General features: G+C 43.3%; 3 protein-coding genes and 2 long non-coding RNA genes across 7 annotated transcripts; 3 read left to right on the top strand and 2 right to left on the bottom strand.

Annotated features, from left to right (window-relative positions):
- Positions 1–218: 218 nt before the first annotated feature.
- On the bottom strand, positions 219–66,125 carry POLR3G (RNA polymerase III subunit G). 3 transcript variants are annotated; one of them, XM_030193380.1, is made up of 8 exons: positions 66,053–66,125; positions 64,910–65,075; positions 55,262–55,391; positions 40,486–40,554; positions 28,838–28,891; positions 12,252–12,319; positions 5,362–5,484; positions 219–2,176 (listed from the first exon to the last, which is right to left on the bottom strand). In XM_030193380.1, the coding sequence occupies exons 2-8, from the start codon at positions 65,027–65,029 to the stop codon at positions 2,090–2,092; spliced, it is 651 nt and encodes a 216-aa protein (XP_030049240.1). In that variant the 5' UTR covers positions 65,030–65,075; positions 66,053–66,125; the 3' UTR covers positions 219–2,089. The 3 variants fall into 3 exon arrangements, with proteins under 3 accessions (XP_030049240.1, XP_030049239.1, XP_030049241.1); XM_030193379.1 differs by lacking the exon at positions 66,053–66,125 and adding an exon at positions 65,387–65,453; XM_030193381.1 differs by lacking the exon at positions 66,053–66,125 and having other exon boundaries at positions 64,910–65,139.
- Positions 66,126–72,054: 5,929 nt separating this feature from the next.
- Positions 72,055–111,594, top strand: MBLAC2 (metallo-beta-lactamase domain containing 2). Its single transcript, XM_030193378.1, has 2 exons — positions 72,055–72,839; positions 111,189–111,594. The coding sequence occupies exons 1-2, from the start codon at positions 72,122–72,124 to the stop codon at positions 111,575–111,577; spliced, it is 1,107 nt and encodes a 368-aa protein (XP_030049238.1). The 5' UTR covers positions 72,055–72,121; the 3' UTR covers positions 111,578–111,594.
- Positions 86,544–87,568, bottom strand: LOC115463142. The gene is made up of 2 exons (XR_003941004.1): positions 86,959–87,568; positions 86,544–86,873 (listed from the first exon to the last, which is right to left on the bottom strand). It is a non-coding gene; the product is annotated as an uncharacterized LOC115463142 (long non-coding RNA).
- On the top strand, positions 92,314–93,338 carry LOC115463144. Its single transcript, XR_003941006.1, has 2 exons — positions 92,314–92,923; positions 93,009–93,338. It is a non-coding gene; the product is annotated as an uncharacterized LOC115463144 (long non-coding RNA).
- A 37,748-nt stretch (positions 111,595–149,342) lies between the features above and the next one.
- Positions 149,343–199,913, top strand: CETN3 (centrin 3). The gene is made up of 5 exons (XM_030193376.1): positions 149,343–149,438; positions 173,414–173,549; positions 182,082–182,196; positions 185,939–186,130; positions 198,842–199,913. Exons 1-5 carry the CDS (start codon positions 149,422–149,424, stop codon positions 198,883–198,885), a joined length of 504 nt encoding a protein of 167 aa, XP_030049236.1. The 5' UTR covers positions 149,343–149,421; the 3' UTR covers positions 198,886–199,913.
- The last annotated feature ends 43,880 nt before the right edge of the window (positions 199,914–243,793 follow it).

The raw sequence follows: 243,793 nt of genomic DNA, 5'->3' as shown, positions 1-243,793 counted from the left end.
AAGTAAGACTTACAAAGTTCTACAGGTTACATGGAGGCATATTTCAAAAGCACCTATGGAATTTTGTAAGTGCTTTGAAAATGAGCCCTATAGTAACCTATAAAGGTTACATGGAGGCGTATTTTCAAAAGCACTTAGACTTACAAAGTTCCATAATAACTTATGGAATCTTGTACGTATAAGTGCTTTGAAAATGAGCCCCATGGTAACCTATAGAACTTTGTGCTTTGAAAATGAGCCCCTATGTAACTTTGTAAGTCTAAGAACTTTAAAAATACGCCTCAGACTGTCTGTCCTAACATTTCATACAAGATTAATCATTGTTATGGAGTAAAAGGCAAACAATCCCCAATGCATCACTTGGGCATCATAAGTAGTTACTGATAATAGATGTGTGTTGAATCTATGATGCGGACCAGTATCTGAAATTCTACTTTATTTTTTTTTAAGTCCTCCAAAGGCAGCCACATGAGAAAAATCTTACTTTACATCAGCTGAAGCTCATTAATTCTGAGGGTCTTCAACTAAACTAATCAGATCTAGATGATAAAGATATTTGTGACTTTATCCTTTGGGCTTCATGTGAAAGGCACTGAATAAATAAAATGAGTAGTTGGCTATATGCTGATCACAGCTACTTACCATGCCTACTTTCAGGGCCGCCCAGGTGATCACATCCTGATAGGAGCAAGAGAGAGAAAACTCCAGCGCCAGGCCCCCCTTGGAGGCTGGGAGGACACAGAGCAGACACAGCAGACTGGCGGGGAACCCTGAAAGCAGAAGAGATACTCCTCCAGTGCTGCTCTTCTTCAGTCTGCTGCATTGCCTTCAGCGGCTGATTTTCCCCTCAGACCGCGCATGTTCGGTTTTGAAACCAAGCATGCGCGACCTGAGAGAAAAAGCAGCTGCAAGGGCAGGCCACGTGGCAGAGAGAAGAGCAGTAGTGCTGGAGGAAGTCTCTTCTGCTGGCGGGGCCTTGGGATCCCGCCAGCCAAGGTATTGTATTACAATTGTGGTGGGCTGCGATGGCGACAATCATTGAGGCAGGCGAGTAGGCGGTGATAGCGGCAATCCTTGTGACAGGTAGGCAGAGGGGTGGCAGCAGCGACAATCCCTGGGGTGGGGGGGAACAGCAGAAGTGACAATCCTTGGGGGAGGGGTGGCGGCGGCAGTAGCGATCCTTTGGGGGTGGGCTGGCGGTGGCCCTGCCCTGGACCCAGCTCAGGCTCTCAGTGGCCCTACCTACTTTCAAATTGATGCAAAGCACATGCCCCCAGATTTGGGCACACTGCTGAGATGTGCACACACCTTAATTGGCTAATGAACCATTAGAAGCAATAACTGGATGCTGACAGCCAATTACTAACATTAACTGGCACCAATTGGGGTTTGTGCATGCATCTGGCAAGCACACTATCACGCCGGGCACGCAGATCCCACAGAGTGCAACTCAAAAGGGGGTGGGCCGTGGGAGGTGCATGGGCACCTTTGGGCATTCTGAAAAGTTGCGTGTGCTGTTACTCAATAATGGGTCAGTGTGCCCAACTTGAGTGCCAGCATTAACACCAGGTTTCAGCAGGCGTTAAGTCTGGCGCCCAAAGTTAGGGCATGGGAATTGGTTCTAAGCGAGATTCTACAGAATCATGCTTAGCACCCATCTTTTCCAGCACCTATTTTTGAGCACCATTTATATCTGGCCCATGGGGGTACTTGAAGGCACAAATAAGATTATGCAACAAGAGCGAAAAGGAGAAAAGTTATCTGTTGTGCAAAACGATCTAGACCTGATTAATACATAGCTTTAAGCGTTCAGTACAGAACTTCCTGTCATAAGAATCCTCCTTTTTTTCCCTGAACCAGTATTTATAATGTTCTTGCATTGCTTTTCAAGAATCAGGAGAAAGCAGCTTAGGCTAAATATGTACAGAGACAGAAGAAAGACATCTTTGCCTCCTCTTTAGGCACTTTTCAGCTGTAGTGGGTGGATCCCCATCATACCCCCACCATTGAAGAGTATATTAAATAAAAAAAATAAGGATAACAGATTTTTGTTTTCCAGACATAACAAAAGAGCACCATGTTTAAACCACTAGTAGGTAGCTTCATCCATGTTGTCATCACTGCCTTCACCAAACTCATCTCCATCTTCAAAGTAGGAAGAAATGTAGTCATTTTCCTAAAAAGGAAAAACAGAGTAGGCAAGAAATGATTAAATTGAAGTTATTTGCACTAAATGGCACAAGAGGTGAATCCAATCATATCACCACAGAGAATATTCAAAAGCATGGATTAATGAGACAAAGTCAACGTGGATTTAGTGAAGGGAAATCATATACTATATTTCTTTGAAGGGGTGAACAAACGTCAGTGGCGTAGCCAGACCTGACATTTTGGCTGGGCCCAGAGCTAATATGGGTGGGCACTACACTTTTTTTTTTTTTTTAATTTTTACCTAGGCACTGCAGATATCATCCCCACCCAAAAAACCACCAAAATGAGAGACAACTTTTTAAAAAATTAAGCTAGCTGGGCACTATTAAAATTTATTGTTGGGGAATTTCTGGGTGGGGATGGGCTCCTCATTGCCCAAGGCAGTGAAACGTCTACCCCCCCCCCCCACCCAGAAGCCCACCACCAGACCAGAGCCATCATTTTGATTACAAAAGTAATCAAAACACTGGCTGCTCATGGTGGTGGGCTTCTGGGTGGGGGTGGGCTCTTCAAAGCCTAGGGCAAAAAAATGTATATTTTAATCATTAAATAAATACATTTTTTGCCCTAGGCAGTGAAGTTCTTAGTACCCCACCCAGAAATCCCTCAACAATAAATTTTAATAGTGCCCACCAGCTAGCTTAATTTAAAAAAATAACACGATAACATAATTTGTTACAAAAAAAAATAAGTATTTAAAAGTTTATTACCTGCAGTGCACTGCTGGGGGCTCAGCTGGCAGCTGCTTGCACTTGCAGTAAAGCACGTTTGTTTCTCGAAGAACTGATTGAATTGAAGAAGAACCTTTTCTCGTTGCACTAGTTCAATGTAGTTCAACCTCTGAGGCCTGGCAGTAAGCGTGCGTGCGGGACGAGCGGAGCCGGAGCGAGAATGAGGCTGAGCACGCTGCACGTAGGATGGAACAGCATCGCAGACGTCAGCAGCAGCACGCAGCGGCCTCCCACTCCCAGCACAGAAGGACGTCACAGGTGACAGGTCAAGAGCACTGATACCGGCTGCTGCACTGAAATTCAGTCACAGTGACTGTGACTGCGTGCCGCCGAGTCAGTGCTGCTGTGCCTAGGCTCAAGCCTGAAAGCCGGTAGGTGGTGGGATGGGAGGAGTAGATCAGCTGAGCGGGCACCGAGCGGTACGTGATACTATAGAAACGCATGCTGCAGGCAGTCAGTGTGCACTTTTCAACTGAACCGCGCTTGGGTGGGTGGGTGGGTGGGTGGGGTGAGATTGGATGGGCCTGGGCCCATCCAGGCCCGCCCGTAGCTACGCCCCTGAAACATGTGGATAAAGGTGAGCCGGTTGATATTGTGTATCTGGATTTTCAGAAGGCATTTGACAAAGTACCTCATGAAAGACTCCAGAGGAAACTGAAGAGTCATGGGATAGGGGGTAGTGTCCTATTGTGGATTAAAAACTGGTTAAAAGAAAACAGAGAGTAGGGTTAAATGGTCAGTATTCTCAATGGAGAAGGGTAGTTAGTGGTGTTCCCCAGGGGTCTGTGCTGGGACCGCTGCTTTTTAACATATTTATAAATTACCTAGAGATGGGAGTAACTAGTGAGGTAATTAAATTTGCTGATGACACAAAGTTATTCAAAGTCATTAAATCGCGGGAGGATTGTGAAAAATTACCAGAGGACCTTATGAGACTGGGAGACTGAGCGTCTAAATGGCAGATGACGTTTAATGTGAGCAAGTGCAAAGTGATGCATGTGGGAAAGAGGAACCCGAATTATAGCTACATCATGCAAGGTTCCACATTAGGAGTCACAGACCAAGAAAGGGATCTAGGTGTCGTCGTTGATGATACGTTGAAACCTTCTGCAGCTAAGAAAGCAAATAGAATGTTAGGTATTATTAGGAAAGGAATGGAAAACAAAAATGAGGATGTTATAATGCCTTTGTATCGCTCCATGGTGCGATCGCACCTCAAATATTCTGTTCAATTCTGGTTGCCGCATCTCAAAAAAGATATAGTGGAACTAGAAAAGGTACAGAGAAGGGCGACAAAAATGATAAAGGGGATGGGACAACTTCCCTATGAGGAAAGGCTAAAGCGGCTAGGGCTCTTCAGCTTGGAGAAAAGGCGGCTGAGGGGAGTTATGATAAAGGTCTATAAAATAATGAGTGGAGTTGAACGGGTAGATGTGAAGCATCCGTTTCCCAAAGCACAAAGCAAAATGATTTTGATTTCATCTCGTCAACTCTTCACAATGTAATCCATAACCTGAATTGTAACAAATTGTATTTCCACTATTCATAATGTATTGTAAGCCACACTGAGCCCGCAAAAAGGTGGGAAAATGTGGGATACAAATGCAATAAATAAATAAATAAATAAATAAAATAGCGTTCACTTACCAGAGAAATGTTCTCTTCTCTCGGAACTTCTCACATCTTACAAAAACTGCCACATCTATTTCCACACACACACACACACTCTCCACCTCATAATTCCTATTGGACAGTGATGTAGAATCCCTCTCTCATATTTTAACTCTTCACCAACATCCACACAGTTCCTTCAAGATAGCTGTATATTTGTATCAGCATAAACTAAAATATTTGTGTGTGCAAAAATGTATGTAGTCTATTTTTCACACAGTGTCTGTTTGTGGTTTGTCCACTCCTGGCTCTGGAGCAGGTGATTCCCTGGGAAGAGGAGTTCCTGATGTCACCCCCTACCTTTGGGAAGAATCAAGTTGTGGGGGGAGTCATGCCGTGTTTGGCTTGCATGCATTCAAGGCCCAATGCTGAGAAGCAAATGTGGGCGCTAGAGATCATTAGCGCTACTCTAGCACCTACATTTGATCACACTGAATGCTCAGAGCCAGCAAGCAAGTGAAACAACCTGCTGAACTCCAAGAAGAATATAAGTGTCTCCACTTTCTATCGTGTATGAAACTGCTTCTCTGTGCTGACATTGGCAGTAAGGAGGCTCAGTAACACCCTTTCACTCCTAGCCTGCATGTACATGGGAGTACAAGGCCAAAAAATTGATAATGAGAGCAAGAGAGAATAAAAGGCCAATGTATCAAACAGCCTGAAGTAGGGCCATATCCCTACAAGTCTGCTTCCCCTATCACTGCATGTGATTTTTCACACCCTTCCATACTGCAGAACTGAGCGGTACCTCCTCTTGCTCCTCTTCATCATATGCATCTGCTTCCTCTTCAGCTTCCTCCTCATCCTCTTTTTTTTCTTTCTCTTCTGTTTCCTCATCTGATTTTTCTGCATCACCTTTCTTTTCCAGCTCCTGGAACAAAATGCCTTTAATTGATCTCTTTCTAACTGTCCCGTTACTATAGCTTGACACATGGATTAGCAACTAAACAGGATATTAAAATGTGCTTCTCCTCCTTTCTTTCCTTTATGAAAAGGAATGAAAAATTATGTCTTACCTGATAATTTTCTTTCCTTTAGTCGCAACAGATGAATCCAGATACTTGCGGGTTGAGACTATCTACCAGTAGGTGGAGATAGGGAGCAATGAACGCTGCCATATAGGATGAGATGCTCCTTGGTAAGTCAGTATTGCTCATAACAAAGCAGACGGAAACAGAATTAAACATTTCTCCTTCCCCCAGTAGACCACAAAAGCAAAAAAATGCAGCAACCCAGTCCGACAGGAAAAACCAAACAACAGAAACCATCGGAACAACAGGGTGGGCCTATGGATTTATCTGCTGCAAGTAAAGGAAAGAAAATTATCAGGTATGACATAATATTTTCTTCCTTAGCGTCCGCAGCAGATGAATCCATATACTTGTGGGATGTAGCAAAGCAGTCCTGAAGTGTGTGTGTGAGGGGGGGGGGGGGGGAGAAACCAAAAGCACCTGCGGATAAGAGTAATACCCCAAAAGAGGCATCCAACTGAGCGAAAACATCCAAACAGTAGTGAGAGAGGAGGAGAATGCTGCAAGGAAGACCATGACGCCACTCTAAACAGTTCTCTAGGGAGAACAAAGGCGTGTCCGCCCCACACAACGCATCAGCTTATATAGAAGGCTCCCTGAATACGGCCAGAAGCGGGTACCGCTAGAAAACATATGGATGTAACAGCCTCCTTGACCCAGCACAGTGGTGACATGCTTAGCACTCCCTTGATGCTCCGAGCAAAGCCCGGAGAAAATAATCTGACCAACATAACTCGCTACTACTACTACTTATTTCTAAAGCGCTACTAGACCTAAGCAGCACTGTACTCACTTCCAACTAGAGCAGGGTACACGGCGGAAGTCAAGCAAGGGAGAAGAATCCAAGGTGGAGGAAGATGACAGGGAGACACCACCTGAGGAAGACAAGATGGGCCAGTGTACCCCCACCCCAAAAAACCCAGAGGAATGTGTCAGAGCAATGTCTGGAGTTCCGAAATCCAGCTTATAGACCGAAAACTGGATTGCTGAACAAAACTAGGCTGTCCTGGACAAGAGCACCTGGCATCCATAAAACGAGGGTGAGTCTGACCTGGCTATAAAGAATGTGGAAGCTTGTCCACATGAAGATGCTGAAGCTTCGAATCCCGCAACAGCACGAAGTCCTCACCAAAAGACAGCCTGCCCATAAAAGGGAGCTAACCCCACCTCCATATGAAGATGCAGCTGCCGCTCAGCAGCGCAAGCACCGGAAATGACAGGTCATGTCCGCCAAAGACACCTGCTTGAACCATGCTGGAATCAAGACAAACAAGGAATCCACCAGACATGGCTGCCCCAACTCCACATCTGACCAGACAGGAGGGGAACTGTTGGCTTCCTGGAAGAATCTGAAAGCTGATGCACCCAGCTAAGGCCCGCTCTAGTGGAATGCAAGCCACAGATAGCCACCCGAAGAACGAGAGAGCACTGCCAAATCGTCCGAGGGACATGCTGAATTCTCCAGGGGCTTGGAAGGCTTAAGAAAGATGAAGAGACCCCCATCTGCAGCAAGAGAGAGAACCAGAAGAAGGGTGTACTGAATCCTCCAGTAGCCTGTAGAGTCCGAGAAATGAAAATCCCCAACTAAGAAGGGACCACCAAAGTGACCCGATATGGAATCTTGGCCATGGAATACTGCCCAAGATAAAGGCCATTGTGCCTAGCACTGGAACAAAATCCCAGACTCCAGGACCTAGCAGGGAAAAGAAAACCAACCTTGGGGAGTGAATCATCTACTGATGATTATCAGGAAGAAATGGTTTTAATAAGCCTCTGCCGAATATCCCAACCAAACACATCAAGAGTTTAGTAGGAAACAACTGATTCTCGGTGGAATCGCACCCCAATCCAAAGGACTGAAGAAGAGAAGCCAGCTGGGAAGAAACGTGCAAACCTTCCTGAGAGGAAGAGGCACATATCAGCCAATCGTAAGAAATAAATGAACATGAAAGTCATCCTCACGAAGAAAGGGCTGCCACTACTACCCCGATCTGGAAACAGCATGTTCTTGGTGACATGGAAAGGGTGAAACATCATATCAGAAATTGTGAATGGTGTCCAAGGATGGTAACTGCAAGAAATCTTGAGGGAAGACAAAATGGGAACAAGAAAGCACGCATCTATGTGCTCCAGAGACGGTAGAAGCTCCACTAGCTGGAGTGAAGTTAATACAGGTTGCATCATTCCCATTGTGAAATGGAGAACTTTGAACACTCTGTGGACCCCAGAGAAATCCAAACCCAGGCAGAAGGAAAGTCCTTTCATGGAAACTAAAACAACACAGCGCACTTCCTATTCCCAAGTGCCCCTGGGGAGAGAGAATCTACAGTGCTTAAAAGAAATGCGTAGGTGGCTGGAACAGTAGGAAATTTGGGCTGAAGCCTACATGGAGATTCCAAGGAAAAGAAAACTGCAGTGGAATGAACCTCAGTGTGCAATACTGCTATTGGATTTCCAAGACCCAACAACCTGAGGCCAAGCCGGTCTACTCCTCACAGAACCAGAGAGAAATCCTACCATTATGACACCCGAGAATTAAAGCAAGACCTGCTACACGCAGAGTTGGCTGTGAAAGGCTAGTGCTTTCTGACAGCACGAAAGGTAGTTTATCTAAAAAAGCAGGAACCTTGCCAGCAGATGGGCCGGAGCTGCAAGACCTGGCCTCACAAAACTGAAGTTGAGACCAGCAAGAGACTTATTCTCTAGCAATCTCTGAAACTTGAAGTTCCCTAGGACCAAAACCAACTGTTCCAGATCCTCTGCAAACAGAAGTTTGACTCAGACAGATATGTTTCTGGAGGCCCCCACCATTCTCCAGTGGCTAATTTAGAACCAGCTACATGCTGAGAGTGACAAGGCGCGACTGATGCAGCCCAGCCCAAGAACTGACCGGCATGACTGTATAAGGGATCAAACCAGTAAGACACTGAGCCAGAGGGTGCAGCAGAAAATAACTGAGTGTTCCAAGGTACACTACTGATGGCAAATAGTGGAAAGAAATGCCCCAGGGACCTCTGAACCCCTGTGTTCCCTTGCAGTTGGTTGCAGAAACCAAATAAGCTCTACCCATACCTAGGAATACCTCTTAAAGGTCTAGTAGTTCAAGATTATGAAAGGGTATAAAAGAATAATGGAAGCATGTAGAGACCTTGCGAAATCCAGAGAATGGCACTGCCAAAACAGCAGTGAGATAAGCCAGAATGCCATAGAGGTGGTGCAGACACAGTAGAGTCTGAAGCTGGCATGCAAATGCCTTGGCTGCGCCAGGAACAACAGCCCTGAGCAGAGCCGTTGTGAACATTTTAGAGAGCCAAATGTTAGCCCAGGAGTGCAGTGGCTGCGCTTCTAGCCACGCCATGACCTGAGGTCCAAGGCTAGCCAGACAAGAAAGGGAAGAAAACGATCTCTAGGAAGTAATACACCCAGTAGCCGGGCACCTGTGACCCCGCAGGTAAAGGCTAGGTACCTTTGCAAAAAAAAAAAAAACCCAAACAAATCGGTAAGTATCCAGGACCCTGGAGAAAGACCCACAGATCTGTAGTGGGAAGCAATACCAGTACTCCAGGAGCCTAGTAGCTGCACTAAATATGAAGATACCCTCTAGGCCAACCGAAACAGCCTGCAGCAGAAGCCCTGCTTAACGCCCCACCAGAAGAAAAGCCCATGCATCCGCAGAGACTTGCAACCAGAGACATGTCTCTTGGAAAAAAAGGCCCTGCACTGCCACAGGGAAAAGAAAAGTGGCAAGTGAGAAAGGTCCACACATGATGGGGGCCACTGCATGGAGGGTTTTTTTTGGGGGGAAAGTCCTAAATGATCTGTCTGCCCGGAGACTCAAAAGTTCCTACCAAAAGAGAAGATTACCCAGGGCCCCCCAAAGAGATTTCTCCTAGGACCTCGGTCCCCCAGAAGCACTGCCCGAAGGCTGCTCACAGGCCATAAGAAATATGGGTGACCCCACTGTGTAAGCAGAAGGAAACCAAATGCTCCACAGTCCAGAGGAAAAACCATGGTTCCTCATATTACTGGTACGGGATCGCCTGGGGAGACCCCCTGCGCTAAAAGTAAGCCCTGGACCCTCGCAGAGATTAGTGAACTGCCTAGGGCTCACCATAGAAGGGGCTTGCAAACTCAGGGAACCCCCCCCCCCCCATATGGAGGGCTGGACAGGAGGGCCACTGGGTCCCCAGCTCATGACCTCCTGCCCGAGAGAGAGAAGCTACCGCTCAACAGGGCCATATATCCTTTCTTCTCTGCAAGGCAGGGCGGGAGAGAAGAACCCGTAAAGCAGGAACAGCACTGAAGATGGGGAAAACAGGCAGTGTCCAAAGCTCAACTCAAAGGGGATCCCTGCATGCTTTGCTGTTTTTATTTTTTTCCCCACACTCAAGAGAAAAAAGAAAGCCCTCGCCCACTCTGAGAAAAATCCTGTATCATCGGACATCAGGAAGCGAATCAGCATCCGGCCAGGCAAACGCAGAAGGAACCACAGAGTATGCTCACAAAACAGCCGCCGACACCAGAGGGAAATGAACTCATGCTCCCTTTGTGCGGGAAAGAACAAAATACTCTAGAGACAGTAATAGGCAAAGTAGGCATGTAAGCATACCTCAATAAAAGGTATAAATATGCTGCTAGTCACTCCAGGAATATGTCAGCCATTTCTAGCTGTGTTCAGGACCCGGTTACACTGAGCTTTCCTTATTTCATAGCAGGCTGCATGTATGTTTAGTTGTAACAGTCCTATCAGTTGTGCCAGACCACGTGCAGGGCTTCTGGCACTGCCAAGGTTAACCCTTCCGTTATGGTGCCATAAGCCAAGTTGCAATGCTGTGTATTGTTCACTTGAAAGTCACAGAAAAACTATGCTGTCACTGGAGACTTATTCAGAAAATGACCCAGGATTTTTCTGCTTAGTAATTTGTGGGTTACATGCAAAGTGCCAAACAAAATACATTTAATAATAAAAATCTTACATTGGAAAGTCATGTGAAGAATACCACTAAGAAAATGTTCCATTCAATGTGGAAACTTAAGAGAATTAAACCTCTATTCCCAAGAGATATATTTCGCAGCCTGGTGCAGTCAATGGTGTTAAGTCACTTAGACTATTGCAATGCTCTATACGCTGGCTGTAAAGACCAAATCATCAAGAGACTTCAGACAGCCCAGAATACTGCAGCCAGACTCATATTTGGTACAGCAAAATACGAAAGTGCCACACCCCTTAGAGAGAAACTGCACTGGCTCCCAATCAAGGAACGCATTATGTTCAAGATCTGTACCTTGATTCACAAAATCATTCATGGAGATGCTCCAGTCTATATGTCAGACCTCATAGATCTACCACTCAGGAACTCCAAAATATCATCTCGCACATTCCTAAATCTCCACTTCCCAAGCTGTAAAGGACTAAAATACAAACTGACACATGCATCCAGTTTTTCTTATATAGGCACGCAGCTATGGAATGCACTACCAACTGCTATGAAAAAAATGCACAATCTAATCAACTTTTGGAAATCCTTGAAGACCCACCTCTTTAACAAAATATACCACAATGAGCCATCATCTGAACTTTAGTACAGTACCGTTTTCATCTGTTATTCCATTAATGTTCTCTCTATACATGTTACGTTTATACACTATATTTCCTATGTTTCTTATATAAATACTAATTATATATGTTAATTCAGTCATGTTGATACCATGACGGACAGTAACAAAAGAGAGGGTATTACAGCATACAAGTACACAACACAAAAAAAGAAAAGCACCACTGGGCCTTCAAGAAAGAGATAATAGCCGTCCTTTATTGTGAAAAAGACCCAACACGGGCCGTGTTTCGGCGCACAAGTGCCTGCCTCAGGGGTCAGGGTATATCTTCACAATGTATGAGCAGAAGTTCTAAATGAATTGCCAGCTACCGCTAGCCAGCGTTCAGCGTGATTGAATGTACGTCCAGCGGTAGCTGGCAATTCATTTAGAACTTCTGCTCATACATTGTGAAGATATACCCTGACCCTTGAGGCAGGCACTTGCACGCCGAAACACGGCCCGTGTCGGGTCTTTTTCACAATAAAGGACTGCTATTATCTCTTTCTTGAAGGCCCAGTGGTGCTTTTCTTTGTCTGTGATACCATGACGGAGCAATGTAAGCCACATAGAGCCTGGGAATATGTGGGATATAAATGCAATAGATAAATAAAAAAAAAAAATAATACTATGCAAGCTATCTTGTTTAAAAGTGCCATACTATTTTATTTGAAATAGGCAGGGGCAACACATTTTCTCATATGAAAAAAAAAAGTGACAGCTATTTCCAGTGAATAACTAAATCTGAGAACTACAATATACTATAGCACTTCAGATTGCTTGGGGGGCAATCCTAGTTTTGGACACATACATGACTTTGCTGATAATCCAGGTTGTTTTTGCAAGGTGGCATGGCCTACTGGTTAGAGCAATGGGCTGAACACCAGAGAAACAGTAGGTAAGTCACTGTCTCCTGTTGTATGAGACAGCCACTTATTTATATACTTTTTTGGGAAGGGACTTACTTAGAAATATGTATTAAAAATCCAATTTTTAATTAGAAAAATCATACCTCTATCTTTTTCAGTACATCCACATTACTGCGTGCTGCTGGGATGTTTGTCTTTTTCTGCTTTACAACTGGGGAAATAAAAAGTTGTTGGTTGACATGTGTTCCAATACTCCAAGAATGGTGAACAAGTTTGTGGTCTGTTTTATTTCTGTTTGAAATGATTAAGGGCCTGATGCACAAAGGCACCTATTAAATATGGGTGTCTCTGGAAAACTTATTGAGTTGCAAACAGCGACTAATGCACAAAGGGGATCGCATGCAAATGAGATGCACGGATCCACCTTTGTGCATCAGTCGCAATTTATGATTTGAAGCTGTCAAACGCATTTGACAGCTGGAGTTTTTTTGAGTTGCACAGAGGGGGGCTCCACCAGACCTCCCCACGCAACTCAAAAACCTCCCTGATGGCCTAGTGAAACCCCCCTCCCAACCTGATCTTCTCCCCCCCCCCCCCTAAGACCTTTTAAAAATTCCCTGGTGGTCCAGTGGAGCTCAACCTGAACCCCACCCCTGAATCCCTCCAAGCAAAACACCTCCCAACCCCCTCCCCCCCACTATAAATATCACTTCCTGGTGGTCTAGTGACCCTCTACACCCAGTGGTGTACGAAGGGGGGGGGCGGTGGGGGCAGTCTGCCCTGGGTACAAGCCGCTGGGGGGTGCCGCGGCGCGCGCTGCTGCGAGAGTTCGCTAACTTCTCTCATTCGCTGCAGCTCCCTCTGCCCCGGAACAGGGGCAGAGGGAGCTGCAGCGAACGAGGAAAGTTAGTAAACTCGCAGCAGGCGCGCGCTGCGGCACCCCCCCCCCCAGCGGCATGCACCCGGGGGGGGGCTCTTTCGCCGGGGGGGGGGGGGGGGGGGCGCTGCACTTGGGGGGCGGGGCGCCACCCCAGGTGTCCGCCCCCCTAGGAACGCCACTGTCCTGTATTGCTAGACAAAAAAGTTACACAAAGATAGCCTTGAGTGGAACCCTGATAGAGAAACACACACACACATTCTAGTCAGAAATTTAAAATTTATCACTTAAATATCAAACTAAAGATTTCATCATATGTGCCACCTAGGAGGCAAAAAAAAAAAAAAAGAAGAAAGAATGGACACAAAGCAAGAGAAAGTGTATGGGCCACAAAAGATTGCAGGGAACACCCCCCCCCCCCCCCCCCCCCCCCCCCACCCACAAAAAAAAAAAAAAAAATTCCAATTCAAGAACTATTGAGCAGACAAATGTGAAGAACTGCAAAAGCCAGGCTGGACCAAAAAAACGCATCACATTTCACCATAAAAAAAACAGCAGATGCCTAAATGAAGCATATGAGCCCCCAGGGCATGTTGTCTTTCCACTGTCATACCCTTCCAGATTTAGGGAGAAGTTGGATACCAGAAGATAGCCCTATGCAACACTAAAACGGGGGGGGGGGGGGGGGGGGGGGGGAGGGTGAGGTGAAGGGAGTAAGATGTGTTATTCTAACTTGTTTACAGTTAGGAATGGTCCCAGAGGACTGAAGAAGGGCAGATGCACTCCCTCTTCACAAAAGCAGAAGTGAGGAGGAGGCTGGGAACTAGACTGGTTAGTTCTACTTCTGTGATGAGTAAATTAATGTAAACACAGCAGAGAATAGTACAGTTTCCTTAGCGTCTTCACCAGACCACTCCAGAACTTGTGGGTTCCACTGACCAGCAGGTGGAGATAGAGAACACGGATATGTGATCTTCCTCATTAGGTCACTGTGCAGTGCCAGTTCTCAGTATATATCTCCAAAAGGTGAAGGATAAATTTCTGTGCAGCTCCTGAATTGGTTGGACGAGACCTGCTCCTGAAACAGTTATGTCAGTATTTCTTTTCAGTAGAGCAGGGAGATTTTCTTGTGATGCAGCATTTGAGCCTTATAAGTAACCCTGAGGTGTCTAGATTCCTCCCCCACCCTTCCAGTTTCACTTCATCTTTCTTCTGCAGCCAACTGCATAATGAGGAAGAAAAAGCATAATATACAAGGACACTGCTGGTAAAGAGCACATCTTTTATTTCTATCAGAATCACTGGAGAGAGCATGGGGGCAGATATTGCCTTAATCATTCTGTAACCCAAGAAGCTGGAAGAAAGTTCTCACCTCTGGCTTTTATTCTTGGCAATTATCTCCTTTACTTTAAGGCAAGGAGGTTGATTTAGTTGAACTGGCACTCTCCACATGGTTGCTTCTGCTGTGGAGCTTGATAAGCTGCCTTGTCGCAGTGCTCTTCTTGCCCTCTTCATTGGCTTGTCTCAGTCAGAACACAGGGACAACCTTGACTCATCATAGCAGGGAAACTCTTTATTCATTTCTGAGCTAACCAGTTTTCCCCCAGAAACTGTGGGAATGGCAACCTTCTTGTCTCATGCTAGTTCGGTTTCTGGTACCTTAGTGCAGGCAGTATCTTAGATAAGACCAGACATTCAACCTGCCTCAGTGGCATGCGTGATGGATTCTCCTGAACTTCAAAGCTCTAATCTGCCCTTTTCTCCGGATTCCCTTCTTCTATTGCATCAAGTTACATGTTAAAGAGGGCTCAAGATCCACAGGCCAAGACATATGCACCCAGGTTCTCTCATGAGGCTTCAGCTGCTAAGTGTTCCAAGGCTTGAAAAACTGTTGGAACTGGCAATCCAAGTCCCTGTTGGCTGCTTCATCTACAAGCTGAGTAGCTGCAGAGTACTCTTTTTTTTAAGGAAACTGTCAGAAGAAGAAAAATGTCCTTTAGATGAAGGAGATGATCCCATAATAGTAAGGGTTTCATAAGATGAAACATTCAATGCTCATAACCAAGTCTCTTGGTATTTCTGCTTCTTCTGCTGAATAATTCTTTTCCCCAGAGGACTCTACTATGGATGGGATCAGAAGACACACCAAAGGCTTTTCCCATGTATCAGTCCATTCAGGCTTGTAATGGTTAAGCTCTAGCCTTTGGTTCCAGATAAAAAGAATAAAACTTAATCAGCTGAAAGTACATGCCCTGGTAATGGCAGTTACTTAGAAAACTACTACTCCAGTTGAAGGGAAGAGTGGCCCTTAAGGATCTCTCCAAGACTGTAAGGTTAAATTGTCATTGAAACAATCCTTTCAGGTAGCTGTGTTATTTATTTATTTGTATCCCACATTTTCCCACCTATTTGCAGGCTCAATGTGGCTTACAATATTCCGCCCTGGCTATTGCCATAGCTGAGTAAAGTAAAGATACAATTAGTAATTACACAAGAATATGAGTAACATAGTGAGTTAAAGCATTAGGTATAACAAGTCAATAATGAAATAACAATTAAAACAGTAATTTACTAAAGTTCAAGTGAAGGGTCGTTGTGATATGTTCTATTGAAGAGATAGGCCTTCAGTGATTTTCGGAAGTTGATTAGGTCGCTTATTTTTTTCACATCAATTGGTAATGCATTCCAAAGCTGCGTTCCTATATAAAAGAAAACTGGATGAATGTGTTAATTTATATTTTAGTCCTTTGCAGCTAGGGAAGTGAAGATTTAGGAATGTGCGTGAAGATCTTTTAGTATTCCTGGATGGTAAGTCAATAAGGTCTGAAATGTAGACCGGGGCATCTCCATAAAAAAACTTTATGAATTAGGGTGCAAACCTTGAACGTGATACGTTCCCTAAGAGGAAGCCAATGTAATTTTTCTCTTAAGGGTGTGGCACTGTCATATTTTGTTTTACCAAATATGAGTCTGGCTGCAGTATTTTGGGCTGTTTGAAGTTTCTTGATGATTTGTTCTTTACAACCAGCGTAAAGTGCATTGCAGTAATCTAGGTGACTTAGAACCAGTGATTGTACCAGACTGCGAAATATGTTTATTGGGAAGAAAGGTCTCACTCTTTTGAGTTTCCACATTGAGTGGAACATTTTCTTAGGTTAGGTGTTAGGTTTGCAAGCTTTATTTGTAAACTCTTATGTAGCCAGAGCCTGTCTTTGTTGGTTTCAGTGTATCAATTTGGAGCACAATTTGAAGCTCCAAAGGTCCAAATGGGTTTGTGCATATATAGAGGCAGGTTTGCTTTATGTAACAGATGCTGCGTCTCACTTGATTCACGCTCTGGCATAGTGTTGTCAGTTTAGGCTAGGCATCTTTTGTGGCTCAGGAATTGAACTGCAGAATCGTCTTACCTTAGCAAGCTCCCTTTCAGAGGTAAAATTGTTGGATGAAGACTTGGAGAAAATAGTTAAGGACTTAAGGGATGTGAGATCCCAAAGATAAACACAGAATAAGATTATCTTCTTGTTCTTTCCTTTGCCCTCTCCCACCTTTGGGATGCTAAGTGTTATAGGCCAGGGTGCTCTAATTATTCTCAAACGTCCCACTACCAGGCAAAGTGGCCTTTTTTTCAAACTGGCAAGAGAAGATGAACTCTGCGGCAAACCTACAAATTCCTTTCACTCTGCCCAATGATGTTGTCTGGGTCCACTCTTCAGGAGCTGTGATAGAAGGGCATCTTTCTAACTTGAGGAGTGGACCAGGAATTTTTCAAATGTAATGTTGTTGGTGGTGGCAGCAGCATTTCTGCATTGAGAAAGGATGAGTCCTCTTTTCAGAAGTGTCTCCAAATAACATCCAAAGTGGTGCAGCTGCTTCAGCTGTTGAGCTGGGTGATCAACTTCAGCAAAGAGTGCTTTTCAATACCAGACAAAGTTTTTCTGCCAGAGCACAGGCTGCAGAAACGTCAACTACAGATCAGTCTTTTTACAGCAACAAAATTATCATGCCTGGGACTACTTGCATGTCCTAACAGCATCTATGGAGATGGTTCTTTGGGTGACAGCTCATATGAAACCACTACAAATTTCTTTTCTACAAAACAAGACACCAGAAACTTAGAACTATGAAGCTTGCCTTCAATGGACCACGCAGGCAGGGGTCAGTGGCTGTGCAATCTTCTGAAATGAGTTACCTTCTTGTCTCTGGAAGTGGTGGTAGTCATCACTGATGCCAGTATGTTCAGTTGGGGAGTGATTGCCAAGCTCAATGAGCTCAGAGCAAAAAAAAAAAAAAAGACAACAGAAGAAGCCTGGTCAATCATCTCAAACTACAAGCTATTCACAAAAAAGCCTTATGTGCCTTTATCAAACTCCTTCAAGGGAAAACAACTTGAATTCCCCCCCCTCCCCCCAGCCATGCCATGGTGATAGCGTTCAGATGGGGGAACAAGATGTTGGTAGCTTTGCTTCTCTTCCTTTGGACAGAGAAGCATCCATTTGGCCTATTGGCATTGCAAATAGCTGGGAGTTCAGAAATTTCAGGTAGATTTCCCCAATAGACACTGTCTAGGTCTAGGGAAGTGGGAATTCTCACAGGTGGCCTTCAACCTGATTGTGACATGCTGAGACTTACCAATCATGGATCTGATGGCTTCATAATCAAATTCCAAAGTTCCCCCAATTCTTCAGTCGTCTCAAGGAATTCAGCACCAAGGGTCCAGATGCCGTTCAGCAGTGGTCTCAGTTCAGTCTTCTTTATGTATTCCTTCTGTGGCCAATGCTGGGGCTAGTACTTCAAAAGACTGCATCACATCCAGGGTCAGTAGTTCTGGTGGATCCAAACAGACCCTGAAGACTATGGTATGGAGACCTTGTTTGTCTCCAAGTGGGTTGAGCATGTCATCTTCCTTATCATAAGGAACTTCTGTTCTAAGGACCAATAATCATACGAGATTGGTCTTCCTTTGGTCTTATCCACTGGCTCTTTAAAGGTCAAGACTAAAGCAAAAGATTTACTCAGAGGAGGTTACCACAACCTTACTTCAGACTAGAAAAATCTCCAGTTTGGTAACTTATGCGAGAGTACGGAGAGGCTTTTTGTTGTTGTTGTTTGGTTTTTTTTGTTATTTTTTTAGGGTTGGTACTCCAGACCGCCTTGGATGAAATTTCTTCATGAAAGAAGTTAATAAATCCCAATCAATAAATAGAGTGATTTCTCTCTCCTTTTCATTTTATTTCTCATACTTTGGCTTTTCCTTCAAGGTGGTCTTAAGAGGAGTTTACCTCTTGGATCACAAGTTGCAGCTTTTGTGTGCTTTAGGAGGTTGCTTAGAGAATCTTCTTTGGCTGCTCATCCTGATAAAGTTCATTTTATGAAACAGTAAACTGGATCCAGCCTCTTATGCAGTCTCCTTATCCAGAGTGGAATCCTAATTTGGTCCTCATATCACTATAGCAGGCACCATTTGAGCTTCTGAACTACAGGCTCTTTCTTGTAGGAATCTGTTTTGCCATTTTACAGAAGCGGAGTCTTTATTCACAATGTTCCATCATTTCTTCCAAAAGTAATTTCCCCAATCTTATATCCTTCCTTATCATCATCAAGAATATTCTGGTTCTGAACATACCTCCACAAAATTATTAAGCATGCACTGAACTCCGATGACATATTTGGAGGAGACATGTGATTTTGTAGAACAAACAGATGGTTTATTCTTTTTGGAAACTTAAAAAAAAATAGAGAGACAGACTCAAAGGTTATGATAGTTTACTGGTTGAAGGAAATGATTTCCTCAGCCTACCTTCTGGCGAGTAAACATCCACCTTTTGATTTAAAAGGCACATTCTATGAGGGGTGTAGATACTTTGAATTACAAGTTGTTTTTTCTGAAGATATTTGTAGAGTCACTATCAGGCTCATTTTCGAAAGAGAAGGACGCCCATATTTTGGCACAAATCTGAAGATGGGCGTCGTCCTCACAGGGTCATCCAAATCGGTATAATCGAAAGCCAATTTTGGGTGTCCCCAACTGCTTTCTGTCAAAGGGACGGCCAAAGTTCAAGGGGGTGTATCGGAGGCTTAGAGAAAGCGGGACTTGGGCTTGCCTAACACATGGGTGTCCTCGACCCTTAATGGAAAAAAAAGGGCGCCCCTGACAAGCACTTGGACGACTTTACCTGGTCCTGTTTTTCTTATGACCAAGGCACAAAAAGGTGCCCGAACGGATCAGATGACCACCGGAGAGAATCAGGGATTACCTTCCCTTACTCCCCTTGTGGCCACTAACCCCCTTCCACCCTCAAAAAATAATTTTTAAAAATATTTTTTGCCAGCCTCTATGCCAGCCTCAGATGTCATACTCAGGTCCGTGACAGCAGTATGCAGGTCCCTAAAGCAGTTTTAGTGGGTGCAGTGCACTTCAGGCAGGCAGACCAGGCCCATACCCCCACCTACCTTTTACGTTTGAGGAGGAAACAGCGAGCCCTCCAAAATCCACCAGAAACCCACTGTACCCACATCTAGGTGCCCCCCTTCACCCATAAGGGCTATGGTAATGGTGTACAGTTGTGGGTAGTGGGTTTTGGGGGGCTCAGCATACAAGGTAAGGGAGCTATGTTCCTGGGAGCAATTTATGAAGTCCACTGCAGTGCCCCCTAGGGTGCCTGGTTGGTGTCCTGGCATGTCAGGGGGACCAGTGCACTACAAATGCTACCTCCTCCCACGACCAAAGGGCTTGCATTTGGTCATTTCTGAGATGGGTGTCCTTGGTTTCCATTATCGCTGAAAAACAGAAACAGCCAAGTCTAAGGATGACCATCTCTAAGGACAACCAAAATGTCAAGATTTGGGCGTCCCCGGCTGTATTATCAAAACAAAAGATGGACGTCCATCTTTTTCGATAATATGGGTTTTCCCGCCCCTCCATCGGGACGTTTTACGAGGACGTTCTCAACAAAACTTGGACATACCTTTCGATTATGCCCCTCAATATGGTCTTCTCTAGGCATTACAGATTGGATGTAGCTCTCAGAGAAAATTTCCTTTGGATCTTCAGTAATCTGAGCAGGGGTTTCTGGATCCCTTCCATCTTAAGGGCTATTTGGGCCATTTGGTCTTTCCATATCATCATGCTGATCAATCCATAGACTGGTGGGTTGTGTCCATCTACCAGCAGGTGGAGATAGAGAGCAATCCTTTTGCCTCCCTATATGTGGTCATGTGTTGCCGGAAACTCCTCAGTATGTTCTCTATCTCAGCAGGTGGTGGTCACACACAGCAGCAGCTCTGGCTAGGCCTCCAAGCCTAATTTTTAGGTTTTGTTGAGTGCCTGGGGTTGAGGGCTCTTCTTGAGCATGTGCAAAACTGGTGGCGCCAGGTCCCTCCTTTTCTCCCCCCTCCTGCTGGCTCCGTTAAAAAAAAAAAAATTTTGGACGTCCTTAAGGGCGTTTATTTCGACGTTTATTTAAACGTTTATTGCAGCTACTCACTGGGACACCAGGTCATTACAGCTCGGAGCGAGAAGCAGGTAATTTTTACCTTTTTATAGCGGGCAGGGGGTTCCCCGATTGATCTCCACGTGGCCTATGGCGTCGGAGGGCGAGGGCGCGAAGAATCGCTCCCCGGACTGCGTGTGCGCTTCTAGCGGGGATGTGGGGGTTTTAAAGTCTGATTCGCCCTTGTTGGGTGTCAGTTTGGAGGCCGGTCAGTGTCCCGGGTCTTCCTCCGGCGCGGCGGTTTTTCCCGCCATAAACACCCATCCCCCGCTGCTCGCCTCCGCCATCTTGGCCGGCCACTCTGCTCGGACGGCTTCTTCTTGGGCCGCCCTTGAGCTGGGAGACGTTCATGCCATGGCCGCCCTTGATTTGGGCGATGGCAAAAAAGCGGCTAAAGTTAAGCGCCGTTCTTCCCGCGCGGCTCCTTCGCGGAGTGTCACGCCGGACGCCATCTTGGATGCGCAGCATGTGGCTCCCCCGCTCTTGCGAGCGCCGGTTGAGGGTGCGTCTAGGGCTGTGGCCCAGGCTGCTGAAATACACAGTCTGGGGGGTTTCTCCCCCGAGTTTATTTTGCTGCTGCATCAGGCTTTCCTTATGCAAAACGCTGCCCCTTCTCCCTTGTCCGATAACGGAGTTGAGGCCCCCGGAAGTAAACGCCCTCGGGTGGATTCCCAGGCCTTAGAGGACGCTGTTTCCTCTGATGTAGATGAGGGCAGCGTATCTGAGTTCTCCCAACGGTCCTTTGGGGATTCCTTGGAGGAGACGGATTCCCGCTCGGATGGAGCGGATGACCCCTCTGCAGCGCGGATCTTTCGCTCAGAGGATTTGCCCAACCTGTTACTGCAGGCCATGAGCATTTTGAAGATTTCCTCGCCAGAGGACGTCTCTCCCTCAGCCCCTGTTGGCTCTGCCATTATGCTGGGGACGAAGCGCCCGCCTAGAACCTTCCACGTGCATGATGCCATGCACACCTTAATTTCGGCTCAATGGGATGTCCCGGAAGCGAGCCTCAAAGTGGGTAGGGCTATGTCCCGCCTCTATCCTTTGCCTGAAAGTGAACGTGAGGCCTTTCTTTGGCCTACCGTGGATTCTTTAATCACTGCGGTGACTAAGAAGACGGCGTTGCCGGTGGAAGGTGGCACGGCCCTAAAGGACGCCCAAGACAGAAGATTGGAAGCGGCTTTAAGGTCGTCCTTTGAGGCGGCTGCCTTAAGTTTGCAGGCCTCAGTTTGCGGCTCCTATGTGGCCAGGGTGTGCCTGACGATGGTGCAGCGGGCTTCCCCCTCGGATCCTTCCTTGAGGGCTGACTGGCCGGCCCTGGAATCGGGCTTGGCTTATTTGGCAGACTTATTGTATGATGTCTTGAGAGCCTCGGCTAAAGGCATGGCTCAGACAGTCTCTGCGCGGCGCTGGCTTTGGCTGAAACATTGATCTGCGGACCACGCCTCTAAGTCCCGCCTGCCTAACTTGCCTTTTAAAGGCAAGCTGCTCTTTGGGGTCGAGCTGGACAAAATCGTGACCGATCTCAGCACGTCTAAGGGCAAGAGGTTACCAGAGGTCAGGGCTCGGGCCAGTGCTCGCCCTGGTATCTCCAGAGGACGGTTTCAAGAAGCCCGTCGGTACCGCCCGGGCAAGTCGGGCTCCTCTGCCCCCTCTTCCTTCAAAAGGAACTTCTCCCCCAAGCAGCATTCTTTTCGCAGAGACCGCCGTCCCGGAGGTACGCCCTCCGGTCCTCCCCCAGGGTCTAGTACCCAATGACGGGGTCCTGGTCCATGGCCCAGTGCAGATTGGAGGACGCCTGTCCTAGTTTCTGGGCGAGTGGACCAAAGTAACTTCAGACACTTGGGTGCTGGAAGTCATCAGAGACGGCTACAAGTTAGAGTTCTGCCGACCCTTAAGAGACGGGTTTGTACTCTCTCCCTGCAAGTCTCCGGTCAAAGCTGTGGCAGTGCAGCAGACCTTGGACAACCTGATCCGCCTGGGTGCGGTCGTTCCGGTGCCAGAAAATCAGACTGGCAAGGGACGTTACTCCATTTACTTTGTGGTACCAAAGAAAGGGGGTTCTGTCCGGCCTATCCTCGACCTCAAAGGGGTCAATCGGGCCTTGAAAGTGCGGCACTTTCGCATGGAGACTCTCCGCTCTGTTATAGCGGCAGTGAAGGCAGGAGAGTTCTTGGCTTCCTTGGACATCAAGGAAGCGTACCTGCATATTCCCATCTGGCCTCCTCATCAATGCTTTCTGCGTTTTGCAGTACTGGGCCGACACTTCCAGTTCAGAGCCCTCCCTTTCGGGTTGGCTACTGCTCCGCGGACCTTCTCCAAAGTAATGGTGGTCATCGCGGCCTTCCTGCGAAAGGAAGGGGTACAAGTCCATCCTTATCTGGCCGACTGGTTGATCCGAGCCCCCTCTTATGCAGAGTGCGGCAAAGCTGTGGACCGGGTAGTTGCTCTTTTGAGCTCCCTGGGATGGATCATCAACTGGGAGAAGAGCCAGCTGCGCCCGACTCAGTCCCTGGAGTATCTGGGAGTTCGATTCGACACCCAAGTGGGCAGAGTGTTCCTGCCAGACAATCGGATTGTCAAGCTTCAGGCTCAGGTGGACCAGTTCCTAGTAGCCTCTCCTCTTCGGGCTTGGGACTATGTGCAGCTGTTGGGCTCTATGACGGCCACGATGGAAGTAGTGCCCTGGGCCAGGGCTCATATGAGACCACTACAACACTCTCTGCTGCAGCGCTGGACTCCGATGTCAGAGGATTATGCTGTGCGCCTTCCCTTGGACCCAGCAGTGCGCAAGGCGCTGAGCTGGTGGATGCAGACAGACAAGTTGTCTGCAGGAATGCCTCTGGTGACCCCGGAGTGGATTGTCGTCACGACGGACGTCTCTTTGTCGGGCTGGGGAGCCCACTGCTTGGGAAGGACAGTGCAGGGGCTCTGGTCTCCTGCAGAGGCAAAGTGGTCTATCAACCTCCTGGAACTCAGAGCCATTCGGTTGGCGCTTTTGGAGTTCATCCCGGTACTGGCGTTGAAGCCAGTACAGGTCCTGTCGGACAATGCCACGGCTGTGGCCTATGTCAACCGCCAGGGAGGTACCAAGAGCGCCCCTCTAGCCAAGGAGGCCATGAATCTATGCCAGTGGGCGGAAGCGAACCTGGAACAGCTGTCAGCGGCCCACATTGCCGGAGTCATGAATGTCAAGGCGGACTTTCTCAGTCGCCATACCTTGGAGCCCTGAGAGTGGCAGCTATCTGCTCAGGCGTTCTTGGACATCACGAAGCGCTGGGGCCAGCCGAGCCTAGATCTGATGGCGTCATCAGCCAATTGCCAAGTGCCGCGCTTTTTCAGCAGAGGACGGGACCCTCGATCCCTGGGAGTAGATGCTCTTCTCCAACAGTGGCCGACACAAGAGCTTCTCTATGTGTTCCCGCCCTGGCCCATGTTGGGCAGGGTGCTAGACCGGGTGGCAAAGCATCCGGGCCGGATAATCCTGGTGGGTCCGGACTGGCCCAGACGTCCCTGGTATGCGGACTTGATCAGGCTCTCAGTCGACAATCCTCTGCGGCTGCCAGTGGAGCAGGGCCTGTTACATCAGGGTCCCGTGGTGATGGAGGATCCCTCCCCCTTTGGTCTTATGGCCTGGCTATTGAGCGGCAGCGTCTGAGAAAGAAGGGCTTCTCAGACAAGGTCATCGCCACTATGCTGAGAGCGAGGAAGCGCTCTACTTCTACTGCTTACACCAGGGTTTGGCATATCTTTGCAGCGTGCTGTGAAGCAGGCTCACTTTCTCCCTTCACTGCTCCAATTTCTTCAGTGTTGGCGTTCCTGCAAGAAGGTCTGGAGAAAGGCCTGTCGCTCAGTTCCCTTAAAGTCCAGGTAGCGGCTCTGGCTTGCTTCAGGGGCCGCCTGAAGGGTGTTTCCCTGGCTTCGCAGCCAGATGTGGTGCGCTTTCTCAAGGGAGTTAATCACCTGCGCCCTCCTCTGCACTCAGTGGTGCCTGCGTGGAATCTCAACCTGGTGCTAAGAGCATTGCAGAAGCCGCCTTTTGAACCCTTGTAAAGGGCATCTCTGAAAGACCTGACGTTGAAAGCAGTCTTTTTGGTGGCTATCACTTCAGCCAGAAGAGTTTCCGAGCTCCAGGCGCTCTCATGTAGAGAGCCTTTTCTGCAGTTCACTGAGGCAGGAGTGACTATTCGCACAGTGCCTTCCTTCCTGCCCAAGATTGTTTCTCGCTTCCATGTGAATCAGCAGCTCTGTCTCCCTTCCTTTCGTAGGGAGGACTACCCATAGGAATACTCTGCTCTCAAATTTCTGGATGTGAGACGTGTCATCATCAGATACTTGGAAGTGACCAATGATTTCTGGAAATCAGATCATCTGTTTGTCCTGTTTGCAGGTCCTCGTAAGGGTCTGCAGGCTGCTAAGCCTACAGTGGCAAGATGGGTCAAGGAAGCCATTGCAGCGGCTTATGTGGCCACGGGGAAGGTGCCGCCTATCCAGCTGAAGGCTCACTCCACTAGAGCTCAGGCGGCCTCGATGGCAGAGGCCGGGTCCGTCTCCTTGGAAGAGATTTGCAAGGCGGCAACTTGGGCTTCAGCCCATACCTTCTCCAGGCATTACCGCTTGACTGTGGCTGCTCGGGCGGAGGCCCGGTTTGGAGCTTCAGTGTTGCGGTCAGGGATTTCAATGTCCCGCCCTGGGTGAGTACTGCTTCGGTACATCCCACCAGTCTATGGATTGATCAGCATGATGATATGGAAGGTAAAATTATGTATCATACCTGATAATTTTCTTTCCATTAATCATAGCTGATCAATCCATAGCCCCTCCCAGATATCTGTACTGTTTATATTCTGGTTGCATTTCAGGTTCAAGTTTAGTCTTCAGTTCCCGTTCAGGAGGACTTCGTGTTCAAGTTTTTCAATGAATTCTTCAAGAGTTGAGACGAATTTGTGTTACAGTGAGCTGCTGCATTCCTCTCCCCTCCGTTTTACGGGGCTGGATTGAGACTTAAATTCTGCCGGCGCTCCCTCCCGCTTCGTGCGGCAGTAGGGCAGTTTTGTACCCCTCCCGCTTCGGCGGTGTTAGGGTCAGTCAGCTCCTCCCGCGGTTGCGGTTGCAGGATAAGCCAGATCCCCCCGCATCGGCGGGTGTGGTGTCCCTCCCCTGCTCCGCGGGGATGAGCTGGACGGATTTCCCTCCCCCACTTGTGTGGGGATGAGCTGGGTTAATTCCCCTCCCCCATTTCGGCGGTGGTGAGCTGGGCAGAGTGTCCCTTCGTGGGTGTAATTCTCTAAGTGCTGAGTCCTGCGGATGGAGCTTGGATATCGACATACTGAGGAGTTTCCGGCAACACATGACCACATATAGGGAGGCAAAAGGATTGCTCTCTATCTCCACCTGCTGGTAGATGGACACAACCCACCAGTCTATGGATTGATCAGCTATGATTAATGGAAAGAAAATTATCAGGTATGATATATAATTTTACCTTATCTGCCGTCATGATTCTATGTTTCTATGATACATCCTTCAGGTTCTGGACTGATCTGGTACGGATACTAAGGAAGGAAGAATTAGTTCTTATCTGCTAATTTTTTTCCTTTAGTTGGTGCCAGAATCTTGTTCAAATTATCGTGTTTTCTTTATAAAACCCTAAATGGCATGCTTCCATCTTATTTTCACGGACATTTTAAGATAGTAAAAAATAATAGGGACTCAAAGGTTATGATAATTTGTTTTCCTACCATTCTCCTAGAGGTGTAAAAAAGTTTTTAAACATTGTGGGTATTTGTTCTCCTTCCAAGCAGCCAAATTTGTTAAAGAAATTTAATCTATAATTAGATCGTCTGATTCCTATTTAGTATTTTGTCATAATATTAAAACATTTTTATTTAGGAGGCACGTATTGAATATAGTATAATGCTATGAGACAACTGAAGATCAGGATACACTGACTATTCAATAAAATGTTCACTATGTTAAGAGGATAGGGAGGTAGAGATAAGTTTTCTATTTTTATTGTTTATATTATAATTCTTGGGAATTAACCAGTATCTTATTAAGTAAACCGCTATAAATTGAAAGGCTAGTGCAGGAAATAAGTTCTGTTATTATTATTATTAGTTCCATCAGACCAGTCCAGGCCCCCCCCCCCCCCCCCACTTGAGTTTAAGAACAAATTATAATTGTTCCTGCACTGTTGGTCTTCTCTACATAGGATTCAAGTTCTCTTGGTTTAAAGATTTTAAAAATATTTTCCCTTTGTTCTACTGAGTTATTTAGTGGATGCATAACAAAGATTGAAAATATTCTGATCTCTATGAGTTTGAACTGTCTCCACCTCTTTGTAAGGAAATACTGAGAGCTAGAACTAGACAATACCCTAATAAGACAAATATCAAATCAATGTTCTCTATCTCCACCTGCTGGTTGATGGACACAATCCTCAAGTTCTGGACGGGTCTGGTATGATTAAAAAAGAAATTAAAAGGTAAGACCTACTTCTGGAATCTAATAGATTGCAGGACTCAAGGCAGTATAGTTTTACTAGAGGTAGATCTTGTTGAACAAATCTGATAAATTTCTTTGACTGGGTGACCAAAGAGTTGGATTGAGGAAGAGAGATAAACATGGCTTACTAAGATTTCAACAAGGCCTTTGATACAATTCTGCATAAACATCTTACAAATCAACTGAGTGCCCTTGGTATGGGGCCCTAAAGTAACTGACTGAGTCAGAAACTGGTTGTGGAAAATGACAAAGAGTAGTGCTAACTGATAGTACCTTTTTCCCAGAATGAACAAGTGTGCCACAAGGATCGTTTCTTGGTGTGATTCCTTAATATTTTTGTAAGTGATATTTCCAAAAGGCTGTCTGTTAGGTTTGCCTCCATGTACGATACCAAAATCTGCAATATGGTAGATACTCCAGATAGTATGGTTAACAAGAGGGATCTAGTGAAGCTGCAAAATTCTAGATCATTCTTCAAGCTAATGAGTAAAGGGTCATTTGTGTGCATAAATACACAGAAAATTAGCACTTAACTCTGTGCTATTCTGTAAGTGTACACGAAAGTGCAAGGGGACATACGGTGGATGGAGAATGGATGGGACATGGACATGGCTCCCAATTACATATACAACTTATACAATACTGAGAGTTAAATGCATTCCAGACGCATTTAGGTGCCCAGAGTTAATGCCAGGTGGCTAAATATATGGCACGTCGATACCGGGTTATGCTAGTGTTCTATAAATGGCGCCCAGTGACCATTATAGAAAAGGCTCTCATTACATGGCACAGGGTGTCTACATGGAGGAGTGGCCTAGTGGTTAGAGTGGTGGGTTCGATTCCCACTGCAGGCACAGGCAGCTCCTTGTGACTCTGGGCAAGTCACTTAACCCTCCATTGCCCCAGGTACAAATAAGTACCTAAGCCGCATTGAGCCTGCCATTTGAGTGGGAAAGCGCGGGGTACAAATAAAAAAAAATGCAGAGTCATATTTAGGATGCCCAAAAGAGAGGGACTTGGGGGAGGTGGGATCTATCCGATGACCTTCAGGTGGCAAAACAGAGAAAGAAAAAGTGTTGGCAAAAGCCGGAAGGATGCTGGGTGCATAGGGAGAACACTAGCCCAGCAGGGTAAAAAAAAAAAAAAAAAAACAGAAGGTGATAGTGTCTCTCTCGGTCTGTGATGAAACCTCATTTGGAGTACTGTGTACAATTCTAGAGACCATATCTTCAAAAAGATATAAACAGGATAGGGTGGCTACTAAAATGATAAGCAGTCATCAATAAAACATATGGGGACAAACAAATCTATCAATACCTATACTTGAAAGAAAGACAGGCAACATGAGATATAATAGAAATGTTTAAACACCTCTGAAAGAAAGTTCTGGAAACAAGGGAACCTAGGATGAAGGTGAAAAGGGACAGACTCAGGAGTAATTTAATGAAATACTTCTTTAAAGAAAGGATGGTGGATGTATGGAATGGTCTCACAATGGAGGTGGTGGAGACTAGGGCTATATATGAATTCAAGAAAGCATGAAGAGGCATAGGAGAGAGGAGGATATTAGAGATTAATAGCTGGTATGGATGGCAGACTAGACAACCTTATCTGCTGTCATTGTCTATGTTTCTATTGTTGCTTTCTTTGGAAAATGTATTATGAGATTCCTGTCATTTGACAACCTTTTTCAAAACCATGCCAAAGATAGTGGCAAAATGTTTTAAGCAAACATTTATATATATATTTGTTCTCTCTCATTTCTTTGGAAACCAGCACTTTTCCATGTATGTTAGTACTAAAGAAGTTGTCACCTCACATGTACTACAATAGGAGGTAAAAAGGCAAACATTACCTTTTAATTTTTTCTTTTTTCTCGGCTTCATCTCTCTTGGAAGTCTGCGCCAATCTGCAGGAGAACATTCCAGAAACAATATTAAACCATATTTTCTTCTCTAACAATAAAGCTTGTTAATGATTACATTTTCCCAGAAAAATTGTAAAGCTCCTCCAACTAACCCTTTAAAACAGTAAGACAAAGCAGCATTTCAGAAAAATGTTATCTGAACTTTGGCATCTACAAAAAAATTTCAAAAAGGTGACCATAACAGCTACTATAACATCAGCCAGTGTTACCCATTCAAGAACAGGAAACCCAGTAGGAACAAGGTAACCCTTTTCCAGTGGCCTTGGAAGACCAAAGAGTAATGAAGGGGAGTGCTTTACTGTAGCCTAATTTGCTACTCCTAGTCAGCTATCACCTCTGTTCTCCTTTCATGGAGAACTGGCAGGGGAAAAGGAGAGAAAAAGAGTGGCATGGTTCAATGTATCTTTGATCCTCTCTATTGAACAGTTGCATTCAAAATTAGGTAAATTAAGTTGCAAGGTGGAGGGGCGTTTTATCAATACATTTTTACCAAAAACCATGCCTCCTCCTTGTGTATTTAGCCAGAAGGCACAATTTTCCATTAGGGTGCTTTACATTTTATTGAGGAATAAACATTTCATATAAGTTAGTGTGTGTGCAACTTCAGATGCCTAAGTTCTAAGACTGTAATTTATGAGTAACATTTCAGTTTACCATGCTGAACTATTCATCAGTGTACCATGTATTAAGATAATATGTATGAACAGCCACATACAGGTGTTTTTGCTAATATCAAGGCCACATTAGTGTTTTCTCAGTGAATCAGCTATATTTGACACATGTTTGGATGGTGAAGGGCACACCAGAAAATAAAAAGGTTACAGAGCGGGGTGGGGAGAAGTGTATGGGAGGGGCAGTCACATGTTCTAATCTGTGGTGCTTTTCTCTTTCTATAGCTGTCCCAGGAACTACAAAGGAAACTGGTGTGGAAAAGTCCAGAAAGGAAGGACGGAAAAGATTAGAGAGGAGCCTTGGAAGAAAACAGCTTATGGTTAAAGAAAGAAACTTATCTAGCCACACAGGGGACAGTTCTATAACTAGGCACTCCTGTTAACTGCCCCAATGCTGCCCATTGGTATGCTTAAAAGTTAAGCACCTAGGGTGGTGGTCACGTGATGCAGTTGGAGCAATAGCCACGCTTTTGTGCTGCTCCGCGGACCCTGCTCGCCCCCGGCGCCCTGCGAACTAAACTGACCTCAAAAATAACAAACTAATCCCGTTAAAGTGTTGCGGAAGGTGTATGGACCCATTCCTCGTTCCCATGCCGCTTGGAAGTACAAGGAAGAGCTCGAAGAACGAAAAAGAAAAGCTCCCGGTAGCGAGCGGCGAACCCAAGATGGCGGCCGCATCGCCGCGAGGCGAGGCCGAATTTACCGCCAGACAGCTCGCGCAATTGGTAACGGCGGTGAGCACAGCGCTGGAACCCCGATTTCTTACATTAGAGGGGAAGCTGGAGAAATTGGATGGCCGGTTGGGTGAGATTGCCAGCAGAACCGCGGAGGTGGAAAAGAGAGTCTCCGAATTTGAAGAGACTTGGCAACAACAGGAACCAGAACTTTCCAACCTCAAGAAACGCCTGGCTGCCCAAGAGGAGAAACTGGATGAACTGGAGAACAGAGCCAGACGATGTAATCTTAGACTGGTGGGCCTACCCGAAACAATTCCTGATAAAAATCTGGGCACATTGCTTGAAAGCTGGCTTTCTAAAGAATTTGCTCTCTCAGACAGCAGAGGCCCACTATGCATTGAAAGAGCCCACAGGCTGGGGAAACCACGCCAAAATGGATCAAAACCCAGAGCAGTAATTATGAAAGTTCACAACTATATTCATAAAGAAGAAATTTTACAGGGCTTCCGTCAGAAAAGAGATTCCCTAACCTACGCGGGTGCCCAAATCCGCATATTTCAAGATTACTCAGCCAACATACAAGAAAGAAGAAGAAGATTTCACCCGGTGTGTACAGCTTTGATTGAACAAAACACCAGATTTATGCTACTTTACCCTGCTACATTAAAAATCATGAAAAACGGGAAATGGATATCCTTTGCATCAGAACACTCAGCATTGCAATATATTAACCAAGAACTGAAAAGCCAGGAAGCACCGGCTTGATCCGGTTTTGGACATGTGGTGGTGAGCATAACTTGTGATTGATTGAACTGTCCTGACGGGATAAACAATGATGTAAAGACATTATACATAGAGGTTATAACTTTATAAGCCTAATTGTAACATTGAGGGGCCTGGGGGTGAGCGGGGAACCGGCATGCTGTGACTCTGCCTAGATGGGGCTATCCCTCTCGAGGCAATTTTGGGAACAAGGGGGGAGGAAAGGGGTTTAGATATAGGGAGGGAGGGAAGGAGGGGGTGGGTGAAGATGGTAGGGAAATGATAGGAGTGGGGATATGTAGCAAAATTGAGGGGAGGTTCTTAATAATGTCTGTTCTTGCATATGGAGTGTTAGAGACAATGCAAGTTCTCCCACACATTAAATCACACTTTAAATTATACACCCTCCGGGGGAGGCTGGGCTCCCGGAGGGCTACCTTGATGATATTTTTAATAGTCTCAATGAAACAAAGCAAAGATTAGTCGATCTGGACTTAAAATATTATCATGGAATGTTTCAGGTATTACATCACCGGTAAAACGATATAAAATCCTAACCCAGATAAAGCGGCAAGGTATAGACATTGCCTGCTTACAGGAAACAAAGTTGTCAGACACAGAACATAAAAAACTCTGTCAACAATGGGTGGGTGAAAGCCACTTCTCCTCTTCGGGTAATAGAAAGAGCGGGGTAGTAATACTCATTCGTAAGGGACTACCTTGTACAACCAAATTAATCCACAGAGACACTGAGGGACGAATTGTATTTTTACAGATAAACTACCAAGGGCAAAAGTTTTACACCTGTGCAATATATGCCCCAAATGCTTATAGCCAAAATTTTTTCCAAACTCTTATAGCATTAGGACTGAAACATAATGATGCCCCCTGGATATGGGCGGGAGACTTCAATCAAGTACTAGATCCGAGTCTGGATAGATCCTCACCCACGGCTATTCCAGGGTTGGGTAAAGGGAAAGGGATACCAGCGCTCTGTAATCATCTCCAATTAATTGATCCGTGGCGTGCCCTCCATCCTACCACAAAGGACTATACACATCAATCTAAAGTACACTCTTCCTGGTCTAGAATTGATTATATACTGATTTCACAATCCTGGTTCTTTAAAGTCCAGAAAGCCAATATTGGCCCTATGGAAATATCGGACCATAACATGATCTGGGTGGAAATCAACGTAGGTGGGAGTGGTGGAGAGGGTAACAAATGGAGATTCCCGGCATATCTGTATCAGGATAAACAACTGCTGGCTCACCTGCAAGAAAAATGGCAATTATACGAAGATACAAACCTGATATCATGTGACTCACCTATAACATATTGGGAAGCTTCTAAGGCGGTTATGAGGGGAGAAGTAATAGCATTTCAGTGTGCTAGGAAAAAGCGCCTGGCGGCCGGGATACTACGCTCAGAAACAGTATATGTAAAGGCCAAGAGGAAATACCTGAGTAACCCAACAATAGCCAATAGAGACTCAATGTCAGCAGCCCTAGTAGCATTAAACTCACTGATACATGAGCAAGCAAAGAAATAATTTATTTTTGTTACATTTGTACCCCGCGCTTTCCCACTCATGGCAGGCTCAATGCGGCTTACATGGGGCAATGGAGGGTTAAGTGACTTGCCCAGAGTCACAAGGAGCTGCCTGTGCCTGAAGTGGGAATCAAACTCAGTTCCCCAGGACCAAAGTCCACCACCCTAACCACTAGGCCACTCCTCACAGCTAAATTTTCAGCGATTTGGGAATAAATCTGGGAAACTATTGGCAAGGGTAGCAAAGGCAACCACTGTACAGCGATTTATCCCAGTGATTGAAAACTCTAAGGGAGACAAACTTAACCAATTACAAGACATAGTAAATACGTTCTATGAACACTTTACACAGATGTATACTCCCAAAAATAGGATCCAAGGCCCCCTGACTAAAGATTATTTAGAAGATGCAAAAATGCCACGATTGCCAGAAGAAGCCCGTCAAATATTATCTGCGCCCCTACAAACACAAGAAGTACTTAAAGTAATAAAAGCCTTACAAATAGGATCAGCACCAGGATTGGACGGCTTCTCCAATGAATATTATAAAATGCTGACACCACAACTGTGCGGAGCGTTGGCGGACTATTTAGATGCAGTGGTTGCTAGGGGATCCTTTTCGCCCAGAGAGAACAAAGCGTTGATTACCTTAATTCCCAAGCCGGGTAAACCTAAAGATCAAGTAGAATCCTATAGACCCATCTCCCTTATAAATGTTGATGTCAAGATCCTGTCCCGAATACTGGCAAATAGACTGATGTATCACATACCAATGTTGATCGGAGAACACCAGGTGGGGTTTGTTAAGGGCCGTCAGGCGGTTCAACAGGTACGGAAAGCCCTCTTAGCAGTGGCGTATGGGCAGGCTACAGGAAATCCTCTCTTATTGGTTAGCCTAGATGCAGCCAAAGCGTTTGATAAAGTTAACTGGGATTACATGTTTCAGGTACTTGAACACACGGGTTTGGATGGCTGGTTTTTAGATGCCACGAAAACACTATACAAAAACACCACAGCCCAAATATTAATAAATGGCACCAGATCTAAACCCTTTAGAGTAGAGAGCGGCACCAGGCAGGGATGCCCTTTATCCCTTCTATTGTTCCTTTTATACTTAGAGCCACTTTTGCGCACAATGCTACTAGACCCGGACATACAGGGAGTCACTCTACACGGGACATTAATAAAAACACTGGCCTTTGCTGACGATATGCTCCTTACAGTTACTCAACCGAAGACCTCAGTCCAACGCTTACTAGAAGTCATAGACGAATTTGGGTTCTACTCAGGGTTACAATTAAATTTGCAAAAAATCACTGGCCCTTTCAGTACAGGAAACAGTGCAAAAGGAGTGGGAGGGACCTTTCCCCTTTCAATGGGCAGTGAGCACGCTCAAATACCTAGGGGTTAATGTACCGAGGGATTTAACAAATCTGTACAAAGAAAATATAGACCCCTTGAAGAGACATACAAAGAAGCTCTGCAGGGATGGCAGGGCCTACCTCTGTCTTTGAGAGGAAGAATCACCATGTATAACATGTTTATTTTTCCCAAATGGACATACATCTTCCAGATGATTCCTGCTATATTGGGATATAAAGAGGAGAGGTGGCTACATAAAACCCTTACAACATTCTTGTGGCAGGGAAAACGTGCACGCATTGGATTACATAAACTTATGAGACCGTGTCTAAAAGGGGGGTTGGGGCTACTTGACTTAAAACTTATACCAATCGCCTGTAATTTGAGGCACTTATCGGACTGGTTTCGCTCAAGGGAGTTTTTCTCTTGCACGAAAGTGGAAACCTTGCTGATGGCCCCAATGGGATTTGCTTACTGGCTACATGCCCCATCAGAAGAACTCCCAAACTTGGGCCCATATAGATTTCTACTGAACCCTTTGCGGAAAACATGGAAATGGTTGAGTAAGAAAAACAAATGGAACAGTGTGGTGTCTCCACTACTACCCATTAAAGGAAACCTAGCATTCCCAGAGGGGGGGAAATCTGCTTTGTTTAGGAAATGGGAGATTTGTAATATTAAATACTTATTTCAGGTGGTGTCTGAGACAGGGACTATTAAAACATTCCAGGCCCTGTGCACAGAATTCGGACTTGGACAGAAAGACTATTTTCAATATATGCAGCTCAAACATTACATACGAACATTGCCTGCATTGGCTCTTACTCAGCAAGTATGGGAATCCATGAGTGAGATGCTGGGCCTGGAAGCACAGTTAAAAGTACCGCTTAAGTACTTCCACCATCATCTAAGAGATTTACAGAGGACACTTGATTACACGCAGGTGTCACAACAATGGCATCAGGAGTTGCGTTGGAAACCGGACCCAGAACAGATCAAACTGTGCTTAATGGGTGTGTATCGGGTGACAGAGAATGTGACTTGGCAGGAAATGCACTACAAATTTATCATGAGACTGTACATATCACCACACAGGGCTTATAAGGCGACCCTGAGAACAACAGACGACTGCCCAAAATGTGGAACTGTGGGAGCCTCTCTGGGGCATATGTTTTGGTATTGCTCAAAAGTGACCCCCTTCTGGATAAAACTGGGATAACAAGTATCGCAAATGTGGAACATACACTGGCAACCAACGCCAGGACAGCTATTTGATGTCTATAGGATTCGTGGCAAGTCTCCGGAGGGACTTAAAGAGTTCCTGAAAAGAGTAGTCCTAATGGGCAAACGTACCATACTACAATTGTGGTTACAACCAGACTCACCTGGAACACCGCAATGGCGAGGAGCCATGATGCAATGCTGCATGCTAGAAAAGTAAAAAGTGGGAGACTTAGCCTCGAAAAAGGGAGACCAGTTCTGTAAAGTCTGGCTCCCGTTTTGGGACACTCTGACACCCGTTGCGAGAAGCAAGATATTGAACTGTTAACAGAACCAGTAGTGGGAAAGAGTTGAGGGTGGGGATAGAGAGGGGGGGGAGTTGGGGGAAGAGGGAAAAAAAATTATAAGCTTGATGACATCTCTCATGTATTGTTCGAATTTTTTTGATGTAATGTGTTCAAGTGTTATCAATAAAAAATTGATATGGAAAAAAAAAAGTTAAGCACCTATTTACAACAGGGGAATGGCAGGTGTAAATTGGTGGGCTTAAGTGCAACATGAAATGCACGTAACATGTCCTACTCATGCGCTATGTGAATGACCCCCCCCCCCCCCCCCCAATGCAATTAAATGCTAAAGCACTTCCATGCTTCCTTGTAGACTAGTGTGTAGTTCATTTTCACATATTCAATGCCACTTTTTTGTACACACACGTGTTATAGGATTGTTTTTATAGAGGGCAATTCTAAAAGGAGTGCCTGTTTGAGGCCTAATCTATAAAAGTAGGTGCCTACTTTCCGTTTATATAGGATACTAACATAAATGGGTATAAAAGCACTATGGAAAAGTTACCTGATAACTTCCTTTCCTTTAGTCTTATCAGACCAGTCAGCTGTGTCTGTCTACCAGTGGATGGAGATGGAGAATGAAAATAGTTCTCAAGTGATTCACCCCTTAAAGACTCTCCTCCATGGTCCTCTGATTGCGGGGTGTCCCCTGATTGCGGGGTGTCCCAGGGCTCCCACCTCTCCCCCATTCTACTCAATGTAATGGTGTCACCTTTTGGTAGCAGGCTTGAATCTGCAGGATTTAATACCTTCATATATGCAGATGACATCACTATATACTTACCATTTAATAAATCAATCTCTGAAATTTTGATTCAAATCACATCTGGACTCGACCTTAAGGAATCTTGGGCATCTGAGTTCAAACTTAAACTTAACAGAGATAAAACCAACTTCCTGGTCATACCAATCCATTTGATTCTACTCCTTTCAATTCCTTTTCTATTAATCAAATATCCTATCCCATCAAATCCACATTAAAGATTCTAGGTGTAACTGCTGAGCAGCAGCTTACATTTGAGCAACATGCAAACAAGGTCATCTCCAAATCATTCTCGACCCTCTGGAAGCTTAAACACATCAGGCCTTACTTCCCCATCTGGTATCCTCAGACTCCTTGTTCAATCCTTAGTTCTCTCCCATGTAATTTCCCAGATCACCCCAGGACACTTTTTAAAAATCAGCGTTACATTGCCCACCCTCCAATCTTCAAGTACTATGGACAATTTTAATGACAAGTTACATATTATTTATTTATTTTTAACATTTGTATCCCACATTTTCCCACCTATTTGCAGGCTGAATGTGGCTAACATAGATCATTAAATGGTGAATATCAGTTCCAGAGCAGAAAAATACATAGTTAAGGTAGAGGATACAAAGTGAACTTGGTTACAGGAAAGAAAGTTTGTCTTATAATAAGAATTGAAAGGTATTAGGTTAACTCTGTTCGTGAAAGATTGACTTGAACAATTAGGAATATTAAAACTACAAATCAAGATACTTTAGCAAAAAGCAATTAAAGCTTAATGAATACATTTGCATAGGTACAAACAGCAGATCTGCAATTTCATGCTTGAGTTCTTTGAGTACTCTTGGATATATACCATCTGGTCCAAGTAATTTACTACCCTTTAATTTGTTGATTCGACTCAGTATGTCTTCCAGGTTCACCTAGATTTCTTTCCGCTCCTCCGCATCATCACCTTTGAAACTCACTTCTGATACAGGTAGATCCCTTACATCTTCTTCCATGAAGACTGAAGCAAAGAATTCATTCAGTTTCTCTGCTATGACCTTGTGTTCCCTGAGTGCCCTGTTAATATATGGAACATGCTGGACATGAACCATAGAACTATAGAACCATAGAACAGGCTTACAAATGTAGCCTGCTTAGTTGTGTGTTGAGCTAGGCCTCACTAAAGGTAAAAAATACAGTCACGGAGATGCCAGTTACCAAGTGTGACATATGTTCCCATAAGTGCTTGCACAGCAAGTGGAAAGAGGAACTAACTGCAGAATGCTGAGAAACAGAGATATGATTTACTGAAAACTGATTTATAGCTTTTGCTGATGTAAGGGGAGATTTTGGTGGTAAGAAAAAAAGCAGAACTATGATTACTGGCATATAATGTTGCAAATGAGAATGACCTTGATTATGGTACTTATATTAGGCAATACTTTATAATAAAGAAGAGCACAGGTCTGAACCATAAGGTAAGGCCCAAACAGGCTAAGAATGACAAGACTGACATCCGTGTGACCCATAATCTCATGATCTGATAAGAACAGTCTAGCGTGCAAAAACGGGCTTACAAAAAGGAAGAAAAGGAGCAAGTCAGCTTGAACAGGATAATGTGGTTTAGCCAGTTTGATGTAAGGGAAAACAGATGGTCAAAAGGAGAAGCTAGATAATTCTTTTTGAGGAAGATGAAAAAGGCAGGCCTAATGACATGTATCCCATAGACTCAATGTTAAGTTTGCCATATATAAGTGATTGTATTTCCTACTTCTGTGGAGATGTTGGACGCAGACAGCATTTCTATGCAGCAGTGTCTCTTTCCACAGAAGTAGGACCTGTTAGGAATGAACAAGCCAGATACCTGAGTGTGTTTAAAAAGGAACAGAAACACAAACAACATTAGTGCACTGAAATAACTGAAATAAAACAAGAACAGGTTCATCAAATACAGGCTCTTCTATAGGAAATGTTGGTGGTTTGATGGTCCTGTGGTCCAGTAGGTATCTCATAGATCTCAGAGATATACATCAGTGCCATAGAACAGCTGCTTTTTCTTTTCTTTTTTTAAACAGGAGCTTATGTCAAAGAAGGCACCTCCAACTCAACTGAAACCCAGGAATTAAACTAGGTCAAGAAAATAAGCCCAGGAGGGTACCCCCAACTCAACAAACACAGCAGAGAAACTGGTTCAGAAGCCAAATAGGCACCCCCAACTCAACTAAGACTCAGCATAAAACAGGCTCAGGAGCAAAAAAACCCAAAAGGGTAAAGAGCAACAGAAACTAGTTAGAAACCAGGTCAGGAGCAGGGCTGTTAGTCAATTATCCATCTGCTTGGGAGACAGAGAAATACTAACCATTCTATGCTGCATGATACCCTTAAAGGAAGAATCACTTGAGAACTAGTTTCATTCTCTGTCTCTCTCCATTGGTCTGGACTTGTCTGACAGGATGCTTAGGAAGGGGACAATTCTATAAAAGGCTCCAAAATTGTCAAAATGCAGCATGCTGAGTGTACATTCTATAATGCTATCTAGACACCCAGGTTCTATTACAGAATACTAGTGTAAGTTGGCATTTATGCACTAACGTTTAGGCATGTCCACTTATGCCAAGTCTACACACCTAAATGAAGCACTTTAGCATGTAAATGACAGTATTTTCTATTACTTTGTTCAGCTCATTCTTATTGTACACTGCCTTGCATGACGTTCTTCAAAAAGGCAGTAAATACATCCTAATGAATAAAAATTCCCACACACTTACAGTATGATGAGTAAAATGGCTGACATTCGCACTGGTAAATGATTTGTACTGACCACTAAATTCTATATAGTGCAACCTAAGTTGCGCTTGTAAATCAGATTGTATTCTGTATTGCACATGCAACTTAACTGGCTTAACAAGCCAATCAGCACCGATAATTGCCACTTAAGCAATTATTGCCACTAATTGGCTTTAATTAGAATCTACACGCACAATTTTCTAAGCATATACTATGAAGTGATGTAAGTAAATTATAAGATGTGGATCTGAAAAGGGGCATGGCCATAGCATGAATGGGGTCGTGGGCATTCTTAGAATTTATGGCAACGCTATAGAATATGCCCGTTCCGCATATAACTTAAGCGTTGGCATTTACACCAGGGTTTAGTTGTTGAAAATGGCTGCGACTAAATACAGTCGCAGGAAACAGGCACTGGGTATATTCTATAAACTACACCTAAATTTAGGCAACCTATATAATAAAAAGCACCTCCTACTTTCTGAAGCTGACTCCGTGAAAGTGAAGCCTTGAAGCATTCGTGCTCCTGCTATATCCATCCCCTGAATTGACGTCACGTATTTCCGTGTTCGTCACAAACAGCAGTGACCAATCACTGGAAGGGAATGCTGCAGGAGTTGCCAGGCTACGGAACACCACGTCACACGCATGAGGGTGTCGCCGTCCCTCCCTTGCCCCCTCCCTTCCAGTTCCAGGCCCCCTCCCTCAAAATTTTAAAAGTCATCTTCACTTACCAAGTCGGGGTTACGGCAGCAGCGGTAAAAGGTGTGCAGGCTCGGCCCTTCTCTCTCTCTCAGCTCTGGTCCTGCCCTTGCGGAAACAGGAAAGAGGGCGGGACCAGAGCTGAGAGAGAGAGAAGGGCCGAGCCTGCACGCCTTTTACCGCTGCTGATGGCCGCCGTAACCCCAACTTGGTAAGTGATGATGAGTTCTAAAGTTCGGAGGGAAGAGTGCTGGAACTGGGAGGGAGGGAGGAAGGGGGGATCCTGGAACTGGGAGGGAGGGACCCTCAAACTCGGAGGGAGGGAGGGAGAGAGGAAGGGGGGACGACCCTGGAACTTGGAGGGAGGGAGGGGGGGCCCCATGGCACACACACTCTCTCTCTCTCACACACACACACACTCATTCTCTCACACACACACACCGAGAAAAACCTTGCTAGCGCCTGTTTCATTTGTGTCAGAAATGGGCCTGTTTTACTAGTATTCTATAAACCATGCCTAGAATACACCTTGGTGTATTGTTTTCTGTGCCAATTTTTTAGGCATCATAAATAGAATCTAACCCTAAATGTGTTTGGCACAGTAAAAAAACTAAAAGCAGAATTTCCAGTATAAAGATATACTGCTCTCTCTGTCTTTATGGAGTAGTATTCAAAGTGTCAAGCTCCCATAATATGGCCAATTACTGTGATATTCTCACACCCCTCAGAACATCCAAAATCACATCTATGCACTTACCTGGAATCCACTCTGTTACCAGTTTCTTGTCTCTCTCAGTTTTGTATTTGAAACTGTATTTTTCAATTGCTGAAGAAAACATGGAAAAACAAAATAAGTCAATACCACCTCCACTACATGCTGCAACTTGGATAAGTCAAGGCTTCCCGAACTCTGGTTAGGACCCAAGTGTGTGTGTGTGTGGGGGGGGCACATTTGGGATCACAACCTGGGTAGACTGTCCACAGAAACATTAGTGGGCAGCACCTCCAGGGATCATATACTTTGTAGCCACAATAATGGCACAGAAAGTCTGATAAATTCTGGAGTATATCACAAGGAAAATACAAAACACCTTACTGATTATTGCAACAAACTGACTGCTGCTCACTCAGTGTGACCTGGGGTTGCACAGATTCCCATAACACCAGCCTAATGGTTAGCACAGTGGGCTGAGAACCAAGCAACATGTGACCCTGGGCAAGTCACTTCACCCCCATTGTCCAAGGTAGAACTCCCCCCAAACACACACAATCTTAGAGTCAGAGAAAAGTACCTGCATATGGATATGTAAACCACTTTGTACCACAGAAAGGCGGTGTATCAAATCCATGACCCTTAACCCCTTTACCTTTCACTTCTGGACAAACAGAAAATTTTAGGAGATATGGATTTTATTTCTCCCCTTTTCCAAATCGGAGCTCAAGGTGAGTTACAATCAGATACACACGTTATTTACCTGCCCGAGTAGGTTCATGATCTAAGTTGTACTTACAGCATGAAGGGTGAAGTGACTTTGCGAGTGTCACAAGAACAGCGAGGAAGAGTAGATCTGAACCTTGGTTTCCCTGTTTCTGAGCCTACTCAGTCTGCCCATTTGTATCCGATTTCTGTGTTATTACAGATTTTATTTGATCTGTGTTCTCCCTCTCCCTCTGCACTGACCCCTTTAGGCAGTGGTGTGCTGGAGCCGGCTCGCACCGGCTCGCAAGAGCCAGTTGTTAAATTTTGTACCGACTTGCGAGCCGGTTGTTCCCGAGTGCGAGCCGGCTCTCCTCCCTCCCTCCGGATCCGGTCCCTCACCTTGTCCAGCGAATTCTTCGGGGCAGGCAATCTTGCCTGCCCGCTGCCGGCACTGACTCTCCCCTGCTGCTGGATCGCTCTTTAAAAATGGCCGCCGAGACTTCCAAAGGCGGCCTCGCGAGACTTCTGCTGAAGTCTTGCAAGCCGCCCTTGTAAGTCTCGGTGGCCATTTTGAAGAGTGATCCGGCAGCAGGCAGACAAGATTGCCTGCCCCAAAGAATTTGCTGGACGAGGTGAGGGACCGGATCCGGAGGGAGGGAGGGAGGAAGGAGAGCTGAAGAATTCTTTGAACAACTCGGTGGCTGGAGGTGGTGGCAGGGGAGAGAAGGGAGTCGCTAGGCATGGGTGGCTAGAGGGAGAAGGGGGAGAGAAGGGAGTCGCTGGACATGGGTGGCTGGAGGAGGGGGGCAGGGGAGAGAAGGGAGTCGCTGGGCATTTTCATTTTTTCTTTAGGTTAGATTTAGATTATACCTTTTCCAAAGTAGCTTAAAGTAATTTACATTCAGGTATACTAGGAGCATTTCCCTTTTCCTGGAGGGCTTACAATCTAAGGGCCCTGTTTACTAAGCTACATTATAGGTGTGTTAGCATTTTTAACGCACATTAACCATGTACGCACCTACAATATCACTATAGGTGCCTACACGGTTAGCGTGCATGCTAATTGTAAGCGTGTTAAAAACACTAACATGCCTAAGTAAACAGGGCCCTAAGTTTGTACTTGAGGCAATGTAAGGTTAAGAGACTTGCTCAAGATCACAAGAAGGAGCAGCAGTAAGACTTGAACCTGGCTTCTCTGGTAGCTGGTATGAATGAGCAAATTAGACAAAGACCATACAACCTATCTGCCATCATTTTTTGTTTCTATACTAAATCAGAATGGTCTTAGAGGGTACTTTTCAGAGGCAAAGATTCACTTTTACCAGCTGACACAGATTAGCATCCTGCTGTGTTTTAGAAAATTCAACAGACATGTAAACATTTTAGCAAGTTTCATTTTGGTAGGGTTGGCTTGGAAGAAGGCGGTAACCCTTGATAGTGCAAACTGGATTGAACAGTAATGCTGTGATATACATTTCTGTCTTACTTTCTTTTTATTTTTTAGGGTGCAGGTGCTTGATAAAAACATAAGAAATGTCATGCTAAATAAGCCCAGAATTCACAGAGTTCAGCATCCTGTGTCCAACAGTGGCCAGTCTGGGTCACAAATACTTAGCAGAATCTTCAATGATCTGACAAAATGGTTGCCACCAGTTAATCTTTAAATCATACATTTATACCTTACTTTTTTGTTACACTGACTTGATTATCAAAAGAATCAGAACGAGGATGACCCAAGGTTAATACCAGATCACTTTTCTAGGTCTTGGGGGGGGGGGGGGGGGGGGTAACTGCTTGACTATCCTACAGACATGCCCCCATTTTCCATTTAATATCTGAATGGTTCTCAGGTTTACTTCCTATACCTTCTCAAATCAGTCACCTAGTTCCACGGATAAATTCTTGCTTTTAGGGGTAAGCCATGTGATCCACAGCACTCTGCAAGAAGGGAAATCTGAAAAAATAAGTTGATCATTGAGACATCTACACTTCACATCTACTCATGAGCTAAAGTTTCATTCTCACCACAAATGAAAGGGTTTCAGTAACCCCATGAGGGTGAAGCCAGAACAAAATATTATGTTCTGAATCTCTCTTTACTTTTTAGTGAATCACTCTAAAGTCTCTAACAGATAATGCTGGTGCATGGCAACCACAATCTACCCTGTCTGCCTATTTATGCCTGTCAGAACAAGGTCTTCTCACGCCCTCTGCCAATAAAGTCCCTTTGGAGGTCATACTATAACTATGCACCTGGTAGGAGTCTATTCTATTAAGGAACACAGATGCCTACTTTCATTTATAGTATACTAGCTAAACAGCAAAAATACATGCCTACAATTTAGGCATGAGCATTTATGCCAACTCTATGTTCCAGTGAAACACATGTCATTGACAGTACTCTGTATGTTACATTCCATTGGAACTTCCCCTGCTTCACTTTCATAGGAAGACCTAATTTTTGAAACTTCTCACTCAACATGGAAGACAAATCCTATATCTAGTAACCAAATATTTAGGTGTCCTTTTACTAAGATGCACTAATGCATTTAGAGAATGCTAATAATTATTGTGCATTAAATAAGATATCCATTATATAGCTATAGGCATCTTCTCATTAAAGCTAAAAAAAACCCCCACAAACAGCTATTAAGATCAAGTTGATTAATTCTAGGTCTTTAACAGTTAAAAGCAAGATCAAAAAGTCAAGACTTCAGACCATGCCCAAAGTTTAAGCCCGGTTTAGCTCTAATCTCCTTTGGTAATTCATTCCAAAGCTGTGGATGCGGCTTGAAAAAGCTCGTCTTCACATCCATTCTAACCTGAAGCTCTTTAAAGAGGTTAAGACCAAGCATACTGGACACAGAATAATCTTGCGGGCATATACCAGCCTAAGTTGTTCCCAAGATAACTAGCAGCACAAAGGGCTCCAAGACCAAATTATCAATTTAAAAATGGGTTCTAACTGCTTAGGATGCCAATTTTGTTGAACAAGAGAAACCTCTCTTTTTGCATTTTAGAAAATTCTGGATGCTGTATTCTGAATTATTTGAAGTCTTTTGAATAAGTATTAATGGGAGCCCAACAGATATATATACTACTCTAACAGTCCAAAGTTTGGTCATTAGACAAACATTTTCTAAAACCTGAAGAAAAGTATTTAGTTATATTGTATGAACCTCTTTATATTGATAATGTTGTATCCTGAGGTAGGGGGTTGACAGAGACACAGCCCTTTAACCCTGCAAACTAGGGATGTGCATTCATTCAAAATGACATGGCAAAAAACAGAAATTCAGTAGTTGTTCTGTATCAACAGGGTGTCCTATTGAACACCATTGATGACATTGCCCTTGAAACAAAGACATTTCATTTTGGTTATTTTTTTCTATCATTTATAGACATTTCTGTCTGCAGACCTAGCAATCAAGTCTGAGATGGCACTTCCCCCAGCTGCCTGAGTGCATCTCTTGACCATGGGTGTTACTGCAGACATCAGAACAAACATTACAAGACTCAACAACCTGTCGGCTGCAAACGAGACAAATCCATGGCTGCAAAGACTCCTTGTAAGCAACAAAGATGTATGATGACCTGATGAATGATCTGTATGCACTGTTTATTTTCTACCAGACTAATGAAAAAAACATGACCTCAATGCAAACAAAGCATTCAGATGTCGACCTCATACATACACATTTTTTCCATAGCCAGATGGAAGACATCACATTTCCCTCGATCTCCTAAGCAACCATGTCAATTGGTTTTAATCTGACTCAAACCATTGGGCATGTTTTATTGATAGGCAAAGTGTCAGCCATTACTGGAAAGCATAAGACTCAGAACTGCTCCTACTAAGCCAATTCAAGAAATATCTCTCAGACTGTATCACTAGTAACAATGGGAGAGAGGTACTGGGAATGGAATGCCACACAAGGAATAAAGCAAACATCTTTCCCTCCTTGAACTTACTGGAATAGGCCAACAGATTGTAAAACTACTTGGCTAGCCCTTTCTAACTTCGATACTTAGCAAAAACGTAACATTTCTCTAACCCAGGAGTGTGTCAAACTCATTTTAAGGTTGGACCACACTGATGAGGAAAAGGCATTAAGTAGATTCCCTCCCTCTTGCATACTGTAGCCAACCAGACAAGGATATGTATATTTGCGTAAGCATGTATGTATAACTTGTTATAAAAATATAATTTTGTTTTAAAGTTTAATGAGCATGATTATGGGGGTTGGGGAAATTAACTGAAGATCAATGGAGATTGGTAAAAAAAGGGGGAGGAGAGGGGAAAGGGAGGGGCGAGAGAGGGCTGAGAGGGAAGGGAGCTGGAGGAGCAAGAAGATGTGGGTAGGGGAAGATGGAGAGAGGGGAAAAGAGAAGGAGAGGGGAGATGTGGGTGGGGAAGAAGGGAGGGCAGAGGAGAGGAAGGAAGAGGAGAGGAGTGGAGATGGAGAGGGGGAGCTGAGCAAGGGGATAGGAAGACGAGGAGGGGATGGAAGAGACAGGAGGAAATAGGAGTAGGCGGAGGAAGAGAGGGAGGGGAGATATGGGTAGGGGGAGATGAAGAGCAGGAGGGAGGGGAGAAGAGGGGAAGATGGAGAGGAGGAGGAAAGGGAGGGGAAGATGGAGAGGAGGAGATGAGGATGAAGGGGAGAAGGGGGGAAGAAAGAGGGAGAGGGGAAATGTGGGTAGGTGAAGATGGAGAGAGGGAGGGAAGGAAGGGGAGGAGAGTGATGGAGGGGAGAAGAGAAAGGAAGAGGGAGATAGGGAGATGTGGGGGGGGGGGATGTGTGGAGGGAGAGATGGAGAAAGACAGAGGGAGGTAGAGAGGGGAGATGGAGAGAGGGGGAGATGGTAAGCAGAGGAAAGGGGTGAAATAAGGGGGAGAGGAGACACATGGGTAGTGGAGAAGTGGAGAGGGAGAGGGGGAGGAGGGAGAGGAGTAGATGGGGGAAGGAGGAGAATCCCTGGAGCTGGGGTGAGGGGAGGCAGGGATACAAACAAGAGTGATTACGTTCAGCTCATCAGGGATAGCTTGGGCCAGTTTGGGTTTTACTTCCAATACATTTATTCAATTGAGACAAAACCTCTGGTAACCTTACCATCAGCATCAAGCCATTCACATCTACCCATTTCACTCTGTATTTTATAGACCTCTATCCCCCTCAGCCGTCTCTTCTCCAAGTTGAAGAGCCCTAGCCACTTTTATCTTTTCCTCACTTTTCCAAGCTGTGTAGCTTGAGCAGTCTCTTTGTGTGGTCTGCCTTTCACCCTTTACCTGCTGTATGTGTTATTTGGATCTTCTTAGGACTGCTCCTTGCCTACCTGTGTAGCTTGAGCTGTCTCTCTGTCGTTTCCCTTTTACCCTTTACTTGCTGCAGCTCTTGTTTGGATCCTGTGAAGGTCGCTCGTTCGTTTAAGCTGTGTGGCACAGCTTGAGCTACCTCTCTGAATGGGTTCCTTTATTCTGGTTGCTGCTAGCTATCTGTGTGTTTGGTCTTGTGACCTTTCATTGGTGACTGTGTTTGGCGCAGTGTGCGCAGCCTGAGTGTCAATCCCTTCTGAGACTTCTTTTTGTTCTTTTCCCTTCCCTTTTGTGTGTTTGGGTTCCAGTTTGGCCGTGCAGCTCGTACGTTTGGACTCTACGTGTGGGTTCCAGTTCAGCCTTGCGGCCCGTACGAGTGGTTTATTTCCCTTTCTGGTGGTGCTCACTTGTCTCCCTGACAGTGCTGGGCTTCATAGCCCTTTGTCTCTGTATGGAGTGAGCTTGGTCTGCCCTAGGCCTCGGCCTGCCCTAGGACTCGGCCTAGGTCCAAGGACTCACAATCAAACCCAACACTGTGAAGCTCTGTGAGCCAGATCAAGCAGATTAGAGCCGCTGTCGTGGTATCCCTTGTATACAAAAGTCCCATTGGCACCCCAGGTCACCATATCCTTGTGCCTCTATAGCTTATCGAGCACCACTTTGGCGTTTTTCCTATAATACACACCGATTCCTTTTAACACTTCCTGAAGAATAGGGTTAGGCTATTTATCATTATCTAGCGACTCCTCTAAGACTTTGTTCGGGAAGATACTATTTTTTTCCCCCTTTCACTCTGTTTGGCAAATAAAAGGTAGCGCTGTAACATGGATGAATAAAGTCTGGTCTTTTCACAGTCAGTTAGTCCTGAACTTTGAAGAATACCACTCATTTCTTCATTAACTCTTTGAACAGCATCCATTCTAATATTTTCATGGGGTCCTGTAGGACCTCAAACCAACAAGCTGCTGGTTAGGGACCAAGTACATCATTTCAGCATACTGTATTGCCGATGAGGCTCGTGATCGTCAGCAAGGCAAAACTTAGCAATAAAACCCCCAGTCTGCACCATCAGTTTCTTCTTTGTTTTAGGAGATATCCTTTTGTCCCCGAGACTCTTTATTGCATGCCTTTGTCTTTTCAGGATGCTGATCCAATGCTGTGATAATGGTATGTTATGTTTCAGAGTGTTTAAGACTATCTCTGCTTTAGTTGCTATTAAGGTGTCCAAAGTGATGCCAAGGATGGTCTCTCTCTGCCTGGGTGAAGCCTGAACTAAACGTTTTAAAAGCTTCAGGTTCCTTTTCAGGTGGCCAGACATGTTGCCTGTGAAAGGCAATTAGCGTGTGTGGAAAAAGCAGCGGTTTGTCACTTCTTTTTATAGGCACCCACTCTTTTCTTACCATATGTTACAGTCAAAGCTGGGGGAAAGATGTCCGTCCTCAGTTTGTAAGCCTCGGGTGTCAATGTGTTCAAATCCAAATGAGATAGAGGTACAGTTTTCTAGTAGCATCTTTGAAGACCTTGAGAAAAAAAACGTGTTTTGCCTGGGTACATTTGTCTTGCAAGAACAGCTATCTGCTGCTGATCCCTCGGATTCTTAAACAGCACGATATATTTTGCATTTAAAGTGATAGGGTGGTTTGTTCTGCCTTGGCAAAAAATGTTCTGGATGATATAAACAATACTTAAAGTTTTGTGGTGTGTATACTTGGTAAAGGCTTTTTCGATCTCATTTTTACAAGCAGACTCTATAAAATCATCAATGATGACCAGATTTACTTTATTGGGCAGAAACATGTCATCGTTAAACATTATCGGTAGCAAATCCATAAAAGCAAATTTTATTCAGCACCACTCGTGTACTTGACCCAAGTATACGAGTGGTGCTGAATAAAGTTTGTTCATAATTTACATCTGGCTGTGAAGGTTTCTTCATCCACCCCTATTTGGATTTTTGCCAACAGGTGTAATACCATACGAATTGATCGGATTTCACGCTGAACGTAAGATTGGCATGTTACACGAGAAGGGATGGCACAGGCATGTGTCAAATTCTTCAGTAGCCATAGCGAAAATGTAAACTCCCGAACACTTCCAGACTGAGGTAAATTCTGCTTTTTTTTTTTCTGTACATGACTTCATAGGGTGGTGCACATTTCAACACTATTGCTGTGTCGGAAAAAAGAGGATGTTTTTATTTTTAAAAGTCCTTGGCACTGCATGGTGCGGGGGACCGTGTAAGGGGAATGGGGAGGAGGCATATGGATAGCTGGACGATGCATCTCTCTATATACAACAGCTTTGGGATTTTGCCAGCTTTTCCTTTCTCCTGTTGGGATGGGAACGGAGAGGGATGTGGGGGAGTAGTCTTTGTTAAAGGAACTCCTGTGTTTTTCATGACTTGTGCCATACTGATTTTAAAAAACACTACTTGTGGGGCTCTGGTGTCTATAAACAGCTGTTTCTTTCTTTCTTTCAACATGACCACAGAAAAATGTAGGGAAATTGCTTAAGAGGGTAGAGAGAGGGGGGCCCGGATTCAAATGCATTCAAATGCAGGGGGCCTGGAGCCGAGGAAGCAGGCAGGTGAGACCAGGAACTGCAGCGCTGGTGGCCAGGCCCGGGCCCGGGGAAGTTCCAATGGAGCCAGTGGAAATTGTTCATGGTTGGGAGACACATGATCCTTGTCACAAACTCCCCAATTAACCTAGATGCCTCAGATTTCCAAAGCCAGAAAGCTCTACACATGAACTCTATTCAAGCTAAAGAATCCATTTGCAGACCTGGGAAGCGAAAGAGGAGAAACCATCCCAAGGAGAGAAAGAAAGAGAGGGGAATCAAACCTGTAGACCCCGAAGCTGCAAGATCTGCAAACACTGTGCTTAAGTATAGCATGGCCAAATATCCTATACCCTATAAAGAACAACATTGGATTTTCTGTCAACATAGTTGAATCTTATGGATTAAATTTGGAAGTCAAGTGGATGTCAATCATGTAGAGCTTTGCTTTCATTGGCTGCTGTGTTAGTGGGTTTGAGCCAGAAGTAGCTTATTAAAAAAAAACGCAGCTGACATTTTTTTCGGCTGCTTGTTGAAAATGTTGAGATTATGCAAAAAAGGTATGTGACTTTGGTGGTTTCTTTGTAAACGAATGTTACAACTTTTTGGTTCCACCATCATTTTTCTTTTTTAGGCAGATGATAAAATATAGCCATGTCAGCAGTGACTCTCTCTACGGATTGTTGAATGAGAATTTGGCTATGACTTTCTTGAGCATTAACAAAAGTTAAAACTTGTAGCATAGTTTTTTTATGAATTGAACTGAAGATATTTTAATTTGTTTGAAAGTATAAGGACACTTAAATGTATTTGTCATTAATTGAAAGAGCTGAAAAACTAGACAGATGAGACATGGTGGATTACAGTTTTTTCCAAATGAATTAATCTAGGGAAACCGTTATCACCGACTGGTCCTAAAAAAATTTTTTCACAAAAGTTAAAAAACAAATAAAACATACTTTAAGTTATGACATATGATATCTTTTTGAAGTCTTGTTGTAGGATTTAAACATTGGGAATTCTTTGAAATCTGGTATCTTCTATCCCTCCACTTTAAGGAATTTTTTTTGAACCTATAATTAACGATTCCCTTCTGAAAAGGCACAAGAGGCATCCATCTGCAAGGCATGATGTACTGGAAGGGAGTCAGGATACTGTCTTCTGGCAGCCAAGATCCAAGACATTACAGAGAGTTTTATGAAGGCTCATCAATCCTACTGACTTATCTAACGTTGCTCATTCATGCTGGCACAAATGATACTGCTAGGTCAGTGTTTCCCAGTTCTGGAGTGCTCCTTGCCAATTAGGTTTTCATGATATCCACAATGAATATGCATGAACTTGATTTGCATACACTGCCTCCATTATATGCAAATCTCATTCATGTACACTGTGGATATCCTGAAAACCTGACTGCCAAGGGGTACTCCAGGACTGGACTTGGGAAACACTGTGCTAGGTAACATCTCAAAGCCACTTCAAAGCTCTAGAAGAGAATGAAGATAGCTGCATAGGTAGTAGTCTCAATTCTCGTGGTTAAGACGGCAGTAGAAATCAGACTGAATGAAGGTTTATCTATGATTGCTGGTTGGCTAAATGCAAGGTGGCTGGATGAAAGGCGTTCACAATGAAATGCTAAATAGAAGAGGGGGCGAGTTTCAGTTTTCAAATAATTTCTGATATTCTATGTGATCAGTTATTAAGCCTGGGGATGAAGGTTATCATCTGCTGAGTGAACCTATAATGTATCTTCTTGACCAGACTGATTAAAGTGTGGCCTCAATGCCAACAAAAGACCTTTTATAGACATTTATTCCATAGCCAGAGAGTGATGCTCATTTATGAACACTGCCAAAATTTATTTTCAATTACTTGTGCTTTTTGTTATGCTACTTCAGCCATTACAATTAAGAATAGATTATTGTAATATCATGGTTTAACTTTGACAAGCTTAAAAAAAAAAAAAAAAAAAAAAAAAGATTACAATTAGTACAGAATGTGGCCACTAAATTGTTACTGAAGAAGCAGAAATCTGATCTGATCATGTACTTCCTTTGCTGAATATGTTTTACCCAGTTTACAAGTGAAATTGCAGAAGTATGTCGCACTATCTGACTAAACATTTGATTCCCTATTGTGTGTGTTGCAAATCATCTCAAATGGGATTACTGCCAATTATCACCCTTATTAAAGATTACTTCAGCATCCACAAAATGTTATACTTTTAGCTATGTTGGTCCTTAGGAGTAGCCTAGTGGTTAGTACAGCGGACTTTGATCCTGGGGAACTAAGTTTGATTCCCACTGCAGCTCCTTGTGACTCTGGGCAAGTCACTTAACCCTCCATTGCCCCTGGTACAAAATAAGTACCTGAATATATGTAAACCACTTTGAATGTAGTTGCACAAACCTCAGAAAGGCAGTATATCAAGTCCCATTTGCCTTTCCCTTCCCTTATTTGTGGGACTTTATCCTGTGGGAGATTTAGGAAAAATCTGTCTGCGTTTGAAAAAAACAAAGTGATAATCTTTATTGCAGTTTAATTTTGTATTTGTATTTTACTGTGTATTTTATATTTTACGTGCACACTAAGTGTAATCAGATTTGATGCAAGTTTACTAACAGCAAAATATCAACTATTAAAAAAAAATCACTCTCATATCATGGAGATACATTCATGTTGCACAGATGGCGTTGACAGCGTTTTGGATCCCTGGATGATAGAACAACATTACAAGTGCTGCTGAATGGATGTGTCATCTGGAAGTAAAATGCATAGACCATTATTAAGATAAATTTGGGGAAGTCCACTGCTTGTCCCTGGTGGTCAGCAGTAGAGAACCTTGATACAGGTCCTGGCAAGATCCTAAAAGGTAACATGAATTGGCCGCTGTTGGAACATGATGCATGGATCTGTGATCTGACCCAGTATGGCAACTCTCACGCCCTTATGGGGTTGCTAGGGCTTTGTAATGAAGTAGCTTAAACCATTTTATGTGAAGGTTCATGGCCCTGCAGTGAAATTATTGGGTGAAAAGTTACTAAGGAGCAAGGGCGTAGCCAGACACCCAATTTTGGGTGGGCCTGGGCCCAAGATGGGTGGGCAGAAGAACCTCCCTGTCCCACAAGTAATTTGGTCTCTCCCTCTTTCGCCTGCATGCCATAGAGTCTCTCAAACATCCCCCCTCCCCCGCATACCATTTAAATAGCAGATTTTCACCAGCAGCGAGCAGCAACTAATACACACTGCTCGTGTTGACCCCACAGCCTTCTCACTGATGCAACTTCCTGTTTCCGCATAGGCAGGAATACGTCAGAGGGAAGGCTGTGGGGCCAGTGTGAGCAGTATGTATCAGTCTTTGCTTGCTGCAGGCAAAGATCTGCTATTTACAAGGTATGCAAGAAGGACAGTTGTTGGGAGTTTTTGGCTTGTGGGGCTTGGGGATCCCTGCCAGCCACATCATTGGTGTGCTGCTAATGGGTGGGCCTGAACACAAAGTGGGTGGGCCAGGGCCCACCCAGGTCCACCCTTGGCTACGCCCCTGCTAAGGAGCTGGCATTTTAGCTAGCAGATGAGGAGGAAAGTTGGGAGAAATGAGGGACCAACTGGGGGAGAGGAAGAACAGATGGATTACATCACCACCTCCCCTACTGCCTATGAGCAACCACAGTTGAAATCTGGCCCTGTGTGCTTGCATGCCACCATGCGGCACATGTGTTGAGAGTTACTAACCCCTACCTTAAGGGCATTATGGAGTAATTTATAAAGTCATTTTTCACATATGTGACCACATACATGGGGAAACAGCCCATTATAAATTCCAAAGACAGAAGTACACACACTGACATGATAGTTCTTACTTTGCCTCTTTGCCAGTAGGTACATAAAGGGGCAGAGTTTGAGCAGAGCTCAGAAGTTCACAGGTAGAATCTAGGTGTGGATATTTACAGCTTCTCTCACAGACATAACTGTCAGTGACTGCGATGTAGGCACGATTTTTGCAACTTGCACTAGTATATAAAAGATAAGCACCTACCTGACCTTATAACAGAATACCTAAGTATATGCAAACAAGGACATATACACAAAATCTATATCGGATATGGAGTAAATTTTTCATACCCAACTTAAATGAAAAGACAGATGGATTAATTCACAGAATGCCCCTAGGGATGCTTTTGTTTTATGTGGCCAAACCTAGGCATGTAATGAACCCGAATGCATTACTTTTTTAGTAAAAAGTCAATTTATAGCCACTCCTTGCGAGGAGATATGCAAAAACACCTACACTGTCAGCAATTGCAACAAATGCATTAAGAGCTATTTTAAAATAATCACTGGCAGTAATGCATGTAACTTTAGCCATATTATTCACAAAGCAGTTAAAATTATAGCCTACAAAAAAAAAAAAAAAGTGGTTTGGAATCAAGAGTAAGAGTTGTTCAAACCGTCACTGATTCTATATAGGTCGCCCCATGTTGGGCCCTGAAATTTAAACACAGATTCAAGATCTGTGTGCAACTCAACTTGATTAATGGGCAATGACAAGCACCAATTAGGCACTGAATTGGCATTAGCAAGAACTTGATTGGAGTTGTGCACAAATCTTCTTTGCGGACTATTCTATAACATGGTGCCTAACGTTTCCTGCGCACAAACGAAAAGGGGGTGTGGCCATGAGGGAAGGGTCATGGGCATTCATAAAAGTTAGGTGCCATGTTAAGGAATAATGCCTATCCAGACCTAACTTTGGGCACCAGGCATAAGTCCAGCACCCAAAGTTAGGCACAACCTGCACACAAAACAAAAAAGCCACAAATCATAAGGTGGCAGGGCATTTTTCTCTCAAAAATGTCCAAGTTGCGATTTTCAACACCCCAATTTTCGAAGTTCTGTTCCACAGTTCACCAAAATTTCAAGGGGGTATGTTTTGGGCAGGAGCTGGACAGCTCCAAAAGATAGATTTTTTTCTGCAATAATGCAACAAAATAAAAACATCTAGGACCAAAATTAAGACTTTTTGGTTAGACCTGTTTCAATCACAACTAAGTGACCAAAAGGTGCCCTAAATGACCACTAGAAGGATTAAGGCTTAACCTTCCCATTATTCCCTCAGTGGTCACTCACCCCCTCCCTGGCTCCCAGTGACAATATATATAACAGGCTATATGACAGCTTCTCATATGGTGGCCATTCCTATTAGAGCAGCAAGCCGATCCCAGGAGAAACCTAGTAGTCAGTGAAGTGGACTGTAGAGAAAGGGACCCAGGCCTTTATCCCACTCTAATTGGTACACTTGAGATGGACATGGGGGAAGCCACTGCTTGCCCTGGGATTGGTAGTATGGAATGGTGCTACTAATTGGGTTTCTGCCAGGTACTTGTGACCTGGATTCACCACAGCTGGAAACAAGATTCTGGGCTAGATGGACCATTAGTCGACCCAGAATGGCTATTCTTAAGTTCTAACGTGCAAGCCCTCCAAAATCTACTGTACCTGCGTATAGATTGACACCTGAAGGCATAAAGACTATTGTACAGGTGTAAAGTGAAGTACAGTAGGTATTTTTCTGCTCCTGGAGGACTCATCATACAATATAAGGGGGTTATGGTGAGAAATGTACCTGAGACCTTTTATGTGAAGTCCACTGCAGGCTGCCCCACTACTCTGCTAGGATGCCTGTGTGGCCAGTCTACTAAGAATGATGGCCTCCAGATATCCTAATGGCTGGTTTTCTGGGCGTTTTTCTCTTGGACGTTTTATTTTCCAAAATGGACCCAAAGAAAAATGCACCAAGCACAAAAAGTCTAGGAAATAGGTGATTTTCAAACTAAAAACATTGATGTTTTTCAGGTTCCAAAATGGCTATGTTCACCACTCAATTTTTAGACGCTTCTAGCAAAACAGATGTTTTATTGAAAATGCCCATCCACGCTACTATTCTATAAAGGCTGGGTGCCCTTATAGAATACAGGCTTTGTGTGGATCTTCCTGGTGCCTAACTTCGGTTAGCATATACAGAATCAGACTCATAATCTATATATCCAAGTGGCAACATGCAAATTTCAAATGAGAAACAAATTTGTTTGAAGTTATATGGGAATTTTCTAAATTTTCTGCACCACTATCTAACTTTAAATGGAGGCCGTGCCACTGAATAGTAAACATACAATTAAGCTGTTTTTAACATTTGCAGATTCCAGCTATGTTTTTGAAGTTTTGCACGCACAAACATACCTTGTATTTCTCCTTCTGCTGCAATGAAGTATGGCATTCTTTTCATGGTCCCTCTTAACTCTTGCTTCAAGGCCAGCATGTAGTCTTCATCATCTCCAATCTTCAATGGTACAGGCTTGTAGTCTGTATTCTTTTTATAGAAGCAGAGATATAAATCAGCACTATGTCTTTGGAAAAAGCAACACAAGTGCAATCCTCCTGGTCTGGGTCTTTTGTTTACCACTTTGTATATACTATTCACAGGGTTAAATGCATTGAGGCTCTATTTTCAAAGTCCATAAAGGAAGAGTCAGAGCAAATATCCACATTGTACATTTATCCTTGTAGCTGCACAGTTTTATTTTTTTTGGGGGGCGGAGGGGAGAAGGAGGAGGAGGAGACTATAGAATACAGGCAGAACAAAGGAGGAGGAAAAGTCCCTCACGCAAAACGTGAGCACGGAGAAAGTGAGGAGAACTCGAGGAGGATATACAAAAGAATTTTAATCCTAACAAGCATAAAAATGACCCGACACAACCATGTTTCGGCGCTAAGGCCTGCCTCAGGGGTCAATGTACCTCTTATACTCTTGGCGATGGGATTGTTTAAGAGCAGATGGCAAAGTCTACTATAAAAACGTTATGTCTTCAAAAAACTGTGTAGGATCACCAAACCACCAGCAATCATTTGTCTCATGATACGATTGGCGGTGGTTCGGCAATCCTACACAGTTTTGTGACGACTGTATAACATTTTCATAGTGGACTTTGCTATCTGCTCTTCTACAATCCCATCGCCAAGAGTATAAGAGATACATTGACCCCTGAGGCAAGCCTTAGCACTGAAACACGGCCGTGTCGGGCCATTTTTAAGCTTGTTAGAATTTGTATATCCTCCTTGAGTTCTCCTCACTTTCTTTTTCTGTGAGACTATAGAATACTACATATCAATAGATTTAAAAGAAGTGTGCCATGCTGTACCAATAAAGGTGAGGTGTGAAGGTGGATAAAGACATTTGCACATATTTGCAGAGAGGTCTCCAGTGGCGTAAAATCCACTCAAGGAGCCCTATTATGTAAGGGGGGGGGGTCCCATGGACAGAGGGGGCTCACTTATAGCCACTCCATCTTCTGAGGTGCATCCCTCCTGCTCTGGAGGCCTTTTCTGGTATCTTGCTTCATTAAAATTTGAACTTCTGTCACTGGCCAACACATGCTTCTTTTTCAACTCAACTACACATTTCTGCAGAGCATGCACGTGGAGAAAATGGGTTAACATGCAAGTGTCACCTTTCTTTAAAAGAAGACATGCATATACTGCTCAGAGTTAACATACTAAAGATACAGTAGAAATTCTGTTCATCTTTTAATACAACACAGAAGCACATATGCAAATGATAAAATTACACATTTGATGAAACATTTGTTGAGCCTCAGCTACGATAGGGAAGGCCATCCTACAGGTTCTGTAGTGCTTTTTGAAAGAGAACTTGCACAACACTTTTTATGGCAAGATTACTTGTACAAGTTGTGCACTTTTGAGTATAAAAGGAAGTAGAAAAAGCATGATCACATTTTTGCTGCGCTGTTTATCACTATTTTTGAGGGGGTGGGGAGTGTTGGGAGAAGAGGGGTAAAGGACAGATTTCACTGAACACTGCTAGAGATTAAACACACTAGATCAGGTCAATATTCACCCATTTTTTTAAATACTGGCCACAATATTTAAAATATATTATAGATATCTAAGTCTATCTCTATGTTCAGTGCCACTGTCCAAATAGAAAGAGGTAGTGAATATAATGTGGAGAGTGCTCACTGTCAGCAGCTGTATGTACAGTACAGTGACCATGGTATAATTCACTTTCATGATCAAAAAACAGTTGTCCTAATTAGACAATATGTATAAGGATAATGGCTAATCATCACCATCCATATAGATAGGCAAACACCCTTGTTTGCCCCAGCATTATCTGGAAAGTGCTGACATGTTTAGAGGGAATATTTCAGCAGTATTATCCTCACAGTGCTGCTGGAAACTCACAAAACAGAGAACATACATTTATACTGTGGCCACTAAACATATAGGTACCTTTGAATATTGGCAATAAATTCTGTATTGGAGTTTAGATTTCTCATAAGTTGGCAACCCTGCCTTCCACTATTTACTAAGAGGCCATTTTACTAAAGCTCAGTGCATGCTAATGGACATTAGCATGTGCCAAGAAGCCCATTATATACCTATGAGTTTCTTAGAATTTAGCATATCATTGTGATCTTGGGCAAGTCCCTTAACCCTCTATTGCCTCAGGTACAAACTTAGATTGTGAGCCCTCCTGGGACAGAGAAATATCCAGTGTACCTGAATGTAACTCACCTTGAGCTACTACTGAAAAAGGTGTGAGCAAAATCTAAATAAATAAAATAAATAAATAAATATACTAATTCTGTTAGTATGCATTAAAGCTTCAGTAAAAGGGCCCCTAACATTAGCTTGCATTTTTTAAAATAATTTTTATAACATTTCAAAAAACTGAAGAATTCCACACTTCTTTGTTTCCACATTACTCACACAAAATAATTCAATTCAATGCAGGTCTTATATACTGCTAATATCCCCTGTTTAGGGTTCATCACATTTCAATATTATTTAGACCACATCAAGGGAAATCCAGAGTAATAATCTCAAGAAATGCAAAAAGAAAAAAAATTACCTACAATGAGATAAAGTGTTTCCCCTGTTTACTAAGCCCCTACTACCCATTCCTCTTCTTAGCTGTAATGATTCTCTTTCAGTTGCTACCTTCTAGGGTTCTCTTGCTTGCTTACCTCATTCAGTAACACACACTTCTAGCTTATTTCCTGCTCTGGCCAGGGCCCCAATGCTACTGCATTTCTCTTCTACCAGTATTTGTCAAAAGGAAAAGAACTATTTCATTTTACCCTATCTTCCATTTTCTATTCTCTTCCTTAGGGGTCTTTTTAGTAAGGCGCAATAACAGATTTATCATGTGCTAAATGATAAGGTGGCCATAGGAATATAATGGGCACCTTATTTAGCACACGCTAATCGTTAGTGTACCTTAATAAAAGGACCCTTTAGTTGTGTATCTCTGTTCAGCTCTTCCCTCTCTCTCTTCACCTGATTCTGTGTGGATGCAGGATCAAATAATTTTCACAATACAAACGCAAGTTTGGCAAATGCTTTATCTTCAAGAATTATACATGACAATTGATTTGAAGTTGCCTCAGTTTTATGGTTTAAAAAATTAAGCAAAATTTATTAAGTCTGGCACATATTGCTGGTGGTTATCACATTCAAATTTTGAGCATCGAGCATGTTTCAATTTTTTTTGTTATCTTACTCAACTTTAGCATTTGATGCAGTGGTGTAGCCACGGGGGGGGGGGGGGGGGGGGGGCTTGGGCCCACCCACTTTGGGATCAGGCCCACCCAAAATCAGTGCTCCGTTCGTGTGGTTGGCGGGGATTGGAAAGGCCCACCAGCCGAAAACCTCCCGGCAGAAGAACACTTACACCATATGTAGCTGGTGGCAGTGTCCCCACGCTGCTAATGCCCACTACTTGCACATAATCTTTTTGCGCTCATGCGTGTAGGCTAGCCATGTCAGTGGCTCAGGACACATAGCTGTGTTTCTTCTGCTGGGAGGTCTTTGGCTGGTGGGACTTGCCAATCCCTGCCACCTTCGCACCAGGAAGGCAAGTCACCAGGCGATCCTCACGTCCACCAGCTACCCAGCTATCTATATGCTTAATGATCAAACCACCAACTATAACAGCTGTCCTAACCCTTCCCTCCTGGGTAGAACTTGTTGGAGACATATCCTCAGTGCGAGAGGATAATACATCCCCTGGTGGGCAGGTCCTGGCTACAGGAGTACTTCTTACTTCACCAGGGAGATGCTCTGCTTATAGGAGACCTCCCTCCTCCAAGGCAGCACAGGAGCTACCAGACTGGAGGTGGGACTTCTCTACAACATCCCTATAGGTCTCCTCTATGTACCTCTCTGTCTCCCTCAGCTCCACCAACTCTGCTACTCTAGCCTCAAGAGAACGGAGATCTGTACCATTGAGATCTGTACTGGGACCAGTCCTTTCTAACTTAGAAATTATGTGGTAACAAAAGAATATGCGAGGTGCTCACATCTGCAGGTGACAGAGACCATTATTCAAAGTTGTAAATCATATGCAGATTATGTGAAATTGCAGTGGACTTTAAGAAACTAGAAGACTGGTCATCCAAATGGCAGGTGAATTTAATTTGGACAACTGCAAAGCGATGCACATATGGAGGAATAACCCAAGTTATTCCTTATAACATCAATGTTACTGTAGATTCCACATCTGAAGACGGAGAAGATCTAGGTGTCACTGTGGGCAACACCTTGAAGTCTTTCACCTAAGGTGTGATGTCATTCAAAAGGTGATTATTGTGTTATTAGGAAAGTAAGAGAAAATAGAACAAAATATCATAATGCCTCTGTATCACTCAATGGTATGACCAGACTGAAAATAGTATTAGCAGTTCTGGTAAGGGCATCCTTAAAAAAAAACAAAAAACAGGTGCAAGTCCTGAGGCTCTAGTCCCACTGTAGGTTGGCAGAGAAGGGCAGGAACGAGTTCATAGTGGTTGACCTTGCACTGGCTATAAGCAGACACCTAATTGTAGGACTAGATAGTGGATTCTCATTTGTACTTCTGTGACCGAGTATTATGTGTGGCTCTAGTTCAGGCATCTCAAAAACAACAAAAGTAATTAAAGTGCAAGTCCAATTGTGGCTTGTTTGAGAAGGGCCATAGTGAGTTCAGAGAGAAAAGCATGGCCAGGTCGACACTAGACTGGGGCTCTAGGCAAATACATCCTTGGGGAGGCTGATGGTGGCTTCCCATTAACTCCTCTATCTTCCCCACCTCCTTTTAACAACCTGTCTCTTCTTCTCCTGTATTAGCCAAAAGGTGGCATGGAGTGGCAGCTCATGGGTGGGCCTGTTACGTATTATTGGATGGCATGTCCTTATACAAGAGGTTGCCCCACTGAGAGATTTACAGTACAAAGGTAAGTGAAAAATCACTGATTCTTCTGTTTATGGATAAAGACATTTTGGGTTATGTTGTCATGCCAAGGGGGGGGGGGGGGGTGTTACCCCAGGAACTAGAATCCTGCCTACAATCCATTGGTTTGTTGGTGGCAATGTCATCCTCTAATACGTATACACTGATGTCTCAATAGGATGCCTGAATTTTGGGGATTATTATGCCCCTTTGGTGAAGATTTCTCCAATGCTGTGCAGTGGGATAAAACATTCCCAACATAAGGATTTGAAATTTTTCCTTAAAAAAAAATCTTAATAGATTATAATTTTAATTTTATTTATAAATCTTTTTCACAAATGACTGTTACATATCATAGAATGCTTAGAGTACGTGTTAGACATTAAGGAATGCTTAGATGCCATGAGTCACTTCAGACCTCTATAGGGAATAAGCAGGTTAGAAGAGTCAATTTAGATCGTACATATCACTTTAGATTAGCAGGGTCTTAAAAGAGGCTCGGACAAGTTACAGAAAGTAAAGTCCATAAGCCATTATTAGGGACATAGTGGAAAGTCCACAGCTTATTCTTGGCCAAGCAGAAAAACCTAATTTTCTAGTTTGAGATCTTGCCAGATATTTGTGACTGAATGGGCCACTGTTGGATTCCGGATACAGGTTATGATGGCCAAAAGTTGGTCCCTGCATAACAAAGTTTATGTTCTTATGCTTCTCACCCATGCTATACTCTTGCTGATATTCCTTGCAGTCTATCATAGGCCTGATATCACTACTGGGGGGGGGGGGGGGGGATAATTAGTCCTTGTGATTCTAGTCACATGGAAATTCTTTCCAGCATCGCAGGACTGCCAGTGCTTCAAAGGCTGGTGGGTATCTATCACCAAGTACATGATACAACAGATGGGGTCATAACCCTCCCGAAGGGATACCGATATGACTTCTTAGGTTTTTTTTATTATTTTTTTTATTTGTGGAGCCAGCTATCGGAACTGGGGGCTTGGCCTGTGGGCTTAACAGGCAGTCAACATTCTGTTTTCAGTGGGTTTTACCTCAATTATAGTCTTATCCTGGGTGTTTACTTTATTATAAGTTAATCAGAGCATCTGGATGGGCGGGAAGAATTCTTGAACAGATTCTTCCCTAAAGGGAGGTCAGTCCCTCAGGTCACAGACACCAGTAACTTGGTGTCATTGCTGAAAATTTCAGGTGTTAGACAACTTATCTGGATCATATTACTGAGATCCCTTCTTTGATCTTCCTCTCTTCAGTTAACTCTATAGTTGGTCTGCTGGTGTGCCTGGGACTTTAGCCTGTACTTTTCATTAGTTGCTTGCCTTCCTTATTAAGAAATGGCAATGGTGGTGCGCTTTTCTTATGCTATCCACATTCCCTCCAAGGCATTCTGTATTATTGATCATTATGCTTGCTTTCATTATTGGCAATGCTTTTCTTGTAGGATAAAAGGTGCCGGTACTCATACAGTGCCAACCTTAAGGGCGGGGTCACTACCTATGGCTCCATCTCTCCAGTAGGCACACCCATTATACCAATTTTATTTTCTGCCTTTATCCATGATTAGTTCTCTATTACTATCCAATCTTTCAGCATTTCTCCCCTGCCCCCTCTCCTCCCCATCCAGCATTTCTTCCCCTGCCCCCTCTCACTCCATCCAGCAACTCTCCTAGGGCTGCTGCTGCTTCTCCCAACCAGCAGGAGTGGCTGGAAAATCAAGAAGTAAAAGGCACAAAGTCACAGTGCTTAGACGCATGCGGTCTGATCTGCAGACCCCCTGCCCTTCTGACATAAACTTCCTGTTCCGGGACAGGGAATTGGCAGAGATAACAGCACGTGTCCTAGCACTGCAGCCCTAAGCCTTCTACTCCTTGCTATGCCCGCGGTGCTGCTGCTGCTACTAATTGGAAAAGCAGCTGTGGCCATGGGAGGCGGGAGATTATCAAGGCAGGGAAATAAAAGGAGCCAGTACAGCGCACCGGCACAAAAAAAGCACCAATTACTGGTATCGGGTAGCTCTGCCAACCTTCTTATTTCAAACCCCCTATATGTACCAGCATTTAGTTGGGCCTTGATCGAGGGATTAGAGGTGTTTCATTGAGATTCACTTCTCTGACCGTCTCCTTTTGAGAGGCTTATGCTTCCTTACTATAGGTGAATCCATCAGCCAAACTTGTCAATCAGAACATCACCCATGGTTACTTCACGTGTACAAACAAAAAACAAACAAACAAACTTGAAACTTAGGGGCAATTGGGAGAAACCTGTCATTCTCCGTGTGGCATGGTCACCTTGGTATGGCGAAGCAGGTTTTATGTGTTCACATCTAGCATGGGGTGGTCCAGTGGCTATGAGAGTGACAGCCCATAAACATGGGTCGGTAGGTGAAGGTTCTCTGCATAGGTTCCCTCTTACTATGCAGTTATGGGTCTATGGATTCTGTGAACTCAGTGCCTGTTAAGGCAATTGAGTTGTGTGGTGTCTCCTAGGTCCCAATTCATATAATTACTGCTTTAGGGATTAGGTGCTTTTGAGGGATCCATATAGAGATACAGGGATGTTAGGTAGGCTGTATGTTCATCCAGAATAAACTGAAAATATCTGCTGTAGGTTACTGAGCTAGGAGATGTCCTGTTTCCCCTAAGTGGATCAGAACTCCATATGGGCTGCCGATTGCATCTGGTCTGACACATCACTGTTCCTTAGAAACGGTGTCAAACGCCAATGGTATGAAAACACTGGCTTCCTCTGTTAAAGGAGGCAGTTACAAAGTCAAACAGGGACAGCAGAGACTCATATTGTTGGGATACGGTATGACAAAATGGCTGGCCCTTGCCACCGAGAACACCGATACACCTCTCATTGTCTGGGTGGGATGGACTGGGCAACAACCCCTTCGGCATACCTGCAAGGAAAGCCAAAGTGTGAAGGTGCAGATGACATAGGCGTGTTTCAGGGCATTCACTTTGTGTGATGACAGTGGCCAAAATTCATCCTTGGTGGTTACATGACTCAGTCTTAATTCTTGGTCCTTTTTCTACAGGTTTTGGAGGATCAGAGGCACAATCAAAGAAAGTGAAGTGTCAACTAGGGCAATTCAGAAAACTCTGTACTCCCAGATTGTCGGATCCGACATCATCCTCCGCCAGTGCTATCAGCACTGCAAGTGGCAAAGGAGGGGGATTAGGAATGTGAATGGACTAATTGAAGCTCAAATATTGCAGTGCAGGGATTGGCAGATGCCACATAATAAGCGCAGGAGCTGTTCAAGGAATCTTATTAGGCAGACGGAGCACATCGGTGGGAGACAAAGCATGCAATATTTCATTTAACAACAGTCCCTGCCTTAACCTGCTTAACAGTGGCCCACTGACAGCAGCTAACGGGGTTGCCTGGGGCAAGTTATAGTTAACCGCTCCAGGGTGATGACGGCAATACCCAAGCCTGAATGATTGGAGAAGCGCTAATTCATCAAGTTGCGTTTTGGTGCAGAGTAGTTCAATGCATCTGGGTTGGATGCACCTGCTGCGTGGCGGGAGCATCTTGGGTATAGATTATAGTGTATTGGTCAGTCTAGCTTATGGTGGTGGACTGGGTGCTTTACTGGTAGCTTTTAAGAGCTTACAGTGCATTTTGGGTATCCTGTTTTGATTGAATCTCTTATTTTCATGTTTTATTTTGTTTGATTTCTATTGATAACCTTTAAGAGTGGACTAACACGGCTCCCACACCACTCTACTAAAGCTGCAGACAAACTGTTCCCACTTAATTACAAAGTGAATGCGTTGTCATCTATTAATTTGGGTTCGGAGTGGTAAGGGGCTGGGGCAGGGTGTTATGGTTGCCTATGTTTAAAAGGATTGAGTTTGGAATTTGCAGTGGAGGAAAAGGGTACAGATAAGAAATTTACCAGATGAATGAGTTCCCGGGGAGGAGTGTATGGAGAGACAGAGTGGAGAGTACCGAGGAGCTGCAGTGTGAATGCACTTGTATTTATTTAAAAATGCCTCCTTTAGACACTCGCACAGGATGCATTCCGATTCGTCAGGAAGTTCTATTGCGGGTATGATATGGGTTACCTTTGTAGTGAAACACCAAATGGTCTTCTTCCACAGATTGGAGTTTTAATGACTAAGGACTAGAAAGAAAGCCAGCAGCTTATATAAACAAATTTATCAGCTACTAACGATCTGACTCCTCTTTCCCCCTCCTCCATCTGCACAGCTACTAACTACGGGGGGGGGGGGGGGGGGGGGGGGTGTTGCATAAAATGCTTTGTAGCTTCTGTTCTCATAATAAGAAATAGCCAGGGCCGCTATCAGTATCCATTTCTGTAATAACAATAGAAACAGCGATATAGCATTACCAAATAGCAATGCATTTTCTTGACTCAAGCAACATGCACAGGAAAAAAAAAAAAAAGAGGACACCCACTACTCGTTATGCCAAGGTAATAAAGACAGCAGTCCATTCACCTGACCCCCCCCCCCTACAAAAAATATATACATTAAATTTTTCTCTCTTCCATTTCTTATTAGTATACTCGGTTAACATACAACTAGAAGACGCAGTGTCCAGTTACTCACAGGGAAAACCGGTGATGGCTGAGATACTGACTCTGGCAGCGCGTCGCCTCTGGAAAAGCCAATTGCCTGGATGTCAAAGGTGAAAGCAGCTCGACCTCTTCCTTTGCTCGTGGCTGACATTTCTAAATTACTGCAGAGGTGGTGACAGGTCTAGCAGACTCGCATTCTACAGTCATCCAAAAATAAAAAAGGCAAGAAAAAAATATACATTGAACAATTTGAACATCACAGCTAGAAGAGGAAAAAACAATTTAATACTAGTAGAGTGAGGAGTAGCCTAGTGGTCAGTGGACTTTGATTCCGGGGAACTGGGTTCGAGTTCCACTGCAGCTCCTTGCGACTCTGGACAAATCACTTAACCCTCCATTGCCCCAGGAACAAATAAGTATTCGCAAAAAACCACAGAAAGGCGATATCAAGTCCCATTCTCTAACCTAAGCACCAGCAGGCTTTAAAAAAAAAAAAAAAAAAAAACACCTCTCAATTCCTACTGCACGTGGCTACAAACCAGCCCACTCTAACAGTGGGTAGGAGGGATAGGTTGTAACATACTATTTGTGACTGGTGGCAGAAGACGCCGATGCACCGCCCCTGACTTCTCGAATTTAGGGGCGGGGTTTGGGCAGAGGCGAGTGACGTCACCAACCCGTTAATTAAAGGGACTGGGAGGCAGCGGGCGGCGCAGCGTTCCGCTACACCGTGCCTTGGTCGTTTAAATACATTATTTATAAGGCAGTTGTGTTGTTACCTAGGATTTATCTCATATAGTCCTAGTCCTCCAGGCACACCAAGTCATACTTTGGCCCCAATCTCCAGCTCACACGCCAACCCCCCCCCCCCCCCCCCCTCTCGCAAGTATTCAGGGAGGCTGCGTTTGCCCTAATTGCTCAGACATTCTGTGACTGAGATAAGACGCGCCCGCGGCTCTGGCTCTCCCCAGACCCTAACACGAGGGTGCAGTGAGAGTGGCAGAATCATCGGAGCCCAGTGGAGGTCGGAAGACTTAAAGGAGTTTTTCTTGGCTACCTCACTGACGGTATGGAAGCATGATGAACCTCCTCGCACTGTGAAGCAGCTGACTGCCTGGTTCAAGTTACTAATAGTGTTTAACTTCCAAACGCTGCCGAGCCTGCCTTAACCTACGTGGTGTGGCGTTCAAGGATCTTTTCCATCTAAGACGTGCTGAGAGCTTCCACCACTACCACCACCAAAAATCTCCCTCCGACTCGAAGAGCCTAGTGCCTCAAGTTCTTACTGACACCTCCTCCCTCCCCACCCTACCCGAAGATGCCCTGGTCAGGGTCTACCGTCATAGGGTAGCAACAATCAGTTGTGAAACGTAGGGGAAAAAAAGCTACAGCGCAGAGCTGGGATTCAGGAGGTCTGTGAAAAAAACTAAGCTGGAAAAAAGAAAAACCCAACGTAGGAGCAGACTAGAGCTGTGAAAAAAACCTAAGCAACTGCTGAGCTGGGAGGAGTGAGGGTTGTGAAGAAATAAAAAAAACGCAGGGAGGGAGAGCTGTGAAAAAAACTAAGCTGATAAGCTGAACAAAAATAAATAGCAGCTGGGAGGAGGCAGAGCTGTGGGGGAAGAAAACTTGGCTGAAAAAAAACAGGTGGGAGCACAGCTGGGAGGAGGGAGGGCTATGAAGAAAAACAAGGGTGGGAGCCCGCCTGCCAGGAGGGAGAGCTGTGAAGGAGAAGAAAAAAAGCTGCTGATGAGCTCAAGAAGCAGCATGAGGGCTCTCATCTCTGTTAGGGAACACTGACGACTCATACACTAATGACAATGATTATGAGAGTTATGAGTTGGGGAGATATCCTTTGGTTAGGGGCAGGGGAGTAGGTAGTGGGAGGCTTCGGGACTCAAAGGGAGTTTACAGTTTTTCTGACTTGTCCTAAGTAGGAAGTTTGGTGGGTAGGGCACTTGGTTGGGGCAGAGTCCTGAGAGCCCATTTGATGGTAGGGTGCCCCACGTGTGCCCACATGCGAAGCAGACATACCAAGTCACACGCATTTTGCCCCCAACTCCAGTGCATGGATTTGCCGCTCGCCAAAGCCCCTTTTACCGCAGAGAGTGAAAAGCAAAAAAAGAAAATGGCTGTGCAGTAAGTGGACACTTGCAGTGCAGCCATTTCCGGCAGGAGCCCTTACCACCACCTATTTAAGAGGCGGTAAGGGTTCCTGCACTAACCCGGCAGTACCCGGGTAGCGCACGGTGCTGCCTGATTACTGCCAGGTAAACCTCTGATGCAAAAAAAAAAAAAATTTGTAGCACTGGAAATAGCTTGCACTGGGGGCAGCACTACTGCTGGATCCCATGGTGGGCCAGTGATAGTGTCAAAATGACGTGCGGCAAAGCAGCAGTACAGGTACTGCCACTTTGTAAAAGGGGCTCATAGTTACAAAAGAAACATGTGCGCGAAATCAAATATTTATTTTTGTTATTGTGACTTATAAAACCACTTGTCCCTGAAACATGCTCAAAACAGAAAAATTCATTTGTGTATCTAAAATGTAAACCTCTACAAAAGAGATGAAGTAAAGCTGTGATTCCAATGATTCCCCAATGAAAGGAGAAAATAATAAGTGGTAATTTTACTTCCATTTGTTTTCAATACATTCCATCTTAGTAACACCAGGCTTCCCAAGGCTGATTACAGCAACAGCTAAGACAAACCCATCAGGAAACAGGAAATCCTCACTGAGATTTGGCCATGTATTACTGTATTGTATAGAACAGAGTAGAAAAATGAGCACAAAACACAGAGTTTATTACTGCTGTTTCTATTATTGTTTTGAAGGAATAATATAACAGCGATATCATACCATTGAGAACTAAAGAGCAGATGGTTCTAAATACTTATCAAAGGTTTTCCAAAATTTTTAGAAGAATGCAGCATATTACTCAGGTTTGTGCATACTTTTTGAACAGAATGACCCAGTTCCATCAAATGTGTACTGAAATATTAGAATTTTCTTCCCAGTGATTATCACTTTCAAAGCCATCAATAATAGAAAATCAAATAGCGCTTTATCTTCATCCTGAAAGTTTGCTTCCAAAGCTGATTTCCAGATTAAATGCTTTAATGAAAGAAGTTCATGGAGCTTGAAAATTTGTGACAAGTTTCCAAACATCTGACCAGAATAAGTGACGATTTGAACATTCAAAGATAACATGAATTAAAGTTTCAGTTGTAGATTTGCAGGACCAGCACAAATCTGAGGAAGAGGGACCACAAGTTTTAGCTTTTCTCTGTGTTCATAGTGCACGATGAAGGTGGAAAAACATAGATTGAGTGATTGATGATGAAAATGAGGCCCAAGAGCCTTTTGACCAGTTTCCAAAGATCATCAGACAAGTTGTCTTGAATATCAATTTCCCAACCTTTTGTGTATGATAACTATAGTTTTGTGTGTGTGTGTTTTTAGGAAAGATTTGTAGAAAACGGAAGCACTATGCATAATAGAACAATGTTTAGAGATAAAATAATTGCTGTGATTTGACCAATTTTGTGAATGTTTGTTCCATTTAGTGGATTTGAGAGCATGAGATAGTTGAAATCACTGAAAAAATTGTAAAGTAGGAAGATGAAATTCTTCTTGAAGTTGAGTGAAAGTTTTAAGAGTATCATTATGAATAAACTGGCTTAATAACCATATATTACAGCGTTGTCACTTTAGCCAGTTTATCTGTTTATTATCAATAAGATTATCATTGTTATTCCATAGTATTACATCAAATGACATCATCAAGTTTTTTGGAATAGAACCAAGAAGTTTATTGAAGGAAGAGACAGTGGTTCCAATATTTAGCTCTACTATTGGTAGCTGATAAACCTCCGTTTACAAAGCTGCACTAGTGACTACCGTGCAGCAATGCCGAAACAGCCTATTCAAAGTGAATGGGCTGTGTCGGCATTACCGCACAGGCAACCGCTAGTGCGGCTTTGTAAACAGGAGTGACAATATGAAGAGGTAATGGAAAACAAAGTTTCTTTTTGAACCTGAAACCAAGTGAAGTTATGATTTTAAGTGTTAGATTTATACCAATAATAGCATTTATTAAGAATAAAGGCTGAGAGATAATGTAAAAAGTTGGGAAAATTAATTCCACCAAATTCTTTAGATAGTTAGTGGTATTCAATTTTATTTCATGATATATATCTACATAAGGGAAGCTTTCAAATAAATAAAGCTGTCAAAAAAACACATCAGTGTTCTATTGTTTTTAGACAGAAAAATCTTTATTATCATCATAAGCAAAAATAAAGGCATATAGCACAGACTAAAATCCACAATTCAGCATTGCAAATAACAACCCCCCCCCCCTTTTTTTTTTACAAAGCCATGCTAGTGGCTGCTAACGTGATAATGCCAGCACAGCCCATTCAATAGGGGTCTTTTACTAAACTGTGGTAGCATTTTTAGCTTGTACAAATCAGCTTGCGGTAAATGCTGAGACAACACCCATTATATTCCTATGGGTGTCTCGGTGTTTACCACCAACTGATTTCTACCGTAAGCTAAAAATGCTACTGCGGTTTAGTAAAAGACCCCCAAAGTGAATGGACTGTGTCTTCATTATCATACAAGCTTTGTAGCGATTGCTATTGTTTTGTTATGACCAAAATGGCAGGAAGCTCTGCCCCCTGCCCAGCCCAGATAATGGACTAGATAGGCTCATGCCTTCTCTTCTCAAACCTCCTTGGAACAGTCCCCGAAGCTTCCATAGAGCTGTCATAGATAGGGCATCAGGAAAGTTGAAGAAAACAGGAGATAGGGTGTTCCTATCTAGTCCATTATACAAGCTGAAGCCAGTAGGCGGAGCTTTAGTTCACCGAAAACAATGTGCTCATTTTTCTACACTGTTCTATAAAATACAGATGATAAGATTTCAGTGAGGATATGTTTCTTGATGGGTTCATCTCAACTGTTGTTGTACTCTGCCTTGGGAGGCCTGGAGGCATATTTTCAAAGCACTTTGGGAGGCTAAGTTCCATAGGTTTCTGTGGAACTTTGGGAGGCTAAGTGCTTTGAAAATGAGCTTGCTGGTGTTATAAAGATGGAATATACTGAAATTAAATGAAAGTAAAATTAAAGTCTCCTTTCATTGGGGCACATGGAATCACATCTTCATCTGTTTTGTAGAAGTTCACATTTTAGATACACAAATGGATTATTCTGTTTTGAGGCATGTTTCAGGGACAAGGGTTTTATAAGTCAAAATAAAAATAAATATTTTGTTTCATGCAGATCTCTCATTTGTTTAAACATAATTAAATGGTCTATAAGCCCTTAATGCAGTCCATTGGTTTTCTTATATTATGTTCTTGCGCTGAGTTATACTGTGCCAAAACTGAAGACATTTATCTCTTCTAAATGGTCGATAATAAAACGAGCTGATTGTGAACACAATCCACCCTAAAAGGTTGTTTTCTGGCTGTACATGAGGAATTGTGATACTGAATAAATAAGTGTATGTTTGTGTCCCTAGTCATGCATCCAAAGGTTATATGATTCTTTCAAGATAGCCAGTTATTATAATGGGAGCAAAAGCATATATACTCAACTGGGCATTTAAAGTCTGCCCTTTATTGATGCTATATGTTCAGAAATCATATCCATAAGACAGTTATTCAAATATTAGTAAAAAAAGGCCCGTTTCTGACACAAATGAAACGGGCGCTAGCAAGGTTTTCCTTGGAGTGTGTATGTTTGAGAGAGTGTATGTGAGAGTGAATGTGTGTGTGTGTGTGTTTGAGAGAGAGAGTCTGGGTGCGAGTGTGTCTGTGAGAGAGTGTGTGTGTGTCAGAATGAGTGTGTGCAAGTGCGTGTGAGACAGTGTGAGAGCGAGAGAGTGTGTTTCACACAGATACAGTGTGTGCGAGACACAGACTCTCTGTGAGACTGAGTGTGTGAGTGACTGTGTGACACATAGAGAGTGAATGTGATACAGTGAGAGACAGTGTGTGAGAGTGAGAGAGAGTGAGAAAGACATTGGCTGTGAGAGAGAGAGTGTGTGTGTGACAGAGATACCACCCCCCCTCTGGTGTCAGGCCCCCTCCTCTCTCTCTGGTGTTTGAGCGTTACTGTGCAGGACGCTGAGCTCTGGCTGTGCTTCAAGGAACTGACCAATCCTATTTAATAGAATGCACCTCCAACATTCTGAAGCCGAGAAACCTCGTGTGGTTGGTCACTTCTGCTTGTGACGAACCCGGAAGTATGTAATGTCAATTCAGGAGATGGATACAGAGAGCAGGAATGCCTCAGCCATGCAGTCAGCTTCAGAATGTTGGAGGTGCGTTTTATTATATAGGATTATCACACGCATACACCAGAGCAGGCATCCATATACACACTGCAAAAGTAAACAACGACTTCTACAGAGTACATCCAAAATTTAATTTTTATTTTCTCATTTCCATCTTCCAAAATTCCAGACAGCAGGACCCAAAGCACTCCAGAACAAGTAAAAACAAACAAACAAACAACACAGTTTATAGCTAATTGTTCAACTACCCTTAAGATTCACCTTTGCATTTAAAAATGGAATATTCATGTAGCAAACAAGCTGAGCCAATATTTTCCATTGAACATAATTAACTTGTATGAACTTGGCGAATTGGCCAATGTTGGTACATTTAGACAACTTATAGACAGAACTAATGCCCCTACCTCATTATTCAATACATATCTGTGAAACAGTAGTAAGAATTATAATTAAAAAAAATTTTTTTTATAATATACCACTGCATTCCACTAAACAAAAAGGAACAAGTTCCCACATGCCATCTTTTTCTTTTGATGTAGACACAGGAAAAAAAAGACGTTAAATGCTCCCAGTTCCAACCTAATTAATGTTTTTTTTAAATTACTTATAAATTGTAAGTCTGATTGTTATCATTTTCATAACATATCTGTTTTGGTGGCCCTTTACTAGGTGAAAACATCTGTGCACGAGTAGAGAGTCCCTATAGCCAGCCATTTCCAAATGACACGATTTAAAATATAGAACAAATTAGTACTAGTCTGTAACCGATGAAACCAATACGTCCTCTGTGTACATCCGTATGCTGCACAAGCCAGCATGTTTGAAAATATAAGTGAAATTAAATAAAAATGTTACTAACAATAAAGAACAACAACGAGAATGCAGCAGCTCATAGGTTTGCTTGCTTTGTTGCGAGTGTACTAGATGACGGGTGCACGATGAAGAGGAAACATAAGCTAATCTGTGGCTTCAACTTTTTGACATCATCCTCCCGGCTCTTGTTTTCTTCAACCTCTTTGGTTGGGCAGTGGAGCTGCCAGACCAGTGAACGTTACAAGCAGCGCGTGATTGGCTTGCTGCTGGAGCTGTCCTGGGTGCTGCGACTGCGAGCTACGACGACAACAATCAGTCAGTGGAGGGGCGAGGCGCTAGTTTGTTGTCATTTTTTCCCGGGGCTTGTGTTGGTATTATCCACCGCAGGCATAATGTCAGCTTTGGAGTGGTACGCACACAAGTCCCTAGGCGACGGGGTCTACTGGATCCAGGAGCGCTTCTACGAGTCTGGAAACCGTGCCAACATCTGGCTGGTGCGCGGCTCGCAGCAGGACGTGGTGATCGACACTGGCCTGGGGCTGCGCAGCCTGCCCGAATACCTGCAGGCGGCTGGACTCTTGTCGCCTGAACGTGCCAGTGGCCCTCCGCGGCGGCCGCTGCTCGCCGTTGCTACGCACGTGCATTTCGACCACGCGGGCGGGCTGCACCAGTTCGAACAGGTGGCCGTGCACCAGAGCGAGGCCGATGCTCTGGCGACGGGCGACAACTTCGAGACGGTGACGTGGTTGGCGGACAGCGAGGTGGTGCGCGCGCCGAGCCCCGGTTGGACCGCGCGCCAGTTCCGAGTACGGCCCGTGCAGCCCACGCACGTGCTGCAAGACGGTAACCGGAGGCGCTGTGTGTATGTTTGGGTGAAAAGTGAAGTGAATGCATCTGGTTCTCACTAGCACGATTGCTTTGTTGTTATTATCCATTTTCTACTTATTATTGTTGTCATTAATTCAGACTCGGATGAAAGTTCTGTTCCTTCCCCTCAACTGCCTAAAATAACTCTTTGAACGGACGGTGTGCAAGCGCTTGGAAACAAACGAGCCTTTTAGCATATTTCAGCATGTAACGAGTTGTCTGCTTTAAGGGGAATGCATTTGATTCAAATTTATTTGTGCAGGCAGTGATATGTTTTCTTCTTTTTATTTAATATTTATTTATTTATTATTTATTTATTGCATTTGTATCCCACATTTTTCCACCTCTTTGCAGGCTCAATTTATACATTTCAACCAGATTTGTAAGTTTACACTTGTAAAGGAAAATGAAGATACAAAGGGAAGTACACCCATGAAATTCAACCAATTATACCAAAAATATGTTTTATTTTGCCATTCTCCTGTTTTGCTGATCTATACTCATATTTTGGAATCATCTGAAATCAGGCCTTGCTTCATCATAGGTTCAGTATCTTTTGCATTTCACTTTGGTGAAGTCATATACCTTTTATTAAACTGCATTAAGTGCATAACACATGTTTAATATGGAGGGGGGGGAAGGCTTACTACAAAACACTTCAAAGCGTTTTGAAGTAATTTGCCTGTCAGTACAACTAATTGTGTTCTATTTATTTTTGTTATTTTTTTCTGGAGGGCGTGTGAATTTCATAGTCAGTCTGGCTATATTTGAAATACTGCAGAGTCTGTGACTGTATTTCTAAAAGCACACAGTAATGCACATATGGTCGCACTACTTTCCCTAGGAGTTTTGCCCAGTAAAGGAAGTGCACTATTTCACCCTATTAGCAGTTGACTGCTTCACGGGTGTGTTAGTTATCTTAGGGGATTACCCTCACATTTTATATGTCTTTTTTTTTTCCTGGTTTTTGTTTTTGTGATGGATGGGGAATGAGCATGGATGTGTTACCAGCTAGCATGTACTCATTAACTAGATAACAGACTTAGGGGTCCTTTTACAAAGTTATGTTAAGCATTAAGGTGTTGACCGAAACTTAAAATGGTGAATCGCAGGATGCACTCAAGTGTCCCACAGTAATGTTTCCATGTGCATGTGCTACCCATTCGCTAAAAAATATATATTTTTTTAGCTCTGGGGCAGAGAATAGGCATGTTCTGCCCTAATCAGTTAGCACTGGGCATTGCCACGCACGAACTGATTAGTGAGTGCATGGTTAGAGTGTGAGTCCTTACTGGCTCCAAAATAGCTGGCGGTAAGGGCACACACGCTTAAAGGGAAAATTAGCACTTGGCCATTAATTGAAAATATAGGAAATTTGGCCATTTTACCCATGTGGAAAATGGCCTTAGTTTGTAAATGACCTGTAGTTTGGTAAAAGGGCCCCTTAATGTGAGAGCACTTAGTGTCTCCTAAATAGGAGATGGTAAGTGCTCCCGCATTAATATTTTTGCAGGTCTTAGACCTTGCAAAAATGTAAAAAACCCTATTTTTGGGCCATGTTAAAAATGGGCTTAGTGCACGAGAAATTCCCATGATAAAATGTGTTAAATCTATTTCTTAATGCAGTTTAGTAAAACGGCCCCATAGTGGGGGAAAAAGATTTCTCTTTAAGTTGATGCTTTCTTAATATGAAATCAAATTGTTTTAAGAAAACACAAGTGGTTATTCTAGTTTAGGTTTTAGGAGCCTCCTTCACTAATACAAAAATTAGTTTACATATTTTCTCAGGGTAACATTTTAGCCTGCCCTCTCAAATTTTCAAGTTCAAATGGTAGCTTTATTCCAAATTTCTTGTGTAAAAATTCCAGTGTTATATAAGTAGTATACCAAATATTTACCAATTGCCTTTTTTTATTACATTATTGCATGCAGTCAGATTTCCTCAGTTGTGCAGTGCTCATATCCAGGAAGCACATGAAACCATTATGTATTTATTACTGTGTACAAGTTGCTATTGAGACACTCATTCCATTAACTGAACTTCCCCTGCTATTTTATAATTACCCAAGTACTATAGTGTGTGCTTTAGATGCCATGTGATCATTCATTTTCTGCATTTTACTCTTTCAGGCAATCTAGCATTATTCAGTCAGATTGTAGGCACCTAGACTAATGGATAGGCTCCAGTGAATTACAGTATATCATTAGTTATGTGTTTTGTTACCATGATGCATCCCAAAAAATGACTACTCATTTCACTGAAGCTCCCACATTAACCTAAACTTTTCTTTCCTGCATTGCTTTCGATATATATCTATATATATAGTGAATACGTAATAATCTGTTGCATAGGGTTATTATTTTTGGAGCCATAGGGAATGACACAAAACTGTGTACGGTATTTGTGGAACTTTATGAGGTTCTTGGAACGAAGACAGCTTCATGCAGATCTCTAGAATTTATTTGAAATAGCTGTATGATGAGAAGAATCATTGTACAGAATACTTTTTCCAGGAACTGACAGCATCTGAGACGATGGTTATGATCTAATAATGTCAGATCCTGAATGAATCATCTTAACCTGCCCCTTTTTTTTTTTTTGCCTGGACGTTTTTTCTGCTCCTTTGGGTTTGTAGTTCAGTTAGAGTCAGGGTACCACAAGCCTTTAACTAGCTGGGGATCTTTCTCCTATTATATATCCCTTCCAAATTTTAGTCTGTGACGGTCCTTGGCCAAGGAGATGCATGAAGTAATATTAGTAGGGGCACTTGGCAGCAGTGATCGCAGTGGTGTGTTGGTGCAGACTTTTACGGGCTTGCGAGAGCCGGTTACATTTTTAAGAATTTTGGGAGCCAGTTGTTAAAGTAAGCCCCCTACGCCTCCATGGCTACTTTAACAACTGACTCCTAAAATATGGGCTCGGGCCCCCTCCTGAATTCTCTTTTATTGAGCCCGTCCAGCCGAGTAAATAGACTGCTGCTGCTCCCCGCTCCTTGTTTCCAGCTCTGAGCAGCAAGCTGGGATTTCTCGTGCATGCGAGAGAAGTCCGAACATGGTGCTCAGAGCCAGAAAGAAGCAGTGGGGAGTGGGGAGTGGTGGCAGTCCATTTATTGACTAGTGGGGCTCAGCATCCCTGCCAGCAACGGTATGCCTAGTGTGCTTGCATGGGGGGGGGGGGCATTTGTTGCCCCCACCAGGCCACCCCTGGCCCTCTCAAATTGCAGCCCATCCCTGAGTGATCATAATGTGATCAAATTTGATTTAATAACTGGAGGGAGGAGACTATATTAAGGAGTCCTTTTACTAAAGGGCAGTAGGGCTACAGCCGTGTTGGTGCGCAGATAATTGGGCCTCTGTCGTGCCAACTCTGTTCCTAAAAATGCATTTTTATTTTTTAGTGCCGGGGCTTACTCGGCAGTAGTCAGACAGCCCTGTGGGAGCCTTCAATGGGTGGTGGGTAAAGGCTTCCCCCAGGAAATGGCCGTGCAGCAAGTGGTTCACTTTTCACAAGGCCGTTTCCCTTTAAATAACGCTTTTTACCCGTTGCGGTAAAAGGGGGCCTTGTTACGTAATGAATCCTTGCGCCAGTGCTACCACAGAGCCCCTTTTACTGCAGCTTGGTAAAAGGGGCCCTTAATGAGGAAAATAGAAAGTAGCTGTAAAGCTTAAGAGTTTATATCAGCCCTGAATGTTGTTTGAAAAAAAAAATCTTGGAAGCCCAGACCCATAGCAGTCCCTATATCGGAGAAAAGTAGAAGGAAGGCCTGAGGAGAGTTGACATGGTTATACAGTGAGGTAAAAGAGATTATTCTAGCCAAAAGAACATCTTTCAAAAACATGAAAAGTGGATGCAGATTAAGAAAATGTGAAAAAGTACAAACACTGGTAAGTTAGTGGCAGAGCATTTATAGGGCAGGCAAAAAGAAAATTTGATGAAAAGAAATTGTTATAGAGGCAGAAACTTATCACAACTTTTTCAAATAAATTCAAAGCAGTAAAAAAAAAAGAAAAAAATCTGAATGTTAGGAATTATTAGGAATGGAATGGAGAATTTCATAGTACCTATGTTGTGATTGTACCTTCAGTACTGTGTGGCATTCTGATTGACACATCTTAGAAAAAGATACATCAATACTAGAAAAGGTAGAAAGAAGGGTGTCAAATGATAAACGGGGATAGAACAGTTTCCCTATGAAAAAAAGTTTAACAATTCTTTTCCCAACAACAATATTCTAACATTTTCCCCCCTTAATACGTAATGCTCTATCCAGCCATTATCATAACATTTGATCTTCATGATAGCACCCCCTTCTTTCAGGTTCAATTCTGGAGGTAGTTTCCCCTCACTCCTCCCCAGGCATAGTAATCAGAAATTCTCTCGCTCTCATGTCCAATGTCCCTTCTCGTCATCTTTACCATTTTGGATCTGGCTTTTTCCCAGTAGCCCCACCTGGCAGGGTGCGGGTGACTCTATAGTATTTACATGTATGATATCCAACAAAATGTTTTTTATTTTAATGGAATGGCTGATCTGCCAGTCCATCCACTTTGTTGAACAGCCCCCCCCCCCCCCCCCCCCCGTAACTAGGATCTTCCGGGGTGTAAGCAGGTTGGGTGTGGCTGCATCCGATTGAAGATCTCCTAGAGGATCCACACTTCCCTCTGCCAGCAAGTATTAGAAATCTTTCTTTTGCCAAGTTTCTGAGCTCCTTCCTTCCCCCACCCCATCCATCTCAGCTCACCTGGCTTTTTTCTGCAGCCATTTTAACAGCACAAGTGTGTTTTCTGTGGAGAGCTATGTTGCTGGTCTCTGGCTGGGAGAAACTCAGATAAGACTTGTGCTGGCTATATTTGTGGCTTTTCCTACCCTAGAACTGTGGTTTTTTTGCACATCTCTACCTACTATCCTTGTCCTCCCCTTGTCCCAATCAGCTTTGTAGAAAAGAGGCTTAATACAGGCCTAAGATAGGTTTTACAGTAAACACATTCCACAAGTCTAGGTTTATACCCACCCACCCCAAGACTGACACTTCCTAAATCCCTATTCTAACTATACTACTTATCACAACTTAACTCCACCCGAATTACAACTGTCTCAAATTGCTGAGGAGTAAAGTTAATCTTGTACACTGTCAAGCCCCATCATAAAATACCTACTCATACCCATTCAACAAATCAAGATGACTTTTATTCTCTGTAATAATTGTGGAGCTTTAGTTTCAAGGCCAATCATCTGGAAACTTAAGGCTTGTCCTATCTGTAATCAGCTCGCTAGTTTAAAACAAGAGCTCAGTAAATTAAAGCAGGAATTAGATGCACTTAAAGCAACTTCTAAGACTGCACAAAATCAAACGAAATTCACACCACTGCCTCAAAGGATAAAACCACCTAAGAATAGATAGTTCACAGTAGGCATAGGCAGACTTCGTCATCTGACACAGAGGCATACACCCTCACAAGTGTTACCCCTACAGAATTCTTTTGCTCCAGTAGAGCTCTGTGAGGTTCCTAAAAATAGAACTGAGCCAGAAGAAACAGCAAAAACAAAAGAAATTAAGGTGGAACAAAAAGATATGGAGGGACCCAAAGACAAAAAACACACCAAAATATCAAATGTTGAAACACATACCAGGAAATGTAAATGGAAAGTGATGACCACAAATGCTCGCAGTCTTGGCAACAAAGTTCATGACCTTCAAGCCCTGATGTTGGAGGCAGACTTAGACGTTGTTGCAATCACAGAGACATGGCTCAATGGTTCCCATGAATGGGATGCAAACATACCAGGCTATAATCTATTTAGGAAGGATAGAGAGGGTCATAAAGGTGGAGGAGTAGCTCTATATGTGAGAAATAATATCACAGCAACCGAAGTGACAGGGACCTGGGGTAAGGAAGAAGCGATATGGATCACCTTAAAAAGAGATGATAGAACCTCTGTCCACGTGGGTGTTGTCTACAGACCTCCAACACAATTGGAAGAATTAGATAGAGACCTGATCGCAGATATTCAAAGGTTGTAAGCTCTTTGAGCAGGGACTGTCCTTCTATGTTTAAATTGTACAGCGCTGCGTAACCCTAGTAGCGCTTTAGAAATGTTAGTTAGTAGTAGTAGTAGGAAAGAAGAGAGAGGTGCTGTTGCTGGGAGATTTCAGTCTGCCGGAAGTAGATTGGAAGGTTCCATCTGCGGAATCGGAAAGAAGTAGAGAGATTGTGGGTGCTTTCCAAAGTGCTCTGCTCAGACAAATGGTCATGGAACCCACGAGGGAGGGAGCGACGCTGGATCTGGTGCTCACAAATGCAGATAGCGTGTCACATGTCCGAGTGGGTGCCCACCTGGGCGGCAGTGACCATCAAACGGTTTGGTTTGATATGACGGCTGAAGAGGAGGGTGGCCACTCAAAACTCAAAGTCCTGGATTTCAAGCATGCTGACTTTAGTAAAATGGGGGAATACCTAAGGAAGGAGCTGATGGGCTGGAAGGACGTACAAGAAGTGGAACGACAGTGGTCCAGGCTGAAAGAAGTAATGAATAGGGCCACAAACCTTTATGTAAGGAAAGCAAATAAAAGCAAGAGAAAAAGGAAACCGCTATGGTTCTCCAAGCAAGTGGCTGATAAAATAAAGGCTAAAGAGTTCGCGTTCCAGGAATACAAAAAAACTCAAGACGAGGAACACGGGGAGGAATACCGGAGGAAACTGAAAGAAGCCAAGATAGAGGTACGTCTGGCGAAAGCGGAAGAACAAATGGCTAGAAAGGTAAGGAGGGGTGACAAAAATTTCTTCAGGTATATTAGTGAAAGGAGAATGACTAAAAAGGGAATTGTGAGACTAAAAGATACTGCAAACCGCAGTATGATGAAGAAAAGGCAAATTTGCTAAATAGATACTTTTGTTCAGTTTTTACTGAAGAAAATCCTGGAGAAGGACCACGATGGACTGGCAAAAGTTCATTTGAGAATGGAGTGGATATAGCACCGTTCACGGAAGAGAGTGTGTATCAACAGCTAGAAAAATTAAAGGTGGACAAAGCCATGGGACCGGATGGGATCCGCCCCAGGATATTGAGGGAGCTCAGAGAGGTTCTGGCGGGTCCTCTTAAAGATTTGTTTAATAAATCCTTAGAAATGGGAGAGGTTCCAAGGGATTGGAGAACGGCGGAGGTGGTCCCTCTTCACAAAAGTGGTGATAGGGAAGAAGCTGGAAACTACAGGCCTCACTTCGATTATTGGAAAAGTAATGGAAGCGATGCTGAAGGAAAGGATAGTGAATTTCCTGCAAGAAAATGAGTTGCAAGATCCGAGACAACATGGTTTTACCAAAGGGAAATCGTGCCAAACGAATCTCATTGAATTCTTTGATTGGGTGACCGGAGAATTGAACCGTGGACGTGCTATAGACGTAATCTACTTAGATTTCAGCAAGGCTTTTGACACGGTTCCCCACAGGAGGCTCTTAAATAAACTGGATGGGCTGAAGATAGGACCCAAAGTGGTGAACTGGATTAGGAACTGGTTGACGGACAGGTGCCAGAGGGTGGTGGTGAATGGAGTTCGCTCGGAGGAGGGAAAGGTGAGTAGTGGAGTGCCTCAGGAATTGGTGCTGGGGCCGATTCTGTTTAATATATTTGTGAGTGACATTGCCGAAGGGTTAGAAGGTAAAGTTTGCCTATTTGTGGATGATACTAAGATTTGTAACACAGTGGACACCTCGGAGGGAGTGGAAAACATGAAAAAGGATCTGAAAAAGCTAGAAGAATGGTCTAAGGTTTGGCAATTAAAATTCAATGCGAAGAAATGCAAAGTGATGCACTTAGGGAGTAGAAATCCAAGAGAGGCATATGTATTAGGCGGTGAGAGTCTGCTAGATACGGATGGGGAGAGGGATCTTGGGGTCATAGTATCTGAGGATCTGAAGGTGATGAAACAGTGTGAAAAGGCGGTGGCCGTAGCTAGAAGGTTACTAGGCTGTATAGAGAGAGGTGTGACCAGCAGAAGAAAAGAGGTGTTGATGCCCCTGTGCAAGTCGTTGGTGAGGCCCCACCTGGAGTATTGTGTTCAGTTTTGGAGGCCGTATCTTGCTAAGGATGTAAAAAGAATTGAAGCGGTGCAAAGAAAAGCTACGAGGATGGTATGGGATTTGCGTTACAAGACGTATGAGGAGAGACTTGCGGACCTGAATATGTATACCCTGGAGGAAAAAAGAAACAGGGGTGATATGATACAGACGTTCAAATATTTGAAAGGTATTAATCCGCAAACAAACCTTTTCCGGAGATGGGAAGGCGGTAGAACGAGAGGGCATGAAATGAGATTGAAAGGGGGCAGACTCAAGAAGAATGTCAGGAAATATTTTTTCACGGAGAGGGTGGTGGATGCTTGGAATGCCCTCCCGCGGGAGGTGGTGGAGATGAAAATGGTAACGGAATTCAAACATGCGTGGGATAAACATAAAGGAATCCTGTGCAGAAGGAAGGGATCCTCAGGAGCTTAGCCTAGAATGGGTGGCAGAGCTGGTGGTTGGGAGGCGGGGCTAGTGCTGGGCAGACTTATACGGTCTGTGCTAGGGCTGGTGGTTTGGAGGCGGGACTAGTGCTGGGCAGACTTATACGGTATGTGCCGGGGCTGGTGGTTGGGCGGCGGGGATAGTGCTGGGCAGACTTATATGGTCTGTGCCAGAGCCGGTGGTGGGAGGCAGGGATAGTGCTGGGCACACTTATACGGTCTGTGCCAGAGCTGGTGGTGGGAGGCGGGACTGGTAGTTGGGAGGCAGGGATAGTGCTGGGCAGACTTATAGGGTCTGTGCCAGAGCTGGTGGTTGGGAGGCAGGGATAGTGCTGGGCACACTTATACGGTCTGTGCCAGAGCTGGTGGTGGGAGGCGGGGATAGGGCTGGCCAGACTTATACGGTCTGTGCATTGAAGAGGACAGTACAAATAAAAAAGTAGCACATATGAATTTATCTTCTTGGGCAGACTGGACGGACCGTGCAGGTCTTTTTGTGCCGTCATCTACTATGTTTACTATGTATCACCTGGAGGGGAGACATGGTTACCACAGCCGCCATAGGTCCCACAGCAAGTGCCTGAGATAGCGATCTGCCCTCCTGATCTTAGGTAGCTTTTCATCTACGGCCCTCCTGGGCTCAGTTTAGATGTCTCTTAAATACTCCCCCAGTAAAGAGGCTTGCATCCATTGGGCCTGCTCTTCCTCACTGGTGGCCTCTGTGCTCCTGCGATTAGACTCAGCATTCCTGATGAACCTGTCAATCTGCAGACTCTTGACTGACCATTCTGTTGTAAGTTCAATAGGCATCCCGGGATCCTCCTCTATGAGTTGGGATGGCTATAGTGTATATAGTGTGGGCCAACGTGGGTTTGGGGCTGGGAAGATTCTTGAGGTTTGGGAAGATGAAAGGGGATTCCTTAGGAGCGCGGGAGGGGGAGTACGGAATTTCATGGTGATGTTTGTTCTTTTATAATTGAACTTATGAAATAAATCTGTGGCATAAATATAAGATTATGAGCAAGGTGTAAATAGCTGGCTAGGGCCTAATAGCCATTCCTAGTTCTAATTTTCAGTCTATGTATCTCTCTTTATTAGTTTCTGAATTGAGTTGGGAGGGTCAGGCCTCTAAGACTTGTAGCTTCTAAGTCTTATATCCTGACGTATAACGTCGGTACACCAGTTCACACCTGAAGACTCTATCTCTCTGAAAGTCTTTTATTTGAATAACACAATGTTTACTCACAGTCAACTGTAGATCAGATGGCAAAGAGTCTCCGTGATTCTGAAAACACCATTAGCTCAGAGCTGGTTGAATGGATTCCAATATCTTTTTTAGTACGATATATTCAAGGTAAAAACTAAGTACTCTAACAGAGGGTAATGCAGGAAAGGGTTCTGTACTGTCTAACAAATGGAGCCTACCTCAGACTAAAGGGAACACTGACCCAGTGAGCAGGGGGAAAACCACCAATGGGAACAGAGCCTGCCAATTAGCAACAGCATAACCAATCATATAACAGTTCTGTGCAGACAGGCTAGTGAAGTCACCTTGCCTGATAAATACACCCCCCACAATGCAATGCTCATGTGACTCTGCAGTGAGAATGACAGTAAAAGTGTCACACCCACCCCAGAGCTACATTACAATCGGGGAAAGGCTGTCAGAGGACAGAACAGTTCAGGGGTAGTAGGGAGGTAGAGCAAGTAATGTTTCTGCTACAAAGTTACCCTTACAAGAAAACTCTTGACACACTGTTGACTGGAGTGGAAATATATTTTATTGTTAAAGCACAATGGTTACATATACAAAAGGCATAGATTGTCTACAGAGTAAGGGTGGGGGGGGGGGGGGGGGGGGAGGGGTAGGTTAGGTAGATCACAGAATTGGATTGTGCATTTATTAAAACCTCTGACCAAGGCTGTAGATTTGATTGTTTTATGCTCGCCTGCCGATTCATAGTAGCTTTGTATGTAGCCAACTGCCAAGTTGAACGGGGTTCCCAATAAAAACTGTTTAAAGTTAATGTTTTCGGTGCCCCATGTTAGGATTTGTAACCAATAATCTTAGGCTGTTCCATCTGTATGTGTGAACTGCCACACATGGTTCCACTTGGCTTAAATGTTTGAGGGAAATAAAGTAGAATTGTTAATTAACAGGCTTGCATTACTTCCTGCTCCTTTTGGGGCTCAAAGTAACCTTTGTTCAGTATGGCAGTAAAGAGTTGCATTTGTAAATGTGTAGAGTCTCTTTCATTTCATAACCTTTTCTCTCATCTGCTTACTCTGTAGCAGAGATAGTACTTGACCCAGGGCACGAGGAGCAGAAGCTATGTCTCTCACATGCTAAATGTGCAGCACTACCACTGGATATCCCTTCCCTCTCCTTTAGTTAGTTTGAACTAGCTGTCTATTTTCCTCTGCCTGCTTTCATCTGATAGCACAACTATTGACTGAACCACTTACATTGTTATTCCTTCTTTCCTTGGCTCTGCACCTAGTCTGCTGGGTCTGTAGCAGCAATAGTTCAAGCAGGATGTAGTACAGACTTAAGATTGTTCTAAATGTGCAGAAAGAACTTAGCATATGGGAGATAGAGGTCGTGAATGGAAACAATTATAAAGAATAAAATTACGGAACACATAGACAAAACACGGTTTAATGGGACAGAGTCAGCATGGGTTCAGCCAAGGGAAGTCTTTCCTCACCGATTTGTTTCATTTCTTTGAAGTTGTGAGTAAACATGTGGATAAAGGTGAGCCGGTTGATAAAGTGTATGGATGGGGCAATACATGGAAAAGCAAAAGACTATATTGTAACGATGGGCTGCATCTCACTGTAGCAGGAGAAAAAAATCCTTGGAGAGAAATTTAGACAATATGTTTCTAGGCATTTAAACTAGAAGGCCAGATCTAAAGTTAGCATAAGTGTACATTCCTAAATGTAGCATTCGCCTGCGTAACATACAGTATTCTGTGATTAGCCTATGTAAATTTCTGCCCCCCTGTGATCTGCTTATGCCTCTCCTCTCTGAATGACCCCTAAGAATTATGTACTAAGCCATTTTAGTACATAATTACAGAATAGCGGTTAGGTGTGATACTGACACCCACATGGATGGCAGCAGTCTATAAATTTCATCATACAAATGGCACTTAAATTTAGGCAACCTGTTATAGAATGTGGGAGTATACGTATACCTAAGTATTTTAATTTAAGACAGTCTCTTTTTTTTTTTCCGGCCTAAATTAAACTGCTTATAGTAGCTATTTAGATAGTAGCTGAGTATCTTTGCTATCAATATAGTTCGGTGTTTCAGCCTTCCTCGCCCTGGCACTATCCTTATAGGGATACATTCTCAAAAGATTGCTGAAATTTAGGTGCTGGGATGATGCGCACTATGTGTAAATTCTGTAACAACAATTGCATGCGCAGCTGCTATTATAGAATACTAGCGTAAATCCATATTTACATGTCTGAGTTTAGGTGTGAGCACTTATGCTAGCTCAGTGGCTGGAGTAAGTGATTGTGCCAGTCTGTAGGTTAAGCATGTAAATGTTTGTTTTCTATCACCTGCAAGTGAATCTGCCAGTAATTCCCCTGACCTGCCAATGCCCTCCTAGATCCACACCCGCTTTGAAGTTGTGTGCTCTAGAATTTGAATGTGCAACTTATAGAATAGTGATTAAGGACAGTTATGCATGTAACCACTAATTAGTGCCAATTATCACCAGTTATAGGCACTAATTGGCTATTAACAGAATACTGTAAGTTATTGAATTAAAAATACATATGCAAATGACCTTATTCTATAACTAGTGTGTGCGAATAGATGGATTTTCAATAGCACTGTCCTTATAGAGGCCTTTTCACTAAGGTGTAGTAGGCATAACTGGTGAGGTGTCCTGTGGTAGTTTCCTGCTCTGCACACACTAATCCTATGCTGGTTCATGTGCCCATGGGTGGAGGGTAAGCATGCCTGCACAAATCGAGTAACAGCATATTGCCACACGCTACCCAATTAGTGCGGGAGTAACACGAGGGAGCCCTTACTGCCTCCGAAATAGGTGGTGGTAATGGCGATGTACTAATGAAGAAATTAGCACATGGCCATTACAGAACAATATGCCAAGGCAGCCATTTTACTGCCACACTGAAAGTGGCCGTAGCACGCGGAAAACCCACTCACCGACACCAGCCCTGTCCACTAAGATCCCATAGTGCTGCTGAAAATATATGGATAGGAGACTTTCATATTTAATGGTGGCCACTAACACCGAAATTCTATAAATAGGCATACTCTGTAGAATACGCCTAGGTGCTGATTTTTTAGGCATGATATTTAGAATCTAGTTCTAAGTATATTCTATAAACAGCCCTTAACTTTCAGCATCATTTATAGAATAGCGTTTAGCACATTATTTTTTTGGCACTGATTTTTTTTGTTGTTGTTGTTGTTACTATTTATAGAATTTGGTCCCAAACGTGTAAATCTCTTAATATTGACTTGATAGTATTTAACAAAAGTCACAGCTTATTTCTGCTGTGATTGGTCACCAACTTCTAGCTGGGTTCGCACTGCCTGGGCAAGCTCCTGGCCCACAAGTTAAATACCCTGGCCTTCCAGGGTACATGGAGACCTTGCCACAACTTGGAAGTCACAGAATTCCCAAAAAGAAAAATATCCACTTTAAAATATGGAAATCCTACAGGGTTTCACTTATCTGGGATTCTGATCAGTTTCGGACAAAGAACTAATGAACTAAAATGTTAATTGTTAAATATGAATAATGAATGCAAAAATATTATAATGTTCTTCAACTGGCAGCCAAAATGGATTTTACATGAAAACAAAGGAATAACAATAATAACCATAATGATGATAATACAATATACTCAACAACTATTGCATTTATTTTTATCTTTATTACATCAATTAATCTCATAAACCTAACAATTATTGTCTAAAATCCCCATATATCTATCATTCATTCAATCATCCATTCACTCTAATTCACATTTATAAAACTAATATCAAAATATCAAACTCTATAACAATATAACAATAGAACACCCGGAATAATAGAATCACTTATGATCTTATAACAAAAATGTTGCTTTCAATAGCAATATTGGTGTAAAACTTGTAAATTATACTGACATTCAAAAACATTTCTTCTTCATTACGATCCTCTCTTAATCTATTGGTAACCTGCTGTAAACTTTCTGTTGCCCTGTGGCAATTAGTCCATTGATTAAGTCAATTGTCCATCACAGCAGGTTAAAACAAAAGGTTACATTCCATCGTAACCCACAACTGATAACTCTGTGCTGTGGTATTGAATGACAGTAGTTCCATTCACCGTGACTCCATACTTCACGGGACTTTTCCTTGAATTTCAAACTGCTTCACTGCAGCAGTCCTCTCATTTGTGTGCTAAAACAGTTGTACACAGACCCTACACGATCGTGTTTCGCAAATTTTGCGTCTTCAGGGGTCAATAATCTATGTAAACAACAATAATAACATACATTTGTATTTCACAAACAATATTACAATCCTTCTAAAAACCAATATTATAAACTCTTACCGGCTCTACAGGTGGCCAAGCATTCACAATCCTGGATGTGCTGGTGGTAACGCCTCAAAAGACGCCCACACATGCGCATACCAAGGCTTCAAGGAGACTGAGTTTAAATACCCTCTCTCCAATTTAACAATCCTGGATGTGTCAAAAACAACGCCTCAAAAGACGCTGACACATGCGCATACCAAAGCTTCAAAGGAACTAACTTTAAATACCCTCTCACAAGTTTAACCACTCTACTTCTTTATTTAACCCATAAGGGCTTACAGTGTTCCAGAGGTAAATTAGCCTTTGTTCTTTACGCAATAGCATGCGAGGCACATTACCTCCTCTTTCAAAACTAATTTGACTCAAAACTACAAAGCGAAGATCCTGAACTTCATGTTTGACATCCACCCAATGTGAAACCAAAGGGGCTTCCATTCGTTTAGTACGGAGATTACTAAGGTGCTGTGCTATCCTAACTTTAATCTTTTTAGTAGTCAATCCAATGTACCATAGTTCACAAGGACATTTTATGCCATACACACAATTTGTAGTATTGCAGTCAGTGTGAGCCTGCAAACGATATATTTTCTCTGAATGAGGAACATTCACTTCATTAACTTGCATGGCATACCTGCAATATACACACCGATCGCACCTCCCATGGCCAAATTCCTCATGTCTTACATTACATGCAGTGTTATGTCTTGCCAGTTGTTCACCTAAATTTCTACCTCGAGAGAATGCAAACCGAGGAAATTGCTGAAAAACTTTATGTATACCTAATATAGACCAATGACGTTTCATAATTTGTATAATTTGACTAGATGACTTAGTGTAAGGTAACACACAAGTCAACGGATCTTTTTTTATAGATCTATATTTCTGGTTATCATATGATGGATGCCATTCATTGTGATTGTTGAATGCTCTCTTAGCCGCTTTTTTTAAAATTCTATCAGGATATCCTCTATGTTGAAAACGTGAAATCATTTGAAAAGCTTGATAAGTGTATTCTTCACGAGAACTGCACAACCTACGGACTCGAAGCAGTTGACTCGATGGTATACTGTTTTTTAACCCAGAAGGGTGATGGCTACGATAATGTAGTATTGTATTACGATCAGTTTCCTTACGGTAAATCTTAGTAATAAATCTACCGTCATACCATTGGATATTTACATCCAAAAAATTCACCTCTCGACGACCGATACAATGTACAAATTTTATATGAGGGCTCACTGTATTCAAAATTTCCAACAGTTTCAATAAATTATCTTCTGTCCCTTGCCATATTACCAGAATGTCATCTATATATCGTAGCCATTTAACAACACCCTCAAAATGTTGATTGGTATATATATACTGCTTCTCTAACTGGTCCATATACAAGCATGCAATAGTGGGGGCTACTGTGGCACCCATCGCAACTCCTTTTATTTGATGAAAAAAGTTTTCTTTGAACTTGAAAAAATTGTGATAAATGACTAACTCAGCTATATTGCCAAGTAAAGTTATTAATTGATTGGATAACTCCAAAGTTTCCAATAATCCCTTAATCATAATCACAGCTTCCCTTTGCGGGATATTTGTATATAATGCAGTAACATCTAGTGTTACCAAGCATACCTCTGCATTAGCATCAATTTTTACATCTTGCAAAATATTAAGCAGGTGATCTGAGTCTCTCACAAAAGAAGTTATGGACTTTAAACAAGGTTGCAAATGAAAATCCAAAAATTGAGAGAGCGGTTCAAACAGTGATTCACATCCAGAAACAATGGGACGGCCAGGAGGTTTTTCCAAACTCTTATGTATTTTTGGGGTGAAGTAAATTATAGGTATTTTTGGAAATTGTCTGAACAAGTATCGAAATATTTGAATAGAAATAACACCTTTTTCACAAGCTTCCTTTAACAGCTCATACACCCTCGATTGATACTGGGTGGTAGGATCTTCCTGTAACGGGCTGTAAAATGTTAGATCATTTAACTGAGTGAATGCTTCTTGTTCATACTTCGATCTATCTTGTACCACAACTCCACCCCCTTTATCAGCCCTCAAGATTATAATATTTTCGTCCCTCTGTAAATCTTCAACTGCTTGACGCTGCAAAACTGTCAGATTACCATACTGTTTCCCCAAGGTTGCTTCTAATTTCTCAAGATCATGTAATACCCATTGCTGAAACGTAGCAATGGCTGAATCTATAGGACCATGAGGAAGCCATGTAGAGGGCAACCGATGTGTTTGCAAAAAGGATTTAGATTGACTAAGTGAACTATCAGATTCGATGGTATCATTCTCTCCAAAAAATAATTTCAAACGTAGTTTTCTAAAAAACTTATGTAAATTAATGCGAATATCAAACGCATTATGAAACTGAGTAGGAACAAATGTAAGCCCCAAACTTAAAATTTGATATTGAATAGGGCTCAAACACTTCGATGATAGGTTAAACACTATCAATGAATCTTTCTGCAGAAAGATTCATTGATAGTGTTTAACCTATCATCGAAGTGTTTGAGCCCTATTCAATATCAAATTTTAAGTTTGGGGCTTACATTTGTTCCTACTCAGTTTCATAATGCGTTTGATATTCGCATTAATTTACATAAGTTTTTTAGAAAACTACGTTTGAAATTATTTTTTGGAGAGAATGATACCATCGAATCTGATAGTTCACTTAGTCAATCTAAATCCTTTTTGCAAACACATCGGTTGCCCTCTACATGGCTTCCTCATGGTCCTATAGATTCAGCCATTGCTACGTTTCAGCAATGGGTATTACATGATCTTGAGAAATTAGAAGCAACCTTGGGGAAACAGTATGGTAATCTGACAGTTTTGCAGCGTCAAGCAGTTGAAGATTTACAGAGGGACGAAAATATTATAATCTTGAGGGCTGATAAAGGGGGTGGAGTTGTGGTACAAGATAGATCGAAGTATGAACAAGAAGCATTCACTCAGTTAAATGATCTAACATTTTACAGCCCGTTACAGGAAGATCCTACCACCCAGTATCAATCGAGGGTGTATGAGCTGTTAAAGGAAGCTTGTGAAAAAGGTGTTATTTCTATTCAAATATTTCGATACTTGTTCAGACAATTTCCAAAAATACCTATAATTTACTTCACCCCAAAAATACATAAGAGTTTGGAAAAACCTCCTGGCCGTCCCATTGTTTCTGGATGTGAATCACTGTTTGAACCGCTCTCTCAATTTTTGGATTTTCATTTGCAACCTTGTTTAAAGTCCATAACTTCTTTTGTGAGAGACTCAGATCACCTGCTTAATATTTTGCAAGATGTAAAAATTGATGCTAATGCAGAGGTATGCTTGGTAACACTAGATGTTACTGCATTATATACAAATATCCCGCAAAGGGAAGCTGTGATTATGATTAAGGGATTATTGGAAACTTTGGAGTTATCCAATCAATTAATAACTTTACTTGGCAATATAGCTGAGTTAGTCATTTATCACAATTTTTTCAAGTTCAAAGAAAACTTTTTTCATCAAATAAAAGGAGTTGCGATGGGTGCCACAGTAGCCCCCACTATTGCATGCTTGTATATGGACCAGTTAGAGAAGCAGTATATATATACCAATCAACATTTTGAGGGTGTTGTTAAATGGCTACGATATATAGATGACATTCTGGTAATATGGCAAGGGACAGAAGATAATTTATTGAAACTGTTGGAAATTTTGAATACAGTGAGCCCTCATATAAAATTTGTACATTGTATCGGTCGTCGAGAGGTGAATTTTTTGGATGTAAATATCCAATGGTATGACGGTAGATTTATTACTAAGATTTACCGTAAGGAAACTGATCGTAATACAATACTACATTATCGTAGCCATCACCCTTCTGGGTTAAAAAACAGTATACCATCGAGTCAACTGCTTCGAGTCCGTAGGTTGTGCAGTTCTCGTGAAGAATACACTTATCAAGCTTTTCAAATGATTTCACGTTTTCAACATAGAGGATATCCTGATAGAATTTTAAAAAAAGCGGCTAAGAGAGCATTCAACAATCACAATGAATGGCATCCATCATATGATAACCAGAAATATAGATCTATAAAAAAAGATCCGTTGACTTGTGTGTTACCTTACACTAACCTGCTTATAATCGAACGAGAATAACGCCCAAGTTCCGACCTAAATCGGGAGATGGGCGTTCTTCTCACAAAAACAAATAAAGCGGTATAATCGAAAGCCGAACGTTGGACGCTTTCAACTGCACTCCGTCGCGGATGCGGACAAAGTTGACGGGGGCGTATCGAAGGCATGTCGAAGGCGGAACTGGGGCGTGGTTATCGGGCGAACAGAGATGGGCGCCCTTCGCCGATAATGGAACAGTTTTGAGCTAGAATTTAGGACACTTTTCCTGGACCCTGTTTTTTGACGAATAAGGCCCCCAAAAGTGCCCTAAATGACCAGATGACCCCCAGAGGGAGTCGGGGATGACCTCCCCTGACTCCCCCAGTGGTCACTAACCCCCTCCCACCACAACAAATGATGTTTCACAACTTTTTACTTTCACCCTCAAATGTCATACCCTCCTCCCAAGCAGCAGTATGCAGGTCCCTGGAGCAGTTGTTAGGGGGTGCAGTGGACGTCAGGCAGGTGGACCCAGGCCCATCCCCCCCCCTACCTGTTACAATTGTGCTGCTTAATGCTACTAGTCGTCCAACCCCCCCAAACCCACTGTACCCACATGTAGGTGCCCCCCTTCACCTCTTAGGGCTATAGTAATGATGTAGACTTGTGGGCAGTGGGTTTTGAGGGGGATTTGGGGGGCTCAACACCCAAGGGAAGGGTGCTATGCACCTGGGAGCTCTTTTACCTTTTATTTGGTTTTTGTAAAAGTGCCCCCTAGGGTGCCCGGTTGGTGTCCTGCCATGTGAGGGGGACCAGTGCACTATGAATCCTGGCCCCTCCCACGAACAAATGCCTTGGATTTATTCGTTTTTGAGCTGGGCGATTTCATTTTCCATTATCGCTGAAAAGCAAAAACGCCCAGCTCACACCTTGACGAATAAAACATGGGCGTCTTTTTCTTTTAAAAAATACGATCCGCCCCGCCCCTTCACGGACCCGTTCTCGGAGATAAACGCCCATGGAGATAGGCGTTTCTGTTCCATTATGCCCCTCTGTGTCATCTAGTCAAATTATACAAATTATGAAACGTCATTGGTCTATATTAGGTATACATAAAGTTTTTCAGCAATTTCCTCGGTTTGCATTCTCTCGAGGTAGAAATTTAGGTGAACAACTGGCAAGACATAACACTGCATGTAATGTAAGACATGAGGAATTTGGCCATGGGAGGTGCGATCGGTGTGTATATTGCAGGTATGCCATGCAAGTTAATGAAGTGAATGTTCCTCATTCAGAGAAAATATATCGTTTGCAGGCTCACACTGACTGCAATACTACAAATTGTGTGTATGGCATAAAATGTCCTTGTGAACTATGGTACATTGGATTGACTACTAAAAAGATTAAAGTTAGGATAGCACAGCACCTTAGTAATCTCCGTACTAAACGAATGGAAGCCCCTTTGGTTTCACATTGGGTGGATGTCAAACATGAAGTTCAGGATCTTCGCTTTGTAGTTTTGAGTCAAATTAGTTTTGAAAGAGGAGGTAATGTGCCTCGCATGCTATTGCGTAAAGAACAAAGGCTAATTTACCTCTGGAACACTGTAAGCCCTTATGGGTTAAATAAAGAAGTAGAGTGGTTAAACTTGTGAGAGGGTATTTAAAGTTAGTTCCTTTGAAGCTTTGGTATGCGCATGTGTCAGCGTCTTTTGAGGCGTTGTTTTTGACACATCCAGGATTGTTAAATTGGAGAGAGGGTATTTAAACTCAGTCTCCTTGAAGCCTTGGTATGCGCATGTGTGGGCGTCTTTTGAGGCGTTACCACCAGCACATCCAGGATTGTGAATGCTTGGCCACCTGTAGAGCCGGTAAGAGTTTATAATATTGGTTTTTAGAAGGATTGTAATATTGTTTGTGAAATACAAATGTATGTTATTATTGTTGTTTACATAGATTATTGACCCCTGAAGACGCAAAATTTGCGAAACACGATCGTGTAGGGTCTGTGTACAACTGTTTTAGCACACAAATGAGAGGACTGCTGCAGTGAAGCAGTTTGAAATTCAAGGAAAAGTCCCGTGAAGTATGGAGTCACGGTGAATGGAACTACTGTCATTCAATACCACAGCACAGAGTTATCAGTTGTGGGTTACGATGGAATGTAACCTTTTGTTTTAACCTGCTGTGATGGACAATTGACTTAATCAATGGACTAATTGCCACAGGGCAACAGAAAGTTTACAGCAGGTTACCAATAGATTAAGAGAGGATCGTAATGAAGAAGAAATGTTTTTGAATGTCAGTATAATTTACAAGTTTTACACCAATATTGCTATTGAAAGCAACATTTTTGTTATAAGATCATAAGTGATTCTATTATTCCGGGTGTTCTATTGTTATATTGTTATAGAGTTTGATATTTTGATATTAGTTTTATAAATGTGAATTAGAGTGAATGGATGATTGAATGAATGATAGATATATGGGGATTTTAGACAATAATTGTTAGGTTTATGAGATTAATTGATGTAATAAAGATAAAAATAAATGCAATAGTTGTTGAGTATATTGTATGAATTTAGTACAACTATTTATTGAATGATACCTTAGACAACATTGTAATGATGATAATAAAGATACCTTACTTGAATACATTTTGTTTTTACTAGTGTTTGGGACCTAAAATCCTCTTCCTCAGATCAGGACAGAATGAGCAAATGATGCCAGTACTAAAATATATGTGTGTGTCATGAAAGCATTACAGTGATAGTCTGAAAGGGAAAAAAGGGGTGGAAGGAATGGAGGGTGATCAGAAGGTGTCAAACAGTAGAATGTCATAGTTTCTGAAGTCTAATTGCACATAGAACATGGAGGATGGAACTGAGATTCCAGCTCGAAATGAAGAGCCTTTTCTAAAATACCTGCAGGAGTGCACGTGCATTTCCTGGCATACGCAGCAGGAACAGTCATTTTACAAATCCACGTGGATAAAATGAATAGCATGATCCCTACAGCTTCCACATGGAAGTGTCACGTTCCCATCTTCTACATGTAAATAATATCACTTACACATGTAGCTGCTATTTTTTAAGTACCACCAATTTAACACTGAGGCTGCAATTTTAATTTGGTTTCATTCTGGAGGCGGTAATAAACAAGGGGCTATAGAAAATGACTCCCTTAATTCCTCAAGTAGATCCCTGGCCAAAATGATCACTTTTTCCAGTTCTGGATTGTGTGTCGCCACAAGGGGCTCTCTCTCTGTAGTTTTGTCCTGGTTATGTTAAGTGAAGAAGTAATCTTCCCAGAGATGATGTTGGAGTTGTAATCTTTATTTGAATGATTCATTCAGGACTTTGAGATGTTTATCCCTATTTCTTGGATCAAAGAATAATAGTGTTATCAGGTGGCCTGGTTTTATATGAAGAGTAGACGCTGGAATTGTGAAGGCAGCTGCATCTGTCAGTTGGATTCCAGTGTACAAATGTTTGTAGATGGCCACTGTTGATAGAAACTGTTGTGTTGAAATGTTAACTTTCCACTAAGTGTCTGCCCACTAATCCAGAAACTGTGGGATAGTTCTGTCAGGTGGAGATAGAGAACTGAAAACTGAATTGAGACAATCTCTCTTGGCATCCAGCCCAACTCAGTATTTTCTATCTCCAGCAAGTGGATTGCCACACTTTTCAACCTCTGCTTCTGGTCCAGTTGGTCAGCTGGTCACCAGTTGAGCTTTGCAGGTGGCTTGAGTCTGCAGAGTCACATATGGAGGTCTTCAGATCCTTGTCTTTGGTGCCCGGAGAACTTGCTTCTCCCCTTCCTTCACCTCTCCCCTTTTTCTTGTGGAGCTCTCCTTTTCCAGCACAACAACCTTTAAAAAAAAAAAGGAGAAAGAAAGAGACTTACTGGAGAGTGTGGGACAGAGTATCAGTCCTGATCCATTTTCATCTGGGGTAAGACTTGTGGAGACTGTGAGCATGAGGGGAACAGCTGGCAGTAGTAAGTCTGACTAAAGTTTGACTCGGAACTGTTTGGAAGGCTGCAAGTTCTACTTGGTGCAGGGAAGGAATCCTGACACCGCTTGAGACTGTGTTGTTCTGCGCTTGTGACAGGGTGAATGGTGACTCCCAAGCAGGCAGTTAAGCGGTGTTCCCACTGTGGGACCTGCCAACCTGCATTGGGGCTTTGCAGTGCATGCAGGCCATGAATCCTGCAGAGATGGAGGGAAATGGTTGGTAGCAGCATGCCTTCAAATTTTGCACAGCATCCAAATATGCTGGAGACTTCTGGCTCTCCGACAGGGCTGGTGTGCAGTTTGATGCAGGAGAGCATGGGAATGGGTGCCATTTTGTTGGGGCTGACTTGCAGTGAGAAACAGTGTCTGATCACATGCAAAGCACAGCCACCATTTTAACAGCCTCAGGGCCCGATAGAGCATTCAGTTGCATTGGGATCTTTGTTTTCTCTGAAGTTTATATAGCTGTTACACCAGGCCTATTTACTGAAGCAGGGACAGTCAGAGTTGCTTCAAGGTGCTTCAGTTTCTCGCTTCGCTGCCCCTCTGGCTCCTAAGTGATCTCTTGTAGACCTCCCAAGAGTGGGCAAATGAAGCTATCTCTGCTTCTCCCTCCTTATCTGATGTGGCCTCAGTGTATTCAGAGGAGTCATCATTGAAAGAGCTGTTAGAGGAGGGAGAGTCCCTCCTGAGGAGGGGGATGATCCGAAAGTACTGAGGTTGTTTCATAAAGAAGAGGTCAGTACTATTATTGCTGAGGCACTGGCAGTGCTTTCCATTAAGGAGCCTTCTGCTTAAGCGTCAGGAGTTCCATCTTCGTGGATCATGAGGGGGCTTAGCAGTCCTTCTAAGGCCTTTCTGATGCATTCTGAGTTACAACAGAATGGTTCTCACGGCATCCCGACAAAATAGCCTCGTAATAAAACAGCCCTTGACAAATCGGCCCCTAATAAAATAGCCCTCAACAAAATGGCCCCTCCCTCAAAATAACCCTTGACAAAATAGCCTCCTTGACAAAAATAGCCCATCACAAAAATAAAAAGTATATTACATTCTTTAATGAAAGACATAAGCAGGTGTGGACACCCGCTTCAGGAGTCTAAGAAAAACGTGTTTTAATGAATTAAAATTTTATTAAAGGAAAAATATAAAACACAACTTAAAAAAAACAAACAAACTTGGAATATAAACACTTTGCTATCTCCTATTCTCATAACTATAACTGACAAAATAGTTCTAAGTACTCTCCTTAATATTCGATATCAATGTAGTTCAACAAGTGATTTCATTTGGAGTGGAGGAGTAGCCTGGCGGTTAGTGCAGTAGACTTTGATCCTGGGGAACTGGGTTCAAATCCCACTGCAGCTCCTTGTGACCTTGGGCAAGTCACTTAACCCTCCATTGCCCCAGGTACAAAACTTAGATTGTGAGCCCTCTAGAGACAGAGGAAGTACCTGCATATAATGCATACAGTGCTGTGTATGTCTAGTAGCACTATAGAAATGAGTAGTAGTAGCAGTAGTACTTTTAACTGGAAAAATATATATATATTGAAGTGAACAGTGCATACCTAACAAATGCATAGTGCGTTAAGAAAATGTATATTCATAAACTGAAGTGAAATTACTATGAAAAACATTCTTGCACAAGGTGAAAAGAAAGATGCTCAGCGCAAAAAAATAGCCACAGAAAAAGTTTAGAACCATTCAAAGATTGTTTATAAAATCAACTCTATAAATATAAATGTTTTGTCAAATGATATTAAATATAATAGCGCTGGCAAGATAAGCATTAATATGTGATGGCCACAAACATACAGCTAAAATACATGAGTAGCACCAAGCCCCTCTCATAGCGCTCCACATAGGATGCCTTGCTCAGAAACAAGAGACAGGAAAAATTACAAAATGACTTCCCACTCAGCTCTCCTGTGCCATCCTACCTTCAGCCTTGCTTTGAGATCGTTGGCAGCAGCAGCAGCAATTCTTTCGGATAGCCTGAGACTGGCTCTGGAGCATTCCTTCTATGGTGTCCCACCCCCAAACATCAGTGGTGTACATTTGGCACTAAAATACTGTGCATATGTGGGAAATAGGGAAGAACTAGCGCCTTCCTCCCACCAACAGGGTCACAACTGCCTGTGGGCGATTCTCCCACTGTCCAATTATCCCTAGTGATTTTTAGGTTACTGGAGCCACACTCCCAGTGGTCTCACAGTTCCCAGAAAGCACTCACAGACCCAACATAGAAAGCACCAGGATTCTTTATCAGTCTAGACAGCAGAGTCAATAAATTAAACAGATTTATTGTCACACTGGAACAATCAACAAAAAAATGTGCAAACAGCAAACAAAACAGGTAACTGAAATATGGATCAATTATAACACTAAACAAACATCTATATACTGTCTAAACAGTACTTGGGAAGGTCATGACATATAGTTCACCGAGCCTCAGCAAATAAATCTGTCTCTCTTTCCTCCTGGGCTAAGATTGAAGCAACAGCCAGTCACAACTGCTGGGTAATTTCAGACTCCAGGCCAATCAGAGCCCAGTCAACAAGATTTCAGATATATACTACTACTTGCTTCCTGCTGTGTCAAACTGAAGAAAACACTCGACAGTTCTGATTGTGGTTGGGCAGTAGTCAAAGTCATATCTAGTTAAACTGCCCTTTCGGGGCAAGTGGCAGTTTGGAGAGGATCTCAGTAACTTAGTGAAAGAACTGGGGGAATCTAAGCCACAGCAGTTGCTGGAGAATAATCCAAAAGCCTCTGGTCGTCCGTCTTTAGTGGCTCTCAATCTTGATTTCGAAACAACAGATGGTACCAGGCTGGTCGTCAACAATATGGTCAGAAGTCCCGCTTTCAGGCCTTTTCTGTGGACAGGAAGTCATATTCTCAGCTAGAGCACCCAGTACCTCCCAAGCTTCGCAATGGTGCGAGTCTGGTCCACTCTTCGTTTCTTTCAGTGGGAGGACATCTTCAGGAGTTCAGGAGGAGCAGGCCAATATCACGTCAGACTACTGGGTTCTGGATATGCTTACAGAATGTTAAAAGTTGGAATTCTCCTGCCCAGTCACTCCTCTCTTCTTGCAGTCGCCTTGTCGAAAGTAGAGGTTCAGGCCACCGTAAATTCCTTGCTGCCATCCTGGGACATTGTTCCAGTTCTGCAGGCCAAACAGGGACAAGGCTTTATACTTCATTGTGCCAAAAAAGAAAGGCACCTTTTGTCTCGTCTTGATGTCAAAGGTCTAAACTGATGCTTCCCAGTGTCTTGCTTTCTCAAGGAAATACTAAGAGCATTCATAGCCTCGGTTATAGTGGTAGAATTTCTAACCGCTGCATTAGAGGCTTCTACATTTTGCGGTGCTGGGCCGTCACTTCCAGTTCAGGGCTTTTCCCTTTCGTCTCGCCACAGCACCAGTGGCGAAGCCAGAAGGCAATTTTTGGGTGGGCTAACAGATCTGATGGTGGGAGTAGGGTTGAAGAATAGATCAGGCATTTCAGAAACTGATCAAGGAACATCAGATATGAAGTAAGAACCTTTATTGATGACTCGACACGGTACCCTATTTCTGCACAAATGTGCCTGCCTCAGGAGTCTCTTATTGATATAAATGACAGTCACAATATAGTCTGTCCTTGGTGGTAAAAATCACAAGAGCCTGTCTTCAAAGACTGAATCACTAAAAGAAGTCTTTAAAAAGATTGTTTGTTGATAAAGTAATGGTCTCTAGAACTTCCGCTACCAGCAAATACCAGTTGACAGCTAATGCTAAATATAGTATAATTGACTACAAATCATAAACATAAATATAACCAAAACCCCAAGAAGCCAGACCTTGCATGTAGTACAATGCCAGAGAAACAGAAAGAGATGCATTTCCTCCTGTGCAAAATATAAAGATTGTACATGCCAGGGATGGTGTTAAAGGAGTGCAGCTAGAGTAGTTGCCCTTGGCCCCCTGGCCAGAGAGAGCCGCAAGCATGACAGAAGCTGAAGGTGGTGCAGCCTGGTAATGGGCTTTGGGTAATCACAAAATAGAAAAAAAATATTTTTTCTACCTTTTGTGGTCTGGCTACTTTATTTTTCAAATCAGCATGGTCCCAGTCTCTGGTTTCTGCTTCCCTCTGTCTTCTCTTAATTCACTCACCAGGGTCTCCTGTCTATTTGGTATTTCTTCTCTCTCCATGTCCACCATTCATCTCCCATCTCTGTGTCTCTATAGTTCCTTGTCCAGTATCTCTGCTGTTTATATCCTGCATCCATCATCATTGTTCTATTCCCTATCCCGCCATCCCCCTCTCGTATACCACAACCCCCACTCACTACACAGTTCTACCTTGAAGGGTCCGCCCACCCTGGTGGTGTGACCTCTGTGGCTGCAGGAAAGAATTCCACTCTCCTGCCTGCTGTCGCTACTCCGTCTCTTGTTTGCTCTTCTGCGCTGTGGGCAGCTCCACCGTGTTGAAAAAATGGCTGCCATGACTTCCAGTGGCAGTCTCGGACTATGTCCAGGTTCTGGGGTCAGTGATGACGGTGATGGAATTAGTGCCATGGCTAATGGCTCATATGCAGTTTACACTTGCACCTGGGATCCACACCCAAATTTCGGCACCCTATATAGAATCCAGGGTATAAACCATAAAACTTTGCTTTTGATCCCCATTCAACTCCTCCCCCACCTTTCCTCTTCAAACCATCATTAGAACGCTTTTATTAGGATTCACATATATTTTCTAGTATTGTCATCTGTTTCTTATTCTATTCTGATGTGAGGATGTTTTTTTTTTTAATACAACTATGTAAACCGCTTTTGTGCCTTCTGTTGTAAGGCAGTATATGAAGTAAATAAATAAATTGAGGCTAGTCAAAAAATGTATCTGCTTGTATTTCTAAATATGAACCTGTATTTCTATCCATTCAAGTGGACTAATACAACAACCACATTATTCCTCCAGACCGGTCCAGACGCTGATGCTTGGGTTATATATGCATACCAGCAGATTGAGACTGAGAACAACTAACTTGAGAGCTGCATAACAGCCCTGTTCAGTCACTTGGCATCCAGTATTATTTTGAGTCTTCAGCAGATGATGGACATCCATCCTGTGCAGTCTGTGTCTGTCTGGTAAGCCCGAGGAGATTTCTCCTGGGTTACGTTCCTGAATTTTTCCAATTATAATTAATTAATTTACCGGCTGACCTCCCTTTAGCAGCTGCTAGGATTGGGGTGTTGGTCTGTCACCTGGGCAGCCGGGTCCCTCATAAGAACAAAGTATTGCCATGCTGGGGCAGACCGAAGGTCCATCAAGCCCAGCATCCTGTTTCCAACAGTGACCAATCCAGGGTACAAGTACCTGGCAAGATCCCAAAACAGTACAATATATTTTATGCTGCTTATCCTAGAAATAAGCAGTGGATTTTTCCCAAATCCATTTTAATAATGGCTTATGGACTTTTCTTTTAGGAAGATATCCAAACCTTTTTTAAACCCGCTAAGCTAACTTCTTTTACTACATTCTCTGGCTGTCATGGTTGTGGCCGTGTCCCATGCCTACACTCACCTCTTCTTCCAGTGACCAGGCCCTATGCCTGCTGTGGACTTCTTTTTCCCTGTTTCTCAATCCTGTATCGGAGATCATGTCAGTTCTATTTCGGCGTTCCTGCAGCCAAGCCTCACTCTTGTGTTCCTGTATCCAAGCCTCACTGTCACTTGTGACATCATCAGTAAGGTCCTTTATAAAGCACTTTGGAACTTTCATGCTTTGCCTTTGCAACAGAGGTCCAGACGCGTTCTTGTCTGTGTGCTTGTTGCACTTGTTGCCTGCCTTCAGCTTCTGTTCCAGTCCTGCTTGCTCCAGCCCTGCCTACCTTCAGCTCCTGTTCCAGTCTTGTTTACTTCAGTCCTACTTGCCTTCAGCTTCTGTTCCAGTCCTGTTTGTTCCAGCCCTGCCTGCCTTCAGGTTCTGTTCCAGTCCTGCTTACTTCAGTCCTACCTGTCTTCAGCTTCTGTTCTAGTCCTGCTTGTTCCAGCCCTGCCTGCTTCAGCTTCTGTTCCAGTCCCGCTTGTTCCAGCCCTGCCTGTCTTCAGCTTTAGTTCCAGTCCAGCTTGTTCCAGTCCTGTCTGTTTTCAGCTCCAGTCCAGCTTGTTCCGGTCCGGCTTGTTCCAGTCCTGCCCTTCTTCTGCTCAGCTCCGGTCCTACTTGTACCAGTTCTGTCTGTTTCCACCTTAGATCCTTGTTTGGGTGGTTTCCCTGCTGCTAGTCGCCGGTAGTGGCCCAAGATCTCCCTGCTCTCTTGACTCCGTGACACTGGCAACAAATTCCATAGTTAAATTACACATTGAGTGAAGAATATTTCTCCGATTCATTTTAAATTTACTACTTTGTAGCTTCATTGCATGTCTGCTAGTTCTAGTATTTTTGTAAAGAGTAAACAAGCGATTCATGTCTACCCGTTCCACTCCACTCATTATTTTATAGACCTCTATCATATCTCCCCACAGCCATCTTTTCTCCAAGTTGAAGAGCCCTAGCCGCTTTAGTCTTTCCTCATAGGGAAGTCGTCCCATCCCCTTTATTATCTATCCCCGTTATCATTTTTGTTGCCCTTCTCTGTACCTTTTCTAATTCCACTAGATCTTTTTTGAGTTGTGGTGACTAGAACTGCATACAATATTCGAGGTGCGGTCGCACCATGGAGCAATACAAAGGTATTATAACATCCTCATTTTTGTTTTCCATTCCTTTCCTAATGACACCTAACATTCTGTTTGCTTTCTTAGCCTCCGCAGCACACTGAGCAGAGGGTTTCAACGTATTATCAACAATGGTACCTAGATCCCTTTCCTGGTCGGTGACGCCTAATGTGGAACCTTGCATTATGTAGCTATAGTTCGGGTTCCTCTTTTCCACATACATCACTGCACTTAAATGTCGTCTGCCATTTGGATGCCCAGTCTCGTAAGGTCCTCTTGTAATTTTTCACAATCCTCTTGTGATTTAATAACTTTGGTGGTGTCAGCAAATTTAATTACCTCACTAGTTACTCCAATATCAAGATCATTTTTAAATATGTTAAAAAGCAGCAGTCCCAGCACAGCCCCCTGGGGAGCCCCACTGTCTATCCTTCTCCATTGAGAATACTGACCATTTAACGCTGCTCTCAGTTTTCTATCTTTTAACCAGTTTTTAAAGTCCCTCCCCCTTTGTTTCTCTCTCTTGGAGGACTGTTGTGCCTTGGCTCTGGGCTGATTCTCAAATGCCTTGAGTGCTGAAATTACCACAGCCTGTATTATTTCAGAGTAAAAAAAAAAAAAAAAGATTGTGCGCTTCATCTTGGAGCTTATTTACTTTTATACAGCTCTTAATACCTGGTTGTTCGGCAGCATTGCAGTCCTCCACTGAACTCTTTCAATGTTTGATAGTCATTTAGCCAAGGTCACGCTGAAATTTTTTTTTCTGTCAGTCATGAGCTCGACCATGTCCAATGTTGCAAGTCATTCAGCGCATAGAGAATCATCCAGGTCTAGTGATCCTGGTAGCGCCAGATTGGCCTCAAAGACCCTGGTATAGGGATCTTGTTAGTCTGAAGGCAAGCTCTCCCCTAATGTTGCAGGGACCAGGGAAACTGTTGGTTCAGGGACCAATCAGCATGCAAGATTCAACTCCATTCTCTGTTATGGCCTGACTATTGAATCACTTGTTTATTCTTTCCAAAAGTACTAGGACTATAGGGCACACAATGTAATAAATTTAAAATGAATCGGAGAAAATATTTCTTCACTCAGCATTTAATTATACTCTGGAATTCGTTATCAGAGAATGTGGTAAAAACAGTTAGCTTAGTGGAGTTTAAAAAAGGTTTGGATAGCTTTCTAAAAGAAAAGTCCATAAGCCTTTATTAAAATGGACCTGAGAAAATCCACTGTTTATTTCTAGGATAAGCAGCATAAAAAGTATTGTACTGTTTTGTGATCTTGCCAGGTACTTATGACCTGGATTGGCCACTGTTGGAAACAGGATACCGGGCTTGATGGACCTTTGGTCTGTCCCAGTATGGCAACACTTACGTACTTATAAAGGTGAGGATGCACAGGAGAGGTTCTTCTCTGGCAGTAATAGCTACTGCACTTCAGTCTCATAAGAGGTCTACTTCTCTTGCGTACATACGAGTCTGGCAAATCTTTGAAGCATGGTGCCAAGAGAGGGGCTGTGTTCCTTTGCATTTTCCTTGACTGAAATTTTGGATTTTTTACAAGGTGGATTGGATTGGAGTGGAGAAGTAGCTTAGTGGTTAGTGCAATGGACTTTGATGCTAGGGAACTGGGTTTGATTCCCACTGTAGCTGCTTGTGACTCTGGACAAGTCACTTAACCTTCCATTGCCCCAGGTACAAATAAGTACCTGTATATACTACATAAACCACTTTGAATGTAGTTGCAAAAACCACAGAAAGGCAGTATATCAAGTCCCATTTCCCTTGGTTGTGGAGGAGTGGCCTAGTGGTTAGGGTGGTGGACTTTGGTCCTGGGGAACTGAGGAACTGAGTTCAATTCCCACTTCAGGCACAGGCAGCTCCTTGTGACTCTGGGCAAGTAACTTAACCCTTCATTGCCCCATGTAAGCCGCATTGAGCCTGCCATGAGTGGGAAAGCGCGGGGTACAAATGTAACAAAAAAAAATTGTCCCCCTTAAAGGCTTGGCTCTAGCTTCTTTGAAGATCCAGGTAGCATGTTTTAGGGGTCCAGTTCAAGGTAAGTCTTTGTTCTCCTCTCTGGATAGTTTGCAATTTCTCCTAGTTGTTAAACTCATCAGGCCTCCTTGTCATCCAGTCTTGCCTCAGTGGGATCAGTATTATCTGTATTAACTTCAGCTCCTTTTGAGCCATTGGCTACTTGCACATTGAAGGATATCTCCTTGAAGACTGTTTTCTTGGTGGCAATTTCTAGATTTCTGAGTTACAGGCCTTGTGATGCGGGGAACTGTTCCTCTTGTTTTCTTCACAGAAGGTTGTGTTTTGAATGGTACTTTCCTTTCTTCCTAAGGTGGTCTCAGTGTTCCATGTGAATCAGTCTATTTACCAGCCTGTTTTTAGGGATCCCAAGGGACATAAGGAACAGTGTCTCTTAGCCTGCCTTGATGTGAAGAGAACCTTATTGGGCAACCTAAAGTCAATGGAGGATTTTCAATGTTCTGTTCATTTGTTTATTCCCTTTGGAGGACAGAACAAAGGGGCTGCTTGGTGGCTGAAGGAGGCAGTTGTGTCAGCTTATCTTCTTAATGGACAACTAGTGACTTCAGTTCTTAAGGTACATTCCATATGTGGCATAGCAACTTCCTGGGCCAAACATAGCCTCATTCTGCCTCAAGACATTTATAGAGCGACAGTATGATCTTCTTCATTCACGAAGTATTGAATAGATGTACAAGCAAAGCAGGATTTAGGTTTTGATGCAAGTGTTGTAGCTTCCAATCTTTGGGGGTCCTGCCTATGATTTTTACTGCTTTGGTACTTCCCAAGTGTCAGTGTCTGAACCAATCTGGAGGGCTGACAAGGAAGGAGAAATTAGATCATACCTGCTAATTTTCTTTAGGCTCTACAGATCGATCCAGAACCCACCCATTTTTGAAGAAATGTGTAATTTAGAATCCTATTTTTTTGTTGGCGGATTCGTTTGTGCAGCTAAATATTAAGGACTAGATTTTTTTTTTATTTCCATTTTGCTCACACCTTTTTCAGTAGTAGCTCAAGGTGAGTTACATTCAGGTACACTGGATAGTTCTCTGTTCCATGAGGGCTAACAATCTAAGTTTGAACCTGAGGCAATGGAGGGTTAAGTGACTTGCCCAAGATCACAAGGAGCAGCAGTAGGATTTGAACCGGCCACCTCTGGATTGCAAGACCGGTGCTCTAACCACTAGGCCACTCCTCCATTATATATATATAAATTTGGCGCTGAAACGAAATACTCCTAGATCTAAATTTAGGCGTACTTTATAGAATAGAGCTATCACAAAAAGACTAGTCACCCGCCTGAGGTTACCCCGCGGCAACTTAGAGGATCTATCCCTAGCACAGCTGAGGTCCATCTGCACCTGCCGCTTCTGCACTACACTAGCACCTTCCTCCCACCGACTGGGTCACAACCACCTCTGGGCGACTCTCCCACTCTCCAATTATCCCCAGTGATTTCTGGATTACTGAAGCCACACTCCCAGTGGTCCTACAGTTCCTAGAAAGCACTCACAGACCCAACACACACATCACCAGGATTCTTTCAGTCAAGACAGGCAGAACCCACAAACAAACGTGTTTATTCTCAGAACTTGAAACATTGGACAAAAGAAAGTGTGCAAATAGCAAACAGTAACAAGTAACTGAAAAATGGATCAATTAGAAAACTAACAAAACATTTGCATACTTCATAGAAAGTACCTGGGGAGATCAGGACATATCTCTGTTCGCAGAGCTTCAGCAAAGAGATCTCTCTCTCCTTCTTCCGGGCTGAAACTGAAGCAACAACCAGCATCTGCTGGGTAATTTCAAACTCCAGGCCAATCAGAGCCCAGAACAGTCAAGTTTCAAATAAAAACTGGTTACATCACTACAGGCTGTTCCTATTATCTGTGTGCCATCTAAAATAAACTCGGTCCTCTGTAACAGCTTTAAGCATAAACATGCACCATCTTCTGGCCAAACAGGAGAAATACACTTCAGACATATTTAAAACAGGAAAATATTCAATACATTTTACAGGTTTAAAACACAGTTTCTTCGCAAAACCTAAATATGCCACGCTGTTTATAAAATACGCTGAGCGCCCGTCCACATGACTAAATTTAGTCGCAGGCAGTTACACCAAGTAAAATTTGGTGTAAATGCTGATGCCTAAATAAGGTGTGGACCTGGTATATCCTATATAATAATTCTCACCACCAACGTTCTGTTTTGCTGCCTGTGTTCATGGTCTGCTAGGCTCCGAAGCCAGGCTGACATCACACGCAGCACTGACCAACCGCACGACAGCAGCACGAGGCCCCGCCCCTGCCACCACGCCCCTCCCCCAAGGTCGTCGCCGCCACCGCTCCCCTCTCCACCCCCCGAGGTTGCCACCACTCCCCCCCTCCATGAGGTCGCCGCAGCCACTGCTCCCCCCTCCACCCCCTGAGGTTGCTGCCCAGGCCCAGCCATTTTCCCTCCAGGCCCGCCCACCCAAACAGACCTGCCAAGTCTCCCACGAAACACACGGCGCCAACTCCCATTTCCGGCCACTGCTGCTTCTCCTGTTGAGCAGCAGCGGCCGCTACAAAAACAAAAACAGCTGTTTTTAAAAAGGAAGCGCGGCACCGCAGGCAGCCATCAGGCATTGGCTGTCGGCTCTGCAGCCGCTCCTCTCGCCTCTCACATCACTGCCCCTGGAGGACGACCCCGGAGGAGCGCAGTGACATGAGAGGCGAGAGGAGCAGCTGCAGAGCCGACAGCCAATGCCAGAAATGGGTGCTGGCGCCGCGTGTTTCCCGGGAGACTTGGCAGGTGTGTGGGGGGCGGGCCTGGAAGGAAAGAAGGGGATAGAGAGAGAGTCTGGATGGAAGAATCGGGAGAGGGGGTAGACGGTTGGAAGGATAGGGAGAGAAAGAGGGAAAACATGGAAGGATGGGGAGAGAAAGACACGATGGAAGGATGGGGAGAGAAGGGGGGAGATGGATGAATGGATGCAGAGAGAAAGGGGAGACTGGAAGGATGTAGAGAGAGAAGGGACACTGAACAGAAAAGGGTAGAGAGATAGAGAGACACTGGATAGAAGGAAGGGGAGAGAGACAGATGGAAGGATCAGGAGAGAGGGTAGATGGGTGGAAGGATGGGGAATGAAAGACGGAAGACGCTGGATGGAAGGGTACGGAAAAAAAGGAGACACTGGATGGAAGGATGCAGAAAGAAAGAGGGGAGACATTGGGAGGGGGTCCTGAGGCCGGGGGGGGGGGGGGGTGGAGGGGGTCCTGAGACCAGAGGGGAGGGGTGGTCCTTAGACCAGAGGGGGGAGGGGGTCCTGAGACCAGAGAGGGAGGGGGAGGTATCTCTGTCACACTCTCTCTCTCTCTCTCTCACAGTCAGTGTCTTTCTCTCACTGTCACACAGTGTCTCTCACACACTCTATATCTCACACTGTATCACATTCACTCTCTATGTGTCACACAGTCACTCTCAAACACTCTCGATCTCATACACTCGGTCTCACAGAGAGTCTGTATCGCACACATACTCTCACACTCTGTCTCACACACACTCGCACCCACACTCACTCTCTCTCTGTCACACACACACACTCGCACATTCACTCTCTCTCTCACACACAGTCACTCTCACACACACTCTCTCAAACATACACACTCCTAGGAAAACCTTGCTAGTGCCCGTTTCATTTGTTTCAGAAACGGGCCTTTTTTTTTACTAGTTCTATAATAATACACATAGATTTTAGAAATGCCTGTGACCTGCCCCTTCTACACCCTTGGCCACGCCCTCTTTTCAACTATGCAACTTAGAATTTGTGCTCATCAAATTATAGAATACTAGTAAAAAAGGCCCGTTTCTGACACAAATGAAACGGGCGCTAGCAAGGTTTTCCTCGGCTCCCCTGCAGCCACCCATGCCTAGCGACCCTCCTCTCCCCCTGCAGCCACCCATGTCCAGCGACCCTCCTCTCTCCCCTGCCCCCCTCCAGCCACCCATGTCCAGCGACCTTCCTCTCTCCCCTGCTCCCCCCTCCAGCCACCCATGTCCAGCAACCCTCATGGATCAGCTGTGAGGCATATTCCCCCCCCCCCCCCCCCCCGGGTTCTGAAGTTGACATCATAATGGCTACGGCGATGTCAGTCTGATCTACGGAGCCTAGCAGACCAACTCGGAATGAGCCATGGTCCCAGGCAGCAAGTCAGAACGTTGGCGGTGAGAATTATTATATAGGATGCTTAGACAGTTCTGCACGTAAATTCTAATTAATGCCAATTAGTGTCAATAGCTTGTTAAATGGCAATTATTGGCACTAATTGGCTTGTTAACTACTTAAGTTGTACGCACAAATCCAGAATATGACTGGATTTGCATGCAACTTAAGTCGCGTTGTCTACAATCCAGAGGTAAGTACATGTTTTTAAAAAAATGTGGTTATCTTAAAAAAAAAAAAAAAAGTTCTCTTGTGGCCTTCAAGATAGACATAGCTCACATAACACAACTGAGGGAAGTTGGTGGTTGTTTCTGGTTTACATCTGTTCAGGTATTCATCTTTCTCTGCTTTGTGATTCCAATACTGGTTGTCTAGTGACTGCACGGGACTTTTATGTAGTTCTCATGTTTGGTTATTCTCGGTCTCCATCTGCTGATAGGCATGCAAAACCCAAGTGCCAGCATCTGGACTGGTCTGGAGGGCCTAAAGGAAAGACAGTTATCGGGTAAGATCTAATTTCTCTGTTAACACAATATTAAAATGTTTTATTGTGTGTTGTGTTGGCATTATAATATAGCATACTATGCCATACTTTGTATTTGAATATTTTTACTGCTGTAATTGTCCATTGCTTATGTTTGACGTATTCTTGCTGTACACCGCCTTGAGTGATTTCCTTCAAAAAGGTGGTAAATAAATCCTAATAAACAGTCATACTCTTCATTAACCTGTTCACAAAGTTTGATTCTGTGACAGTTTTCCAAGCCCTCAGCTGGAAAACAGTGATGTTTTGAGTCTCTTCTCTCAGAAGTTCTTAGCTGCTGCCAGCTAGCTAATGTCACTGACTAAAATCTTATGACCTGATATTCAGAGGATTTATCTTTCTAATTTTGGGGCACTTTTACTAAATCGTGTTAAGCACTAAAATGTTCTTAACATGAAAAAAAGGCTTGCTGAAAAACGCCAATGACCACAGAGCACAGCACCAATATACTGCAGGCTAGCTAGATGTTTGCAGCAATAAATAAAAGGTTAAAAAGACAATTTTAGAAACTTAGGTGCTAACATTTACTTACTCGCGTGTAAATGATTAGAATACTAGAGCTTATATGTGTATGTTTATACTTACACATATATATCTCAGTATCAGGCTTATTTTCGAAAGTAATCGCCGGCGATCTTCTGACATAAATCGGGAGATCGCCGGTGATCTCTCAAAAGCGGCGAAATCGGTATAATTGAAAGCAGCGTTTTTGACACCATCGCCGCACCGGCAAAAGTTCAAGGGGGCGTGTCGGCGGCGTAGTGAAGGCGGGACATGGGCATCGCTACCAGATGACCAGCTTTCGCGGATAATGGGAAAAAAAAAGTGGTGTTCATCAGTATTTTGCTGGGTTTACTTGGTCCTTTTATTTTCACGACCAGGCCTCAAAAAGGTGCCCAACTGACCAGATGACCACCGGAGGGAATGGGGGATGACCTCCCCGTAGTCCCCCAGTGGTCACCAACCCCCTCCCACACTAAAAAAATACAAATAAAAACCTTTTTTACCAGCCTGTATGCCAGCCTCAAATGTCATACCCAGCTCCCCTATAGCAGTATGCAAGTCCCTGTAGCAGTTTTTAATGGGTGCAGTGCACTTCAGGCAGGCAGACCCAGGTCCATCCCCCCCTACCTATTACACTTGTGGTGCTAAGTGTTGTGCCCCCCTTCACCCATAAGGGCTATGGTAATGGTATAGAGTTGTGGGGAGTGGGTTTGGGGAGGATTTGGGGGGCTCAACACCCAAGGGAAGGGAGCTATGCACCTGGGAGCTATTTGTGTATTTTTAAAACATTTTTAGAAGTGCCCCTTAGGGTGCCCGGTTGCTGTCCTGGCATGTCAGGGGGACCAGTGCACTACAAATGCTGGCTCCTCCCATGACCGGGCTTGAGATGGCCGGCAGTTTTTTCCATTATCGCTGAAAAACAAAACCGGCGAACTCTGGCATTTGACCGGGCCAAACCGTATTATCGAAAAAAAAAAAATGGCCGGCCATCTTTTTCGAAAATACGGTTCCAGTCAGCTGTTGCGCCGCCACCAAAATAGATCGCCGGTGACCTATTTCGCCGGCGATGTTCGATTATGCCCCTCCACGTTGCCTATGTGCTATTTTGTAAATATGTGACTGTCGTGCATAGTGCATATTTGTAAGAGGGCGTATATATGAGTGGGGCATGGGCAGGACATAGGCAGGGCTCCCACTTACACAAATAATGTATAGAATACCCTGTGGGGCCTTTTTAGAAAGCGACAGTAAGCCCAACACAGGTTTACCGCATGCTAATCTGGAGCTACCGCTGGCCCAACATGAGCACGCTGGCGGTAGTTCTAGCCCCATCGTGCACCATTTCCCGCTCTATCGGAAATATTCAAAAAATATTTTCGCAGGCGATGTCCCAGCGGTAATCAGGTAGCGCCACACAGTACCTGGCTACCGCCAGGATAGTGCAAAAGCCATTAACACACTACCTCAGGGGGTAGAGTTAAGTGCTCCCTCTGCATAGCCACACGATAAGTGAAATCTTACCGCATGGCCGTGCCATTTTTCTGCCTTTTTAACGCATCTTAGTAAAAGGATCCCTATGTGATATACGTCCCTGCTGCATTAATGCACCTGCAATTATGGCAGCTTCAAGTGAGGGTGTCTGTATGTTAGGCACACTGATACCGGGTTATGCTAGTATTCTATAACATATCTAGGTGTCTAGGTTCCATTATAGGATAATCTCTTACTGCCTGCCTTAAATGGAGGTACTCAGTTATAGAATTGCTCTCTAAGTATTTTTTGTACAAGCACTCTTTCACCACAGCCTGTTTGGTTTAGTTTAGTTTATTTGGAAACGCAGAGTCCAAATTTAACACAGGTGTAATTTGGAGTGAGCATGGGAGGGGGGGAATCCCCTCAAATGTTGCTTAATTGTTTTCCCTCCCACACTGCCAGTATGATGCAACTTATCCTTTGCACCTTAAAGTGCACAGTCAAATTACACTGATGAAATATAAGAAAGGCCCTCTGGCATAGAAAACAAATGTACCTAATATGAACAGTTGAGTGCATGCAATGTATGTCATTAATTTCAACGCTCAACAACTTACAAATATAACTGCTGTTCACATTCTGTAGGTGATATCATCAGCCTTGGTGACCGGCAGCTGACAGTCATGCATATGCCAGGGCATTCGCGAGGAAGCATTTGCTTACACGACAGGGATCGCAAAATGCTCTTCAGTGGAGATGTTGTATACGATGGATCGATGATAGACTGGCTTCCGTACAGCAGAATAAGTGATTATGTAGGAACTTGTGAGCGTCTGATAGAATTAGTGGACCGAGGTCTGGTGGAAAAAGTGCTTCCTGGCCACTATAACACTTTTGGGGCTGAGAGACTGTATCGGTTGGCCTCCAATTATATTTCAAATGCCGGGGTGTGCCATAAAGTTTCCACATTTGCCATGAGGTCAATTGCAAATTTGGCTCTTCGTGTTACAAACTCTAGGAGACCTACTACCTAGTGCTAGGTTGTTTCTGGAGGCTCATTTTCAAGGCTTATAGACTTACAAAGTTATATAGGTTACTATCAGGCTTATTTTCGAAAGAGGACGCCCATCTTTCGACACAAATCAGGAGATGGGCGTCCTCCCAGGGTCGCCCAAATCGGCATAATCGAAAGCCAATTTTGGGCATCCACAACTGCTTTCCGTCGCGGGGACGACCAAAGTTCTCGGGAGCGTGTCGGAGGTGTAGCAAAGGTGGGTCTTGGGCGTGCCTAACACATGGGCATTTTCGACCCATAATCGAAAAAAAAAGGGCGTCCCTGACGAGCACTTGGATGACTTTACTTGGTCCTTTTTTTCTTACGACCAAGCCACGAAAAGGTGCCCGAACTGACCAGATGACCACTGGAGGGAATTGGGGATGACCTCCCCTTACTCCCCCAGTGGTCACTAACCCCCTCTCACCCTCAAAAAAAATTTTTTTTAATATTTTTTGCCAGCCTCTATTCCAGCCTCAAGTATCATACCCAGCTCCATGACAGCAGTATGCAGGTCCCTGGAGCAGTTTTAGTGGGTGCAGTGCACTTCAGGCAGGCGGACCCAGGCCCATCCTCCCCACACGTTACACTTGTGGTGGTACATGTGAGCCCTTCAAAACCCACCACAAACCCACTGTACCCATATCTAGGTGCCCCCCTTCACCTGTAAGGGCTATGGTAGTGGTGGGTAGTGGGTTTTGGGGGGCTCAACACACAAGATAAGGGAGCTATGTACCTGGGAGCAATTTATGAAGTCCACTGCAGTGCCTGATTGGTGTCCTGGCATGTCAGGGGGACCAGTGCACTACGAATGCTGGCTCCTCCCATGACCAAAGGGCTTGCATTTGGTTGTTTCTGAGATGGGCATCCTTAGTTTCCATTATCGCCAAAAATCAGAAACAACCAAGTCTAGGGACGACCTAAATTTCAAGATTTGGGTGTCCCTGACCATATTATCAAAAATAAAGATGGACGTTCATCTTGTTTCGATAATACGGGTTTCCCCGCCCCTTCGTCGGGACGTCCTTTGAGGACGTCCTCAGGAAAACATGGGCGCCCCTTTCGATTATGCCCCTCCACATAAGTTTGTAAGTCTTTATGCTTTGAAAATGAGTACCATGGCCTGTTACAGACAGTTTTGAGTCATCAGTAAGAACTGATGAGCCATAAAAAGTTATAGTTCCCAGCCTTATTTCTTCCTACCGAAACAGCTGCTATGGGGCAGAAGGTTCCCAGGTTGCCATTATTTGTATTGTCGGACAGATAATGTGGCTGTAAATACTACTTAATGTTATCCAAAATTATTTGGGTCAATAAATGCTGACCACTGCTGGCTAATTTAGAACTGGGTATTAATATCCAGGTCTGAAGCAGTACCCAGAAGCTATGTGGGTATAGCCGATATTCAGTGCTGTACCCGCATAGCTAATTGGGCAAAGATAGGAGTTTATGCGGTCCTACGTACCCAGTTAGCTATGCAGGCAATGGCACTGAATATCAGTAGTGCCCACATAACTCTCAGCTGTGGTAAGACTTTACAGCCAGAGCACCCTGGCACTGCCCATACAGTTCCATGGCAGAGGGGATATTCAGTAGCACTGCTCAAGTAACTGCCACTCAATATCCCATCGTGACCTGCTCAGTCAACGAGGCAGGAGTGTCTCCTGCCAGGTTACATTTTTGTGGATACTGGGCACAGTATTTTTAAGATCACTTTGGATATGCCATGATGAAGAGGTTGAAGTACCTTTCATAGGCTAACATGTCAATCTAACATGGTGCTCTGTCATTCTGTTTCACAGCTGCTTGTTATTTCAAACAGTTTCCTGTCATGGTGCAGTATTCTCCCCAGGACCTTTTGTTTGGACATGCCACCTGGCTATTTTAATGACCACCCAGCTAACTTAACAAAAAATGTTATAATATTGTGTAATACTCCCCTGCCCCACCCAGCAACTCCTTCAAGTTACTTGGCTGGCAAATATTTCTGGGGAGAACACAAGGGTTTCTCAGAGCACTGAACACAGGCTTCAGTGGTGTCCTTAGGGTTGTTGAGACCCTGGAGAACAGTTATTAGAGGCCTCTTAGAGGCATAGCTTTGATGACATATGTGCAAGTTGAACATTTCTGATTTCAGTTTCATTTTGCCTTGTCTTTGAAGCTGTAATAACAGTTGTATCATGGATATTTTTATATTATTTAGATGAATTAGTTACAGTGAGTTCTCGCCATTCACACATTCATGATTTAAGATTTTGCGCATTTGTGGAGATACATACAAGTGATCCACAGATCATCTTTCATGCTGCAGTTCAGGCCATTCGCGGACATGCGTGGTGGCTGGGAAATTCAAGACACCTGATATACACCCTTCCAGCTGAGGTTCCTCAAGCCAACCAGCCTCCTTCTTGTTTCATCATTCCTAATGTAAACAAATGTTTATTTTTGTGGTATTTTGTGGCATCTTTTTTTGCATTTTTCTGCATTTAGGGCCCTTTTACTAAAGGGTTTGGCAATGTGCCAATCTGGAACTACTGCTGGGCTATCACTATTTTGGTAGCGCCACTGCTTATCCAGCAGTAGTGGCGCTGCCTGATTACCGCCAGGTTAGAGCAGGAGCCCTTAACTGCCACCTTAATGAGTGGCAGTAGGTACTCCTCCCCCCCCCCCCCCCCCCCGAAATGGCCATGTGACAAATGGTTCACTTACCGCACAGCCATTTCTTTTGGGGAAAAAAAAGACAGCCTTTTACCGCTGTGGTAAAAGGGGGCCTCAGCATGTGTCAAAAACACACGCTGACACTAGCGCAGACCCCCTTTTACTGCAACTTAGTAAAAGAACCCCTCAGTACTTTATTTTGCTATTAAAAATGGCACCCAAGCATCCTGGGTTAGCTAGCGTTACTAAGCGCAAGAAGGCTGTGTTGGACCTTAATGGTAAAATACATGTGTTAGATAAGCTTCATTTCGGCATGTCTGTTACTGCTGTTGGCTGTGAGTTCAGTGTAAACGAATCAGCAATAGTGTGTCTTTACAAAAAAAACCCACAAAAAACATGGAGGCATATTTTCAAAGAACTTAGACTTACAAAGTTACATGGAGGGCATTTTTGATATGACGTCTAAATCCAATTTTGGACTTTTTGTAAAAAATGTCCAAAATCTGAATAGGAAAGAAGGTCAGTTTCAAAAAAGAAAAACATCTTTTTGAAAATACTTTTTTCAAACAAGATTTTGTGCTTTGGACGTTTTGTTTTTAGGTCCATTTTCGAAAACAAAATGAATAAGTGCAAAATGTAGAAAATCAAGCCATTGGGAATGTAGGAGGAGCCAGCATTTTGAGCAGACTGGTCCTCCAGATATCCCAGTGGAGCACCCTAGAGGGCACTTCTGTACACTTCATAAAAATGCTCCCAGGTACACATCTCACCTTTGGTCCCTTCTCATGTCCCCTGAGCTCTCCAAAACCCACCCACAACCTACTGTACCCCACTGTACAGCACTACAGTAGCTGTTATGGTTGAAGGAGGCACCTATATGTGGGTACAGTAGGGTTTTGGTGACTTTGGGAGGGTTCACAGTTTCCATCACAAGTGTGACAGGTAGAGGGAGATAGGGACCTAGTTCCCCAGTCCATAGTGCACTGCACCGACCACTACACTACTCCAGGGACCTGCATGCTGCTCTAATAGACCTGACTTTAACATCTGAGGCTGTCATAGAGGCTGGTAAGTCATATTTTTATTCACATTTTTGTGGGGTGGGAGGGGGTATTGATGGGTCATCCCTGATTCCCTTCAGTGGGGCATCTTTTTGTGCCTTATTCGTTATAAAAACAGGTTTAGCTCAAAACGTCTTAGTTTTAGTTTTGCACCATTACGGCTGAAACTTCTAAGTCTTAGGAACGCCAAAATCCTGCCCTTAATATGCCTCCGACACACCCTTGAGATTTGGACGTACTGCAGACGAACAGCATAGAAAAACATCTGAAAAATAATTTTCGAAAATACTGATTTGGATGTTTTTGTGAGAAAAACATCCAATTGCTGCTTTATGCCACTTTTTAGATGTTTTTTTTCTTTGAAAATGAGCTCCATAGTAACCTATGGAACTTTGTAAGTCTATGTGCTTTGAAAATGAGCCCCATGGTATATTTGTTGTTTGCTTGACAAATATGTCGTAACCGGAGCCTAGCAGGAACCTAACCTTGTTTTTCCCATAGGAACAATGCTTGGTCTTTAATGTTTACGCATTTTGCACTGAATCTGTAGAACATGAATAGCGAGATTGCACTGTAAATATAATTGTTTCAAATGCACATAATGTCTCTTCCCTGCACAAAATGTGTTTCTTCTCCCCCCCCCCCCCCCCCCCCAATTTTTTTTTTTTTACAATGCCAGAACTCTCCTAAATTGTGGGGCACCAAGCAGATGTTCAGTTTGTCACTATGTAAAGCCACCACTGTAACCTTAATGTGCAAAGTACTTTGTTGTAATGCAGTGTTCAGCAAGTCAGTCCAGGAGTACCCCCTTGCCAGTCAGATTTTCAGGATATCCACAATGAATATGCGTGAGATTGGAGGCAGTATATGTAGATCATATGCAAATCCTTGTCATGCATATTCATTGTGGATATCCTGAAAACCTGACTAGTAAGGGAGTAGTCCAGAACCGACTTGGGAAACACTGTTTCAAAGATAGCTACCAAAACACGCTTGTTGCCTTTCAGTCCTTTGTATACATGCTATACCAGGCTTGCCGAAGTCCAGTCCTCGAGGCTGCAAGGAGACCAGGTTTTTAGGATATCCCTAGTGAATATGCATGAGAAAGATTTACATGTCCATTATATCCATTGTATGCAGATTTCTCTCATGTGTATTCATAATATTTATCTAGTAACTACTTTACTCTTTTTTTTTTTTTCATTTTTCTTACATTTCTCTATTGAAACCTCTGAACAATAGATTAATAAAAAATATATAATGTTTTCTACACAATGTTGACCTTACACTTCTCATTCACACCATTCAATCTTCCTTTCAATCACATGGGTGGACTCGACCAAAATACTTTTTTCCCCCTTAAACATTTCCAATACCTACTTCCATAAGATTATATCATTATTCAAAATACATTTAATGTATTGTTTCTTTCATTAATAATTTCAACTTTCCTCTCTTAATAAGTGTCCAGTGTTTTAGTTATTGTGCCTTAATATCCACTTATCTTCATTACAGTATTGCAGTGGGTCCATTCCCCATGATTACCTTCATATATTATAACCAGATCTTTCAAATGCTATGTTCTTAATCCAAAGACAACCAATCCTCTGTTCTTTCGGTTCAGTTTGTCTCATAAACTCACAGGCAAATCTGTTACTTGAAACGCTGTCAAGTGTTTCAAGGAACCGAGAGAACGGAGGATTGGTTGTCTTTGGATTAAGACCATTGCATTTGAAAGATGTGGTTATAACGTGTGAAGATAATCATGGGGAATGGACCCACTTCAGTGCTGTAATGGAGATAAGTGGCTATTAAAGCAAAATAACTAAGGAGACATTGGACACTTATTAAGAGAGGAATGTTGAAATTATTAATGAAACAATGCATTAAATGTATTTTGAATACTACTACAACTTATCATTTCTATAGCGCTACTAGACATACGCAGCGCTGTATACTGGACGTGATGAGACAGTCCCTGCTCGACAGAGCTTACAATCTAATTAGGACAGACAAACGGGACAAATAAGGGAATAATGATATAATCTTATGGAAGTAGGTATTGGAAATGTTTAAGGGGGAAAAACAGTGATCAAGTGTACCCATGTGAATGAAAGGAAGATTGAATGGTGTGAATGAGAAGAACTGTTAGGTCAACATTGTGTAGAAATATTAAATATTTTTTATTAATCTATTGTTGAGAGGTTTCAATAAAGAAATGTAAGAAAAAATAAAAGAGTAAGAGTTAAGATAAATATTAATTTGTACTGTAACTAGATTGAAATAGAGATACTCAGAAGGTGATCTGTATGCGTGTTCATAAGGGGTATCCTGAAAACTTGGTCTGCTTGCAGCTCTCGGGGACTGAACGTGGATAAGCCTGGGATATACAGTACTGCTACTTCTTAGGGCAGCCATTTCCAACCCAGTCCTCAGAGCACACCTAGTCCCATTGGGTTTTCAGAATATCCATAATATTCATGAGTTAAATTTTCATGCATACAAATCTGTCTCATGCATATTCATTGTGGATATCCTGAAAACCTGATGGGACAAGGTGTGCCCCGAGGACTGGGTTGGGAATGGCTGTTTTAGGGTACTAGACTCTTGCTTTGATATGCAGTACTTTTAATGTTGAATAAGGGTTGATATACCACCTTTCTTAAAATAAAGTGATTGTAAACCAAATAGTTTCTTGAATAACATTTCCTAGTGATCTGGAAACACTATGTTGCTTTAAAGGAAAAAGTGTATTCTATTTGATTCTAGGTTTCTACTGCTTCAAAAAAGGTCAATTTTTTTAAACCAGCTCATTAAAATATATAAATAATATATTAAAATATTCATTAAGATGAACATTTATTATATGTTGAGATGGAAAAGTTTAAATAAGAATATTTTCTTTATATTTAAAATTAAATATGAATAGTGTTTAAATGTATGCTGACTTGTAAGTGGTTAAATTCAAAACAATTTGAAGTATTGATATGCTTTGTAACTTGATCCAAAGTGCTGTATCTGTGGCAGTTCGGTTTTTTACATGGTCACTCTTTTAGTGGTTCCGTGAGACTTTTCATAAAGTAAACCACATCTGGAGAGGAAGACAGCCCATAGGTCAGTTTAATGCACTGAAATGAAAGTTCACAAATGTTGTATCTTAAGTTTCTACTTATATTCCATCGTTTGCACAGACTATACAGTAATGATAATAAAACTGTTACATGCCACCTGAGTCTTATCATTTTTAAGGGTCTTAATTAGTAATCTGTCCAAAACATAGAATGGGATGTGCAGTGTGATTGTGAACTTGTGGTGTAGTCTTATTCTGTACGTTTGCCTTGACTAGACTGTAAGCTCTGTTGAGAAGGAACTGATTCATTTTATTTGTACAGTTCTGTCTAGTAGTGCTGTGGAGATGGTAAGTACTAGTAGATGAGCATGAATAAAACATTTTTGATACTAGCTGTAAAAAAGCAAAATGTAATAGAAACAGAGGTAAATTTAAGTGATAGTCCTGTTGTCTTCACTGTTTTATTAATTCCTATTCAGAAATAAATAAATGATAATTGGTCATTTTTAGGTATTGAGCATCAAGATAAATTATAATGAGGATAATTCAGGTAATGGAGTTTACTAATTGTAAAAAGCAAACACAGAAAATGGAGTAAAAGCCCAAAGTCTCTACACATGGAGGACACATTTTCTGAAGATGAAAAACATAACTTGAACTTGTTACTGCATATTAATCGTCATATTAACAAAATGTGTTCATCTGTGGGCAAGTAGTAGGACCCCGGGTTATGTTCCTCTCTGCTGTCAGACACAAAATAACTCTTATCAGAGCGTGACCTGCCATGTGACCCATACCAGGCACTCTGTTCAAATTCTCCTATTGGAAGCAGAAAACATTCCTTTTGTGTTGCCAGCTTTATAAATTATTGAAAAAGGTTTGTTGGCTTCATTATCTTCCTAGTATTTTTATTCTCTCTGTGGTATTTATTTCACAGGAGCTATAACTGGATTAAGTTTTCATTTAGGTATTCTTCTGGAATTGGCTGGCATTGTGGTTTCTCTGGCTGAGAAACTGAGCCATGTACCAAGAATGAAATGCATATTATTAGAAATTACATTCAATACATGGTGCACAAGAGATTGCAGCCAGTCACCAGCTGTAGTATCCCTGGGTCTGATATTCGGTCGGTGGTGATCAGTGTTTTGTTGACCGCCGCTGGCATTAAACCCAGAAATTCAATGCCAGTCCATGTCCAAGCACTGGCATTACATTTCTGGGTTTCCGCACTTAACCTGCTATGGGTTACCACGTAATAGGACTGACTTTTGTGCAGTCCTATTTATTTGGTTAACCTGTCAAGTACTGAATATCAACATTTAACCAGCTAAGTGCAGATTCCGTCCCTAGCTGGTTTTCACTTCAGTACTAACTGGTTATTTTCAGTGGCACTAACTGGTTAAGTGTCACTGAAAATTAGTGGTTAGCCACAAACATGATTTAACTGGCCAGGAGCCGTTTCTGGCCTGTTAAAATTGCATTGAATATTGACACGCCCTCCTGTTTTTAGTCTCTCTTCTCTCTGAAGAGAAGATTATTAGATCTTTCTGATGTCTTGAGTGAGTTGAATGTCACCAGCTGTGTGTGTATTTCTCTGACCTTACCAATGGCTACAGGTAGGGGTATCAAATTTTGGAGATAGGAAGGGACTTAGGCTGAAATATGATCTTTCTACTTTGAAAGATTTGAGAATAATTAGAACGTAAGAATCGATACTGGGTCAGACCAAGTCTAGCCCAGTATCCTTCTTCCAGCAGTGGCTAATCCAGGTCACAAGTACCTGGCAGAAACCCAGTTAGTAGCAACATCCCAAGCTACCAATCCCGTGGCAAGCAGTGGCTTCCCCCATGTCCATCTCAGTAAAAGACTACAGACTTGGAACTTGTCCAAACCTTTTTTAAACCCAGATACACTAACTTTTGTTAATTTTGTTAAGTTTGTTAATTTTTGTTGCAACTGGTAAGAACATACTACTTTTACAATTTGACATGTCAAGCGCTTTCGACATGGTTGACCATGGAATTTTATTACACATCCTTGAATACTTCAGAATCGGAGGCAACGTCCTCAATTGGTTCAAGGGATTCCTAACCACAAGATCATACCAGGTAACATCTAACTCGACTATTTCATCCACATGGGTACCTGAATGCGGAGTACCACAAGGATCCCCCCTCTCGCTGACTCTATTCAACTTAAAGATGATACTCTTGGCAAAACTACTATCAAATCAAAACCTTAATCCATACATATATGCAGACAATGGAACGATCTACATCCCATTCAAACAAGACCTAAAATAAATTTCAGTGACATCAACCAAAGTCTCCATATCATGCATTCTTGGGTGGACGCATTTTGGCTGAAACTCAATGCAGAAAAAACCCAGTGCCTAATACCTCTCAACACAACAAGAAAGAATTCACTGCCATTAACACACCAACTCTAAACCTTCCTATTTCAGACACCCTAAAAATTCTTGGAGTCACCATTGATCGACACCTAACACTAGAGAAACACGCGAAAAACACAACCAAGAAGATGTTCCACTCAATGTGGAAATTAAAAAGAATAAGACCTTTCTTCCCAAGGACTGTTTTCCGTAACCTGGTACAATCAATAGTGCTCAGTCATCTAGACTATTGTAACGCACTATATGCCGGCTGCAAAGAACAAAAAATAAAGAAACTTCAAACAACCTAGAACACCGCAGCTAGACTCATATTTGGCAAAACAAAATTTTAAAGTGCTAAGCCCCTACGAGAAAAATTACACTGGCTCCCACTTAAGGAACGCATCACGTTCAAAATATGCTCACTAGTTCACAAAATTATCCATGGTGACGCACCAGCTTACATGTCAGACCTGATAGACCTACCACCTAGGAATGCCAAAAGATCATCCCGCACATTCCTTGATTTGCACTTCCCCAACTGCAAAGGTATGAAATACAAACTAATGCATGTGTCAAACTTTACCTACCTGAGCACACAATTGTGGAACGCATTGCCGCGCAGCTTGAAATCGATCTACGAAAGAATGAACTTCCGCATACTACTGAACACCCATCTCTTTAATAAAGCGTACCACAAAGATCAACCAATGTGAATATGCACAACTCGCCCATTTATATTCAGAACTGTATCATAATATATGCTTGTATACTATTACTATGTCTTATTATCATCATGTTGACCAAAATCCCTTCTGTAATACTAAATTTTATTTTCTAGCATTCTTCCACTACTCATGATGTATTGTAAGCCACATAGAGCCTGCAAAGAGGTGGGAAAAATGGGGGATACAAATGCAACAAATAAATAAACATCCTCTGGCAGCGAGTTCCAGAGCTTAACTATTCTTTGAGTGAAAAAATATTTCCTATTTGTTTAAAAAGTATTTCCATGTAATTTCACTGAGTGTAACCTGGTCTTTGTACTTTTTGAAAGAGCAAAAAATCAATTCACTTCTACCTGTTCTACACCACTCAGCTCTCTTTTCTAAGCTAAAGAGCCCTAACCTGTAACGTGTAATTAAACTCTGGAATTTGTTACTAGCGAATGTGGTAAAGGCGGTTAGCTTAGCAGTGTTTAAAAGAGGTTTGGACGGCTTCCTAAAGGAAAAGTCCATAGACCATTATTAAATGGACTTGGGGAAAATCTACTATTTCTGGGATAAGCAGTATAAAATGTTTTGTACTTTTTGGGGATCTTGCCAGGTATTTGTGACCTGGATTGGCCACTGTTGGAAACAGGATGCTGGGCTTGATGGACCTTTGGTCTGTCCAGTATGGCAATACTTATGTACTCTTTAGCTTATCCTCATATGAGAAGAGTTCCATCCTTTTTATCATTTTGGTCGCTCTTCTTTGAACCTTTTCTATTTCCACTCTATCTTTTTTGAAATACGGCAACCAGAACTGAATGCAATACTCAAGGTGAGGTTGCACCACGGAGCGATACAGAGGCAAATAATATGGTCTTGTTTGCCATCCCTTTCCTAATAATTCCTAGCATCCTGTTTGCTTTTTTGATCGCCACTGCACACTAAACAGATTTCAGCATATTGTCTACAGTGACACCTAGATCCTTTTCTTGAATGCTGACTCCTAAGGTGGACCCTAGCATTAGGTAACTATGATTTGGATTATTCTTCCCAATGTGTATTACTTTGCATTTGTCCACATTAAATTTCATCTGCCGTTTGGATACCCAGTCTTCCAGTTTCCTAAGGTCTTCCTGCAATTTTTCATAATCGGCATGTGTTTTGACAACTTTGAATAGTTATGTGTCATCTGCAAATTTAATCACCTCAGTCATTGTTCTGTTTTCCTGATCATTTGTAAATAAGTTAAATAGTACTGATCCCAGTGACACTCCACTAATCATCTTCTTCCATTGAGAAGATGACCATTTAACCCTACCCTCTGTTTTCTATCCAGGAACCAATTCCTAATCCACAGAATGACATTGCCTTCTATCCCATGACTTCTCAGGAGTCAAAAGTTTTCTGAAAATCCAGATGTGCTATATCAATCAGCTCATCTTTACCCACATGTTTATTTACACCTTCTAAGAAATGAAGCAAAGTGATGAGGCAAGACTTCCCTTGGCTGAAACCATGCTGACTCCATCCCATTAAACCATGTTTGTTTACATGTTCCGTAATTTTATTCTTTATAATTGTTTCCACTATTTTGCCCAGCACTGAATTCATGCTTACCAGTCTAATTTCCTGGATCACCCCAGAATTCTTTTAAAAATTTGGTGTTACATTGTCCACCCTCCAATCATCAGGTACTACAGATGATTTTAACAACAGGTTACAGATCACTAACAGCAGTTTCATGTTTGAGTTTGTCAGTACCTTAGGGTGTATGCCATCCGGTCCAGGTGATTTATCCAGGTTCACTGAGACTTCTTTCAGTTCCTCCTCATCATCACCCCTGAAAACCATTTCCGTTACAGATAGATCTCTTACATCTTCCATGAAGACCGAAGCAAAGAATTCATTCAATCTCTCTGCTATGGCTTCTAGCTTGCCACTGCTTATGTTGCTTCTTATTTTCTTCATTCGGATCCTTTTTCCATTCATGGAAGCATGCTCTTTTGGCTCTAATAGTTTCTTTCACTTCACCTTTTAACCACACTGGCTGTCATTTGCTTTTATTTCCACCTTTATTAATATGTGGAATACATCTGGTCTGGGCTTCCACAATGGTAATTTTAAACAACATCCATGCCTGATTTAACAATCATAACATGCCTTTCTAGGTCTCACATGCATGAGACTATGACTAGAACTGAGGTTAGTTGGAATTTGTTGGGTTTTAGTTATGCTTTATGAATATCTTGAGTTCAGCCCATAGCACAAATAAATGTGAAATCCAGTATGTTGTGAAATAATGAACAGTGTATAGATGAGTTACAGGCTAATCCACTACTTTGTAAGCCCTGAAAATAAAGCATTATGTACTGAGTATATTTAGAGAATTAAACCAGGGACTGCAGAATTTACATGCATTGTTACAGAATAGACTGGTCCAGCACATAAAGTTAGGTGTCATTGATGCGCTTAGCACTATATTATCAAGGATGCAGATCCTATATAGAATACTGCTCAGTTTTTTTAAAAATTTCAGTGCCATTTATAGAATCTAGTCCTTAATACAGTTGATAAGATAAACAAATCAGTCACAGTTGTGTTGAGCTAGATTAGGGATTCTGTACATACAGTCTGTGTCTGATTAGCCCCACTTCAAGGGAAGAGGAACTGGAAAATATGAAATACTCAAGAGCCATCAATGCCCTCTTTATCCACTGCAGTAGCCACAACAGGTAAAAAAAATATCACTATGGATTACTACCCTCAGAGGTAAAAACAAGCAGCAGTTTACTACATCAGCATGGAGAATTAAAGCCCTATACACGCTGGATCTATGACCTAGGTACAGCTACCATTCTCAATTTTCCTCAAGAGAGCAATTGTGGGGAGATATTCTGCTCCTCAAAGCAGGCTCCGAGCCAAACAGTAACAAAGCTCCAAAAGATGCTGAGAGCAGAAAACAGGTGTTCATAAAGGCTAATTAAGAGGACTGCAGAAATGCATGGACCTGGTCTATATACACAGCTTAATAATATACAGACATGCAGTCTATTACAGATGACACAAGCTGCCCCAGCTAATGAGGACAAAACAGTAATCAACAATCTAATTATGATTAGCCCCCTCAAATATCTGAAGATCAAATTACAAATACTTTCTGTACATCAGGTGCTCTTTAGGTGGGTATCCCAGGGAGACATTTAGGGATTGATGCAATCAGATCTTTTTAACTTACTTGACGAAGGCCACATCTGCAATTTTTTAGGTGTATATTTTACTAGCAATAGCACCTACTGAGAAGCATATAAGATTTGGAAATTGAAATTTAATGCTGCTGAAGGGGGTGGGCTGTTGATATGGTTTGTTTTGCTGTGAATAAAGGCCTTGGTGCCAGCAGAGTTCCCAACATTTCATTAAAAAGAATCTTCACTCTTGTTCCCCTCTCACATAACTGCCAACATTGGGGACAAAGGCCCGGAACAGCTTGAGGAACTGCCACAGACACCTCCACATTGTCTTCCTTTTCATTCTCCCTAGCCTCCATTCTTGTTCTTTCCTCCCCCCTTCTCTCGCTCTCTCTAGTGGAGATGTATATAAGAAATCAGTGATAGACTGGCTTCTTTACATCAGAATAAGCATTAATATTGAAACTTTGTGTCTGAGGGAATTAGTAGACAAATGTCTGGCGGAGAAAGTGCTTCCTGGGCCTTCAGAACTTTTCTGCTTCCCTCTCCCTTAGACATATACTCATGCTCTTGCTGTCTTTTCTCTGTGCCCCCTCATTCAGTCAGATACATGCTACCTTTTCTCCCATGATCCATGCAGGATCCCCAAAAAAGTGCTCCCTGTCTCTCACTGCTGATTTGATTCTGGCCAATAGAATTAGCAAATCAGAGGCAGGAGGCAATGGTGCAGCCAGTTCCTGTATTTCTCTGCCTCCAGCAGATGGAGCAAGTGCACTTGTGCAGCAGGATTTCTTTTGCTTTTCTTTTGCTATTGTAGACCAGACAGATATGGTGAATTTTTTTCAGGTGGTTATGTTGATTCACCCTCCTCTTCAGGTGGTGGTATCCCAGTGGAATATCTGGTGTTGTCTGCCCTTTGCAAGCCCTTCGCACTCTTCTAGTGGACCTCCCTGAAAGATCTCCTTGTGGCCATCTGTTCGGCTAGAGGGATCATAGCTTTTCCAGGCCTTTTTTTTTTTTTTTTTTTTTGCAGGGACCCTTATTTGTCCTGATGTTGTTTTGCTGCAAACTGTTCCCTCCTTTCTGCCAAAGGTGGTTTCTCCTTTTCATTTGAACCAGTTTCTTTCCCTGCATTTTGGAGGTCCTTGGTGTTGGAACTGTCACAGATAGTCCATAAGCTGGATATTTGCAGGGTTCTTCACTTCTTGGAGGTTACTAATCCTTTTTGGATACCAGATCATCCTTTGGTTTTTTTCATGGTCCTTGAAAAGGTTACACATCCTCGCAGTCAATTGAGCAGTGGATTAATTGGCTGTTGAGTCAGCCTACGTTCTTCAAATGAAATAGGTTCCTTAGGAGTTTGGTGCTCATTCCAATTGCAAAATGGCTGCTGGGGTCACCCGCGTTGGCTCACTGGAAGTCTCAGTAGTCATTGTGATGAAGCAGTAACACAGGGCAGGGACGAGTGGGGTTCATTCCTGCCCCCAAAGATGCCACTAGATCACCAGGACTTCCTAAGGTAGGCCCTATGGATGGGACAGGGGGAGTGATTGTGGAGGAGGAAGTGGAGAGAGAGGGGTGCCACCACCGGAGGGGGGGAGTCAGGTCGGGAGGGGACTTTTGGTTGTCTGTGGGAGGACGAGTGTGTGTGTAGGGGGGAGTCAGCTTGGAAGGGTGACGTTTTTGGTCGGGTGTGGTGGAGCGAGTATGTGTGTGTTGGGGGGGGGGGGGGGGATTCTGTTTATGGTTTTGGTTTCTCCCAAAACCGAGCATAAGAACATAAGCATTACCACACTGGGACAGACCAAAGGTCTATGAAGCCCAGTATCCCAACCAGGTCAGACGTACCTGGCAAGATCCCAAAAGAGTAAAACAGATTTTATGCTGCTTACCCTAGAAATGAGGAGTGGAGTTTTCCCAAGTCCATCTTAATAATGGTTTATGGACTTTTAGGAAATTATCCAAACCTTTTTAGTCGCAGATTCGGTTTTGGCAGAAACTGAAGATCCTGGGTTCAGTTGGATCTATTCTTTACATTCTTCTGTTAAACATTACAAGCTTGATGTTTGACCTTGGTGGGACAGTGCCTACTGCAGGTTTAGAAGGTGTTGTGTCTTCTTCCTGACTAGCATATTCAAAAGTATGGATTAATGAGACAAAGCCAACATGGATTTAGTGAGGGAAATCTTGCCTCACCAATCTACTACATTTCTTTGAAGGGATGAATGTGGATAAAGGTGAGCCGGTTGATATTGCATATCTGGACTTTCAAAGGGCATTTGACAGAGTACCTCATGAAAAATTACAGAGGAAATTGGAGAGTCGTGGGATAGGAGGTTAAACTTGTACAGCGCTGCGTAACCCTGGCAGCGCTATAGAAATGCTAAGTAGTAGTAGTAGTGTCCTACTGTGGATTAAAAACTGGTTAAAAGATAGAAAACAGAAAGTAGGGTTAAATAGTATTTTTAATAGAGAAGGGTAGATAGTGGGGTTCCCCAGGGGTCTGGGCTGGGACTGCTGCTTTTTAACATATTTATAGATCTAGAGATGGGAGTAACTAATGAGGTAATTAAATTTGTGGACGACCACAAAGTTATTCAAAATTGTTAAATCGCAAGAGGATTGTGAAAAATTACAAGAGGACCATACGAGACTGGGCATCCAAATGGCAGATAACAGATGACATTTAATGTGAGGAAGTGCAAAGTAATGAATGTGGGAAAGAGGAACCTGAAATATAGTTACATAATGCAAGATTCCACATTAGGAGTCACCGACCAGGAAAGGGATATAGTTGTCATTGTTAATGATACATTGAAACCCTCTGCTCAGTGTGTGGCAGCAGCTAAGAAAGCAAATAGAATGTTAGGTATTATTAGGAAAGCTGCAAAAAGGTGGGAAAATGTGGGATACAAATACAATCAATCAATAAATAAAGGAATGGAAAACAACAATGAGGATGTTATAACGCCTTTGTATTGCTCCATGGTGCAACTGCACCTCAAATACTGTGTGCAATTCTGGTCACCGCATCTCAAAAAATACAGCGGAATTAGAAAAGGTACAAAGAAGGGCGATGACAATGATAAAGGGGATGGGGCAACTTCCCTATAAGGAAGAAGCTTGGGCTCTTCAGCTTGGAGAAAATATGGCTGAAGGGAGATGTGATAGAGGTCTATAAAATAATGAGTGGAGTGGAATGGGTAGACAGGAATCACTTGTTTACCCTTTCAAAAAATACTAGGACTAGAGGGCATGCAAGGAAGCTACAAAGTAGTACATTTAAAACAAACTGGAGAAAATATTTCTTCACTCAATGTGTAAACTCTGCAATTCGTTGCCAGAGAATGTAGTAAACTGCTATAAATAAAGGGAACAAAAAAGAGACTGTGATGTGGAATTTTATTCTTTCTTATTTTTTATCTTCTTTTACAAAAAGAGGAAAAAAGGGACTGGTGGCATCAAATATTAACCAGTGGCCAGGCTATTAGGTCTCCTATAGCGCTCAGCTATTTCAAACCCTTGAGCCTACTGTGTGACATCAATCACTTGCCAAACCGGAACCAAAACCTCTATAGATATACAAATTTTATTATTTATTGTCAGTAATTTTATTAAGACAATTTTTATATTCAATTAAAGACCCCTGTATTCACATGTGCTCTAAATTAACTATTGAAGAACAAAGAAATAAAAATAGCATTTGCTTGGTTTGGATTGATGCCAAACCGTGAAACTGGCAACCCATAATAGAACAAGTAGATAGCGACTACTTATCTGTGTTTGTAGTCTCAGTGCTGAACAAAAATCTTTTTACCGCCCAACGCTAATATCCATATAAGGGCCAGCGTTTCGGTCGTTTGCTCATCGATCATGGAGCTGATTCCAAGATGGCGCTGTGAATAGACGCACCTGTGTTTGCTCCTGGAGGCTGCTGTGTTTGTGAGTTTCGGTGCCTCTGTAGCCTCGTTAACCATGGGGAAGCGGAGGGGGAAGGTAAAGGAATTTCCCTCGGTTCCTGTGACCTCGACGATGAAACAAACAACCCTGTAATTTCCCAGGCAGTAACCGGGTCCTCAGGGAACTTCGACCCCCACTGCAGCTCTCGGCCCTTCGGAGTCGATTGAGAGTGGAAACAGGGCTTCCTTGAGCCCTGTGGAGCGAATTGCACCTCCCCAGCCTGGAAGAGAGTTGCTGGCTGTTCAAACAGAGACAGACGCCGAAGTGGCTCAGCTGGTCCTGTCTGAGGGTGTGACTGCAGCAACGGAGATAGATTCTCAACTTCGGGAAACATTACTACAACAGGCTTCAAAGGTATTGCCTCAAGCTATTGTTTCCAAGTTAGCTCGGGCTGATAGTCTACCTCAATCTCCTCCTGTGGCTAGTGGAGTGATTAGACCAGCAATTGTGACGCTGGAGTCACTATGGGATATGGTTTACAATACCCAAACCTCTATGCAAACTACTTTAAAGCAGAATTCTTCTGATATTGAAGTTCTTTCTGAGGCTGCCCTGCTTCAAGCACAAGTGACTGCACAGCAAACCCAGAAATTGGAACGTGTGGATATCAAAATTCAAGAAATGGGATCTATAGAAACAGCTTTGGTTAAAGTCAATAATTTCCTACATAAACAACTTGAATACCTTGAAAATCAAACTAAAAGGCTTAACCTTAGGTTTCTTAATTTTCCCAAATCGCCGTTAATTTCTCCTTTGGAGATGGTTAAAAAATATTTGGTGGACATCCAGGGAATGGATAAGGACTCCCTCCCTCCCATTACACGGGCTTATTACATCGGGAGTACTGGAGTGGTGGTGGGAAATCCCCCCGTAATAGGGGAGGGAATGAATCTTACCTCATTCCTAGAAAGCTCATTAGAAATAGTTACTCAGAGCAGGGGCGTAGCCACGGGTGGGCCTGGGTGGGCCTGGGCCCACCCACTTTGGGCTCAGGCCCACCCAGCAATGGTGCACGCTGCAGGACTTCTTTCCCTCGGGCCCGCCCTCCCCTTTGGGCAGCACCGCAGTCTACATCAAAGCGGCACGGTACCGGGTCCGTCCTGCCGCTACGCTGCTGCTCCACTCCGTTGTCATCATCTTTGGCAGAGTTGTTCTTCTGCTGCTTATCTGCAGCGGATCCGCACGTTGCCAGGGCTGTCTGCTGCTGCGACTGCTTCCTCTGCACTGGCCCCGCCTCTTAGAGGCGGGGCCAGCGCAGAGGAAGCAGTCGCAGCAGCAGACAACACGCGGATTTGCTACAGATAAGCAGGCAGAAGAACTAACAACTCCGCTCTGCTGTGCAGCGGAGCGGAGTGGAGGAAGAACATCTGCTACGTGGCGTCCCGTTGATCTCGCTGCTCCCGCCACTCCGCACCTCGCGACTCGCACTGCCCGCCTCTCACCTCTCCGTTGCTCCAGCCAGCGGCGCGAACCAGGAAGCACAGGAGTCAGATGCTGCAGGCCCCACAGTCACACGACCACGCGGTGCCCAGATCAGCCCCAGTCGAGACCGAAGGAGGAGTCAAGGTCCGACAGCGATCATCCGAGGCTCAGACCCTCCCAGACCTCCGGGGTGGAAAAAGCCGACGGCAGGAGTAGGACCAAGGGAAAGAAATGCTGCAGCCAGCGTGCCAGTGAGAGGTGGCTGGGGAAAGGGAGGGAAACAAAACTGCAGCATGCTGGTGGGCGGGTGGTTTTGTGTGTGTGTCTGGGGGTGGGAAAAGACAGGAGCGCTGTTGGGATGAGGATGAGGGAGTGAAACAGGGTACAGCTAGGTGGGGGAGGGACGGAGAGATGCTGCATGGGGAAAGAGGGAGAATTGTTGGATATGGGTGGGATGGGGAGAGGGAGGGAAAGGGCATGAGAGAAAAAAAAGGGTTGGACATGGCAGTGGAAGGGAGGGAGAGATGAGAGGGGAAATGTTGAACATGGCATTGAGGTGAGGGAAAGAAGGATGGAGAGATTGTGGTGGGTGTGGGAGGGGGGTAGAGAGATGTTAAAGCAGGGGCTCAAGGCAGGGAGAGGGAGAAAAGTTGGACATGAAGGTGGAGAAGAGGAGAGGAAAGGAGAGATGCACAAGTGGGGGAGGGGAGAAAGAGGGAAGATGGATCCAGGGAGAGAAGATAGACAATGGATGGTAGGGAAGAGAAAGGGGAAAATGCTGTACAATGGGGGAGGGGAGAGAGATGGGACAGGAAGATGCTGGTGGTGGGAGGTAAAAGGGATAGGGAAATATCAGGCTACAAGGGTGAGGAGGGTAGAAAGAGGGAACAGATGCTGGACTGGAAGGGTGGAGGGAGGGAGACACTGGGAATGGGGAAGAGGCCCAGGGAGTGGAGATGGCAAGGAAAAAATGAGAGAATAGTGATCACAGGGGGTAGAAATATGGTAATGGCGCATAGATAGAAGGGAATGTGAGAGCTAGTGGGTGAAAGGAGATGGAAATGTGATAGATATCTGAAAAATAAAAAGACGGAAAAGATTTAGAAAGAGGATGAAATTTGTGTGTACAGAGGCAGGAAAGAGCTAAAATGGAAAGATCAATATTTCAGAGGTAGGTGTAGTGAGGAAATGAAACAACAGGAGAAAAAAGACAAATGGTCAACCGCTTGAAGAATTAGCAGAAGACAGGAAAGCGGGAAAGAGATATTGGAACCAACACGATGGAAAAATAAAATGTCTAGACAATAAAGGTAGGAAAATCATTTTACTTTGAATGTTTCAAATGGAATATGTTAACTTTGGGAAATGTGCATAGCGGATGTCTTTTTATTGTGTTAAGTAGAAAAGAAAATGTGCTTTTGTTTTGGGGGTTTTTTTTCTCCAGTGTTGCAGTACATGCTGAGTTTCCCAGTTCAATTTTGTCTATATATTTTTATTTCTAATTTGTGAGGGTCTGTCAGTGTGACTTTAACTGCAGATGAACAGTCTTCCTGAGCCCATACGTCTAGCTCTATCTCTGTTTTTAAATCTATGCTGAAGGCTCACCTTTTCACTGCTGCCTTTGGCTCCTAGCCGCTACTCATTGCCCTCCTCCTCCCCTATTCCTCTTTACCCTGTAATTCCCTTGCCCATAATGTCTTGTCTGTCTGTTTTACCTAGATTGTAAGCTCTTTGAGCAGGGACTGTCTCTCTATGTCAAATGTTCAGCGCTGCGTGCGTCTGGTATCGCTATATAAATGCTATTAGTAGTAGTAGATGAGGAGATTGGAGAGGAGAGGGAATTGGGGGAGGGGCTTTATTTTCTGCCCTGGTCACCAGCATGGCTAACGGCAGCCCTGACCCTTGCTGTAGGTAGTGGGGATTCCCAAGCCCTACTAGCTGGGGTCTCTTCTGAAGCTGGCCAGAGATGCCTTCTACTGAGCTTGGCAGATGGGGGCAGCATCCTGGAGCCACTGACAACTAAGAATGTATGGGGTGCTGGCATCAGTGGCTCGAGGAGTTGCTGCTGCCTACTGGGCTTGGTGGAGAGGAGTTCTGGCCATCTTTACTGGAGGCCTTCAGCTGACAGAGATTGGGGATCCTCATCTGCTAAAGTATTTTTTGAATTGGGAAGTGCTGGGGGAGAGAGAAAATTTTGTGCCCACCCATTCTGTGCTCAGGCCCACCCAAAATTGGCTGTCTGGCTACGCCACTGACTCAGAGGTTAATTAACCTCTGCTTGCCACTTTCGCGTTGGAGCCTGATAGGAATGCCGTACTATGGCTTTCGTTGAGACACTTAGAAAATCTGTTTTTGGGCTCAAAGGTCCGTATCTTTCCAGATCTCTCACGGCCTACACAGATGAGACAAAGGGCCTTTTTGGAACTTCGCCCCAGGGTGGTGGCATTGGGAGCAAATTTTGTTTTGCGATTTCCTTGTTTTTGTAATGTGCTGCTTGAGGGTAAACATTTTCAGTTTGTAGATCCAAAACAGTTGAAAGAGTTTATTGATGCAAGAGTTGATGTGAATATAGTAAACCTTCCCTAATTTAGCAGGCTGGGGTCTGAACCAGAGGAAGCATCTATTGATTATTAATTTTTGTATCTTTTTTCTTTTTTAATTTCCTTAATCTTGGAATCAAATTTCTTTAACTTGTGGACAAATGGGCTGTAAAGATATATACTTATCATTTTTGTTTCCTAATGTTAAATAATGCCGATTGCATATTCACTTTATGTGGTGATATATTGGAAAATTTAAATAATAAAATAAATAAATAAATAAATAAGAGCCAGCGTTTCGGTCAAAAGACCTGCTTCCAGGGGCTATCGAACGTCGCAACAAGGCCGGCTCACCGGCTCAACTCAAATGAAGTGAACACTTACCACATGGCCATGCGGCAGGGAGCCCTTACGATAAGGGCTTCCGTGCTAACCTGGAAGAGTGGGAGAAAAACAAATATTCAAAGACTTGGAGACCGCTATTTGCAAATTGACAATAAGAATTTTTAGTTGGCCTGGATTAATTAACAAAATTAATACCCTGACCCTTAATATAAAGGAGATGTTTTTACTGCAGAAATGAATTGCAGTACAGATGTTGTTAGCTACATCTACTGAGGTGGTGCTAACTGTGCCAAGTTATCTGCCGCAATAAACAGTTATCTAAGGTACAGTCTCCACCCAATTCTATGTTAGCTGTTAATGCAGCAGAAATTCATTGTTAAGGTGCCCACATTAACTGTTAGTGCACGTAAACTGCCATGTTTAATAGCTAACACAGTTTAGTAAGCAAGCCCCTAAGCTGGCTGCAGGAAATATTTGAATTCTCTTATTATTGCTAAGACAAATGTTACAAACAATGGTGTAGCCATGGGGAAGGACTGGGCTCCTCACTGTCAGTTCAGGCCCCACAAAAATTGCAGCACCATCTGCTGCTGTGGCTAGTGGGGGATTCTCAAGCCCCCCTCCCAGCACTGGCCCAGACATACTGTTTATATATTTGGTGGTGCTGACTAAATATATAGTGCTCCTGAATATATGTATTTAAAATGTCTACACTGAACGTTTCAAACTGTTCGCTGAACTTCCTGTTGAATATTGAGTTCTGTGTATTTTCCGGATAGAGTTTAGTGTTTAGATTGCTCCTCTCATTCCCTGCTCACCAAGGCATAGTAAATCACAGTCTAGGCTGACCTCCAGATTTCGCTCCTTCCATTCCTTTGCCCATTTTATAGAGTACCTCTGGCTAAAAGCCCACATTGCTACTAACTTGATACATTCCTAATTCATGCTGACCTCCTTCCAAACTGCTATTGCCAAGCAAGTCTGTATGTCAAATTCCCTTACCTTCAACCCTCTGTCAAACTCAACTCCTTTTTCAAAGTGTCTTTACTTCCAACGCTCCCATCATTCTGTACCAAAATAAAGGTGAGCTAGTTCCATTACATGGTTCACAAAGAGAGGCATAATCAAACGGCGCCGGCAAAATCGATCGCCGGCGATCTATTTTGGCGGCGCCACAACAGCTGGCCGGAACCATATTATCGAAAAAGATGGACGGCCAACATTTTTATTTCGATAATATGGTTGGGGCCGGCCAAATGCCACAGATCGCCGGGTTTGAGATGGCCGACTTTGTTTTTCAGCGATAATGGAAACTGGAACCGGCCATCTCAAACCCGGCCAAATCCAAGGCATTTGGCCTTGGGAGGGGCCAGCATTCGTAGTGCACTGGTACTTCTGGATGTTTATATCTTGCTGATCAGTTATGTTATGACTTACTTGTTCAGGAGTGCTGTATTTTGTGATACTATTTTGAGAAATGTTTCATGAAGACTTCATACAAATGAAAAAAGTCCCTGACGTGCACTTCCCTTAATAGCCTTCTTTCTCTCCGAAAGTGCACTTCTCTTAATGGCCAGTCTTTCTCCCTGAACAGGGAAATCAAAAGTCTTCGCACACTGTTTTTTTTTTTTTTTGTAGTAACAATGGGATTTGAACCAGCCACCTCTGCATTACAAGACCAGTAATATAACCACTTGGCCACAGCTCCACTTACTTGGGTGTCCCTCCCTTTTGATTATACCCCTCCAGGTCTCTCTCAACCACTCACAGACAGCTTAACGCACTGTGATTGGCTGAGAGAGACCTGAAGGGGTATAATCAAAAGAGACAGACAGCCAAGTAAGTGGAGCTGTGGCCAAGTGGTTACATCATGGCTCTTGTAATGCAGAGGTGGCTGGTTCAAATCCCACTATTACTACTGCAAAACAGTGGCGTAGCCAGAAGTCAATTTTTGGGTGGGCCAACAGGTTGGATGGGTGGGCACTAGACAGTGGTGTGCTGGTAAATGTTTAACAACAGGCTCTCTCCCCGGTCCACCTCTGCGCCCCCCCCCCCCCCCCCCCCCGTCCACCTCCCCTCAAAATTGCAGAGCTGGCTATAGCCGGGAAGAGAGCCTGGGGGGTGGGGGAGGCAATGCATTACTCTCTCCAGAAAAAAAAACATTAAATGATCCCAGGTTCCAATCTAATTCATGTTTAATGTGGGATAAAATGCCATAAATAAGTAAATAAATAAATATAATCTTTTAATGTTGAGCACCTGATTCTCAAAGTGGACATGTTCCAATCATTATAATGAAAATAAAATGATTTTTTTCTACCTTTGCTGTCTGGTGACTTTGTTTTTCTGATCATACTGACCCAGTATCTGATTCTGCTGCTATCTGTCCTCTTTACTCCGTTTCCAGGGCTTCCTTTCCATTTATTTCTTTACTTTCCACCTTTCTTCTTCATTTCTTGCTCTGGGTCCTCCGCAGACTTGAATCCAGTGGATCCAGCTTCTGCCTATTTTCTTCATCCATGTGCAATTTTCTCCTCTCTTCCTTTTCCCTCATCTCATCTCCTTCCTCACTCTTCCCTCTCCTCCATCCATGTCCAGCATTTCTTGTCTCTCCCTTCCCTCTCCTCCATCCATATCCAGCAGCCTCCTCTCTCCTGCCCTTCCCTCCATCCATCCATCCATGTCCAGCAACCCTCCTCTGCCCCTGCCCTCCCCTCTATCCACCCATGTCCAGCAACCTTCCTCTCTCCTCTTCCCTCCCCTCCATCCACCCATGTCCAGCAACTCTCCTCTCCCCTCCTTCCATCCCCAGCAATTCTCTTCTCTCCTCTGCCCCTATCCATCCATCCCCAGCAATTCTGTTCTTGCCCCTGTCCCCTCCATCCATCCATTCCCAGCAATTCTCCTCTCTCCCCTACCCCCCCACCTCCATTCATCCATCATCCCCAGCAATTCTCCTCTCTCCCCTGCCCACCTCCATCCATCCATCCAACCCCAGCAATTCTCCTCTCTCCCCTGCCCCCCACCTCCATCCATCCATCCCCAGCAATTCTCCTCTCTCCCCTGCCCCCCTCCTCCATCCATCCATCCCCAGCAATTCTCTCTCCCCTGATCCCCACCACCATCCATCCATAATGTGACTCTCCTCTCTCCCCTCCCGCTCCCATCCATGTGTCCAGCGATTCTCCTTCAGCCCCATGCATCCTTCCCTCCCATTCCACCTGCCCGCCCTCTCTCTGATGGCAGCACTTCCCAGACGCTGCCTCCGCCGCTACGATCTACCTCCTCCCTCTCACTCTCAACAGCAGCGGTAGCGATTCAAACACGCTACCTCCTGCTTCTAACCCGGAAGCGTCTCCTCTGCAGAGGAGACGCTTCCGGGTTAGAAGCAGGAGGCAGCGTGTTTGAATCGCGACGCTACCGCTGCTGTTGAGTGAGACAGAGGGAGGAGGTAGATCGTGGCGGCGGAGGCAGCATCTGGGAAGCGCTGCCGTCAGAGAGAAGGAGGCAGATGCAGGATCAGCGCTGCCTGCTCCCTCCGCTTCGCTGCTGGGTGGGCCTGAACCCAAACTGGGTGGGCCTAGGCCCATCCAGGCCCACCCGTGGCTACGCCCCTGCTGCAAAAACTGTTTTGATTTCCCTGTTCGGGGAGAAAGCCTGCACTTTCGGAGAGAAAGACGGCTATTAAGGGAAGTGCACGTCAGGGACGGCCATCAAGGGAAAATGAACGGCAGGGACTTTTTTAATTTGTATGAAGTCTTTCTTGAACATTTCTCAAAACAGTATCATAAAATACAGCACTCCAGAACAAGTAAGTCATAACATAACTGATCAGCAAGATCCTTTTTTTTTTACGAGCTGGCCGACTGGCTTCCCCTCCTAGGAAGGAAATGTTTTAAAGTTTTTTTTTTTGGGTGGGAGGGGGTTGGTGACCACTGGAGGAGTATGGGGAGGTCATCCCCGATTCCTTCCGGTGGTCATCTGGTCAGTTTGGGCATCTTTTTGAGACTTGGTCGTGAAAAGAAATAGACCAAGTAAAACCGGCCAAATGCTCGTCATCGCCGGTTTTCTTTTTTCCATTATCAGCTGAAGCCGGCCATCTTCTAAGCACGCCCACATCCCGCCTTCATTACCCTGCCGACACGCCCCCTTGAAGTTTAGCCGCCTCCGCGACGGAATGTCGGCGAATGTGTCCAAAAATCGGCTTTCGATTATACCGATTTGGCCGGTTTTAGGAGATGGCCAGCCATCTCCCGATTTGTGTCGGAAGATCGCCGGCGATCTCTTTCGAAAATAAGCCTGAAAGTTAATCTTGAGTTCACCAGGTTACCACAGTTCTCCTACCCCCCCTCCAACACTTCTTTCCCATACTCTTCCTTCAACCTGGCATCCTTTCTTTCCTTTCTAAAATCTAAATTCACTGCTTGTTCTCAGATCCCATTCCCCCGAGAGGTTTTATTGAAAATTGTCCTACTCAGCTCATCTCCCCTCTCCATTGCCTGTAGTAATTCCAAATTGGCAACTTGAAAAAGAGAACTGTGCTTTTGTAACCTTCCTTCAAACAGCAAACAAAGGAAAACATCAAATCAGACAGAGAGCGACACTACAACCTGTCCGGAGGGATCTAGGAGCAAAATTAGCAGGAAAGCCATCCCCATCCCATGGACCGACTAGACCACGCGGCTTGACAGAGCAGTCCAGTGTTGGCGAACCAGAGCAGAATAGATACGGATTGGCAGTGCGATCAAACGTCGGCACACCACAGCGCACTCCAGCCCAAAAGGACAGCATAATCTAACTCTCACCACACTCAGAGACAACCAGCTGAGGAGTCAGCACAGCGGTGCACTCCGAGATTTCGGGGTGCAGATGAACTGTGAAAGGTGAGCTGAAGTCACTAAAGTGCCCCCTAGGGTACCTGATTGCTGTCCTGGCATGTCAAGGGGACCAGTGTACTACAAATGCTGGCTCTTACCACATCCAAATGGCTTGAATTTGGACGTTTTAGACTTAGACGTTTCTGTTTTCGAAATCGGCCGAAAATCAAAGACGTCCAAATCCAAGGATGTCCATGGTATTTTCAAACACAAAGATGGACGTCCATCTTTTTTCGAAAATTATCTTTTCCCCGCCTCACTCTCTCCCTTTCTGTCCCCTCCTGGTCACTCATTGACAGGTCTGCAGAGGCTTGGAAGAAAGAACTGCAAACTTAGCTTAGCTTCCCTGCTCCTCACTTACTGGTTCGCCCCGCTGCCTCCCCGGCTGCGAATAAAATGAAGTCAGGCGCCTCTTCCTCCGCCCTCCTATGATGTAACTTCCTGTTTCGTGGAAGGCGGAGGAGGGAAACAGGAGGGCAGCGGCACAGATAGCGCTATGACCCCATGCATGACTTCGTTTTGTTCGCACTCAAGTCACCGGGCAGGCAGCAGGGTGAACCAGTGAGTGAGGGGTAGGGAAGGAAAGCTATGTTTGCATTTCCTTCATGGGCTGGGGAAGCCTAAGCTATGGCGCATAGGTGCCATTTTTTTTAAAATCTGTTTAGGGGAGCGACCGCTCCCCCTGTGCCCCCCTAGCTACACCTCTGCTGTATACCTGATATAAATTTCTTGAGCTGGTGTATCCTGCCTCTTCTCTGCACTATTTGAATCAAGTTTAAACACCCACTTTTTTTGAAGCTTTTAAATCTCAACCCTACTATCCTGTTTGTGCCCATGTGGCTTTTAACTATTTCCTGTAATACATGAAACTCCCTAAATTCCTTATTTTTCCTGTACGTTTGTCTTGAATACAGTCCCTGCTCAATAGAGCTTACAATCTCATTTATTGGGATGTATTATCTTTTTGGAGAAATTCACCCAGGGCAGTGTACAGCAAGTATAACCAGGACATAGGCAATTATTAATTAAAGCAGAAAAAATATTCTAATACCAGAACATATTCCGCCTAATTCTACAAATATCAGCAAAAATTGTGCATGCAAATTTAGGTGTGTGCCCAATTGCATGCACAATTTAATTGAATGAGCCAATTAGCACCAATAATTGGCTTTTTAACAAGCAATTAATGGCACTAATTAGATTTAATTGGCATTTACATGCCTAAAATTTGCATGTGATCAGAAAAAAGGGATGTGGAAATGGGAGGGGCATGGGCGTCACAGGGTCATTCCTAAAATTAAAATAACATGCATTGTTATAGAATGAGGGGGATACGCGCCTCAGATAGGTGCATACATTTCCACCAAGTTTCAGTTGGTGCAAATGGCTGCGCCTAAAGTTAGGCTTGTAAGCGGAGACAGCCTCGTCGACAGACTCGGAGGACATGATGGAGGGGAGGATTCCCAGCCATAAGCACTATTTTATAAACTACGCCTAACTTTAAGCATGGCTTATGATTATTGATTGCTCCTTCTTGGACCAAAACAGGCACACCTCAAATCTACAAGACATAGTGCCTTTTATTTTATTGCCATTGCTACATAGAACAATTTGCCACTTTCTATTCGTAGTTTTACTTCTATTACCATCCAGGAATGCTAAAAAATCATCCCACACATTCCTTAATCTTCACTTCCACAACTGCAAAGGTCTAAAGTACAAACTAACGCATGCGTCAACCTTCTCCTACATGAGCACACAATTCTGGAACGCACTACCGCGCAACTTAAAAACGATCTATGACCTAACTAACTTCTGCAAACTACTGAAGACCCATCTCTTCAACAAGGCATACCACAAAGATCAACAAATCTGACCTCCTCCACATATATCCAGAATTGTCCTATAATATTTGCTTGTAATACTACTATCATGCTTTATCATTATCATGTTACCCAAGATTCTTCTGTAATACTAAATGTCTGTTTTTTTTTATATATATTTCCACTATCCATGATGTATTGTAAGCCACATTGAGCCTGCAAAGAGGTGGGAAAATGTGGGATACAAATGCAATAAATAAATAAATTAATTAATTAAAGAATTTAAGTGAACTTTAAAGACATAGGGGCCCGTTTACAAAGCTTGCGCCCAATCTGCACTACTGCTGGGGTAGCAAGTAATTCCAATTTTGGCAGGTGCCGAATCCTGAAGTAGAAAATAATTTTCTATTTTCTACCACGGAAGTGTTCCTAGCGGTAACCAGCAGTGCACCCACGTTGGAACACACTGCATGGTAACCGCATGGGTAGTGCATGAGCCCTTACAATTTGGTCAATGCGTGGCTGTAAGGGCTCAGCCGTAAATAGGTGTGCACTAGTTTTAATATTAGCGCAGGCCCATTTCTCGGCTCATTAAAAATAGCTTTCTTCCCAGTCAGGGTAAAAAATGGCCCAGTGCGCGCCTAACAAGTGCGCTCACACTACCGCAGGCCACTTTTTACCACAGCTTTGTAAAAGGATCCCATAGTTATTTGAGCAAGCATTTATTTCTTAAACATTATTTCTTGTTTTAAAGGATAGGAGTGCCACTCTCTCTCTCTCTCTGTTGGTTGTTTTTTCTTTTAAATCCTTTGAAGCAATGATTTTTGTTTGATATTTTATAGATTGTTGATTGATATCTATCCTCCTTCTATGAATGTTCTTTTTTTCTTTTACTATACTGTGGTTATTGTAGTTCTTTTCCTGTTTCTTCACTATTTTAATTTCTTTGTACTCTGCCCTGTTCTGTGCATCAGTTTGGGCAGTATAGAAAGTCTGAATAAACTGTAAATTGCTTATTTTGACGCCAGTTTTTTTTTGGTGCCATATATAGAATCTAGCCCATAACGGCATAGTATGCTACTTAAATTGCCAACACAATACACATTAAAACATCTTTTAATAGATAACATAAGGAGTAAGCATACAGTATGTACAGCTAGGAGGAGGAGGAGGAGGAGGGAGTGCCTACAAAGAGACAAAAATCATGAGTGCTTTCCCACTTCTTCCTGATAAACTCCATTATGCCTTTCGCTTAGGTAATCACTGAGAAGAATTCATCTACTGGGGGCACTGTGAATATGTTTAGATGCAGTTTTTAAAAGCCTGAACTATAAAATTATTCTCAAAATTAGCAGTCCTTATATCGATGAATTTGTAGTTTTGTAAGCACAACAGAATTGATTATAGATATGGCATATTATTCTATTCCATGCAGGACTACAGAGAACATAGTTATTGAGTGGTGCAGAATGGAAATGGAAATTTCAGCACATCACAAAATAAACTAATATTTTCTATACAAAGTTTAAACTCCAGTGTTGTAGAAAGGACATACTTTTCTGCTCCTCATTTCTTGCATCCCTGTCACACGATTGCCCCCATGTGTTGATTAAATGTATTACAGACCCTGGAAGAAATGTTGCTAACCCTTATTAAACAGGTTCCTCTTCTTTCTCTACTATTCTCTTTGCAGCTGTCCTCTGGCTGGACAATGCTGAACCTTCTCTATTGCATTTGCCTCAGGTGTTACTCTGGTTACTTTTGGAGCACCCTCCATCAAGAGCTGAAAAATCCAAAAACTGCTGATAGCTTTGAGGTGTATTTTCAAAGCACTTAGACTTACAAAGTTCCATAGGTTGCTATGGAACTTTGTAAGTGCTTTGAAAATGAGCCCCCAGATGCCCCAGTGAATTGGTACAGGGTTACCAGTCTATCCATTTCTATATCAATGGTTTTAAGCTGGCTCAATGTCAGAGTAGGCTAATAATTATTATCAACTAGAAGCCATTTGATGACATCTGTAAAATGAGAATGTCTTCAGCTAGTATCCAAAGGCCAAATGTTCATGTCATTCTAAAACTAGCATCATAACTGGTACTAATTTTACCTAAGAGCATAAGAGTAGCCATACTGGATCAGACCAATGGTCCATCTAGCCCAGTATCCTGTTTTCTAAACTGGCCAAGCTAGGTCACAAGTACCTGGCAGAAACCCAAATCGTGGCAACACTCCATACTACAAATTCCAGGGTAAGCAACAGGGCCATGCCTAGGGTCTCTGGTGCCCCCCTGCAGACTATCAGTTGGCGCCACCCCCCTGTGCCACAAGATACAAAGGAAATAGGAGCTGAAAGATGGAGTGCATCTTTGTGGGATTGCTGAACAAATAGAGGGTTTACAACCACTTAGCTTTTCGTGCTTTCATGTTCACGAAATTAGTAATTAAATCTTCGATATCTAACTGGGCACATATATCATTCTCAATAGCAATCATGGCAAGGCTTACAAGCCTTTCTTGCAAAATACTTGATCGCAAATAATCCTATATAATAATTCTCACCTCCAACAGGATGTGCCTGGGACCATGCCTCCCTCGGAGGTGGTCTGCTAGGCAGGCACGCACTGACGTCAGTGACAGCTGATACCAAAGCTCCGCATGTTTCCCTACTCCTCCCCCTGTGTTACAGCCCACTGCACCCCCCCTTCTGCGACCCAGTCGACCCCCCTTCTCGGCAAAAACCGCTCCCCGCCGCCGTCCAGTACCTGTGCTGACGGGGGACCCCAACCCCCGTCAGCCGAAGTCCTGTGCTGGCCTTCGCGCTGTTGCTTCTTCAATGATCTTCGGTTCAAGTTCCTCTGCGTGCGTCTGACGTCAGACGCACGCAGAGCAACTTGGACACAAAATCATTGAAGAAGCAACGCCTCGAAGGCCAGCACAGGACTTCTGCTGACGGGGGTTGGGGTCCCCCGTCAGCACAGGTACTGGACGGCGGTGGGGGACGGTTTTCGCCAAGAAGGGGGGGGGGTCGACTGGGTCGCGGAAAGGGGGGGTGAAAACGGAGGGACGGCAGAGTCTGGAACAGCGAGGGAGGGAGGGTGGGGATGGCCTTGCTAGCGCCCGTTTCCTTCCCTTTTGAAACGGGCATTTTTTACTAGTTTTTTATGATTTTTAACCGTGAAAATGATTGCTCACCACTTGCCATACTGACAGGAATTGTCAGCAATATTCTTAGAAACAAATTGCTATACATTGCAAAATAAGATAGCAGATGTAAATTCTCAAAGTGGACATATTCCAAACACTAAAATAAAAATAAAATGATTTTTCTCTACCTTTGTTGTCTGGTGACTTTCTTTTTCTGATCATTGATAAGTCTCTGACTCTAAAGTTTAGCAATGTCATTAAAGCAAAATATATTGACTCTTCCTATCCAAGGAGAATCTTTTATATAAAAACAAACACCAAAAAAAACCAATCAGATTTTCACTTACCAGCTCTTCTACACTACACGTCAGCTAAACTTCCTCTACTTTTGGAACCACCAGCCAATGAAATGGCTTTTAGCTATAGCTATCCAGTTACCTGATAATTATGCACACATCATTGCAGTCATGCCCTCCTCTCGGTGTACAAGCTCAGAAAAAAAAACTTTGAACCACTTACAGATTTTAACAATTACACTATTTAGTTTTTATTTCTCCCCAGTCTCACTTGCACACCTCCCTCCAAACCTGGCTGTTCTCTTTAATCTGAATGTTGTTCAAGCTCACCCTGAATGATGAGTTCGTCCCACTCCAAAAACATAAATAGCACTGGTTGTATTCTTTCAAACAACTTCAGCAGAGCCTGCCTGCCTCAGTGAGCACTGTGGTCGAAGAGGGGAGGGCAGGGGAGAGAGGAGAATCACAGCTTCAGGTAAAACATTTTGCAAGTGAGCTGACCTCAGGAAAAAGGTGCCAGTAGGCGCCCTCCAGAGGTCAGCGCCCCCCTGCGGTGTTGGCACGGCCCTGGTAAGCAGTTGCTTCCCATGTCTGTCTCAATAGCAGACTATAGATTTTTCCTCCAGGAATTTGTACAAACCTTTTTTAAACCCAGATACAGTAACTGCTGTTACCACATCTCCAGCAAAGAGTTCTAGAGTTTAACTATTCGTTGAGTGAAAAAATATTTCCTCCTATTTGTTTTTAAAGTATTTCCATGTAACTTCTTTGAGTGTCCCCTAGTCTTTGTACTTTTGGAATGAGTAAAAAATCGATTTACTTCTACTCGTTCTACACCACTCAGGATTTTGTACACCTCAATCATATTTCCCCTCATCCGTCTCTTTTCCAAGCTGAAGAGCCCTAGTCTCTTTAGGCTTTCTTCAAAAGAGAGGAGTTTCATCCCCTTTATCATTCTGGTCGCTCTTCTATGAACCTTTTGTAATTCCGCTATATCTGTTTTGAGATATGGCGATCAGAACTGAACGTGTTCTTGAAATGAATGAGCTGCACTGTTGTTTGAAGGCCCAAAGAGGTCACTTCAAAATCAAAGGCTTGTTTCAGCAAGCCTTCTATCTTTCTATCCTGTAGGTCTTTTAGGGCAATGCCCCCTTCCACTGGCAAGCTGGTCTTCTTAGTCACTACCAGGGAGTCTACCCTGGGAAGCTGCAATTTATTTTCTCCTCTGGAACTAATGGGTAGAGATTAGCCATGGCTTTTCCCACTCTCAGCCTCGCGTCTGTTGAGACCCATTCAACTTAGAGAAAAGATGACTGAGAGGGGATATGAGAAGTTATAAAACTATGAGTGGAATGGAATTATTTATTTATTTGTGACATTTATAGCCCACATTATCCCAAACAAGTCTGAGTTCAATGTGGCTTACAATAAACTGTATAGGATACATAACAAAGAATAATGCTTAAGAAAGTAATTTATTGTAAGAATGGATAAATAATTGTTTAACCTTTCAAACAATACAAAAAGGAAAGGACATTCCATGGAACTAATGACCAGCAAACTCAAAATAAATTGTAGAAAGTTTGTTTTAATGCAATGCATAATTAATTTTATTCTTATATTACACAACAAGCCTCACGAGTTCTTTGCAGATCGCAAAAAGAAAATTAGGCATACCTAGAAATATACATAAATTGCTCCTGCATTATAACATCTACCACTATCTGAACCTACAACCAGGTTTTTAAACCTCTCCAATATAAAGGGTAAGTATCATATTGCCGGATAAATAAAGGCAATGAGTTCCATATTTTAACTCCTGCAAAGGAGAAAGCTGATTGAATTTTTTTTATAAATCTAATTCTTTGGACAGAAGATAAGTGTAATACCAAACAATCTCTTAGAGTTTCTTTTACAAAGTGATTCCTGTGCAGCAAATGAGTGGAAGCCCGTCCAATTCCTATTGCTTTGTGGGAGTCGCTAGCACAGTTTTGTACAAGAAGCCCTTAATTTCTTAGTAGTACAATAAATTGAAAATTGACAAGGAGAAGCATGTATTGAGGCACCATGCTATGTAATATTTTAAAGACAATAACTCAAGCCTTAAAGTCAATTCAAGCCTGAACAGGCAACCAATGGGCTCTAATTAATAAAGGTGTTATGCTAGCTTCATGCTCCTGTTATTTGTTGTACTTTCTCCTGCCTTGTACGCCACATAGAGCCCGCCTTGGTGGGAATATGTGGCATATAAATGTTCACAATAAATAAATATATCAATGTAACAGCCACATTCTGCAAAGTCTGCAATCTTTTCATAAGGGTACGATTACATCCTACACATAACATGTTACAGTAATCCAAGTGGCTCAAGATCTGCTGCCAAAGGATGTGATTAAGGTGACCAACATTATTTATTTATTTATTAGGCCTTATTTACCACCTTTTTGAAATAAATCATTCAAGGTGGATTACAGCAAGTATGATTCAAAAGAACATTGGACTAGTTTCTGTAAGAAAAGTCCATAAAATCATTATTAGCCAGATACACTTGGGAAAACCATTGTTCATCCGTGAGAAATTAACTATAGGAAGATCTGCCGGGTATGTGCAATCCAGATAGAGACAGGATACTGTGCTTAACGAGCCTTGGTCTGACTCAGAATGGCTTTACTGATGTTCTTATGCAGATTCAAAATACACCAAACTACAAGCATGACATTCACAATCAAATCCCTACGTGTATTTTGCCTTCCCCTGACTAATCTCTTTTCTGTGCAGCTAAAAGTACACATGCTATGAAACCTGTGTGTATACATTTAGGCAACGAGTGGGGAGCAATGTTCAGCCCAAGGAAAGATGCTCAAATAACTGCTTAGTTTTCTGGCCAAATATTTTTGAAAATTGTCCTTTGCTGAGAGGAGAGGCTACCTGGTGACGCACTGTTGGAAATCTGCCCAGCCGCTGTTACATTGGTCGGCGGTATGTGAAGAGACTTGGTGGATTCCCAGTGCTTCTTTCCATCAGGCACCAGGTTGGATGCCCTGTGATGTGACCAGGGGCTTCGCTTTCCTTGCTATTTGAAGCTGGTGCCTTTGTGATATCCCACAGGAGAGTGTCACAACTATAAAAGATTCAGATGTAATTCTCTTGAAATTGGAGATGATAGAAAAGGCAAGGTGGGTTTGTAACCTATGCTTTCTCAATTTTCCTTCTACTTATTTGTTATCCCCTGATATCCTCCTAAGGAAATATGTTAAGGAGGTTCTGAGGCTACCTAATTCTGAAGCTCTTTCGTTAGTTGTTATTATTTGCCAAGTAATAAGAAATTCCAGTTGGGTCAATTGATTTCACCTGAGGTGGACTGACTGCAGTTTTGGAGGATTTTCAAGAGAATATTAAAACTAGATCTACGTTACAGGTCACCTTCACCAATGAAAGTGTTAAATCATTGATTATTAAACTTTTTTTTTGGAAAAAAAGAGTGAGTTTTGGTTGTGCAAAAATGTTTTTCCTGATGGCTCTAGGGCCACTCAACTCAGAAGAAAAGCTTTTTTTAGCTTTGAAATCTAGAGTTTTGGCTATTGGGGCAACTTTTTCCCTTAAATATCCGTGTAAATGTCTTAATACTTTTCAGGGAAAGGATTTTATTTTTTGGGAATCTTTTCAATTAGAATTTTTTCTTAAAAGGTATGAGGAATGATTTACTCATTATTTGGAGCCATTAGAATTATATGGGCCCTTTTACCAAGCAATGGAAGGGCTGCCGCAGGCTTGGTGCATGGCAATTTGGCATTTTTTAGTGCTGGGGGCTTAACCGGTGATAATTAACTGGTGCTAATGTCGGATTAGCACGGAAGCCCTTACCACCTCCTAAACAGGAGGTGGTAAGGGCTCCCCCCAGAAATGGCCATGCGGTGTGTTACACTTACTGCACCACCATTTCCATTTTTTAAAAGTCCTTGTACTGGTAGCGTTAAAAGGAGGCCTTGGTGCACAGCAAACCCGCTTAGTAAAAGGACCTCATAGTGCCAATGAATATGGGTTTATAATCGTGTTTTCTGATTGTATTTGGTTCTTGACAAGAGGTGTTTTCTTCTCTAGATGCTCTGGATTTTTTATTTCCTTTTCAATTTATGTTTAATTGCCATTGAATTTTCTGTTGAATGGAAAATTTTGAAAATCAAATAAAAAAATTGTCTTTTGCTCTACTTACATAATTTTAGAGGCACCAAAAAAGTTAAATATCATTTTGTATTGCTTCATTAATTTGCAAAAACAATACAACACTCAGATCTTTCTAGAATTAGATCTTGCACCCATTATCTCAAAACTTTTGGGCCCCTGTTTACTAAGCCACGTTACAGGTGCACTAGCATTTGTGCGCTAAAAATTAGTATTCACAAATGCTTGAGATGCCCACATATTCCTATGGGTGGTAGAGACACCCATACATTCTTATGGGTATGTCTAGCATTAGCGTGCGCTAATTTTTAGAGCAGGCTAAAAACGCAAGCACATCTTAGTAAGCAGGGTCCTTGGGGAGGTAAATATCCCACTTTCATAGTTCATTTTTGGCCCTTCTGAGACCTCTTCTGACCTAGTCCATATATGGGTGAGACCAGAGTGGTAGGGGGAGTGGTAGGGGCCCAGAACTTCTAAGTTAACCTAGTCCAAAGAGGAAATTTTGATCCACTTATGACAAACCTATCCCAATATCAATGATGCAGGTCCCATAATATTTCAAAGAGTAGCATTAAGGAACTACATTACTTTGAGATTTAGGTTTAAAACTAGGACTGGGCAAAAAAATATCCGTGCTGCAACTGGAGACCTTGACAGGGTGCTGTCAGACAGCTTTCTTCCCTTGACCCCGCTACACTCAAATTCAGATTGAGTATAACACCTTGCCAAAATATCTAATGGACCATAACTCTCAAACATTCTACGAAGCCATGCAGAGTTGCAACTGGTTGGTACAACAGCAGCCAACTTACCCAGCTCCAACAAGGGTTATTTTATGACAGTCCTACACTTCTGCCAACTCTATTTGCATTATGGGACAGAAAGTACTGATTTCAGTGGGGTAGAACCAAGATGTACAAAGACCACACTATGGGTTTATTTTACAAAGCCAAACTAATGATTCCCGTGCAGTAAATGAGGAAGCCCATAGGAATTGATGGACCCTTTTACTATGCTGCGGTAAAAGGGGCCTTACGGTGTCCTGTGTATGTGGATTTGCCATGCACCGAAGTCCCTTTTACCGCACTGGATTTTTTTTAATGAAAAAAAGGAAATGGCTGTGAGGTAAGTATATACTTCCTGAATGGCCAGGATCCCATACTGGCTCCTATTTAGGAGGTGGTAGGGGTTGCTGTGCTAACCAAGTGATAACCGAGCACTGATCACTGCCAGGTAAGTTCCCAGCAGAAATTTTTTTTTTAAATAATTTCCAGCGTGCTGGAGAATAGTGTGCAGTGAGCAGGCAGTAGTGCTGAATTAATGCGCGACAAAGCAGCAGTAGCTCTACTTCCACTTAGTAAAAGGGCCCCTGAATGGGCTTCCTCTCATTTAGAGGGTCTTTTAATAAAGTTTTGCTCAAGTTATCTGCATCAGAGCCCATACCAATAAAGTGGGACCTGTTGCAGACTGGAGCTAATCTTCATTGAAAAAAAAGAGTCCCTCACTGTACAGGAATCGCTAGCATTGTAAACTAGGCCCTATAACTTAAAGTTGGAGGAGTGGCCTAGTGGTTAGGGTGGTGGGCTTTGATCCTGAGGAACTGAGTTCGATTCCCACTTCAGGCACAGGCAGCTCCTTGTGATTCTGGGCAAGTCACTTAACCCTCCATTGCCCCATGTAAGCCGCATTGAGCCTGCCATGAGTGGGAAAGCGCGGGGTACAAATGTAACAAAAAAAAAAAAACATCAAGCCTGGTCTAAAACGTCTCTTCTAGTTCTACATGCCTTTTCCTACAGATCTCGCTACGCAAACACTCCCTTAATCCCACTTTAATATTTCCAGCCATTGCGCTACGCTTCGCCTCTCCTTTATCCACAGCGCAAAGATGTTTGGGTAACGATTTTACCACTCAAGCCATCCAATACAAATACTCTATGATATCCCACAACAACAAAACCTTTTCCGGATTGACAATCATGCTGACCATTCGAAGCAACTTAATGGGTTTGGACCCGCCTGCTGACGTGACCTCAACCAATCATAGAGGATGATCGGTTGTTAGGGGTGGAGGATTGGCTGTAGTTTCTGAATGCGAAGAAGAGTCTTTGGCCGTTGCTGCGTGTTGTGTGTACTTTTGTTCGGGTGTGCTGTGCGATATGAGTCTGGCTTTGCGGTAGGTTTATGCTGCTGGCGAGACATATATTTGGTTCTTCTTAGAAGCCATGACTTGTTTTCTTGGGGAATGTACCCCTCTCTCCCGGCAAGAGCATCTGAGAAGCTGGCGCTGCAGGCCGTCTGTTAGCGCTTCCTGCTCAGGCTCCCTTGTGTTCCGCAGCAGCTGTTGTTCTGTTTGAGAGACTGGAAGCACAGCTGAAACGAACTGACAGGGCGGCAAAGGGTTTTGTTGCTGACAAACCTGTGACACCTCCAGAATGTTTGTATTGCTGTAGCAGGACCAACACATCTCCCCCTCCCCGGAAAGATGGTTTCTGAAATGTGGTCGTTGATCTGGCCAGGATCCCTCTGAGCAGAGCTGGTCCTTAGCACTAAGGAAATACACACATTTTTCTAAAATACATGATAGTTTAAATGCTTGAAAATATGGTTTATGGAGATTCACTGTCTATGTCATGAAACCCAAATCTGTACGGGTTTATACCTGATGATTTCAGAATCGTTCACTAATAAATGGCAGCAGCCAAAAGCCAAACCCTTACCCCAAATACAAGAGCTTTCTCCATTGGTGGTGTTGGATCATCGATTGTGGTCCTGGATCTTGGATCATCGATTGTGGTCCTGGATCTTAATGTTTTTTCTCTACTCCATACACTATAGATCATTTTACAAATTTTGAGTTGGGAGTTAAATTGAGCTTATTATTGGAGCGGACCACTTGGCTCTATCCCTTGTAGGCTTATTTATAAAGTAGCAGAATTGGCTTGTGCTACAGTTCCCATAGGAATATAATGAGCCCTAAAATTGATTTATTTTATTACATTTGGTATTCCTCCGATGGTAGCTAGGTGGTTAGATAATGTACACTAATTAATAGTAAATGACCCCCCTGAAGGAGGTATTACAGAATTCCTTCCAACTTTTGAGTAATGCTAGTGTAAATCTAGACATGGTGGGTTGGGTTTATTATTTGCTAACAAAAGGTTCCACCCAGGCTAATGGTTTGTTATTGAATGTTGTTGATTAATTTATAACATATGTATAGGTGTAATCTGCCAAGGACTCAGGGACTGAGTGCAGTATTTTTCTAAATAATTAAAGAAGCCTACTTTCTATGAGGTACATCTGGAAAATGCACAGGGTCTGAACCAAAACGTACCACACCCAAATCCTTGAATCCTACTTTATATGTCCAGAAAATTTGGTGTGAATAGGACACGATGGCCCTGATGTTCAAAGCTCTGGTACTATAGCAAACAGTGCCCATCCCATACTGCAGGAACAGCACAGAAAAATAGCTTGCCCTTTCTCCAAGCTAATGACATTCAAATTATATTTGTACACTGTGAGATTGAAAGTAAGAGGGAGGAATGTATCTGGCTGATGCGCCCGATAGTTTAATGGTAAACGCATGTCCAGGCAAACCTCGAAGAACACACATTGGTGCTGTTCTGGACTTTTACATCTAAGCTTTTCAGTTTTTTTTCACTTGAAAGGCTTATATTTAAGCGCAGAAAAGAGGCGCCACTGTGTGTTTTCACTTTTGGGTTTGTTCAGACACGTGCACATGTGTTTCTCGGTCCTAGCACTTAGTGGCTTGCATGGGCTTCCTTCCGATTCCACAACAAATCAAAACCAGTCAATTTTAAATAGGAAATCATAAGAAATCCTCGCAATCTCCCAAATCCAGCTTCAAGGGCATTGCAAAAAACTTCATTAACATCCATTTGACAGCATTTAAATACAATTTGTGGCCATCTTTGGCATGCACATTGTTTCCTGCGCTACAGCCTTCTCAGTATTCTGGGCAGATTAACACTGGTGCTAGTCCAGCGCTATTTTGCTCCAATGCCGGTGTTAGGTTCTGAGCATTGGCTCCTTAAGGTGTCTGTTTTAGAAACCTTATTCACAGTGTGGACATGCAAAGGCCAGCAGATGTAATGTGGAGTATCGTTTTGAAAATTGTGTGCTTACTTTTAGTACTTTTTGAAGATCTTGTGAACACAGATCTGTGTTTCTTATATTGCATACACCTCCATGTCCCGGTTTTAGAAAGTCAAATTTTAATTAAGTGTATATTGCAAGGGGGTGTGTTTTGGGCATGACTGAGGTGGGGCAAAAATATAATGTGCATTTCCCATTTAAGAAGGGGATGGCATTTTTATAACCTACTCTTCCCCCCCCCCCCCCCCCCCCGTCTATATGAGTAGTGGGATTTACTCCTGTTCTTATGGACATCTAGGTTGTGTAAAGGTGCTTGTGTTGTGTTGTGTAGTGCTGTATGGGAAGGATTAGAAAAAAGTGCCCATTTCATCCCTTATTGGTTTTTGTCTCCCCCTTCCCCCTTACTAGCAAATGAGTCAAGGTCTATGACAGCTTGGGGAAATATAATTGTGTATGTTTCTAAAAAAGAAAGGCAGACATACATGGTTATGTTGCTGTGTTGATCCATTTGATATTTTAGATGTTGACAATTGCAAAATAGATGCTGCCACCACATGTAACCGGCACATATACTTCCATTCCTGGGCGTATTCTGCACACAATATTTTAAAATTCTGCATAGTTTTTATATATATTTTTTTCTTTTGTGCAGAATTTCCCCATCATAAGGTGTGAAATTCCATCCTTCCTTTTCTTTCCTCAGGCTTGATCCATCCCATTTCTTCACGCACTCCAGCTGCAGTTCTCTCTCTGTAACTCCCAGCAAGACCTCTAATTTTGCCCCCAAAGTCTTCTCCTGCATGCAGTACCCCACCTCTCATTCTTCCTCCTTCCAGGCTTGCATCCCCACCTCATTCTTTCTTCTCCTCTCCTGTTATAATTGAATATTTCTCCCCAGGTTCCTTATATCACACTCTCAAGTCCAAAGCTCTTCATGACCCATCTTCTGCTGGTATTCCAAGATCATTGAAAGACTTGATTTACATCTACTCTTATTTCTTTGGTACATTTATCTCTTGGTTACAGGGATTATGTCTGCTTAATTAAAAATTGCAACTAAGGCCCCTGTTGAAAAAGGAATTTCTAGACTAGTCCTGTAAAGGCTAGGCAATTTCTACTTTGCCTATTGTGTCAAAAATTATTGAAAAAGTTGTATGACAGAGTTTGATACTGGATGACTTTTTGATCACTACCAGTATGGGTTTTGGAAGTATCATAGCACTAAAACTCCTACCTTAATGCTTTAAATTATAAAGTGCTTCAATCTAACTGTACACATACAAGGGGTCATCAATTAGACCTAATTGCTTCATCTGATCATGAGCTGGTAACATCATCTGTTTCTTAGAGGGCCAATGGATGAAATTTCCATGGTCAGATCATTTTCTTCATCAGTTTTCTGTTAATTGTAAACAGTTCAACAAGGAAAGAGTGAATAAAACATCTTTTGCTTCTAGGAGGACTATAGATTGTACTGCATTTTGGTCCCGTTTTGATGAAAATGAGGTTATCGCAGATTTTGGTAAAGTTTGGTTATGGATTAGTAAAGAAATTTTAAATGAGTTAGCACCTTTAAGAACCAAGGAGAAATTACTCCAATCTTCAGATAGATGGTTTGACTCGGAATTACTGGCCTTGAAGCAAAAATGCTGGGCGAGAAGGAGACAACTGTTGGTGCCATAGTAAGGAAATGGAAGAAGTACAAAATGACTGTCAATCGACAAAGATCTGGGGCTCCACGCAAAATCTCACCTCGTGGGGTATCCTTGATCATGAGGAAGGTTAGAAATCAGCCTACAACTACAAGGGGGGAACTTGTCAATGATCTCAAGGCAGCTGGGACCACTGTCACCACGAAAACCATTGGTAACACATTACGACATAACGGATTGCAATCCTGCAGTGCCCGCAAGGTCCCCCTGCTCCGGAAGGCACATGTGACGGCCCGTCTGAAGTTTGCCAGTGAACACCTGGATGATGCCGAGAGTGATTGGGAGAAGGTGCTGTGGTCAGATGAGACAAAAATTGAGCTCTTTGGCATGAACTCAACTCGCCGTGTTTGGAGGAAGAGAAATGCTGCCTATGACCCAAAGAACACCGTCCCCACTGTCAAGCATGGAGGTGGAAATGTTATGTTTTGGGGGTGTTAGATCTTTGGAAAGAGGATGGTGAAAACATCCATCCATGTTTAATAAGGAGAAATAGAAAGTCGCTAATAAGGAATATAAGCACCTTAAAATTAAAAAGAGAGAATATTATTCAATGTTAATAAATGGGAAATTGACATACTAAGCTGCTTTTTAATGTTATTTCCCATCTTACTAACACATATAAATTTATATCTCCACCTAATGATAAACCATCAGCTATTCAATTAGCAATGTATTTTAGTTCTAAAATCGCCAGTATTAGAAGTCTTTTTAATTAGACCAGCTTTGAATGGGATCCTTTAGATTATTCTTTAAATTTGAGTCTGGTAGATTAAATCTGTAAAGATTTATCCAATATTTCTTGACTTTTAGTGAATATCTTATTTAAGAAATATGCCACTTCTTATTGCAGTTTAGATTTCTGTCCACCTTATATTATTCAAACAGCATCTGTTAAATTTTAAAGTATTATTGATGAATTTGCTCAAACATCTTTAGAGAATAGGGTTTTTCCTCAGCGACCCTCCAGACCGGTCAAGACGCTTGGGTTATGCACGACTACCAGCAGAGGGAGACTGAGAACACAAAAACTGAACCAAGCATAAGCCAGCAGCCAACCCCCAAGCAGCCAGTAAATCTCAGTCTCCAGCAGAGGGTAGACGTGCAGCCTGAGCAGTCAGTCTGGTCTGGTAGGATTAGAGATTATGATTTTAGTACCCTGTACTCAGAATTTGTGCTTCGGGGAAGCGGGTCCGGTGGGGCTCCCTGTTCCCCTAGGGGTTTGCACCCGTGTCCGGGTTTTGCCCCTGCTGTACCTTGTGTGAAGGCAGCCTGGTGCCTCGGCTCCTGTGCTACAGGAACCTTGAGAGCCTTAGCCCTTGTCAGTATATAGCAACTGGGCTGATTGCTGTGTGTGTGAAGAAAAAAAAAAAAAAAAAAAGAGAAACAGGAGTAAAAGGAGGAAAGCAAGCAGCAGACAGTGCTGTTCTGCATCAGAACATTTTGTTGTTTCTCATTTTGGGGGCTGGCAAGGGTTTTAGTGTGGTTTTGAGGAAGGGAGTAGAGCTGGGGCGATTTTGGCGGTTTGTGTGTGTACCGCTTTAAGTTTTAGCGATGTCGGCGGGAAAGGCGGCTCGTTGCCGTTCCTGCGCGCGTCGGGGGATTGAAACGCCCGGAGCTCCGTGCAAGTTTTGCGGTGATCCTAAGCATTCTCTCTCTTCCCCTCCGGTTTTGTCTGCTGAGGTTTTGGGCGGCAGTAAGGGCCTCCCGGGGTCTGACTCAGGTTCTGGTGCGGTGGCGGCGGTCCCGATTTTGGCGGGAACCGCCGCCATCTTTGATTCAGCTCCTCTGGCGATCCCGGCCCAGCAGGTGGTGGAGGGCCCGGGACAGAATGTTGGGGGCTCTCCAGGGCCTTCGGGGGCTATGGGATTTCCACCGGAGTTTGTCTGGTAGATGTTTCAGGCCTGGCAGGCAGGTGCTTCTCAGCCGGATGTACAGAAGGGGGCAGCTCCTTTGGGGGTCAAGCGCCCACGGCTAGACTATGTGGAGGACCCTCATTTTTTTGTCTTTCCCTCCCTCGGAAGATGAGGGTAGTGGATTGGGTGATGAGTTCCCTTTAGATATTGATCCTGAAGAGGAGGGGTCCTTCCCAGGGGAGGATTCCTCGGTGGTAAGGATTTTTCCTAGGGATGAGCTTCCGGAGCTCATTGATCAAGTGATGTCTACGCTTAGGTTTGAGGCTCCTGAGCCGGTTGTAGCGGAGGTTAAGCAGATAGACCCTTTGGTTAAGGGCATTCGTAAGGCTTCTCGTTCTTTCCCTATGAATCAGGATCTGAGGGATATGATCTTACAGGAGTGGTCCTCCAGATTCAGCCTGTCGGGTGGTTAAAGCGATGGCGAGACTTTATCCTATTCCCCAAGAGGATAGGGATTCTTTTAAATCTCCTACAGTGGATGCGGTGGTGACGGCAGTTACCAAAGCTACTGCCATCCCGGTTGATGGGGGGACTGCCCTCAGAGACCCTCAGGATAGGAAGTTGGAGTCTTTTGTTCGGCGAAGTTTTGATCTCTCGGCCTTGTCTCTGCAAGCCGCTCTATGTGGAGGTCTAGTGGCTCGGGCGTGTTTTCGTTGGGCTGAAAAGCTTCTGGATGGTCCCGCGCTGGACAGGGCTTCCGTGGTGCAGGAGTTAGCCAAGTTGGAGATGGGATCTTCCTTTCTGGCAGATGCTAGTTATGATTTGTTGAGGGCTTCGGCGAAGAATATGGCTTTGGCGGTTGGAGCTCGTCGGGCCCTGTGGCTTCGTGGATGGACTGCGGATGCGGCTTCTAAATCCAAGTTGTGTTCTCTTCCCTTTAAGGGGCCCATGCTTTTTGGGGAAGAGTTGGATAAATTAGTATGTGGTCTTGGAGATGCTAAGATTCCACGGTTGCCAGAATTGCGGCCTAGAGCAGGGGGTCGCGGCATGTCAGGCCGTGCTCGTTTGAAGGATGCCCGGCGCTATAGGCCAGTTAGGTTCAGTATGGCGCCTAGAGGTAGATATTTTCAGCGTACTCAGCCCTTTCGTGGAGGTCGTCGAGGAGGACGAGAGGTCTCGGGGGGAGCTCTGTCCTCCGTTCGTGCTTCACAATGAAGGTGTGCAGGTCCAGCCTCTGTTGTGGGTAGGTGCTCGGTTCAGTCAGTTTTATCAGAGGTGGACCCATATCACGACAGATCAGTGGGTTCTCGAAGTGGTGCGAGACGGGTACGCCTTGGAGTTCGAGGACTTTCTGCCAGATTTCTTTGTAGCCTCCCCGTGCCGCTCTCAGCTCAAGGCCAGGGCAATTCGGCAGACTCTCCGGCGTTTGATAGATCTGGGGGCTGTAGTTCCGGTGCCGATTACAGAAAGGAGGACCGGGTGTTGTTCGATTTATTTTGTGGTTCCCAAAAAGGAGGATTCCTTCCGGCCTATTTTAGATTGCAAAAGAGTCAACGGGGGCATTGAAGGTTCCCTCCTTTCGCATGGAAACGTTATGTTCGGTCATAGTAGCGATGCAGTCGGGAGAATTTCTCACTTCTCTGGATCTGACGGAAACCTATCTGCATATCCCCATTCGGAAGGCGCATCACCGGTTTCTTCGCTTTGCGGTTCTAGGACAGCATTTTCAATTTTGTGCTCTGCCGTTCGGTCTGGCTATGGCGCCGCGTACTTTTTCCAAGGTTATGGTGGTAGTGGCAGCGGCTTTAAGGCAGCAAGGAGTATTAGTCCATCCATATCTCGACGATTGGCTGATTCGAGCCAAATCCTATCAGGAGAGTGTGGAAGCAACAACGAAGGTAGTATCCGTTTTGGAGTCGCTCGGCTGGGTGGTGAACAGTGTCAAGAGTCACCTGGTTCCGTCTCAATCTCTAGAATATCTGGGGGTTCGTTTCGATACAGTGCAGGGCCTGGTGTTTCTGCCGTCCGTTCGGATTGCCAAGATTCAGGGGCTGATTTGTCAGTTTTCTGCCAAACGGTCCCCGTCAGCTCACGCGTATCTTCAGATTTAGGGGCTTATGGCTGCATCGATAGAGGTGGTGCCGTGGGCCAGAGCTCACATGAAGCAGTTGCAGTCAGCGCTGTTGGACCGTTGGTCTCCGCAGACTCAGAGTTTGGAGGAAAGACTATTCTTGCCGGAGGCGGTTCGCACCAGTCTGCGGTGGTGGCTTCATACTCCGAATCTGGAAAGAGGGATGCCTTTGGATCCTCCGGATTGGATTGTTTTGACCACAGATGCCAGTCTGGCAGGCTGGGGAGCACATTGTCTGGGTCAGGTGGCACAGGGTCTCTGGTCACTGGAAGAGGCCCTCTGGTCAATCAATCGGCTCGAGACTCGGGCGATCCGGTTGGCGTTGCAGGCCCTGCAGTATCTTCTCGCCGGGAAGGCAGTTCGAGTTCTGTCCGACAATGCCACGGCGGTAGCTTACGTAAACCATCAGGGGGGCACAAAGAGTCGCGATGTAGCCGAGGAGACGGCAGAGTTGATGCAGTGGGCGGAGCATCATCTGCAGAGTCTCTCCGCAGGTCATGTGGCCGGAGTGGACAATCTCCAGGCGGACTTTCTGAGCAGGCACACTCTGGATCCAGGAGAGTGGTCGCAGCATCGTCCGCTGTTTCATCAGCTGGTGATGGAGTGGGGACTGCCGGTGGTAGATCTTATGGCAAGAGCCAGCAATGCTCAAGTGCCCCGGTTCTTCAGTCAGAGGCGGGACCCTCGGTCCGAGGGGATCGATGCTCTGGTGCTTCCGTGGCCACCGCGTCAACTGTTGTACGTGTTCCCTCCTTGGCCTCTAGTGGGGCGCGTAGTTCAAAGAATAGAGCGATACGTCGGCACGGTGATCCTCGTGGCTCCGTATTGGCCACGACGTCCGTGCTTCGGCGATCTAGTGCGGCTGGCGATCAAGGGTCCCCTGAGGTTGGACGGGTTGGTGGTGTTGGTGCAGGGCCCTATCGTAATGCCCGACCCGGTTCCATTCTCGCTTACGGCCTGGCTCTTGAAAGGGACAGGTTGAAGAAGAAAGGGTTTTCAGCTAGAGTAATTGAGACTATGTTGCAGTCTCGTAAACAGTCCACGTCCTTTGCTTATGTTCAAGTGTGGCGGATTTTTGAGAACTGGTGTAGGGATCGTTCTTATTCTCCTTGGAACTCTTCTCTTCCGCAGGTGTTAGAGTTTTTGCAGGATGGGGTGGACAGAGGTCTAGCTCTTTCTTCTTTGAAGGTGCAGATTGCGGCCTTGGCTTGTTTCCGGGGTAGGATCCGGGGGGTTTCCTTGGCATCTGCTCCCGATGTGGTTCGGTTTTTGCGAGCGGTGAAGTTGATTCGTCCTTCTTTTCGTCCGGTGGTTCCGCCGTGGGATTTGAACTTGGTCTTGGAGGTTTTGGTGGGACCGCCCTTTGAGCCTTTGGTTACAAGTACTTGGAAGGATCTGACTTTGAAGACAGTGTTCTTAGTGGCTATTACTTCGGCTCGGCGAGTTTCGGAGTTGCAGGCTTTGTCTTGTCGGGTGCCCTTTCTGACTTTTTCTAAGGAGGAGGTGTCTTTGAGGCCGGTCCCGTCTTTTTTGCCTAAGGTGGTCTCTTCCTTTCATGTGAATCAGGACATTTCTTTACCGGTTCTGGGAGATAGGTTCGAAGATTCTTCTCAGCGCCGTTTGGCTAAGCTGGATGTCCGTCGAGTTTTGCGTTCTTATTTAGTCAGGACGCGAGAGTTTCGGTCTTCGGATAGATTGTTTGTGTTGTATGGAGGACCTAAGAAGGGAGCTGCGGCTTCTAAGGTAACAATTTCCAGATGGCTGAAAGAAGCAGTTTCTTCTGCTTATTTGCTCAAGGGACGTAGGGTGCCAGAGGTACTAAAGGCACACTCGACCAGGGGAGTAGCTTCTTCCTGGGCAGAGAGTGGTTTAGTGCCGCCGCAGGATATTTGCAGGGCGGCGGTCTGGTCCTCGCTGCATTCATTTGTGAAGCATTATAGAATTGATGTGCAGGCCAGGCAGGATGCCAGTTTTGGGGAGGCAGTGTTGACTTCTGGGGTGCAAGGTTCCCGCCCTTAGATGTTTACTGCTTTGGTACTTCCCAAGCGTCTTGACCGGTCTGGAGGGTCGCTGAGGAAGGTGAAATTAGATCTTACCTGCTAATTTTCTTTCCTCTAGACCCTCCAGACCGGTCACGAACCCTCCCGCTGTGTATATTTCTGGTGCTTTGTCCTAGTGTGCTTGAGAGATGATTGATATGGACATTTCTATGTTGCTATTGCTGATAGGACTCTAAATTGGGAGCTTTGGGTTTCTGAAGTTCCTGTTGTTTTCCTCTGGGTTTCAGAGAAGGACCGCAACGCTGTGGTGTTCGGTTATTTGAAGCACGTTACCAAGAATTGTTTCTGAGTACAGGGTTCTTTGACCTTTCGGGGTTATAGTTTAGGTTTTTTCATTGGTTGCGTTTTGCTTTGTTAAGGATTTACTGGCTGCTTGGGGGTTGGCTGCTGGCTTATGCTTGGTTCAGTTTTTGTGTTCTCAGTCTCCCTCTGCTGGTAGGCGTGCATAACCCAAGCGTCTTGACCGGTCTGGAGGGTCTAGAGGAAAGAAAATTAGCAGGTAAGATCTAATTTCACCTTCCTTCATATATGAAAAATATTATTATAACACCTATCATTAAGAATATGATGGAATCCAGTCAACTGACAACGAATTACAGGCCTGTTGCCTCAATTCCTTTGTTGTGTAAGCTTATGGAGGGAATAGTGGCAGTTTAACTTTCTGAATATTTGGATTTGTATGATTTTCTGCATGCCCCCAATCAGTCTTTATGTCGATCTTAAGCACCAAGACTGTTATCGCCTCATTCTTAGACAGTGTTCGTAAAACTTTGGCTGAGGGCAAGAAAGCATTGGTACTACAGTTCAGGCCATCTAGTGTGTTTGATTTGCTGGATCATATTATTTTGCATATTTTGGACAGTTTGGGAATTACTGGCAAATGTCTATAAATGGTTCTCAGGTTTTTTAAAAGATTGCTTTTATAAGTGAGATTTGATGGTAACTGTTCAGAAAATTGGCACAACCAATGTGGGGTTCTGCAGGGGTCGCCGTTATCGCTTGTTCTTGTTAATGTTTGCATGCACTCATTAGTATATGATTTAGAAAAGTTGGGAGTCTGTCTTTTCAGCTGTGCTGATGATATTACAGTTATGGTCCACATTACTTTTTCAGTTGCTTCACACTTAGAACTATTGCAAAACATTCCATAGCGTCCCACAGATCTATCCAGAGACTTGTGGGTATGTCCCTCTACCAGCAGGTGGAGATAGAGAGAACTCCGAGGTTTTCTCTCTTTCTAGCAGGTGGAGGGTCATACCTGTGCAGCTCTGTAGTGATCTGGCTCCTATCCCGTTCCCTTGGGTGCCGTTGAGCCCCTGTTGGGGTTGAGGTACTGTGTTTGGGGCATACCTAGTGGGGCCAGCCTCCCTTTGTCCCATTTCTATGGGCCACGTGGTCTGAGTCTGCCTGCTCCAGCTTTTCTCCTGCCTCTCTTCAGGTTAAAAAAAAAAAAAAAAAGCAAAGCCTTTCTTGGCTGTAGAGCTAGACTTCCATTGCAGTCAGACCAAGCACTGGAGCGCTAGGCTTGAAATGAGCAAGCAGCGCATGGGGGGCTAGGCTGTAGCTGACTTGTGTGGGGCAGACATGTTGGTGCCACCTGAGTCGCCAAAACGCTGCTTTCGGTGTGGGAGCTAAAGAGCAGAGTTGGGAAGCGGGAACTTAGTACACCCTGCCTCCCGACTCAGGCATAGTGGAGGTGGGAATTTTGGGGACTGACTCGGCATCTATTGGGGCAGAGATGGTCCCCTTTTCTCCGGAGTTTGTACTTTTGATGCACAGGGCCTTTCTCTTGAAGAGTGCAGGGGAACCCCAAGGTGCTACTCCACTGCCAAGCCTTTAGGTGTCTCAGCTGTCCTCCCTCTGAGCCTCTCTAAGAGGCCGCGTTTCAAGATTTCAGGGGCTGAGGAGGATGTTTCTGAGCCATCAGAATTTGAGGAGGGCCACCTGTTGGGGGACTCCCTGCAGACAGCTTCAGAGGCTCTGGAGGAGGGGGAAGTGCCATCAGAGGTGGGCGATGATCCCATAGCGGTGCGCCTGTTCCGCAAATAGGAGCTCCCTTCCCTCATTGGGCGCTGGAGATATTAAACATTTCCTCTCTGGATTCGGCGTCTCCAGCGATTTCTACCCCCTCCATTATGTCGGGGACCAAGGGCCCCTCGAAGTCCTTCGACATCCATGAGGCCATGAGGGTACTTATTGTGGTGCAGTGGGACGTGCTGAAGGCCAGCCTTCGAGTAGCGAGGGCAATGGCGCAGCTTTGCCCCTTGCGCGCGGTCCATTTGTAGTCTCTGGATGCCAATGGTGGACTCCTTAATTACGGCAGTAACAAAGAAGACCACCTTACCAGTGGAGGGAGACATGGCTCTTCGGAATCCACAAGACCGTAAGCTGTGAAGTTGGCTTTTGAGGTGGCGTCCCTATGCCTTCAAGCATCAGTATGCAGGTCTTATGCGGAATGGGCTTGTCTTTCCTGGGTCCAGAAGGCCTCCTCTGCGGACGAGCTATTTGGCTGCCTGCTGGCCTTGGAATCAGGGCCTGGCGTATCTGGCAGACTTGCTTTATGTTATTCTTCGAGCATCGGCCAAAGTGATTTCCCTGACGGTGACGGCCCGTCATTGGATTTGGTTGAGGCATTGGGCGGCTAATGTCGCCTCCAAGTCTCGTTTGGCCTGCTTAACTTTTTGAGGTAGGCTTCTTTTTGGTGAGGACCTAGAAAAGATTGTGAAGGTGCTCGGGGACTCCAAAGGCCAACGGCTTCCAGAGGATGAGAGTAAGACGAGCCAAGCGCTATAGACCTGGTCAAACAGGGTCCTTTCAGAGGCCTTGCTTCCAACAGAGGCAGCAGCCCTTTCCGTGGACATGCCACCAGAGGTGCCCAATGATAGGGCCATGTCCCATCCCCTACCAAAAATCGGTGGACAGTTGTCTCAGTTTCGGGGGTGGGCCAGGGTCACTTCAGATGAATCGGTCTTGGACATTATTCGGGATGGCTACAAGCTCGAGTTCTCCTGGCCCTTGGCACATTTTTTTCTTGGAGTCGTCCTGTAAGGCCACCGCCAAAAGGTCAGCAGTTCGGGAGACTCTCTCCGAACTGCTGCGTCTGGGGGCAGTCCGCCTAGTGCCTCCTGCCAAGATCGGCCAAGGACACTACTCCATTTACTTTGTAGTTCCCAAGAAAGGGAAGGGAAATGGGACTTGATATATTGCCTGAGGTTTTTGCAACTACATTCAAAGCGGTTTACATGTATTCAGGTACTTATTTTGTACCAGGGGCAATGGAGAGTTAAGTGATTTGCCCAGAGTCACAAGGAGCTGCAGTGGGAATCGAACTCAGTTCCCCAGGATCAAAGTCCACTGCAGTAACCACTAAGCTACGCCTTGGATCTCTCTGACCTGTTCTCGACCTCAAGCTTGTAAACGGGGCTCTGTGAGTGCATCACTTTCGTATGGAGACCTTGCTCTCCGTCATCGCTGCAGTTCAGCCCGGGGAGTTCTTAAGTGCCCTCGACCTCAAGGAGGCCTATCTGCACATCCCCATTTGGCCAGATGTCTCATCAGTGTTTCCTTCGCTTTGTGGTGTTGGGGCAACATTTACAGTTCCAGGCCATGCCCTTTGGTCTGGTGACAGTGTCACATGCCTTCTCCAAGGTCATGGTGGTCATCGCAGCATTCTTGCAGTCTCAGGGCATTCAGTTGCATCCGTATTTGGACGACTGGCTCATTTGTGCGTCGTCTTATGAGGAGAGTGTCCAGGCTACGGACAAGGTGATTCTCCTGTCTGCAATCCCTCGTCTGGGTGAACAACATGCAGAAATGTTACCTCACCTCGTTGCAGTCGTTGGAATACCTGGGGGTACTTTTCAACCCTCAGGTAGACAGTGTTCCTGCTGGATGTACGCAGGATGCGATTGCAGAGTCAGCTGTCTTTCCTGTTGCAAGCTTTTGCTCCCAGAGCATGGGATTATGCAGGTTTTGGGATCGATTGTGACGACTTTGGACATGGTGCTGTGAGCCAGAGGCCATATGCATCCTCTGCAGTGGTCCCTTCTAAGCCGTTGGTTGCCCCAACTGAGGGTTAGGTGATTCAGATTTCTTGGACTCCGCACGCATGATTTGCCATGCATGGCGGTTACTGTCAAAAATTCTGCAGAGGGGGATGCCCCTCGCAATGCCGGATTGGCTCTTAGCGACACGGGCTGGGGAGCTCACTGTCTCGGCCAGACGGCCCAGGGGACGTGGTCCCTGGAGGAAGCAACATGGATGATCAATGTTATGGAGTTGTGAGCGATTCGCCTGGCACTGCGGACGTTCGAGGCACTCCTTCAGGGACAGTCTGTCAGAGTTCTGTCTGACAATGTAACAGCGGTTGCATATGTCAGCAGACAGGGAGGGGGGGGGGGCACCAGGAGTGCCCAGCTCGTGAAGGAGGCATCACTTCTCTGCCTTTGGGCGGATAAACACCTGGCCCTCCTGTTGGCGGCACAAATTGCGGGAGGTCTGAACAAACAGGCGGATTTCCTCAACCAGAACAAGCTGGATCCAGGGGAATGGGCACTCACGTAGCAAGCATTCAAGCAGATCATGGCACGTTGGGAAGTTCCAGTAGTCGATCTGATGATGCGCCAAGCCATTGCCAAAAGTGTCCTGATTCTTTAGCAGGGGCCGAGAGTATGGGTCCAAAGGCATAGATGCACTTCTCCAGCCCTGGCCGGAGTCGCTCCTATATGTGTTCCCTCTGTGCCCTATGATAGGGTGAGTGATCGGCTATTTGCGAGGCATCCAGGGCTGGTGATCCTGGTAGCGCTGGATTGGCCCAGGCGTTCCTGGTACGCGGATCTCATCCGCTTGCTGATCGACAGGTCGCTGCACCTGAGAGGACACTATGGCTTGCTTTTCCAGAGCCCATAGTCATGGAGGATCACGTCTCCCTTTGGGCTTACGGTGGGGCTCTTGAAAGGGCGTGCCTGAGAAAGAAGGGTTACCTTGAGAATGTGATACTACGATGTTGCAGGCATGGAAACGCTCTACGTCCACTGCCTATGTGCGAGTGTGGCACACGTTTGACTCTTGGTGTTCTTTGTCGGGCTTTTCGCCAGAGGAGGCTTAAATGACGTCGATTCTGGTCTTTTTACAGGACGTTATCGAAATGGCTCTTTCCTTGTGTTCTTTCAAAGTGCAAATGACAGCCTTGGCCTGCTTTCAGGGCTGCCTTCGTGGTCGCTCCCTGGTTGCGCTTCCTTCTGGGAATGTTTCTGAGACCACCGTGGGCTCCTGTGCTTCTGGATTGGAACCTTAACTTGGTTTTGCGAGCAATTCAAAGATCTCCAATTGAACTTCTGCTTAAGGCGTCCTTGAAGGATCTTACTCTGGTGTTCTGAAGGCGGTGTTCCTGGTGGCCATTGCCTAAGCGTGGGCGTGTGTTGGAGTGCCAGGCTTGGTCTTGCAGAGATCCCTTCCAATGCTTCACTGAGGCAGGGGTGTGCATTTGGACAGTGCCTTCCTTTTTGCCCAAGGTGGTGTCTCGCTTTCATTTGAACCAGTCTTTCATGTTACCGGCCTTCCGCTGGAAGGATTACCTGGAGGACTTATGGGCCCTATGCTGTCTGGATGTGAGACACGTTCTCTGCTATTTGGAGGCTACAAACAACTTCCAGCGTTTGGATCATCTGTTTTTGCTGTTTGGGGGGGGGGGGGGCGCAGTAAAGGAGCTATGTCCTTCAAGGCCACACTAGCCCAATGGCTTCTGGAGGTGATCGCTTCTGCCTACCTAGTCATGGGGAAGGCGCCACCTCTTCAGGTGCGGGTGCACTCTATGAGGGTCTAAGCTACTTCAGTCGCAGAGTCTCGTTTGGTTCCATTGGAAAATATTTACAGAGCCGCCAAGTGGGTATCTGTTCATAACGTTTGCAAAGCATTACTGGCTGGACTTGGTGGTGCTCCAGGCATTTGGGGCATTAGTTTTGACTTCTGGGGCAGTGTTGACCCACCCTACTTGAGGATTGCTTTGGTGCATCCTACAAGTGTCTGGATTGATCTGCTGGACGCTATGGAAGGCAAAATTAGCCCTTACCTGATAATTTTCTTTCTATTAGTCTCAACAGATCAATCCAGAGGCCTGTCCTTGCTTTCTGTATTATGCAGTGTGTTTTCTGTTTTGCTTGTTTAGTTCTTGTTCTGTTTGGTCTGTTGGAATTTTATTAAAAAAAAAAAAAAAGGGAAATGGTTTAACAGAAGACGTAGGGGATCTTGGAGTTGCATCCATGCCATATGGTTCTGGTGCGGTTGGGAGAGGCAGGAGAGTGCTCTCTTTATAATGATGGAATCCATTGGCACTACTTTGGTACCGTTCATACTGAGGTTAAGCTTGCTGCACATGACCACATATAGCAAACCTTGTTGTTCTCTCTATCTCCACCTGCTGGTAGAGGGACATAACCCACAAGTCTCTGGATTGATCTGTTGGGACTAATGTAAAGAAAATTATCAGGTAAGGACTAATTTTACCTTGGATGCCAAAGCATAAGCTCAAATTAAATTCAGACAAAACAAAGTTTATGTTAGTCAGCCGCAGTTCTGATATTAATGAAACGAGTATTATGATAAACTAGTAAAAAAGGCCCGTTTCTGCCTGAAATGAAACGGGCGCTAGCAAGGGTTCCCCCCTCCCTCCGTTGCTGTCTCCCTCTCTGTCCTCCGAGTCCCACGCCCTCCTTTCGTCCCCTCCGAGTTCGAGGCCGTCCTCCCTCTCCTCTCCCACTCCCCTGTAACTCACCACTTTGTCGAACGAAGACCGCGATTGTGGCGGGGCCATTTGTGGAGGGGTGGTTGGAGGGTAGCTGGCACGTTTTTAGTCAGTGGTCACTGTGGGGTTCGTCGGTTGAAGCCATCTATCTCTGGCCATGTCTCCGCCCTCGATGTCATAACATTTGACGTGAGGGCGGGGCTAGGAGACATGGGCAGAGAGAGATGGCTTCGGTTGGGCACGTCCTCGGCCGCTTTTGTTTGTTAGGCAGTCTGCAGTGTTTCGTTGGAAGGGGAGGAGTAGGGAAACGCGCTCCGCGTGTTTCCCTACTCCTCCCCGTTCGTTCATTTTCGTTGTTTTGTAATTGTTCCGCCCTCGATGTCATCATGTCTGACGCGAGGGCGGGGCATGGAGACATGGTGAGTGTTGTGGCTTCACCACCATGAACTTACGAACCGGTGTCTGAGTGGCTGCAGTGACGTCAGTGTCTTCAGAACGTTGAGGGTGAGTTTTATTATAGTAGATAAAACTCAGTATCTCATGCTATTATGTAAAGCTTCACTGGCTCCCTGTGGAAGCCAGGGTCCTGTTTAAAGTTTCTTGCCTTGTGTACAAACATATATGGTTTATCCCCACTTTATTTATTGAACCATCTTGTTTTTACAAATAAAACTAGAGTTACTAGAATAACTGTTTACTTTTCCTTCTCTACAAAATATAAGAACTAGATTAATAGATACTTTTCTTTCATGTCAAGTGGTTTGCTTGGATAGGGCTATTAAAGATCTCTTGACATCTAAAATCTCCTATAACTTGTTCCATAAGCAGATCAAAACTTATTTAAAAAGTTTGTGTTAAATCATGCTGAATACAAACAAAAAGGAGCAACACTGGGCCTTCAAGACTGAGACAACAGGAGTATTTTATTGATAAATGACCCGACACAAGCCATGTTTCGGCGTTAAAGAATGCTTGCCTCAGGGGTCAGAGATTGGATGTAAATAATGTAAACAATGTATGAATCCAATACCTCCGAACGGGAACGGAGAGAATCTTTAAAGCCAAGCGTGCCTTGTGGAAATAGCAGCCGCAATAAAGGAAAAAAACTCTTGCATATAGCCTTGTATTTTGCTCGTGTCGGGTCATTTATCAATAAAATACTCCTGTTGTCTCAGTCTTGAAGGCCCAGTATTGCTCCTTTTTGTTTGTATACTTTCTATGTATGCTGGTTACCCTCTCTGGCTTGCTAAATCATGCTGAATAGAATGTGTAGTTTAGGGTATTCTATCTCTGTTAAGTTAGATCTTGTTATTCCTGGAAATGTCCTGTCTTCTTTGATCTGTAATCTGCATTGAACCGAAATGTATATGGCGGTATATACATTTGTTACTTTTATTGTTAACTAGTAAAAAAGGCCCGTTTCTGACTCAAATGAAACGGGCGCTAGCAAGGTTTTCCTCGGAGTGTGTATGTTTGGGAGAGTGTATGTGAGAGTGACTGTTTGAGAGTCAGAGTGAAAGTGTGAGTGTGTGAGAGAGAGAGTGAGTCTGGGTGTGAGTGTGTTTGTGAGAGAGTGTGTGTGTGAGAATGAGAGTGTGTGCAAGTGTGTATGTGAGACACAGTGTGAGAGAGAGAGTGTGTGTGTGGGCGAGAGAGAGTGTGTGTGAGACACAGATTCTCTGTGAGAGTGAGTGTATGAGACCAAGCGAGTGTGTGAGTGACTGTGTGGCACATAGAGAGTGAATGTGATACAGTGTGAGACAGAGTGTGTGAGAGTGAGAGTCAGAAAGACATTGTATATGAGAGAGAGAGTGTGAGCCGTGCCCTCCCAATCCATGGCCATCCATGTTTCTCTGTCACCTGCCCCCTCCATTCATCCCTATCCAGCATTTTCCCTCTCTGCCTGAGGCCTGCCCTGCAATCCATATCCTTCCATGCCCATCTGTCCCCTCCATTCATCCCTATCCAGCAATTCCCCTCTCCCTGAGTCCTGCCCTTCCAATCCATGCCCATCCATGCTCCTCTGTCACCTGGCCCCTCCATTTTTCCCTATCCAGCATTTCCCCTCTCTGCCTGAGGCCTGCCCTGCAATCCATATCCATCCATGCCCATCTGTCCCCTCCATTCATCCCTATCCAGCAATTCCCCTCTCCCTGAGTCCTGCCCTTCCAATCCATGCCCATCCATGCTCCTCTGTCACCTGGCCCCTCCATTTTTCCCTATCCAGCAATTGCCCTGTCTCCCTGAGGCCTGCCCTGCAATCCATATCCATCCATGCCCATCTGTCCCCTCCATTCATCCCTATCCAGCAATTCCCCTCTCCCTGAGTCCTGCCCTTCCAATCCATGCCCATCCATGCTCCTCTGTCACCTGGCCCCTCCATTTTTCCCTTTCCAGCATTTCCCCTCTCTGCCTGAGGCCTGCCCTGCAATCCATATCCATCCATGCCCATCTGTCCCCTCCATTCATCCCTATCCAGCAATTCCCCTCTCCCTGAGTCCTGCCCTCCCAATCCATGCTCCTCTGTCCCCTGCCCCCTCCATTCATTCATTTCCAGTAATTCCTCTCTCTCCCTGAGCCCTGCCCTCCCAATCCATGCTCCTCTGTCCCCTGCCGCCTCCATTCATCCTTTTCCAGCAAGTCCCCTCTCTCCCTTCCATGACCCCCCCCTCGCATCCATGCTCCTCTCTCTCCCATGTCCCAGCCTGGCCTGCCATCTTCTTCCCCCCCCCCCCTTCGCATCCATGCCCCCCCCCCCCCTTCGCATCCATGCATCCCTTTTTTTTTTCTTCTTCTTTTTAACTTTACCTCCATGGCGGTTCGTGTAGCGAAGCGTCAGGGAAGGAGGCGGCGCTCCCGACGTCTAGCTTTCCCTTCGCTGTGTTCCGCCTTCAAAAGAAGGCTAGACGTCGGGAGCGCCGCCTCCTTCCCTGACGCTTCGCTTCCGGATTTGTTTGGTTTGACGTGAGGGCGGGGCAGAGACGGCTGGCTGGCTTGAAGGCTTCACACCACGAATCCACGAACCCTTCAGCCTGGGAGTGACGTCAGATGGCTTCAGAACGTTGTCCTCATTAGAACGTTGAGGGTGCGTTTTATTATATTAGATGTTAGACCTTTGGGGGACAAAGAGAAGGAGGGGGTTGGTGAGGTCTTTTCCTCTCAATGATGACTTGCTACCGGGAGAGGACCCTTCTCTGGTCCCTGCCTTTCATAAGGAGAATTAGCAGGAACTTATCTCTCTAGTTTCATCTACTCTTAATTTTAAGGAGGAGCCGGTAGTAGCGGAGGAGCGGAAAGTGGACCCTTTGGTGAAGGGAATTTGCAAGTCTGGTAAGTACTGTCCTATACATCCGGACATCAGGGAGATAGTTCAGGCTCAGTGGGAGGTTCCAGATGCTTCTTTTTGTTTGGCCATGATTTGACTTTATCCTGTTCCAGACCAAGATAAGGTCTTACTGAAGCCTCCTGTCGTAGATACAGTGCTAACAGCAGTTACATAAAAGACTGTGGTGCCTGTTAATGGGTTACTGCTCTAAAGGACCTACAAGATCGTAGAATGGAGACTCTTGAAGCATTATTTTGATGTTTCTGCCTTAGCAGTTCAAGCTGCCATCTGTGTGTGTCGGTGGCTAAGACAGCAAATAGAATGTTAGGTATTCTTAGGAAAGGATTAGAAAACAAAAATGAGGATGTTATAATGCCTTTGCCAGAGAATGTAGTAAAAGCGGTTAGCTGAGCGGGGTTTAAAAAAGGTTTAGCTGGCTTCCTAAAGGAAAATTCCATAGACCATTATTAAAATGGACTTGGGGAAAATCCACTGCTTATTTCTAGTATAAGCAACATAAAGTGTATTGTAGTGTTTTGGGATCTTGCCAGGTACTTGTGACCTATTTTTGCTACTGTTGGAAACAGGAAGCTGGGCTTGATGGACCTTTGGTCTGTCCCATTATGGCAGTACTTATGTACTTATGATCGACTGATATCTGACTACACATTTACAAGGATAGTGAGAAAGGTAGCTGCTTTCTGAAGGTCTCCAGGCTTCAGCAGGAAAAACTGCTGACACCATTTCTGAATGTCTCTAGAGATATCAGGGAAAATTTGAATTCCGAGTTTCAAAAAAGTCTTTTCTTTATTGTTTAAGTACATTCTAGTTCTTTTCAGGGGTCAATACTACAGTAGCTACCAAGTTTGAAGCGAAGGCTAATTCTGTATCAGAAAGCTCTAATACTGCAGACGCATCCAGTGGCGCTGATCTGCATTCTGTTGGGTAGCCAAAATTTAGAAGACAAATTATAAACTTGAGAAAAGGGTGGAATATTTTCTTCAGCAGCCCCCAATTTTTCCTTAATATATCTCTTAAACATATCTTGAGGAGTAACTGCAAAAACCTTAGGAAAGTTCAGAAAACGTAAATTATTACTCCTAATGGAGTTTTCAAATGACTCAGCTTTCCTCCTTAAGTTAGATAAATCTTTTTCTATAGTTGTTTGAGGGGATTTAACTGCTTCCAATTCCTTTTCCTGTTTATGGTCTTTTTCAGACAATATTTTAAACCCAGAATCAGTTTCCCATAACTTTGTTTCCAAATAGTCATTCCCTGGTCCAAGTTTTGAACCTTGGGAGCACAAAGCTTTACCCAGGTCTGCAATCAAGGACCAAAGACTGTTCAGAGTCACTTCAGGAGACTTGACAAAAGAAGGAATTGGCAGTACAGGTTCCTGAGGGACCACTGAAGGAGGAGATTCCAACTTTATTCTCATAGCAACCTCCCCAGAGATAGAAACTGCAGCCATCTCAGCTCCTGCTAGTAAACCCGACTCCTCGGGGTGATCCGGAGCCTCTCCCTGCTCTCTTTCCACGACACTTCCTGGATTTGGCACAAATGGCACTGGCATCGGGGAGCTACTTCCTTGTGGCTGAGGGGGAGGAGCTTTCTGGTTGGGAATGCTTTGGAGTCTCCATGTGCTGCTCCAATAGGCTACCCATTGGCCTAATAGGAGTCCTGGTTCTCTGAACAAACAAGTCCAGTATGCTGACAACAGAAGGAAGATTCGTGTGCTGCGAAGCTACAGCCGCAGTCTTGCCCCTGCGCTTTGGCATGACGAACAAGCAGAAGGAAATCCTCAGAGTCACTTAATCCACATCAGGTGGATCTTTCCGCTGCTTTTGACACTGTCGATCACAGCATACTTCTCGATACCCTGTCCTCACTTGGATTCCAGGGCTCTGTCCTTTCCTGGTTCTCTTCCTACCTCTCCCTCCGCACCTTTAGTGTTCACTCTGGTGGATCCTCTTCTACTTCTGTCCCTCTGCCTGTCGGCGTACCTCAGGGTTCTGTTCTTGGTCCCCTCCTCTTTTCTATCTACACTTCTTCCCTTGGTTCATTAATCTCATCCCATGGCTTTTCTTGCCATCTCTATGCTGATGACTCCCAAATCTACCTTTCTACCCCTGATATCTCACCTTGCATCCAAACCAAAGTTTCAGCATGCTTGTCTGACATTGCTGTCTGGATGTCTCAACGCCACCTGAAATTAAATATGACCAAAACCGAGCTTCTCATTTTCCCCCCCAAACCCACCTCCCCGCTCCCCCCGTTTTCTATTTCTGTTGATGGCTCTCTCATTCTCCCTGTCTCCTCAGCTCGAAACCTTGGGGTCATCTTTGATTCTTCTCTCTCCTTCTCTGCTCATATCCAGCAGATTGCCAAGACCTGTCGTTTCTTTCTTTACAACATCCGTAAAATCCGCCCCTTTCTTTCCGAGCACTTTACCAAAACCCTCATCCACACCCTTGTCACCTCTCGTTTAGACTACTGCAATCTGCTTCTTGCTGGCCTCCAACTTAGTCACCTCTCCCCTCTCCAGTCGGTTCAAAACTCTGCTGCCCGTCTCGTCTTCCGCCAGGGTCGCTTTACTCATACTACTCCTCTCCTCAAGACCCTTCACTGGCTCCCTATCTATTTTCGCATCCTGTTCAAACTTCTTCTACTAACCTATAAATGTACTCACTCTGCTGCTCCCCAGTATCTCTCCACACTCATCCTTCCCTACACCCCTTCCCGTGCACTCCGCTCCATGGATAAATCCTTCTTATCTGTTCCCTTCTCCACTACTGCCAACTCCAGACTTCGCGCCTTCTGTCTCGCTGCACCCTACACCTGGAATAAACTTCCTGAGCCCCTACGTCTTGCCCCATCCTTGGCCACCTTTAAATCTAGACTGAAAGCCCACCTCTTTAACATTGCTTTTGACTCGTAACCACTTGTAACCACTCGCCTCCACCTACCCTCCTCTCTTCCTTCCTGTTCACATTAATTGATTTGATTTGCTTACTTTATTTATTTTTTGTCTATTAGATTGTAAGCTCTTTGAGCAGGGACTGTCTTTCTTCTATGTTTGTGCAGCGCTGCGTACGCCTTGTAGCGCTATAGAAATGCTAAATAGTAGTAGTAGTAGGTACGAGTAACCATCTTGGATCTCTGTCCCTTTCCCATTCTTATAGTTGTCTGTTATAAAAATTCTTAGTTCTTTGGGGAGTTTTATATGTCTTTTGACCACTGCTGTGTTTTACAAATACTGGCTGCCAACCTACTGCTTAGGATTCTTAAGGGATGATATCACAGCTCATTATATTTCAGTTTGCACCTGCTGGTAGGGTGGACTGGTTTGGAGGGATTCAAGGAAAGAAAATTAGCATGTAAAAATGAATTTAACTTTAGTTGTGATACGGCACAGGAAGCAGCAGAAAAGTTAATACAATAAGTAAGCCAAACATAATAAATCTTTTTGTAGGGATAAGGTGAAAGTCTGATAATGCACACAGAGGAACACTTGTAGGAATGGGAGAGCTTTGTGTTTGTGTCCGTTAGTAACAATCAAGGGAAGAAAAACCCCCGCTTCACTTACGATAATACAACAAAAAATAGCGGGTAGAGTCAAACTGAATGCATGACAATGGTAAAAATAAAGGAAGGGGGGAAGAGAGACCTCAGACTGACCACATATAGCCAAATTAATGGGATTATTCGTGCGAAAATGTAGATATGCACATATGCACCATCACCATGTTTTAATCACTGGTCCTCGACCCACCAGTGATTAAAACATGGTGATGGTGTATATGTGCATATCTGCATTTTCGCACGAATAATCTGATTAATTTGGCTATATGTGGCCAGTCTGAGGTCTCTCTTCCCCCCTTCCTTTATTTTTACCATTGTCATGCATTCAGTTTGACTCTACCCGCTGTATTTTGTTGTTTTACTGATATATCACCATTTCTTGGATGCAAGGTCATAGCGGTTTACAATAAAAACATAATACACTTTAGTTCTGAGCTCTGGGAGAACTGTTCTATCCTCGCAGTGAACAGTGATGTCAACCACTTGTGTACCTGATTAGTTCTGCTTATCAATGAAAAATTTAGGATTTTTAATTTGTGTACTTTTATTTCAAATTGATATTCTTTATTTTATAGTTTCCAGTAGTATAAAATAAGCTTTGTTGAATATCTTCTCTGTTGGCAGGAATGAGCTTACAGCAGACAAAATGAAGAAGAAGAAAAGAAGAGAGCTAACACAGGAACAGAAACAAGAAATTAAAGATGCTTTTGAATTATTTGATTCAGATAAAGATAAAGCAATAGATTACCATGAATTAAAAGTAAGCATTTTTATCTTCCCAAAATTAAGCCTAATATGTTGCCTAAGAATGGATTTGGCCAGTATGTCTGCCCTTATTTATTACTTGGTGGTATTTGTTTATGTATGTATAATACGTTTAGATTTCAAGTTGAACCACTTGGTTCTTACTGTGACCCATTTTAGTAATTTCTGGAAGGATGAGGCAAATAAGTACTGATCAGCTTTCTTGTTTGACTAGAATGCTATCTAGGGATGGATTTCAGTGAAGGGAAGATAACTGCAGTGCATTTTGGCCTCTGTGACATCCATCCTAGCCTTTTTGCAGGACAGCCTTGATAAATCTCTTTCTTTAATTTCCTTGAAAGTCCATGTGGTGGCTTTGGCTTGTTTTCAGGGCCGCCTTCAGGGCTCCTCGATTGTTGCACACCAGGATATTGTGTGTTTTCTCCAAGGGGGGGGGGGGTGAACCACCTGTGGCCCCCTCGGTTGACTGTCGTTCTGTCCTAGAACCTGAACCTGGTGGTGTGGGCGCTGCAAAGGCCTCCGTTTGAGCCCTTGAGTCGTTTCTCCCTGAAGGATCTTACATTAAAGGCAGTTTTCTTGGTGACCATCGTCTCCACTAGGCGGGTGTCTGAGCTGCAGGCCTTCTTGCCGTGATCCCTTTCTCTGTTTTATGGAGGCGTGGGTTTGCATTCAGACAGTCCCATCCTTACCCAAGGTTGTGTCACATTTGAAATGACACTCTGGTACTACCAATGTTTCGCCAGGAGCACTATCCTTCCGATTTCCAGCACCGCGATGTCTGGACATGCGACGCTTTATTATTCGTTACCTGGAGGTCATCGATGACTTCTATTGTTCTGGTCATCTTTTCGTACTCATTGCCAGTCACAAGAAAGGTGAGATGGCATCAAAAGCCATGGTGGCTTGTTGGCTTCGGCTTACATTGCCATGGGAAGGTCTCTTCCCCTACAGATGCGGGCGCATTCTACAAGAGCACAAGCGGCATTTTCTGCCGAGTGTCACCTGTTTTTGTGGGAGGACATTTGCAAGGCAGCCACATGGGCTTTGATACATACCTTTGCTAAGCATTACAGATTGGATGTGGCAGAGTGTCATGATGTGGCCTTCGGAGCATCGGTCCTGTCTTTTGGGGGGACACGGTCCCACCCTACTTGAGTACATCCCACAAGTCTGTGGATTGATCTGTGGGACTCTGTGGAAGGTAAAATTAGTTCTTAACTAATAATTTTCTTTCCAATAGTCCCAACTGATTAATCCCGAGGCCCACCCTTCTTTCCTTGCGTATGCTGTTGTTTTTATAGGAGTACGTTCCGGATTGGCTCCTGGCTCCGGACAGGTTCCTTCGTTTGGTCTGTTTAAAAAAAAAAAACAAAGAATTGGCAAGTTATGGTATACTAGTTACAGAATGTGTTACTGTTATGCTGTTTCCCGCAAGAGTGGTTGAGTTGTTCAGTTTGATTTCTGGGGTCAGGAAAGTGTTTGTGGTTGGAGTTGTTTTTCTTCCACTGCTTTGGTATCGATCACACTGAGGTTAAGCTGGCTGCATATGACCAAGTATTCCAAACCTTTGAAGTTCTATCTATCTCCTCCTGCTGGCAGAAGGACATAACCCACAAGTCTGTGGATTGATCTCTTGGGACTAATGGAAAGAAAATTATCAAGTAAGGACTAATTTACCATACCATATGTCACGAAACGCCTAGCTGCCCGCCTGGGGTTACCCCGTGGCCACTTAGAGGGTCTATCCCCAGCACAGCTCAGGTCCGCCTGCCGCCTGTACTCTACACTAGCACCCTCCTCCCACCGACTGGGTTACAACCGCCTCTGGTCGAGTCTCCTGCTCTCAATTATCCCCAGTGATTTCTAGGTTACTGGAGGCCACACTCCCAGTGGTCCCACAGTTCCCAGAATGTACTCACAGACTCAACACACAAACCACCAGGATTCTTTATCAGTCCAGACAAAAGAGGCAATAAACTGAAATTTGTTTATTGTCTTAAAAATATTGAACAGTGAACAAAAAGAAGTGCAATCAACAAACAATATGTCTGTGGTTCCCTTCAAGCCAACTTAGTCTCAATGGAAGACATTTTAGAAGTTCTCTCTCTCTCTCTCTCTGGAGGTGGCTATCTGCAGCTTGTTGGCTGCTAGGGTGTGCCGTAGCTGGCGGCAACAGATTTCGGATCCCTTACAGAAGGCAGACAATTGATCGCCTCCTCACTTGCCAGATGTGGAGTCGAGGCTGGCTTAGTTACAGTTTTCTTCTATGATTTGTTTCGGGCATTGAATAAGCAGACATTTTTGGCGGTCACAGTCTGTCATTTGATGTGGTTGCGCTGCTAGTTGGCAGATACAGCTTCTAACAATGGCTGGTTCAGCCCCCTTTTCAGGGCAAGCTATTGTTTGAGGACTCGGTGAAGTTTGGCAGAAGATATGGGTGACTCATAGAAGCAATGTCTTCCTGAGGGCATGTCTACATGTTCTTTTTGGTTGGGTCAGGCTCACCCTTATCTTAGGACACCAAAACTGTCGTCCAGGGCAGCCTAGTTTTCTTCAGTGATCCAGTCCAGGCAGGGTCTCAGAACTCCCAGCTTCATCCGTTTGAGATCCTCCGGATTTCTACTGAAGGAGTGATAGGGCACATAGTCCTGTCTTTTCTGCATACAGTGGTTTCTGCCTTCTATCCCATTGCACATTTGTATCTTCCTGCTTCTTGGATGTTCACCATATACTCCTATACTATTTAGAACTGACCAGCAAGTTCCGTTGGTCAAATCTTTGCTTCATGCTTTGCTCGGGACCTTAGGAAGGTAATGCAGTTTCCAAAGCCACACTGGCTCACCATTTTTAGTTTGGCAGATGAGGACGTAGCGGTTTTAATGTCAGGGGGAGCAGACCTTTTGTAAAATAGGCATCAGTGTGAAGCTGAAGGGCTGATCCGCAAAAATGCCATTTCATTCAAAATCCATTTAGGGGAGCAGCCGCTCCCCTTGCACCCCATCTGGCTATGCCTCTGCATAGCGGGGCAATGTCTGGGGTGATCCACCGAGCAGAAGTGACTTCCTACATAACCTCATGCACTGCTAAAGACTGAAGCAGTCTTCTAGTGCTCACCATTTTAAGGTTATCAGATGCAGTGGTGGCAGGATCCGAAGCAGATATATTCAGAATCTGGAGAGCCTTAAGTATATAGAAAGGTGGTGACTCTTTATGAAACACCCACACTGCAGTGGGATCATCAGATTTCTGACCTGCTGAGCAGAAATGCCTCCCGGCATAACCTCATGCTGTCCTCTAGCTGGTTACAAGAAAGGGGATCTGGTTTCGAGGACCACAGTTGCCGTTGGCTGAGAGAGGCAGTTTCTTTGGCTGGCCTCTATTTGGGACAGTCTCTCCCATTGCGGTTGCCAGCGCTTTCTTACAGATCACAGTTGACTTCTTTTTCCGAGTCCCTTCTGGCTTCCAAGGCTGCCCTTTGCAGTTTGGCCATTTGGTCTTCTGTCCTGCCGTGGATTGCTTTTGCAGATCATCCACTTGATTTGCTATCCTTCCCTTGCTAGGCTGTAGACTTGACGTGGCAGCGCTTGTAGCCACGGCCTGTGAAGCATCGCTCCAGTCTGCTGAGGTTGTAGTACCCCGCCCCACTTGAGGACTGCTTTGGTACATCCCACAAGTCTCTGGATTGATCTGTGGGACGCTATGGAAGGTAAAATGAGTTCTTGCCTGATAATTTTCTATTAGTCCAACAGATCAATCCAGAGGCCCGCCTTTTGTTGTTCTGAGTTGAGTGTTTTCTGCTAGTTGCTTCAGTTTCATCAGATTCCTTCAGTTGATTTTTGACTAAAAAAACAAACAAACCAAAACATAAAGGAAACCTTCTGTTGTTACTCTCCCGCAGGAGTGGTTGAGGAGTTTATATGGGCTTTATGCAGGCGGGAGAGGACTTACTGTTAGATTTCCTCTTTCTTCTTTTACTGCTTCAGTATAGACAATACTGAAGTTAATGTGGCTGCAGATGACCACATATAGTAAACCTCTGAAGTTCTCTGTATCTCCACCTGTTGGTAGAGGGACATAATCCACAAGTCTCTGAATTGATCTGTTGGGACTAATGGAAAGAAAATTATCAGGTAAGGACTAATTTTACCTTCTTGTGGAGCTTCGTTCCTGGTTGAAGCTACTCCCATAAGCAGAACATGAAGATAATCTATTATCTGTGTTTTTTTTTATATTCTGTGCTTTATTGATACAGCTTTTCCTGTATTCTATACTTATAAGTATTCCAGTTTCTTTATTATCTTTAGGTGCTCTTTCTTCATACTGAAATCCTTCTCATACTTAGAACGTGTAAAATGTGTCTCTTTTTTCCTGTTCTTCTAGTTCTCCCTTTGGATTGAAAGTTTTTTCACAGTCTGTACATTTTAAATAGTCTCTTTTCAGTGTCAGATCCCTCTGGTAATGTCTCTGCTAGAAAGTCAGATGTGGGCTCACTATCCTGACACTCTTCTGGTAGGCTGCACACAGCTAGTACCATAGCTGTGCGATTTGCATAGGACTTTTTAACACATTTACATGAAAGGTACGCTGTTTTCTGTCTTGAGAGTCCATAGATAAAACATAGTTTGTATCATTCAGGCGCCTTATGACCTTGTAAGTTCCCGCCCAATTAGCTTGAAGTTTATTCTGATGAACTGGTACTAAGACAAGTACCTGCTGGCCCTCATAAAACTCTCTATTTCAGGCCTTAGGATTATACCAGGTCTTTTGCTTAGTCTGGGCTGCCTGCAAGTTATCTCTCACAAATTCTTCTAATCTCTGCAGCATATTAACTACATATTCAATTACAGGGGTATCAGAGGTATCAACTTTCCCCTTCCAATATTTTCTTATTAGGTCAAGGGGCCCTCTCACCCTCTGGCCATGAAGCAACTGAAATGGGGAGAACCCTGTAGACTCCTGAGGTACTTCTCTGTATGCAAACAGTAGGTAGGACAAATATTTCTTCCAGTCCCCGATCTCCTTTTTCTACGAAAGTGTTTAATATTTGCTTTAATGTCCCATTAAATCTCTCCACCAGCCTATTAGTTTCAGGGTGATATGGGGTGGTAAGTACAGATTTCATTCCACAGTGTGTCCACAGATTCTGGATCAGCTCAGACATAAACTGTGTCCCTTGGTCTGAGAGTATTTTTCGTGGATATCCTACCTGGGAAAATATTTCTAGCAGAGCAGTGACAATTTTCTCTGATTCTATAGAGGAGAAGGCTACCACTTCATGATACCTGGTAGCAAAGTCCACCACTGTCAATATATATCTTTTCCCTGTTCAGCTAGGGACAGCTAGAGGCCCCACTATATCCACAGCTATTCTCTCAAAGGGTTCACTGATAATGGGTAAAGATTTCAGGGGAGCTCGGTGGTGATCTTGGGTCTTGTCCACTCTTTGGCACGCATCACAAGTTCAACATTAGTCAGCTATGGCTCAAGATACTCCAGGCCAATAGAAGTTCTGTGTCAATCTAGTGCTTGTGTGTTTCACCCCCTGATGTGCTGCTAGTGGAATATCATGTGCAATCTGTAGGAGTTGTTCTCTGTATACCCTGAGCACTATGAGCTGCTTGCCTGCTGTCCAGGGCCTTTTGGGATCAACAGGATGAGTCTTTCTGTACAACAAGCCCTCCGTCCATAGTCTTTACAAGTCTCACTGGTTGGTTGACCATCCCTCTACCTCAGTTCTTCCAGGTCAGGGTCAGAGTGCTGGCTCTGTCCTATATCAGTATCCATCTCTGGGTCTCTGCTGGTGACTCTTGACAAATCAGGGTCAACAGTCTGATCAGTGGGTATATCGGTTAAGTCAGGTTTTTCCATACTTACGGCTTCAGTCACCTCTGGAACTGGTGCTGCTGGAAGCAGTGGAGCGCCTCCTGTCGCTTGGTCAGCTGTTTCCACCTGGACTGGCTCAGGATCTGGAACTGGAGAGGTGATCTCTGCTGCTTCTGCTTGTTGGGCCGCCTGGCCCTGACTACTGATTACCACAGTAGAAATGATGACTCCGCATTCAAGGGTAATGTTCATTGGATCCATGTCTGTTCCACATAGCGTTGGCACCACTTCTCTGTATTCAGGCTTGGTACCCCAGTCCAGGAATACTCGAGCAATGGGTACAGTCTGTCTGGATCCATTGGGTAACATTACCTCTGCAGTGCACCCTGGAAGAATAGCATCTTCTGACAGTAGCTCTGGTCATAACAAAAGTCTTGCTAGAGTCAATGTCTACAAGCCTAGCCACCTGGGTCTGATTCACAGTTACTGGGGTGCTGTAGTGTTGTGGAAACCCATCTGCTTCCTTGCTTGATGAATGACCAGTAACCTTTTGTGCAGTGGCTATTGCATGGACCTCTCTCATGGAACTGGAGCCACCCACAAAAGCCGCCAGCCCTGGTGCAGGAACTGGAATGCTCTTTAGTGCAGGCTTGGGATTATCTGGGCAGTCCGCTGTGAATCGTCCTGTGCACTCATACTAGTAACAAGGGCATTCATTCCTTAAAATCTTTAGGTTTTTGGGGGACACTGGAGGGTTTGGTGATAGTCTCTGAGGTTGCAGGAATATTTGACTTAGGGCCCTGGCTGCCCATAGATCCTGGCTGGTGCAGATAAGGACCACTTCTCTTTGCCAACCAGGGACGGTTAGCCATAAAGATGTCGGCCAACTCAGCTGCCTTCTCTGGAGTACGTGGCTGGTGATCTTGAACGTGTTCCCTCACCTCTGGACGACAACGCTGAAGAAACTGCTTCAGGACTATCAGGTTTTGGCAGTCCTCCAGGGTTTTAACTTCAGCTCCACTGAGCCACAACTGATGCTGGTATCTTAGCTGAATCACAAACTTGCTGTTAGTATCATCAACCCCCTTTTGTAAAGTCCGGAACCTTAGTTTATAGGTCTCGGGGTAATGGTGTAATATTTCAACAAATCTTTGCACACGTCCTCAAACTGAGCGCATTTCTCCATGGACAGTCCTTGAAATGCTTCAAGTGCTCTACCAGTCAGCTTTCCTACCATTTAGCGCACCCAGTCTTTCTGAGGAATCTCATTCAGGCAGCAAATTTTTGCAAAGGTAGTTAGATATCCATGTCACCTCGGGTATCATCGAACTGCAAAAGCAACTTGGGCCCGATCCGAGCTGAGGATCCTACCTCTGGCCTTGGCGCGGGGGTTGGGCTGGAGCTTTGGATACGAGCCATTTCCATCTCTACCTTCATTTTCTGTAGTTGGAATTCCCACTCAGGCTCTTCACGCTGCAGCTGGAACTCCTCTCACTGCGGCTGGTCTAACCGCTGCTGTTCTACCATGTAGATTTGCCAGATTTCAACTGGCATGGCACTCGGCCCTGCCAACTAATGGGCCGTTGTCCACAAGGAGTCTGGTCTCCCCTCAGGAGAGCTCTGCATAGGCCGGTCCTGTGTCTCCTCCTCGCTGAAGCTCTCTGGTTGCTCTTGTGTTAGGTCAGGCATCTCCAGTGTCTTCTGGCCACTACCATTTGCCATCAGCACATTGCTAATCTCCTAACACTACCAAGAAAAATTAACTGAGAAGGTACCCGGTTACTGCTGCAGTTTTCACTGTGTTCTGTGCCTGGAGGTTAGAGATAAAAAAAAATGTCTGAACTACTCAGTGGATGGTGACCCTCACCACCCACTGAGTGTGACAATCCCACCATGCTGCCACAATAAAAGTACGAAAGATCTGTCTCGAAATGCCTAGCCACCTGCCTGGGGTTACCTCACGGCCACTTAGAGGGTCTATCCCCAGTACAGCTCAGGTCCACCTGCACCTGCTGCCTGTACTCTACACTAGCACTCTCCTCTCACCGACTGGGTTGCAACCACCTCTGGTCGAGTCTCCTTTCAAATTATCGCCAGTGATTTCTAGGTTACTGGAAGCCACACTCCCAGTGTTCTCACAGTTCCCAGAATGTACTCACAGACTCAACACATAAACCACCAGGAATCTTTATCAGTCCAGACAAAAGAGGCAATAAACTGAAATTTGTTTATTGTCTTAAAAATATTGAACAGCGAACAAAAAGAAATGCAATCAACAAACAATAACAGGTAAGTGAAATATGGATCAATTATAAAACAATCTAAATGTTTTTTACTTTCTAAAAAGTACCTGGGGAGATCATGACATATCACTGTTCACAGAGCCTCAGCAAAAGATCTGTCTCTCTTTTCTTCTGAGCTAATACTGGGGGGAAAGACAGTAAAATCCAAATGAAAATGAGCTCCTGGGCCAATCAGAGCCCAGAACAACAAGTTTGAAAATAGCTGGAGACATTTCCTTTATCTATAACTAAAACAAAGATAGGAAATCATAATTAGTTAATTTGAATAACTATTGCTTTTCTTGATTGTTAAATTCTGGGCAGGTCTGTTGGCTTTAATTGTTTTTGTAATGTGTAAAATAAACATATATATTCTGTGTTTTTTTTTTTTAATTTACTCTTGTGCTTTTTTATTTGAAAAGGTGGCAATGAGAGCTTTAGGATTTGATGTAAAGAAAGCAGATGTACTAAAGATTCTGAAGGACTATGACTGTGAAGCAACTGGCAAAATCACTTTTGAAAATTTTAGTGAAGTTGGTATGTATTTAATTTATAACTCCAAGAAAATAGTTTTGTGAGGGAAGTTTTCATGGACAGAAATGGAAAATGGGGGACTTAAGGGATATAGTTTTTGGTTTTGTTTTTTTTAAAGAAAAATTGAAATTTAGATTGTATTAAAACACCCTGCTAGATGACCGAGGGGTAAAAGGGGAACTCAGGGAAGACAAGGCCATAGCGGAGAGATTAAATTAATTCTTTGCTTCGGTCTTCACCGAGGAAGATGTGGGAGAGATACTGGTGCCAGAAATGGTATTCAATGCTGATGAGTCAGAGAAACTGAATCAAATCTCTGTAAACCTGGAAGATGTAATGGGGCAATTTATCTTTGAAATCAAGCATGGTACCAGAAGATTGGAGGGTGGCCAATGTAACACAGCTTTTTGAAAAGGGTTGCAGAGGTAATCCGGGAAATTACAGACTGGTGAGCCTGACGTCAGTGCCAGGCAAAATGGTAGAGACTATTATAAAGAACAAAATTACAGATCATATTCAAAAGCATAGATTAATGAGACAAAGCCAACATGGTTTTAGTGAGGGGAAATCTTGCCTCACCAATGTAATACATTTCTTTGAAGGGGTGAACAAACATGTGGATAAAGGTGAGCCGATCGATATTGTGTATCTATTTTCAAAAGGCATTGACAAAGTACCTCATGAAAGACTCCAGAGGAAATTGGAAAGTCATGGGATAGGAAATAGTGTTCTATTGTGGATTTAAAAACTGGTTCAAAGGTAGAAAACAGAGAGTACAGTTAAATGGTCAGTATTCTCAACAGAGAAGGGTAGATAGTGGGGTTCCACAGGTGTCTGTGTTGGGACTGCTGCTTTTTAAAATATTTATAAATGATCTAGATATGGGAATAACTAGTGAGGTAATTAAATTTGCCAGCAATATAAAGTTACTCAAAGTTGTTAAATCACAAGAGGAATGTGAAAAATTGCAAAACGACCTTACGAGACTGGGAGACTGGGCATCCAAATGGCAGATGATGTTTAATGTGAGCAACTGCAAAGTGATGCATGTGGGAAAGAGGAACCCAAACTATAACTACGTGATGCAAGGTTCCATGTTAAGAGTCACTGACCAGGAAAAGGATCTAGGAGTCATCGTTGACAATACTTTGAAACCTTTTGCTCAGTGTGCTGCGGCAGCAAAGAAAGCAAATAGAATGTTAGGTATTATTAGGAAAGGAATGGAAAACAAAAATGAGGACGTTATAATGCCTTTGTATCGCTCCATGGTGTGACCGCACCTCGAATATTATGTTCAATTCTGGTCACCACATCTCAAAAAAAGATATAGTAGAATTAGAAAAGGTACAGAGAAGGGTGTCGAAAACGATAAAGTGGTTGGGACAACTTCCCTGTGAGGAAAGACTGAAACAGCTTGGTCTCTTCAGCTTGGAGAAAAGACGGCTGAGGGGAGGTATGATAGAGGTATATAAAATACTGAGTGGAGTGCAATGGGTAGACATGAATTTCTTGTTTACTCTTTCCAAAAATACTAGGACTAGGGTGCACTCAATAAAGCTAGAAAGTAGTAAATTTAAAATGAATCAGAGAAAATATTTCTTCACTCAACGTGTAATTAAACTCTGGAATTCATTGCCAGAGAATGCGATAAAAGCAGTTAGCTTAGCGGGGTTCAAAAAATGTTTGGATGGCGATGGCTTCATAAAAGAAAAGTCCATAAGCCATTATTAAAATGGACTTGGGAAAGCCCACTGTTTATTTATTTATTTATTTATTTATTTATGGCATTTATATCCCACATTATTCCCACCCATGGGCAGGCTCAATGTGGCGTACAATTTCTAGGATAAGAAGCATAAAATGTATTGTACTGTTTTGAGATCTTGCCAGGTACTTGTGATCTGTATTGGCCACAGTTGGAAACAGGATACTGGGCTTGATGGATCTTTGATCTATCCCAGTATGGCAACACGTATGTACTTATAGGGTAAGACCAGATTGGGGAAGGGAGATATTAATGATTGAGGTGCTTTGTGAGGGGCCAGTTTGAAGCTGGAGCCACAACAGGCAGGAGCAAGTGGGCATTGTACCTATGCATGGAACCCCCTAGACCACCAGGGATGATATAGGTAGGATGGGGAGGGGCTCAACTTGTCTTGGAGGCAGAGGAGGGGACTTGGACAGGATAAGGAAGTGGACCTGCTTCTGCTTATGTGGATCCTGGCCAATATTTAGCCGGAGCCCACACAAGTGTTTTTTTGGGTCCTGGCTAAATATTGGGCTGGACCCACATAAGCTGTGTATATCCTCTAATTGTTTGATTTATGAAGGTCTTGTTTCTATTGAAGCTTCCCATCAAGCCTTTTGCAATGTTTTGGGATCTCAGTGTTATTTTAACCAACTGATTGAAAGTTCCTTTTGAGCCACCAGATTTCTTTTATCTGGTAGGTCTTGTTTTTGGTGGTGGTCACTTCAGTACATATAATCAATGAACTCCAGGCTCTAGCGATTTGATCCTGTACTAAATTATTTAATAGTAGGGTGGTTCTATGTACCCATCCAACGTTCCTTCCCAGAGTAGTGTTAGATTTCTGTTTTGATCACTCAGTCATCCTGCCAGTATTTTACCTGCAACCTTATGTCTAAAGGTGAAATTGCCTTGCATGCTTTGGATGGAAAATGAGCCTTAGTCTTCTATTTGTAGTGGACTAAAGCCCTTGTCCACCCAGTTTTTGCTTCTTCTGACTGTCAATGAGCCTTGAACTGCCATTACCAAACACACAATCTAATTGGCCAGCAGACTACTATTTCCTCAGGCAGGCTTGACCCGTCATGTCAAGATTCTATCAAAAGTATGGAGGCATTAGCAGCCAACTTGAGGCCAGCCTCCATGGAAGAGATATGCCGAGTTGTGATACATTCATATCTCTCTGCTGTCTAGAAAGGTACTCTGATGTGACATTAGGTTTGGCCAGTCTGTCCTCCATAATCTCTTTGGGAATTAGAATCCAGCTTCATCTCCTCAGGTCCACTTTCTTTATTTCTACTTTGCCTTTTGCCGCTTCCCTCCCCCCCCCCCCAACATCTTGCTCTTGTTGAAGGTAGCCTGTAGGTAGGGAGTCCCGTCTGTGATGTCTTGACATCTTGCTTGCCATGAGAGAAAACCAAGTTATCTACTTAGTGCAGGTGTTCCCAGTGCACATCAGGATACACATCCTCACATACCCACCCTCCTCCCCAAGCAGTTGTTTTCTGCTGTAAACTTTACTGAGACAGCAGCAGGTGGGAATAACATGCATGCACGATATTGTTTCTTAAAAGCTTTTGTAAGATTTCTAAGCTGGAGAAGCTTTTTCCCATGCTGTACTGTGTTAGATGACATTTTCTATCTGTGAGTACTTGTATACTGCTGTTCACAAATAATAGGTAAGTAACTGGGCTTTCTGTATTTCTTCCTACAAAAGTTAATATGTTGTTGTTCCAAAAAAGTGGCTTACATGACTGTACAGTAGGAATAAAACAATGTATATATAATTTTCCAAAACTAACAAGTTTTCCTTTTTTTTCTGCAGAAAATTTCCTGCTTACTTGCTGCCATATCATGTTGTTGATTTAAGTTATTTTACCCACATTTTGTTATACGTCTTCATTAGTTAATTTGTCTGCCATTGTTTTGTATTATGAAAAACGCATCCTCGTGAAATTAGAATAGCTGAGGTGATATTTTGGTTTTCTTCTCTTGTAGTGACTGACTGGATTTTAGATAGAGACCCTCAAGAAGAGATGCTGAAGGCATTTAAATTATTTGATGATGATGATTCTGGTAAAATAAGCTTGAGAAATTTGCGTCGGGTTGCCAGAGAACTTGGAGAAAATATAACTGATGAAGAGTTACGTGCTATGATAGAGGAATTTGATAAAGATGGTGATGGAGAAAGTAAGTATTGGAAAATGAGAGAAAAATAAATTTAAAATGTTTTCTTTGATTTGTTGGATACCATTTAGAGATGATTGTAAAATACCAGAAGTTGGGGCTTATTTTTCTTCTTGTACTTTTGTATGATAAAGAGGGGCATAATCGAACGAAAACGTCTATCTCCATGGGCGTTTATCTCCGAGAACGGGTCTGTGAAGGGGCGGACCGAACCGTATTTTCGAAAAAAATAGACGTCCATGTTTTATTCGCCAAGTTGTGAGCTGGGCGTTTTTGCTTTTAAGCGATAATGGAAAATGAAAGCACCCAGCTCAAAAACGAATAAATCCAAGGCATTTGTTCGTGGGAGGGGCCAGGAGTCGTAGTGCACTGGTCCCCCTAACATGCCAGGACACCAACCGGGCACCCTAGGGGGCACTTTTACAAAAACAAAAGGTAAAAGAGCTCCCAGGTGCATAGCACCCTTCCCTTGTGTGTTGAGCCCCCCAAATCCCCCTCAAAACCCACTGCCCACAAGTCTACACCATTACTATAGCCCTAAGGGGTGAAGGGGGGCACCTACATGTGGGTACAGTGGGTTTGGGGGGGGGGGTTGGACGACTAAGCATTAAGCAGCACAATTGTAACAGGTAGGGGGGGATGAGCCTGGGTCCACCTGCCTGAAGTCCACTACACCCCCTAACAACTGCTCCAGGGATCTGCATACTGCTGCCAGGGAGGTGGTATGACATTTGAGGGTGAAAATAAAAAGTTGTGAAACATCATTTTTTGTGGTGGGAGGGGGTTAGTGACCACTGGGGGAGTCAGGGGAGGTCATCCCCGATTCCCTCCAGTGGTCATCTGGTCATTTTAGGGCACTTTTTGGGGCCTTATTCGTGGAAAAACAGGGTCCAGGAAAAGTGCCCTAAATTCTCGCTATTTTTTTTCCATTATCGGCGAAAGGCGCCCATCTCTGATCGCCCGATAACCACGCCCCAGTTCCGCCTTCACCACGTCTTCGACACGCCCCCATCAACTTTGTCCGCATCCGCGACGGAGTGCAGTTGAAAACGTCCAAATTCGGCTTTCGATTATACCGGTTTATTCGTTTTTGTGAGATAAACGTCTATCTCCCGATTTGGGTCACAATATAGGCGTTTTTCTATTTCGATTATAAGCAGGATAGTGTATTAGCATTAAAAAGAGTTGTGGCAACACTTTTTAAAAGACGAAGCAGGCCTAGTGGCCATTTCATTGTAATACAGTTAATTGATTTTAATGAGATGACCATTCCAAAGTTTTACTCCTTCATTTCTGTAAAGATTGCTGCGCTGCTTGGATTTATTTATCTTTGAGAGGCAGGCACTTTTTATTTAAATTTTAATAACCACCCACATACTTAGGACCAAATGTGTCTTTTTTTTTTTTCCTGGATTTTCCTCCATGACACATCTGTTTCAGAAGTGAGCGAAGTAAACCCAAGGGTTCTACAGAAAATAGTCTCCCCAAAAATGCCTCAATGTGTTTCTCTGGGAAAGGGAGTTCAGCACCTGTAGCATAGAAGCATTGAAATGTTAATACACTGAAATATGGCTGTTAAGGAATTGCTCTTTTCCCACTACCCCTTCCCTCTACTGTCATGTCCCACTCAGAGACACATGGAGCCAACATAGATATATACACATATGCAAACACACTGAAATAGACACACAGACACATACCTGTATGTATATTTTTATTTATTTTATTTTATTGCTTTGTATCCCACATTATCCCACCTATTTGCAGGCTCAATGTGGCTTACATAGTTTTATAAACATTGTCATTACCGGATAGCAGATACATTTAGTGTTGTGCAGAAATTAAGTGAGGGAAGAAAGAAGAAGGAAGGGAGTGATTAGGGTAATTATAGAAGGTGGGCTTTCTTAACTGAGTTGTACTGGTGTGGCTATCGGTTCTCATTGTAGGCCTTGCTGAAGAGATATGTCTTCAGAGATTTGCGGAAGACAGTTGTTTCGTCGATTGTTCTCAGGTCTGTAGGCAATGCATTCCATAATTGCATGCTTATGTAAGAGAAGGTGGTGGCGTGCATCTGCTTGTATTTTAGTCCTTTACAGCTGGGGAAGTGTAGGTTGAGAAATTTGCAGGATGATCTTGTGGCGTTTCTTGGCGGTAGGTCCACAAGGTTTAGCATGTAGATTGGGGCGTCCGCGTGAATGATTTTGTGTACAGTCGTGCAGATCTTGAATGTAATGCGTTCCCTGAGTGGGAGCCAGTGGAGTTTCTCTCTTTAAGGGTTTTGCACTTTCATATTTAGTTTTTCCAAATATGAGTCTGGCGGCAGTATTCTGGGCAGTTTGGAGTTTTTTGATAGTCTGTTCTTTGCAGCCCGCGAATAGTACGTTGCAGTAGTCCAGATGACTTATTAACATTGACTGTACCAGGGTACGGAAGATGTATCTCGGGAAGAAAGGTTTTACTCTTTTAAGTTTCCACATGGAGTAGAACATCTTTTTCGTTGTGTTTTTCACGTGGACATCCAGAGTGAGTATACAAATATAAACATACATAGGCTGTACAGATGTGCACATATAGTAATGTGCACATGCATGCATAGAGGAGTTGAATAATTTCTTCTGTTCCTCTCCTCACACCCCAGCCCTGGCTACCACATAATTATCTCTGCTGGACTGGATCTTGGTGATTCAGATGTACATTTCATTTTCTTTGTTATAAATTCTATTGTGAGTCTGGCACCTGACTCATCTCCTCCCCGCCCCCCCCCCCTCCAATTCCCCAAGCCGCATTTGTGCTGGGCGGTGGCAGCAGCAGCCATAACATGCTGCCTGAGCCCTCTGCTGCGGCTTGCCCCTCTGGTGCACGTCGCAGCAGAGGGGCACCAGAGGGGGGCACAAGGGCAGACTGCAGCAGAGGAAAAGCTTTGGGTCAGCCCAGGCAGCGTGTTATGGCTTTTGCTGCCATCACCAACAAGGTTACTATGTACAGTGACACCTAGTGACTGAACACTTGGACACCTCTAAGCACCCCAAGGGTGGACGGTAGGAGCCTATTCTGTAATAGAATCTAGGATTCTAGGTTCTATTATAGAATACTAGAGCCAGCATAAGTGCAGGGTGCCTTAATGTGACAGAGATGCATGTAATCTACATTTGTAACTTGTAGAGTGTTGCGAGAGCCTCACTAAAGTCTCACCCATTCTTCACCCATACCCCTCTCCCTTTGCAGATATGTGTTTGCAGTATAATAGTGTTTACAGAATAGCACTTAGCCATGTATTTACTGGTACGCTGCCTATGTGCACATATATACTAGTAGTATAAACATTTATGCGTGCAATGAGCACATAAATGTTAGGGCCTACTTTAGAGAATTGGCCGTCACGTTTGCACTCCTGCTGATGTAGAAGCACAGCAGTACTTGTTGACTTGATTCAGTGGCACTCTGTGGTTTAAATGTACAGTTCTATTATTTAACATTCCAACGGTTACCATCACACAAGGTTTCATTTTATTATTCTTTCTAAACCAATAGAATAATTGGGAATAGCTCCATTCACACTGTCCTCCAGGTCAGAGAGACAGTCAGATGTGTTTGAGCACGTACATATATACAATACAGATATAAACATGAGTCATGTTCAGCATGCTTTCTGTCAATGAATAGGATTTAGTTAGATACACAAGCAGGGATGTAATTGCATGTCACTGGGATATAACACTGTCATAGCTCATAACTAAGTATAAAGTTCTGAGCATACGCAGCCTTTCCCTTTGTGGCAAGTTCTCAATCCCCTAGGTCTTGCTTTTTCTGCTCTGTCAAATGGATGCAAAAACCAGTCTCTCCCCCCATTTCCTGTTCAGAGGATGCACCTGTGTGCATTTTCTGAAGTTGTTTATGGTCATTTTACTGAAAATAAAAGTATTATGTGTGGTTTCTTTCTTACATTTTTTAATGAATCTGTGACATGTCCTAACCAAAGTCAGGGTTCCATCCCTGCCTACAGAGTAGGAAAAAGATCCAGAACTTTGATATACATTCTAAGTATCTAAACTGCCTTAGTTCTGACCACACCCAATCTTACTGTAAACATTGTGGTTGCATGTTTCCATAAGGTTGAATAGATAGCCTTAATAGCCATAGAACCATTATGAGATGGGGAAAAAGCTGCTACTAGTTTGAAAGGAAGAAAGAAGGGCTTCCTGACTGCAAAGTTTGGCTGACTGAGGAGTCCCTTTTTAGCTGAGATTCCAGCCTGACTTCACTCTCCAGCTGTAAATTGGCAGCATCAGAAATTGATAAAAAAAAAGTCAAAAAGCTCCTTGGAGGTTGCGAGGTCTAAAGTGTAGTTGCATGCAGTATACTTGCACAAGCCTGAAATGGTGGTGTTCTCTTTAACTCAATGAAGTTACATGGAAATACTTTTAAAACAAATAGGAGAAATATTTTTTCACTCAATGAATAGTTAAGCTCTGGAACTTGTGGATGTGGATGTGGTAACTGCAGTAGCATATCTGGGTTTTTAAAAAAAGTCAGTAATTGTGTGTGTGGAGGGGGAACTGTGTGTGTTGTGTGTCACAGAGAGAGATCGTGTGTGTATGTGTGAGACGGGAGGTTTTCTGACAGGGTGTTACATTTTTTTTCTCTGTCAGAATGACAGGGAGGGGGTTGGGGTGATGGGTTTGTTGAAGTGTGTGTGGGGGTGAAGATCGCGTTTCCTCTTACCTGGTGTGCAGTTATGATTTGTTTTTCTGTGGGTGCCGTTTTTGACTGGCGACGGGCTGGCTGGCGGTTTCGTAGCGATGTGGTTTGGCGGGGCGGGCTTCAGGTGGACTCGCACTGCTGGGCGGGCGGGCGGTCTGGCTTTCAATTTGACGGGCAGCGGGTGTGGTTTCTGTTGGACTGTCAGTCTTTTGTTTTTCTTTCCGGCTGCTGTGGGTGCCATTTTTGACTGGCAGCGGGCGGGTGAGCTGGCGGTTTCTGTGCTATTTGTTTTGAGGCTTCAGACCCAGGCACAGCCAATCAGAATGGAGACACGGATCCAGGCAGCTTCATGGAACGTTCATGGTGTAAATTATAGGATTTGTTGATTCATTTATCTGCAGGCTGCAAAAATTCATAATGCATCAGATCATGTTTTAGTTTAGAGGTGATTTTTTTGTAAGTTTTTTTCTGGTCGTTGTGTTGCCTTGAAAGGGTTGTATATCTTTAATGGCAGCTGTAATTTTGAAATTATTTCAAGACTTCAGAAACTTCCAGAAGTTGCAAGTATAGCAGGTTTTCTGCTTTAAACCTTTATAACCACTGGATGAATCTGATATAGGTTATCTGAATTTTGTGCTTTCAGAACTCGTATTTCATTTTTGAGTACCATATATCAGATTTGGGACAATGTGTCTTTTGTGTTTGAGTTGGACATCTGTTTAAATGTACAAAGAAATTTGTAGTTGGCTATTTAAACACTGAAGTTTGAATCCTGTATAGAGCAATTTAAAGTAGGCAATGTTTTCACATTTGGAAGTTGCTATAAGGAGCACTGTGATGAATATAGATTATTCCTAAAACATGTTCTGAAGAGTGAGAAATTTCACAGGAAGCTTTTGAAGAAGAATCTGGAAATTTGTCTTGAAGAACTTTAAAAATAAAGGTTTAGTCATATGTGAGAAAAAAAACCCTAAATATATTGTTTCCTGTGTTTGAACTTACGGTCAGATAAATCTGTTGTTCTTTTTTGCAATCAGTTTTTAGAATTTCTATTACAGCATGATACAGTTATCTTCAGAATGACAGTATTCTTTAAAATAATACATTTGCCTCAAGCATGACCTTGATGCTGAGGGGACCACCTTTTCCTTTGGAGAAAAGGAAAAAAAACAAAAACTAAACAAATACCCCCTCCCCCCATCTCCCCCTGTTTACTAAGCTGCATGGCAATGCCGACACAGTCCATTCAGAGTAAATGGGCTGTGTTGGCATTAGTGCACCAGCAGCCACTAGCGCAGCTTTGTGCTGACAGATAAGAACCATAAGTCCATCTGGTCTCCCCAGGAAAGAGAATTCCAGCGCTTTCAATTTTATTTTCTTTTGTGCCTCGACCCTGACGCAGATTATCGAAACATAAATTCATGTCTGGAGAGGTGGCCTTATACTTTTAACAGTTTGAACATATAAGTGCTATAATGCTAAGATTTATGCGTAGTAACTCTATCTGAGAATATAAAAAATTGAAAATATTTAAAAAATGTAAAAAGCATATGGTTGGATCAATGATGAATTTGGACAGTACTTAGTTAAAGAAGTTCTCATGCTGTTGGGCCTTCTGAGGATCCTTTTACCATTTACATTTAATGTATATATGATAGCATTTCATTGATATGTAGTGATTATGTCCATCATCGTGAAGATATTGTGACGCTGGTGTGTTTGAGACTTAAAATATACATGCAATACATCTGTCTGACTGGAACATGTAGGTACTTCTATATCGGATAATCACACAAAAGCAATTTTTGTTCAGGGATATGACAGTACCTAAGTGGCTCTTAGGCTCTGCTGACTAGCTGTACCAATGAACAATGCTACAAATGGAATACATTATTTATTAGTTATAAAAGTAATGGGTATGTTGCAAATACAAAGCAAGTTACAAAAATAAGCTTGTACTGCCAAAAACAGATTATCACCAAGATATATACATATATGTAAAGATATATGATTAGCCAAATAAACTAAATGGATAAGTGATAATACAACTAATCACACCACTAAGGAGATATAAGAACTTACACAGCTAATATGTCTTGTACAAAATACACACTTAGCAGCTAGTAATTCACTGACCACCAGTCCTGAAAAACCAGTCTGTCACAGATAAAACCATGGACTAACTATTCCGACTGTAGGTAATAAATCCTGTTCTCTCACCTTGCAGCCCTTATTGCAGACTTCCAATGGTAAAGAATCGGATTCCTCCGTTGAGACTCAAGCTGAAGCCACAGCAAGTTTCTCAGGCCAGGAGTAAAATCCAAGGTCTATATTCTGATACTGATACACAATCTTTCGGGTGAGGCCTAGTATTATAGCTGAGCTGACCTTGTCAGTTTGTTACAAGGTATGAAGTTCACTGTTGTGTTTAGAAAATCAGTTTCTCGCTCTCCTCAAAGCCATCTATCCACCAACAAGTCTTCTGGCCTTCTCCTTTCTCTTCTTCCTCTTCAGTCCAACATTTTCATCTTTCTGGGTCAGATGATAGCTATGGTATAATTCTGTCCAGTAGAATTCATGGTCATGAAGAGAGGTCTTGTTATTAGTAAAGAAACTGTTATCAGACGGTAGCAAACCTCCCTGTCGATTCTCATACTCCTGGAGCCATCTGTCTCTGTGATGTACGATCCTCTTGTTTTGGATGATACAGTCCAATCTGGTCATGGGGCTTCCATTCCAAATTTCTCCTTCACAGAAGACACTAATGACACATGCGTTCAACCTGGGCTGGGGAGCTCACTTAGACAGGCTTCATGCCCACAGTCACTGGTCCACTCAGGAGAGGCCAACTTCACATCAATCTCCTTAGAGTTAGGGACCATTTGGAACATTCTGAAGGCTTTCAGAGATTGGCTGTTGTACCAAATTATCCTCATTCAAACAGACAATCAGGTCATGATGCACTATGTCAACAAGCAGGGAGGCACAGAATTGTAGCTCGTGTCAGGAAGCTGTCGGGATGTGGCATTGGGCCTCCAGCCGTGGCGTGTGACTCAGACCTATACATACCTGGCAGGGAATGACAACAGCCTGGTGAGCAGGGTGATGCACCTGCATGAGTGGTTTCTGAACATGGATGTTGCCTGACAGATCTGAGAGTGGGGCACCCCCTCAGTCGATCTATTCACCTCTCATATGAACAACAAAGTCCCTCATTTCTGCTCCAGACTGAGGTAATATGACAGACTAGCATCGGGTGCCTTCCTCCTCCATTGGGGGCAAGGTCTTCTCTATGTGTATCCTCCAATACCCTTTGTAGGGTAGACTTTACTGAAATTTGAGCAGGACCAGGGGATCATGATCTTCATTACGCTTTACTGGCCTCAACGGATATGGTTCCCTGTACTTCTGGAGCTAGCCTCCAAAGAACTGTGGAGCCTGGATGCCTTTCTGACCCTTATCACTCGGAATGAGGGGTCTCTCTTGCACACTAATCTCCAATCCTTAGCCTTCACAGATTAGATGTTGAGAGCATAGAGCTAACATCCCTCCAACTGCATGAGGGTATCTCCAGGATCCTTGCTTCTGGAAAAGATTTTCTGTCTGGTGTGAGGGCAAGGCCTTAGATCCTTTTTCCTGCCATGCTCAAAAACCTTCTGCACCTTTCTGAGACTGGTCTCGAGACCAACTCTGTAAGAGTTCACGTCACTGCAATTGACACTTACCATTACCGTGTGGAAGCTAAGCCCATCTCTGTACAGCCTCTAATTGTTTGATTTTTGAGAGGCTTGCTTTTGATTAAATCCTCTATTAAACCAAACACTGTGTCATGGGACCTCAATATTGTCCTAATCCAGCTAATGAAAGCTCCTTTTGAGCCACTTAACACTTGTCACCTGAGGTTATTGACCTGGAAGGTTCTATTTCTGGTGGCTGTTACTTCAGCACATAGGGTCAGCAAGCTTCAGGCCCTAGTAGCTAATCCACCTCATACACAGTTTTCATCATAACAGAGTGGTTCTCCACACGCATTCCAAGTTTCTTCCGAGATAGTGTTGGATTTCCACCTTAATTGTTCTGCCAACATTTTTCCTGTAACCTCATACCCATCCAGGTGAAAGCACACTGCACATTTTGGACTGCAAGCAAGCCTTGGCCTTCTAACAGGAGCAGACTAAAGGCCATAGACAGTCCACCCAGCTTTTTGTTTCTTGTGACCCTAAAAGGATGAGGGCAGCCATCAGTAAAAGCACTTTATCCAGTTGACTAGCAGATTGCATTTGCTTTACTTATGCCCAAGATGGGCTGACTGGAGAATCATGTCACGGCTCACAAGGTCAGAGCCTTGGCTTCCTTGGTAGCCCACTCGAGGTCAGCCTCCACTGAGGAGATTTGCAAAGCTGCAGTGTGATCTTTAATCCACACATTCACATCTTGCTACTGTCTTTTGAACAGAATTCCTGATCTGACATTTGATTCAGACAGTTCTGCAGAATATGTTTGGGGGTTAGAAACCTCTTAGGTCCATTTTTATTATGTTGCAGGGTGCATCCACACCATAGATGTATGTATATGTTCTAGGTTATTTGGGTTTTGGTGGGCCTTGCCCTGTTGCAAATCCCTATTGTTTCGCTGAGCCTGGTAGCTAGGGATTCTCATATATAGTAAATGCTGTCCTTCTTGCCCTCGGAGAACACCTGCTACAGGTGAGTAACTTAGCTTTCTATGAGCAAGATACACATTACATATGAGTGACATCATTTGATGGAGCCCAGCATGAATTCTACCCAGTTTTCTGGATTTTTCTAAAGCCTTATGCAGTACTGTACCACGCACATGCAGGTGCTGTCCTGCCCGACATGAACACACAGGACCAGCAGTATAGTAAAAGCTTCAGGAATACAACTCCTAGGGGAGGGTATAAGGTAATGTGTGTCCTGCTGTCCTTGGAGAACATCTTCTACAGGTGAATAACTACACATTCCTGTTCCTTTACCCTGCGCCATACCAGTTCACTGTGTCCCAACGCTTGAGCTTCCATCCCGCCACATCTTGCTCCTAGCTTTATCTCCAAACTTGTTTATTGCAGCTCCCTGATACTTGGTCTTCCTAATTCCCAAATTCACAGGTTATAGAACTAGTACAAAGTACAGCGATTAAACTGCAGAGGAAAAAATGTGATCATGTTCCCCACTGGCTTTCCATATCTTAAAGAATTCACTGTTAGGTCCTTGTTTGGTGTCACCAGGTCCAGTCTTCAGGGTATCCACTGTTCAGACCAGCTTCACATTCCTTATAACACTCGCTGAATACTTGGGTCTTCTAATCAATACTTGCTGATTTTTCCAACTTCCTGCCAGGTCCATTGGATAAACATCTGTCATTCCTGTTTTAGTGTGTCAGCTCCCTACCTTGTGGAATTCCCTCCTGTTTACTTTAGACTTAAGTTGTCGATTACTCAATTCAAATCTTCCCTTAAGGCTTTTTATTTTTCTGCCACCTTCATTTTTTTTTTTTAAATTAAGTTAGGCCTCGGTCTTCTGTTATTTGGTGGACTTTGCGGAGAGGGTAAATGACGCATCCTCCCTCCCTTATTGTTCTTTCCTCCCCAGAATTTTCTCTTATGAAAAATTGTATCCTTTCACGTTTTCCCTTCTGTTTCTTGTCTTTCTCATTAGTTTTGTTTGTTCTCGTCACCCCCTTATTTTAATATTTTATTATAAAGTGCTTTGGTTTATTTTATATATAGATGGTATATCAAATAAAAACTGATCTAGATGCCATGTTGGCCAATGTCCTTAAGATAAACAGTATATGTAACACTTGTGGCATGTCTCTGAAGTTCATTGGAATAACCTTTACCTTTCCTTGCATTAGTTGTGCCTTCCATATTCTTTCTCCTCCCTTCTTAGAATTAATCCTGCAAATGTTTACTTTAGAATACTGTAACATTTACAAATTTGCTTTTCATTTTTTTTTTTGAATTATCAATTTCAAAAATTTTGATAAAGTAGTAGAGAATAAAACAAAGAATATAGTAGTAATGCCTCTTTATTGCTCCATGTGTGCATATATGTGTATATTGTCTCTCTGTGTGTCTTTGACCTGGTGGGGAGAAGCAGTTTGACTAGAGCTGTTCCCAGACATTCTTTTGGTTAAAAAATTAAATAAAATGAAACCCAGTGTGATAATATATCTAACCATCAATTGTCACTGTCAACAGATTTTAAAGTGTAGATTTTTAAACACAGGGTACCACTATCCCATGGCAATATCGCTGTACTTCTGTACAAATTGGTGGAAGTACAAACAACAACCAGTAGCAAACTACACAGTTCATTCACCAGGGGCCCTGTTTACAGAGACGCGCTCGCGTATTTAGTGCGTGCTAAAAACACTAGCACACTTTTGTAAACAGGGCCTTTGGTGTCACTATATTTAGCAACCAATTAGAAACCTATACTGTTCTGTCACTCCATTTCACAATAGTATTTGCAACAAAGAAACTGGTATACCAGGTGGCCAGAATTTTTGAAGAAGCTAACATCATAGAAGATGAGCTTGTGGGGGAGGGGTGTCTATGAAAGAAGGAGATGGTTTCAAGTTATACTGCTAAAAGAGAGCATGGAAATAAATTTTAGCAAAAATATTATAATTTTACCTTTTAGTTAGATTAATATTTTTTGACCAGCATTTGGAAGCTGACATTTCTTCTTTATAGACCTTTGAAAATGATCAGTGTAAATAATTTTTCATGTCCTCTTAAGGAAATGTGCTCTTCTATAAGAGTATAATGACCCTGTTTACTAAGGTGCGCTAATGTTTTTAACGCTAGAGACACCCATGCATTCCGATGGATATCTCTAACGTTAGCATGTCTTATAGCACGGCTTAGTAAACAGGGTCCTAAGGGGCCCTTTTACTAAGCCGCGTAAGTGTCTACGCGCGCCCGTGTGCCAAAATGGAGTTCCTGCCTGGCTACCGTGTGACTCTTGCAGTAATTTCAGTTTTGTCACGCGTTCGATACGCATGTCCAAAAAATAATTTTTATTTTCGGACACGCGTATCAGATGCGTTCCAAGTGGCATTTGACGCACGTAGGTCATTATCACACAGTTACTGTGTGAGACTTTACCGCTAGGTCAATGGCTGGTAGTAAGGTCTCGGACCCAAAATGAACGCGCACCAATTTTGATTGTGCCGTATGTCCATTTTCGGCAAAAAATTTAAAAAGGCCTTTTTTACAGGCGCGCTGAAAAATGGACCTGTGCATGCCCAAAACCTGCGCCTACACTACTACAGGCCATTTTTCGGCACACCTTAGTAAAACGACCCCTAAGTGTTGTTAAATGTATAATATAATTTGTTGACTAATTTTGTTTGGATCTGGGAAAGAAAATTTGAAGCTAGTTGAGAAAAAAACTAATCCAAATGAAAGATATCAACATATATATATATATATATATATATATATATATATATATATATATATATATATATATAGTATAGCTTTTATTTCTGTAGACAAATATAGTAACCACGGTACCAAATGCAAGAAAGCAATTCTTTAATAAGTACCCATTGTTTCTAGTTACTATTATATACTTGGCTGAATTGGGTATTAAAGTAGCTGGATTATACTAAATATTTAATATTATTATTGTCTTCCCTTGAAGTCTGTGTATTTTGTAAAGCATTGCTATTTTTGCAAAATGGGATGGCACCATTTCTTCTGAGCCCAAATGAAATGTGATTCATTAAATTCCAGGCACCCTATGGATATTTTTATGCATGTAATAATTTGAAGTCTTGAAAATCTACATGCATGCTTGTTAGTAACAATTCTGACCTAATTAAGTAGTCAAAAATGGCAACCACAAAAAATGTTATTCATTAGGAGTAATGTATTTTTAAGTGCAAAATTAAAGGTAGGAGTTATACTTAGCATAGTTATATGCTAAATTATAATCAGATGCTCAGTTTTTGTTAACTTTTATGTTTTCCTTGCTTCAGTAAATCAGGAGGAGTTCATTGCTATTATGACTGGGGACAGTTAACAGGCTCCAAGAAATGAAGAAACAGGATTGATGGCCAGTATCAAAGCAATTACTGTGCGTGGGTTTTATAGATTGGCATTGCAGGATCCATGCATAAAAGGAACAAATATCTGTTCTGAATTGGACCAAATTAACACCCCCCATTCCCCCCCCCCCCCCTTCACGCACACTTTATTTAGTGTTATGTTACTATTTTATATTATTAAAGTTTACCACTTATGCAAAGTTAAATTTCTTAACTGTGTAAGTACTAGTTTATTTGTAAAATAGCTTTCTATAGTTTCTTAAATCATGTTGTACAAATCCTTTGGGAATTGAATTTTTTTTATCGTTGGATTGGGACTTTCAGTTCCACAACATTTGTTAATTTTAATAAACTATTTTGTTAGAATTTGAAAGGCTGTTTTTGTTCTTAATAAATAAATTGTTTAATTTGAAAGGTGGCTATTAACCTATGATATTTGTTGTGTTTTGTGACAGGTTGTGAATTCAATATCTTGGTTGTAACATTTGTTAAAAAAAATTCCGTAATTTTTTGGGGTCTGTTTTATCCAGTCGTTTGTGGGATTTTCAGCTATGAGCTCCAGATTGGAATGCTGACAATTTCATCCAAATCAAATGAATATAGTGGGGCTGATGTAATAATAAGCACTTGTATCATCAGCTTTATGTGCACATTTTTGTACAAACAGCTTAGCAACTGATACTGGAAACGCATTAGCTAGTGCAGAGAAGTTCCAGTCTTAATGTGTAATTTAACACTTGGAATTTAACTTCTGATCTGTGGTGGAATAAAAGTACAAGTGCTAATGTAGGTTGCTGTGCTATCATGATTTACCTGAGAAGATGATTCTTGCAGACCCAAATGTTAATCTCCAGTATATTAAAAAGATGTTGTAGGGCAAATCCCTCATTTCCCACTATATATATGTTTCATATATTTGTTACCATACATTTTGTTTGGAAAAATTACTGATTGCATATAAGTGCCTTAACACAAATCTGTTTATTAAAAAGTATATCTTGTACTTTGATGCCAGGAATTATTGCACTTCTGTCTTAAATGTTCACTAGTGTTTATCTTATGAAAATATGGAGATTTATAAACTTCCTTAAAGAAACATAGGTTTAGACTTAAGAAGACAGTCATTTAATCCCCTTTCATGAATGAATGAATGAATGTTAAATGGTACAATAACTTGACAGGAAAGAAACCAATCACCGTTCAGTTTTCAGCACTGAATAGGGATCAGCCCCTTACAAAGGACTAATCCAAATTTTGACAAATGCTGGTCACCAGATGGTCATGGTGCTTGGAAATTGCACCCTAGTGCCCAGGATTTCATATCCTTGAATGCTTTCATTTTGCAGAGCTGCCTGAAACATTTAATGCTCTGTAGGCTTCAGCCACGCAGTACAAGAAATTTGAGAAATCTCATGGTGTCAAGTCTTGTGCTACTTAATAACACGAGACCAGCCTAAACTGCCTGTACTGCGCAGCTCAAGCTTACAGATTACCGAATCGTGGTACAGAAATGGGAAATGCACTGTTTCTGTAAATAGCAAGGCAAGGGGAATAAGTGGCAGACTGCCAAGCCCATTAGGGGGGGTAATTCTGTATAGGGTGCCCAAAGTTAGGTGCCAATTAGGAGCCCAACTATAGGTACACAAATGGAAGATTACGGTAAATGAATGCCAAAATGGGTAAAACAGCAGGTACGCTTAAGTGTCCTCGCGCATAACTGCAAAGGGGATATTCCCATGGGAAGGGAATGAGCATTTCCACTATTTTAGTGCACTCTTTATGGAATGCTCCCATTTACATGCACAACTGCAGCATTTAAGCAGGACAATTTACACCAAGCTATAGACATGACATAAGTGGTTGTGCCTAAATGTGAGAGCCTAATTTGTCAACTTACCCTGCTGTTCTGTAACAAATTAGGTATGTTAATGTACCATTATAGAATACTAGCTGAGTGTCCCTAATTTTAGGTGCCTGAGTTTAAGTGCCCTTTATTGAGTTGACCCCTAGTTCCCTGGGAGTAACAGATATGACAATGAGGGAGGCGGTGTGTGTGTGTTGGGGGGGGGGGGGGGGTATGAATGACACTATAGTGTGTCTAACAAATATACCCCTCCTTTTCTTAGCCATGTGGCCACAGGTGAAATTTCATCTATGAACTTATCTTTTCATTGCATAACAGAGAAGAGGAAGGGAGCTTTAAAATACCCCTGTTAACACCTTAACTGGTGAATAATTTTCACAAAGGCAGCCCCAAACTTATCCCAAATTAGATCACAGTGATTCAAAATATTTTTTTAAGTAAATGATGACGAAGCCACTTTATCGACCATCACATGTGAATTTTCAGAGAAACTATCTTTAGAATAATGTTTAAGTGCTTTACAATTCTAAAACTAGAAAAGATGAAAATAAGAAAGCAGAAGCAGCAGCGTTCGTCAACTACTGCCTTCCCATTCCACCAGATAACCATCAGTCCCTGAACATCTTTTCAGAGTTGTTTTAAACTGTGGAGGTGATGTCTCTAATCGAATATGTTTAGGGAGGGAGTTGCACAGAATGGGAGCACGAATATAAGAACATAAGAGTTGGCCCAGTGCATCAGACCAAGGTCCATCTAGCCCAGTATTTTGTTTTCAACAGTGGCCAGTCCAGGTCACAGCTACCTGGCAGAATCCAAAAAATAGCAAGATTCTATACTGCTTTTCTAGTTTGCGGTACATAATAAGCTGTTCAGCAGAGTTACTTGGCTTCACTGTTCCCATGTTGGTTTTATTTATTTATTTTTTCCCCAGGTGCTTTTTCTTTTATTTTGTGGTGGTATGCCTTCTGGTGGAATTTCTGTCTCAGGTTATGCTGGGAAAAAAAGAAAAATTCCTTATGCAGTCGAGCTCAGAGGTATCCTGTTGGCTTAGGCCTTAGGTCTCTTTGTTTTCCCTGCTGGTTAGCTTATTATAGCAAGCACTCCATTCACAGATATATCCTTGGCAGCTGATCGGGGTCCTTCTCCAGGATTTTCTTCCGTGAACACCGAAGTGAAATATTTAGCACGTTCACTTTATCCTCATCACTCTCCGCACAGCTATTCTCAGTATCTTTCAGTCTTGCAATTCCATTCTTATTTTTTCTCCTTTCCCCAATATATCTAAAAAAAAAAATTCTGTCACTTCTCTTTACATCTCTTCCGCCCATGCTTTTGCTAGCCATATTTCCGTTTTTGCTTCTTTGAGTTTAATATGGTAACATTTTCCATGATCCTCTCGTTGCGTTCTGTATTTCTTGAACAAAGCCTCTTGCTCTTATTTTTTCAGCTAGTTGCTTGGAGAACCATATAGGCTTCCTGTTTCTCTTGTTTTTGTTTACTTTCCTTGCTTAAAGATCAGTTGCCATATTTATAGCAGTTTTCAGCTTGGACCACTGCGCTTCCACTTCTCCAATTCCTGCCCCTGATGTCAGCTTCTTCAAGTATTCCCCCATTTTATCCAAATCGGTATTTTTTAAATCCAGTACTTTGAGTTTTGTGCGTCCACACTCTGCTTTTGCTCTTACATCAAACCATATCATGTGATGATCACTACTACCCAGGTGGGCACCCACACGGACATTGGAAACGCTTCCTCCATTCATGAGCACTAGATCCAACGTCGACCCTTCCTCGTGGGTTCCGTCACCAGTTGTCTGAACAAGGCACTTTGACAGGCATCCACAATCTCTCTACTTCTTTCTTATTCTGCCGACGGGACGTTCCAATCCACATCAGGGAAATTGAAGTCTCCCAAAAATAGCACCTCCCCTTTCATACTAAGTTTGTGAGGATCTATCAGATCCTTGTCCAGCTTCTCCATTTGTGCCGGAAGTCTGTAGATAACACCCGTGTGGATACAAGTTCCATCATCTCTTTCCAGGACAATCCATAACTTTTTCTTTTCCCCAGGTACCCCACATTTCAGCCACTCTGATATTGTTTTTCACATACAGTGCGACTCCTCCACCTCTTTGACCCTCCCTATCCTTTCTAAAAAGATTATAGCCTGATATGGTCACATCCCATTCATGAGAATCATTGAACCATGTCTCTGTCATAGCAACAATATCTAAATTTTCCTCAAACATCAGGGCAACCTTTCTACTTAGACTACAAACATTTATGCTCATTGCTTTCCATGTGCAAATTGAGTTAGGCTGGTTTTCGTTATTTACATGATCTTTTCCTCTGCCATCATGTTTTTTTCTGGGGGCGACTTTCTGAATTCCCTTGTTTCCATTTGTCACACCCACCCTCTAGTTTAAATGTCCAGAAATACACTGTCTGAATTTCTTCTCAAGGATCCTTTTTCCCATCACAGAAAGATATAACCCATCATTACAGTACAACCTCTGATTTTGACATGTACTGCCCCAACCTCCTATGTATTTGAAACCTTCTTTACACCAAAATTTGAGCCACTTTTTGAATTCCTCTGTTTTACATAGTCTCTCTTCTCCCTTCCCACATGTAGAAATAACTTCAGAAAATGCTACAGTCCGAACCAAAGACTCCTGTCCCTCCCCAAGCTTCTGGAATGCTCTCTGTGCTCTGAACTTGTTATTGTTGGCCAGGTCAATTGTCCCCAGGTGGATTATCACATCAGTATTAGAATCCTTACTCTCCTCTCGGACCACCTTCAGTATTTGGTCCGTACTTCTGGTAGCTGAGGATCCTGGAAAGCACTTCAGTGGTTGGGTCATTTGAACTATGTTCCTAAGTTAATGCCTCTGATAATGGAGTCTCCTACCTGTAAGAATTTTCTGCTTTGCACTGATCTGTCACTGTTTTGAGGATGTCTCTTGGATTGTGTTACATTCCTTGCCTCTGGTTTCACATCAGTACTTCTTTTCTGAGTATCATAATACTCCAATGCAGCAAAGGGAAATGGGACGATATACTGCCTTTCTGTGGTTTTTGCAACTACATTCAAAGTGGTTTATATTGTATATGCAGGTACTTATTTGTACCTGGGGCAATGGAGGGTTAAGTGATTTGCCCAGAGTCACAAGGAGCTGCAGTGGGAATCAAATGAATTATATGATGGCAATGATTGGAAGGGTGAATGCCTCTGTCTCATAGGTCGTAGTCTGCCAGAGCCTACTGTGACCCATTTAATCTCTGTGGCAGTGCTGGTGATAAATTGGCTGGGAATTGAGTAATCTTGGATGCTTCCTTAATTGTAGCCAATTCCTTCCTGAGGTTATTGATTTCATCTTTCATTGCAGAGATTTGGAGAGAGATGGGGCAAGCTCTAAGGTTCCAGATTGTTTGCCTTACAACTAAGCCCAACATGTATTGCATTGAATGAAGGTCATGTTGATGTGATTCACAGGTGTGAAAAGGTGAACTGTGTTAAGGGATATGAGTGAGGAGGATTGATCAATGTAGGGTTTATTGAAGATATTTGTCTCTAGAGGTTCCTATATAGGTAGAGGGAAACCTAAGGGTGGTTAGGTGGGACTATAAAGTCAGGATGAAGTCAGATATAGTAACTTAGAGGCCAGAATCCCTGCAAGTGAAAAGAAAAGGTTGTTTTTTGTTTTTGTCCTTTTCAGGTAGAGATAAATTCAGCAGATAGAAGATACTAAGAGAAGGAAACCCAGGTTAAAGCAGATTAGAATTTGAATCAAACCAAACCAGGCAATGTGAAATTTCTCTGTTTAGCCCTCTGGCAGGCACAAATCCAAGGGCCTGCAGCTGCGCTGTAGGCATGCTAACTTTTTAGCACGCACTAGTGCTAGAGACACCCATATATTCCTATGAGTGTCTCTAGTGTTAGCATGTGGTAATTTTTAGCATGTGTAAACAGGACTCCAAGTGTTCTCTTGTTCAGGACTCTTGAAGTTATGACTCATTTCTGACACAACCACCCTGAAGCCCTAGTATAGTGCTTCTCAACCCAGTTCTTGGGACAGACCCATCCAAATGGATTTTTGGAATACCCACAATAAATATGCATGAGATACTATAGATTTAGATGCACATGAACTGCCTCCTTTGTATATAAATCTATAGTATCTCATGCATATTCATTGTAAATATCCTGAAAACCTGACTGGCTGGGTGTGCCCCAAGGCCTAGGTTGAGAAGAGAAGCACTGCTCTAGTCAATAAATCGTTAGAGTAAGCTAGGTGAGAAATCTCCAAATCAAACTTCTCGGTCCATCTTCAGAATCAGGGCCAATATTCAAAGCCATTTAATCGGCACTATCCAGCCATGTTGAAAGTGTGCAAAAGAGGGGCCATTACAGGGGTTGGAGTTGGGGAGGATCAGAGAGTTATGCAGATGCTGGCAATAGTCACTGCTGGGTATGTGGTACTGCATAAATAGCAGTCCCTGACCTTGCCTGGTTAGCTATGCATATGCTAACAGTGAATATTAGTTGGCACCCACATAACTTCTGGTTGTCAACCTGCTTATCAGAGCTAACCTGTAATTCCTCTCAGCACCCCCCTGCAGAAGCTCCATTTCCCTCTCCCTTCCCGCAAACCTACCTTAACTTGACCTATTGCTTGCAAAAGTATCTATGATTATCCTAATGATCTCCTGAAAGTATACAGTAAGCATTCATAAGCTTCTCGTAGAACCATTGTCTCAGTATAAATGTTGTGTTAACACTTCACTGGCTTCCCATAAATGCCAGGAACACCTTTAAAATATGTGTGACTGGTTTATCACCCTTCTACATGCAACAACTAATTGATTTACCTTGCTGTAATTCAGTAAAAACAGCTAGAGAATATCTCAGGCTCCATTATCCAAACTGCAAAGGTCTTTCTTACAAATTAATCCTTGTTGCACTCTTCACTTATCAGATTACCAAACTGGAATTCTCTACCCAAGCAATTTGTATTTAGAAGATTATTTGGGATTCTGTAAATTACTAAAGGCTTTTGTATATATCTTATCAAAAGACAATAAACTAATGTTGCCATCTCTCTTATATGTTTCAACATAACCAATACTCTAGCCTAGCTTCATGATAAACACACAATTATTCCTAATATGTTATAAGTAATTATCTGGCCATATTATATTTTTTATGTTTTTTCTTGAATGTAAGCCATATTGAACCTGAGCTTGTTCAGGATAATGTGGGATACAACTTTCGTAGTAATAATAATAATAATCTGCCACTTTGCTTTCCTCTTGCACACTCCCTGGAACTTCTAACAACCTTCCTGCTATCTGAAAAATGACTCTATCCGAAAGATTACCTATGGACTTTAAAGTTGCATTTGAATTGAATAAGTCTAGTATCATATATTGTACCTTTGTCCTATTTCAAACTTCTTTCAAGGTTACCTCCATTAGGTCAGTGTCAAGGCTACTTTCTCAAGGAGGCTGGAAAGAGCCTGAAAAAGTGATTTTTAATTTAATGCTTATATTCTGCTCTAAACTCACAAGAGAAGAGCTAGGCAGATTACAATTTACAATTTAAAAAAAAAAAGTACATATACAGCTTTAGGTGAATTACAATTAAAAATGTCCAAATTGAAATTATCTCCAGAACTCTCAAAATACCATATAACCTACCACAAATCCATAAAATTAAAACATAAAATAATAAACTAAACTATACAATCAAATTGCTCCAAAAACATTGTTTTGGAAGTTCTAATCCAACTGTGGGTCTCCAAATCTGTATCTTTGGGCAGATTTTGAGGATTCAAGCACCACCTTAGATGTAACAGTCCTGAGTGCTGTCATGGCTTCTCACCTGTTTTGGGTAGATCTTGGATGCATAAAACTCGTTTTAGATTAGCCTGGCATGGAGGATAAAGGGAAATGAATTGTATACTTACCTGTTAAATTAATTTCCTTGAGTCTTGCCAGACCAGTCCAGAACGCACCCAGGGAAGGTGCTCTCAGTCTGAGAAATTCAGCAAGCTAACAGTGAGTATATTGCCCATTCTGAAGGTGGGTGGCTTAGTAGTACCATTGATGTATGGTATTATCTTATTTGTGGGTTAGTGACCTTGAAGGGAACTTTTTTGACTGCATCAAGTTTGGAAAACCCAAAACATAACAATTGTTTTTGGTTGTCTTAGTTTTGACATAGGATACTGAAGAGCTGAAGGCTGCCCCCTATAAGGGGAGTGAAGTCAGATCTTAATTTTTTTTTTTTTTTACATATTTTCTGTTATTTCGTAAAGTCAATTACAAATAAAAGCAAACTTTACAACAGCTAGAACAACAGAACATGCAGTACAGAAAGAACTACCAACAACCCCTTCCCCACCCAAAATCAACCATAACCCTCCCTCCCATAAAATGCAGGACCCAGTTAAGAATGAGACCCCAATGTGAAAGTGGTTCTCCAAGTATCATAAACAATCAGAACTTTAGAAAAGGCAACTATGTGCCCATGCCATAGAGCATTCAATTTAGATATTTGAAAAACAAAGTCCAACTTTTGAAGAACTTGAGATATAGAGGGTAATGATGACTGTTTCCATGGCTGAGCCAATGCTAATTTACCGGCAGTGAACACTTATATTGCCAACTTATGATGGTCGACTGTATCCTCCGAAGGCTTAATATAAAGAAGGCAGCATTCTTCCCATTGAGTATAAGGGGTACGTAAAATTGTACAAACTAAATCTAAGCGAGAAGTCCAGTAGGTTTGCACCTTCTGGCAAGTCTACCAAATATGGAAGAATGTACCCTGATTATCACAGTTTCTCTAACATTGGTCAGAAGCTTGAGGGTACATTCTAAGCAGCCTGTCAGGAGTGTAATACCAGCGATAAAAATCTTTAAAACAATTCTCAATAAAGTTGCTAGCCACAGACACCCTAAAGAGGTATTTAAAACAGTATTTCCAACAGTCTGCATTACAATTTACATCAGTAACCCATTGGTAACAGTGTTGTAAAGGGGTACAATAGAGCAACAAGGCTAGGTACAAGCGAGAAATTAAAAAAGCGACCAGTTCTACCTAATTTAGCCAACATCAAAAATATGAATGGCCAATACACCCTATCAAAAGCTTTCTCTGCGTCAATAGATAGCAATAAAGTGGGTGCATTGTCCCAGCCTATATTATGAAATGTCTGCTGATCAGAGATAAAACCCACCTGTTCTTCATGACTTAGCTTGAACAAAATGTTTTGGAGCCGATGTGCTATAATGAAGGAGTGGAAGAATAGCCTAGTGGTTGGTACAGCAGACTTTGATCCTGGGGAACTGGGTTCAATTCCCACTGCACCATAGGCAGTATATCAAGTTCCATCCCCCTTCCTTTCCTTTCCCTTTATGATCCTAGTCCATATCAAGCAAAGCTATTGACCTGTAAGTGTCACCATGAGATGGGTCCTTGCCCAGCTTCAGCAAGAGCATTACTGCTGCAAGATGCCAAGAATAGGGCAATACAGTAGCCTGAAGGGTGCTAGTATGTTACCAAAGAAGATCTGGAGAAGTGGACCAAAGACTTCAGGGCACTGAGACTCTGGTGGTATATAAAGAAGTAAACTTTATTGTAGACGACACAGTACTGTGTTTCGGCCACAGGCCTGCCTCAGGAGTCTAAAGAATTATTTTTAAAAAATTTTATAAATTAAAAAATGTTACATAAATACACAAAAATATAATTTAAAAACAATTTTGTGCAGACAAACATATGTAATTATCAAATATATAAATAAATGCATCAACATAATCAAATTAAATCATAAAATCTCTTAACTATTGTCAAGAGACCCTCCCCTTGGATTCCTCCAGGCCCCGTCAATCCACATATTTTAGCGTTCTCTTCATGTGTAGAGAGAGATGTACTCAGACTTGAAAAGAAGAAACATTTACATTACTACAATACCACTAAGATTGAACAAGAAGCTATCAAACGTCTCAGCTCTAATCAAGACATAGTCATAAAACCTGCAGATAAGGGAGGAGGTAATGTGGTAATGAATCATGCAGATTATATCAGAGAGGTTCAAAGACAACTCACTGATCTGGAGTTTTATGTGCCTTTAGACAAAGATCCCACACCTGATTTACAGGATGATATCAAGGAACTTATATATAGACATTTCCTCAAGGATGGGTTTTCTGACAAACAAGGAGAGAGATTTCCGCCAGGTAAAACACCCTATATACATACTACCCAAAATACACAAATCCTTAGCTAACCCACCAGGTAGACCCATGGTGTCTGGAAATGGCTCCATTCTTGAGCCACTTTCAACATTTGTAGGTTTTTTCCTTAGACCTTTTTTCCCCACAGATCCCTTCGTATGTATGTGACACAACAGATATTCTATATAATAATTCTCACCTCCAACATTCTATGCGTCTTGCTGCCTGTGTCCGTGGCTTTCTTCAGAGTTGGTCTGCTAGGCTCCGTAGCCAAGCCTGATGTCACTGGACCCATTATGACGAGACCCCGGTTGGAAAAAAAAACCTCGCAGCCAATCCAACCCCCCCCCCCCCAAAAAAAAAAACTGGCACATGCACATTTGACAGCAAAAAAGACAGAAAAAAACCAGAAAAGGCTCGAGACTGCCTGACGCGCTCAACAGACGCCCTCCCGAAACACCACTGATGCCAACAACAGCCTCCCTCTAGAGTTACCACTGTGCAGGGCATCGCGCTCAAGTACGGAGTAACGATGAGGGAGGGGATGCTTGCTAAGTTAAATGCCTGTTCCCTGTCTTTCCACAACTTCCTTCACCCACCCCAAAGCACTGCCCGCCCCTGTGGAAAACGCATGGGGGCCTGCACCTTGGACGGAAGGGGGGGCCCTGGACGTTGGACGGAAGGGGAGGACCTGCACCTCGGATGGAAGGGGAGGGAGGGAGGAGGGGGATGAGATCACACAAGGGACGGGGTTAGCAGTAGTCGCTATCAGGCGGCAGCTGAAACACAAGGAGAAATCCCCAATCAAGAACTTCCAGGAAACACAGCGACTAACCAGCACTTGAGGGTCCAGATGACACAGAGAGGCACAGTTTCACTGCTCCTCCAGCGCCGACCTAGCTCTTTTCACTGCACACCCAAGGAGGAGTAGTAGTAGTAGCGAGGGATGGGGGAGGACCCTGAAACTCGAAGGGAGGGAGGGGACGACCCTGGAACTTGGAGGGAGGGGGGGACCCTGGCACACACTCTCATTCTCACACACACACACTCTGTCTCTCACAGACACACTCACACTCAGTCTCACTGTCTCTCTGTCACACACACACACACTCGCACATTCACTCTCTCTCTCACAGAGGTACTCACACACACTGTCTCAAACATACACACTCCTGAGGAAAACCTTGCTAGCGCCCGTTTCATTTGTGTCAGAAACGGGTCTTTTTTATTAGGGGAGGGAGGGGGACGACCCTGGCACTCGAAGAGAGGGAGGGAGGGGGGTGACCCTGGAACTGGAAGGGAGTGAGGGAGGGAGGGGGGGGGCTTGGCACACACACTCATTCTCACACACACACTCTCTCACAGACACACTCGCACCCAGTCTCACTGTCACACACACAAACACATTCACTCTCTTTCACACAGTCACTCTCACACACACACTCAAACATACACACTCCGAGGAAAACCTTGCTAGCGCCCGTTTCATTTGTGTCAGAAACGGGCCTTTTTTTTTTTACTAGTGATTAATATTTTACAGGAATATGATGGTCCTCTGACAGATACAATAATGGTTACTTTGGATATAGAATCTCTTTACACGAACATTCCCCAATTTGAGGCACTTAGGATAAGAAATAATACACTTCAGAAAAGGACTACACATAGAAGAATTCCTAATCACCGCATACTCACCTGCGCCACCCTAGCACTCACTAAAAATTATTTTTTGCTTCAAGACACCTTTTATCAACAGATTAAAGGCACGGCCATGGGGTCTACAATGGCCCCTGATGTCGCTAATTTATATGTTGGCAATTTTGAACACCAACATTTGGAATCCTGTATTTTTTCAGACCAAATTAAGATCTATAGACGATATGTAGACGACATATTCATCCGTTGGCAAGGAGATACTGAATACTTTCTTTCCACACTTGGCTTAATTCCAGGGATTCAAATTTGAAATTCAAGATAGAATTCAGTGACAATTCTGTACATTTTTTGGATCTAAATATCATAAAAGGACCATATTTTTTCAAGACTTCAGTTTACCGGAAACCTACCGACATAAATGTTTTCTTACACTATTCAAGTCATCATAATCCATCTCTCAGAAGTAACTTACCGTTAAGCCAATTTCTAAGGTTACGCAGAATTTGCTCAGATTTTGAAGATTTCAATATACAATCAGAAACGCTAAGTAAAAGATTCCTCAACAGAGGTTATCCATCTCGATGCATTCAAGATGGCTACAAAAAAAGCATTGTCGAAAGATAGATCTTCATTATTACAACCTGCGGAACACCGAAAGATGCCAGATATTGTATGCACCCTGAGGTATTCACATCTTGCCAAAGACATACAGAAAACAATCAGACAGCATTGGCATATCTTGAATGGCCATGAGTGCTTTAGGGAAAAGAAATTAGTAGTGGCATATTCCAGGGATAAGAATCTGAAAGAACGTTTAGTACCCTCTTTACTACAAGAATTCGAAACATGCCAGAATAATCTAGGCCACCGGCAGTGTGGTAAGTGTCTTAATTTATCATCACCCGCATTTAAATATATTTTTTCTTTTATATATATATTTTATGTATATATACTTGTCAAATTAACACATATCTGTGTCGAGTCTACAATAAAGTTTGCTCCTTTATATACCACCAGAGCCTCAGCGCCCTGAAGTCATTGGTACACTTCCCACTTTGTTTCTCTGTATCTTTACCTTGTGGGATTTTGTGTTCATCTACTCTGTGGAGAGCCTTCCCTGATACCAAAGAAGATCTGAGCTTTTTTTTGTCTCCATCTGCTGGCAAGGGGAAATCACCCACTCATCTGGACCGTTCTGGCAAGACTCACAAAAAGGAAATTAACAGGTAAGTTTACATGTCACTTTTCTCTATCTCTTATATTTAGAGAAATAGTATTTTCTCTCTAGCTGAGGAAAGAGCCTTATGTACCCTAGATGGTCCTATACATTTATGAAACACTGAAATGGGGAGAAAAAAATGACCATACTGCTCATCCAGTTGGCTGCTCCAAACCAACATCCCAGTCTAAACAACTACTTCTTGAGGTCCTTGGTGCTTGTCTAATGCTGTCATTAATTCTGATACTGTCCTCATCTCCAACACCTCCACTAGAAGGCTATTCCATGCATCCACTACATTTTCTGTAAGGAAATATTTCCTTAGATTATTTCTGAGTCAGCCACTTTTCACCCTCTTCCTATATTCCCTCATTCCAGAGCCTTATTTCTATTGATAAAGGCCTGATTTCTCTATTTTATTCCTTTGAGATATTGACATCTATAAATTCCATCCAAACATTTTATTTTGAGAGAAAATGGTTATAGTCACATAATTGAGAAGTATATCTATATAAATGGTGCCGCTATATAGTTGATGTGTTTTTCTTCTGGAAGGGCGATGTTCAACAACTACTAGATTTTTTTTTTTGAATGGATGAATTCTAGGGATGATAACATTAAATTTACCATGCAGTTTTCTCAACATAGTATTAATTTTTTGGATGTTAATATTGAGTAAACAAATGGAAAACTTAAAACTATAGTGTTCTCAAAGCTAGTGGATAGAAATACGATGCTACAGTTTATAAAGCCCAGCATCCTGTTTCCAACAGTGGCCAATCCAGGTCACAAATACCTGGCAAGATCCCAAAAAAGCTCAGTACATTTTATGCTGCTTATCCCAGAAATAAGCAGTAGATTTTTCCCCAAGTCATTTTCATAATGGTTTATCCTTTAGGAAGCTGTCCAAACCCTTTTTAAACCCCGCTAAGCTAACCACCTTTACTACGTTCTCTGGCAACGGATTCCAGAGTTTAATTACACATTGAGTGAAGAAAACTTTTCTCCGATTTGTATTAAATTTACTACTTTGTAGTTTCATTGCATACCCCCTAGTCCTAGTATTTTTGGAAAGAGTAAACAAACGATTCACGTCTGCCCTTTCCACTTCACTCATTATTTTATAGACCTGTATCATATCTCCCCTCAGCCGTCTCTTCTCCAAGCTGAAAAGCCCTAGACGCTTCACCCTTTCCTCATAGGGAAGTCGTCCCATCCCCTTTATCATTTTCTTTGCCCTTCTCTGTACCTTTTCTAATTCCACTATATCTTTTTTGAGATGTGGTGACCAGAATTGAACACAATATTCGAGGTGTGGTCGCACCATGGACCGATATAATGTCATTATAACATCCTCACTTTTGTTTTCCATTCCTTTCCTATTAATACCTAACATTCTATTTGCTTTCTTAGCCACCGCAGCACACTGAGCAGAAGATTTCAGTGTATCATCATCAATAATGACGCCAAGATCCCTTTCTTGGTCAGTGACTTGTAACGTGGAATCATGCGTTATGTAGCTATAGTTCGGGTTCCTCTTTGCCACATGCATCACTTTGCAATTGCTCACATTAAACATCAAATGCCATTTAGACACCCAGTCTAAAAAGGTCCACGATTTAACAACGTTGAATAACTTTGTGTCGTCAGCAAATTTAATTATCTCACTAGTTACTCCCATCTCTAGATCATTTATAAATATGTTAAAAAGCAGTGGTCCCAGCACAGACCCCTGAGAAACCCCACTATCTACCCTACTCCAGTGAGAATACTGACCATTTAAACCTACTCTCTGTTTTCTATCCTTTAACCAGTTTATAATCCACAATAGGACACTACCTCCTATCCCATGGCTCTCCAATTTCTTCTGGAGTCTTTCATGAGGTACTTTGTCAAACGCCTTTTGAAAATCCAGATACGCAATATCAACCGGCTCGCCTTTATCCACATGTGAGTTCACCCCTTCAAAGAAATGTAATAGATTGGTGAGGCAAGATTTCCCTTCACTAAATGCATGTTGACTTTGTCTCATTAATCCATGCTTTTGAATATGCTCTGTAATTTTGTTCTTTATAATAGTCTCTACCATTTTACCCGGTACTAATGTCAGGTTCACCTGTCTATAATTTCCCGGATCTCCTCTGGAACCTTTTTTAAATATTGGCATTACAAGGGCTACCCTCCAATCTTCTAGTACCATGCTTGATTTTGTAGATAAATTACATATTACTAACAATAGTTCTGCCAGTTCAATAGTAGTCATCTGAGAACATTGAAACAAAGTCTTCTGTTTTCCTAACTTTTGTGATTAAGACAAACCTGTACCACTGAAGAAGATTTTTTTAAAAAAGCTAAAAAAAAAAAAAACCTAATCAACAAGTTAACAGAGAAAGGGTACCCTGAAATAGTTTTGAAACAGTTCTACAGAAGAGCTAAATTCAATCACCGAGAACTTTTGCTACATTCACATAATTCTGCTGAAGTTGATATGAAAATAAATACTTTCATGTTCAAATATACCGCAGGATCGTAAAAGGCAGTGCAGATAGTACGCAATCATTGGCAAATTATACAGTCACATTCAGTTTTTGATAATCATGAACTATGGGTAGTATACTTGAGCGGTCACAACTTACAGGAATTATTAAAACAGAGAGAAGTGATATTGGCGGTCAGATGACATCTATGGGCTACTGCAAATGTGGCCACTCTAAAATGTATTCCATTACCAGAGAAATTATGGAGTACCACACTAATTGCAATAGTACCTTTGTGGTATATGTAATTGAATACCCTTGCCATAAGTTGTACATTGGGAAGACAATACTTTCCTTTAAAACAAGGATGACAGAACATACATTTTATGTATCTCATGGGAAACAAGAAGCTCCTATTTTTGCACATTGTTTGGAATTATCTCATACTATTGACATTTTTGCAATGTTTTATTAAAGATCAAGTAGTGGAAAATAAAAGAGGAGAGGGACAGGGGGAAACTGCTACTGCAACAGGAAGAAAAATGGATTCACTGATAAAATAACATAGAACCATTGTCTCAAGATAAATGTTGATTGGAAAGTCCTTTTTTGAAAGATAATCAAAGGTTCTAGTCATGTTCAGTTCCCTTAAGGAATTTTGTTTAAAAAAGATTGTTTAGCAAAGAAGACTGGAAAATGTTATTTATTGGTGAATTTGTGATGGTGTTTCAGCCGCAGCAAAAGTGTGCGGAAAAGACCCATGTAAGGGTGTGTTAAGGCCACTTTTTTTCCACAGCTTAGTAAAAGGATTCCCTTGTGGGCACCTGCACTTGAGGTGGAGAAACCCAAAAGAGAAATACCTAATAGGAGGGGAGAGATTAGTAAGCTCGACTCAGGAGAGAGACCTTGGGGTGTTGGTGTCAGAGGATATGAAGGTGAAGAAACAATGTGACAAGGCAACAGCCGTGGGCAGAAGGATGCTAGGCTGCATAGAGAGGGGTATAACCAGCAGAAGAAAGGAGGTGTTGATGCCCCTCTACAAGTCATTGGTGAGGCCCCACTTGAAGTATTGTGTTCAGTTTTGGAGGCCGGATCTTGCTAAAGATGTAAAAAGACTGGAAGCGGTGCAAAGAAAGGCTACTAAAATGGTATGGGATTTGCGTTGCAAACCGTACAAGGAGAGACTTGCTGACCTGAACATGTATACCTTGGAGGAAAGGAGAAACAGGGGTGAGTGATACGGACGTTCAAATATTTGAAAAGTATTAATCCGCAAATAAACCTTTTCCAGAGACAGGAAGGCAGTAGAACTAGTGGACGTGAATTGAGGTTGAAGGGGGGCAGACTCAGGAGTAATGCCAGGAAGTATTTTTTCACGGAAAGGGTGGTAGATACGTGGAATGCCCTCCCATGGGAGGTGGTGGAGATGAAAACAGTAATGGAATTAAAACATGCATGGGATAAACACAAAGCAATCCTGTTTAGAAGGAATGGATCTACAGAATCTTAACAGAGATTGGGTAGCAACACCGGTAATTGGGAAGCAAAACTGGTGCTGGTCAGACTTCTACAGTCTACGCCCTGATCGTAACTGAATAGATATGGATTGGCTGGAGTGTAAATTTTAAGGGGCTTCGATGTTAGCTTCAGAACATTTAGTACAAGAACAGTGCTGGGCAGACTTTTATGGTCTGTGCTCTGAGAAAGGCATGGACAAATCAAACTCGGGTATACATATAAAGAATAACGTACCATGTAAAATGAGTTTATCTTGTTGGGCAGACTGGGTGGACCGTTCAGGTCTTTATCTGCCGTCATTTACTATGTTACTATCAGGCTAATTTTCGAAAGAGAAGGAAGCCTATCTTTCGACACAAATTGGAAGATGGGCGTCCTTCTCACAGGGTCGCCCAAATCGGTATAATCGAAAGCCGATTTTGGACGTCCACAACTGCTTTCCGTCGCGTGGATGACCAAAGTTCACAGGGGCGTGTCAGAGGCGTAGTGAAGGCGGGACTTTGGCGTGCCTAACACATGGACGTCCTTGACCCATAATGGAAAAAAAAGGGAGTCCCTGACAAGCACTTGGACAACTTTACCTGGTCCTGTTTTTCTTAAGACCAAGGCACAAAAAGGTGCCCGAACTGACCAGATGACCACCGGAGAGAATCGGGGATCACCTCCCCTTACTTCCCTAGTGGTCACTAACCCACCTCCCACCCTCAAAAAAATCTTTAAAAATATTAATTGCCAGCCTGTATGCCAGCCTCAAATGTCATACTCAAGTCCATCACAGCAGTATGCAGGTCCCTGGAGCAGTTTTAGTGGGTGCAGTGCACTTCAGGCAGGTGGACCCAGGCCTATCCCCCCCTACCTGTTATACTTGTGGTGGTAAATGTGAGCCCTCCAAAACCCACCAGAAACCCACTGTACCCACATCTAGGTGCCCCCTTCACCTGTAAGGGCTATGGTAGTGGTGTACAGTTGTGGGTTTTGGGCTGGTTTGGGGGGCTCAGCACACAAGGTAAGGGAGCTATGTACCTGGGAGCAATTTATGAAGTCCACTGCAGTGCCCCCTAGGGTGCCCAGTTGATGTCCTGGCATGTCAGGGGGACCAGTGCACTTTGAATACTGGCTCCTCCCACGACTAAAGGGCTTGCCCAGAGGATGATAGGCTTGGCATACCTTGGTCTTGGTATGATTCAGTTAGGCTTTTCTTATGTTTTTAACATAGAGAGAGATTTCATGCTATAACTCTGGATCAGGTAACTTTTGATTGTGTCAGTTTGATCAACTGAGCCATGAGGGCTATAACCAAATTAAGCAGTGAAGAAGAAAGGTGTGATATGTGCCTCAATAAATTGTCAAAGGACGTAATGAAAAAAACATTCACCCCCACATGAGCTTTGGCATGACAGTATAGAGCTTTTATCTAAGAAATTAAAGCTTTAAGAAATAACATTCTATCCCAAAACTGTACCTCTTCTATCTTTGATTTTCCATGGAGTCAGTACAACTGTTCTTGAGTTCATTTCATAGTTTTCTAATTTCACTGTTCATCAGAGCATAAGCAGTATAAATTCAGTTAACCTGGACTCTGGGTGTACTTTACGTTGCTTTTTAAATATTTTTACCCTTGAGAAACGGTATTGAAAACCTTAGCTTTACCATCTGCAGAGATCTTAAGTTTAGCCAGGTAAAACATTGTGTATTGTTGTCAATTTCTTCCTGAACTCTTGAATTACTTAACCTTTGTTGCAGCCTCTGAATCTTAACTGAGAAATTTTGGAAAATAAAAATATGAGATTCCTCTTTATTTTAATCGACACTTATCACAACTCAAGGTGAGTAACAGGTTAACATACACAATTGCTACAATAAAAACCATACAATTCAAAAATACATCAAAGCTCAAAGCAATATACCACTGTCACTGCCATCATGATACATTACAGTTGCACTTCAAACATCTTGATAGCAGAAGCTTGTGAAAATAAAAAAAAATGTTTCAGTCGCTTCCTAAAAGCAACAATAGAGTCTACCATTCTCGCATCAATTGGCAAAGCATTCCATTCAAATGGGACACAAAAAGTAAATAACTTCTTGCGTGATTCAACTAACTGATACTGTTGACTAGTAGGCAATTGTAATTTCCTAGTGTTGTCACTTCTTAGTGATCTTGAAGAGGTATATGTCATTGATGGCAGAAAATATGATGCTTTGTCACCTGTCAAGATCTTATATATCAAACAAAGTATTTTAAGCCAATGCAAAGAACAAAGTATCGGAGTAATACAATCTTGCTGCTGAATTTTGTATAGCTTGACATGCCTTAATCATAGTCTGATGACAGTCCCAAAAATAGAGAATTGCAATAATCCAGACTAAAATCAATGCCTGCAACACTGTTCTAAAATCAGAAAATGTCAAAATCATCTTCAAATGCCTGCATAATCTTAACAGAAAGTAAGAAGTAGAAATCAAACTCTTAAATTGAGATTTCATCGAGAGAGATGAATCCAATACAATTCCTAGGTTCTTAATCTCAAAACAAATTGGAATGCTTACATTATCAACCACCAGCGTAGGAGGTAATGAGCCCAAGGGAGGTCTGCTACAAATAAGGATCTCAGTTTTAGGCAGATTTATAGCAAGGTGGTTAGCAGACATCCACATTTGAATCTCCTGAAGAAATACTGTTGCTCTAACAAAAGCATCAACTAAAGACCCAGTCAAAGATAAAAATAAAAGAACAACATCAGTATATAAGTTATAATAAACATCCAAACTGTAGTAAAATACAAAGTGGCCACACATAAGCATTAAATACAGTAAGCAAAAGGATAGACCTCTGAGGGACAACTGTCTGCACTGGATACAAATCAGAAGAAGAATCACCTATAAATACAATCTGGGGTTCATTTTTCAAAGAGAACAACTTCTAAAAAGTGGAATAAAGCAACATTTGGAAGTTTTTCTCACCAAAACTTCCAAATCGGTATTGTCAGCATTACCTTGTGCTATTCAAGGCCCTAACATGAAAGTTAACCTTACTGAGGCTTCAGGGCCTGAGTGTCAGCCAAAGACCTCTGGGAAATGATGTAAGCAGCCCTGACATTCATCCCCCTTCACTAGTCTGATCTCTGGTGATGTCAATACAGATAGACAGGATGCAAAAGGAGGCCAGACGAACTGACTCCAACTAGTGGACCTTCAAAGGAATATTACACCTCTGTGGTAATCAGGAGACATCAGATCAAACAAACCAAATTATTACACAGGAATATGCTAGAAAAAGAGAGTTCAGGGATATAAAAGGACACATTCACACCCAGGAGGGGACACACACATTCAGACCCACACGCATACACCCCATCATACTTGCAGACCTTTCTCAGAGAGCCATTCCATACACATCTCCCTTTCTCAGCCCTGACAGACACTCATTCACTGATAGACATACACAAAATCAGAGGGACCTATTTTACAGATTTTTTTCTATGCAGTTCATATGCAGTACTTTCAAATCTTAAGGGGTCTTGGGGCATGCTAAGGGCAGGAATTTGGAATTCCTAAGACCTGGATGTTTTTCAGCCATAATGGAACAAAACAAAAAAAATATCCAGGACAAAAACTAAGACATTTTGAGCTAGACCTATTTTAATAATGACTAGGCTACAAAAATAATGTCCTAAATGACCAGATGACCACTGGGATAATAAAGGAATGATCCTCTTTACTCCCCCAGTGGTCACTGACCCTCTCCCACCCCCAAAGATGTAAAAGAAAGTGGTACATACCAGCCTGTATGACAGCCTCAGATGCTATAGCCAGTCCTGTTATAGCAGCAAGCAGGTCCCTGGAGTAACCTAGTGATCAGTGCCGTGCACTAAGGAGAAGGGGACCTAGGCCCATAATCCATTCAAACTAGTACACTTGTAGTGGAACATGTGAGTCCTCCAAAATCTACCAAAAGCCTACTGTGCCCACATATAGGTGACACCTGCAGCCATAAGGGCTATTGTAGTGATGTACAGTTGGGTATAGAAGATTTTTGGTGGGTCTTGGAAGGCTCACTATACAATATAAGGGAGTAACGGTGAGTTGTGTACCTGGGAACTTTTAGGTGAAGTCTATTGCAGTGCCCCTCTGTGTGCTAATAACATTCCCACCTCGGGAGATGCTGCAAGCATTGATGATGTCACTGGGGGGAGGGAGGCAGAGATAAATGCCACATTGCCAACAGCTACAGCAGGTGGTATTACAGTACAACATATGTCTTTGAAAGACACTGGTAATGCGAAGCAGGACCCAGTCAGTGGAAAATAGCAGGTACCAGTCCCAGAAGTGGTGTGCTAATAACACTCCCACCTTGGGAGATGCTGCAAACATTGATGATGTCACTGGTAGGCCGAGCTAAATGCCATGTCGCCAACAGCTACAGCAGGTTGCACTAGAGTAGAAAATATGTCTTTGAAAGGAACTGGTAATGTGGAGCACAACCCAGCTGATATAATATAGCAGGTTGGGATGGGACCCTCATGTTTTCTCCACCAGTGATCCAGAGAGTATTGTGGCAATTCCAAATCTGTTTTTCCAAAAAAAAAAAAAAAAAATTATAGAAACACTCAAGTTTTTAGTTTTTCTGATGCTGTAGTTAATGATCCTCCCATCTCATCTATTGTTTCTTCTATGTCGTCTATGTGAGCAGTAATAGCACCACAGTTGGAATCAGGTTTGCCGCTTTTTTTCTACTACATCTGCAGTCAGACTATGATATAAGTGAATTGTTTAGCACTTCTTTTCTTCATCACTATGTTGTCAGTTGGGAGCAGGTCCAACTTAAGGTATTAGCCAGATGAGGCACTGACTCAGGGTACCAAAGTTCAAGGCCACCTAAAGCCTATCTCACTGGGTCACCCTTCTCAACGGTGTGAGCATGTTCCTTTCCTTAGCTTTCACAAAAGCTGGCTCAGGACATCACACTCCCTTGATCCAGCCCTGATTGGGAGAGAAGGACGGTTGATATGTAGTCAAACTCCCTGAGATTGGCAAAAATCTTTGGGGTCTCTAGAATCATTAAGCACTCTTTCCCTCCAGGCCTCTACTCATTAGCAGTCTGTTCTCCATTTTGCCCCTTTTTGTGTTGAAGGTAACCTATAGCTAGGGGATTCCATTTGTGGAGACTTATTGTCCTGTTTGTCCTTGGAGAATATCAAGTGATTTTTCTGTAGCAGGTATTTTCCATGTACAGTAAGAAATAAGTTCTCTCATAACATGTCCCTTAGAGTTTTGTTCTATTATAACATAGTAACTTATAGTAACATAGTAGATGACGGCAGAAAAAGACCTGCATGGTCCATCCAGTCTGCCCAACAAGATAAACTCATATGTGCTACTTTTTGTGTATACCTTACCTTGATTTGTACCTGTCCTTTTCAGGGCACAGACCGTGTAAGTCTGCCCAGCACTATCCCTGCCTCCCAACCACCAGCCCCGCTTCCCACCACCGGTTCTGGCACAGACCGTATAAGTCTGCCCAGCACTATCCCCGCCTCCCAACCACCAGTCCCACCTCCCACCACCGGCTCTGGCACAGACCGTATAAGTCTGCCTAGCACTATCCCCGCCTCCCGCCACCGGCTCTGCCACCCAATCTCGGCTAAGCTCTTTAGGATCCATTCCTTCTGAACAGGATTCCTTTATGTTTATCCCACGCGTGCTTGAATTGTGTTACCGTTTTCATTTCCACCACCTCCCGCGGGAGGGCATTCCAAGCATCCACTACTCTCTCCGTGAAAAAATACTTCCTGACATTTTTCTTGAGTCTGCCCCCCTTCAATCTCATTTCATGTCCTCTCGTTCTACCTCCTTCGCATCTCCGGAAAAGGTTCGTTTTATATGTTCTATTTATATGTTCTATTATAAGCTACATATATAACTGAGGTGACCCTCCGCCTTATTTTTGAAAGAGAAAGACGCCCATATTTCGACCCAAATCAGGAGATGGGCGTCTTTCTCCCATGGGTGCCCAAATCGGTATAATTGAATGCCCATTTTGGGCGTCTTCAACTGCACTCCGTCGCGGAAACGGCCAAAGTTGATGGGGGCATGTCGGAGGCGAGGTGAAGGCGGGACTGGGATGTGTTTATCGGCTGAGGAGAGATGGGCGTCCTCGGCCGATAATCGAAAAAATAAAGGCGTTTTTAGCGCGAATTTGGGTCTCTTTTTTTGGACCCTTTTTTTTCATGAACAAGTCCCAAAAAAGTGCCTAAATGACCAGATGACCACCGGAGGGAATCGGGGATGACCACCCCTGACTCCCCCAGTGGTCACTACCCCCTCCCACCCAAAAAAAACAACTTTAAAAACTTTTTTTTCCAGCCTGTATGCCAGCCTCAAATGTCATACCCAGCTCCATCACAGCAGTATGCAGGTCCCTGGAGCAGTTGTTAGTGGGTGCAGTGGACTTCAGCCAGGTGGACCCAGGCCCATCCCCCCCCACCTGTTACACTTGTGGTGGTAAATGGGAGCCCTCCAAACCGCTCCCAAAACCCACTGTACCTACATCTAGGTGCCCCCCTTCAGCCATAAGTGCTATGGTAATGGTGTAGAGTTGTGGGCAGTGGGTTTTGGGGGGGATTTGGGGGGGCTCAGCACCCAAGGGAAGGGAGCTATGGACTTCAGAGGTAGTTAACTTTTTTTTTAATTGTTACAAGTGCCCCCTAGGGTGCCTGGTTGGTGTCCTGGCATGTGAGGGGGACCAGTGCACTACGAATCCTGGCCCCTCCCACGATCCAATGCCTTGGATTTGTTCATTTTTGAGCTGGACGCCTTCAGTTTCCATTATCACTGAAAAACGAAACCGCCCAGCTCAAATCCGCACAAATCCGATGCATTTGGCTGGCACAAACCGTATTATCGGAAAAAAGATGGACGCCCATTTTTTCCGAAAATACGGACTGTCCCGCCCCTTCACGTACCCGTTCTCGGAGATAGACGCCCATGGAGATGGGCGTTCGCGTTCGATTATGCCCCTCCCTGTGTGCCATCATGGAAAGTGCTGTTTGTGCAAGATAGCAGTTAAATTTCCTCAGATTTGTAAAGCTACAGAGGGCTTTCCTGTGCTGAGCTCTATAGGATAACAATACTTGTTTGTGAGAACCTCTGTCCTGCTATCCATAAGGAATTCCTCTCTAGGTAAGTTACTGTATTATCCACCTTCCACCCTTATCCTTGTGGCCTTCTTTGACATCTCTCTGTATATGTGAAAAACACTGCTAACAAATAGTTCTTTCTCTTTCAACATCAGCAAAATCTGGCCCTTCTTTTCTAAACATGCTTCCAAAGTTTTAATGCACTCTTTCCTCATGTCTTACTTAGATTATTACAACCTGTTTCTTGCAGGTCTCCCATTAAACTATTCCCACGACAATATGTGCAAAATTCAGCTGCATGATGTTCTTCAAAATATAACTCCTTTTCTCTGCGGACAAGCAGGATGGTGGATATTTGTACTGATGGATGACATCATCCGATGAAGCCCAACATGGGTAGTCACTCCCTAGTGACTATTCCAGAAGCTTTTCGGAGTAGCTCACCATCCATGTGTGTGCCTTACTGCTCACCATTACTGTGCATGACCAGATCAGTCTTTTTTTTTCCCCGCAGAGCAGTATGGATGTGTTTCTTGATTCCTTTCATACAACTCATGTCTTCAGTTTTTCTCATTGCAATTGTATTGTTCTGTACTTGTACCTTGCATATAAGTGCTCACACCAGGCCAGTGTTTTCTCTCTCCTTTTATTTTACTAGTCAAAAATTTCAGCTAACTTTTAAAAAGGAGATAGAGCAGCTTTTTAAACTAGAATGTGTGTGTGTGGTGGTGGTGGTGGTGGGGGAGCCGACAGTCACCCAGGAAAGCATTGGTTCGGTGTGGAGTATCGGAGTTCAAGTATCCTTGAAGGACGCTATTGAAACAGGACATTTAGGGAATCCCAGTAGAGAGGTTTCAACAATGCTTAAATTAAGCCAGGTGTGCTTATTGAGAAAGAAAGATAAAAGATGCACATTATGCCCTTCAACATCTAATCAGCTTGTAGATCCAAGGAAAAAACACAATTTGAAGTACTTGTATACAAATGCTAGATGCCTAAAAAATAAGATGGGAGAGAAAAGAGTGTATACAGTACAGGGGCGTAGCTACGGGTGGGCCTGGCTGGGCCCAGGCCCACCCAATTTCAGCCCAGGCCCGCCCAGCGCCAGCCCCAGCACCCATTGCTTTTCCTGTTGAGCAGCAGGGCCGGCGCTACAAAAAGAAGAAGCGCTAACGGCGCTAAGGACGAGAAATGTTTAAAAAAAAAAAAAAGCGCGGCACCGGCAGGCACTGTCTAGGCAGCCTTGAGGCATTGGCTGCTGAGGCATTGGCTGCTGGCTCGCAGGAGCAACATAAGCACTTGCAAGTCAGATGCAAAGCATTAATAAAGAAGGCTTAAAGAGAATATGAAGAGAAACTAGCCGCAGAGGCTAAAACTCACAGTAACAACTTTTTCATGTACATCAGAAGCAGAAAGCCAGTGAGGGAAAGGAATCCATGGGACTGTTAGATCAGGAAGGAGCAAAAAGGGCACTCAGGGAGGACAAGGCCATAGTGGAGAAACTGAACAAATTCTTTGTTTCTGTCTTTATGGAAGAAGATGTAAGAGATCTGCCTGTACAGGAAATGGTTTTCAAGGGTGATGATGCAGAGGAACTGAAAGAAGTCTCAGTGAACCTGGAAGATGTACTGAGCCAAACTGACAAAGTAGTAAATCACCTGGACTGGATGGCATACATCCAAAAATACTCAAATAACTCATGCAAGAAATTGCTGATCTGCTGTTAGTAATATGTAGCCTGTCATTAAAATCGTCCATAGTACCTGTAAGATTGGAGGGTGGGCAATGTGATGCCAATTTTTAAAAAAGTTTCCAGGGGAGATCCGGGAAATTACAGACCAGTAAGCCTGACGTCAGTGCCAGGCAAAATAATGGAAACTAGTATAAATAATAAAATTACGGAACACATAGACAAGCACGGTTTAATGGGACAGAGTCAACATGGGTTCAGCCAAGGGAAGTCTTGCCTCACCAATTTGTTTCATTTCTTTGAAGGTGTGAATAAACGTGTGGATAAAGGTGAGCTGGTTGATGTAGTGTATCTAGATTTTCAGAAAGCTTTTGATAAAGTTCCTCATGAGAGAATCCTGAGAAAATTAAAGAGTCATGGGTTAGGAGGCAGTGTTCTGGCATGGATTAGGAATTGGTTATTGGACAGAAAACAGAGAGTAGGGTTAAATGGTCATTTCTCTCAATGGAAGAGGGTGAACAGTGTTGTGCCGCAGGGATCAGTACTGGGATCGGTGTTATTTAACATATTTATAAATGATATGGGAGTCGGAACGATGAGTGAGGTGATTAAATTTGCAGATGACACAAAACTATTAAACGTTGTAAAAACACATGCGGACTGTGAAATATGCAAGAAGACCTTAGGAAATTGGAAGACTGGGCATCCAAATGGCAACTGAAATTTAATGTGGACAAATGCAAGGTGATGCACATTGGAAAGAATAATCCGAATCATAGTTACCTGATGCTAGGGTCCTCCTTGGGGGTCAGCACTCAAGAAAAAGATCTAGGTGTCATTGTAGATAATATGCTGAAATCTTCTCCACTTTCCACCTTATAATTGAAAGAGAAAAACGCCTAGATTTCGACCCAAATCGGGAGATAGACGTTTATCTCACAAAACCGAATAAATCGGTATAATGGAAAGGCGATTTTGGACGTTTTCAACTGCACTCCATCGCGGAAGCGTACAAAGTTGATGGGGGCGTGTCAGAGGCGTGGTGAAGGCGGGACTGGGGCGTGGTTATCACCCGAACAGAGATGGGCGCCTTTCGCCGATAATGGAAAAAAAGTATGCATTTGTAGCTAGAATTTAGGGCACTTTTCCTGGACCCTGTTTTTTCACGAATAAGGCTCCAAAAAGTGCCCTAAATGACCAGATTACCCCCAGAGGGAATCGGGGATGACCTCCCCTGACTCCCCTAGTGGTCACTAACCCCCTCCCACCACAAAAAAAATGATGTTTCACAACTTTTTATTTTCACCCTCAAATGTCATATCCACCTCCCTGGCAGCAGTTTGCAGGTCCCTGGAGCAGTTGTTAGGGGGTGCAGTGGACTTCAGGCAGGTGGACCCAGGCCCATCCCCCCCCTACCTGTTACAATTGTGCTGCTTAATGCTTATTAGTCGTCCAACCCCCCAAACCCACTGTACCCACATGTAGGTGCCCCCCTTCACCCCTTAGGGCTATAATAATGGTGTAGACTTGTGGGCAGTGGGTTTTGAGGGGGATTTGGGGGGCTCAACACACAAGGGAAGGGTGCTATGCACCTGGGAACTCTTTTACCTTTTTTTTTTTGTGTTTTTGTAAAAGTGCTCCCTAGGGTGCCCGGTTGGTGTCCTGGCATGTGAGGGGGACCAGTGCACTACGAATCGTGGCCCCTCCCACGAACAAATGCCTTGGATTTATTCGTTTTTGAGCTGGGCGCTTTCATTTTCCATTATCACTGAAAAATGGACCATTGGTCTGACCGAGTATGGCTACTCTTATGTTCTTAATATTGCAGGGACATAGGGGAGAGAGGAGATGCTGCATGGATGGGTCAGAGGGGTAGAGAGAGAGAGGAGATGCTACATAGAAAGGGGAGAAAAAGACGAGATTCTGAATAGGGGAGCGAGACAGAAGAGATGCTGCATGACTGGGGAGAAGGAAGAAGGACAGAGGGTTTCTTTCTCTATAATATCACCAAAATTCGCCCTTTCCTTTCTGAGCACACTACCAGAACCCTCATCCACACTCTTATCACCTCTCACTTAGACTATTGCAACTTGCATCTCACAGGTTTCCCACTTAGCCATCTCTCTCCTCTTCAATCTGTTCAAAATTCTGATGCACGACTAATATTCCGCCAGTGTCGTTATGCTCATATTAGCCCTCTCCTCAAGTCACTTCACAGGATTCCTATCTATTTCCGCATACAGTTCAAACTCCTCTTATTGACCTATAAGTGCATTCACTCCGCAGCTCCTCAGTACCTCTCCACCCTCATCTCTCCCTACATTCCTCCCCGGGAACTCCGTTCACTAGGTAAATCTCTCTTATCTGCACCCTTCTCCTCCACTGCTAACTCCAGACTCCGTTCCTTTTACCTTGCTGCACCATATGCCTGGAATAGACTTCCTGAGCCGGTACGTCAAGCTCCATCTCTGGCCGTCTTCAAATCCAAGCTAAAAGCCCACCTTTTTGATGCTGCTTTTAACTCCTAACCCTTACTCACTTGTTCAGAACCCTTATTTTATCATCCTCGCTTTAATATTCCCTTATCTCTTGTTTGTCCTGTTTGTCTGTCCTAATTAGATTGTAAGCTCTGTCGAGCAGAGACTGTCTCTTCATGTTCAAGTGTATAGTGCTGCGTACGTCTAGTAGCACTATAGAAATGATAAGTAGTAGTAGTAGTAGTAGGGTATGTTGTATGGCTGGGGATGAGAGAGAAACATGAAGAGGAGATGCTGCATGGCAGACGGAAGAGTTTATGAAAGCCTGAGAAATAAGAGAAGGTGAATAGGACAGCCTGGGTGAGAGAAAAATTGGAAAGCAGTAAAAAAAAAAAAAGAAAACTGGATACTAAGGACAAATGTTATGAGTTGACAGAGATTTGGTAAAATAGAAGAAAGCTGAATGGGAAATCAATGTCAAAGATGGATGTAGTAGAAGAAGTGAAGAAAACACAAGTACATAAAAAATGAAAAATGGATATGATGTCCTGGAGAGAGTTTAGAGAAGATAGGAAAACAGTAACCAGAGACTGCAACCTACACAATTAGAAAAATTAAATGTCCAGCCAACAACGGTAGAGAAAATAAATTTATTTTTAATTTATGGTTAAATAATGTAGAAGCCGTGTTAGTCCACATTAACAGAAAGGGATAAGGATACCTTTTTATTGGACTAATGGTAAAGGACTGTGTAGAGCAGTATCAGGCTACACTGTAATATAGATAGACTATGGGCTCCTTTTACAAAGCCATGCTAGCAGTTCTGGCACAGCAAAAGCGACAAAGCCCATAGAAATTGAATGGACTTCATCTCATTTTCCGTGCCGGAATCACTAGAACGGCTTCATAAAAGGAGCCCTATATCTGCTAATTTTACTCACCTCGTTAAAGAGTTTGCTCGATTTATCTATTTGTTTTACATGGCCTACCCCCCACACTGAAGTAATGTACAAAAAGTGGGAGAGCGACCAAGGATGCCAGAAACTGGAGGATGTTCTTTAATAAAAAACTTTATTGAAGGTTTGAAGACTCGACACAACGTCGTGTTTCGGCCATCAGGCCTGCATCAGGAGTCTGCTGTGCAGAATGCTGCAGAGCAATGATGATGGAAGTCCTTTGGAGATCTTACAGCAGTCTCTTGCACAGAGTATTACTGAATAGCACTGATGCAGGCCTGACGGCAGAAACACGACGTTGTGTCGAGTCTTCAAACCTTCAATAAAGTTTTTTTATTAAAGAACATCCTCCAGTTTCTGGCATCCTTGGTTGCTCTCCCACTTTTTGTACGTTACTGCTTTTACCATGGGGCGTTTGAGTTCTCCACTTGCTGGCGGATCTTCTCTCACATCTACCCCCCCCCCCCCACACTGAAACCACAGCATCCCCAAGGAGTAAAGGAAGCTGGAGTTGGGAATTAAACCAGATCACCTATAGGATGGTATACAGTACTATTGCTGATCCTTTCAAGCCTTGTCAACCTTTAATTATCACAATAAAATGAATTCTATTTCTTCCGCAAACAAAACTATGTTCACCTTGCAGCCCTTTAAATCTTTGTTTTATACCCAGGATATAGACAGCCTCTGTTCATTTTAGTGTGAACATTCAGCATATCTGTTAAAGATGACCACTTCTTTTTTCTAATCTGCCTCTTCATTTTCTCATCCTATCCCTTTAATTCTTACTGTTCCTTTTTTAGTTGTCTTTTATCTTACATAATTGAAAGAAATGTGTATGCCCCCTGCATTACTGATTGCACAGTACATGCCTCTATATGAGCATTTATATAGCTGCCTCTATTTTTCCTCCTGAGCAGCCAGAGAAGTGGGTAATATCAGCTGATTGAGCCAGTGTAGATAGTCTCTCTCAGCATAGATATACAGATGTTTCCATGCAGCCACTGTGTGACCCCCTCCAGGGTGAATTGCTTGTTTACTCTTTCCAAAAATACTAGGACTAGCAATGAAGCTACTAGGTAGTAAATTTAAAACAAACCGGAGAAAATATTTCTTCTCTCAATGTGTAATTAAACTCTGGAATTCGATACCAGAGAATGTGCTAAAAGCAGTTAGCTTAGCAGAGTTAAAAAAAAAAAGGTTTGGCTAATTTCCTAAAAGAAAAATCCATAAGCCATTGGACGTGGGAAAATCCACTGCTTATTTTCTAGGATAAGTAGCATAAAATCTGTTTTACTGTTCTGGGATCTTGCCAAGAACTTGTGACCTGGATTGGCCACTGTTAGAAACAGGATACTGGGATTAATGGACCTTCAGTCTGTCCCAGTATGGTAACACATGATCTTTTTAGTCCACTTGTGTGATCAGACCTGTAAATTTCATCACATTCTTTTTCTGGTATTCTTTTAACTCCTTTTTTTTTTTTTTGCAAGATTCAAAGAAACACAGAAATATAGAGTTGATATTCAAAAGGGTTTAAGGATCCTGCCCAGTTGAACCCCGCTTAGCTGGTTGGCTGTCGATATTTATAAAATTTTGATGGTTCCAGTCTTGAATAGCTAATCAGCCTGTTTTCATTTCTCAATAACGTTACATCATCTAGAGCTGGTGATTCTTGATTAATCTGTTTTCCTTCAATGTTGGGAATAAACTATAAGAGAGTGAGGGGTCCTTTTATTAAGGTGTGCTGAAAAATGGCCTGCAGTAGTGTAAATGTGTGTTTTGAGCGCACACAAAATCATTTTTTAGCGCACCTCTAAAAATGAAAATTGCCGCGTGCCCATTTTGGGTCTGAGACCTTACTGTCAGCCATTGACCTAGTGGTAAAGTCTCGTGGTAACCAGGCGGTAATGACCTATGCACGTCAAATGCCACTTGACACGCGTAGATGACGTACGCCAGAAAATAAATAATATTTTTCGGACGCACGCCACGAATGAAATTACCGCAAGGGCCACACGGTAGCCGGGCGGTAACTCGGAATTGGCATGTGTTGGGAGCGTCTAGGCACTTACGCAGCTTAGTAAAAGGGCCCCTAAGAGAGTCCCAAAACTTCAGTTGGTTTTCAGCCCATCCAGGTATGGAGCAACCTACCATAGGAGTTAAAAACCTTAAACTCTTATTGCTCTTTTTGGAAATGTCTAAAGACATATTTATTTAAGAAGTATTTATTGTGATCTCTCTTGTTATATAACTTTTTTTTGTAAATTTTATGGTGTTTTTAATCCACTTTGAACCTCTTTGGGAATTGACAACTAAAAAAAAAACAAGAGACATGAAGGGAGATTGGGATCCATCATAGAGAATGAGTAGGCTAAGCAAAGCTGCAAACCCAGGTGTGCTCATAGCTGAGTTACAAGCAGAACTCAGGGTCCAGGCAAGGTCTGGCCCAACTTAGGAGATGGTATAGAGCAGTGGATAGTGGAACCCATCAGTGCTGTGAGCAGGATAGTCAGAGATGCATATGTGGTTCTCTTATATGCATGAAATGGGACCAAACCTGGCAGGACAGCATGGCCTATGCAGCTGGGGCCCTGGCAAGATAATGATTGGCTCTGGGGTCATGCTGCATAGTGTAGCAGGGTAAGAGAAGGTCACAGAGAATCTGGCAAGGTTTGGGTGGCTCAAACAAAAAAAACAGCACCATGGGCCTTTAAAAATGGAACACAGTTCTTTAATGAATGAGCCTTGACAAAAAGACCCGACACGGGCCGTGTTTCGGTGACTAGCACCTGTGTCAGGGGTCTACATAGAATACAAAACATAGAAATAATATATTTTTAAAATTTTAAAAATATATTATTTCTATGTTTTGTATTCTATGTAGACCCCTGACGCAGGTGCTAGTCACCGAAACACGGCCCGTGTCGGGTCTTTTTGTCAAGGCTCATTCATTAAAGAACTGTGTTCCATTTTTAAAGGCCCATGGTGCTGTTTTTTTTTGTTTGGACTTTAGTTTGTACTTCGTTCCCTCTCTTTTGTTATATCCAAGGTTTGGGTGGCTGCAAGCTCAGATACTGTTCCCCTCCTCCTTTGAACCCAGTATTTGTGTGTGCACGTGCATGTGAGTATGGACCAGTAGTAGGAAAGCAGAGAAAAAACTGCCATGCTGTGCAGAAAATGAGGGAGATTTGGAGTATAAAGGAGGAAAAGGTGGGCGTGATGAACTGGAGATAGTGAAAGGAATGTTTGAGTGTGATAGAGTGCATGCATGTGAAGGGGGAGAATGAGCACATAAGAGTAGTGATAGCTTAAGATTCTAAAGAGTTTTGACAGTTGGGAGGAAAATGGGTGTGTGTGTGTGAAAGAGAGAGAGAGAGAGAGAGGAAAAAACTCTGTCTGTGTTAGATGAAATTGGGAAAAATTGAAGAAGAATTAAGTTGATCTGTTTTACGATTATGGAAAGACAGATCTGGATGGGCTAGAGTGGGCATGTGCGGAAATGTCAGCATCAGCAGCTGAAGCACACTACTAATTTCTTTACTGCTCAGGCAGCACTGGAGGAGGTTCGAGCAATGGATCGCTTCAGCTGGTGGGGCATGGGCATCTCCACCAGCAAAGATGGAATTTAACTCGTGGGGAGGGGGAAGAAGAGATGAGAGGAATGCTTGCCCCCCAGTCCACCTCTAGGCCCTCCCAAAATGGACTTCTGTCTACGGCCATTTACAAGTTAAGTTTTGTTCCTATCTGTATATCTTTAAAACTTCAATGAATTGTTAATATTTAGTGGTGGTTATAGAGTTATATATATGATTTCCTGTTTTTCTTTATAGTTTGTAATTTTTTCTTCTTTCTTGCAATGGATACCTGATATTCAGCTCATTACAGCCCCCAAAATATAAGTTCTGTGGTGCTTTCTAAAATGGCATAAGAGCAACAAGGCAATGCAATACCAGTGATTATTGATGGAAAATTATTTTCATTATTTAAGGAAGATGGTAAAATGATTACCGTAAAATGTATGCTTTGTCCAAACATGACTTTAACCCCCCTGTTTACAAAGCTGCACTAAACAACACGTGGATCTTTCCAAATTTATACCCTAGATGCATTGCTAGAAAACCTCACTGAGATGGGCCACCTTGGCATCTCTGATTTGGGATGGAGGAGAGGCACATAGGTGCTATCTCTGGTCTGCCTGCCCTTTCCCATCAAACTTTGTGCCAGCTGATCCTTTCTATTACCTGCCTATCCTGGTGCCACTAAATCCACTGCAGAGTGAGGAGCTCCATTTTTTCACTTCAGCCACTATGGCTGTGAGCACAGCATAGCTGCCAAAATCACAGAATCTACTTCCTGTTTTGTGTTTAATACAGAAAGTACTTGTTCTCTGCTTTCAACTCCTATGTGATTCGATCAGCCAAGGAGCTCCTTACTCTACAACAGATATAGTGGCACTGGGCAAGTAGGAGGGGAGGGGGATGATGATGAGACCAGTCTGATGCTGGGGATGGAAAAGGGGGGTTGGGGCCTGACAAGGGGGCATGTGGGAGACAGGAGCTGGGGCTTAGAGTTGGGCCTGAAACTGGGATGGGAGGAAGGTGTTGCTGGTGGGAGAAAGAAGACAATGAGAGTGAGGGGGAGATACTGGACAGAAGAGGAAAGAGGAGGAGAGATGCTGGCTATGGGGAAGAAAGAAAGGGGAGAATTACCAAAAGACTGGCGAATGAGAGGTTGTGGAAGGACAGAGAGATGGGCAGTGGGGGACTGGGATGAGAGAATGAGATGAAAAGCTGGATAGTGCTGAGGTGGTCAGAGGAAATATTCACCGGCACTATCCACTTTGTGCCTCTCAAAATCCCCTGTTACTGGTGCTTATACAGTTAGCAGCACTTCATAACTGAATAAGTGCCTTAGAATATCTGCTCCAGTATAACTATTTTTATTATGCTGTGGCCTAGTGGTCAGGGTGGTGGACTTTGGTCCTGGGGAACTGAGGAACTGAGTTCAATTCCCACCTCAGGCACAGGCAGCTCCTTGTGACTCTGGGCAAGTCACTTAACCCTCCATTGCCCCATGTAAGCCGCATTGAGCCTGCCATGAGTGGGAAAGTGCGGGGTACAAATGTAACAAAAAAAAAACTAAGCTCTTTTTTTTTCACTTCTTGTTGTTTGAGCATCTTGTATTTATTTATTTGCAAATTTATTACAGTTCTGGGTGGCTTAAAAGAAAACATACATAATAAAAACGACAGTACATACAAACAATTCAATATGAACAACTGTCCATAACCTTCACAAAATAACCATATTCACATGACTCCATAAAATAACGTATGAGAGAAAATAAATGAATAATCTAATTTCCATTAAGATCATAGAATAACCATGTTTTAAGTTTTTTCTTAAATTGAGCAAAAGAGGTAATCCTACAAAAAGTCCTAGGAAGTTCATTGCAAAGTTTTGGGCCTAAAATTCTAAATATAGATTTTTTTTTTAATTGCCTTTATTGTCTTTTGTGTTTTTGCAGAAAAGCAGGTTAAAGTATGTGCTGATAGAGACATGGTTCTTTGAGTTTGTCTGACAGGATCAATTGTTTATAGCTGCTGTCCTCTAAGAATCTGCTGCCCTAGGCAGCTGTCCAGTCTTGCCTAATGGTTTGGGCAGCCCTGGCCTCACCAATATTTTGCATGTGGGAGGGGGGCACCAGCTCATCCCTCATGGTTTTTTTTTTTTTGCCTTGGGCTGCCCTTGGTTATGCCAACATAAGTTTTTAAAGACAGCTCCATATATCTGCTGATGAGCAAACTGTGGGTTGTTCTGCAATCTGCTGAAGTATATCACATGTGAGGGAGCTAAATTTGCCTTCTAGTCATTTTGTCAGATTTTTTGACACAGAACAGTGTGTGATGGTGACAAACCAGTAATTAAATCTTTGAAGGCTTTCTTCTCCACTGTGCACAATGGTCTCATTTCACCGATAATACAGTTCATCGCCAGTTCGTCAACTTTGTCTTGTGTAACAGGAATGATTTGAAATGTCAATGACCAGTTTTAGGAAATGCAGAATTTTCTTAGCCTTTCTTAAGGTTCCTGTAGCCAATTCTTCAACTGATGTTGATGCTGCTGGGTCTTTTGCATGCCTTTTTATGCTTGGTGTAATCATTCACGTTGCATTTATGGACTGTCTGAAATAAGAATTATAAAGTGACACTTTCAAAAAGAATTCATAACTTTTGTGTAACTTTACTAGACTTTTATGTCAATCCATTAAATGAATTAGGTAACTTAGGTCTCTTACCTTCAAATGTTTTAGTAAATTCTATGTGGAATCTATCCGCACATTTACTCCCCTGTTTATAATGTTGCATGGCAATGAAATGCCAACATAGACCAACTGACAGTGGGATAGAAGTAGAGGAGGATCCACTAGAGTATACACTAAAGGTACACTGGGAGAGATAAGAGGAAAACCAGGAATGAACAGAGCCCTGAAATCCAAGTGAGGACAATGTATCAAGGAGTGGGCTGTGATCAACAGTGTCAAAAGCAGCAGATAGACCGAGAAGGATGAGGATAGAATAGAGACCTTTGGATCTGGCCAGGAACAGATCATTGGAGACCGTAGCAAGCGCTGTTTCAGTTGAATGAAGGGGGCGAAAGCCAGATTGAATGGATCAAGAATAGCTTGAGATGAAAGAAAGTCAAGGCAACGGCGGTGAACAGCACGTTCAAGTATCTTGGATAGGAAAGGGAGGAGGGAGATGGGATGATAGTTGGAAGGACAGGTAGGGTCCAATGAAGGTTTTTTAAGGAGTGGTGTGACTACGGCATGTTTGAAGGCATCAGGAACAGTTGCACTGGAAAGTGAAAGATTGAGGATATGACAGATAAAAGGGATGACAGTAGGAGAGATAGTGTTAAGTAGATGGGTGGGAATAGGATCAGAGGAACAAGTAGTTAGTTTTGAGGAGGAAAGAAGATGTATAGTTTCCTCTTCAGTGATTTCAGAAAAGGAGGCAGGGGTTGGAGGGTTGAGAGAACGGACTAAGGGAAGGAGAGGTGAAGGTGACCTGGTTGAGAATTCAAGTTTAATCTTGTGAACCTTATCATGAAAGTACTCAGCCAGAGTCTGGGGAGAAAGTGAAGGGGGGGGGGGGGGGAGTTGGAGGTGAAGGCACTTTGAGGAGAGAGTTCAGTGTGGCAAAGAGACGTTGAGGGTTTGAGCCAAGAGAATTTGTCAACTGGATGTAATAGTCCTGTTTGGCAAGTAAAAGAGCAGACTGGAAGGAGGTCAGCAAGAATTTGAAATGTATGAAGTCAGCATGGGCAAGGGATTTCAGCCAAAGACGTTCAGCAGAGCGGGCACAGGAATGTAGGTAGTGGATTCTAGAGGTCAGCCAAGGCTGGGGTTTGGTACGTTTTACAGAACGGGGAATGGGAGGAGCGAGAGAATCCTCTGTCTCTTGCTGTCCACCATCCCTTCCTCCCTCTCCTCTGCCCCTAAGGCCAACATGTTTCCTTTTCTCTTCCTCTAGCCCCCCTTGCACTATCTGAAATTTCTCATTTTCCATTCCTCCCCCTGCATCCGAGATCTAGCATCTTTCCTTTTGCTTCCCCCCCCCCCTGCAGTCCAGTAGCTTTTGTCTTCCTCCTCCTGCAAGCAGTCCAGCATCTTTCTATCCACACACCTTTGCCCCACAGGCAGTCTGACATACCCCATCCATGTTTACCTCAGCTTGCTCTGCAGAGGTTACCAGGCTGCGGCAGCGATTCACATTTGCTACCTACTGTTGGCCTCCGAGTCTTTTCTCTACTGCATCCTGCCCCTGAGGAAACAGGAAGTTATGTCAAACAGGGCAGGATGCGGTAGAGAGAAGATTCAGAGGCTGGCGGTAGGCAGGAGTTGTGAATTGCCACCACAGCCTGGCAACCTCTGCAAAGCAAGCAGAGGTGATCCGGGGGGAGGGGGGATGTTGGGCCACCTGTGGGGGGACTTTGATGTCACTCTCTCTAAAGTGCTCCTTGAGGCCTCTGCCTCAGTTGGCCTCATTATAGGGCCACCCCTGGGCATAACATCTCACTGGATTACAGATGACCTGAAGAGTAAGTCATTTGCACTAGTATGTTCCTGCATCAAGGGTACAAAATATAGAACAGGAAAAGTTCTCTACGATGACGAATCACAGACGGCAAAAGTAGAGACTAATAGACGATTCACCACTGGAGACGTGAGTCCAACAGTCTTTATTATATCAGAGATAACGACCCGACACAGGCCGTGTTTCGACGCTAAAAAGCGTCTGCATCAGGGGTCAATAAATACACCAAGTAATGAATGCAAAACGAAGAGTCCTACTTGTATATGTGTTGTCAACTCACTGATCACGTAGCACCAAACAGAATATGCTGGATACAAACTATCAGAGCAAATTTGCTCTGATAGTTTGTATCCAGCATATTCTGTTTGGTGCTACGTGATCAGTGAGTTGACAACACATATACAAGTAGGACTCTTCGTTTTGCATTCATTACTTGGTGTATTTATTGACCCCTGATGCAGACGCTTTTTAGCGTCGAAACACGGCCTGTGTCGGGTCGTTATCTCTGATATAATAAAGACTGTTGGACTCACGTCTCCAGTGGTGAATCGTCTATTAGTCTCTACTTTTGCCTTCTGTGCCTGCATCGAGGGTAGCCATATCTATTATAGAATTACTGAACATGTCATCAGTGTTCAGTCAGACTTTGGGCTGGACAACAAAAAGATTACTTTTACCATCACAGATAATGAATCGAATATGATTAAAGCATTTGCAGAGTATCAGAAAAAAAAAGTGAAGTAGAAGAGATAGATTTGGATGAAGTTAGGAGTACTGGACTTTTTGAGGATAAGTATTCTGATCTTGATGACATTGCAAGTGAAGAAAAAAGAGTAGATATGGAGGGGCATAATGGAACAGAAACGCCTATCTCCATGGGCGTTAATCTCCGAGAACGGGTCCGTGAAGGGGCGGACCGAACCGTATTATCGATAAAAAATAGACGCCCATGTTTTATTCGCCAATGTGTGAGCTGGGCGTTTTTGCTTTTCAGCGATAATGGAAAAGGAAAGTGCCCAGCTCAAAAACGAATAAATCCAAGGCATTTGTTCGTGGGAGGGGCCAGGATTCGTAGTGCACTGGTCCCCCTCACATGCCAGGACACCAACCGGGCACCCTAGGGGGCACTTTTACAAAAACAATAAAAAAGGTAAAAGAGCTCCCAGGTGCATAGCACCCTTCCCTTGTGTGTTGAGCCCCCCAAATCCCCCTCAAAACCCACTGCCCACAAGTCTACACCATTACTATAGCCCTAAGGGGTGAAGAGGGGCACCTACATGTGGGTACAGTGGGTTTGGGGGGGTTGGACGACTAATAAGCATTAAGCAGCACAATTGTAACAGGTAGGGGGGATGGGCCTGGGTCCACCTGCCTGACGTCCACTGCACCCCCTAACAACTGCTCCAGGGACCTGCATACTGCTGCCTGGGAGGAGGGTATGACATTTGAGGGTGAAAATAAAAAGTTGTGAAACATCATTTTTTTGTGGTGGGAGGGGGTTAGTGACCACTGGGGGAGTCAGGGGAGGTCATCCCCGATTCCCTCTGGGGGTAATCTGGTCATTTAGGGCACTTTTTGGGGCCTTATTCGTGAAAAAACAGGGTCCAGGAAAAGTGCCCTAAATTCTAGCTACAAACGCATCCATTATCGGCGAAGGGCGCCCATCTCTGTTCGGGTGATAACCACGCCCCAGTTCCGCCTTCAACACGCCTTCGACACGCCCCGTCCACTTTGTCCGCATCCGCGACGGAGTGCAGTTGAAAGCGTCCCAAATTCGGCTTTTGATTATACCGCGTTATTCGTTTTTGTGAGATAAACGCCCATCTCCCGATTTAGGTCGGAACTTGGGCGTTTTTCTCGTTCGATTATAAGCTGGATGGGCAACATTTTGTCTGGAGATTCAGACCAAAAAGATGTTTTCCTACCTAAGCATATGCGCTGTGCAAGCCATATGCTTAATCTGATTGCAACCACTGATTTCCAGAATTTAATAACCATTGATGGCAGCAGTTACAAGCATCAGATAAGTAGTGTGTTGGCAAAGTATTCCAAACTTTGGAACAGCCTATGTAAAAGTACAAAGGCTTCAGATGCTTTTGAGTCTATGATAGATTTGTCCCTTCACATTCCTGGTGAGGCTAGGTGGAATGTGACATACAATACCATCTAGTGCCTTATGGAACCAAATGTCTGTGACAAGCTTTCTGCTGTAATGGATGCCCTGGACATGTCTCGCTTCAAGAAGATCGAATTAGATGTTTTTCAGGAATACCTGATGATTAGGTCAACTATTGTCACGGCCTTAGATAAGCTTCAAGGAGAGAATGTTACCTTGGGTTACTCATGCTGACTATTCAGCAGGTTAGAAAGAAGAGTATTGCATATGCTGTGGAACAGTGGTTCTGTGGCAGAAGAATTGAGTCGCTGTGTTGAAAGACACTTCCTTCATCTTTTTGAGTAGTACCTATAAGGTTTATATAGCAGCAGCAGCCTGTCATCTTGACTTCAATTTGCACTGAGTGTCACCAGACAAGAAAGACTGAGTGAAATTAGCCTTTCTAAATGAAGCAAGAAAAATCAGTTCAGATGTTGGTGAAACAAATGAGGGTGCTTCTATGACTACAGCAGATGATTTCTTCGATTTCGGTGATGAAAATCCTGGCACTAAATCAGAAACCCAGCTGGAGAGATATATCAACTAGCAGCATAAATACATTTCCTTATCACTATTAATATTATAATGATTAAATATGTACATATTAATGTAGAATATAAATAATTTGGAGGTCAAAATCTCTCATTTAAGCTTGTTTTAATTAGACATTTGTTAACTTTTTAACAATAACTTTCTGAGCTTTAACTTTTTATAATTTTAACAATGTTGCATTGTCTTTTAAGGTGACAATAGAATGCCTACGCTATCTAGGGGAGCCATGCTCAAATTCCTTCGATTGCTTGAATCAGTATCCACTGGTCAAGCTATTATTTCACAAGATAAATGTAACACTGCAGTCTTCTGCACCTGTCGAAAGATTATTCTCAAAGAGTTCTTTCATTTCACTGCTAAAATGGAACCGCTTAAAAAACAAAAAATTTAAAGAACTGTTGCTGTTGCTGTTTCAAGCAAATTCATAATAAGTGACACTATTCTTTATTAAGGAATGCCATAGACTCTTGGACAGCTTCTAAAATATTGAAAAAGAAAAAACATAGACATTATAAAGTAATAACATTTGTCAAAACTTGGATTTTCTGTTTGGTGTTGATTGTTAAAATGGTATTTTGTATTTAGTATTTTAAATACTTTTTCTAACAGGGGTCCTTTGAAAGAAGCTGCTGTGAGGTCCTGTATAGCTGGGAAACTTCAAACCAACGCCAATTTTAAGCTAGGTTGCCACCCTTGAACCTTTTGGAGCTGTGGAAAATTACTCCCTTTGCTCCATTGCTCTGAAAGGTTATATATGACCATCTCTTGGAAAAGGTAACTAAAGGATCCAAAATATGGTGAGTGATTTTTTTTTATGTCATGAGTCCATATAGCCTGCAAAAATTACATATTTGAACTTCTGTAACTTCTTTTATTTTTTTTCCCCATAAAAGGATGGTGTTTGGACTTTTGTATTACAAATTGTTTGCTCTAACAGAATTCATTATAACCTCATTTTTTGCTCCGGTGGCTTTAGTCGCCTTTTCCCCACAGATGGCCATATATGGCCCCATTTAATAGAGAACAAAAGGGAAACAAACAGCAGCCACTTCAATATCTTAGGTAGTATATTGCTAATTACTGCCATCTGAAAGAAAAAAAACTTTTCCCATTTATGCAGTCTTTTACCAAACCAGTGCTTTCCAAATCTATTCTCTTCATTCCGAAAACAGGGTTTTTGGAATATCTGCAATGAATATAGTAACATTAAAAGATGGCAGATAAAGACCTGAACGGTCCATCCAGTCTGCCCAACAGCCACACTCATTATCAAGTCATGATTAAACCAGCAATGAATGTGATATAAAATATTTGATCTTTGTCTCTCTTTAGCATTTCTGGGACATAGACCGTTGAAGTCTGCCTGGCCTTGTCCTTAATTTCCAACTACTGAAGTTGCTGTCGAAGCTCACTCCAGCCTATTCAAATCCGTCTTATCAATTGCAGTACACAGACCGTAAATGTCTGCCCGACACTGTCCTGATGTTCCAAATTACTGGAGTACTGTGTTCAGTTTTGAAGCCCTCTCCTGCCCATCCTAAACTGGATTGCCATATATGGGACTCAGACTGTACAAGCCTGCCCAGCACCGGCCTTAGTTCTTCACAGCCAGAGTCACCATCTAAAGCGTCACTTGATATGCAAACATACATGCAACCATTTAAGTTTTTTTTTTATTTATATCAATCATTTTCTAATTAGAGATCCTCAGTGTTCATCCCACACCTTTTTGAATTCCATCATGGTTTTTTTATTCACCACCTTTCTTGGGAGGGCATTTCAGGCATCAACCACCTTCTCCATGAAAAATAATTTCCTGAAATGACTCCCAAGTCTAATGCCCCACAAACTCAATGCATGTCCTCTAGTTTTACCGTTTTCCTTTCTCTGGAAAATATTTATTTCTATATTAATACATTTCAAGTATTTAAATGTCATAATCTCCCCTATCCCTCCTCTCTTCTCTAGGGTATAAATATTCTGGTCTTCTAGTCTCTTCTCATATGTCTTTTGGTGCAAACTCCATACCATTTTTTGTTGCCTTCCTCTGGACTACTTAAAGTCTTTTTATATCCTTAGCAAGATACAGCCTTCAAAACTGAACATAGTACTCCGAGTGAGGTCTTATCAATGACTTGTACAGGGGCATCAACACCTCCTTTCTTCTGTTGGTTATGCCTCTCTCTATACAGCCTAGCCTCCTTCTGGCTACAGCCACCGACTTGTCACACGGTTTCATCACCTTCACATCCTCAGATACTAGCACCCTAAGGTAAGGTCCTTCTCCTATCTGTGCATATCAGCTTCTCACCTCCTATCACATAGTGCTCCCTTGGATTTCTACTCTCTAAGTGCATCACTTTGCACTTCTTTTCATTGAATTTTAATTGCTAAACATTATACCATTCTTCTAACTTTTGCAGATCCTTTTTCATGTTTTCCTTTCTCTCCAGGATGTCCATTCTGTTTCAAATCTTGGTATCATCTGCAAATAGACAAACCTTACTTTCTAACCCTTTGGCAATGTTGCTTACAAATATATTGAACAGAATTGGCACTGATCCTTGAGGCACTCCACTACTCACCTTACCTTCCTTCGAGTGAATTCCATTAACTACCACCCTCTAACATTTCAGATATATTTGCATGCATTGAGGTCCCCGCATATGCAGATATATCTCATACATAGTCATTGTGGATATCCTGAAAACTCGGCTGTGAGAGGTCATGCGGATAGGTTTGGAAATCACCGTGTTAGATCCTCAGATAGCAAAGCATTTATCTTTCTGTCATGGAAGAGTACCCTCTCAATGTTTTCATGACCTGGTAGCTCACAGAAATATTCAATACATCCACAAATAAGAAGAAGTGTAAAGGGAATTGAAAAGTGAGGTTCATCTGCCCCACATAATGATTCCATCTCTGCAATACCTACCCTGTAAAATTCTACACTGAAAGGTGGTTTATCAAATCCCATCCCCTTTCTCTTACATAGGGCATTCTCATTACACCTATACTCAAATTAAGTTGTGCTAATTAGATAGTGGTTGCTGTGGATGGGCAGACTGGATGAGCCATTTGGCTCTTATCTGTTGTCATGTTTCTAGATATTAGAAATTCACAATTACTTTCAAGTATATATTATGGAGCTTCAAGGCATCTGGGCACCACAATAGTCCAATACACATATTTTTGCAATGGAGAAAAAAAACCTCAGAAGAGACCACCCACCCTGCAATACTTTTAAGGCATGGGCACGGTTCACCATCATAGGAAAAAAAATCCACTTACCATAGTGTATGAATCATTCTTAACACATGTCCAAATGTCAATGAAGCCCACTTGTACTCACAGGAATATCAAAAATAGAACAGGCCCTAATGTCAGACACTCTTCGATAGTAATTCATAATTTTTGGGTACTTCCAAACCTTCAGGTGCCCGCCAGCAGATTCAACAATCCCAGATGCCCAACAGGGAGCCCCTGTTTCACTACAAGCTGCGTCAGGGGCAGCGCTAGGAATCCAAATCCTGTGTCATAGCCACTCAAAAACTACCAGTGGAGATGTTGATGGAGGGGAAAATTGTATAAAAATGTACAACTCCTTAAACACTTTCCAAAGTTAGACAAATACACCAAGGAGAAGCCTTGTGAAGCAAATCCATTACACAGGATTTTCATTGACATTTGGATACATATGATTCCTACACTATGGTAAGTGGAGTTTTTTTTTTCCTATGAGGTGAACTGTGCCCATGCCTTAAAAGTATTGCAGGCTGGGTGGTCTCTTCTGAGGTTTTTTTCTTCACTACAAAAATAAGTGTATTGGACTATTGCGGTGCCCATGTGCCTTGAAGCTCCATAAGATATACTTGAAAGTAATTGTGAATTTCTGATAATTAACTTCTGGGCTTATGTTTCTATATATGCTACTTGTGGCAGGAACTGGGAAACTTGGCTGTCACATCCATCAACCACAAAGGAAAGGAACTACATAATAGAAAGGCCTTCTCTCCTCCATTTGTTCTATAAGATTTTAAGAATTATGAATTAGTAGAAAGGAAATTCACAAGCAAGTAAAAAAAAGTGTTTTGTACTGCTAAATAATTTAGTTTATCCACTAGGGGGACCTATTGCTGTAACTAAAATATTTGATTTGACGATAATAGGAAAATAAAGCTGAATTGTACCAGAATGTAAGTGTCATGACTATGCCTTTTAGCAATACCAGGTTTGGAAATGTTATGTGTTTCTCTCTCCTGTGCTATAGAATAGTAATTTTCAAACTTAGATTCTGCTCATTTGCACATCAGTCTACATGTATATATATTTGGGAAAGTTGTTACTTAGAATGAACAAAGGAGGGTTAATAGTTTTTACCTAGTAAATAATTTGTTTATTGATTTCTGCTTTTTTGACCCATATATTTGAATTTGGTATACAGGTATTTTTATGCTTATGTGGTATCCTAGAGGGAGATTTAGTACTGATGATCCTAAAAGCATTCCTTGCTACTATTTTAGATCACCCTTTATGTAACTTGCAAGGAATGTCAAGATCAAGGCTCTAGTTTAGAAGCAGAATTGATCTACTTACTTAAAATTGTTTGAAACAATTGCGTCCCTTCCAGAAGCACCCATTAACTTAGGGGTCCTTCTACTAAGTTGCAGTAAAAGGGGCCCTGCACTAGTGGTGGGGGCTGTTTTTGCCGCACACTGAGGCCCTTTTTACCTTAGAAATGGCCACACGATAAGATTTCACTTACTGCATGGTCATGCGGAGGGAGGGGGGAACACCGCCACCCATTGAGGTGGTAGTAAAGACTCCCGCGGTAA

The sequence above is a fragment of the Microcaecilia unicolor genome, chromosome 2 (assembly GCF_901765095.1).
Source record: "Microcaecilia unicolor chromosome 2, aMicUni1.1, whole genome shotgun sequence".
NCBI classification, from domain to species: Eukaryota; Metazoa; Chordata; class Amphibia; order Gymnophiona; family Siphonopidae; genus Microcaecilia; species Microcaecilia unicolor.
This window is presented reverse-complemented; position numbering and strand designations above follow the sequence as displayed.

Excerpts from the sequence above, each read along its gene's own strand:
- POLR3G (XM_030193380.1), bottom strand. The coding sequence starts at position 65,029 with ATGTCAGCCACGAGCAAAGGAAGAGGTCGAGCTGCTTTCACCTTTGAC. Across the intron at positions 28,892-40,485 it reads GGTAACAGAGTGGATTCCAG|ATTGGCGCAGACTTCCAAGA; the intron begins GTAAGTGCATAG and ends GTTCTCCTGCAG. Across the intron at positions 12,320-28,837 it reads AAAAAAGAAAAAATTAAAAG|TTGTAAAGCAGAAAAAGACA; the intron begins GTAATGTTTGCC and ends TTATTTCCCCAG.
- MBLAC2 (XM_030193378.1), top strand. The coding sequence starts at position 72,122 with ATGAAGAGGAAACATAAGCTAATCTGTGGCTTCAACTTTTTGACATCA. Across the intron at positions 72,840-111,188 it reads CACGCACGTGCTGCAAGACG|GTGATATCATCAGCCTTGGT; the intron begins GTAACCGGAGGC and ends CACATTCTGTAG.
- CETN3 (XM_030193376.1), top strand. Across the intron at positions 173,550-182,081 it reads TAGATTACCATGAATTAAAA|GTGGCAATGAGAGCTTTAGG; the intron begins GTAAGCATTTTT and ends TTATTTGAAAAG. Across the intron at positions 186,131-198,841 it reads TAAAGATGGTGATGGAGAAA|TAAATCAGGAGGAGTTCATT; the intron begins GTAAGTATTGGA and ends TCCTTGCTTCAG.